This window comes from Schistocerca gregaria, chromosome 11, assembly GCF_023897955.1.
Source record: "Schistocerca gregaria isolate iqSchGreg1 chromosome 11, iqSchGreg1.2, whole genome shotgun sequence".
NCBI classification, from domain to species: Eukaryota; Metazoa; Arthropoda; class Insecta; order Orthoptera; family Acrididae; genus Schistocerca; species Schistocerca gregaria.
Window position 1 is genome coordinate 65806695 of NC_064930.1, and position 247048 is coordinate 66053742.

The 247048-nt window shown below is 41.0% G+C and overlaps 2 protein-coding genes across 7 annotated transcripts in view; both read left to right on the plus strand.

The window, feature by feature from the left end:
* LOC126295469 (pleckstrin homology domain-containing family G member 5) overlaps positions 1–40164 on the plus strand; it is a 1663439-nt gene extending 1623275 nt beyond the window's left edge. Inside the window, exons 21-28 of the mRNA XM_049988005.1 lie at positions 888–1067; positions 6974–7293; positions 10986–11168; positions 14586–14800; positions 24065–24254; positions 28919–29094; positions 34559–34758; positions 36731–40164. Of these exons, the coding sequence (XP_049843962.1) occupies positions 888–1067; positions 6974–7293; positions 10986–11168; positions 14586–14800; positions 24065–24254; positions 28919–29094; positions 34559–34758; positions 36731–36740 (1474 nt within the window). The 3' untranslated portion in view covers positions 36741–40164. The remainder of the gene's footprint in view (positions 1–887; positions 1068–6973; positions 7294–10985; positions 11169–14585; positions 14801–24064; positions 24255–28918; positions 29095–34558; positions 34759–36730) is intronic.
* A 47535-nt stretch (positions 40165–87699) lies between these two features.
* Positions 87700–204877, plus strand: LOC126295135 (zinc finger protein 493-like). Of its 6 annotated transcripts, none has more exons than XM_049987416.1 (10): positions 87700–87781; positions 99396–99488; positions 106015–106107; positions 120092–120154; positions 135066–135161; positions 139289–139372; positions 153989–154081; positions 166100–166189; positions 175422–175459; positions 194480–204877. In XM_049987416.1, the coding sequence occupies exons 2-10, from the start codon at positions 99468–99470 to the stop codon at positions 196314–196316; spliced, it is 2415 nt and encodes an 804-aa protein (XP_049843373.1). In that variant the 5' UTR covers positions 87700–87781; positions 99396–99467; the 3' UTR covers positions 196317–204877. The 6 variants fall into 6 exon arrangements, 5 of the variants coding, with proteins under 5 accessions (XP_049843373.1, XP_049843371.1, XP_049843375.1 ...); XM_049987414.1 differs by lacking the exon at positions 87700–87781 and adding an exon at positions 88187–88465; XM_049987415.1 differs by lacking the exon at positions 87700–87781 and adding an exon at positions 88497–89293.
* Positions 204878–247048: the final 42171 nt, after the last annotated feature.

Here is a 247048-nt window from a genome sequence, read left to right on the forward strand (position 1 = left end):
GCTCTACCAATTATGTCACCTATTTCATTATATGACCATTCCATTTCATATCCCTACAAATTTCTAGACTCAAGTTTTTGTGTGAGTTGATTGAAATGCTACGGTCGCAGGTTCGAATCCTGCCTCGGGCATGGATGTGTGTGATGTCCTTAGGTTAGTTAGGTTTAAGTAGTTCTAAGTTCTAGGGGACTGATGACCACAGATGTTAAGTCCCATAGTGCTCAGAGCCATTTGAACCATTTTAGTTGATTGAATCCAACTGAGACTTGTTGGTATTGCAGTCACAGAGTACATAAGCCACTGTGTGAAGTGCGCGATTTTACATTTTTCAACATTTAATGAAAGTTACCAACTTTACACCACTATGAAATCTGATCAAGATCTGACTGAATGTTTCTACAGACTTTTTCAGAAAGTACTTCATTATGCATAACTCCATCATCTGCAAAAAGTCTGAGGTTACTGACAGTATAGTCTGCAAGGTTGTTAATATTCAAAAGGAACACAGTAAGGGTCTCAACACACTTCCCTGTGGTATGCCTGAACTTACTTCTAGATATCCTTATGAGTCTCCTTGCAATGTATATGTCACATATCAGTGTCCATACATGCGATGGGAGAGCCTTTCTAATGAGTCTGAAGTAAGTGGCCAGAGGGATTGCACTGTGAAGTGTAATGGGAAGTCAGAATGGTGTGATTTGTTTACACCATGTAAATGCAAATCAACAGAAATAAATTTGTGTGAAGTTCAATACCAATGACCTATTTCACTTTTTGATCCACCCCTTCACCGTTCTCTTTAGGACTCAGTAGAGTTGTAATGTTAGCTGGTTCGTAGAAATGTTGACTAAGGATTTTTTGCTGACATCATGCATTGCATATTGCAGCAGCTCACTGGAGATGAACGAGGCGTCTTCGCTGAGCAGCGCATCGCAGTCGCAGTCTCGTGAGGCCAGCGTGGACATCAACCGCGGCTCCAGCGTCAGCTCTGACGAGGGCCTGCTGATGCCCCATTCCACGACAGCCACTGGAGACTCCAGGCAGGCCACCTCGCCCAGGACTGACAGGTCAGTCATGGTTCAACCAACACCATCACGTTAATGCTGAATCTGTCCCACTCCACTGTTTGGCATACTCTTGTGTCCGAATGTTAAGGGATATTTGAGGTAGAGAAAACATAAGGCTTGTCTACACTAAAAGGTGCTGTGGGAACAATGGGGCACAGTGGTAAAGTTACAAGGTATACTGGAAAACTGACTGTGGAACTGAGGGTCATTTGGGAGCAGGCAGCCCTACCCCACATGACATCTGATAGAGCAGGCTGTTCCAGCGTTGCCCCATAGGATGCAGACATGCCTGGGAGTCGCTAAGGGACAGTTACAACTACATTGTATAGACAGCTCTATTATACACATTCTGCACATACATGAACCACTTGTCCAACAGCACCCAAATTCAATCGCTGGCCGGTGTGGCCGAGAGGTTCTAGGCGCTACAGTCTGGAACCGCGCGACTGCTACGGTCGCAGGTTCGAATCCTGCCTCGGGCATGGCTGTGTGTGATCTCCTCAGGTTAGTTAGGTTTAAGTAGTTCTAAGTTCTAGGGGACTGATGACCTCAGAAGTTAAGTCCCATAGTGCACAGAGCCATTTGAACCACATGCAATCGAATGCCTCAGAAGAGTCACGTAGAGTATGGTCTGGTTGCAAGACTGCCCTCACATCAGCTGTTTGCCCACCCGTACGTAGCTGTGCCTGTGGGCTCCAGGCTGCCCACTGACACGTAGTGGAACCAGAACAACCTGCCATAAACAATGCCATTTTGTGGTGTGACAGCCTCATGTGGAAGTATGAGGTGTAAAACGGCTCATCGGCAGCTTATGGTAATACCTGGCATTGATGGGCAAATTCCTTTGAAGGTCAGCGGTGGACTGTCGATTTAGCACTGACACCTTCAGCCTTAATCGTTCCACAAATGTTCAGTCAAACTTAGCTGGTTACTGAGCTGGACACACTAGATGCATGGATCGACCAAATTTCAAGTACTCGTCTACCACACCAACCCTGATTGGCCAGCCACAATCGTGCCTCCTTAGAAACTGCATGTATCATTGAAGAAGGTTGCAGACTGCAGACATTACTGTCTCGAGTATACACATAAACTGACATACCTACCTACCATGCTTCACTGAGCAGTTTCCTCCATTTGTCCCTGGAACCCAAACAACTATAGCTCTCTCAGACCCCATCCTTCAAGTTTGAGCAGGACCAGCTTGGGCGGCCGCTGTGGCCGAGCGGTTCTAGGCACTACAGTCTGCAACCGCGCGACCGCCACGGTCGCAGGTTCGAATCCTGGATCAGGCATCGATGTGTGTGATGTCCTTAGGTTAGTTAGGTTTAAGTAGTTCTAAGTTCTAGGGGACTGATGACCTCAGAAGTTAAGTCCCATAGTGCTCAGAGCCATTTGAACCATTTTGAACCAGCTTGGCCAATATTAAACACAGCAAATTCTAAACCTCGATCCCCAAATTATTAGAGGAGTTTAGCACTCAGTCCCTGCCATTCAGCTCTATACCCTTGTTTAGGCTAAAACACCTGTTGCCCTTCATACCATTTGACAGCCATTTGAACATCCTTGTTGTTGGACATCCCATCTACTCTTTTTACTACTGAAACTAGCATTCCAACCTTGACACTCTACTTTCCACCTTATGTGAGATCTACTTGCGCTCAATATAATTTTCAGCCGTTCACCAGAAAGATAAATCTATTCCTTACTTGTTACTAAAAGCTTGGGAGACACTCTTACATTCAGCTCTGCTTTTTGTTACCTCATTGTCCCTGCTGCCCAAAACAGCACTCAGCAAGCAGTTAAAACTCATCTCACCGTTGTCTAGGGCGTTTTTCTGTACTTCTTGCTCCCTAAATCACTGTATCAACCCAGCCTTGCAGCTTGTGTAGGACCAGCTGCACGCAATACAAAATCATTCTCAGCAAGTGAAAAAGGAACCAAATACATTCCCTACTCATAATGAGAAGTTTTGTGCCCATGTGCGCCCACACACAAACAAACACACACACACACACACACACACACACACACACACACACACACACACACACACACAGCCTTTCAGCTTCGTCTTTGTGTGTGTTCTATGGAACCAAACACTTGGTAATCAGCTGAATCTCATTCGTATTTGGTCCAGAGTTTCCATCTGCCCTCATTGCCATGAAAACCATTCTGCATACCTCAGCACCCAATCTACCAATTTTAGTAGGACCACTTGCTTGTGAGCCTAACAATAAACAGCACTTGAATATCAATATTTCCAGCCGCCCGGTGTGCCTGTGCGGTTCTAGGCACTTTAGTCTGGAACCGTGTAACGGCTATGGTCGCAGGTTCGAATCCTGCCTCGGGCATGGATGTGTGTGATGTCCTTAGGTTAGTTAGGTTTAAGTAGTTCTAAGATCTAGGGGACTGATGACCATAGATGTTGTCCCATAGTGCTTAGAGCCATTTGAATCACTAATGTTTCTTTTGCCAGTAGACTAATTGTGCCATCTGTGTTGTCCAAACAACGCCACCTATAAGACCCCTCTACCTTCCAAATGGGTGGGACCACATTCTGCTCAACCTAACACTTAACACCCAGTTGGAACTTACCCTTCCTTCATGCAGGATGTTTGCCTTGCACTTTTGGTGCCACAATAGACGTAACAAACTCATCCTCCCATCGTCCAGTATGGGTAGTTCCATTCAGCATTGTAGCCTTGTTTAGTCTGAAACACTTGTTCCCCATCACACCACTTGGCACTCATTTGAACATCCTTGTTGTAGGACATCCCTTCTACCCTTTTTACTACTTAAACTAGCATACCAACCTTGACACTCTACTTTCCCCCTTATGTGGGATCTACTTGCGCTCAATATAATTTTCAGCAGTTCACCAGGAAGATAAAACTAGTCATTAGTTGTTACTAGAAGCTTGGGAGACCCTTTTACATTCAGCTCTGCTTTTTGTTACCTCATTGTCCCTGCTGCCCGAAACAGCACTCGGCAAGCACTTAAAACTCATCTCACCTTTGTCCAGAGCAATTTTTCTGTACTTCTTGCTACCTAAACCACTGTATCAACCCTGCCTTGCATATTGTGTAGGACCAGCTGCACCCAATATGAAATTATTTTTGTTTTTTGGGTCTGACTGGTTTGATGCAGGCCGCCACGAATTCCTTTCCTGTGCTAACCTCTTCATCTCAGAGTAGCACTTGCAACCTACGTCCTCAATTATTTGCTTGACGTATTCCAATCTCTGTCTTCCTCTACAGTTTTTGCCCTCTACAGCTCCCTCTAGTACCATGGAAATCATTCCCGCATGTCTTAGCAGATGTCCTATCATCCTGTCCCTTCTCCTTATCAGTGTTTTCCACATATTCCTTTCCTCTCCGATTCTGCGTAGAACCTCCTCATTCCTTATCTTATCAGTCCACCTAATTTTCAACATACGTCTATAGCACCACATCTCAAATGCTTCGATTCTCTTCTGTTCCGGTTTTCCCACAGTCCATGTTTCACTACCATACAATGCTGTACTCCAGACGTACATCCTCAGAAATTTCTTCCTCAAATTAAGGCCGGTATTTGATATTAGTAGACTTCTCTTGGCCAGAAATGCCTTTTTTGCCATAGCGAGTCTGTTTTTGATGTCTTCCTTGCTCGGTCCGTCATTGGTTATTTTACTGCCTAGGTAGCAGAATTCCTTAACTTCATTGACTTCGTGACTATCAATCCTGATGTTAAGTTTGTCCCTGTTCTCATTTCTACTACTTCTCATTACTTTCGTCTTTCTCCGATTTACTCTCAAACCATGGTCATCAACTAGTAAACAGGGAAGCAAATATGTTCCTTACTCATAATGAGAAGTTTTGAGTGCCCGCGCGCGCGCCCCCCCCCCCCCCCCCCCCCCCACACACACACACTGCCTTTCAGCTGTGTTTTTATGTATGTTCTCAGTAATCAGCTGTACCTCTTTTGTACTTGAATCTGGAGTTTCCAACTGCCCTCATTGCCATGCAAACCAGTCTACACACCTGAGCGCCCAATCTACCAATTTGAGTAGGACCACTTGCTTGTGAACCTAACAATAGACAGCATTTGAATATCAATATTTCTATCGCCAGTAGACTAATTGTGTCATCTCTGTTGTCCAAACAACTGCATCTACAAAACTCCTCTACCTTCCAAATGGGAAGGACCACATTCTGCTCAACCTAACACTGAACACCCAGTTGGAACTTACCCTTCCTTCATCCAGGATGTTTGCCTTGCACTTTTGGTGCCAAAATAGTAGTAACAACCTCATCCTCCCATCTTCCAGTATGGGTAGGTCCATTCGGCCTTGTAGCCTTGTTTAGTCTGAAACACCTATTGCCCATCACACCACTTGGCAGCCATTTGAACTAGAGATGGGCAAAACTGTTCTTTTCAGAGATCGGATCAGAACTCTTCAGTCCCTGAAATGAACTAGCTCTTTTCCATGACTCACCACTCATTCACAATAGAAAATAAATGGAAGACACATTGCCCTTTAAACTTGGTTTATTCCAGTACTATACCCGTGTTTTGATCTTATTTGATCCTATTTTGAAGTAACACAGATAATGAGTAAGAATTTTGTATTGTTTGTTGAAATTTCCACGATATGACAAAGTTTTTGATTATTGATTTATTTTGCACTATTGTGGTTTTGGCTTTGTAGCCAATATTATGGTCAAAGGTGAAATAGTCATAAAATATCTGACATGTCTGAATGATTGTAATATTGTGACAACAATCATTCACACATGTCAGATATGTAATAAATATTTCACCTTTGCACGTGATAATGGCTACAAAGCTAAAATAACGTGCTGATAATGACACTTTTGAGTGCCCCGCAAAGCAAGGAAAATATTGGTGTGTCACATTTTGCGATACATTTCTCGGTCCGCTCGTAATTAAAGCGTAAATTCGAGAGTCCATAATATAAAATCCTATAGTAAGAGGAGTCGTCAGGAACCTAATGTGATCAGTTTAAACAAATAAAAATAAAATAAAAACAAATGATGTATACATAACAGAATTATGTAATATACATAGCGGTATTACTACGAAGAACAGTATTCAGTAGAGACGAACTCCGATGCAGGGGCGCTGAGTCAAGCACGTGGAGCTGCGAGCTGTTTTACTGTGTGAGCTAAGACCGCAGAGACCAGAGTGACACCCGAGTTGCTTTGCTCGACGCTCTGGCTAGAGTGGAGAACGGTGGGGTGAGCGATGAGCGGACGAGTTCCGAGGGTGGGGGGAGCGGTGAACGGCCACCAGTCACCCGTTCTCTTGCGAACAGGTTGTTGCAAGTAGTTGCTACGTTCTCCGCTAGGAGGCTCTCTGCCCTGTTGCTTGCGTCAACAGCCCAGAGGGCAGGACTTGCGACTGAAACGATCGCCGACGGAGTGCGATGCTAAGTCAAGGTGCAGCAGACACTGCACGCGGCAGAGGAAGCACAGAGGCGGCACGGCATGCGTGAAACACAAAATCCAACCGGGCAGTGCGCAATGCAGGCAGCCAAGGCAGAAGCACGGCAGAGGCTGGCGCTGGCTGTGTTGTGTGGCGTGGAGTGTGCTCTGACCAGCTGAGGCCCCGCTGATCTGCTCCGACTCTCTCTCTCTCTCTCTCTCTGCTGTGGGAAACGTTCGGAGCTACCGCTCTTTTTTTCCGGATCACTGATTGTTGACTCCCTTGAAAGATTCAACTCTATGAATCAGTTCAGGAGCGGATCCCCCATCTGTAATTTGAACATCCTTGTTTTAGGACATCCCGTGTACCCTTTTTACTACTTAAACTATCATGCCAACCTAGACACTCTACTTTCCACCAGATAACATGGTCCACACATATTTGGCCGGCAGGCTGATACGTTTCCCTCTGCACCGCAGGAGGTCCCGCCTGCTGTCGCCGACCCCCAGCTCGCTGTGCCTGCTGCAGCCGCCCAGCTTCCAGTCGGGGCTGGGCCAGTCGCTGCCCAACCTCACGCTGAGCTCCAGCCGGGGCACGGACACGGTGCTGGCCTCGCGCAGCGTCACGCCCACGCCCAGGTCGTCGCCGGCCGCAGCCGGACCTGCCACCGCCGGCGGCTCCCCGGTTCTGGGCCAGAGCCCGCCGGCCTCGCTGCTCCTGGTTCCCGGACAGGGCCACGGGGCCATCCGGAAGCAGCGGCACGCCCAGCCGCAACACCTTCTCAGCCCCGGACACAGAGGTGAGGCACATCGAGGCATTCAAAGCGTAATGATAAACTTCAGAAATTAGTTCTCTGGTAACATAAAAGTTTTCGGGCTAGAGTGTAAAATATGTCAGCCATGGCTGCAGTGGTCATCTCCTAGGTTTAATGCCATACCTTTTGGTCCAGTGTACATTTAATTTCGCCATCAAACCTCTAAGAGAATGACATTACATCACAAACCTAATACCAGTGATATAATTGGTCTGTTCTAATGGAGCAGGTGCGAAACTTTATTACACTCCTGGAAATTGAAATAAGAACACCGTGAATTCATTGTCCCAGGAAGGGGAAACTTTATTGACACATTCCTGGGGTCAGATACATCACATGATCACACTGACAGAACCATAGACACAGGCAACAGAGCATGCACAATGTCGGCACTAGTACAGTGTATATCCACCTTTTGCAGCAATGCAGGCTGCTATTGTCCCGTGGAAACGATCGTAGAGATGCTGGATGTAGTCCTGTGGAAACGCTTGCCATGCCATTTCCACCTGCCGCCTCAGTTGGACCAGCGTTCGTGCTGGACGTGCAGACCGCGTGAGACGACGCTTCATCCAGTCCCAAACATGCACAATGGGGGACAGATCCAGAGGTCTTGCTGGCCAGGGTAGTTGACTTACACCTTCTAGAGCACGTCGGGTGGCACGGGATACATGCGGACGTGCATTGTCCTGTTGGAACAGCAAGTTCCCTTGCCGGTCTAGGAATGGTAGAACGATGGGTTCGATGACGGTTTGGATGTACCGTGTAATATTCAGTGTCCCCTCAACGATCACCAGAGGTGTACGGCCAGTGTAGGTGATCGCTCCCCACACCATGATGCCGGGTGTTGGCCCTGTGTGCCTCGGTCGTATGCAGTCCTGATTGTGGCGCTCACCTGCACGGCGCCAAACACGCATACGACCATCATTGGCACCAAGGCAGAAGCGACTCTCATCGCTAAAGACGTCACGTCTCCATTCGTCCCTCCATTCACGCCTGTCGCGACACCACTGGAGGCGGGCTGCACGATGTTGGGGCGTGAGCGGAAGACGGCCTAACGGTGTGCGGGACCGTAGCCCAGCTTCATGGAGACGGTTGCGAATGGTCCTCGCCGATACCCCAGGAGCAACAGTGTCCCTAATTTGCTGGGAAGTGGCGGTTCGGTCCCCTACGGCACTGCGTAGGATCCTACAGTCTTGGCGTGCATCCGTGCGTCGCTGCGGTCCGGTCCCAGGTCGACGGGCACGTGCACCTTCCGCCGACCACTGGCGACAACATCGATGTACTGTGGAGACCTCACGCCCCACGTGTTGAGCAATTCGGCGGTACGTCCACCCGGCCTCCCGCATGCCCACTATACGCCCTCGCTCAAAGTCCGTCAACTGCACATACGGTTCACGTCCACGCTGTCGCGGCATGCTACCAGTGTTAAAGACTGCGACGGAGCTCCGTATGCCACGGCAAACTGGCTGACACTGACGGCGGCGGTGCACAAATGCTGCGCAGCTAGCGCCATTCGACGGCCAACACCGCGGTTCCTGGTGTGTCCGCTGTGCCGTGCGTGTGATCATTGCTTGTACAGCCCTCTCGCAGTGTCCGGAGCAAGTATGGTGGGTCTGACACACCGGTGTCAATGTGTTCTTTTTTCCATTTCCAGGAGTGTAGATTGGTGTATTATATTGTCTATTGTCCTATACAATAACAACTGTTACCTGCAGTCATCAGCGAATGCGGTCTAGATTCCTGTTTTCCCCTTACGGGGCATCTGCTGCTCAGTGGGAGCTACTCCTTTACGGCATCTGTAAGACCTACGACATGTGCAGCTCCATAAAGGATGACACAGATGCATTGCAGACTGTGGGCATATACTCACAAAAGATGGGTTGCGAATATGGAGAACTGTACATTGACACAACAGGAAGGTCAGGAGCAGTGCGCATCTGGTAGTGGGAATGCAACATACCAGTTGGGTGGCGTGACAGATCGACAGCAGCTGAACGCCGGAAAGATTGCATAGCAAAATAAAATCCAATACAGCTTGGTAACTTTCCTAGCAGTGTAGAATTGTGAAGCACAAGAGCAGGGAGGCCATAGAAATATTAAAGCACGCTAATAACATAAACACTTGTTGCATCTCGACTGCCATCAGTGCCCAACAGCCCTTACAAACAACTGGAACTGTGAGTGTGACATGAACAAACGCCACTGCGCACCCCATGCCAATTATGACGAAGACAGGAATCCACATGCCACTGACTGACGACTGCTAATCTTGACACATATTGTAGTAGGCAACAGCAGAGACCCACTCTCTCCACCATAGGCAACAAACTACAGTAACATAAAAGTTTATCCATCCGAAATCCACAGCTAAAACGCTTCATGCTGAGTAAAAAAGCAGCGCAGCATGACCAATTCCATTACATTAGTTACATTCCCAGGAATAATAGAGGTTCTGACATACTGCAAAGATGAAGGAAGGATTCAGCCATTTTAGCAATGATTGGACATTCTTTTTGTCCAAGGTTGCCATTTCCTGGTATTATTTCACGGTTTCATTCTATTCAGGACTCCACCTGAATTTGACTACAACAGACCAATAATGTCCGTATATAACAATGAAAAGAAATGGACCCTGGACGAAACAGTACACTGGTCAAAAAGATTTCGGGTTTGCAGCCGGTCGTCGTAAAGGATTCAGTCCTTGATCGGCTCACCTGAAGATGGCTGGCAGTTGTCCAGCCGAAATATCGTGAAATGAATTTTACGACAACCGGCTGCAAACCCGAAATCTTATTGACCAGTTGATTAGCCAGGAAAATTTCAAATTTTACAACACAGTACACTGTTAGGCCCAAAAGAGGCCACTGCAAATGTGGCTGAAATGTAGGTTTTATTCAGTGACATTTACTTTAAAATGCTAGGTGTAACCCCGCCCCCCCCCCCCCAAAAAAAAACATCTATATTAATTGACTGAGATTGGGAAAGGCTGCACAGTTATAAAATTCTCAGGTCTGTATTGGGCAGAAGACTTCACCAAATAACCATATTGCTATCATCTGGTCTTGAACCGACTGCCATTGCATGGTTGGTTGGTTGATTTGGCGGTGGGGCCAAACAGCAAAGTCATCAGATTAGGGAAGGATAGGGAAGGACGTCGGCCATGTGCTTTCAAAGAAACCATTTGCCCAAATTGACTTAGCGAAATCACAGAAAACATAAATCAGAATGGCCGGAAGCATGATTGGACCATCACCCTCCCAAATGCGAGACTGGCGTGCTACCCACAACGCCACCTCACTTGGTGCAATTGCATGCAAATAGGCTTTTATCTGCATACCAAGATTTCCCACTTGCTGTGAGGGAAAACTTGATACAACTTGGAGTCGAGATGGTGGTATGTAATTGTATTCGCTAATCAGCAGCTTGTTCATTGGAAGCCTTCATTTGGTTGTGTGCAGAAATATTGTGTCCATAAGACAGCAAGGGCAATGGATTAATATCACTCCCTCAGTCCTTGTACAGGAAGAAGATGACAGCAACAACAATAGTGTAAATGACCCGCTACCGTTGATCGCCGAAAGTTATCTTTAAAAATCTCTTCGCTGCATCAGAATAAATCCAACACCAATTCTAGTTTCATTACAACATGGTAAGGGTGTTTGGGTGGTTTTCCACAGGTGTGTCTTACCCACCGCCCAGTCCATGCCGGGGGTCCCTGCAGCGCGCAACGCCCGTGCCACAGTCTCGGAACCCTCCACTGGTGAAGACTGGTCATGTGGCCAGCGTGGGCAGTATAGGGCTCCAGCACACGCCACCACCACCACAGCGATTCTCCGATCTCGAAGTGCCACTTATAGCAGGTAAGGACAGAGACCGTGCATCACCTTCAGGTCTGCCTGTGCTCATTTATTTTCTGCCATTTAATCGAGCCTCCATTGGCATGTACCCAAAACCAAAACCCCATGAATGTCAACTCATTGAAAACAGTACACTTTAAGACAAAAAGTCAAAGCAACATGAAGGAATTATCGGAATTGGACAGAAATCGCTAGATGCTATGTACATGTATAGACAAATAAATGATGACAATCTCAGAAAAACTAGAGGCTTGAGGCCTTGTTACACGGTATTGGTGTCATGTGCCCTGGGATGGGGGGGGGGGGGGGCTAAATTTTTGTCCAGTATGCTTACCTTCATTTACTTCCGTTTCGTCCATAGTAACAGGTGCATGACTGTGTTACCTTCTGAAATGGTAATGAAGTTCGAATAACAAACAAAAACGTTACAGAATATTTATTTATTCTTTAGCCTCGGAACTAAAACAAAAGCATACACAGATGCTCTCCTACATAATCATTCATTCAAACCGAAAATATAATTCTTATCTGATGTGACACACTTACTGTCAGTTCTAGTTCTTTTGTCTATCACTACTGACACCCTGAAACCATTCTGTTCTTTGTTATGAGTACATAGTTCACTGATGGGGAAAAAATCGCAATACCAAAAAAAAAATCATGTTGAGTAATGCAGTTTCGGGAATACATTTCTCTGGCAACGTATTTAAATGATTAAAACTGCAAGATCACAGGTTAGTGTAAATGCGAGATAATCCATTGCAAATGTGAAATACTGGTGCATTGATAATGGGTTTAAGCGCCAGAATGTTGAATGCAAGCGTGCAAACAAGCACACATTGCTTTGTACAGACGCCAGATGTCAGTGTTCCATGCCTGTTGCACTTGATCAGTCAGTTCAGGGACAGTCGATGGTGGTTGTGGATGATGCTACAGTTGTTGTCTAGTGATGATGTCCTATATGTGCTAAACTGGAGACAGAACTGGTGGCCGAGCAGGGAAAGGCACTTGTTGACATACCTTAGAGCATGTTATGTTACAACAGCTGCATGAGGGTGAGCGTTATCTTGTTGGAAAACACATTGAGGAATGTATTCTTGAATGGCAGCTTTGCCCCTCTGACCGTAACGCAAGGTGTAGCTCCAGTGTGTCTAACACCCACGCAGGTGGTTGCAGGCCATCAATTGGCGTCCTTCTGACCAACACACCACCATAAATGGTACTGAGGCAGAACTAGCTTACATTGTCCTCCGGTGATCCCTCACCAGACACCACTGAAATCACAAACAGATGTGGTTTGTGGTCAGTGGAATAGACACCGCAAGGTGTGTGGCTCGGAGCTGTCCCTGAAGTAACCGATTTGCAACAGTTTGTTGTATCACCAACTCCTGCTTACATTACTACTGTAGGTGTAGTAGAGGCACCAGAGCCCTACGCCAAACACGATGGTCTTCATTCTCGGTAGTGCCACATGGCTGTCCAGAACCCGTTCTTCTAGCAACCATACATTCTCGTGACCAACAGTGCCAGCAGTCATGTACAGTGGCTACATTCCTGCCAGATCTTTCTCCAATATAGTGGAAAAAACATCCAACTCCTCATAGCCCTATTACATGACCTTATTAAAACTTTCTGAGATATTGACAATGGCATCCTTTTCATCATCAAGGCATTCTTGATTAACATCAACTTACCACGTCCAATAACGCTCATGATTGTTTCGGCGTGTATTTAAAGCAAACGTGATTTTTGTAGTGGCGTCTTTTAGATGTGAAAACACGCCTACTAACTTTCTTGGTGTTGCATTTTTAAATTTTTTTTGGTAAATTTGGTTTATTAAAGCATGAGAAAAGAGCATGAACGTGCATGTGGGTTTGGACACGCCCAAATGGGACATTATTGTCCATTTGAATATACTGGAGAGCAACTGCTATCTTTGCTGTCTTTGTTAATCTCTCTTTGAAGTCTATAATAATACATGTTCATGGGATAAGGCATCACAAAACTGGTTCACTATGTACATACGTCCATAAACAACAAGGCAGTTAGCAACCATGCCATAGAGTGTCCTGAAAGCAATATCATAACGATAACAATAATAGTAGTGGTAGTAATCACCATAATCATTATCATCAAAAGAGTATGCTCTCATGATGGTGATCATGTACATTATTGTTATATTGTGATATGTGATCTTGATCATTGTTGTGATTGGAGTCACTGTTGTGACCATTTACACAACCATGATCATTTTAGCGATCATGCTGATAATCTTGATTATGACTGTGATTGTTATCTTTACAGTACTGTGTCTATTGACTTCAGTGTGGTCGTGATCGTTATCATGAATACGCTGTTGATGACTATTGTGATTATGATCACATTCATCACAGTGATCATGATCATTGTCATTATCATATTGTGATCATTGTTGTGATTTCGACTTGGTCATTACTGTGATCATGCTCATGATTATTATGGTGAATTTCCTTGTGTGATTATGATTATTATCATGACCATGTTCATGATCATTATTGTGATCATCATCATGATGACAATTACAGTGACGATCATGATCATGATCATCACCATTACAAAAAAAATTTCAAGGCGCTCACTGCCAGATGCACTGACTGGTGCGAGATCGAAGACCACTGAACCATCTTGTTGTTGTTGTTGTTGTTGTCTTCAGGGCTGAGACTGGTTTGATGCAGCTCTCCATGCTACTCAATTCTGTGCAAGCTTCATCATATCTCAGTACCTGCTGCAGCCTACATCCTTCTGAATCTGTTTAGTACATTCATCTCTTGGTCTCCCTCTACGATTTTTACCCTCCACGCTGCCCTACAATACTAAATTGGTGATCCCTTGATGCCTCAGAATATGTAATACCAACCGATCCCTCTTCAAGTCAAGTTGTGCCACAAACTACTCTTCTCCCCAATCCTATTCAATACCTCCTCATTAGTTATGTGATCTACCCATCTAATCTTCAGCATTCTTCTGTAACAGCACATTTCGAACGCTTCTATTCTCTTCTTGTCCAGACTAGTTATCGTCCATGTTTCACTTCCATACATGGCTACACTCCATACAAATACTTTCAGAAACGACTTCCTGCCACTTAAATCAGTACTCGATGTGAACAAATTTCTCTTCTTCAGAAACGCTTTCCTTTCCATTGCCAATCTACATTTTATACCGTCTCTACTTCAACCATCATCAGTTATTTTGCTCCCCAAATAGCAAAACTTGTTTACTACTTCAAGTGTCCCATTTCCTAATACAATTCCCTCAGCATCATCCGACTTAATTCGACTACATTCCATTATCCTCGTTTTGCTTTTGTTGATGTTTATGAAGTGAAACTATTGTAAGCAGCAGCAGTTGAGCTTGTGTTGAGTAATTTATGTTTTGAAGGTGTTTCACCGCCAAGTGACGAGAAGCCGTCACCGGGAGATTACCCTGCTGAAGATGGCAGAGGACCGCCGCAACAGCTACTCCAATCTCCAGGCGCTGGTCCCGTCGATGTCGGTGCCACTGGCGCCGCTGATGGCGGCAACGGCAATGGCAAGAGACCCGGCCGCACCGACAACCGGAGGTACAAGACTGCCGGGGCCATAGACGACATCAAGGTAGGTCTCTCCGCGCTACCCTATCTTGCCTCTAAATGACATAGGTTGGTATTCATAATTGTTTTTAGAAATGGCGAAAAACTGGCTACTGTTAGAGGCAGTTGGGCCAATAAATAAGTCATAAGCGCAAGAATACTGCATACCGTTTCATATTTCGCGCTTGTGCTTTTCTTGAAGATCTCGTTGCTGACATTTGATTCAGTTTTTCCGTGGCCTATGGTTAGTGTACTACAACAAGTGCAAGTGTGTATGTCTACATCTACCTCTACGTCTACATCTACGTTATTACTCTGCAATTCACATTTAAGTGCTTGGCAGAGGGATCATCGAACCACAATCATACTATCTCCCTGCCATTCCACTCCCGAAGAGCACGTGGGAAAAGCAAACACCTAAATCTTTCTGTTCGAGCTCTGATTTTTCTTATTTTATTTTGATGATCATTCCTACCTATGTAGATGGGGCTCAACAAAATATTTTCGCATCCGGAACAGAAAGTTGGTGACTGAAATGTCGTAAATAGATCTCGCCGCAACGAAAAAAATCTTTGCTTTAATGACTTCCATCCCAACTTGCGTATCATATCTGCCACACTCTCTCCCCTATTACGTGATAATAGAAAACGAGCTGGCCTTTTTTGCACCCTTTCGATGTCCTCCGTGAATCCCACCTGGTAAGGATCCCACAACGCGCAGCAATATTCTAACAGAGGACGAGTCTAGTGTAAGCTGTCTCTCTAGTGGACTTGTTACAACTTCTAAGTCTCCTGCCAATGAAACGCAACCTTTGGCTCGCCTTCCCCACAATATTATCTATGTGATTTTTCCAACTGAAGTTATTTGTTATTTTAACACCCAGGTACTTAGTTGAATTAACAGCCTTGAGAATTGTACTATTTATCGAGTAATCGAATTCCAATGTATTTCTTTAGGGACTCATTTGCGTCATCTCACACTTTTCGTTATTTAGCGTCGACGCCACCTGCCACACCATACAGCAGTCTTCTATAAATCACTTTGCAACTGATACTGGTCTTCGGGTGACCTTACTAGACGGTTAATTACAGCATCATCTGCGAACAACCTAAGAGAACTGCTCAGATTGTTACCCAGGTCATTTATATAGATCAGGAACAGCAGAGGTCCCAGGACGCTTCCCTGGGGAACACCTGATATCACTTCAATTTTACTCGATGATTTGCCATCGATTACTACACACTGAGATCTTCCTGACAGGAAGTCACGAATCCAGTCGCACAACTGAGACGATACCCCATAGGCCCACAGCTTGATTAGACATCACTTGTGAGGAACGGTGTCAGAAGCTTTCTGGAAATCTAGAAATACGGAATCAACTTGAGATCCCCTGCCGATTGCTGCAGAATTATATCAAACTACACTAGAATCGGGACAACTTAGCAAACAGAACTAAGCATCTCATTTCCTATAGAAGGCACTCGATTGATGTTAAGGCAATTTCAGGATTACCTCAAGGCACTGTTTTAGGGCTGGTATTGTTTACAATACAGGGTGATCCTAAATGCCACCGACAAAATTCTGGAGGTTGTTCTGGGATGTCTTTTGAGTGTTTAGCTATAATAGACCTGTAGTCACAGAGTAATGACATAATTATAACTTGTTTAATTAAGTTTGTATCCCAGTTACTTTCCGAGTGAATCCCTTAACAGCATAATACAGATATTGGGACAGGTCTGAGACAGATGTAAAAGTACCGTGACGTGGTTGCCATCCCTGTGCAAATGTATCAGTGTGGTGCCATTGTGACATTTTTCCATTGCCGTTAGTGTACTTAGACATGAAGTGTATACCGGTCAACTCTACATCTGCATCTACAGCCGTACTCCACAAGCCACGTTGCGGTGCATGGCAGAGGCTGACTTGTACCACTACCACGCATTTCTTTCATATTCCTCACGCAAATGGAGTGAGGGAAACGCGACTGTTTGTGTGCTTCTGTACTAAGAGTGTGAAAAGCAGGCCAGTTAAAACTGATATCAGTATTTTACTTCCTAATAACTGGGATTTTTTGGTACTTGTCTGCTCTGAGCTACAACAAGTTTTTATTTTTTGCCCCTAACAAGGTAAAAAGACCGAAATATCAGCTAGTCATTGCAGATGAGCTACAATTTTTGGATTTTAAATATGCCTTTTGCAATGAACGACTAATTTTTGTTTGTAAAATTTGCATTGCTTTCAGTATTGCGTTAATTCGGGAGGACGACGGTTCAATCCCGTCTCCAGCCATCCTGATTTAGGTTTTCCGTGACTTCCGTAAATCGTTTCAGGCAAATGCCGGGATGGTTCCTTTGAAAGGGCACGGCCGATTTCCTTCCCAATCCTTCCCTAACCCGAGCTTGCGCTCTGTCTCTAATGACCTCGTTGTCGACGGGACGTTAAACACTAACCACCACCATCAGCATTGCGTTATTACAGAAAATGGCAAAAGTGGTAAGTGCTATTTTAATAACAATGCCGACAGAAACGAGCAGAAAACGCATGGCATAAGAACTGGCATAAGATTTCTGAGACAATAATGCAGTGTGTTTGAAAAAGAACTCCGTAGTGTTAATGTCTCCTAGAATCTGTACAAGGTGACATACACTATTCTAGTTTGTGGTGTTTCATTCATCAACTCTCCAAGTTTGCCTCCCCTGCAGTAGGCAGGTCTGTTTGACCTTGAGACGGCATCAGTGCTGTTTTTTTTTCCTCTGTTCCGTCACCTTCAGTCCTGGCATACGTGCATTGCAGAGCAACTCAGCAACAATGTGTACTCCGCAACACAATGCCCAGTGTGTTATTTGGCTTGTGAAGAGTGAGTCAGTTATAACAGTGCAGCGTAATTTCAGACGTCAATATGATGGTGAACCAGCTACAGCAATAAGTCTCCCTCATTGGCTACAGTCTTTCAAGGAAACTGGTAGTATATTAATGTGGCATGTTGACAGAGTACGTCTTTCCCCAAATGGACGATATTGAGGCGGAAAAGGGACTTGTGTCTTTCCAAGATGACGCCCCACCTTATTACAGTAAACATGTCTGTGCGGCGCTTGACTCTCCCTTTCCAGGAGGTGGATAGGAAGGGCTTTGGCCCAATACCTTGGCTACCGCGAAGCCCAGGGTTAACCCCACTGGAGTTTTTCTTTTGGAGCCACATAAAAAATTACACCTGAAATGTTGGTGAATATGTGGCGAGAAGAGAAATATCGTCTCGACGTGTGCAGGGCAACAAATGGCTCCCACGTTGACGTCTACTAACATTAAACAAAACTTGAAAGAATTCTCTTTCATAATATGTACTCATAGATGTAATTTTTCATTAATTTCCCGATTAAATTTATAGTTGAAACTAGGGAGTTCTGGAGTTCTTTTTCAAACACTCTGTGTATCCGTTATGGCGTGGCATGGCCTATTTGATGGTACGCATGTATGTGCACTGTGCGAGACTTGCCCAGCTCATGTATATTGTACTTTCTCACTACGATCTTCGAACATCAGCTGTACTACAGAATGACACCATCTCGAATGTAGAAGGTTTTACGAAGTGCAGTATCAGTGAAGTATCATGCAATGCTCCATTTACTTTAAAAGATGAAAAAACTGGATGAGCCACAACGAATTTGTGATATAATTTGAGGAGAAAACTTAAAAATTAACAGTTCATTCATAGTTTGCAATAAAAACAGAAAGTAGCTGACCTGCTGCCATTGCCTACATGCCTTTATCTGCTAGTAGGCCTTGAAAACGTTCAATCAACACGAAAAATACAGTTATTCAGCCTCAGTTTTCAGCTTTTAGCAATAACTATTTGAAATGTCCAAATAGTGGTATGATCCCCGATTACAAAATGATTTTTGAGCAGAAAACTTAGAATCAATAGCAGAATACTGGTGATTGTGTTGTTAGTATTGAACCACCTATCACGTTTCCAGAAAAGCAGCGAATGGTGTGCGGACATATGTTTCCTTTTATTTGCCTGTTTAATTTAATGGTTTTTTCGTATGTATCTTAAAACTGAGGCAGTCAAATTTTTCGGAATCTTTGTTGAATTTCTACGTTTATTACTGGAAATAACAGGAATAAAAACCCGAAAGTTGGTTACTTCAGAAACCGGTTATTCTGCTTCAGTACAAAGTTTAAAAAATGGCTGCTTGGTTCAGTGACCTTTTATAAATTGAAGTTGAAACAAATGAGCTCTCTGTCACAATTTTTAGTCTTATTAACTAGGTTTCAGCACTTCTAAGAGTGCCTCCATCTGAATTTAAATGTTTAAAGTGGCCTATAACATAATTACAAATTTATGGGAAAATAAAATTTGTACTGACTAACAATACATAGTAGATCGGATTTCATGCAATCTTTTTAAAAAAAATTGTGACCAAATCTCTTCACACCTGTTATTTATTTTATACGTGACATGTAAGCACTGTCTTTGTCTTGTATTGCCGCGCGGGGTTAGCCGAGTGGTCAGGGGCGCTACAGTCATGGACTGTGCGGATGGTCCCGGCGGAGGTTCGAGTCCTCCCTCCGGCATGGCTGTGTGTGTTTGTCCTTAGGATAATTTAGGTGTCAGACCCACCATACTTACTCCGGACACTGCGAGAGGGCTGTACAAGCAATGATCACACGCACGGCACAGCGGACACACCAGGAACCGCGGTGTTGCCGTGGCATACGGAACTCCATCGCAGTCTTGAACACTGGTAGCATGCCGCGACAGCGTGGACGTGAACCGTATGTGCAGTTGACGGACTTTGAGCGAGGGCGTATAGTGGGCATGCGGGAGGCCAGGTGGACGTACCGCCGAATTGCTCAGCACGTGGGGCGTGAGGTCTCCACAGTACATCGATGTTGTCGCCAGTGGTCGGCGGAAGGTGCACGTGCCCGTCGACCTGGGACCGGACCGCAGCGACGCACAGATGCACGCCAAGACCGTAGGATCCTACGCAGTGTCGTAGGGGACCGCACCGCCACTTCCCAGCAAATTAGGGACACTGTTGCTCCTGGGGTATCGGCGAGGACCATTCGCAACCGTCTCCATGAAGCTGGGCTACGGTCCCGCACACCGTTAGGCCGTCTTCCGCTCACGCCCCAACATCGTGCAGCCCGCCTCCAGTGGTGTCGCGACAGACGTGAATGGAGGGACGTATGGAGAAGTGTCGTCTTCAGCGATGAGAGTCGCTTCTGCCTTGGTGCCAATGATGGTCGTATGCGTGTTTGGCGCCGTGCAGGTGAGCGCCACAATCAGGACTGCATACGACCGAGGCACACAGGGCCAACACCCGGCATCATGGTGTGGGGAGCGATCTCCTACACTGGCCGTACACCTCTGGTGATCGTCGAAGGGACACTGAATAGTGCACGGTACATCCAAACCGTCATCGAAGCCATCGTTCTACCATTCCTAGACCGGCAAGGGAACTTGCTGTTCCAACAGGACAATGCACGTCCGCATGTATCCCGTGCCACCCAACGTGCTCTAGAAGGTGTAAGTCAACTACCGTGGCCAGCAAGAACTCCGGATCTGTCCCCCATTGAGCATGTTTGGGACTGGATGAAGCGTCGTCTCACGCGGTCTGCACGTCCAGCACGAACGCTGGTCCAACTGAGGCGCCAGGTGGAAATGGCATGGCAAGCCGTTCCACAGGACTACATCCAGCATCTCTACGATCGTCTCCATGGGAGAATAGCAGCCAGCATTGCTGCGAATGGTGGATATACACTGTACTAGTGCCGACATTGTGCATGCTGTGTTGCCTGTGTCTATGTGCCTGTGGTTCTGTCAGTGTGATCATGTGATGTATCTGACTCCAGGAATGTGTCAATAAAGTTTCCCCTTCCTGGGACAACGAATTCACGGTGTTCTTATTTCAATTTCCAGGAGTGTAGTTAGTAAACTTAGGGACTGATGACCTTATCAGTTAAGCCCCATAAGATTTTACACGCATTTGAACATTTCTGTCTTGTATTGATAGTCAGTACTTACACTTTTATATACAAATTTTCTTTTCCCACAAATTTGTAATTATGTTATAGGACACTTTAAACATTTAAATTCTGATGAGGGCACTCTTAGAAGTGTTGAAATCTGGTTAGGAAGACTAAAAATTGTGACTGAGGGCTCATTTGTTTCAACTGTAACTCATACAAAGCCCCAGTCTTTAGGCCGTCCAATCTAATCACTTTCACGAATGAGGAATGATGAGGACAACACCAACACCCAGTACACAAGTAGAGAAAATCCCCAACCCATCCGGGAATCGAACCCTTGACCTCATGATCCAGAACAGAGTTACAACTGTTGATGTCCTCCTAATGAAACGATGGCGGGACATGGCTATTCGCAAGCACGTGGAGGCACTAAGGATGGCGATTATTGCTGAAATGATCGGTTTTCGGTTACATCGGTGTTTTCTAACGGCGGTTTACCCGAGTGTTAAAACGCTCTAAATAACCGATTTTTGGCTTCATAATCCTGTTATATCCTATAATAAATGTAGAAATCGAACAAAGGTTGAAAAATTTTGTTTCCGCCAGTTGCAAGATACAAAGAAGCAAAATATTAAATTAAATAGGCCAATAAAAGAAAACTTACTACTACGATCATTCGGTGCAATTTTTGAGAAGCGATAAATTGTTTAATACTACAAAAAAGTATCCAGTGTTCTCCTATTGATTCAAATTTTTTGAAACTCTACTCAAAATTCGTTTTGTAACCAGGGATCATACAACCATTTGGTCATTACGAATAGGCAGTGCTGAAGAGTGAAAACTGACGTTGAAGAACCGTATTTTTCGTGTTAATTTCTGCGTTCTCAAGTTTTTACAAGCAGATAAAGGCATATTATTTAGAGACGAGCAGCACATTAGCTGCTTTCTATTTTCATTGTGAACTATGAATGAATTGTGAAGTTTAAAGTTTTCTCCTCATGTGATGTCGCAAGACTGTTGAGCCTCCTCCCGTTTTTAATCGTTTAAAGCAAACGGAGCAGTGTACTTCATTGACACCGTAGTTTGTTAAATATTTCCAGATTAGCTATGGTCTCGTTCTCTAATACGTATAATGTCCGAAGTATACAACGAGAAACCATGCACATGGGGCGAGTCTTACACACTGCATGTACACACATGCCATCTAATAGGCCACACCACATGGGAAGAGGTACATTGTTGGCTCAACAATGCTGTACCAATTATTATGCCGTATGTTTGTTTCTCCTTGTGTTAGCATTGTTATTATAATAGCACTGATCACTTTTCCCGTTTTCTATAATAACGCAAATTTACAAAGGAATAGAAATTTTGAAAATTAAAATTACTCGTTTCTTTTTTAAAAAAAAGGTTTATTTAAAAACCAAAATTTTTTGCATTGCTGCTGTGGCTAATACATATTTCGATTTTTTACCTGGTTATTAGTAGAATATAAAAAAATACCACCTGCTACAGCTGAGGCTAAAAACATTTAAAAAACGGTTATTCGGAACTAAAATACCGGTACTGGCTTTTACAAGTCGGTTCTTCCCTTTCACAGGGGGGAGACACGAAACAAACAAAAATATCTAGGTTTTTGAATGAGTAGTTCATCTGCTACAAACTATTAAGTAGAGTAGACTGCACGCTAATGTAGTGTTGCATGTTCAGGATTTTGACCACGAAACGAACTCTTGATTATTTATTTATTTATTCATTTATTTTACCTGGCACGATTAGAGCCTTCAGGCTCTCTCCTACACCTAACCAGGCATACTTAGATTGATCGAATTATAGTTTCTACAAAACATTAAGGACATATAACGTGTTATACAGTATTGATGTTAAAGAAAAAAATAGAGATTATAACATTATAACATTATAACAATCAAAAAATAATTATTACAATCAAGAATAATAATAATAATAATAATAATAATAGTAATGACTATGTATATGAAAGTAAACACAATGTACGTCATTGGCACCGTAGTTTGTTAAATATTTCTATATTAGCTACGGTCTCGTTCTCTAATACGCTTAATGTCTACTGTATACAGTGAGAAACCATGCAGATGCGACAAGTCTTGCACACTGAATGTACGCACATGCCATCTAATAGGCCACACCATATGGTAACAGGTACATTGTTGTCTCGCAGTGCTGTACCAATTCTTATGCCACATGTTTTTTGCTCGTTCTGTTAACATTGTTATTATAATAGCACTGATCACTTTTCCCGTTTGATTATGTCCTATAAATGTTCGATAGGGTTCGTGTCGGGCGATCTGGGTGGCCAAAAGGTTCGTTCGAACTGCCCAAGTGTTATTCAAACCAGTCACTAACAGTTGTGATCTCGTGATATTGCACATTGTCATCCATAATAATTCCATCATTGTTTGCGGACATAAATTGCATGAATGGCTGCACATGTTCTTTAAGTAGCAGATCATAACCATTTTCAGTCAATGATTGGTTCTGTTGGCCCAGAGGACCCAGTCCATTCCTTGTAAACACAACCTACACCACCATGGAGCCAGTGCATCGTTGCCAATGTGGGTCCATTGCTTCATGTGGGCTGTGTCACACTCGAGCCCTACCATCAGCTGTTACCATCTGTAATTGGTTTTGACGTGACCAGGCCACGGCTTTCCAGTCATTTAGGCACCAACCGATACGGTGACGAGCCCAGGAGAGGCACTGCAGGCGATGTCGTGCTGATATCGAAGGCTCGAAGGCACTCGCGTCTATCGTCTGATGTCGTAGCCCATCAACACCACATTTCGCCGCATCGTCTTAGCGGGTTCAGTAGCCTTACACCCTACATTGATTTCTGAGGTTATATTGCAGAGGTGATGCTTGTCTGTTAGCATTGACAACTCTGCTGTCGGTCGTTAAATGAAGGCCATCAGTCACTGCATTGTCCACCAGATTTGGTATCCTCAGCACATTCTTGGCACTGTGGATCTTGGAATATTGCATTTCCTAACGACTTCCGAAATGGACTGTCCCATGCATCTACATCCAGCTACCAGTCCGTTCAAAGTCTGTCATTCCCTTCGTGCGGCCATCATCATGTCAGAAACCTTTTTCACATGAATCACCGGAGTACAAATGACAGCTCCACCAGCATTGCCCATTTATACCGTGTTTACGCGATACTGCCGCCGTCTGTGTACGTTCATATCGCTGTCGCGTGACTTATGTCACGTGTCTGTAGCACTGATGTGTGAAGAGGGTGTAAAGTGAGTCGTGCATTGCGTGTGTCACGTTTCAGAAACAGGAGTCGCGCGACTGCAGCATCCACAAGAGGCTGTCCTGGAACTGCGGCCGCCAGCAGCAGCAGCCGGGGGCTGCGGGGGCGGCGGCGGCCGTGGGGGCGGGCAGTGGGGGCGGCAGCCAGGAGAGCGTGCGCTCGTCCAGCGGCGTCAGCTCCGGGGGCAGCGCCGGCTGCCTACTGCCGCAAGGTACGCTCGCCTGAAGATGCCGTCGCACGCTGCTGCTGAAACGTCTCCCCCTCAACCTATCGAACAGTTTTATGCCAATCCCCGAATAGTTTTACGCCAGTCACCGAACAGTTTTATGCCAATCGCCGAATAGTTCTATGTCAGTCGCCGAACAGTTTTATGCTAGTCTCCGAACAGTTTTATGCCAGTCGCGAAACAGTTTTACCCTAGTCACTGAACAGTTTTATGCCAGTCGCCAAATAGTTCTATGCCAGTCGGCGAATAGTTCTATGCCAGTCGCCAAACAGTTTTATGCCAGTCGCCAAACAGTTTTATGCCAGTCGCCAAACAGTTTTAAGCCAGTCGCCAAACAGTTTTATGCCAGTCGCCGAACAGTTTTATGCCAGTCGCGAAATAGTTTTACGCCAGTCACCGAACAGTAACGCCAGTCACAGAACAGTTTTATGCCAATCACCGAATAGTTCTATGTCGGTCGCCGAATAGTTCTACGTCAGTCGCCGAACAGTTTTATGCCAATCGCTGAAATAGTTCTATGCCAGTCGCCAAATAGTTCTATGCCAGTTGCGAAACAGTTTTATACCAGTTGCCGAACAGTTTTATGCCAGTCGTGAAACAGTTTTATGCCAGTCGCCGAACAGTTCTATGGCAGTCGCCAAACAGTTCTTTGCCAGTCGAGAAACAGTTTTATGCCGGTCACCGAACAGTTTTATGCCAGTCGCCATCTCGCCATATCTACATCTACTTGGCTACTCTGCATATCGTACTTCAGTGCCTATCAGTTCATCGAACCACCTTCACAATAATTCTATATTATTCTACTTTCGAACAGTATGCGTAAAAAAACAAGCACCCCATGCGGGCTCTGTTTCCCTTATTTTAGTGCTATCATAACTTCTCCATATGTCGCCCAGCGTCATCAAAATTTTTTCACATTTCGAAGAGTAAGTTTGTGGTTTAAATTTCTTGAGGAGATCCCACCGCAACGAGAGATGTTTTTGTTTCAATGACGTCCACAGCAAATCATGTACTACGTCCCTGCCACTCTCTCCTTTATTTTCTCGGCGCACTCCGTGAATCCTATCGGGTAAGGATCCCACACCACACAACACTACTCCAAAAAAGGAGGGATAAGCGCATTGTAGGCAATCTCTTCAGTAAATCTGTTGTATTTTCTAATTGTTTTGCCCATAAAACGCAGTCTTTGGTACGCCTTCTCCACACTGTCTTCGTGTTTTTTATAATTAAGCTGTTCGTAATTGCAACTCCTATGTATTAATTTGAATGTATGGCCTTTAGACTTGATTGATTCATCGTGTAACCGGACTTTAAACAACTCCTTTCAGCACATGAGCTCACAATTTTCTTATTTTTCGATTGCCAATTGTCGCAACATACAGATGTCTCTCCTAAATGGTTCTGCAATTTGTTTTGGTTTTCTGGTGACTTTATTAGCTGATGAACGTTAGTATCATCTGCAAACTACCCAAGATGGCTGTTCAGATTGTCTCCTAAATCATTTATATAGGAAGGGACACCTCAGGGCCTATTACTTTACCTTGGGGAACGCCAGAAATCAGTTCTGTTTTGCTCAATGACTTTCAGTCAGTTACTACGAAATGTGACCTCTCTGACAGAAAATCACAGATCTAGTTGCATAACTGAGATGATTTCTACAAGAATGCAATTTAATTATATGGTCAATGTCAAAATACCCAGCTAGTGAACGGGTGTCAACAAGAGGTTTGCGAACATACACCACCTATTATTGCCCGAACCGCCCATTTCTGAGCCAAAAATATAGTTTTAGAATGGGATGAGTCACTCCAAAATATAATACCATGCGACATAAGCGAATGAAAATAAGCAAAGCAGACTAATTTTCATGTCGAACGATCACTTACTTCAGATACCGTTCGAATAATAAAAATGACAGCATTAAATCGTTGAGCAAGATCTAGAACGTGGACTTCCCACAACAGCTTACTATATATCTGAACACCTAGAAACCTCCACTGTTCAGTTTCAGTAAACTTATGCCAATTGTGTACAATTAAAACTATATCTTACTGTGATTTAGTGTTTGTTTATTTTCGACAAGCCAGGAACCTAGGTCATGAACTCCACTCTTTGAAATGAGCCAATGTTGCACACAACATCCTTTACTACTACGCTAGTGTCATAGCAAACTGGACTATTTTAGAGTTATCGGTACTACTAAAGGGCATATTATTTATATAAATAAGTAGTGGCCCCAACACTGCTCCCTGAGGCATCTCACATTTGACTGTACCCCAAACAGACCCCACATGACAGCCATTCTCAACACTGTGAATAATGACCTTTTGCTGTGTGTTGTTGAAGTAAAGGTGAACCAATTGTGAGCTGCTCCCCGTTTTCTGTAATGGTCCACCTTCTGGAGCAATATTTTGTGATCATCAAATTCAAACAGCTTAGTTAAATCAAAAGATATGCCTAGCGTCCGAAACGTGTTGCTTAACTCATCTAGTACCTCACAGAGGAAAGAAAATATAGCATTTTTATGTGTTAAATGACTTCTAAAGCCACTGTACATTTGATAGCAAATCATGTGATATAAAATGCTCAATGGTCCTTGCATACACAGCCCATCAATAACTTTAGCAAACACTGATGGCATAGAAATAGGTCTGAAATTGTCTACATTATCCCATTCTCCCTTTTCATAAAGCAGCTTTACTACTGAGTACTTTAATCGTTCAGGAAACTGGCCATTCCTAAAGGAAAAAATTACAAATGTGGTTAAGTACTGGGCTAACATGTGCTGCACAGTACTTTAATATTCTCTAGGCACTCCATCATCTTCAAGAGAGTCCTTAGTCTTCAGTGATTTAATTACTGACTCAATCCCCCTGTATCACAGAGGAGTATTTCAGACACCAATCTCAGAAAGGCATTTGCCAAGATAGTTATATGATTCCCTATAGAAACTAAATTTTTATTTAATTTACCAGCAATGATCAGAAAATGATTGTTAACTACTATCTTTCAGTAATTTTACAATGTCAGTGAACGTTGATATTAATACATAAATTAATAACTTTGGCATAACCGAAGATGTACCATTTTACATGAAGCATACTGATTGTACACTCAAGTTACAGACTGGCTGTTAGAGTCGGCAGTCATTGATAGGATGCGTTTCGGTCGAGTCATGATCAGTTCATCACATTTGCCAGTTCTCGAGTACACTGGATTAATGCGTTTAAACGATCTTCATCAAACTGTGAAGATCTTCTGGAATGTGGAGAGTCGGTAATGCCAAAACGGCCTTCCATAAAACGAGAAAACCATTTTCTTGGCACGCTCTGTCCAATGGCATTATCCCCATACATGGCGCAAAAGTAAGTTACTGCCCTCACTGCTGTCTCCCATTTCCTGAAGTCAAACGGAAGTCGGAAGTGTTCTGATTTCTCCACTTGCAACTCCATTTTCTAGCGGCCACTGCTCTTTTCACAAGATCCAAATGACAAAATATTAATATGTAAACTCAAATAGCAATAGTGAACTACAAATAAAAAGTGACAGTCTATAAATAAAACGATTGCTAATTGAATACCAACATGGAAAACAAAAAGCTGTGAACTTACACACCAAGTGTTCTGATTTCTCCACTTGGAGCTCCATTTTCTAGCGGCCACAGCTCTGTTCACAATATCCAAATGACAAAATGATAATATGTAAACTCAGATAGCAATAGTAAACTACAAATAAAAAGTGACAATCTATAAATAAACTGATAGCTAACGTAATACCAACTTGGAAAACAAAAATGCTGTGAACTTACACACCAACATTATTATTAATTATTCCAATTGTTATTATTGTGTTTGTTATGTATAAAGCCCTAATCTGGTCAGGTAAAATAAGCAAGAATAAGTAACTGAATACGCTATAGGAGCTGTGAGTATGTAAACATTAATGCAATCCATGTCTTCCCTAACAGCAGCAGCATTTTCCAGCATGGTAACTGCCCATGTCACACGGCCGAAATCCTGGTGCAGTGGTTGGAGGAGCATGATAGTGAACTCACGTTGACCTCTTCGGCACCAAATTCGCCTGATCTGATTCAAAAATGGTTCAAATGGTTCTGAGCACTATGGGACTTAACATCTGAGGTCATCAGTCCCCTAAAACTTAGAACTACTTAAACCTAACTAACCTAAGGACATCACACCCATCCATGCCCAAGGCAGGATTCGAACCTGCGACCGTAGCAGTCGCGCGGTTCCAGACTGTAGCGCCTAGAACCGCTCGGCCAGAAAGGGCCGATGCCTAATCTGAACTCGTTGGAACACATCCTGGACAGTATCGGAGACCACCCCTGTGCCCCAAATCGCTAGTGTAGTTTACGGGACCAGCGTGACGTGTGCATAGGCATCTGGTGCCACATACGTCTATAAACCTACAGAGGACTTACCGAAGCTGTGCCACGCAGAATCGTGTACAAAAGGTCGACCATACCCTATTAGGCATGTGATTATCACAGCGGGTCAATATATACCGCACAAAACCTAGGATCAAGGTCACTTACTGTGAACTAGAGAGAATTGGCTGTGATGGTGTGCTCGGTACCAGTTGGGGCAGTAGTGAGACAAGAACGTTTCTAACTTTTGTTTCATCTTCAGGTGCGGAGCCGGTGCAGGAGGTGGTGTATGAGTGGCGCCGTGCGCCCTCGTGCCCATCTCAGCCACAGCCCCAGGGGCAGCGCCAGCTGTACCTGGGTACAGGGGGCTACTACCCCCAAGGGGGGACACCTCCACTCTCTCCCCGGGCTGTGCCCCTAGAGGCTGTCAACGTCGAGGTGAGTAGTGCATACTGTAACCAGTGCCAGAATCCGGCCATTTTCCTCCTACTGTACAACCGTCTCTCTCTCTCCCTCTCTCTCTCTCTCTCTCTCTCTCTCTCTCTCTCTCTCTCTCTGTGCCCCCCCCCCCAAATCTCTCCACATTCTACTTCTGACGTCCCCTCTCTCCATCCTACTTCCCATTACAAATATTTGCAGTAATAAAAGTGCTTATGGAGATAGTGGAAGAATGTACTTTTCATGTAAGGAACACCCTGTTCTATCGTCTTAATCCCCTTTCAGGACAATGTAATTTGTTAAAAACTTTTCTACAGGGTGTTACAAAAAGGTACGGCCAAACTTTCAGGAAACATTCCCCACACACGAATAAAGAAAAGATGTTATGTGGACATGTGTCCGGAAACGCTTAATTTCCATGTTACAGCTCATTTTAGTTTCGTCAGTATGTACTGTACTTCCTCGATTCACCGCCAGTTGGCGCAATTGAAGGAAGGTAATGTTCACTTCGGTGCTTGTGTTGTCATGCGACTCATTGCTCTACAGTACTAGCATCGAGCACATCAGTACGTAGCATCAACAGGTTAGTGTTCATCACGAACGTGGTTTTGCAGTCAGTGCAATGTTTACACATGCGGAATTAGCAGATGCCCATTTGATGTATGGATTAGCACGGGGCAATAGCCGTGGCGCGGTACGTTTGTATCGAGACAGATTTCCAGAACGAAGGTGTCCCGACAGGAAGACGTTCGAAGCAATTGATGGGCGCCTTAGGGAGCACGGAACATTCCAGCCTATGACTCGCGACTGGGGAAGACCTAGAACGACGAGGACACCTGCAATGGACGAGGCAATTCTTCGTGCAGTTGACGATAACCCTAATGTCAGCGTCAGACAAGTTGCTGCTGTACAAGGTAACGTTGACCACGTCACTGTATGGAGAGTGCTACGGGAGAACCAGTTGTTTCCGTACCGTGTACAGCGTGTGCAGGCACTATCAGCAGCTGATTGCCCTCCACGGCTACACTTCTGCGAATGGTTCACCCAACAATGTGTCAATCATCATTTCAGTGCAAAAGCTCTCTTTACAGATTAGGCTTCATTCCGACATGATCAAATTGTAAATTTTCACAATCAACATGTGTGGGCTGACGAGAATCCGCACGCAATTGTGCAATCACGTCATCAACACAGATTTTCTGTGAACGTTTGGGCAGGCACTGTTGGTGATGTCTCGATTGGGCCCCATGTTCTTCCACCTACGCTCAGTGGAGCACGTTATCATGATTTCATACGGGATACTCTACCTGTGCTGCTAGAACATGTGCCTTTACAAGTACAACACAACATGTGGTTGATGCACGATGGAGCTCCTGCACATTTCAGTCGAAGTGTTCGTACGCTTCTCAACAACAGGTGGACCAATTCCGTGGCCTCCACGCTCTCCTGACCTCAACCCCCTTGACTTTCATTTATGGGGGCATTTGAAAGTTCTTGTCTACGCAACCCCGGTACCAGATGTAGAGATTCTTCGTGCTTGTATTGTGGACGTCTGTGATACAATTCGCCATTCTCCAGGGTTGGATCAGCGCATCAGGGATTCCGTGCGACGGAGGGTGGATGCACGTATCCTCGCTAACGGAGGACATTTTGAACATTTCCTGTACAAAGTGTTTGAAGTCACGCTGGTACGTTCTGTTGCTGTGTGTTTCCATTCCATGATTAATGTGATTTGAAGAGAAGTAATAAAATGAGCTCTAACATGGAAAGTAAGAGTTTCCGGACACATGCCCACATAACATATTTTCTTTCTTTGTGTGTGAGGAATGTTTCCTGAAAGTTTGGCCGTACCTTTTTGTAACATCCTGTAGTGAGTACATTCCACAAATCTTGGAAATCTTAGAAAACATCTATCTACTGTTTCCATAACCTCTACATTAGACTCTAACCAACTCAAAAATATTTTAGACATCAGACTAGATGATGCTCCATGGGCTCCAATCTGGTGAATACAGTAAATGTTGCAACATTCTGTGTTTCAAATAACTCAATATTACCCACTGACTAAACAGGTGCATTGTCTTGATGAAATCTGGTTCTTTTCGTTCATTGCCCATGCTTCTCAAATAGTTTCTCAACTAGTTGTCAAAGATGTGCAAAGCATTCAAGAATTATTTTATCCTTTACAATGTAATCGATAAACCAGTAAGGGGAATCACTTCCACTTGCCAAGGACGCTGCCAATTAACTTTCTGGCAGGTGAAATCACCTTCCCCTTTTTTTCAGGGAAGATCAACCGACTTCATTAAAAAAAAAGCCAAATATAGGACAGAGAAACGCATTCATATTTCCTCCTGTTTATTTTCAATGAGTGTTTCAATCAGAGTGTGTTGTGGAATTAACAGATGTTCAAAGACGTTTAGCTAGTTTGTCCACTAACTGTTATCTATGAACTAAACACATGTCACTAAGAAATGTGACAAAACCCGTTTACTAGGAAAAGGTGAGATCTGTCGACCTGTCAATCAAAGACTTTTTAAAAAAAGATCTTACTGACACATCAAAACTGTTTCCAAAACGAGTTCCAGTGTGGGAGCTTGCCCTTACCGAGTGAACTATCCAGACACATATGATGCCACACCCCACAGCTTCACTTCTGCTATCACTCATCTCTCATATTCCAAATACCACAGAGGTTCTCCTGCACACTTTGATGGACTAGTGATGTGCCAGAAAGGATACTGCTGAAAACTATCTTAACAACAACATAGAAGATTGTTTCCACACCTTTCACTCTGCAGGGGAGTGTGCCATGTTTTGAAACTTCCTCGCAAGTTAAAAGGAGGTTGTTCTCAGATCTAGATCTATGTCGGAATATAAACCTCTTTAAAGTCACTGCATCAGATCAGATGATTTTCACAGTGAGAAAATTCAATCTCTTATGTGTGGTTCTTGAAAATCTGAAAAACACTCACTAATGGCTCTCTGTAAACTTTTTTCAAGCCACAAGTTTCTTCTGATAATGGAGTATCTACATCTACATCAATACTCTGCACACTACAGTGAGGTGCATGGCAGAGGGCAGTAGGTGGAAGTCAGGGAGTGACAAATCTCTTGAATGGTGAGGGGGAAGAACATTCCAATAATTCATACTTCAGACACAGTTTTTCCATCACCAAAGCACCTTTGTAGAGCATAACGTTGGTGGATTGACAGTAGAGGCAGAAAATTTTACAGGCCTGCACTGTGACCATCTGTTGGCAATACGTCGTCGTTTAAAAACAGTGCAGGAGGAGTCGGCGTAATTTGTTGTGCATGGTCACTGTATGTTATGCAGCTTTAACGATTAACCCGAAACCAAATTTGTGTTCTTGTAGACATAATGTTTCTTATCACATAACCCCCACATTAGCTAACAAAAATGAAGTAAAGTGGTCTCTATTTCATATTATAAGTAGATGCAATACTATTCAGCAGTTGTAACAATGCCTTTGATTACATTTGTCAGAATGAACACGAAACATGATGACTGAATATTTTTACTCCAGTCATGATATTCATTAGCATAAATGAAAGACTGTAGAAAATGTAAATGAAGATAATAATCTCAACACAAATCTTCCTGCTACATTCCAGGCAAACTATCTGATCACATTTGGTGCACTTATACACTTTTACATTCTGTCTTATGGTATGCCTCTAATAAGTTGTCATCAAATAAGTTCTCCCATATTTGAGATTTACTAGCCATTTGAGCCAAAATTCCATTTTTCCTTTTAGTCCAGACATTCTTCCTTTCAAAATGTTGCTCTAACAGGTTCTGAACATTACCATTTGAAATTACCATTTTGCCGTGAAGAATTACCTGTTGCCCGGATCACAACAGGCTCTTCCAGTAGCACCTTTTATGCACTAATATTACTCTCTGTATCATGGTGACTATCAGGTACCACAGAATCAGCATCAGAATCATCCAAAATCTTGTCTTTGTTCCAATTTCTCTCTTTACCTACATCATGTTGTTTATGTTGGATCCAAGCTTCAAAATTTGAATCAACTGCAGGCATCTTATTCCAGTTAGAAAGTCGCCCCAAGCTATAGTTAATAAATAATGTAAGTTCATGCGTATAATTCAATGTTATAAAATAAGAAAACCCAACAAAGCAAGTGAAAGCTTTGTAGTAATGAGAAATATCATTACATAATGAGAAACAAGTGCAAGCAGTGGTTGGGAAGGGAGTGAGACAGGGATGTAGACCTATCCCTGATGTTATTCAATCCGTATGTTGAGCAAGCAGTAACGGAAACAAAAGAAAAATTTGGAGTAGTTATTAAAATCCATGGAGAAGAAATAAAAACCTTGAAGTTTGCCGAAGACATTGTAATTCTGTCAGAGACAGCAAAGGACTTGGAAGAGCAGTTGAATGGAATGGACAGTGTCTTGAAAGGAGGGTATGAGATGAACATCAACAAAAGCAAAACGAGGATAATGGAATGTAGTCGAATTAAGTTGGCTGATGCTGAGGGAATTAGATTAGGAAATTAGACACTTAAAGTAGTAAAGGAGTTTTGCTATTTGGAGATCAAAATAACTGATGATGGTCGAAGTAGAGAGGATATAAAATGTAGACGCAATGGCAAGGAAAGCGTTTTTGAAGAAGAGGAATTTGTTGACATCGGGTATAGATTTAAGTGTCAGGAAGTCATTTCTGAAAGTATTAGTATGGAGCGTAGCCATGTATGGAAGTGAAACATGTACGATAACTAGTTTGGACAAGAAGAGAATAGAAGCTTTCGAAATGTGGTGCTACAGAAGAATGCTGAAAATTAGATGGGTAGATCACATAACTAATGAGGAAGTATTGAATAGGATTGGGGAGAAGAGAAGTTCGTGGCACAACTTGACCAGAAGAAGGGATCGGTTGGTAGGACATGTTCTCAGGCGTCAAGGGATCACCAATTTAGTATTGGAGGGCAGCGTGGAGGGTAAAAATCGTAGAGAGAGACCAAGAGATGAATACACTAAGCAGATTCAGAAGGATGTAGGTTGCAGTAGGTACTGGGAGATGAAGAAGCTTGCACAGGATAGAGTAGCATGGAGAGCTGCATCAAATCAGTCTCAGGACTGAAGACCACAACAACAACAATCTAAAACAAGCGGTCAGATAGGCACCTAATTTTGTGCTCACTTCAAAATGATATAATTTATCGCCAGACTGGCAAAATCCAGCTGATTGTTGAATATTCTTTTACATGCGGCAAGTCTTAAAACGAAGATACTGAAAACTGGAGACCATGATTTTTTGCAGCACTGTTGTATTCAGTGTTTAAAATGGATGACAGGTCTGAGAGTCTGCTCATCTCAGAAGTTTTTTTTTTTACATCCACATCATGAGCCCCCATGTTGCTGGCTCCCATCACAGATGCAGTAGCCCCACAAGAGTACTTCCCCTCTATGCTACAGATGGTGCACCCTGCGAGAACTCCCGAGTCCAGCCAAGGTGCGAGTGGGACTCCGACACCAAGGGCAGCGACACCATCGCCGACGCCGCTGGAGCACCAGCACCACCACCACCACCGCCACCAGCACCACCAGAGGAGGCCACCCGGTGGACTGCAGAGGATGAAGGACGCCATTGTCATGGATTCCCCCATTGATGGCTCGTGAGTGGACCGCTCTGTCTGTCTGTCTGTCTGTCTGCCTGTTACTGTCCTGCACCTTATGTTTTAATATTGCACTAATCTCATCACCGCTACGTAAACTACCACAGCTATTGTCCCCTACAGTCCATTGAGTGAGCAGTGACACCTGAATAAACCTCATGTCAAATTGCACCTGTCAGGTATGTTGACCAAAGATTACTGGATTGAAGGGTTCCTAGATTGGGTTGAGGAGTTCCTAGATAACAGAACGCAGCATGTCATTCTCAATGGAGAGAAGTCTTACGAAGTAAGAGTGATTTCAGGTGTGCCGCAGGGGAGTGTCGTAGGACCGTTGCTATTCACAATATATATAAATGACGTTGTGGATGAGATCAGAAGTTCACTGAGCCTTTTTGCGGATGATGCTGTGGTATATTGAGAGGTTGTAAGAATGGAAAATTGTACTGAAATTCAAGAGGATCTTCAGCGAATTGTTGCATGGTGCAGGGAATGGCAATTGAATCTCAATGTAGACAAGTGTAATGTGCTGCTAATACATAGAAAGATAGGTCCCTTATCATTTATCTACAATATAGCAGGTCAGTAACTGGAAGCAGTTAATTCCCTAAATTATCTGGGAGTAGGCATTAGGAGTGATTTACAATGGAATGACCATATAAAGTTGATCGTCGGTAAAGCAGGTGCCAGACTGAGATTCATTGGAAGAATCCTAAGGAAATGCAATCCGAAAACAAAGGAAGTAGGTTACGGTACACTTGTTCACCCAGTGCTCGATTACTGCTCAGCAGTGTGGGATCCGCACCGGGTAGGGTTGATAGAAGAGATAGAGAAGATCCAACGGAGAGCAGCGCGCTTCGTTACAGCATCGTTTAGTAATCGCGAAAGCGTTAGGGAGATGATAGATAAACTCTAGTGGAAGACTCTGCAGGAGAGACGCTCAGTAGCTCGGTACGGGCTTTTGTTGAAGTTTTGAGAACATACCGTCACCGAAGAGTCAAGCAGTATATTGCTCCCTCCTACGTATATCCCGCGAAGAGACCATGAGGATAAAATCAGAGAGATTAGAGCCCACACAGAGGCATACCGACAATCCTTTTTTCCACGAACAATACGAGACTGGAATAGAATGAAGAACCGATAGAGGTACACAAGCTACCCTCCGCCACACACCGTCAGGTGGCTTGCGAAGTATGGATGTAGATGCAGATGTAGATGTGGATCCCCCTCCCCCCTCCTTTCTTTCTCACCTAATAACAATGTGGCTGCCATGACTGCAAATACCAAATAAAATACTTTCTATTGGTTCCAGTCTGGTTGTTTTCAAACAGAATTGGCTCTCCAGCCATGCACATTTGTTTTTGTTTTATTTACTTTGTGTGATAAAGTTGTCTGGTTCCCTGTGTATCCGTTGCCTGTGAGGTAAATGCCTACATGTGTGTTGTCTGTACTTATCTGTTTGTATTTTTTGTATGTCTTTCTGCGTGTTTTTGGTGCATGTATGTTTCTGTTTTTTTTTCTGTACGTGTTTGTTTGTGGATTTTCTGTACATTTATGTTTTCATGTTTTGTGTATGTGTGTGTTTCTGTGTTTTCTATCTGTGCTTGCTTGTTTCTGTGCTTTTACGTGTGTCTGTTTTATGTACACGTCTGTTAATGCATTTTCTGTGTATGTGTTACTCTGTTTTCTATCCATGTCTGTTGGCATACTTTTTGTATATATGTATGTGTGCTTTCTGTATGTATCTGTTTGAATGTTTTTCTGTACATGTGCATTTCTGTGCATACATGATAGTTTGTTTTCTGTCCATGTGTGTTTTCATGTGATTCTATATGTCGGGATTTGTGTTTCTGTACATTGCTTTTGTGTGTTTTCTAAGTGTGTGTGTGTGTGTGTGTGTGTGTGTGTGCATACGAGCATTATAAAAGAAATATGTGCAGAGAAGAATTTTAACAAGCGCTTTCTTCTTCTGCAGGAATGTCTGATGACCAATCTGGAAATACCTCTACAGTATTTTATTCGACTGCAAGATCAGCAGAGTGAGGAAAGTTTGGAAACATTGTGTGACATTGCACCAAGGGTGGACACTGTTGCAGCAAGACATGGTGACATGGTGTCTGTCTTTTTACAAAGTGTACTCATTTTTATTCTTTAGAAATGTAATGTAAGACAGGTGCTTTCTAGCTGTAAAAGGAAATGTTTCTGCTCAGGATTCACTTTCTGATGTCCTCTGATTAGTGTAGAACCTTGCACCTAATACTGTATAAACATTTCTGATAGTGCATCGGTAACCTACTGTGTGCATATATTCTGTGAATTAGTGACTGATACGAGGTAAACAGGATTGGTTCTAAGAACACACAGTATATTAAGTTCTTCCTGATGCTGTGATTTTGAGTTCCACTTGGCTTTAACACTATCAGCCTTAAATGAGAACTTGAAACATGTACAATAATGTCACCGCAAATGGAAAAATTATGATGAGTAGTAGGCCAGATGGCCTGTTGCTGTATTTCTGTATTAGGTGGTTCATAGTATTTTTATCTTTTATATTGCTCTTTACATATGCTGTTGTGCACTGTCAGACTTTTTTTTATTAGTTTTTGGCTATGAAATGGGTGCCATATATGGCATACTTTCTCCTATACCAAAAGACAAGAATGTTTTAGCTGCAGCTTGCAGTATGTAGAAAATGTTTGTGATGAGTAGGATGATATATTAATTCTGAAATGAACTGTAGTGTACAAAGAGAAACCTAACCTGATATTCAATGCAGTATGAAAACCCTGTCCATCTATTTTGGAAATGAACTACCACAAGCTATTTAACTATACATGTTCATTTCGTGTGTCACTGTACTTAATTATGGGGACCATAACATTGAAAAACTTTTTGGGATACAAAAGAGGTTGTGTGGTGCCCTCAAATAGTCTTTTTTTCTAATACAACGAGAAACATATGGAGCAAATTAATATAATGTCTGTACACTATGTGTCTGTATAAACGCCTAAGCGCATATGTTGTCGCAAGACGATGACTTCTTCTGAACGTTTGGCCTTATAATCTTGGACCAAGATACCAGATCATTATTGCAAATATTTACAAACAGTATTTTAAATTGTATGTGTACTCTAGCAGTATTATGTGCACAAATTAGTTATTTACAACTCAATGTTTACTCTTGTAGGGAAACATAGATAGCTGTTAAAAATTGTTAACGTTCTTCTCTTGTTGTTACATTTGTGTATATAGACTTTTCAGTCACTCTACCCTTACTTGTGAATTTGCAAGACTTGGTAGTTTTATGGTGAACAACAGTTTACATTCTTAAACATCATTGAACTGTAAATTTGTACTAATTTTGCACTGGGAAAATTCTATTATTCCATTTCCTTCTTAATACTGGTATTCTTTTGATGGGGGACACTGAATTTATTTCTCTCCATGAGGAGCAACAGCCAGCAAAATGCAGTCAGAAAGTTGTATGTTTTAAATATTTACATGTCTAGAAGTAGTATGTTTTAGTCAAAAATTTGATATGTGAGCCATTTTGGCAAATAAGCTGAGATTGCATTAGTTCACTTATATAATATTGTAAAAATTTTTTAGTCATTGTAGTTTTTTATTTTAGTTTAAGGTTCTAAATGTGTGTTCAGACCTATTTTGTTAGTAAATCAAAATATCGGGACCCACAAAGTTCATTTAGGTAAAAATGTCAGGTACTGCAATCAATCAGCTTTTACCGAATGGAACATCTAGTGCAATGAAATGTCTAGTCCAATTAAATCATGAACACATAATAAATGTCAGTAAGTCTTCTTAACCACATAATGTAAAAACCCTGAATGTTCTGTATATTTAGTTACTGTAGGTTTTACCTTAAATTTAATGAGCAGATCTAGTGTATCTTACAAGGAATTATATGAGAAACATTGTTTTGTAAGTCAAACTTTGTGGACTCAAATGTTTGGATTAAGTAGATTTTGATGACCGATAAGATTTAGTGACAAAAACGAAAAATATTATGTCAAATATTAAATTTTATTTTAGCAATATTTTATATACAATGAAAAATATAATCTCATTTTTAATTATACTATATTTTGACATTGCTTCTGTGACGGCAACCACTTAATAATTAAAGAAGCATATGGCATCTGTTATAGACTTCATGCAAACGTTTATTTGTAGAAATTCACCATGATACTGTCAAATGGACTTCACATTTCCAATTTCAATTGTAAAATACTAACTGCATGTGTCCTCTTTTTCTGTGCACTTTATTGATTCGATATTTCATATTACTCTAGTGTAGTTGCTTTAACTAACCACTTGATATATCATGTAATGTTTCTCAGTTGTGCTGCAAGATAAGTCATTATGATAATAATAACGGAGAAACTGATTGAGTTTGAGGAGCTATTACGAAGAACTAAATGCAAGATTTTTACCTGAAGATATAAAACCAAGCCCCTGAAATGTTTTGTGACAAATGTATGCTAAATATGGAAATAAGTTGTGGTATGTTTCTGTCAGTTGTTAGTAAAATCAAAGATATAGACTGTACAAATATGATGAAACAGGTATTCGTACATTTTTATGTTGTTGATTTCAGTAAGACCAAAGTTTTTTGCTCTTCAGATATGACCCTCTTGTCCATGCAGAAATTTTGTTTCATATACAACATGTGCACAATACAAGCATGTAGCCAATTCCCATTGTTCTCAGTAGAGTGTCCATGTAAATCCACTAGAACATAAAGAACTGCAGAATTCTTGTTGTTGCTAATGAAGACATATCCCTATTCCAAAATAGGAACATTAATAGCTCTTATGTCTCATGTGATTAAATTAGGAGTTGAGATGAATAAGACAGGTGCACATATCCCCTATCCGCTTAAGTCAAGGTCTCCACAACCATTACCTTTCTCATGCTTTCATCTTTGGTGTTTCAGTATGAAGTGAATATAGAGTTTTGAATGACATCTGTTACAGTTCTGATTTCCTATTAGGGGGCTGATGATGGTGTACTTCTGACAGTTATTTGGTTGGAAGAGAGACTTGATGTACCGCTGACATTGCATGATTTTTTTGTGATGCTGCTGCACATCTCATACGTGTTTTTGCATCCCTGAGACACTGACATCATTAACACTATTTTGTTGTGACTACGAAGGCTTTCCCGGCGTAATAATTGATAATATTCTTCTCGGGTATGCAGCCGGATCATAACGTCTTCAAGACACAATATTTCCGCGGTCCACCACCCAAGATTAGAGCGCTCCTTGGCTCTGTTAAGGATGACTTGGGTTTGAGGAAGCCCGGTGTGTACAAGATCCCTTGCCACTGTGGCAAGGCTTATATTGGTCACACAATCCGGACCATTCAGGAGCGATGTGTTGAGCATCAGCGGCACACAAGGCTGCTTCAACCTGAGAAGTCTGCAGTGGCGGAACACTGTCTCACCGAGGGACACAGAATACTATATGACGAGACACAAATGGTTGCCCCTGCATCTCGCTATTGGGACTGTGTTTTAAAAGAATCCATAGAGATTCGGTTATCTGACAATCTTATTAATAGAGACAAGGGTTTTCTTTTAAGTAAGACTTGGGACCCAGTGTTATCTGACATTAAAAAACAATGGTCTGTGGTTCTATCGTCGGAATAAAAAAAAAATTTTATTTATTTTTATTTTTAATTTTTGACAGCGATATCTCGATTTCGCCTCTTTCCATCACTGGCGGCGGGGTATGTCTACTGCGCTAGAGGGCGGTTGCGGCACCTTCTCGCGCATGCGTTGTGGGTCTTCTGCGGCCTATATAGGGGCCGCCACTTGCGCTGGGAAGTCAGTTCCGGCGAGATCGTGCACCAGCACTCTCACCTGAAGATGGCGGCCAGTTGGACCGCGGAAATATTGTGTCTTGAAGACGTTATGATCCGGCTGCATACCCGAGAAGAATATTACCACTATTTTGTTGTTCACAGTGTTCACCAAGCATCTTTCCCCATTGCATACTTCCATTTTTTGTTTAAAAATCAAACATCAAGATAAAAAGGTTACTGAATGCCATGTAAGGAAACAAAAATGCACCAACTGCATGAACCTCTGAAATTTTTCTAATTATTTCTGGTGTCCAAGTTAGCCCCATAATAATAAATAGTTTTACATGATATAAATAAAACTCTCTTTTATCTCTCTTAGGAGACATACCTCCAGTTGTCTGCAGTGTGTACACCCCCCTCCCTTTTTCATTCCTCATTTTTAATAATAATGTTCATCCAAGTTCCCAGGAGCCAGATACACGGCTGCCTATCAAAAATTGAACTGAATACTTAAATCAGCCTGCACACTGTGACCTATACATATAGGGAACTGCGTTTAACGCTTGTTCTGAAATCATGAGACATCACTCAAATGAAACACAGCTTTATTTGTTCACATCCAGCTTATGGGTCCTTATCGACCTCCTAATATTCAACATCACTGACCCTACTTAACCACACAAGTCAGTTTCTTTCATCTGTCTCACATGAAGAATATCTCCATTTTTCGATTACCTTAGCCATCGGTTTTAAGACTTCTAGCAGTATTCAGCTATTATACATGGTTACCTTTTGACGGATTTGATACAGCCTGCCATGAATTCGTCTTCTGAGCCAACTCTTCATCTCAGAGTAGCATTTGCTGGTTACAACCTCAAGTGTTAGTTGTATCCCAATCACTCTCATTCCCTACAGGCTTTACCCTCTATGACTCCCTGTAGTACCATCAAAGTTATTCCCTGATGTCTTACATGTCCTAAGACTCTGTCCTTTCTTCTTAATGGTTTCAATATGTGACCCATTTTCCTTTCTTTGCTGAACCTCCAGATAACCTTCTCATTCCTTGTCTTATCAGTCCACCTAATGTTCAACATTGTTCTATAGCACCACGTTTCAAAAGCTTCAATTTACATAGGCCATCATCCAGTACCATACAATGCTGAGCTCTAAATATACATTCTCAGAAATTTCTTCATCAGTTTAAGGCAAATATTTGACATCAGAACCATTTTGTTTGACCAGGAATACCCTTTTTGCCTGCGCTGTTCTGCATTTCATGTCCACATTGCTACGTCCATCATGTATTATTTTACTTTTAATGTGGCAGAACTGCTTAACTTTGTCTGCTGTGTAATCCCTAATTTTTATGTTAAATTTATTGTTATCTAATTTCTGTGACTCCAGTATTTTGATCATTTTTCAGTCTACTCTAAGTCTACATTCTGTACTCATTAGACTGTTCATTCCATTCATCTGGTCTTGTAATCCTTCTTCACTTCGACTGAAGGTTCATGCACATGCAAGCACTCTGAAAACAAATCCATATTTTGAATCTGGCTGAGTATCATAAGTGTACAAAAGAATAGCAGTGCCACTAATTAACAGTTCACATCACATATTCAGTTTATGTTCTAAACATGTTTGGTGACAGCTGCAGGTAAATATTTGTGAAGTACTGACAGTGATTGATCATCTTTACAATAATTGTGTAATAAAACATTTCCTGATACATCAGAGCTTCCCCTGTTGTTGCGTTTTCCTTTCTGTGAATAATCAATGTAGATAATTTTACCTCTGTCAGAGATTGCAATTTCTTTCCCCTTGCATGTGAGGTTACAATAACTGCAGTTTTAATCTATTTGACATATGAATCTAATCTATAGAAATAAACTGATTATCCAACAACAAAATGAAGGGGGAATACGTCTTAATAAGTGTGGTGGCTTTCCAGTGAGCAAAAGCCACACATTTTATTCTGGTTTTAGGTTATGTGTTATATGTGTGCATGCTTTAACTTTAGAAGCCAAAGTGTCATTTGTAGATTTGATACAATTTGTTAGTGTAGGAAACTAAATGTATGTATTAGTTTTGGAGTGTATTAGAATGTGTTTAGAACCCTGTTCAGTGGAATAATGTTGGCCTACAATAGATGACGCTTATACCACTACTGTTTTTAAAATCAGAGCACCAAAGTTCCAACAGAAAAACATTTAAAAGCTAAGAGATGTAGAATTATCTGTGTTAAGTTGTAATGTGTCAATTCTAGTATGCAACTAGCTGAGAAATATTAATGGAGATGTGTTATATTATTATGAAGGACTGTCAGAATTTCCTTACTAACAATATTGTATTGAGTGATGTATAGCACCAAATTTTCTGAATCCTTCATTCTGTTTTATATATAAATATATTTTGTAGCAAAGTTTGTACACTCATGTCAATGTGTACTGTTGGAGCATTATTTATCAGCAAAGCTGTACAGAGATGGATTTATACAGTTCAACTATCCAATGTAAGAAAGTAATTCCACATTTTTAAAAAATGTTATGCATTAGGTAGTGTAGCACTTATGAGAAAAATACATATATTATGGCCTGTAGATAATGTCTAAGTTATCTATTAAATTATTATTCTGTTTAATTTTGTTGTTACCAAGGACATGACACAGCACAGCTGTAGTAAGTTTTTGCATTGGTAGTACATTCCTTGAAGAACAGAAGGAACCTGGAGCCCAAGGAGTAAATTTCTCCATAAAGAGTGTAATCTACCATTTATGTACACCATAGTTATGCAGTGAACTGTGTACATAATAATTCTGTAATTATTATTGTTTAATGTATAGCTATAAATGTATAAACTTTGGTCCAATTGATTTTTGTACAGTATGTCTTGTAATTTGCTGAACAATGAAGTATATTTAAAACATCTGCATTGCATACTTTATATGATATATAGTGGCAATAATTCACTATGTTTCATTGTGCACAACATATCTGCCTACTGTCAGAGAAATGAGGATATTGCACACTTATTTTCTAAATTTCTTTCCAGAAAACATCCCACTTTCCTCAGTTACATCAATACCTTACGGTATTGCAAATTTGATGCATAGTTATATTATCTTTATAATCTGGAGATTGGGGTGGGGGGGGGGGGGCTGTCAATCATTCACACCAAAAAATTCTGTCATCTGTACATACAGCCACCTATCCATCCATCATCAAGTAATCCATCAATCCATAATTGATGCCATGTCATAGAAACCATGATCTCTTTTCTTATAATAAATAAACAATCACCATCTGGTCCACTTCTTTTATTACCGACTACGAATTTCGATCTGTACTGCACGTCATCTTCAGGTATAGTTGTAACATGAAAAAGATGCAACAACAATAAAAATGATGAAATTGTGAAATACAAACACTACCATCAGAGGCTGCTCAATTAACAGCAGAATATTACGAGAAACTACACGTACCTCGAACAAAAAATTGCAGTTTGTCAACTAACATAAAATACGAGTATTTTTGATGGGTAATAATTTTTGTGTCATCGTGTGATATGTATGCATGTCATAGGTTAGTATATTAAAACAGCCTCCCTAATAAAATAAAATAAATAACGAGCTCAAGAATAAAAAGATATGATAAGGTAACGCATGAAGAAAATGCACTTTGTGGCCCCAGGTGCGAGTTGGTTCTTATAATATGTTGTTGCTAATTTTGCAACCTCTGTTGGTATGTCTGTAATAACATACTTTTGTAATTTTTATTGTTGTTCCCTTTTTACTGTTCCAATTAGATTAGAAGATGATCTACAGTTCAGGTTGAAACCTGTATTCAATAATAAAAGAAGTGAACCAGATGGTGTTTCTTCATTTATTTAACGAATCATGGGTTGGTTTATGGGGAGAGAGAGGTTAGAAGGTTGTTGTTGTTGTTGTTGTTGTTGTTGTTGTTGCTGCTGCTGTGGTTTTCAGTCCAGAGACTGGTTTGATGCAGCTCTCCATGCTACTCTATCCTGTGCAAGCTCCTTCAGCTCCCAGTACCTACTGCAACCTACATCCTTCTGAATCTGCTTAGTGTATTCATCTCTTGGTCTCCTTCTACGATTTTTACCTGCCACACTGCCCTCCAATGCTAAATTTGTGATCCCTTGATGCCTCAGGACATGTCCTACCAACCGATCCCTTCTTCTAGTCAAGTTGTGCCACAAACTTCTCTTCTCCCCAATCCTATTCAATACCTCCTCATTAGTTATGTGTTCTACCCATCTGATCTTGAGCATTCTTTGTAGCACCACATTTCAAAAGCTTCTATACTCTTCTTGTCCAAACTAGTTATCGTCCATGTTTCACTTCCATGCATGGCTACACTCCATACAAATACTTCCAGAAATGACTTCCTGACACTTAAATCTATACTCGATGTTAACAAATTTCTCTTCTTCAGAAACGCTTTCCTTGCCATTGCCAGTCTCCATTTTATATCCTCTCTCTTCGACCATCATCAGTTATTATGCTTCCAAAATAGCAAAACTCCTTTACTACTTTAAGTGTCTCATTTCTTAATCTAATTCCCTCAGCATCACCCGACTTAATTCGACTACTTTCCATTATCCTCATTTTGCTTTTGTTGATGTTCATCTTATATCCTCCTTTCAAGACACTGTCCATTCCGTTCAACTGCTCTTCCAAGTCCTTTACCGTCTCTGACAGAATTACAATGTCATCGGCGAACTTCAAGGTTTTTATTTCTTCTCCATGGATTTTAATACCTACTCCAAATTTTTCTTTTGTTTCCTTTACTGCATGCTCAGTATACAGATTGAATAACATCGGGGAGAGGCAACAACCCTGTCTCACTCCTATCCCAGCCACTGCTTCCCTTTCATGCCCCTCGACTCTTATGACTGCCATCTGGTTTCTGTACAAATTGTAAATAGCCTTTCGCTCCCTGTATTTTACCCCTGCCACCTTCAGAATTTGAAAGAGAGTATCCCAGTCAACATTGTCAAAAGCTTTCTCTAACTCTACAAATGCTACAAACGTAGGTTAGCCTTTTCTTAATCTTTCTTCTAAAATAAGTCGTAAGGTCAGTATTGCCTCATGTTCCAACATTTCTATGGAATCCAAACTGATCCTCCCCGAGGTCTGCATCTACCAGTTTTTCCATTCGTCTGTAAAGAATTCGCGTTAATATTTTGCAGCTGTGACTTATTAAACTGATAGTTCAGTAATTTTCACATCTGTCAACACCTGCTTTCTTTGGGATTGGAATTATTATATTCTTCTTGAAGTCTGAGGGTATTTCGCCTGTCTCATACATCTTTCTCACCAGATGGTAGAGTTTTCTCATGACTGGCTCTCCCAAGGCCGTCAGTAGTTCTAATGGAATGTTGTATACTCTGGGGGCCTTGTTTCGACTCAGGTCTTTCAGTGCTCTGTCAAACTCTTCACGCAGTATCACATCTCCCATTTCGTCTTCATCTACATCCTCTTCCATTTCCATAATATTGTCCTCAAGTACATCGCCCTTGTATAAACCTTCTATATACTCCTTCCACCTTTCTGCCTTCCGTTCTTTGCTTAGAAATGGGTTGCCATCTGAGCTCTTGATTTTCATACATGTAGTTCTCTTCTCTCCAAAGGTCTCTTTAATTTTCCTGTAGGCAGTATCTATCTTACCCCTAGTGAGATAAGCATATACTTCCTTACATTTGTCCTCTAGCCATCCCTGCTTAGCCATTTTGCACTTCCTGTCGATCTCATTTTTGAGACGTTTCTATTCCTTTTTGTCTGCTTCATTTACTGCATTTTTATATTTTCTCCTTTCATCAATTAAATTCAATATTTCTTCTGTTACCCAAGGATTCCTACTAGCCCTCGTCTTTTTACCTACTTGATCCTCTGCTGCCTTCACTACTTCATCCCTCAGAGCTACCCATTCTTCTTCTACTGTGTTTCTTTCCCCCATTCCTGTCAATTGTTCTCTTATGCTCTCCTTGAAACTCTGTACAACCTCTGGTTCTTTCAGTTTACCCAGATCCCATCTCCTTAAATTCCCACCTCTTTGCAGTTTCTTCAGTTTTAATCTACAGTTCATAACCAATAGATTGTGGTCAGAGTCCACATCTGCCCCTGGAAATGTCTTACAATTTAAAACTTGGTTCCTAAATCTCTGTCTTACCATTATATAATCTATCTGATACCTTTTAGTATCTCCAGGGTTCTTCCATGTATACAACCTTCTTTTATGATTCTTGACCCAAGTGTTAGCTATGATTAAGTTATGCTCTGTGCAAAATTCTACCAGACGGCTTCCTCTTTCATTTCTTTGCCCCAGTCCATAATCACCTACTATGTTTCCTTCTCCCCCTTTTCCTACTGACGAATTCCAGTCACCCACGACTATTAAATTTTCGTCTCCCCTCACTACCTGAATAATTTCTTTTATCTCATCATACATTTCTTCAATTTCTTCATCATCTGCAGAGCTAGTTGGCATATAAACTTGTATTACTGTAGTAGGCATGGGCTTTGTGTCTATCTTGGCCACAATAATGCGTTCACTATGCTGTTTGTAGTAGCTTACCCGCACTCCTACTTTTTTTACTCATTATTAAACCTACTCCTGCATTACCCCTATTTGATTTTGTGTTTATAACCCTGCATTCAGCTGACGAGAAGTCTTGTTCCTCCTGCCACCGAACTTCACTAATTCCCACTATATCTAACTTTAACCTGTCCATTTCCCTTTTTAAATTTTCTAACCTACCTGCCCGATTAGGGGATCTGACATTCCACGCTCCGAACCATAGAACGCCAGTTTTCTTTCTCCTGATAACGATGTCCCCCTGAGTAGTCCCCGCTCGGAGATCCGAATGGGGGACTATTTTACCTCCGGAATATTTTATCCAAGAGAGCGCCATCATCACTTAATCATACAGTAAAGCTGCATGTCCTCGGCAAAAATTACGGCTGTAGTTTCCCCTTGCTTTCAGCCGTTTGCAGTATCAGCACAGCAAGGCCGTTTTGGTTAATGTTGCAAGGCCAGATCAGTCAATCATCTACACTGTTGCCCCTGCAACTACTGAAAAGGCTGCTGCCCCTCTTCAGGAACCACATGTTTCTCTGGTCTCTCAATAGATACCCCTCCGTTGTGGTTGCACCTACAGTACGGCCATCTGTATCGCTGAGGCACGCAGGCCTCCTCACCAATGGCAAGGTCCATGGTTTATGGGGGGAGAATGGGCTATAAATCTGGAAATCCGTTGACATAAGCATCTTTGACAAAGGGCTGGCCATTGTGGCCGAGAGTTTCTAGACGCTTCAGTCCAGAACCGCACTGCTGCTACAGTTGCAGGTTCGAATCCTGCCTCACGGTTGGGGTTTTGGTTGTTTGGGGAAGAAGACCAGACAGCAAGGTCATCGGTCTCAACGGATTTGGGAAGGACAGGGAATGAAGTTGGCCATGCCTTTTGAAAGGAACCATCCCGGCATTTGCCTGGAGCGATTTAGGGATACCACAGAAAACCTAAATCAGGATTGCCGGACACAGGATTGAACCATCTGCCTCCTGAATTTGAGTCCAGTGTCTAACCACTGTGCCACCTTGCTCGGTCCTGCCTCAGGCATGGATGTGTATGATTTCGTTAGGTTTAAGTAGTTCTAAGTCTAGGGGACTGATGACCTCAGATGTCAAGTCCCATAGTGCTTTGAGACATTTGAACCATTTTTGACAAAGGGCAAATTATTATGCAGAGCCTGTGAACAGGTATCTCGATAACAGTGAAGCAGATCGATTGTTCACGTGCTACTGTCGTGAGTATCTACAGAAAGAGGAAGGACAGTGAAACTACCTCTGGGTGTTGAATGGTTGGACGTCCATGACTCTTCACAGTACGTGGTGTTCGGAGACTTGTCTACTCAGTAAAGTTGGATAGATGGTGATGTGTGACATCTCTGCCGAAAGAACACAATGCTGGTGCACTTACGAGTGTTTCGGAGCACACCGTCCATCGTACGTTGTTGATCATGGAGCCCCACAGCAAACCATCCCTACGTGTTCAGATGTTGACCCAACATCGTCAGTTACGAGTGCGGTGGTCACGGGACCATCTGGATTGGACTGCCGATCAGTGGAAACGTGTCGGCTCTTTGTGTCAATCACGTTTTTCCTACACTAGGTCGATGGTCGTCTCCAAAAACGCCGTCATCGAGGTGAAATGCGACTCGAAACGTGCAGCGCGCCATGGTCGCGGGCTGGTTGGAACAGTATTATGCTATGGGAGACATTCTCCTGCACTTGCATGGGACCTGTGGCAGTAATCAAAGACACGCTGACAGCTGCGAACCATCTGCATACCATCACGCTTGGTATCTTCCCCAACAGCGGTGTAATCTCTTAGCAATATAATTTTCTGTGTCTCGGAACCAGAACCGTGGTTTGAGAAGAATTATAGTGAACTCACGTTGGTATCTCGGCAACCAAATTCGCCTGATGTAAATCCTATGGATCCCATCTGGGTCGCTATCAGGAGCCATCGACGCCTATTCAAATCAGTGGTCCGTTATTTACGTGTATTACATGTCTTATGCGTAGACATCTAGTGCCACATACTTTCATAAACCTACCAACAAACTGTCAGATCCCTGATAAGCAGAATCTGCTATGTATTTCGCTCCAAACACGTGTAAACAAACTATTAAGCAGGTAGTGATAATGTTTTGGCTCATCAGTGTGCACTTCGTGTTTCGGAACAAATATGAGGGTAAGAGAAATTTTTCCATGAATTTTGCACAGCATACATTCTTACAGGTGTATGTAAAATTTTCCAAATCTATAAAAAACTGCACTAAAAGCTGACATAATTAACTATACAATTTGAGTTTTTTTCTAAACTTGCTGTTTGAATTTGATTTCATTTATTATTGGTCCTGTAGGAAATACAATTTGTACAGCAGAGCACATCATTATATAGGACAAGTCAATTTGAAAAATTATGTTAAGACGATATACGACGAGAGATGACAGTAACGGCACATAACTCACATAGCAGAATACATATAGGATATATAGACAAAATATAAAAAAGGTGGTGTGTGATGAGAGATGTTGGTGGTGAATACTGCACACAGCAGAATTCATATTAGAGATACAGACAGAATATGAGTAACAAACAATAATTAAATTATCTTACTAAGTAGAAATATCTGCAAGTGAATATACAGTTTATTATAAGTAATTAAAATATTGTGTGGTACATAGTTCACATAGTAGAATACATATATGAGATACAGACAGAATAAAGATAAGATACAATAATTAAATTATCTTACTAAGTAGAAACATGTAAAACTGAATAAACAGCCTATTGCAAGTAATTAAAATTTTGTTTCAAGAAATTCATGTACGGAATAGAAACAGTGATTTAGTAGCAATTCCATTAATTTAACTCTCATTATTTTTGGGTTTTTGCTTGTTTTTAGGTCTGTTGGGAGGTAGTTGTATATTTTAATGCTCATACATTTAACCCCATTCGCATACACTTTTGAGTTGTGGGCTATAATTTGTAACTGTGTTTTGTTTCTGATGTCATGTGTGTGGCGGTCTGAATTTGTATCGAGGGTGTGCAAGTGCTGTACTGTAAAACATGCTAGTTCCAATATATAGAAGCATGCCAGTGCCAGGATTTTTAGCTGTTCAAGTAGCGGTTCGCAGTGTTCAGTTCTTTTTTTAAATTTCATTATTCTTACTACTTGTTTTTGTAACTTGAAAATTGTGAGAGAATCAGAGTTTAAAATGTAACAGCTCCTACAGTTTTTCGCAAATTAAATAAAATTTATAATTTCGTACCCCTGTAAGTATGGTTTGTATGCTGTGCAAAATTCATCGAAGAATCCCTCTTACTCATGAAGAAAAGTGTACCTACAGCAACAAATGCAGCCGATAGTAAGTAAAAAACAAAAGATGAAATTTCACATGTAAAAAAAATTATTTTGCTATGTTTTTGAACTTCCACTGCTATGAGTGTGAATCCTGAACCCTTCCTGCTCATGCTGATAAAATTTTATGAATTTATTTGTAAAAGTATAGACAGTGGAAATTAAAATGTCCTGTGGTGCCTCACGCGCTCCAAGTTGCCCCGTTTGACGACCTACCCCACTTAAGGTGACAAAGACGCCAATAACAACACCTCACTCAATTTGAATGAGGTCATGTAATAGGGCGAAGAGAAGCTGGATGTTCCTTCTGCGATACTGCAAAAAGCTTTGGCAGGAACGTAGCCACTGTACATCATTGCTGGCAATGGTGTTCATGAAAATGTATGTTGCAAGAAGACTCTGGACTCTGGACCACCGTGTTTGGCGTGTGGCTCTGGCGCATCGTGCTGCATCTGCAGCAGCAATCTGAGCAGCAGCGGGCACCACAGTGACACAACGGACTGTTACAAATCGCTTACTTCGAGGACAGCTCCGAGCCAGATGCCTATAGTGTGCATTCCGCTGACCCCAAACCACCGTCGTTTGGGACGTCAGTGGTGTCAACTGAGAGCCCATTGAAGGCCTGGGAGGATGTCTGTCATGTTTTCTGATGAAAGCTGGTACTGCCTCGGTGTCAGTGATCGCCGTGTGTTGGTTAGAATGCTGCCAGTTGAGGTCCAGCACGCTACACACACTGGACGTACACCTAGAGTTAGGGCCTGGGGTATGATTTTGCATAACAGCAGCAGCATTCTCGCGGTTATCCCACGCACCTTGACTACAAAAGTATATGTCAGTCTGGCGATTCGACCTGTTGTGCTGTGATTCATTAAAAGCATTCCAGGGAGTGTTTTCCAACAGGATAATGCTCGCCCACACATCGATGTTTAATCCAGCCAGCCGTACAGTGTGTCGACATGTTGCCTTGGCGTGCTCAGTCACTGGATCTGTCTCCAATCGAGTACTTACAGTTCAACACTGGACAACTCCAGCGTCATCCACAACAAACATTGAAGTCCAACAGGCATGGAAATCCATCCCAAAATTCGACATCCATCACCTGTATGACAAAATGAATGTCTGTCTGCATGCTCGCACTCAACATTCTGGAGGTTACACTGGTTATGAATATAACAGCATTTCAAGTTTGCAATAGCTTAGCCGGCCGCAGTAGCTGAGTGGTTCTATGCATTTCAGTCCAGAACCGTGGGACTGCTACGGTCGCAGGTTCGAATCCCGCCTCGGGCATGGATGTGCGTCATGTCATTAGGTTAGATAAGGTTGAAGTAGATCTAAGTTCTAGGGGACTGATGACCTCAGATGTTAAGTCCAATAGTGCTCAGAGCCATTTGAATCAGTTGAGCAATAGCTTACCTCTCACTTACGTTAACCTGCAATCTTGGCAATGTTAATGACTTAAATATGTTACCTAGACAAATGTATATCCCAAAATTTCTTAAGTCCACATTAATTTTTTTTTTTTTGTGTTGCGAGTGTTTTCTCTGTCTGTGTATGACTGAGCAAGTGCGAATATTTAGAACCAGGATCAGCCAACATATAATTGAAGTTAGTTGGTTGCTGTATTAGCTCGATCTTGTTTTCATTTGATGGGAATTAGTATGAGGATGGATTGAAAAGTTCTCGGAACGAAATAGAAAAAAAGTACTTACATCACTGAAACATTTTTTATTTTTCAATGTAGTCTCCTTGTAGACTGGGTCCAACGATGTTCCTTGATCCCATTTCACAAATGAGTTTCCTCCAAGTCTGTAAAATGGTTGTCAACTATGGCTATCAATTCTTCGACTGAAGTGAATCTTTGCCCACCAAGAAAAAATTTCAGTTTTGGGAAGAGATGGAAGTCTGATGGAGCCATATCAGGTTAATAAGCGGGTGTGGCAACAATTCATACCTTAGTTCGTGTAATTTTGACATGGCGATGGCACATGTGTGCGGGTGCGTGTCAAGTGTCGCAGCACCCATCTTTCAAATAATTTTTTCATTTCTAATTCTACAGTTAAAATACCCTTTCTGATGACATATGGCAAGCGTGAGCAATTTCACGCAGTTTCAATCGGCAATCCTCCGTGCACTTTTGCAATTACTTCTGGAGTAGTGACACATTTTGGGTGGCCGCTGTGCGGATCATCATGTAAGCTCTCCCGACCAAATTTAAATTCATTTGTTCACTTGGAACAATTGAATATGAAGGAGCAGTCCCCCAGTATATTCTGGAAATCGGCATGAATGTCTTTCGCATTCATGCCTTTCTCTATAAAGTACTTAATAACTGCTCGAATCTCAATTTTTCCATTTTCGCAGATCAATACGCGAGAACAACAACAAAGAGACGTCACCGCTGCAGTTCTCTTCCAAGAGCACTGACGTGGCACGTGTTTACAGGCAACAGTCTAATGAATGTCACGTGAACAACTCGTTGCGCTAGCGCTGACCTCTCGTGGCGATTCCGAGAACTTTTCAAACCACCCTCGCATGTTTGTTTTTCTGCTGGAGCGTCGGGCGGTCTCTTATGACGTGCTCGTGCCGTATACAGTGCTTCCTCGGAGTCTGGAACGGCGTGAACCCTCCTGAAGAAGTTCTTTGTCCAGGAGCTTCCCAACAGTCAAAGAACATATCGCTTTTGTTAATGGAATAAGCTGATGTTCAAACACAGATAAATGCATAATAAAGAAACTCGTTCTTCAGTATACGTTCTATCTGTAGCTCTGAAACATCGAGAGGAAGAGGTTTTTTTTTTTCCTGGTGCATAGAAGTATGGTACGGGTGCAATCGATGTTGATGTATCATTCTCACCGACGTTTTTGAGATTCCCGATTCAAGAGCAATTTGTTTCCTACTGATGTGCGGATTAGCCGCGACAGCAGCTAAAACACCTACTTGGGCATCATCATTTGTTGCAGGTCGTGGTTGACGTTTCACATGTGGCTGAACACTTCCTGTTTCCTTAAATAACGTAACTATCTGGCGAACGGTCCGGACACTTGGATGATGTCGTCCAGGATACCGAGCAGCATACATAGCACACGCCCGTTGGGCATTTTGATCACAATCAACACGATATCGACCTTTTCCGCAATTGGTAAACGGTCCATTTTAACACGGGTAATGTATCACGAAGTAAATACCGTCCGCACTGGCGGAATGTTACGTGATGCCACGTACTTATACGTTTGTGACTATTACAGCGCCATCCATCACAAATCGAAAAAAGTGGTCCAACTAAAACATTTATATTTCTTTACGTACTACACGAATATGTAGTAAAAACGGGTGTTCCGATTTAAAAAAAAAAAAACGCACTTGATATCCGTTTGACCTATGGCAGCGCCACCTAGCGGGCCAACCATAGCGCCATCTGGTTCCCCTACTCAAGCTAGACGAGTTTCGTTGTTTGTAGTTTTTTCGTTTGATGCTTATTTCGTGAGATATTTGGCCAGGTCACTATCAATGGACCACGCTGTATACACCGTGTAGTGTCCCTTTTGCAATATTCACCATTATCGAGGTGAAACATAAATAAAGATGATTGTATGTGACTCAAAATGAACTGCAAACATAGATTTATCTGCGAAAGGTAATAACACTTACTGTAAAAATATACAATATATATCGATAGATGCAGAAAAGAAAAGAAGTATTATTATCTTTGTAAGAGTATAAAACACAATGCAATGGTCATTCTTCTGTCTAGTATGTTTTGTTCTGTTCGTTCTAGTGTTAACTGGAATAAGGTACGCAAGCTATTGTGCTGCGCTAGCATTGGTTTCTGTCGTAACGTAATTGCAAATATTTAATGGTGTAAACTGTGTCCTAGTAAGAATATATTAGTATAAAGTGATCTCCGTGCGTTATTTCAAGAACCTAAGCCACATTTATCTTATGAAAAGAATATTTAATGAAATTTTTTTAGCGTGTTTCCAGCTGCTGCGGAGCGCATAACAGTGATCTCTGACCGTGAACAATTAGCCGCCATTATGCGGCACATTTAAAAAAAATTTTTTCACAGCACAATGTCTGATAACTGGAGCGGAAGAAATTATGTAAAAATATTCAGTGAGATTAGTTGAAGGAATCCAACGAAATAATTTTATTAGAACTTGTCTATTTTCTGTGATAGTAATAATTTCAGATCAGTGAACTGGAGCTGAGTAATACTACGCTATTGCATTTACAGTATTTCGTAGGGAGCCTGGCGCTCGATAAAACCAGATAAAATACGTAACTGGCGACCTACGAAATTCATTATTTTGCCTATTATATCTCTTCTGTACTTTTCTTTTTTTTTGAAAGCTAATCGTAAAAACTAACTTCACTAAAAATACGTTCAAAATGGTTCTGAGCACTATCGGCCTCAACTGCTGTGGTCATCAGTCCCCTAGAACTTAGAACTACTTAAACCTAACTAACCTAAGGACATCACACACATCCATGCCCGAGGCAGGATTCGAACCTTCGACCGTATAGAAGTCGCACGGTTCCGGACTGCGCGCCTAGAACCGCGGCCGGCTTAAAAATACGTAACAGATCACGATAAATCAAAGGACAAACAAATTTACTAGGAGAGTGTTTCCTCTAAAAATAAATAGTTATACATTTTTTTAAAGAGATATAATAACCGGTTGGCTGGCCCGAGAGGGAAAGGCACCAAGTCCGGCGATTGGCGGCAGCGTTGGGGCAAGAGTTGGCCTTGAGTCCGAGCGGCTGACGTCACGACCTGCGCAGCGGAAAGATACCGGAGCATTTGACCGGGCTCAGCGTCGGCTACGAGCAGCAGGCCATCCCGTCGGCTGGTTGGCAAACAGTCGTGTCTGACGACCGCTCGTGGCATGGCTGCCCTCTTCTATCTGGCTGCCATCGGCACCACTCAGTAACCGCTGCGACACACCGTGGATCCATGGAGCTGTTTGCTGGTAAAGGGGAGTAACATTCTGTAATCCTCGTGTTGATTGCTGTCATTGTCTACCCGACATCCTAATTACTTTCCGGTTTGTACCCGATCCCCAGAGTTTTACTCCGTCGGCTCTTTGTTCATAATTATAGGCCGTACTATTGTACTAAGACACTGGCTGTCGTTCGAAAATTTGTTCTGATATTATATCGCCCTTCCTTTCCAGTTCATACCGTATCATTAATGTTTCAATGAATCAGCTCCTGGTCGGAAATACAGTCGGAACAATTGAACCAAGGCACAAGTTTCCGAGCCGGCCGGTTCTAGGCGCGCAGTCCGGAACCGTGGGACTGCTACGGTCGCAGGTTCGAATCCTGCCTCGGGCATGGATGTGTGTGATGCCCTTAGGTTAGTTAGGTTTAAGTAGTTCTAAGTTCTAGGGGACTGATAACCACAGCAGTTGAGTCCTATAGTGCTCAGAACCATTTTTGAACAAGTTTCCGTTAAACAAACAGGGCCTTGTGGTTAGATTTAGACGTTAACCGGTTCAATTCCTTAGTTGTAATTGTATTTCAGTTAATCTAAACTACCTGTTTCACTAAGCTGTGCGTTTCTGTCTTCGAAAGACAGGGTCATTATCGGTGTATTTTAACTGGATTTCGTGGTTCCGCCGAGTGAGTTCTCTTGTAATAAGTGCTCATATGTAATGTTTTAAAACGTTCCTTCAGAGCAGCCTTCGTAACTTACAAGAGAACCTCCCCATCGCACCCTCGTCAGATTTAGTTATAAGTTGGCACGGTGGATAGGCCTTGAAACACAGATCGATCGAGAAAACAGGTAGGCGTCGTGTGGAACTATGAAAAAATAAGCAAAATAGACAAACTGAGTAGTTGATGTGCAAGATAATTAACATCTCGGACACGCTGAGCTTGGGAGCTTGGTGGTCCCGTGGTTATCGTGAGCAACTGCAGAGGGAGAGGTCCCTGGCTCAAATCTTCCCTCGAGTGAAAAGTTTAATTTTTATTTTCAGTTTATGTGACAAACTCTCATGTTTTCATCACTTTTTTTCAGTGATTATCACATCCACAAGAAAACCTAAATCTGGCAAGGTAGAAGAATCTTTTTACCCATTCGCCAAGTGTACAAGTTAGGTGGGGCGACAACATATTCCTGTCATGTGACGCACATGCCGTCACCAGTGTCCTATAGAATATATCAGACGTGTTTTCCTGTGGAGGAATCGGTTGACCTATGACCTTGCGATAAAATGTTTTCGATTCCCATTGGGGAGGCACGTCCTTTCGTCTACTAATCGTACGGTTTTGCGGTGCGGTCGCAAAACAGACACACTAAACTTATTACAGTGAAGAGAGACGTCAATGAACGAACGGACAGATCATAACTTTGCGGAAATAAAGAAATTAAACTCTTCACTCTAGGGAAGACTTGAACCAAGGACCTCTCGTTCCACAGCTGCTCACGCTAACCACGGGACCACGGCGCTCCTGAGCTCCCATTATCCTTGATGTTGCCTATCTTGTACATGGACTACTCAATTAGTATATTTTGCTATTTTTTTCATAGTTCCACACAACTTCTTCCTGTTTTCTCGATTGATCTGTGTTCAGTTTTCAAGGTCTATCCACTGTGCCATCTTATAACTAAATCTGAGGGGGGTGCGATAGGGAGGTTCCCTTGCCAGTAACTGCTGCACCGTGGATCCATGGAACTGTTTGCTGGTAAAGGGGAGTAACATTCTGTAATCCTCGTGTTGATTGGTGTCATTTTCTACCCGACATCCTAATTATTTTCTGGTTTGTACCCGATCCCCAGAGTTTTACTCGGTCGGCTCTTTGTTCATAAATATAGGCCGTACTATTGTACTAAGACACTGGCTGTCGTTCGAAAATTTGTTCTGATATTATATTGACCCTCCTTTCCAGTTCATACCCGATCATTAATGCTTTAATGAATCAGCTCCTGGTCGGAAATCCAGTCGGAACATTTGTACTAAGGCACAGGTTAAACAAACAGGGTCTTGTGGTTAGATATAGACGTTAACCGGTTCAATTCCTTAGTTGTAATTGTATTTCAGATAATCTAAACTACCTGTTATACTAAGCTGTGAGTTCCTGTCTTTGAAAGACCGGGTCATTATTGGTGTATTTTAACTGGATGTTGTGGTTCCGCCGAGTGAGTGCTCTTGTAATAAGTGCTCATACGTGATGTTCCTTCAGAGCAGCCTTCATAACTTAGAAGCAGTTTAACCTTTGGACCATTAACAGCCACCTGTCTCCAGGGCTTTAGTCAGAATAAGATTGTCAAAAGGGACGAGTTCGCATCCAGTCGCACCTTGTTGCTGACTGAAATGAAAAGGTTGGTCGCTTTGAGGCAAGCGTTATCATTGTCATCATTGATTTCAAAAATGGTTCAAATGGCTCTGAGCACTGTGGGACTTAACTGGTGAGGTCATCAGTCCCCTAGAACTTAGAACTACTTAAGCCTAACTAACCTAAGGACATCATACACGTCCATGACCGAGGAAGGATTCGAACCTGCGACCGTAACGGTCGCGCGGTACCAGACTGTAGCGCCTAGAACCGCTCCGCCACCCGGCCGGCCATAATTGTTTTCCAGTTTGTTTAACCTTTAAGCAGAGGTGCGCATCTTAGCCCCGAACCTTTCGACATACAGTTCCCAGATAATAAAAAAAAGTTACAACATTTGTTTGAGTAATTGAATCACTCTTGTCATCAACGGTGTTTATATACAGGGTGTTTCAAAAATGACCGGTATATTTGAAACGGCAATAAAAACTACACGAGTAGCGATAGAAATACACCGTTTGTTGCAATATGCTTCGGACAACAGTACATTTTCAGGCGGACAGACTTTCGAAATTACAGTAGTTACAATGTTCAACAACAGATGGCGCTGCAAGTGATGTGAAAGATATAGAAGACAACGCAGTCTGTGGGTGCGCCATTCTGTACGTCGTCTTCCTGCTGTAAGTGTGTGCTGTTCACAATGAGCAAGTGTGCTGTGGACAACATGGTTTATTCCTTAGAACAGAGGATTTCTGTGGTGTTGGAATTCTACTGCCTAGAACACAGTGTTGTTGCAACAAGACGAAGTTATCAGCGGAGGTTTAATGTAATCAAAGGACCGAAAAGCGATACAATAAAGGATCTGGAAAGGTAGGGCGACCGCGTACGGCAACCACAGAGGGCAATGCACAGCTAGTGCAGCAGGTGATCCAACAGCGGCCTCGGGTTTCCGTTCGCCGTGTTGCAGCTGCGGTCCAAATGACGCCAACGTCCACGTATCGTCTCATGCGCCAGAGTTTACACCTCTATCCGTACAAAATTCAAATGCAGCAACCCCTCAGCGCCGCTACCATTCCTGCACGAGAGACATTCGCTAACGGTATAGTGCACAGGATTGATGACGGCGATATGCATGTGGGCAGCATTTGGTTTACTGACGAAGCTTATTTTTACCTGGACGGCTTCGTCAATAAACAGAACTGGCGCATATGGGGAACCGAAAAGCCCCATGTTGCAGTCCCATCGTCCCTGCATCCTCAAAAAGTACTGGTCTGGGTCGCCATTTCTTCCAAAGGAATCATTGGCCCATTTTTCAGATCCGAAACGATTACTGCTATCTGGACATTCTTCATGAATTTGTGGCGGTACAAACTGCCTTAGACGACACTGCCAACACCTCGTGGTATATGCAAGATGGTGCCCGGCCACATCGCACGCCCGACGTCTTTAATTTCCTGAATGAATATTTCAATGATCGTGTGATTGCTTTGGGCTATCCGAAACATACAGGAGGCGGCGTGGATTGGCCTCCCTATTCGCCAGACATGAACCCTTGTGACTTCTTTCTGTGGGGACACTTGAAAGACCAGGTGTACCGCCAGAATCCAGAAACAATTGAACAGCTGAAGCAGTACATCTCATCTGCATGTGAAGCCATTCCACCAGACACGTTGTCAAAGGTTTCGGGTAATTTCTTTCAGAGACTACGCCATATTATTGCTACGCACGGTGGATATGTGGAAAATATCGTACTATAGAGTTTCCCAGACCGCAGCGCCATCTGTTGTTGACAGTTGTAACTACTGTAATTTCGAAAGTTGGTCTGCCTGAAAATATACTGTTGTCCCAAGCATATTGCAACAAATGGTGTATTTCTATCGCTGCTCGTTTAGTTTGTATTGCCGTTTCAAATATACCCGTCATTTTTGAAATACCCTGTAGTTTCCATGTGTTAATCAGACAGACAGTCTCCAGCGCGGTAGTAAACACCGATGTTTCACCCCATAACGGGCGGGATTGCAGGTCCGGCCGTCTTATAATTGTTGTCATCTTGTCATTTCTCTTGTGAAAGCTTATTTATTTCACAAATTTGTTAATTTGTAAAGAAAACAAATTTATGATTATATATTGTTAAATAAACAGGTTGTGTGAACCAGAATGAGATTTTCACTCTGCAGCGGAGTGTGTGCTGATATGAAACTTCCTGGCAGATTAAAACTGTGTGCCGGACCGAGACTGGAACTCGGGACCTCTGCCTTTCGCGGGGAAGTGCTCTACCGTGCTACCGAGCTACCGTGGCGGCGTTTTTGTTCGTTATATCTGCTCGTAAGACATCCGTTTTATGTTCGTTGTTGATCGCTTAACTCAGTTTTTTATTACAGAGGGCAGTTAACCCTCTGACCGAACACGCTGAGCTACCGTGCCTGCGATCCAACTGAGCTACCCAAGCACGACTCACGCCCCGTCCTCACAGCTTTACTTCTGCCAGTACCTCGTCTCCTACCTTCCAAACTTCACAGAAGCTCTCCAGCGAACCTGCAGAACTAGCACTCCTGGAAGAAAGGATATTGCGGAAACATGTCTTAGCCACAGCCTGGAGACGAGGTACTGCCAGAAGTAAAGCTGTGAGGACGGGGCGTGAGTCGTGCTTGGGTAGCTCAGATGGTAGAGCACTTGCCCGTGAAAGGCAAAGGTCCCGAGTTTGAGTCTCGGTCCGGCACACAGTTTTAATCTGCCAGGAAGTTTCATAACAGCGCACACTCCGCTGCAGAATGAAAATCTCACTATGGAAACATCCCCCAGGCTGTGGCTAAGCCATGTCTCAGCAATATCCTTTCTTCCAGGAGTGCTAGTTCTGCAAGGTTCGCTGGAAAGCTTCTGTAAAGTTTGGAAGGTAGGAGAAGAGGTACTGGCAGAAGTAAAGCTGTGAAGACGGGGCGTGAGTCGTGCTTGGGTAGCTCAGTTGGTAGAGCACTTGCTTGAGTAAGGCAAAGGTCCCCAGTTCGAGTCTCGGTCTGGCACACAGTTTTAATCTGCCATGAAGTTTCAGGTTGTGTGAAAGTTACATTAGTGAGTCGTCCCTTCCACGTTTTCCTTAATACCAGTAATTACCGCGTCTCACCAGTCTGGTATGGATGATAGATAAACTCCAGTGGAGACTCTGAAGGGGAGACGCTCAGTAGATCAACACGGGCTTTTGTTAAAGTTTCGAGAACATACCTTCACCAAAGTAAGAGCATATGGACCATCAGAGAAATTGTGCGATTGGATTGAAGAGTTCCTAGATAAGAGAACGCAGCACGTCATTCTCAATGGAGACAAGTCTTCCGAAGTAAGAGTGATTTCAGTTGAGCCGCAGGGGAGTGTCATAGGACCGTTGCTATTCACAATATACATAAATGAGCGGGTGGATGACATCGAAAGTTCACTGAGGCTTTTTGCAGATGATGCTGTGGTGTATCGACAGGTTGTAACAATGGAAAACTGTACTAAAATGCAGGAAGATCTGCAGCAAATTGACGCATGGTGCAGGGAATGGCAATTGAATCTCAATATAGACAAGTGTAATGTGCTACGAATACATATAAAGATAGATCCCTTATCATTTAGCAACAAAATAGCAGGTCAGCAACTGGAAGCAGTTAATTCCATAATTTATCTGGGAGTACGCATTAGGAGTGATTTAAAATGGAGTGACCATATAAAGTTGATCGTCGGTAAAGCAGATGCCAGACTGAGATTCATTGGAAGAATCCTAAAGAAATGCAACCCAAAAACAAAGGAAGTAGGTTACAGTACGCTTGTTCGCCCACTGCTTGACTACTGCTCAGCAGTGTGGGATCCGTACCAGATAGGGTTGATATAAGAGATAGAGAAGATCCGACGGAGAGCAGCGCGCTTCGTTACAGAATCATTTAGTAATCGCAAAAGCGTTACGGAGATGATAGATAAACTCCAGTGGAAGACTCAGGAAGAGAGACGCTCAGTAGCTCGATACGGGCTTTTGTTGAAGGTTCGAGAACATACCTTCACGGAGGAGTCGAGCAGTATATTGCTCCCTCCTACGTATATCTCGCGAAGAGACCATGAGGATAAAATCAGAGAGATTAGAGCCCACACAGAAGCATACCGACAATCCTTCTTTCCACGAACAATACGAGACTGGAATAGAGGGGAGAACCGATAGAGGTACTCAGGGTACCCTCCACCACACACCGTCAGGTGGCTTGCGGAGTATGGATGTAGATATAGATGTAGACTGCTGCAGACATGCTACCATTTCAGCGGAGATGTCGTTGAGTGTGATCGGGTGTGGTACGTCCTTGTACACAGCGTCTGTCAGCCCTAGCCACTGAAAAATGTCTAAAGGCGTCAATGCGGCGAAAGGCCAGCCCAAGGTACAGTTCTCTCCGTCCAATCCAACGATTTGGAAACAGTTCGTGAAGACATACTGCAGTACTTCGTGCATTATGCTCTGGACAGCCATAGTGTTGGTACTACAGGTTCTTCTCAGTCTGCAGAGGAACGTCTTCTAGGATCTCTGGATGATGGTCTGTTCGGAGGCTGCGATACTTGACCGCGTTCAGTCTTCCGTCTATGAAAAACGGACCTATGAGCTAACGGATCATTACCCCACACCACACGTTTACACTCTACGGACGCTGACGTTTGAACGTGACGAAGACAACAGTGTTGCCAGCGTACCAATAGTGCATATTTCTGCGGTTTAACTGGCTATGATAGGTAAATGTGGCTTTATCACTAAACAAGATACATGCTACATCTGGAGTATCTTGTTTTAACGCCCATGTACTGAAGTTAACACGATTCTCATAATCTTCTCCATGCAGCTCTTGATCGAGAGAGATGTGATAGGGGCGGAACTTATGCGTAGGACACTTGCCTGACTCATGCCACTTCCTCGTGCGATTGCGCAGGAACTAACGTGTGGATCAACTGCAACACCAGCAACAACATAAATTTCTCTCTCTGCTTACTTCCTCCTGATACGTTTCTAGATGTTACACTACCACTTTCACATTACTGACTGAACTAAACTAAACTCATTCCGAACAGGCCTTGGAAGGCCCAACGGCACCGACCGGCCGCCGTGTCATCCTCAGACAACAGACGTCACTGGATACGGATATGGAGGGTCATGTGGTCAGGACACCGCTCTCCCGGTCGTGTGTCAGTTTACAATACCAAAGCCGCCACTTCTCAGTAAAGTAACTCCTCATTTTGCCTCACAAGGGCTGAGGGCACCCCGCTTGCCAACAACGCTCAGCAGACGGGATGGTCACCCATCCAAGTGCTAGCCCAGCCCGACAGCGCTTAACTTCGGTGATCTGACGGGAGCCGGTGTTACCTCTGTGGCAATTCAGTTGGCATAATTGACTGAAGGGGTTGCTAACTGTCGAGATGGTTGATGTCTATTGGGATATCTTGCCGCATACGCCGTACAAGAACGAACTGCATTCTTCCTACACTCTCTGTACACCATCACTGTGTCGGCTTTTTCTGCATTGGTAAAACCCATCTTCCATTCACTACCTAATGCTTGGACTGACACACTCTAACCGACTAGCAAGTGGCAGTGCACTCAAGGAGCACACAAGCACACTGTAAGCAAACATAACAACACCATAGCTAGCAACTACGCCGGTGAATGGTACGAAGGGCGTTTGGAAAGTCCGAGCAAAAATAAAAACTACTTACGTGTTTGGGGTAAACCTTTTTTATTTTTCGACATAGTCTCCTTTTAGACTTGTACAGTTCGTGCAACACTGTTCTAATTTGTTGATCCCTTCCGAATAACAGGAATTGTCCAAGTCCGCAAAATAGCTATTAGTTGCTGCAATCACCTCCTCGACAGTGAGATTTTCACTCTGCAGCGGAGTGTGCGCTGATATGAAACTTCCTGGCAGATTAAAACTGTGTGTGGGACGGAGACTCGAACTCGGGACCTTTGTCTTTCGTGTGCAAGGGCTCTACCAACTGAGCTACCCAAGCACGATTCACACCCCGTATGTGACTCGTTCACGCAAAATCTGTGTTCCTCCAATAATACACATTGTTGATAAAGTTATCCACTTCCTTTGTTGTGCAACTAACAGTCAATGTTCATTGAGCGGCAGTTAGTTGTATTACTATGGTTTCAGAAACGAAGAATAGTAGCGCACACTATGATAGAAATAAGGTGAAGACAGCTCATATTACAGGACTGCCTTGTCGAAATTACAGAGGAATTTGTGTTCCAGGGAAAGCAGTTAGAGAACCTTGCAGGTAAATATGACTTATATGAGTCTTTCTTGGGACAACCGTAGGAAACTGTATAGATGTAAATAATATCAATGTTTCCAGCAATACCAATCTAATGTATTAATTTCCTTTCAGCTGCAGAATGAAATGTTATGACTCGATTGACGTAATTCAGGGTAATAATATTTTGGCAAAATTTGTTGATCTTCCTACCAAAGATGCGCAGCAGCGCCTTATTGAAGCAAAGGAAGTAAAGCAGAGGCGTCCTCGGAAATCGGAAAACAGTAGGCATGCAACGTTACTTTACCATATAATGCTTGGAAGTGAACGGAAACTGGTTTGCAAAAAAGCTTTCCTGAATATGGATGCAGTGACGAATTCACGCGTGTTTCTTATGTGTAAATTGCTACTTAAGGGAATCACACCTGTTGATAAACGCGGGAAAAACCCGAACACAAAGGAGACCCCCCCAGACAATACCCTTGGACTCATTCGCGAGCATATAAAGACTTTCCCCCACAAAAACCTCACATTATTCACAAAAAGAAGTAACATATTTAATCTCTGAACCAAATATGAGGATAATGCACAGTATGTTCAATGACAAATATGCATATTGTAAAGTAAATTATGTTCACCGAAATTATTATCGGGACAATTTTAATTATTTCTTTAGCAAACCCCAAACGAATGTTTGTTGTAGATGTGAAGAGCTTGCAGTGAAAAGCCCACATTTAAATGAAAGAGCCAAACATGCCGCCATAGAGGAATTGGCTCAAATGGCTCTGAGCACATGGGACTTAACTTCTGAGGTCATCAGTCCCTTAGAACTGAGAACTACTTAAACCTAACTAACCTAAGGACATCACACACACCCATGCCCGAGGCAGGATTCGAACCTGCGGCCGTAGCGGTCGCGCGGTTCCAGACTGTAGCGTCTAGAACCGCTCGGTCACACCGGCCGGCCATCCTTTTAAGACTCACTAGAAACTGAGTTTCTATGCAGCCACTGTTTCGGTGATGCAGCTATTATATCTGGACGGAACAAAGGTGTGAAGGAAATTCTTTTTCAAGACCAGCCAGACAGTCGCTACATCCACTGCAGCAATCATTGTTTGGATCTAGCACTACAGAAGTTTCAGGAAGCTGTGATCCATTGGGCGATGTACTGGTAACTGTCAAAGACGTCTCAAATACACTGAAGAGCCAAAGAAACTGGTACACCTGCCTAATTTCGTGTAGCCGCATTCCAAAAAAAAAAAAAACTCCCAACCTAACCTCAAGTGGGCTACGCTACAGATCAATTGGTCTTGTAGATCAATTTATTTATGAAAATACAAAGTACAGTCACCAACAAATGTAACATACTCACATACACCTTTACCCTTAATCCAAATAAACACAGATTCATTTACAGACACTTTCCTCTTATTACGAGTATACAACACAAGTGCAGAGGGCGACATATATGCGGATTTACCAAAGTCTTTATTAGCAAGTTCAGCCATATGATAAGTACGATAGGCAATTATGTCTCTGTCCACAAAACTTTGTAGTCCTGGTACGGATGGAGTACCAGACCAACCTCGTACAATAGCTACTGTAAGCCACCCATTACCATGATCGAAAGTGTCGTTAATATCAACGCTAAAATTAAGCCTACATCCAACAAATACACAAGGTCCATCCACAAGAGCACTAGCGGCAACAGATTTAACTGGTATGCGGTTCTTCTTATCACCAGCGGTCTACAGTGCATAAAACGATCGAGAACATTGAGTTCGCTACTACATCTGGTGATAAGAAGAACCGCATACCAGTTAAATCTGTTGCCGCTAGTGCTCTTGTGGATGGACCTTGTGTATTTGTTGGATGTAGGCTTAATTTTAGCGTTGATATTAACGACACTTTCGATCATGGTAATGGGTGGCTTACAGTAGCTATTGTACGAGGTGGGTCTGGTACTCCATCCGTACCAGGACTACAAAGTTTTGTGGACAGAGACATAATTGCCTATCGTACTTATCATATGGCTGAACTTGCTAATAAAGACTTTGGTAAATCCGCATATATGTCGCCCTCTGCACTTGTGTTGTATACTCGTAATAAGAGGAAAGTGTCTGTAAATGAATCTGAAGGAGATACATTCGTCGTAAGCGGTCTACAGTGTATAAAACGATCGAGAACATTGAGTTCGCTACTACATCTGGTGATAAGAAGAACCGCACGCAGAAGTGCCGCAACGCGACGTGGCGTGTACTCGACTGATGTCTGAAGTAGTGCTGGAGGGAAACGACACCATGAATCCTGCAGCGCTGGCCATAACTCCGTAAGAGTACGAGAGAGTGGAGACCTCTTCTGAGCAGCACGTTGCACGGGATCCCAGATATGCTCAATAATGTTCGTGTCTGGGGGGGGTCTGGTGGACAGCAGAAGTGTTTAAACTCAGAAGAGTCTTCCTGGAGCCACTCTGTAGCAATCCTGGACTTGCGGGGTGTCACATTGTCCTGCTGGAATTGCCCAAGTCGCTTACGTACGTGTCACCTGTCAGAATCGTATCTAGACGTATCAGGGGTCCCATATCAGTCCAACTGCACTCGCCCCACACCATTACAGAGCCTCCACCAGCTTGAACAGTTCTCTAATGACATGTACGGTCCACGGATTCATGTGGCTGTCTCCGTAGCTGTATACGTCCTCCATCTGCTCGATACAATTTGAAACGAGACTCGTCCGACCAGGCGACATGTTTCCAGTCATGAACAGTCTGTGTTGACGGTCCCACGCAAGGTGTAAAACTTTGTGTCGTGCAGTCATCAAGGGTACACGAGTGGGCCTTCGGCTTCGAAAGCCCACATCGATGATGTTTCGTAGACTAGTTCTCACACTGACACTTGTCGATGGCCCCCCATTCAAATCTGCAGCAATTTCCGGAAGGCTTGCACTTCTGTCGTGTTGAACGTTTCTCTTCAGTCGTCGTTGGTCCCGTTATGGCAGCATCTTTTTCCGGCCGCAGCGATGTCGGAGATTTGATGTTTTACCGGCTTCCTGTCATTAACAGTACACTCGTGAAATGATCGTACCTCGCTACCTCGGAGATGCTGTGTACCATCGCTCGTGCGCCGGCTGTAACACCAAACTCACTGCAGCAGCAGTAACCGATCTAACAACTGCCCCAGACACTTGCTGATATAGGCGTTGCCGACTGCAGCGCTATATTCTGCCTGTTTATGTATCTCTGTATTTGATTACATATGGCTATACCAGTCTCTTTGGCGCTTCTGTTGATATTTCCAGAATCTGCAACAAGGAAGCCCGTGTGTGTGCAGATGTTGTGCTACCATCTGGTGCCGATGAGACGAATCCAAACCCAAAATCTCAACGACTGATTTCGGTGCGTCCCACCCAATGGACTGTAGATGTAAAATCTTTGAGACGTTTCAAGGAAAACTATGATCGGATCCAGAAAACGGTAGCCAAAATATTGACTGTACTGTGCTCAGTTAGAGACGAAAGAAGGGCAGTCCTGAGGGGTTATGCGAAGCGGCTCAAAAAGTTTGAAACTCTTTTTTATATAACAGTAACAACTGAGGTGTTTGGACTGTGTGAAGAACTAGCCAGATCCCTATAGAATACAAATATTAATTCATGCAGACTGAAACTTTCTGCAGACGTTCTAAAAGCAGCTCTAGCAAGTCCTTGGGCTGAAACTTCCTGGCAGATTAAAAGTGTGTACCAGACCGAGACTCGAACTCGGGACCTTTGCCTTTCGTTGGAAAGTGCTCTAGCATCTGAGCTACCCAAACACGACTCACGACCCGTCCTCACAGCTTTACTTCTCCCAGTACCTCGTCTCCTACCTTCCAAACTTTACAGAAGCTCTCCTGAATACCTTGCAGAACTAGCATTCCTGCAAGAAAGGATATTGCGGAGACATGGCTTAGCCACAGCCTGGGGGATGTTTCCAGAATGAGATTTTCACTCTGCAGCGTAGTGTGCGCTGATATGAAACTTCCTGGCAGATTAAAACTGTGTGCCGGAACGAGACTCGAACTCGGGAATTTTGCCGTTCATGGGCAAGTGCTCTACCATTTTTTTTTTAATCTCATTTTGTTCCCTTTTGTTCGTTGCATCTGCTCGGGGTGGACGTCATAAGACATCTGCCAGGAAGTTTCATATCAGTGCACACTCCGCCACAGAGTGAAAATTTTGTTCTGGATTCGATATGCTGTTAGAGAAATCCACTGATTATTCTGAAAGCCTAAATATGAAAGAGTCAAATATCTCCCGGCCAAGAAAAATACCAGTGAAATTGCAACAGACAGGAACACCGTCTGTTCCCAAAGAATTGCTTCAAGAACGTGTATTTTAGGAACGATTTGTTTGAAATTTTAGATCTCCTCCTGAATGTGACTGATAGAAGGTTCAACCAAGAGGATCTAAAGCGGCCATCCCATCTTGAAGACATATTTATTACGTCCTCCCAAATACATCCTCCATCTACAGGGCTTTCGGAAGAATTTTTTGGAGTATATACAAGAGACTTTAATCCATTCATGCACAGCTCGATATGTTGCGAATCATTACGACTCCATTGGAATAAAACTTATTGCTCAACCTGGTAGAGTTAAAGGGCGCTTTCAGGAAGTCATCCGCCTCATCATTCTGATTCTGACAGTTCCAGTATTGCCAGCATCACCGTGCGACCGCTACGGTCGCAGGTTCGAATCCTGCCTCGGGCATGGATGTGTCTGATGTCCTTAGGTTAGTTAGGTTTAAGTAGTTCTAAGTTCTAGGGGACTGATGACCACAGCAGTTAAGTCCCATAGTGCTCAGAGCCGTTTGAACCATTGCCAGCATCCTCTGAGAAGTCATTCAATTCCTTGAGACGACTTAAAACTTGCCTCCGATCAACAATGACTCAGTCGAGACTCACCCAACTCCTTCTCCTGCATCTCCATCAAGACAAGGCTGGAAAAATTAATCTTATGGATGTCATGAAAGGAAAACTACGTTTGGAAATTGTACTAATTTTTTTTAGTCAGAATCAAACCAAAATAAATGTCTTCTTATTTTTCAAAGAAGGTCATCAGTCCCCTATAACTTAGAACCACTTAAACCTAACCAACCTAAGGACATCTCACACATCCATGCCCGAGGCTGACCGTACAGCTTCAACAGCCTTCTATGTATTGCACCATTGAACTTGTACGTTGCTGTGCCTACGTTTGTTTTCTTCTTTTAATGCATGTTGTTGTTGTGGTCTTCAGTCCAGAGACTGGTTAGATGCAGCCCTCCATGCTACTCTATTCTATGGAAGCTTCTTCTTCTCCCAGTGCCTACTGCAACCTACATCCTTCTGAATCTGCTTATTGTATTCATCTCTTGCTCTCCCTCTACGTTTTTTACCCTCCGCGCTGCCCTCCAATACTAAATTTGTGATCCCTTGATGACTCAGAACATGTCCTACCAACAGGTCCCTTCTTCTTGTCAATTTGTGCCACAAATTTCTCTGCTCTCCAATTCTATTCAATAACTCCTCATTAGTTATGTGATTTACCCTTTTAATCTTCAGCATTCGTCTGTAGCGACACATTTCGAAAGCTTCTATTCTCTTCTTGTCTAAACTATTTATCGTCCACGTTTCACTTCCATACATGGCTACGCTCAATACAAATACTTTCAGAAACGACTTCCTCACAAATCTATACTGGATGTTAACAATTTCCTCTTCTTCAGAAAAGCTTTCCTTGCCATTGCTAGTCTACATTTTATATCCTCTCTGCTTCCACCATCATCTGTTATTTTGCTCCCCAAATAGCAAAACTGCTTTACTACTTTAAGTGTCTCATATCCTAATCTAATCCTTCAGCATCACCTGATTTAATTCGACTACATTCCACTATCCTCGTTTTGCTTTTGTTGATGTTCATCTTATATCCTTTCAAGACACTGTCCATTCCGTTCAACTGCTCTTCCAGGTCCTTTTCTTTTACTGACAGAATTACAATGTCGGACCTCAAAGTTTTTATTTCTTCTCCATGGATTGTAAGTCCTGCTCCGAATTTTTATTTTGTTTCCTTTACTTCTTGGTCAATATACAGATTGAATAACATAACTGTCTCACTCCCTTCCCAACCACTGCTTCCATTTCATGCCCCTCGACTGTTATAACTGTCTCATATGTTCCAACATTTCAACGGAATTCAAACTGATCTTCCCAGATGTCGGCTTCTACCAGTTTTTCTATTCGTCTGTAAAGAATTCGTGTTCGTATTTTGCAGCCGTGACTTATTAAACTGATAGTTCGGTAATCTTCACTTCTGGCAACGCCTGGTTTCTATGGGATTGGAATCTGAAGTCTGGCGGTATTTCGCCTGTCTAATACATCTTGCTCACCAGATGGTAGAGTTTTGTCAGCGTTGTCTCTCCCAAGGCTATCAGTAGTTTTAATGGAATGTTGTCTACTCCTGGGGCCTTTTAGTGCATATGCCATTTATATTATTCGGACCCAGATTATTCTAGGAATTTTGCGCTCTTCGTTTGAAATTTCTTAAGTTTTTCTACGGTTGCTGGCCGAGCGGTTCTAGGCCCTTCAATCTGGAACCGCCCCACCCGCTACGGTCACAGGTTCGAATCCTGCCTCGTGCATGGCTGTGTGTGATGTCCTTAGATTAGTTCGGTTTAAGTAGTTCTAAGTTCTAGCGGACTGATGACCTCAAAAGTTAAGACCCATGTTGCTCAGATCCATTTGAACCATTTTGTATGGCTCCCTAAAGATGTTTTTAACACATGTAGTAGTCTTCTCCATACAAGACAACTGTATTGTAATGCAGAAGTTTCACATACGGGATATCACCCATTTGTTCTAGTGATTACGTGTTATTCTGTACGCTTTCTGAATCTTGGCGGCTCTTTCTAAATTGTCTTTAGGGTCTAGTCCAGATGGTACTATATGATTTCTGCTTGTAATGGTTGTATGATTGTATTGGAGATCAAACATTTTTATGTAACATTTCCAAAAAGAAATGTTGGTATTTTCTGTGATCTGTGTGACTCACAGTATTCTCCTAGACAAATTTAAGTTCTATAGGAATGCTGGTATAATCAATGAATAATGTTATATCCTACAAAATTTGTACTTAGCAATTCAACCAATGTGGTCTGGGGACATAAATCAGACTGGGGAGAAATCACCTATGGGGTTCCATAGGGCTCAATCTTAGGTTCGCTATTGTATATAAACGAGATGCTGTCTAATATACAATAAGCAGAATTCCTTTTGAAGATGTCAACAGTATTGTAGTCAGTCCAATCATGCATAGAGGAACAAAAAAATGTTAAACAAATTTCTTAAAAGTATCGTTGACTGGCTTTCTGCCAGTGGCCTCGACCTCAATTTTAAAAAGGTACAACATATTCATTTCTGTACAACTAGGCATACTACACCGATGATAAGTGTGACACAAGGCGAGGAAATAATAAATAGGGTGGAGACTTCAAAATTGATGTGTCCACATTCATGAGAATTTAAATTGGAAAAGGCACATTTTGGAATTCCTAAAACAGCTTAGTTCAGCCACATTCGGACTTAGAATCATAGCAAATCTTGGAAAGAGACAAATCAGTAGGTTCAGATATTCTGCATATTTTCATTCAATAATGACATATGGAGTAATGTTCTGGGGTAACTCATATTTAAAAAAGAAAGGCTTTATCACACAAGAACATGCTGTAAGAATAATAAGTGTTGCTCACTCACAATAATTTTGTAGACATCTGTTTAAAGAGTTGGGAATTGTGACTACTGTTTCACAGTATATTTAGTTCCTCATAAAGTTTATTGTAAAGAATCCACTACAGTTCAAAAGGAACAATGATGTACTTGTTTACTATACCAGAAAGGAAAATGACATTCATTGCTCCACAATAGGATTGTCTTCAGCACAAAAAAATGCACAATGCTGCAGCAAAAAAATTGTGATCACTTACCCAGCGATATAAGATGTCTGACAGACAACAAAGTAAAATTTGGAAAACAAACTGAGAAAGTTTCTCCTTGACAGCTCCTTGTATTCTGTAGAAGAATCTATATTACTGTTAACGCGTAAAATGTGGTGGGTAGAACAATGTACCTCACGAAGTCCGTCTATATTTAAAAAAAATAATAGTAATGTTCAGAATGTAACCATATGCACAAATTAATTTGCGATGTCAGTGTAAAATGACTCGTTCTTTATCATTACGATCTGTCGTGCAGAATGATCCATGGAACATGAAACTAAATAACTAAATAAACTGATATTTGGAGGCCTGTCTTTAATGCTGTCTCACGTAACTTCTCTATGGAGTACTTGGTTTTCTCACGAGTCTTATTGTTAGTGAAAGCTGGAACGTCAGCGAAAGCTAGGCTCTTCACTGTCATTCTCTGTCTCGAGACCCAAATGTTTACATCCTCGACTTCTTTCCCCCTTACTCTCATGACTTTGTCTAATACAGTGTTGAACAGAAACGAATAGATGCAATCTCCTTGTCGAACTCGTGTACGAACTTCAAAAATATCGGAAACATAACGAAGAAACTTCACTTGAGATGTTGTGTTTGTGAGAATCTGTTAGATTAGTGCTCTAGTCTCTCAGTCCATACTGAGCGCTTCTGAAATGTCCGAAACGGTCTGCCAGTCAACATAGTAATTTTAAAGCAGTAAGTCAGGTATTAAAATCAGAAGCTATCTTGAGGCAGCTTAGCTCACGGCGCGTCAATTATTCAGACTACATTCCTCCAAAATTTTGGAATGAGACCACTTATCGACTTGCAACAGACTTTACACCTTTAAGAAACTTTTTCTCACTGACAACCTCCACAAAACGATGGAAGAAAAAGAATTTATTGTTTAGTACATTTTCGCTGTTCTACATCAACATCTACATTTACATCTGCATCTGTACTCCGGCAAACCACCCATAGTACCAGTTATTAGGGTTTCTTCTTGTTCTATTCACGTATGGAGCGCGGAAAGAGTGATTGTTTGAATGCCACTATGCATTCAGCAATTATTATAATCTTATCCTCAGGACCCCTATGTGATTCAGGGATTAGTGAACACAGGTTTGTCGTGGCGAGATTAAATACTGTAGTCCCCAAATCCTCGAAAAATAAGCGAAAAATATACCTATTCAAAAAATCTGATAAAAATTCACTTGACGCCTTCCTGAGAGACAATCTCCACTCATTCCAAATTTATAATATAAGTGTAGACCAGATGTGGCTTGAATTCAAATAGTATCAGCAGCAATTGAGAGATTGATACCAAATAAATTAACAAACGACGGAGCTGATCCTCCTTGGTACACAAAACGGGTCAGAACACTCTTGCATGAACAACGAAACAAACATGTCAAATTTAAACAGACGCAAATTCCCCAAGATTGGCGATCTTTTACAGAAGCTCGAAATTTAGCGCGGCCTTCAATGCGAGATGCCTATAACAGATCCCACAACGAAACTTTGTCTCCAAACCCGTCAGAAAATCCAAAGAGATTCTGGTCGTATGTCAAGCGTGCTAGCGGCAAGAAACAATCAATGCCTTCTCTGCACAATAGCAATGGAGTTACCATCGAAGCAGAGTTACTAAAGACAGTCTTCCGAAATGCCTTCACAAAAGAAGACGAAGTAAATATTGCAGAATTCGAATCGAGAACAACAGCCAACATGAAGAGCGTAGAAGTAAATATCATCGGAGTAGTGAAGCAACTTAAATCACTTAATAAAAGCAAGTCTTCTGTTCCAGACTGTATACCAGTTAGGTTCCTTTCGGAGTATGCTGATGCATTAGCTCCATACTTAACAATCATATACAACCGTTCATTCGACGACAGATCCGTACCCAAAGACTGGAAAGTTGCACAGGTCACACCAATATTCAAGAAAGGTAGTAGGAGTAATCCACTAAATTACAAGCCCACATCGTTAACGTCGATATGCAGCACAATTTTAGAAAAAAATATGGTTCAAATGGCTCTGAGCACTATGGGACTTAACATCTATGGTCATCAGAACTTAGAACTACTTAAACCTAACTAACCTAAGGACATCACACAACACCCAGTAATCACGAGGCAGAGAAAATCCCTGACCCCGCCGGGAACCGAACCCGGGAACCCGGCGGTCGGAAGCGAGAACGCTACCACACGACCACGAGCTGCGGACACAATTTTAGAACATATCTTGTGTTGGAACGTTATGAATTACCTCGAAGACAACGGTCTATTGACACACAGTCAACATGGGTTTAGAAAACATCGTTCCTGTGAAACACAACTGTCTCTTTATTCACATGAAGTGGTTCAAATGGCTCTGAGCACTATGGGACTCAACTGCTGTAGTCATCAGTCCCCTAGAACTTAGAACTACTTAAACCTAACTAACCTAAGGACATCACACACATCCATGCCCGAGGCAGGATTCGAACCTGCGACTGTAGCAGTCGCACGGTTCCGGACTGCGCGCCTAGAACCGCGAGACCACCGCGGCCGGCTTTTCACATGAAGTGTTGAGTGCTATTGACAAGGGAATTCAGATCGATTCCGTACTGCTGGATTTCTGAAAGGCTTTTGACACTGTACCACACAAGCGGCTCGTAGTGAAATTGAATGCTTATGGAATACCGTCTCAGTTATGTGATTGGATTTGTGATTTCCTGTCAGAGAGGTCACAGTTCGCACTAATTGACGGAAACTCGTCGAGTAAAACAAAAGTGATTTCTGGCGTTCTCCAAGGTAGTGTTATAGGCCCTTTGCTGTTGCTTATCTGTATAAACGATTTGGGAGACAATCTGAGCAGCCGTCTTCGGTTGTTTGCAGATGACGCTGTCGTTTATCCACTAATAAAGTCATTAGAAGATGAAAACAAATTGCAAAAAGGTTTAGGACAGATATCTGAATGGTGCGAAAATTGGCAGTTGACCCTAAATAACGAAAAGTGTGAGGTCATCCACATGGGTGCTAAAAGGAACTCGTTTACCTCGGTTACACGATAAATCAGTCAAATCTAAAGGCCGTAAATTCCACTAAATACCTAGGAATTACAATAACAAGCAACTTAAATTGGAAGGAATACATAGAAATGTTGTGGAGAAGGCGAACCAAAGACTGTATTTTATTGGCAGGACACTATGTTACAGACCTACTAAGGAGATTGCCTAATCTACGCTTGTCCGTCCTCTTTTAGAATACTGCTTCGCGGTGTGGGATCTTTACTAGATAGGACTGACGGAGTATATCGAAAAAGTTCAAAGAAGGGCAGCACGTTTTGTACTATCGCGGAATATGGGAGGGAGTGTCACAGAAATGATACAGTATTTGGGATGGACATCATTAAAAGACTGGCGTTTTTCGTTGCGACGGAATCTTCTCACGAAATTCAAATCAACTTTCTCCTCCGAATGCGAAAACATTTTGTTGAGACCGACCTACATCGGGAAGAACGATCACCGAGAAAAAATAAGGGAAATCAGAGCCCGTACGGAAAGATACAGGTGTTCATTCTTCCCGCGCGCTATGCGAGATTGGAATGATGGAGAATTGTGAAGTTGGTTCGATGAACCCTCTGCCAGGCACTTAAATGTGGTTTGCAGAGTATCCATGTAGATATAGATGCAGATGAGTGATGTGCACGGGATTGTGGTATATTCCTAGAGTAATCATTTAAAGCCAGTTCTTGAAACTCTGTTGACATTCTCAGGATAGTTTACATCTATTTTCAAGAATCTAGCAGTTCAGTTTCTTCAGTGTCTCTGTGACACTCTCCCACGGATTAAACAAAGATGTGATCATTCGAGCTGCTCTTCTTTGTTTACGTTCCATATCCCCTGTCATTATACCGGGTATGGGTCCCACACACTTGAGCAAGGAACATATTCTACAATGAAGAGCCGTCCATGAGGTTTGTTCTAACTCAGCACGTGCTCAATAAGTCCACCATTTCGTTTCCTAACTTCCTTCAAACGAACACTGAAGTTAGTGATTACCCTACGGCACATGTCTTCCATAATTTCACTGCAAGCTTGAAGAATAAGTCTTCTGAGCTCCATTAAATCACATGGACGTTTCGGGAATTTTTTTTTCCTTTTGGTGCCCCCAAAGAAAAAACACAGAGATAGAGAGCTGGACTATTGGCGGGCGAATTTTGTCCGTCATTGAAGACACCTGGAAAACTGAGTGAAATGATCCGTATGTCGAAATGTTCGTGTAAAATCTCCAACACAGTCTTTCCAGTATGTGGCGTTGCTCCATCTTGCCTGAACCACTGCGTGTTGAAGGGCAAGGCAGTAGCAAGAAGCTGTGGAATGAAGCTATTGCGAAGCATGCTCAAATAACGCTCGCTGTAAATAACTCTCGCTGTTCACAGTTTCTTCAAAGAAAAAGGGTCCAATAAGTCCGTGACTGGAAATTGCTGCCCACACAGTAATCCTCGGAGCATAATGTTGTCATTCGTGAAGCACTTGTGTGTTTTCCGTGATCCAAAAGCCTACATTTTCTTTGTTAACGACACCGTCTAAACGAAACTGCGCCACGTCTGAAAACTAAACGTTGTTGAGACTTTCTTCCCTATCCTCCGCCCACTGAGCAAACAGTATTCTCTGCTGCTTGTGATCTTCAGTGAGCTTCTGTGCACAGGTCATTTTGTATGGGTACATATGGAGGTCACTTTTAAGAATGCGTTGAACGGAACGTCTGGATATTCCCAGTTGCACTGCTGCCTTTCTACACGATTTCCCGGGACTTCTCTGTACAGCAATATTCTCCGGCGAACAAACAGGCTTTGGCCGAGGTCGCTTCGCTTCCGATACTGTTCCTTCGTGTACAAATTTATCGTACAATCTGTGAATGGTCTACTTGCAAGGGACCCATCGTGTGGAAAACTGTTGTGGAAAACGCCTCTGAGTCACAACAAGGCTTTTCGTTTCATGAAATAGTAACACAATTGCCGATCTTTGCTGTGTCGTCGGTCTTGCACTGTCAGCCATTGCTGCTTACTAGTCTCCTAGCGGCAGTGTCGTGAATTACACGTCATTTCGTAACTCATTTGTTTTTCGAAGCTTTGCTGGTACTGCTGTAGAGATCGCAGCGGGATATCTAATGTGCGCCGTAACTTGTGAAAGAAAAAAATGGTAACACATTTCGTGCCCCATCCTGTAGTTCTTATTGAGATAAGTGAACAATTGATACGTGGCACAACACAATGGATTTGAATATGCGTGCGACAGGAAGTCAGAAGGTAGCCAAGTGTGTTTTGTGAGAGGAAGAGTTCACGTCGTTCGAAAAACATTGTCATGAAAGATCTGTCTTTGACAGCAACACATTTCAAAAAATTAAATACATCAGATAAGTACACTCTTTCAGGATACTCATGCTTTCGGAATAATACCGACCACTACTTCATTTGTGTAGCCTGTTGTATAATTAGTTTGTTAATGCTGAAAGTGTATAAGCAACCACTCCTGGAAATGGAAAAAAGAACACATTGACACCGGTGTGTCAGACCCACCATACTTGCTCCGGACACTGCGAGAGGGCTGTACAAGCAATGATCACACGCACGGCTCAGCGGACACACCAGGAACCGCGGTGTTGGCCGTCGAATGGCGCTAGCTGCGCGGCATTTGTGCACCGCCGCCGTCAGTGTCAGCCAGTTTGCCGTGGCATACGGAGCTCCATCGCAGTCTTTAACACTGGTAGCATGCCGCGACAGCGTGGACGTGAACCGTATGTGCAGTTGACGGACTTTGAGCGAGGGCGTATAGTGGGCATGCGGGAGGCCGGGTGGACGTACCGCCGAATTGCTCAACACGTGGGGCGTGAGGTCTCCACAGTACATCGATGTTGTCGCCAGTGGTCGGCGGAAGGTGCACGTGCACGTGCAGCCAACCTCCAGTGGTGTCGCGACAGGCGTGAATGGAGGGACGAATGGAGACGTGTCGTCTTCAGCGATGAGAGTCGCTTCTGCCTCGGTGCCAATGATGGTCGTATGCGTGTTTGGCGCCGTGCAGGTGAGCGCCACAATCAGGACTGCATACGACCGAGGCACACAGGGCTAACACCCGGCATCATGGTGTGGGGAGCGATCTCCTACACTGGCCGTACACCTCTGGTAATCGTCGAGGGGACACTGAATAGTGCACGGTACATCCAAACTGCAAAAATGTGGGAAATTAAGGAGATGGGACCTGGATAAACTGAAAGAACCAGAGGTTCTACAGAGTTTCAGGGAGAGCATAAGGGAACAATTGACAGGAATGGAGCAAAGAAATACAGTAGAAGAAGAATGGGTAGCTCTGAGGGATGTAGTAGTGAAGGCAGCAGAGGATAAAGTAGGTACAAAGACGACGGCTGCTAGAAATCCTTGGGTAACAGAAGAAATATTGAATTTAATTGATGAAAGGAGAAAATATAAAAATGCAGTAAATGAAGCAGGCAAAAAGGAATACAAACGTCTCAAAAATGAGATCGACAGGAAGTGCAAAATGGCTAAACAGAGATGGCTAGAGGACAAATGTAAGGATGTAGAAGCTTATCTCACTAGGGGTAAGATAGATACTGCCTACAGGAAAATTAAAGAGACCTTTGGAGAGAAGAGAACCACGTGTATGAATATCAAGAGCTCAGATGGCAGCCCAGTTCTAAGCAAAGAAGGGAAGGCAGAAAGGTGGAAGGAGTATATAGAAGGTTTATACAAGGGCGATGTACTTGAGGACAATATTATGGAAATGGAAGAGGATGTAGATGAAGACGAAATGGGAGATACGATACTGCGTGAAGAGTTTGACAGAGCACTGAAAGACCTGAGTCGAAACAAGGCCCCCGGAGTAGACAACATTCCATTAGAACTACTGACGGCCTTGGGACAACCAGTCCTGACAAAACTCTACCAGCTGGTGAGCAAGATGTATGAGACAGGCGAAATACCCTCAGACTTCAAGAAGAATATAATAATTCCAATCCCAAAGAAAGCAGGTGCTGACAGATGTGAAAATTACCGAACTATCAGTTTAATAAGCCACGGCTGCAAAATACTAACGCGAATTCTTTACAGACGAATGGAAAAACTGGTAGATGCAGACCTCGGGGAGGATCAGTTTGGATTCCGTCGAAATGTTGGAACACGTGAGGCAATACTGACCTTACGACTTATCTTAGAAGAAAGATTAAGAAAAGGCAAACCTACGTTTCTAGCATTTGTAGACTTAGAGAAAGCTTTTGACAATGTTGACTGGAATACTCTTTTTCAAATTCTAAAGGTGGCAGGGGTAAAATACAGGGAGCGAAAGGCTATTTATAATTTGTACAGAAACCAGATGGCAGTCATAAGAGTCGAGGGGCAAGAAAGGGAAGCAGTGGTTGGGAAAGGAGTGAGACAGGGTTGTAGCCTCTCCCCGATGTTATTCAATCTGTATATTGAGCAAGCAGTAAAGGAAACAAAAGAAAAATTTGTAGTAGTTATTAAAATTCATGGAGACGAAGTAAAAACTTTGAGGTTCGCCGATGACATTGTAATTCTGTCAGAGACGGCAAAGGACTTGGTAGAGCAGTTGAACGGAATGGACAGTGTCTTGAAAGGAGGATATAAGATGAACATTAACAAAAGCAAAACGAGGATAATGGAATGTAGTCAAATTAAATCGGGTGATGCTGAGGGAATTAGATTAGGAAATGAGACACTTAAAGTAGTAAAGGAGTTTTGCTATTTAGGAAGTAAAATAACTGATGATGGTCGAAGTAGAGAGGATATAAAATGTAGACTGGCAATGGCAAGGAAAGCGTTTCTGAAGAAGAGAAATTTGTTAACATCGAATATAGATTTAAGTGTCAGGAAGTCGTTTCTGAAAGTATTTGTTTGGAGTGTAGCCATGTATGGAAGTGAAACATGGACGATAACTAGTTTGGACAAGAAGAGAATAGAAGCTTTCGAAATGTGGTGCTACAGAAGAATACTGAAGATAAGGTGGATAGATCACGTAACTAATGAGGAGGTATTGAATAGGATTGGGGAGAAGAGAAGTTTGTGGCACAACTTGACTAGAAGAAGGGATCGGTTGGTAGGACATGTTTTGAGGCATCAAGGGATCACAAATTTAGCATTGGAGGGCAGCGTGGAGGGTAAAAATCGTAGAGGGAGACCGAGAGATGAGTACACTAAGCAGATTCAGAAGGATGTAGGTTGCAGTAGGTACTGGGAGATGAAGCAGCTTGCACAGGAGAGAGTAGCATGGAGAGCTGCATCAAACCAGTCTCAGGACTGAAGACAACAACAACAACATCCAAACCGTCATCGAACCCATCGTTCTACCATTCCTAGACCGGCAAGGGAACTTGCTGTTCCAACAGGACAATGCACGTCCGCATGCATCCCGTGCCACCCAACGTGCTCTAGAAGGTGTAAGTCAACTACCCTGGCCAGCAAGATCTCCGGATCTGTCCCCAATTAAGCATGTTTGGGACTGGATGAAGCGTCGTCTCACGCGGTCTGCACGTCCAGCACGAACGCTGGTCCAACTGAGGCGCCAGGTGGAAATGGCATGGCAAGCCGTTCCACAGGACTACATCCAGCATCTCTACGATCGTCTCCATGGGAGAATAGCAGCCTGCATTGCTGCGAAACGTGGATATACACTGTACTAGTGCCGACATTGTGCATGTCCTGTTGCCTGTGTCTATGTGCCTGTGGTTCTGTCAGTGTGATCATGTGATGTATCTGACCCCAGGAATGTGTCAATAAAGTTTCCCCTTCCTGGGACAATGAATTCACGGTGTTCTTATTTCAATTTCCAGGAGTGTATTTTCTCGTCACGACGAGTTGATTAAAACATCGTTATTCATGATGGTTTATCGACTGTTTCTAGCTTGCAGTGGAAATGTGATGTCCACATGTACATATACACTACTGGCCATTAAAATTGCTACACCACGAAGATGACGTACTACAGACGCGAAATTTAACCGACAGGAAGAAGATTCTGTTATATGCAAATGATTAGCTTTTCAGAGCATTCACACAAGGTTGGCGCCGGTGGCGAGACCTACAACGTGCTGACATGAGGAAAGTTTTCAACTGATTTCTCATACACAAACAGCAGTTGACTGGCGTTGCCTGGTGAAACGTTATTGTGGTGCCTCGTGTAACGAGAAGAAATGCAAACCATCACGTTTCCGACTTTGGTAAAGGTCGGATTGTAGCCTATCGCGATTGCGGTTTATCGTATCGCGACATTGCTGCTTGCATTGGTCGAGATCCAATGACTGTTAGCAGAATATGGAATCGGTGGGTTCAGGAGGGTAATACGGAACGCCGTGCTGGATCCCAACCGCCTCGTATCACTAGCAGTCGAGATGACAGGCATCTTATCCGCACGGCTGTAACGGATCGTGCAGCCACGTCTCGATCCCTGAGTCAACAGATGGGGACGTTTGCAAGACAACAACCGTCTGCACGAAAAGTTCGACGATGTATGCAACAGCATGGACTGTCAACTCGGAGACCACGGCTGTGGTTACCCTTGACGCTGCACCACAGACAGGAGTGCCTGCGATGGTGTACTCGGCGAGAACCTGGGTGTACGAATGGAAAAACGTCATTTTTTCGGATGACTCCAGGTTCTGTTTACAACACCTCGATGGTTGATCCGTGTTTGGCGATATCGCAGTGAACGCACATTGGAAGCATGTATTTGTCATTGCCGTTCTGGCATATCACCTGCCGTGATGGTATGGGGTGGCATCGGTTACACGTCTCGATCACCTCTTGTTCGTATTGACGGCACTTTGAACAGTGGGCGTTACATTTCAGATGTGTTATGACCCGTGGCTCTACCCTTCATTTGATCCCTGTGAAACCCTACATTTCAGCAGGATAATGCACGACCGCATGTTGCAGTTCCTGTACGGGCCTTTCCGGATGCAGAAAATGTTCGACTGCTGCCCTGGCCGGCACATTCTCCAGATCTCTCACCAATTGAAAACATCTGGTCAATGGTGGCTGAGCAACTGGCTCATCACAATACGACAGTCACTACTCTCGATGAACTGTGGTATCTTGTTGAAGCTGCATGGTCAGTTGTACCTGTACACGCCATCCGAGCTCTGTTTGACTCAATGCCCAGGCGTATCAAAGCCGTTATTACTGCCAGAGGTGGTTGTTTTGGGTCTTGATTTCTCAGGATCTATGCACCCAAATTGCGTGAAATTGCCAGTTCTAGTATAATATATTTGTCCAATGAATACCAGTTTACCATCTGCATTTCTTCTTGGTGTAGCAATTTTAATGGCCGGTAGTGTATAATGCCTCTTATTCAATACATATCCAAATTATGATAGGTACTTCATGTCTCGGACACTTTTTACCAGGAGCACAAAGGGGCCATACCTGTGGAAATTAAGGCTTTTTTCCCTTTCTTGTAACACATAGTAGAGGCACGTAAGCATAACAGGCAGAAAGTACATAACCTTGTTATACTTTCCTGCCTTTCTTCTGGATCACATGATTTTATAATATTCTTTACTTCCTCATTCACTGCACTCACGATGAATCGTCTGTCCCTTCTTACGATCTGGAGACATTTTGGAGGCAGAAGATATAATTCCAGTGGCTAATGGCTCACTAATTATCGAACTGTCCATTGCTCTTGACAAAAGAATAAACAAAACAAGAAAGTATACTGATACATGTAAGAGAGAGAGAGAGCGCTTAAACGGCGAAAAACGAAACACTGCTCAGTGATAATAAAATTCCGTATACAGTAAGGATGTATTTTTCGGATGGGCAATACGTCCGCTGCCCATATGCGCCATGCCGAAGTGAGCATACGGCAGAAGTGCCTTCCCCCTCCCGTCTTCTCCCCACACACAGCGCTCGCGCGGCGCGAGAAACTGTGCCGCAACCACAACGCCGCGCGACCTGGCGCAGGCGCGAGTCGCGTCCCAGTCGCGTCGCGTCGCGGTTTGCACCGCGGTCCCATTTGACCTGTGGAGTTACAAAAACGCGCAAATTGAGACGCGTATAGCACGTGTGACGTGACACTACACTACACCACACCGCGACACGCACTTGCCGCACGAGTCGCGGGGGGTCCAGCGCATATTGCAGACGTATACACCATTTTATTTTTCTCAATAGCAACTATTTTATTCGCGATCACACATTGTCAGTTTGGCAAGCCGTAGGTGAGTAATCAGTAACCAGTGTCTGGCATGTGCCTATCATTCCGCCTGAAGGAACGCTCATTATTTTAATACTGCCCAGATCAAGAGAAGGAACAAAATCCTTTGGTAAGTTTCCATCACAGTCGCTCAGTGTTAAAAACACGATGGGTTACGGGGATTCCACCAAAATTCCAACAGAATTGGGGATCTATTTTTGTGTCAATTGTTACCCTTTTGTCATTCGAAGAAGCATCACCGTTTGTGAGTAACGGCCACATTTCTCTTGGTGACTGGTTTAATTGCACTTCCCTTGTCACAGTGTAATTTGACAAACTCATCTCACACCAGCTATTGCGACAAAATTCCGAAAAGGAGTGCCTCATTAAACAAGTAATTGGCAGTCACAGAGTTAAACAGCTTACGGAAAACCTCATAGTGTCGGTTTGCAGTAACATAAAAGAAGAAATTTCATATGTATTTTCGTACTAGGAAGCTCTTGTTTCGCTAGCTGTCAGTAACTCTTAAAAAATTAGTCGCTGGAGTGAAATACAAGTACTGATATATCGCCATAGATAGGAAAGTTGCGCGTGTTTAAAAATTGGGAAAACACTCTCCTCCTTGTGTACTATCATTCGCCAAATTTTGGTTGCGGTATCTCGAACTGTTTAGGAGATATGAGAGATGTTGCGAATATTTCATTCTCGCGGGCGTGAGATCGAAAGTGAGCGCGCTACATAGGATCCATTTTCTCGAGATTGGAGGCAGATAGAGACCTCCTCCCAAGTCTAAACAAAAATTCTACATGTTAGCAACATGGCGTAAACGCAAAATCATAGCGACCTCCAATTTTCGTTGCAAACTTTTTGAGTTTTGCTTAGTGTCTTACTAAAATGTGAACATCACAATAAGAATGGTCATTAGCGAGGTGATGGGCACGAAGCTGACATATAACGCTACAAGTAAGGCAAAAATCAAACATTTTCAGTGAATAGTTTCTGTAAAATCGTTTCAGAAAGAAAACAGGGTGCGTTCGCTTCGGTTCTGTCAGCGCAGAGCGTCGCCAGTCAGCGCGGCCGAATTATGGTGTACGCGTCGCAATGTGCGCTGGACCCGTCTTACAGCATGAATGATCACAGGTTTATTTAATCCACGGGAGAGTGTCACAGAGATACTGAAGGAACCGAAATGGTAGACTTTTGAACACAGACGTAAACTATCCCGAGAAAGTCTATTAACAAAGTTTCAAGAACCGAATTTAAATACACTCCTGGAAATTGAAATAAGAACACTGTGAATTCATTGTCCCAGGAAGGGGAAACTTTATTGACACATTCCTGGGGTCAGATACATCACATGCTCACACTGACAGAACCACAGGCACATAGACACAGGCAACAGAGCATGCACAATGTCGACTCTAGTACAGTGTATATCCACCTTTCGCAGCAATGCAGGCTGCTATTCTCCCATGGAGACGATCGTAGAGATGCTGGATGTAGTCCTGTGGAACGGCTTGCCATGCCATTTCCACCTGGCGCCTCAGTTGGACCAGCGTTCGTGCTGGACGTGCAGACCGCGTGAGACGACGCTTCATCCAGTCCCAAACATGCTCAATGGGGGACAGATTCGGAGATCTTGCTGGCCAGGGTAGTTGACTTACGCCTTCTAGAGCACGTTGGGTGGCACGGGATACATGCGGACGTGCATTGTCCTGTTGGAACAGCAAGTTCCCTTGCCGGTCTAGGAATGGTAGAACGATGGGTTCGATGACGGTTTGGATGTACCGTGCACTATTCAGTGTCCCCTCGACGATCACCAGAGGTGTACGGCCAGTGTAGGAGATCGCTCCCCACATCATGATGCCGGGTGTTGGCCCTGTGTGCCTCGGTCGTATGCAGTCCTCATTGTGGCGCTCACCTGCACGGCGCCAAACACGCATACGACCATCATTGGCACCAAGGCAGAAGCGACTCTCATCGCTGAAGACGACACGTCTCCATTCGTCCCTCCATTCACGCCTGTCGCGACACCACTGGAGGCGGGCTGCACGATGTTGGGGCGTGAGCGGAAGACGGCCTAACGGTGTGCGGGACCGTAGCCCAGCTTCATGGAGACGGTTGCGAATGGTCCTCGCCGATACCCCAGGAGCAACAGTGTCCCTAATTTGCTGGGAAGTGGCGGTGCGGTCCCCTACGGCACTGCGTAGGATCCTACGGTATTGGCGTGCATCCGTGCTTCGCTGCGGTCCGGTCCCAGGTCGACGGGCACGTGCACCTTCCGCCGACCACTGGCGACAACATCGATGTACTGTGGAGACCTCACGCCCCACGTGTTGAGCAATTCGGCGGTACGTCCACCCGGCCTCCCGCATGCCCACTATACGCCCTCGCTCAAAGTCCGTCAACTGCACATACGGTTCACGTCCACGCTGTCGCGGCAAGCTACCAGTGTTAAAGACTGCGATGGAGCTCCGTATGCCACGGCAAACTGGGTGACACTGACGGCGGCGGTGCACAAATGCTGCGCAGCTAGCGCCATTCGACGGCCAACACCGCGGTTCCTGGTGTGTCCGCTGTGCCGTGCGTGTGATCATTGCTTGTACAGCCCTCTCGCAGTGTCCGGAGCAAGTATGGTGGGTCTGACACACCGGTGTCAATGTGTTCTTTTTTCCATTTCCAGGAGTGTAATTACTGTAGGGATATACTATAACCTCATATGTATCGTTTACACGGAGATGGTGAGGATAAGATTAGAGTAATTACCGCATACACGGAGGCATCCAAATAATCATGTTCGCCGACATCCAAATAATCATGTTCGCCGAGCGGTTCTAGGCGCTTCAGTCTGGAACCGCGCGACCGCTATGGTCGCAGGTTCGAATCCTGCCTCGGCATGGATGTGTGTGATGTCCTTAGGTTAGCTAGGTTTAAGTAGTTCTAAGTTCTGCCGGATTGAATGGCCGTGCAGTTCTAGGCGCTGCAGTCTGGAACCGAGCGACCGCTACGGTCGCAGGTTCGAATCCTGCCTCGGGTATGGATGTGTGTGATGTCCTTAAGTTAGTTAGGTTTAATTAGTTCTAAGTTGTAGGGGACTGATGACCTCAGACGTTAAGTCCCATAGTGCTCAGAGCCATTTTTTTTTTTTTTAAATCATGATCCCCGCGCTACATACGTGAATGGAACAGGAAGAAACCCTAATAAATTGTACAATGCGACTCACCCTCTGCCTTGCATCTCTCGGTGGTTTTGAATCGTTATTTCTTTACTATTAACTCTGTTAGAAACTCATTTTGGAGACAGTATCCACTACCTGCAAAATTATATCATTGTATGAGGCACAGCTCAGGAGATATGACGTCGTAAACATTTAAATGCGTGAAGAACTAGCATTTGCTTAAAACTGAGCGCAAATTACCCAGACTATTTTCTTCCAGTATTTCATAATCAACGCACTTCATTATTTCCAACAAACCTTAAACATATCTTCATATCTTTCTTGAACTTTTCTCACTCTCGCATTTGACGTCAAATATTTAGCACAATAACTCGTTTGTAAAGCAATCAGAACTTCCAAGCTCTTTTCTTTTCATATTTTTTTCCAGGGGAATTCGATACTGCTAATAGCAGAGTTTTCTCTTTCTGCTTGAAAACTGCTCAGCAGTGTGGGATCCGTACCAGATAGGGTTCATAGGAGATATAGAGAAGATCCAACGGAGAGCAGCGCGCTTCGTTACAGGATCATTTAGTAATTGCGAAAGCGTTACGGAGATAATAGATAAACTCCAGTGGAAGACTCTGCAGGAGAGACGCTCAGTAGCTCGGTACGGGCTTTTGTTGAAGTTTCGAGAACATACCTTCACCGAGGAGTATGTTGCTCCCTCCTACGTATATCTCGCGAAGAGACCATTAGGATAAAATCAGAGAGATTAGAGCCCACACAAAGGCATACCGAGAATCCTTCTTTCCAAGAACAATACGAGACTGGAATAGAAGGGACAACCGATGGAGGTACTCAAGGTACCCTCCGCCACACACCGTAGTATGGATGTAGATGTTACATCATCTATGCTCACACTAGATGGGTAAACCTAGACCTTTGCTAAGACGTCGCTCTGAATGGTTAAATCTTGAACTCAATCATAAAAGTCCAGGTATACCCATCCAGTGTGGGATCATTCCGTATGCAACTCTTGCATCCTATATATAGCTTATTCAGTCATTAGCGCCTACGGCTATGAAAATAATTATGGTCTGACATTACTACAAAATACATTTTATTGTAAAATATTGTTAATAGATGAGAGTTCTTAATAACATTTCACCTAAGATCGACAGTTATTTCACATGTTTCCTATATGGTAGCAAATACTGAAAAAAATAATAAATTGCGTTACTGCTGCCATCATATGGTGCTCCTCGTAACTTGTGCGTAACCTAGTCTGTACTTTAAATCATAAATCATACATCTTCACATACTATAGCGGTGGAACATCATCCTCTGCGTTGCTTCAATATTTAACGGTAAAGGAACTGGGCAATTACTGTTTAAAATGTCTTTATTAAAAGTGAGAGAGACATGCGAAAACATTTTCGCGCAATAACTGCAGCGGCGCCGCCAAGTGAATACCACTTAACCCGTTGCGCAGGCGTCTGCACTCTGCGCCAAGTGAGAGAATATGTGAAACACAGACTGTGTTATGAACAATAATTTCGCAATAAATCTCAGTGGGTCACGTGTCCTGTGCTGTTTTTGATTGACAGGTGCGAAACAAGCAGCGGCCATTTTAATGTAAATGCTTCGGAAGTCAACACGATCTAATTTTAAGTAATTATAATTGCGTATTAGGAAATTCTGTAGTTTCAGTGATTCCCCGCATTAAAGCCGTCTTCAGAAAAAGCCATTTTAGTATACGGTATTGCCTGAAATTTCGGAATCTGTGAGATCGGCAGCCAAACGTGTTACATATTATTTAACCTGTATTTCGACTATATACGCATGATGTACAGAAGACTTCTGGAAATCACTAATGGTGTTTACTTAAGCATAGTGTGTCTCTTCCCCAAAGATGAATACGATGAGGATGATGCAGTCTACGTTGAAAAGGGTGATAGTATAACAGGGGTGGAAAAGATAAACGTGAGTGCAGCACAGATGTAAATGTAAAAGCGCACCAGTTAGCTAATCACCTACATATGTCACAGAATGTAAGTGTAACTACTATCAGATCAAGTTATACGAATTGTGGTTCATGACAGCTATAGCGGGTACAGCTTTCTCAGCTTAATGTTCAGAGTCTGGGAAATCATTTCTAAAAGTATGCAGTAAATAAGGGAAGCAGCAACTAGACACTGAATTAAATATTATTCTCTAATGTGCTACATATTCTTCGTGTTTACCCTAGCTATATGTACTGGCTATAATGTTCGTGTATTCTAGGCATTAAATAGCTGTCTTCATATAGTTTTTTCGAGGTAAATTTGACGTAATACAGTGTGCAAGGAAATATCTTCTTTGAAGAGCAATCTTGCTTTACTCAACAACAAAAATAGCAGTTCTTTCTCCCATTGCTAGCTTCTATCTACATGACCATGTTGAAATATATTTTTAATGTCGAAAACAATCTGTCGTTGACAACAACTGCACCATATTCAACGCACTACATTGGAGGGTAAATAAAGAAACGTTTTGTAACATAACAGAAAAATGTCTAACCACTGTGTTGGTGTTCTTTAATGTATACTTATCGTGCAACTACGAGAAATATAATGGTAAAAACGCAAAATTGGTACCGTATGGTCTCCGAACTACTGAGTACTGACTGTTTTAGGATAAGAGAAATAGTTTGTTTCCTGAAAATAAACATTGTTGTTTGGAATAGCTGTTTTCAATGAAACAAAAGCGTATCGCACAACATTTGTGCATCTCAGGTGATTGGCGGAAGTGTCGCTGGAGTGGACGATTATGTTTTCTGTCAAGAGTTCGAATGCTTGCGGGCGTTGGTTACTGGAATTAGTAGTTATGGTTCATAAGCGGTAAGTGTGATTCGTATTCAGAAGTATGTATAAGTAGTCCTCTTGAATTGATATCGAAGGAATATGGTATAGTTCTGAGTAATAAAAACTTCTTTTCCAAATTTCCATTCATGTAGAAGTGAATAGTGTTCGTGTCAGGGATTTAAGCAGTTTTGCTTCTAACCACACCAAAGTTTTTAGTTGTAGTAATAATAACGTAGTACAGATATATTAGTATTCTTCCGGGGTAACAAACCATTCATTCTCTGCAATCACATGCAAAGGTTTCTTTTTTTCGGTTCTGTCTCACTTGGCGGCCGTGCGTAGCTAGTTTAGTCACGATATTAACGTAACATAGTTGTCGTTCGTCGCAAAATTTTATATACATATTACTTAGAAACGCGAGCAAATGAGCACTTAACCCTAAACGCTCGTTAATGTCATTATACTGTTTGATGTCGTTCTGTCACATTAGCAGCTTGGACGTATGACTTCCAAATTTCATTTCCAGTAATAATATCTGTAGAAGAGTATTATAATGGTACACGGTTTCTGTTATCTGATGTCGTTAGAACCAGTTTGCGATGACATGTGGCACCCTTCACCTCTGAGGTCTATACCTCGTCATGCAGACAACATTTTTATGGAATCAGTATTTGTGTAGCGGTGTGAAAGGAAGGTTCTTTGGCAGTGCCCCTTAAATACAGGAGCTCAGTGAAGTAAAAGCGGTAGTTTCGAGAAAGACTTAGTCTGCACGGAAGATGTTACTGTAGAATGTAAATAACCTCTTGAAATTCGTATAACTAATCAGAACATTGTTCCATTGTATTGAATTGTACTTTATTAGGCCTCATATATAAACACACACACACACACACACACACACACACAAGCGCGCGCGTCAGATATGTGTCAAGTGGGTATTTGTGTTACTTCTCTGATAACATTGGTATCCACCCTTTCAGTATTTAAATGTGTTTTTATTTCTATATCTTTGTCTGCTGCTGTTCGGATACCAAATGTTATATCACTGTAAAATGAACCTTGGACACACAAACTGACAATTATGCATTTTATGCTTAACATGAAACAATTCAGAATCAGTCTGTTTATAGTAGGCCCTACTGAAAGTAAGCATATTTTTTTGAAGCACCAAAAAGCTTTGTACTTTCTATACCAATTAAGAACTTCAAATTTTATGTAGCATATCCCGGAACTCCATAACCTTTACACAGGTCAACTGAACCTAATGGTAACGGATTTCTGCTTTCTCCCATGATGTAATGAGAAGACAACAGGGTCATTACTATATTTTTTGTGTTTATATTATTTTTTGGGATTAAAATTGTGGTGACAGACTGAGCTTTAATGTAGCTCAATGTATAGATGTAGTTGGAAAGGTGACAATTTGCCTGAGTGGCGGCAAAATAGTATCAAAGACATCATTCAGTCCCAGGACACAGCATATATTTTCTCATTATGTAGTGTCCCTCTCAAGCTGAGGATAGCTTTTGCTTTTTTCTTCCACCTATATGTTATAATTGTGGCTTTTGTATTTTTATGTAATAAGTTTGGCTTTTTAGGTACATGTTTTTTTAATGTTAATGTAGGTGTAATACAACAGTCTCGTGGATATCCATATGAAGACAAGAGAGAAGAGGTATGAATATGGTTATCCTGACCAGTAATATGATATTACATTTTTTTTCTACTCCTTCCATTATGCTTAAAACTAATTTTTGCATCTGAAAAGTCTCATACCTCACGCTTTGCAGCCTAAAAGTATTATACCATATTTTACCATGAAGTGAACAGAAGCAAAGTACTGATCTTTCAGTTAGTCTTTGTGGCAGCAGTTTGAGGACTTTCATTGGGTAATGTGTTGTAACCAGGGGATAACAGAAGGGTCTGATTCCACCCCTCTCCTTTGACCAATGATGTCACCAATATAGTGGAAACAACTATTTACAACAATTTCCATACTACTCCTATGACGTCATCACGTAAACATAACAACGCACACGAAAATAGATCGAAAAACCACCAAACAGATATTCCTCCAAATATGTAATGAAACAAACAGGACAAGTGGGGGAAATTGGGGGGGGGGTTTTGGGTGGAGACGAACTAAATATAAACACACGCCACTCTACCAAAAACAGTGAAATAACAAAACCCCAGAACCTTCCCAAATTCCACTACACACACACACACACACACACACACACACTGCTATGTATCACTTCTCTTGACAGAAACAACCGATACTCACTATAAATCTCAAAACTTTCACCACACTTAATCCTACCACAAAAAAAGGGGGGGGGGCTGGAAAATCAAAAGTGGAATCGAACACTTCCCTTGAGCTATATATACCAAACCAGGCATAGCCACAACTACATCTTGCAATCAAACACTTCTCTAAAGTCATATAAGTCAACAGCAAAGCAAAATACCATATCACCAATACAAACAACCATAAGTGATCCTTAAGACATCTCCATGTAGTAGCCATCTCTGGTATGAGACACCGGAACTTTAGTAAGTCTCATTTCTTCACGACTTCAGCCAACAGGCTGAATGGCTGAGGAAATTGTATTAGAGACAATGCACCGTCCCCTATCATCGCCAACAACCGAAACCGGTTGACCTTGTCAGTCCTATCCATATCTACCAAAGACATAAACTAAGCAATTCACCAAAATTCACACAAGGTGAACAGGAAAAAAAAAAAATCAAGCTACAGTAATGTCGGCATAACAAAACCAAAATCGTTAACTCACTGAAAAATATTCTGCTGAAAGCACAGTCACCACCAATACCACACATGTGCAATACTACCTCGTAAATGTGAACCCCATACGCCACATAACATGCTACCCATAAACACACCAGCAGAGAGAAACACCGACTGCAACAATATGCCACCTATAAACACACCACATACGCAAACTAAACCAAAAACATCACCAAACATACAACACACAAACACATCACCAGAGAGCACCACTGATCACATTAAAACATCACCTACAAAAACGCCTCCCTCACAAACTAAACTCCGCGCTGTCATGACGTCACACACATCATCAGCCTTACGTTACGGGTTAAAGCCGACTGGTGGAATCGGATGCTTCTGTTGACCTGCAACCAGCTTCAAGGTGTTTACCTTGTGTGTGTAACAGTTGGCATATTTGTGTTAATTTATGTTGAGATGAAGTCATCAAAAAATATTACTGAAATTGAAATTAAGCCAGTTTCTGGTATGTGTCAAAGTTTGTTATATCGGGCATATGTTGTCATTCCTTTCTTTCTGCATCTTCAATCATCAGGTCACATAAGTTCGTTCAGTGTTTGGAACATAGTATTAATTTGTGACAGATACGAAAATATGTAGTGCAGATTCCAGAGCGAGCTTCTGATCAGTGCATTTTTCAAAGGTTGTAAAGCTGCTAATAGTAGATAAACAGGAGATCTCTAGTAAAACTGAAGAGGCAGCATTTTTTTAAGAGTTGCAGGTTGCTTTCTAATTTACTCAATTATATTTAGAGGGCATAATTGTATATAAAAATAGGCAGTATAGTGACAGTTATTGTTAATACAGTATACATTATTTTTAACAGAGCATACAAGACCAGTTTCTCTGATTTGTGTGTCTTTAGTTGGTTCATTACACATCTCTGAAGACTGCCCTGTATGACTTCTGTGGAACAGAATAAATGAGTGAATGTATTGTATGTGTTAGAATTTACAAAAATTTGTTATGAATGTGTAGCCTTGAAAAAATAATTCAGAAAAAGTGATTTTGATAGGTTTCTTATGTAAAAAATACAGATTTAAAAGATCTTCAAAAAACAATCCATTGTTTTTGTGTGTATGTGTCTTTTCATGATCACTGAATGAAAACAGTACCAGTTGCATTAGATTTTTATACAGCACTGAGAGTTGGTTGCAGAAACTCTATGCAGCGTCTGCTGATGATGCATTGTGAACTGTTTTCTTTTGTGTGAAATGTGCATAGTGTGTTTCTTAAGATGCATTAATTACAAGTATTTTCTTGCATAAAATGAATGCTGCCATGGTCATACTTTGATTTTAATTACATCATCTTTTGGGATATTCTTTCTGCCAGGAAAACTTCCTTAAAGCGGTGTTTTTTTAGATACTGCTGGTTTTTGATACACATCCATGTCGGAGCTTAAGAGCTAACAGTAAACTGGAATGATTCACAACATGTTCAATATTTAAGTATAGGGTAAAAGCTAGACAGGTTGGTGCTGCTGGAAGGAACAGCCATTTAATCAGTTTAGTACATTGCTGTGAGTCTTGTATATCATTATTCTTTACAATACTAATGGTAGCTTAAAAACCAAAACTTCTAATCTATTCAACAATTATTTGGAAATTGGGGTCATCAATCTTCTCAAAAGGTCAAAGTCATCTGTTAGCATTAAAAATGCCAGTAGTCCAAACACAAAACAAAGTACAGAAGTGTTTCCCTACTTACTGTTTCCAGTTCTGTATGAGAATATTCCTGGTTTAACAACTGTTAGCTGTTGAATCATATTCTACTTTAAAAAATAAGTCTAAAAGACCAAATTGCATTGCATTTGCAAGACTTGGGCCATATTTCCTGGCAGACTTAAGCATTCTGTAGCAACAGTCACCTACAAAACCGCAGATAAGCAATTCACCTATAAAGACAGGCCTAGACTGAAGTGACAAGTCATAGGATACCTCCTAATATTGTCGGACCTCGTTTTCACTAATGCAGTGCAGAACCAGGCGTGGCATGGATGCAACAAGTCATTGGCAGTCCACTGCAGAAATACTGAGCCACACTGCCTCTGTTGCCATCCATAACTGCAAAAGTATTGCCGGTGTAAGATTTTGTGCGTGAGCCAACCTCTGAATTATCTCCCATAAATGTTTGATGGGATTCATCTCGAGTGATCTGGATGGCCAAATCATTCAATCGAATAGTTCAGAATGTTCTTCAAACCAGTAGCAAACAACTGGGGCCCAGTGACGTGGTGCCTTGTCATCCATAAAAATTAATTCTTTTGAATTGCTTGAAATGGTCTCTAAATAGCTGAACATAACCATTCCCAGTCAGTGATCAGTTCAGGTGGACCAGAGGCTCCAGCCCATTCCATGTAAACACACCCCACACTGTTATCGAACCACCACCTGCTTGCACTTAGACTTGTTGACAACCTTTGTCCATGGCTTCATGGGCCTGTGTCACGTTCAAACCTGACCACCTGTTCTTACCATCTGAAACTGGGACTTACCTGACCAGGCCACGATTTTCCAGCTGTCTAGGATCCAACCGATGTGATCACACTAGCCCAGGAGAGACACTGCGGCTGGGGTCGACTGAAGCGTCCGATCCCACCCGTCGGCTATGACCCGTGACATAAGGCTATTGTAGTGTGTGACGTCACGACAACATGGAATTTAGTTTGTGAGAGTGGTGTGTTTGTAGGTGTTGTTTTGATGGTGCTCTCTGGTGGTGTGTTTATGTATTGTGTGTTAGGTGATTATTTGGGTTTAGTTTGCGTGTGTGGCACGTTTATAGGTGGTCTATTGTTGTGGTAGGTGGTTCTCTGTGGTGGTGTGTTTATGGGTGGCGTATTACGTGGCATCGGGGATTCATTTGCTTGGTAGCATTGCACGTGTGTGGTATCGGTAGTGACTGTGCTTTTAGCGAAATATTTTTCAGTAAGTTAACGATTTTGGTTTTGTTATGTCAATGTTATTGTAGTTTTTTGTTCGTCGCGTGTGAATTTTGGTAAATTGCTTTTTTATGTCTTTGGTAGGTATGGATATGACTGACAAGGTCAACAGTTTTCGGTTGATGGGGGTGGGGTGGGGGGGGGGGGCGGGCAGTGCGTTGTCTCTAATAAAATTTCTTCAACTATTCGGATTCTTGGATGAAGTTGTGAAGTGTTCAGTGTGTCGTGAAGAAATGAAGCTTACTAAACTTCCGGTATCTCAGACCATGGACAACTATATGTAGAGTTGTTGTAAGGCTAACAGGTCAAGTTTGTTGGTTTGTTGTGTTTTTTGAGGTAGTGATGATTGTGGACGTGGTTGGAGTTTTGGGTTTTGTGATTTGGTATTGATTGTTTCTATTGAGCTATATAGGTCAAGGAAAGTGTTCGATTACAATTTGTGGGATCGGAAGCTGCTGTTGAGCTATATAGGTCAAGGGAAGTGTCCAATTCCAGACGATACTGTGTTTAGTGGCATTTGGGGAGTTTTGTGTTGTTGGTTTTCTCATTGTTTTGTGTGGTTTGGTATGGTGGTGTGTGTCTAAATTTGTTTATATTTACTTTGTCCCCACCCGAAAACCCCCAAGTTCCCACGCTTGTCCTGTTAGTTTCATTTGGTTTTTTGTGGAATGTGTGTGTGTGTTGGATTTTCAATGTATTTTCATGTTTGTGGTCATGTTTACGTAATGACGTCATAGGCGCCATATTGGAGTCGTAGGATATGGTTGTTTCCGCCATATTTGTGACATCAAAGGTAAAAGCAGATTGGTGGAATTGGTCGTTTCTCTATTTCCCTGCAGGTGTCATCATTCTGTTCGCATAGGCACTTACATCAGTCATCTGTTGCCATAGCCCACTACTGGCAAATTTCGATGCACTATCCTAACGGATATGTTGGTTGTACATCCCACATTGATTTATGTGTTTATTTCACACAGTGTTTTCTTGTCTGTTAGCAGTGACAGCTCTATGCAAACACCGCTGCCGTCGGTTGTTAAATAAAGGCCGTTGGCCACTGTGTTATCTGCGGTGAGAGGTAATGCATGAAATTTGGTGCTGTGATGACATTCTGGCTGTAGAAAAAACATTTAAATTGATTTGCCAGTTGTTCCCAGTAGTGGACTGATCCTCACAACTACTGATACAAAACTGAAAGAACAGATGTTTACAAAGCTGAAAGAACAGATGTTCAACAATCCATTGGTGTAAAAATGGTCCATTCCAGTCAAATGTACCACTAATGTAACATTGTGCACTAATGGATTAGATCCTCACAGACTGTGTGTTTTCTCAGTTCGTCAGGAATGTATGTAACAAGAACTTACATCTATTTTCTAAACTGTGAATAAATGTATACAGTATTATTTTTTATTATTCTGTTTTTATGGTTTTTTTTGGAGGTATTGTTTTTTCGATACTAGTTATTTTATCGAACCTGCTGTTGATAATGCCTGTTGGGATTACAGAAGCATCCGATTCCACCCTTCTGCTTTGATCCATGATGTCACCAATATGGTGGAAACAACCATTCTCAATTACTCCAATATGGTGCCTTTGATGTCATTACATAAACGACAACAAACACAAAAATACATACAAAACCAACAAACTCATCTCTCTCTAAAAATATAATGAAACTAACGGGAGCAGCGTGGGAAATAGGAGATTTTTGGGTGGGGACAAACTAAATATAAACAAATACAGACAGACACCACGATCCCAAACCACACAAAATGATGACATAAAAACACCACAAAATTCCCAAATTCCGCTACACTTACCACAATACTAACAGGAATCACATCACTCCCTTTCACCTACATAGCTCAACCGCAATTTTCTATACCACAAATTAAGAAACCAACCACTCCAAAAATTATAATCACACCGCAACTATCGATACCACAAAACCAACACCTAAACTAACAAAAACTGGAATCGGACACTTCCCTGGACGTATATAGGTCAACGGCAACTCTTGATACCAAAATACACATAGCTACAATGACAAATTGGAATCAGGCACTTCCCGTGACATATACACCTCAAATACAACTGACGAAACCAAAAATAATTGAAATCGAGATACATAAATCAACCACAAGTGCCAATACCAAAACATCAGCCACCAACACATGCAGTTAATAACACCAACCCAAGAACACACACAAACAATAAACCCAAAAAAAGACTTCTTATCATAAATAAGTTATGGCAGTATACACTAACCCCCAGCCCACATATTCTGCCTGCATATGCCGCATTTCACTATCTCTGTCACAAGCCCAAAAATTTGCGGAAACTGAATGACGGACAACATGTCATCCCCCATTTCAGCCTGCAGACACGCACTATTATACTTAGAAGTCATATCCATACCTAACAAAAGAAGCCACAAATTATATTTAACGACTTACCACGCGACAAGCATCAAACCAATAATGTCAGACGGCACCGCAATAACATAAACACAACGTAAACTTAATTCGTAACTCACTGACACACACACACACACACACACACACACACACACACACACACACACCACCAACCACACCAAGACGACATCTACAAACACAACTCACTCATAAACTAAACTCTGCACCATCGTGATGTCACACAACACAACATCTTTACAGGGTCAAAGCTGAAGGGGGGGGGGGGGGGGGGGGGATCGGACGCATCCATTGACCCGCCTGTTGCTACATTCTTCTCTGTATAAGAATTCCAGTATACTTTGTTATTTGATATGAACATTCTCCTCCATTACTAATGTTTAAAATGAAAACATATTCAATGGCGTTGTCTAAAATGTTGTTAAAAGCGTAATGTGGTTTGGCTTTATATTTTCCATTGTTAATCCAACTGAAAAATAAATGAGGAGAAATTACGTTTCATGTATCTGCTACACGAAGATTTTTAAACTAAATTAATATTGCTTAACTTTGCTGCCATCATGCACTGTAGGCTTGTCATCAGTTAGGCTTTGTTGTCAATAAATAACTCTGGTTTCACTTGCTTTCGAAAGGATTCTTTAGGTTCTACTTCTGTAATTTGTCAACAAGGTGAAAAAGTCACAGTTGTTTGCATCAAATTTATTTAATCTTGCTGTAAACCTACATCTAATCTCACAGCTTCACATTTACATAGCATTTAATTAAGAAACATGTCTCCCTTCTCTCCAAGAACTGTCTGGCTTACATGCGAAGTGACCAACATTAACACTCACCAAACATTAACTCGCATACAAAATGACTAGTGATGATAGTGTCCCATTGTAACTCATAGGTGTTATGTTTTTATAGTTTATATTGAAAGATGTGCTTTATAGTTTGGTTATATGTTATAACATTTACATTGCAGAAGTCCTTCAAATTACAATCCAATGTTTATTTAAAAACTAATAGCAAAAGATATAATTATTTTCAAACACAAAAGATTTAATTCTTTTCAAATATTTCTCTCAAAGTTAAAGTGCACACATCTTTTCACATTTTGAAGTATTTTCTTATATCATAGTTTAATATATTTATTCCTAAGTGAAATAATTTTCTATAATTTATTCAGTTGATTTGTGAAGTACTTTTGTGTATCGGGTAATCTGCTCATCAGAGCTTATCAGGTTCTCCAAGTGTCTGTAAGTATCAAATACTCAGATCGTTTGTGTGTATTACATGTTTGGGTTTGTGTTGAAAATAGGATCATTGACCAGTTTAGTTACAGTTACTGCTTTCATAACAGTTGGATAATGGCTAAAACTGGCCACGGCTTTTAAAATTAAGTTAGAAGTTTAATTGGGGCTGTTATTTTATTCCAAAGAGAAATTACAGCTCATACAAAGCTGCTCCTCACACACCATTCAGTTACAGAAAAGGAGAAACTTGTAGCTATACCAAAAGTACACCTGAAGTAAGGTGGCCTGTGGAGCCTGGGTGTGGATGTGGAACACTGGTGACAGCAAACATGGACAGTATTCAGTATTTCCAACTGATGTATGACAGGATAATGAAAAATGGTGTGTGATAGAACATGTGTCTTCCACCCATGCTTCAGCTACTCATTCCTGTTAACATTTTTTTCATCAGTATCATTAAACTGAATATTGTACCATACAAATTTTAGGCCACTCTTTAAATTAGGTACGTAAATTTAATTTTGAACCACAATATCCAAAATGGCATTTCTCATTGACATTTTTTGGAGGGCCACCTCCAGAAATATCAAAAGGAAAAATTGTCATAAATATCACACAGGAAGTATTGTAGAGTCTTAATAAACTATGGCCAGTATGTGCAAAGATGTATATGCAGTAACTGGTGACAGTGATGTTTTTACCTTGTTTTCAGATTCCAAAAGACCCATTAGTAGCTGCAAGATTTACAGAGAGAATCAAGGAACAACCGGGAGTACAAATTGGGATGGCTCTCACTGTGAACTATGTAAGTATTCAATTTACACACATTGTGGGAAAATGTTCAGTTATTGTGCTTGCATTAAAGTTAACTGCATAGTATGATGGCAACACACACATTTCCAAGTGCACTCAATAGTGTATGTAAAATATTTATCTCCCAGGCCAACAAAGTCAGGAGAAAAGTCTGTCTAACAAATAAATGACAATCTATAATTTGCTGATCAGCATATAGCAGAGATGCTGAGTCACATACAGGCACAACAGAAAGGCTGTCGAAAAGTAAGCTTTCGGCCAACAAGGCCTTAATTGGAAGTAGACATCAGACACATACAAACATGGCCACAGTCTGGTTGCTGAGGCCAGACTCAATCTGTAACTTACCATTCACTGTGCACCTATTAGTTGCTGTTGTAATATTCCTCTGTTCATGTGATACTCAGAAAACCAAATGACCGGTAAGTGGAAAGAACTAGATGCATGTTGCAGGATGGTATGCAAACATATGTATCTGCTTCTTTCTGCAACCATCTGAAGTCATCTGGTGAATAGTCTGAGACTACAGTTTTTCTCAGTTTACTTCGCCATGACCAGCTGTATAAAGTGAAGTCCTACCCAAGGAAAGTTATCTGATATACCTGATTGAGAAGACAATTTGGAGCTTTATGGGCCATGAAACAAAATAAACTTGTTAAGACAAATGATGCTTATGTCACTGATGATGACAAATCATTGTCCGCTAAATTAGGTTTCTGGGAACAAAAGGAGAAAAGAAATGGGGTCACCAAAAACACATTTGTTAGTTTTACTTAGACATATATTACATACATCACCAGCAGACATCAGATTTTGACAATTCTGTTACTAGAGATATCACTGAAACCAGTTTTACTTCCTTAAGTGCTCCTTTACAGATAGCAAATATGTGACCTTACAATCTCAGTTCTGATAAAATTAAATAAGGATGATTTCTGTTTAGGATTTTCTGTGAGCTAGCCACAGGGAATAAGACTAAATTTGTACTGGGGAAACATTAAATATGGTGTCCAGCAAGTTTAGGTTCTTAGCCCTCTAGTCTTTTTGCCGTACATGAATGATTTATCCAGGTATTGCAGACCTTTTTGGAAACTGTTTGTCCTGATGTCACAATTAGATTGATAAATGAGCCACACAACAATACCATACCATGGCAGGAGAACAATGCACCTGGTTTACATCTGGTAAACAGCAAATATCCTAAAAGGCTCATGTTTTACAGTTCGATATAAACAAAAATTAATGACAGGTGTGAGAAGTAGTGATGGGAGGCTCAAACTAAATGAAACTCCATATGTGGGATTCTTAGTCACCTATCCCCCAGGGGAGGCAACGGCCTTGCCGCAGTGGATACACCGGTTCCCATGAGATCACCGAAGATAAGCGCTGTCGGGTGTGGCCGGCACTGGGATGGGTGACCATCCAGCCGCCATGCGCTGTTGCCAATTTTCGGGATGCACTCAGCCTCGTGATGCCAATTGAGGAGCTACTCGACTGAATAGTAGCGGCTCCGGTGAAAGAAAACCATCATAACGACTGGGAGAGTGGTGTGTTGACGACACGCCCCTCCTATACACATCCTCAGCTAAGGATGATACGGTGGTTGGATGGTCCCGATGGGCCACTTGTGGCCAGAAGACGGAGTACTATCCCCCAGGGGCCTCACAGTTCTGTTGTGAGCTCCTACGAGACACGCACGAGTTGCCGAGCTTTTGCAGCCCATTCTTTCTTCGCAGGCTGTATTTCCTTCCCTATGCCCCTCCCTATACATCTTCACTCCTTCCTTGCTGCCCCTCCTTCCTCTTTATTGTTGTTCATACTTAAGTTGACCTGACTATCTGTCTGGTTTCCTGTATTCCTAGCAGTTTTATTCCTTTTCATCCTTCCTTTGTGGTGTTTCTTGTACCCCTTTGGACTTTGCCCTCCACTTCTAAATTTTCTTTCTGTAGTGTGAACTATATCGGGAAGAATCTCTACCTAGTGTCCATGGCATGGATTCCCCTCCCCCCCTTCCTTCCCCCTGTCCTCTCGCTCTGCTCCACTAGACTACCAGCATGTGTGGCCAGTCCATGTGATGGGGCCGTTATGTAGGCCTACGCATCTGGCTCAGCACCCTGACAGCACAGGGATGGCACGTCTGAGCTGTTGCCTCCTGTGGATTCCTAGGGGTGGTTGCTTGTCATTCTGCAGTTTTGGAACTTCTGGTGCTGTGGCTGGGTGGTGCCCACGGGAAGAGGCACTGATTGGAGTGGGTGGTACGGGACAGATGCTAAGTGTATGAAATGTATCAAGCTCCAAAAAACTGGCCATTCTTCTACAGTTGGGTCTTCTGTTGGCAATCAATCATTTAATGCTTCTTCTTGAGACTCAACAGCCTTTCCTTCCCTTGCTACACCCTGGGAGGAGAGCCTGGCTCACTGGTTAGGAGTGAAACACTTTTCCCGCTACCTAGTCTGCACTAGCACGGATGGGGACACCTTCACCATCACAGAGCCGTAGTTGTTGTGGAAAATATCAAAGAGAAGTGTGGTGAAGTGGAGTCCCTCAGTAAGGTGCAGTCAATTTACTGTTGATCCTTTTGTGCTTGTGATCATCTTGACAATCACCTGGTGTCCATTCCTCCTGACCATTCTTTGAATGTGGTTCAGAGTGCCATTCTTCATAGGGACCACATCCTTCAAATTGATGAACTCCAGGGTGTTCATTTAATTCCACATGTACAGAAAGGTTGTAAAACAACTGTACTGATACCAGCTCACATGAAGCTGTATGTCCTGCCACCTGTGTAGTGCTTTTGGTGCTCGCATTGTGGGAACATGTCTTCCCGATGTACTGCGAACCCTCCGTGCGGCGAATGTGGACACCCACTCAATGAGGGAAGCCCCCAGTGCATCACCACCTGTGTGTGTTAATTGTCTCGACCATCACTCTCGATGCTCACCAGATTTCCCATCTTCTAAGAACAGAAAGAAAATGGAGGAGTGAACTCTCTATCATTTATCTTACACTGAAGCTCGTCAAAAATGACAGACTTCGCCCTGTGTTGATGACTTCTACCTTTGCTTATGTTACATTCCCCCCTCGTCCCTCTTCCTTATCCCAGTCTAGCCCCCCTCTCATCTCCCCCTCCCTGCAGTTCATGCACCCCCCCCCTCCCCCATGCCTTATGTGCCCTGCCTCTCCTCTCCTCTCCTCTCTGGTTCTGGAGAAGTGCACCCCTTCTTTGGCCCTTGCGACACCACTCCCCCTTGTGTCTCTCAGGCTGTAGGTCTGCTACTACAGCTCAGGAACTGGACACACAGTCTGTGCACCCCAAGGTCACCCACTCTCTTTCGGTTTTCTTTCAGTAACCTACTCTCCCTCCCTGTTCTGCCCTCCTTGATCTATAACAGAGAGGAAGAAGGAACTACAGTCGCCTCCCAAAGTTACTCTCTTACTGCCTTTTACTGGGTAGCTTGTGTCGTTCTCCAGGAATCTCATTTTACTAATGCTCACTCACCAACGCTTCGTTGGTTCTGCGCTTTGTCGGAACCAGGTCAGCCCTTTGAGGGCTTCCACTGGTGTCTGCACATTGGCTTGTGCAGATATTGTCGGTTCATGGATCCCTCATTGTACCTCATTGAAAGCTGTTGCTGTCGAGGCCCACTTGGACCACGTTACGATTTACAATCTCCATCTCCCCCTTACACGGCACCTACATCCACTGCCCTATCTGCCCTCCAGCAATTCCCCCCTCTCCTCCTCCTCCTCGCTGTTCTTAATACCCGTCGCCTGTTGTAGGGCAGTGCTTTTTCACCTATTCGTGCCTTCCCATTGTCCAATTCTTTGCAGAAAATAATGGTTCCCATACTCATTTCAGGGCACTTTTGTTGCTGTTGATCTTTCGCTCACTTACCCTTCATTCTTTTTTCCTTAGACTGGTCGCCACTCTATAGCGTCTGTGATAGTGATTGCATTTTATTTTCTCACCAGCGGATTTTCCGGCGGATCTGCAGTCTATTTTATGCAATGCTCAAATGAATGTGGTTCGGGTTTTAAAGTTATGTGAATTTTCCCACATTTTCAACTAGATTTTGGGGAGATATTATTAATATGTCAACGGGGTGGCTGGCTCATCCTAATTTTTTCGTAAGTGGTCAGCCAGTCTCATTTCCCTGTGCTGTTCTTTTAGATCTTTTGTGGTTTGTTTTCCCTCTTTTACTTTCTTGATTAGCTATCTTGCCGCCTCATTGGTTTTAATGCATGCGAGAGTGCCTGTGCGATAGTCATTGTGTGGTCGTTTCGTGTGCATGCATGTAAGACAGCTTCCGTCGATGTCGGGGTGCTGATAACCTTGACGTTGGGCGCCCATATGTTCTCAAAAAACACCCACACCCACACCCACACCCACACCCACACCCACACCCACACCCACACCCACACCCACACCCACACCCACACCCACACCCACACCCACACCCACACCCACACCCACACCCACACCCACACCCACACCCACACCCACACCCACACCCACACCCACACACACACACACACCCACACCCACACCCACACACACACCCACACACACACACACACACACACACACACACACACACACACACACATATACAAATTCCCACTGATTCTCTCATTCCCTTCCTGCCTCATGATGACCAGGTAACCCCACTGGGCTTTCCACCATCCTGATTGGCCTTAATATACCTTGTAGGTCATGTTGCCACCTTTTCCGTCAGGTTGTAATGATGGAGTCACCCATGATCTGTCCAGTAAGAAATCAACATTGCCGTTTCCCACGTGTTAGGCCCCGTTTTCTGTTGGCCTGTTCCGAGGTGGAGCTCGGCCATTGCCACCCCTATCCGCAATCGTCATCGTGCCTTGCAACATCTCGTGCGGCACCTGTCCTCTGCCGGTCTTATTATGTTTAAATGTCTTAGCACTAAATCTCGTTCCTTAATCAAACAGAGCAAGTGGGGATGTTGGGAACACTTTGTCTCCTCTCTGGGTGGATCTGTCCCTTCGTCACTCGTGTGTGCTACACACCACACCCTCCAAGGTTGTCTGTGGCAGTCATAAAGTCCAGGCCTTGCTATTCCAGGTGGCCTGTGTTCAGATGCATTGGTTTTCGTGGAACACCCTTGACCCATTTTTCAATGGCACCAATGTCGGCCTGGTATCCCGCTGCCTTCCTTCTCCAGATACAGTGGACTGAAGCTTTCTGTCCTTGTTCTACCCCTTGTCAATCTGGTTTCCTCTTCTTTCCACGATTCAACTCCTGGCCCTGATTCCATCCATATCCAGCTGCTTCAAAACGTCAGCCTTTCGCAGCACCAAAACCACCTCCAGGTGTCGAACCGTATTTGGCTCCAAGGCAGCTTCCCCTCTCAGTGGAGAGACACTGTTCTGGTTCCAGTCCAAAAGCCCGGCAGGGATCTGCTGTCCCTCGGTAGTGACCGACCAGTCAGCCCCTGAACAATGCTCCCTGCAATTTTCTAGAACAGATGGCGGCTCATCGTCTCAGTTGTGACTTCAAACTCTCGGGACCTTTTGTCTCGTTACCGGTGTGGCTTTCAGTAGGGACGATGTCCAATCAATCATGTGCTTCAATTGGAAACCACAGTTCGGCAGGCCTATTCCCAGCCCCCATCATCTTGTCACAGTTTTCTTTGATCCTAATAAGACTATGACAAAGCTTGCCGCCATCATATCCACGAGTGGGGCCACCTACAGATTTTTATTCAGAAGTTCCTGTCTCGCACGTCATTCAGAGTTTGGGTTGGCAACTTTTTCTTGACAAAGGGAATAGAAAATACTACTTGTCCTATCACACTTCCCTGGGGCAGTCCTGATGATACTCTTGTCTCTGATAACACTCGCCCTTGAGGACAACATACTGGATTCTATTACTTAAGAAGTCTTCGAGCCTTTCAAATATCTGGTAATATATTCCTGTACCGATACCTGTGTTAACGGTCTGCGTTGGGGCGCTGTGCCAAGTGCTACCCAGAAATTAGGAATATCGAATCTACCTGTTGGCCTCTTATCTGCAATTTATAGGGTATCATGTAGGGTAAAGGAAAACTGAGGTTTACACGAGCAGTGCTTTCTAAATCTGCACTGATTTGGGGCAGAAGCTTTTCTGTAACCAGGAAATTTATTATATTTGAAGTTAGACTATTTTCAAGAATTGTGCAGCATAGTAATGTTAAGGCTGGGTCTGTAATTTTCTGAATCTGTTTTTTTTACTTTTCTTCTATACAGGAGCCAAATGCATTTTTTTCTGGCCATTGTGACTTTGCACAGGGCGAGACATTTGTGATAAATGCGAGTTGAGTAAGAGATAGGCACATACAAGACTGGGAGCATGTTACTGTTCGTATGCACACTGATATAACTTTAATGATATTATTTCTTTTCATCTTTTTTTACTCCCTGCTCCCTGTTTACTCCACCTAGTGATCACCAGACTTCAAGCCAAGAGATGCTGTAAATATACCTCTATTTTACCCTTTTTCCAGGTTCTCGGAGACCCATCAGCTGTTTTAGAATGTGCTAACAAGATTAAGGAAGAGCCGAAAGAAAGGGGTGAACAGGATAGAGCAGAGGCTGCTGTAAGTACTTTTGCTGTACCATGCACTATACTGCAAGGTAGACCACTAGGTTTTAGAAAAGTTGTGCTAAAATGATTCTTCGTTCCTCCAGAGCAATAAAGAAGAAAGGAAGGAAAAAAAAAAAAAGAATGGCAAAGAGTAAATGTCTGTTCTGTGCCACAGCTTCTAGATAAAAAATATGGCATTTCAGTCTTTGATTGCTATTTTTTTATTTTCAGTGACTGGTTTCAGGTTAGCTGCTGTTATGACAGCGAACCGATAGTTCTGTAGTGACAAGTTACTCTCTAACTGCAATATATGATCTGAAGATGGGCAGAAAGCTGGAAACTGGTCATTGAAAATAAAAAATAGTGATCAAAGATTGAAATGCCATATTTTTATTTAAAGAACGATCGTGGGAATCCCATTAAAACAATCATGTCTAGCTTTGACAGCTTCTAAAGTTGGTAAATTTATTTTTGGAAGATTCTCGTTAGTAAAATGCATTTGTTGCAATTCAGTATCCCTGCAGAGCCAAAAGAAAATGAAACATATTGTGTGGTAACCGCATCACCCACAGATTTACTGAAAATCGGTTTGGAAGTTTGAAAAGCTTCACAAGTAGCAGAGGTAACAGCAGTGCTTGTTGTACATTGGGTTAATTTTTTTTTTTCTCATGACAGTTGCCACTTGAGCGTACTCTTGTAAATATACTGAGGTGACAAGTCATGGGACCTCCTTTTGGCCAGTGTAGTGCAACAGTTCGATGTGGCATGGACTTGATAAGCCATTGGAAGTCCCCTACAGAAATAGTGAACCACGATGTTTCTTTAGCTATCCACAATTGCGGAGGTGTTGCCAATTCAGGATATTGTGTGTGAACTGACATCTCGATAATGTCCCATAAATATTGGATGGTATTCATGTCGGGCAATGTGGGTGGCCAGTCGTGAACAATTGTTGCCCGGTGACGCGACATTGTTGTTTGGGAACATAAAGCCCGTGAATGACTGCAACTGGTCTCCAAGTAGGCAACCATAACCATTTCCAGTCAATGTTCAGTTCAGTTGGACCAGATGGTCCCCTCCATTCCATGTAAACTTAGCCCATACCATTATGGAGCCTCCACAGTGTCTGTTGACAGTGTGAGTCCGTATCTTCGTGGGCTCTGTGCCACACTCGAATCCTACCATCATCTCTTCCCAACTGAAATCTAAACTCATCTGACTGAGCCACAACTTTACAATCATCTTGAGGTCCAACCGATACAGTCATGAGCCCATGACAAGCACTGCAGGTGATGCTGAGCTGTAAGCAAATGCACTCACATTGGTAATCAGCTGTCATAGCTTCTTGTTGTTGTTGTCTTCAGTCCTGAGACTGGTTTGATGCAGCTCTCCATGCTACTCTATCCTGTACAAGCTTCTTCATCTCCCAGTACCTACTGCAACCTACATCCTTCTGAATCTGCTTAGTGTATTCATCTCTTGGTCTCCCTCTACGATTTTTACCCTCCAAACTGCCCTCCAATACTAAATTGGTGATCCCTTGATGCCTCAGAACATGTCCTACCAACCGATCCCTTCTTCTGGTCAAGTTGTGCCACAAACTTCTCCCCAATCCTATTCAATACTTCCTCATTAGTTATGTGATCTACACATCTAATCTTCAGCATTCTTCTGTAGTACCACATTTCAAAAGCATCTATTCTCTTCTTGTCTAAACTATTTATCATCCACATTTCACTTCCATACAGGGCTACACTCCACACAAATACTTTCAGAAACGACTTCCTGGCGCTTAAATCTACACTCGATGTTAACAAATTTCTTTTCTTCAGAAAAGCTTTCCTTGCCATTGCCAGTCTACATTTTATATCCTCTCTACTTTGACCATCATCAGTTATTTTGCTCCCCAAATAGCAAAACTCCTTCACTACTTTAAGTGTCTCATTTCCTAATCTAATTCTCTCAGCATCACCCGATTTAATTCGACTTCATTCAATTATCCTCCTTGTGCTTTTGTTGACGTTCATCATATACCCTCCTTTAAAGACACTATCCATTCCATTCAACTGCTATTCCAAGTCCTTTGCTGTCTCTGACAGAATTACAATGTCATTGGAGAACCTCAAAGTTTTTATTTCTTCTCCATGAATTTTAATACCTACTCCGAATTTTTCTTTTGTTTCCTTTACTGCTTGCTCAATATACAGATTGAAAACATCGGGGAGAGGTTACAACCCTGTCTAACTCCCTTCCCAATCGCTGCTTCCCTTTCATGTCCCTTGACTCTTATAACTGCCATCGGGTTTCTGTACAAATTGTAAATAGCCTTCCACTCCCTGTATCTTACCCTTGCCACCTTCAGAATTTGAAAGAGAGTATTGCAGTCAACATTGTCAAAAGCTTTCTCTAAGTCTACAAATGCTAGAAACATAGGTTTGCCTTTCCTTAATCTGTCTTCTGAGATAAGTCGTAGTGTCACTATTGTATTAAGTGTGCCAACATTTCTATGGAATTCAAATTGATCTTCCCCGAGGTTGGCTTCTACCAGTTTTTCCATTCATCTCTAAAGAACTCGTGTTAGTATTTTGCAGTGCCTAATTTTGGCACACTGTCTAACATTCGTGACACATCCCACTTTGATTTCTAACATTACGTCAATCAGTGTTACTTGTCTATTAGCACTGACAACTCTGTGCAAACACCGCTGCTCTTGGTCATTAGATTAAGACCGTCAACCATTGCATTGTCCACGGTGAGAGGCAATGCCTGAAATTTGGTATTCTTGGCACACTGATGCTGTGGAATCAGAATATTGAATTCCGTAACAATTTCTGAAATGGAATGGCCTATGTGTCTAACCCCAACTATCATTGTGCATTTAAAGTCTGTTAATTCCCATTGTACGGCCATAACCACATGGGGAAATATTTTCACATGAATTGTCTGAATACAAAAGACAGCTTCGCGAATGCACTGCCATTTTATATCTGGTGTTCGCGATACTACCACCATCTGTATGTGTGCTTATCACTATCCCATTGCTTTCGACATCTCAGCGTATAAGGGCTTTCCCAGAACTAGGAAACAAACAAAACAGAAACATTTTGGGGGAAAAACATTTTATTTCTCTACATAGCCCATTTTCAGTGCAGCACCCTTTTTCCAAATGTCTTCAATATCTCAGGACCCCATTATAGTGAGAATTGTCGAGCACTGCAAAACAACCCTCAGCTGCAGGCTCCACCTCTTCAATTTTGGCAAATCTTTCACCACCAAGTCATTCCTTCAAGTTTGTAAACACAAAATAAACAGTAGAGGCTAAATGTTGACTATGGTGCATGAGGTAGTAATTAAAACTTTCTCGTTGTTTTTACCCATCAAGATAATATATGTGTCAACTGGTGAAGTGTCATGACGAAAAGAAACTTTATTTTTTGCAACATATGGCCATTTTTGCTTCATTTCATCACTAAAATGCTGCAATAAGTTCACAAATTACTCACAAGTGATTGCTTTTCCTTTTTTAAGATAATCAATTCAAATTATCCTATAGGAATCTCAAAAAATTGACTACCATGACCTTGCCTGCTGACGGAACTGCATGTCTTCTTTGGAACTGATTCTCCATTTTCAGTCCACTGTTTTGACTCTTCCTCTGTACCAGATGCGAAGTGATGAACCCACATTCATAATCAATTATGAATAGACATAAAAAATTGGCTTTATTGCAGCAAAACATTGCCAAACACTCGACTGAGTTCATGGTGATGCAGTTTTGTTCCATTGTGAGTAGACGTGGCACACAATTTGTGCACAGCTTTCTAATGTCCAAATTTTCAGTCAGTATGTGATGTACATACAGCACTTTTTGAAATGCATATGATGTTTGGTAGTTTGTGCAATTTCAGTCGTGGCTGATCTACCCAATTTCTGGTGTGGTCACCTCATTTGGTCGACACCTACATCTACATCCATACTCGGCAAGCCACCTGACGGTGTGTGGCGGAGGGTACTCTGAGTACCTCTATCGGTTCTCCCTTCTATTTCAGTCTCGTATTGTTTGTGGAAAGAAATATTGTCGGTATGTCTCTGTGTGGGCTCTAATCTCTCTGATTTTATCCTCATGACCAATTTACTGCTTGACTCCTCGGTGAAGGTATGGTCTCGAAACTTCAACAAAAGCCCCTACCGAGCTACTGAGCATCTCTGCTGCAAAGTCTTCCACTGGAGTTTATCTATCATCTCCGTAACACTTTCGCGATTACCACTGCACTGTTCGTCTAGGCAACTCGTGTAGCCTTGTATAAACTCTGCCACCGAATATTTTACTGTAGTAAACGGAGGAGCAGATGTCCTCAGTAGAAAATAGCTCAGCTTTAATATTAGTTAGACTAAGACCTTTCAAATGAAGGTATGGTTATCACATAACAATGATAAGTTCATCCACTTTCACAAATTTTCTGAGAGTATTCACTATTGAAGGCTGCCGCACAAATATTGAACAACATAGCATTGTCAAACTTCAAACTTGAGCTGTATAGTGTCGGTACTTTCCACTGTAGTCATTTGTTTAAAACAATGACCACTATCTATATGTCTGGTTGGGTACTTCTTGGACAGCCCTCATATTAATCAAGCAGTAATAGCAGATAAACAATGGATAGCTAATACAGTTGGTAAACTGGCTGCCTTTTGTCACTGCAGCGACTTTGCTGCTAATTACTTGATGTTTATTTGTACGTATTCTAATTTTGTGGAAACTCTAGATTAATGGCAGTTAATAAAAAATATGTTCCTCCACTTTCTTTCCTAAACTGGAGAATCATGTACCACACATCACCTTTCTGAAATGGCTGTAGAACACATTGTGTGAATGTGTGTCTGGGGCAATATGGCCTTTCGTGTTTGCTTTGATAGGTGTCATCAAATATGGTAGATCCTGTTTGGGGATCTACACTTAACTTTACAGTACTTATTGAAAATTAATTTAAAGAAAGTGACAGGTATTCTGGCATGAACTTAGTGAACGTACCTCAAAGCCTGCTCGGTTGCTACTTCGATTCTGTTTATTTTACAGAAGTGATTACAAATTACTCATATTTTGCAATTGAAATCTTTGTTCCCTCCCCCCCAAAAAATGAATTTTTGTGCACTGCAGAGAAAGTAAATTAAACTATTATTTGCTTCACTATAAATATAATGTGTAGACTTCATTAGTAGCACTTTTAGGCGACTTTAATATCCATCTTATTTAAAAGTAAATGCTGCAGACTGTGCAGTTTTATGTCACAGAACAGTAATATATTCCCACTACGGCACAACTTGTAGAGTTCTGTGAATACTTGTATGACTGTGCCTAAACATGTAGGTTAAACATATTTGATTAAAATAGTATTATGAAAAGGATAGTTGCCGCTCATCATATGGCGGTGATGCTGAGTCGCTGCTAGGCACAATAAAAAGGACTGCCTCATAGCTGCCAGAGACTGTGGTTTTGTGTGTGGGGGGGAGGGAGGAGGGAGAAGACTCAACTGATACCCTGGAAGGGCATGTCCCTCCTTACAATATGGGCCTGACCTCTTATTTATGGCTGTCACCATGTCCTCATTTGTGATGGATGGTGACCCAGCACCATGATTGTCTCAAGCCCATTCACCTCCCATTTGGATATCCGCTCCGCGTTTCTGCAGTGGAATTGAAATGGGTACTACCGTTGGGTCCCAATGTTTTAGTCCCTCACTGTGTTTTACTTGGTAGCTTGTGTCGTTCTGCAGGAAACTCATTTTACTGATGCTTGGTTACCAATACTTCATTGGCTCCGTGCTTTGTTGGAACCAGGTCAGCCCTGTGAAAGCTTCCAGTGGTGTCTGTACAGATATTGTCAGTACATGTATCCACCTTCGTACCTTATTGGAAGCAGTTGCCGTCCGGGTCCACTTGGACTCTTCAGTCAAGGTTTGCAATCTCTATCTCCCTCTGGCTGGCCACCTACACCTGCTGACCTAACTGCCCTGCTTCAGCAATTCTCTCTCCCATCTTTCTTCTTGGGGATTTTAATGCTCATCGCCCTTTGTTGAACAGTGCTTCAGTGTTCCCCCCCCCCCCCCCCCCCCCCCCCCCACCTCCCAGTCGGGGTCCTCGTGACCAATCTCTAAAAAAAAAAAAGTGATCAATGCCTTCTTAATGACGGTTCTTTACTCATTTTAGTGCTGCATACGGCACTTTCTTTGCCACTGATCTTTCGCTCACGTTCCTTCCCTACTTCTTTCCTCACACTGGTTACCACATGATGACCTCTGTGGTAGTAGCCCGTTGATTCTCTTGTTCCCTTTCTGCCTCTTGATGACCGAGTAACCCCACTGTGCTTTCAATCATGCTGAATTGGCCTCTGTATACCTTCAGAGTCATGTCATCATCATCTTTGTCAGGTGTTATTGATGACATCGTCCATAATCTATCTGATAAGACAATCCGGGCTGCTGGCTTTGCTGTTCCCCACTTGATCGGGCCAATTCACCATTGCCAGTTCTGTGGTGGAACACCGCCATTGCCACCACTATCTGCAATTGTCGCCCTTATGATCAAAGGGCTACGACACAGCTCGGCGCCATCACATCCTTCTTAGGCTCCACGAGTAGGAGTATTTAAGGCCCCGATTTTTTTTTTTTTATTCCCAAGTTCGTGTCTCACCGGTCATTCAGAATTCGGGTTCACGACTTATCTGACAAAGGGACACTATGTCCTTGTTACATGAAGTGCAAAAGTTTATATTTTTGGACATCTAAACTAGGTTGCGAGTCATTGCACTACTTTGAAATCTTATGAAGATCTGACAGAATATTTTTGGAACCTTTTTGACACAGTACTTCATTGTAGATAACTGTGTCATGTACAGGAAGTCTAAGGTTCCTGTTAATCTTATCTGCAACATCATTAATATAGAACATGAACACCTAGAGACAAGACAAAACAAGCATATTGTGACAAAATAGTCAAGTGGTGATTGTCATATAAAGCAGCCAACACCAAAAGAATTGTGTGGCTCATAAATTTAGCAATTTTTGAGTTGACACTTAAATGAGGTCAGTAGACAGCAGAAACACATATAGTTATTTATGTGGAAATGAGGCATAAACAATTAAGAACATCTAACTACAAATAATTTCATGCATACAGTGTGACTAGCAAGTTTGTAAACGAAGCTGCTGAGATCTTTGAAGAAATGTTTTATTTCCATGCTTATGAGTGGTTAGTAATATATGGAACATTTTTAAATGTAGCGTAAAGCAGTTGTTCAGGAAAACATTCACACATGTTCCAAAGATTTTCGTACGCAAATACTAAGGCATGCCCATCACAGTTGGTTGTTTTCACACTGTTCTCTGTTACCAGTACAAGATCAAGAACAAATTGAATGGCTAGAATTTTGTTTAATGAACCTGCTTTTGAATAGGCATCCACTGTGAAATGATTATCAATAACAGGCTACACCAATTTAATGTAAATGGACAGATTATAAAATCTACTCACGAAGTGGCTGCAGGGGAAAACAACACACACACACACACACACACACACACACACACACACACACACACACACACAGATTTAACTTTCACAAGCTTTCGAAGTCAGTGCCTCCTTCTAGTGGAAGAGTTGAAGGGGAAGGAAGAGTGTTGAAGGAAAAGGGCTAGAGAGGTTTAGGGAAAGGGGCACAGTTTAGAAAATTAATCCAGAACCCTAGGTCAGGGGAAAGTAAGTATCCCCTGACCTGATGTTCTGGGTGACTTTTCTAAATTGTACCTCTTTCCCTAAACCTCTGCTTGAAAGTGGAGATGTAGTAAGTTCCGATAAAGAGACTGCATCACTCTGTCCAGAGAAACTTGCAATAGAAGGTGGCCATAGCAGCAAAATCATCGTAAATATAGATGGGTCATTTGCGAACTAAAGGGTCCAAAGGAATAGTTCATCAAAACAAATGGAATTAGTAAGGAACGAATTGTAAGGAATGGTCTTTCATAGTTCACTTCGGTCTACTTTCTACTTATAGTTCCAGGGAATGGGAAATGGTTGGTCTTGTTCCAGCAATGGCACGTCAGCCAATCTCGTTTCAGCCTCGATCCCATTCCCATCTGTCTCGGTCTCATTTGGGTGGACTCGTCCTTCGCGTGGCCACTCATTGCAGTTCCACTGTCGACTGCTCATAGTTCAGTATTGAGTTGTTCATTTTGTTTGCTGCGCATGCCAATTCTAGATCTGTTTCAAACCTTTTTTGAGCTCTGAACTTCTGGTTACGTAAATTACATAAAAATTATAGAATGGTATGGAATACATACATCTTTTCAGGTAACAAAACAGCATATCAGCTTACTTCACTATTTCGATAAACAGCAGAGGAAATACTTGTAAAAAGCCAAGACTTTTTAATTATTATACATGCAGAGGAAGTCGGCACGGCACACACAATTGGGCATTTTCCGCATTTTTTTAAATCCTAGGTAAAAGAGCATGTTCATTGTTATGGGAGACAGACCGACTTACAACTGAATGAAGCCCACGCTCCACAATCGAGTGTCTAGTGTCACATTGTGTAAAGAGAATATGATGACTTGTACAACATTATTTCAGTGGTACAGGGTGGCACACAAAATATCGGCCCCGAGTACTAGACTGTTCATTGTCAGCCACCAATTGTCATCTATTGTTTCAAAGATGTTGTTTGCATTAGCTTATTTGTCATTTCTTCACTGCCTAATTATTACATGTTTATCTATTCTGCTCATAGCGGTCAACAAATCGTGTGTAATTTGTGAGCAGTCTGTACTCGGGGCCGGTTTTTGTGTGCCACCTTATATTATTTCATAGCGTTCAGCCACATAATACTACCGTTGGCTAAATGAGAGGTTTTGCAGAATCACGAAAATTACAAGTTTGAGAGAATTCTGTTATGAATAAAAACTCTGTACTCCAGGGGAGAGGCAAGTGCCCCTCTTGACACCTCCCATCTTCAGTCCCTATGCTACTAATTTTCCATTTTTCATAGGAACCATATACCGAGCACAAATGAATGGTTAACAAGTAAAGATGAACGGTTCCCAAATAAGAGTGATCATGTGAAATAGTTCCCAAGGATGAACAACTATGCCCATCTCTAATAGTAAATACAGATGAAACTGGTCTCTGCTGGAAGAAGGTGCCTAAAAGAGTTTTAATGGCCATGAAGCGAGAATCTTTTCTGGTTGTAAAGCCACCGAAGGTAAATTGACAGTGATGGTTGGTTTGAATGTAGCTGGTGATTGTAAATTAAAACCCCTCGCAGTTCATTGTTCAGGAAATCAAAGAACTTTAAACAAATCTGTCTAAAGCTGTGTTGCCTGTGATTTGGAAGGTAAATGAAGAAGCTTGGGGGCAACTTCCCTCTTTTTTTTTTCTTTTTTTAGGACTTGTTTGGTCATTACTTCATACCTCAAGACAAAAAATATTGGCAATTACAACATATCCTATTTAAAGTGATTCTGTTAATCGACAACATACCAGGTCCTTCTCATGTTTCTATGATTAATTTTCATCGTTATGTCAAAGTAGTATTTTTGCCACTGAATAGAGCCAGTTTGCTTCAACAGGTGGACCAAGCAGTTATTAAAACATTAAAACTTACTACATCAGACAATTATTTGCGCATCTGCGCAAAGCTATGGGACAAAGCAAGCTCTCTATTAGCGACTTTCGGAAGCAAATCAATGTTTTAGGTGTTGTGAGAATTATTGATCAATTTCAAAATGAAGTTTCACAAAACACTTTAAATAGCATCTGGAAAAACTGTGTTGATTTATTTTCACTTCTTAAATACAGGGGTAATCAGCACCAGGTCCTGATCAGATTGATAATGTGACTGAAGTCAATTTTACTGGATGATTGAATTTAGATGTGGATGGTTATTATGTTCAAGAATTGTGTGATTCGCACAATTGGGAGCTGACAGTTGATGTTCTTATAGAAACGCATGAGTAAGAGCTGAACATTGAACAACCTGATTTTTCAGGCCCAGTTCAACCTGATGATCAATTCACAGCTCCAAACTTGACAGACAGCCTCAGTTCAATAAAAAAAGTTGAAAATTTTAGAAAAAGTGGATTCAAACAAAATGCCCTTTCCTGCTTCAAAACAGAGAATAAAAAATTTATTAGTGTGCTACAACGAAATATTGTGCAGGAAGAATAAAAATTTGACACATCGCTTGAAATTGTTAGTGTTTATGAAGCCTATATCACAACAACTTAGATTTACATCATTGCATGCAGTAATACTTTATAGTAACATAATGTAGTGTGTTGTTAAACATTTTGCTTCTAATTTACATTGTCTTATTCAATGTCTGGCCCCAATGGAATGTAATTTGTACATATTTGTATGCAGAATAGATTACCATCTTACGCAGATTCGACTTACACAGTTATTGCTCGGTCCCACCTATCGCACGATTCCGGGATATTTCAATATTTAGAAAACAAGTTTTCGTCACATTTTTTAGCCAAGGGGGTTGAAGATGTTTCTCTGAGTCCATCTGTATGCAGAGCAACTGAAAAGAAATGGAACGGGCAGGTGATCTACATTGGCAACTGATTGCTGACTGCCTGCTAATACAGTTCACACACTGCTCAACTCTAAAGTGAGAAGCTGCAAAAACAACAAACAAAACTCTGTACTTCCAGAGAAACATAAACTACAAGCTGTTGCCAACAGCCGAGGAACTGCAGCAGACAGATTCAAAATTTATAGCTCTTTGTAGAAAGGCTGTCCACCCCATTAGGTGGATGGTCAGCACGTCTATTATGCAGTGGGCCCAGGTTCACTTCCTGGCCTGTTTGGAGATTTTTTTCCCATCGGGGAGTGGATGTTCTGTTGTCCTCATCATTTCATCATGATTGGCATGCAAGTTGCCCAATGTGGTGTCAGCTGAAAAGAATTGCAGCTCACCAGCCACACTCCCCCAGGTGGGACTCCAGGCCGTCAATGCCACGTGATCGTCACATCACGTAGACTGTCTAGGCAACGCTACAGTGATTCGATGCGTTGATTGCTCCAGGCATTACTTTTATTTTCAAAAGCTAGATGTCATGAGAGTTGTATATACAGAAATATAATGTGGTGATTTGTGCTCCTTAAATTGTTTGTATGTGAACCCCATTGTGTGTACTCGTATTGGAGGTACATTGTTCTTCTGTCATTTTCCCACTATTTTCACTGTTTGTTTGCCCATGAGAATGTAATTTTATGGAATGATACGGTTGCTGCTAGTCACACAAAAGAATACTCCCAGTACGATTTACATTTTTTTTTGTAAATTTGCTCCCATTGATATACCGGTAAATTTATTTTTATGTATGTGCACTACATATTTTTCATATAAACTACTTTCTCACTTCATACCACTCTTTCTTTGTCAAATCATTGTTGCAGTAGCCTGGGAGCTTATAGTTGAATAAAATTGTTTGCTTTTCGACTTCCTATACAGAGGTAAGGCTCCCAGCCTGTTTGTTCATCTTCAGATTAAATCAGTACATAACTGTATTTGAGACCACGGTGCAACTCAGTGCTCGGCCATGTAGACATGAACCTTTGAAAATTCATTGCTAGCGTGTTTCAAACAATTTACTGGCTAGTCACTTAGCAGTCACACCAACTGTAGTGCCCGATTTAACTAAACAGGAAGTGGTTCGATAGTGACCAGTTACCAGTCCACATTTTAAACAGGTTTCACTTCAATTGCTGCGTTTGGTCAGGGCTGTTGAGTGGTACTTAAGTAAATAAATTAGTGAAATCAAAGTGAAGTATAAATGAGAATATAAATGGAAAAAACTTGGTTTAGTTTAGAGAGTTACATACTGGCCAACAGCGGGCAGAACAGAGACAATAACCGTGAAGTCAGCAAGTTCCACATAAGCGGACGCTGTCGATTCAGCCGTCAGGGCATTGCCCGACCAGCTCACGTGTTTCTCAGTTGTCACATGTGATCAAAGGCCCTCGCCTACATTCCAAGAGCCAATGACCGACGTTAAGAAGATTCTTCGAGAAGCTTTTCAACATGACAGAAGAGGCAATGACCGTGAAGGCGTTCACCTCCAGTAAACTGAAGTGAATAAATATGCGAGACGCAGTGGGCCCGACAGACGAAGACGACAAAGGAAGAAGAGAAGAGTAGCAGTAGTTTTCAGTCAGTTTCGGTGCTGAAGACCATCGTGCAAGAAGAGACTACATCATACACAGACGCACCAAGTCTGCCGCTGTAATGGAATAGCAAGCAGCAACCTCGGCGCCAGAAGACAGAAGTTAAAAGGTATTTGAAGTGTGATTTTTATGAACCCGGGTGACTCGTGAGGACGGGAAGGAGACGGCCTCACATCAGCAGTCACCTGTGAGCTGGTGATGAAGATCTGACAGCCGAAGACTGGCAAGCGGAAGTCCATTGTTCGAGTCCGGGACAATGGCCTTCCCCCGCCACGCCGCTCCGCTGGCCGACGCACAACACACGCGGCCGCTTAGAGAAGAGAAACACTGGGACACCACATCCAAGGTATCACCATCCAATGCAAGACTTCGCTCGCAATAATTAAATGGGCCACCTCGCGCTGCGCGTCTCCAGTCAGCTGGGCAAGACGGCGACACGAGATACACACCGCCAGGCATAATCAGACTGCGCCGCTGCCACAGCAGAAGGCTTCGCAAATGACACAGCTGCCGTTCTCCGAGCCAGAACATCGAGTAAGAAAACAGTTGTACGAAACTTGCAATAAAAGTTATCTTATGTAAAAATGCTGTTTCATTCTACCTCATACCCGAGCCAAGGAAGAACCCACCGTGCCCACATGCTGTTAAGAGAGAAAAATTAACTTATCTAGTAGTTTCACCCTGACATAATGCTTTAGAATGCTCATCCTGACAATTGACTAGCATCAAAAGATAAAACCCAGTTACAATTAGTAGCAGAACTGTTACAGGGCCTAAGGATAAGCACGCATTCCATGTGTATCAACGACAGTTGTGAACTTCCGTTTGTTATGCCAAGCTATTGCGATACTTAAACATAGATAATTTTCTGTCAGTATTTACTACTTTGGTACATGGTCCCTTTATTCATATCTACAGGGTGGTCAGAAATAGTCTAAAACGCGTGTAAAGATGTTCCAGGAGAGGTTGTGCTGCTGAGAAGTAATTGTTAAGAAGGAAATTCAATATGTTGTACCAGTTCCGAATTGTTTAGTGTTGAAGTTAGCCAATTAGGTCACTGTGTGCACAGACTCAAGTGGCCTGCCAGATACAGTGTCAGTTGTTCTCATAGCGTATAGATGATAGCATACAAGACTTCTCAGCCTTTGGCTCAGGTTCAGTTCTTGCTACCGACCTATGTCCAATTTAGGTATTGCTCTCTTGTTTGGTTGTAGGAAACCAAACAAAGATCTCGTTTGGCAACTTCATTTCTGGTGGGCTGCTTGAATTTGTGTGCCCAATGGCCTGATTGACTCAATGAGCTAGTTAAATTCAAAGTGGTGCAATGTATCAAATTTTTTCCTTAAGAATTAGTTCTCGGTAAGTTATATGCTGCAGCACTCTTACAAGCTTTTCAGATTGTTATAACACTGTATAATGATATAGTGGTGGACTATGACACTAAAATGTCCTTTATTAGTGGATATTAATCGAGGAATACTTTCATTAACATATACATCAAGAAGTATTTCCGTAGACATTCACTGTATTTAGCACTGAAATTTGAATATTTTGAGAGACCTCAAACTTAATAGGGTGTTATTGCTATTACAAATGCTGCTGAATTCACTGAACACACACAGTTCCTCAAATGTAGCTCCAGCTTACTCTCTTGTGAGAGAACTTCATTTTCTGTCATTATTGAGTGCGTTTGTTGTGATATGCATAAACGTGATAAAGCTTCTTTCTTCCAGTATGATCTGATGATTTATGTTGTTTTTTTCTTCTAGGTTGCTCCATTTGCTGAGGATTTTGTTCTTGAGCAGGATACTCTCAACATTAAGAAAGAGGAGGTATGTGTGTGTCATGTTGAGAGCCACAGATTATTTGATTTTATCAGTAATTTTCTCACCTGTCATGGAGTTCATTTTGTGTATCTGTCGAGCTCTGGGGAACCGGACTGCACAAATTGGATGGTTATATTTAATTACTTTAATTATTTGTCAAGCATATAACTGAACTGTACTTGGTGCTAAGTTAAATTTACGTAGCCCACAACATGGACAACTGAAAATTTTCACTAATTTATAATAGATCAGGAATTATGTGTTGGAGCGAGTACTTACCTCTTCTTAGAAACAAAAGTGCAAAACTGTGCCAGTAGGAAAGTGGAATTAAAAAAAAAATCCAATACTAACCTTATTACAAATTAACAGCTAATATGAGCTGTTTCAATCTGAAAAACTGGTGGATACTTCCAACTGATAATGTATTGTGAAACTAGAAATGTAATGATTACTGTAACACAATTTCAGACAGCTGACAATGCTTTGGGGGGGGGGGGGGGGGGGAGGGAGGGATGGATGGTGACACCAGTACATCAATTTGCAGTCACACAAGCAACAATAACAAAATTCAAAAGATTACAGAGACTTATCCCCAGCAATATCAAAACATTTTTCCATAACGCCCCTTACCAACAGATGGAGGGGCCAGGGGCACTTTATGCCGCCGTCCTTCAAAAAATTTAAAAAACAAAATTCATTAATTGTTGTTGATTTAACAGTATCAACATTTTTAAAAGAGGTGCTCATGTGTTAGTAGTATCCAGAACCTTTAACTTTCTTTTAGTATACTCATAGCAATGCATACCATGGCACTTTCAGCAATATGTACTACCAAGAAAGGGGGCGGCTGGTTACTTTATGAACACCACAAAAAATATTATAAAAATATATTTTTTGTTCATTTTTGTTGACTTTTACTCACAACATACTTTTTTTTTTTTTTTAACCAATGTTGATGTGTAAGTAGAGTCCTGAACCTGAAAATATTGAATACTAGCAAACCCATCAAAGCTTTGCAATTGCTAAATATGTTTGTGAATTGGATATACATCCTAAGCTGTTTCCCCAACTCTTTCTGCACATCTCCGCCTCCCCTCCCCGTGTTCATCTGCTCCTCCCACCTTCATATACATTTCCTCCACCTCTCTGTCATCTTGCGCATCATTTATTGTTATTGCAAATGAAACTGTGATTGGAAATTGACATCCCTTAAAATTAATGGTAAAGTAGTTGCAATCATCCACTATGTGATCAAAAAGTATCCATACACCTGGCTGAAAATGATTTAAAAGTTCGTGGCACCCTCCATCAGTAATGCTGGACTTCAGTATGGTGTTGGTCCACCCTCAGCCTTGATGACAGCTTCCACTCTCGCAGACATACGTACAGTCAGGTGCTGGAAGCTTTCTTGGGGAATGGCAGCCCATTCTTCGTGAAGTGCTGCACTGAGGAGAGGTATCGATATCAGTCAGTGAGGCCTCGCATGAAGTCGGCATTCCAAAATATTCCAGAGGTGTTCTATAGGTTTCGGGTCAGGACTTTGTGCAGACCAGTCCATTACAGGGATGTTATTGTTTTGTAACCTTTCCGCCACAGGTCATGCATTATGAACAGGTGCTCGATCATTTTGAAAGATGCAGTCACCATCTCCAAATTACTCTTCAACAGTGGGAAGCAAAAAGGTGGTTAAAACATCAGTGTAGGCCTGTGCTGTGATAGTGCCATGCAAGACAACAAGGGGTGCAAGCCCCCTCCATGAAAAACACAACCACACTATAAAACCACTGCCTCCGAATTTTACTGTTGGGCACTAGAAATTCTGGCAGATGACGTTCACTCGGCATTTGTCATACCCACACCCTGCCACCAGATCACCACATTGTGTACCGTGATTCGTCACTCCATACAACATTTTTCCACTGCTCAGTTGTCCATCGTTAACGCTCCATACACCAAGCAAGGCGTTGTTTGGCATTTACCGGCATGATGTGCGGTTTATGAGCAACCGCTCGACCTACTTGGCGGTAGGTGGCATCACAATGTGCCTAACATGAAAAACCTGTGTTTTTATGGGTGTCTGGATACTTTCGATCTCATGAGATGGAATCCAAAATGTTCGGAACTGGTGCTGCCATCTGGAAAGTAGGAAAGTAGATCTTTGCAGCGCTAGGTGGCGAGAGCTGCATATCTGATGAGTCAGTGTGAGGAGTGGCATTCAGCAGAGAGGATGTGTTGTGTGTCCACAGTGATTTCCATAATACTCTGTATTTGTTGTGTGGCGATTTTACAATGGGTCTGTGAACAGAACAGTGGACCTTCATCTCAAAGAAAAAGAAAAAGAAAAAGAAACCGAGACAGGTGAAGAGCAAAGCGAAGAGCATTATCATTGTTTTCTTTGATACCAAGGGAGTTACACACAAAGAATTCGTCCCACCTAACCAAACTGAATTCTGTGTACTTCTATGACGTTTTGTGATGGCTCCGTGAAAACGTGTGGCGATGATGGCCCGAACTTTGACGTCAGGGGAATTGGTTGCTGCATCACAAGAACGTGACCTGTCACATGCCTTTGCTCACCAGGAACTTTTTGGCAAAAAACAACTCGGCAGTTGTACCCCACCCACCGTACTCGCCAGATTTGGCACCTTGTGACTTCGCGCTATTCCCAAAATTGAACTCAAGTTGAAAGGCTGTCGGTTCGACGCTGTAGAGAGGATTCGAGTAGCATCGCTGGTGGTGATGAACACCCTCGAAGGACAGGATTTCCAGAAAACGTTTGACCAGTGGCAGAAATGCTGGGACCGTTGTGTGTGTGTGTGTGTGTGCAGATGGGAACTACTTCGAGGTTGGTGATGACCATTAGTCCATAGGTAAGGTTTTCAGCAGTTGGCAGCACCGGTCCTGAAAATTTTGGATAGCACCTCGTAGTATATGTACAAGTGGAATGAGAAAACTTTTCAGCTACTGCATCTGTGAAGACAATAGCTTCGATGACAGTATTTCACGTAGTTTTAATCTGCAAATGGGTGTGATTACAAGGCTTCAGACGATTCAGATTCCATAGTAGTATTTTAAGCGTAGGTCAGTAAGCCAAAATACGCCTTTTCTGTAAAATTGATGGCATAGGTGGGAACAACTGTTGTGTATATGATTTAGTTTGAAATTTATTTAAGGGGAAAGAATATACATGAAGCAGTTTCTCATTGTTTACATGACTTGCAATCATAGTTGAAACTGACTGCAAGAAAGAAAACGAACTGCAAGTTTTCACAGTACAGCATTGTTTTTCTTGCAGTTGACTTTAAATGAAAAGCTGTACATTATCATTAAAAAAAAGTATTCAGTGTATGTCACTTCAATGTTTTTTAGTGTATTGTCTACAAATTTAAATTAAATTGGTTAAGTACTCTTTGAAATATCTGCTAACAGTATTTCCTCTCTGTGTATTACATATATATTTATATATTACAGTGTCAAAATCTGAAGTAAATCGAAGACAGAATTTTTTGGAGCATTGTCCAAGATAAAAACAGTATTCGATTAAACTATAATAAAATTATTTCAATAAAATCTTTCTTGATTGCATACAAATTATTTATTTCATTTGGTGAGGCTGCTTCAGTCTTTGGTGACAGCTAGTGGCATGGAGCAGGCTGCTCTGGAGAGGAGTTAAGAACATTGTTTCAGGCTACTATCTCCTGCTGTCACCAAGGAGTGAAGTGATCCTCTAAGACTGGGCGCTGAATGGAACAAATAATTTGTATGAGATCAAAACTAGTTTTACTGGAATAATTTTCAGTCGAAGAACTTTTGAGATTTTTGGAAGAACACTTGCCTTTTGTTTATTACATATGTATTCCTACATTATATGTATTAAAAAACATATAGCCTGTGTCTGCCTAAGTGTTTATTAGCGTACTGAGTAAAAAAGTTTGAAATAAACCTGTCAAGAACTTTTCGAGACTTTGGTAACACCATTTCTTCTCCACATATTATGTATACAGGGTCTTACAAAAAGGTACGGCCAAACTTTCAGGAAGCATTCCTCACATACTAATAAAGAAAAGATGTTATGTGGACATGTGTCCATAAATGCTTAATTTCCATGTTCGATCTCATTTTAGTTTCGTCAGTATGTACTGTACTTCCTCAATTCACCACCAGTTGGCCCAATTGAAGGAAGGTAGTGTTGACTTCGGTGCTTGTGTTGACATGCGACTCATTGCTTTACAGTACTAGCATCAGTCGAAGTGTTCGTACGCTTCTCAACAAAAGATTCGGTGACCGACGGATTGATGGAGGCGGACCAATTCCATGGCCTCCCCGCTCTCCTGACCTCAACGCTCTTGACTTACTGTTATGCGGAATTTGAAAGCTCTCGTTTACACAACACCGGTACCAAATGTAGAGACTCTTCGTGCTCGTATTGTGGACGGCTGTGATACAATACGCCATTCTCCAGGGCTGCATCAGCGCATCAGGGATTCCGTGCCACAGTGGGTGGATGCGTGTACCGTATTTACTCGAATCTAAGCCGCACTCAAATCTAAGCCGCACCTGAAAAATGAGACTCGAAATCAAGGAAAAAAAAAATTTCCCGAATCTAAGCTGCACCTGAAATTTGAGACTCGAAATTCAAGGGGAGAGAAGTTCTAGGCTGCACCTCCAAATCGAAACAAAGTTGGTCCATTATAATATGAGACACAATTTAGGTCGAATGAATGACTATACCGCTACAGTAGTTTGGTTTGAGACGTAAGCTCAGCAGTTAAGCTCTATCAGGTAGCCCTTGCTATGCGTCAGGCGCTCCATTCATATTTATACGGGTACCATTCCTTTTTCAGGTGCTTCGTCTGGTTTGAATCGATTGCTTATTTTTCTTTGATCTCATAAGTGCCGTTCTCTTTGTTATAGGTGTTTACGCTACTCTAAGCTGAAAATGCCTTACTGTACTGTGTCGTGCATTGTTTGTCGCATTCTGATAGTGCATGTTTATGGCCTGTCGCCGCTCACTGCATGGCTTGCTTTTGTGCCCGGTACCACCGCTTACAAATTAAAAAAAGAGAGGAATCGTCTCATTAGCGAAACAATGGCAAAAGACTGCTATTTGTTGTTACTTACATTGCTGCTTTCTTTGACAATGATCAACAAGAACCAAATAATAGACTGTATATGATAGAAGATGTTCTGAATGAGAGTGTAGCGAAAAAGTTTCTCCATTTGACAATCTTTGCAGACGCCTTTTTAGCACATTACATTCTGCACAGAAATTAGAGTCGTCTTAGATTTAAAAATCTAGTCAATTGCCGTGCTTCGTTTCTGACTGTATCACTACTAGGCATAAGAATAATACGAATATAAACATGACACGATGTGTATATTCTTCTGCATTTGCTGTTGTCTCACTCTAATTTCATAGTTTATTAGGCAGACAGGATTTAAATGAGATAGCAGCAAACACAAAAGAATACATGGCAAAATGTTTATATTCATATTATTCTTATGGTGAAGAGAATACTGCATGTGATTCACAATTCATAAAAGTTCCTATTAGCAACCATCTCTTCTCACAGGTATGAAAAAATTCATAGCATAGAGTTTCCCATATTGACAAATATGCCAAACAGTCTTGCCAGTCGGATTTTCGTAGTACATTGAAATGTTGCTACATTCGGAGATGAACAATACGAAATTTGTATTTATTTTGTTGGTTAATGTACAAAAATGCAGTGGTAAACTCGGGCCAGAGAAAATAGCTCGTCTTCCACCACTTTTTCAAAAAAAAAATTATTTACTGATGCAGAGGTTTTGGTGCCAGTATATATCTTTGTGCCTGCAAAGCATGCCTGTGTAGCGCCACATATATTTGATGGCAGAATTTAGTTGTGGCGGCACCTACCCACATTTTTCACAACTTCCGCTTACTTTGCTCTCGATTCTAAGCCGCAGGTGGTTTTCTGGATTAGAAAAACCTGATAAAAAGTGGAGCTTTGATTCGAGTAAATACGGTATCCTCGCTAACGGAGGACATTTTGAACATTTCCTGTAACAAAGTGTTTGAAGTCACGCTGGTACGTTCTGTTGCTGTGTGTTTCCATTCCATGATTAATGTGATGTGAAGAGAAGTGATAAATTGAGCTCTAACGCGGAAAGTAAGCATTTCCGGATACATGTCCACATAACATATTTTCTTTCTTTGTGTGTGAGGAATGTTTCCTGAAAGTTTGGCCGTACCTTTTTGTAACACCCTGTATATATTTCTATATTGTATATACTACAAAGATGTATGGTCTGTGTCTGAATGTTCGTTAGAATATCATGTGAAAATTTCAAATGTAGTGCTATGTAATTTTAGAGTATTTTGGTCACAACATTAGATGCCATGTTTTATATTACTGTGACCACCACCTATTGTCAGTTTCAGCATGCAATAGCCATTCACAGGCAGCACTAGATGTGAAGGGCATATAAAGTGTGTCGGGGGATGCAGAAAACAGTGCAATCGTTGTAATGTGGAAACATAGCAATTTATCTGACGTCGAAAAGGGGTGACGATTGTCTTTTAGGCCAAGGGTGCAGGCATTTCCCAAACAGCTAAATGTGTAAATTGTTTGCGTCCTGCCGTGATGAAAGTACTCTGTGCATGACAAAATGGCGCTATTGAAAACTGGCGCCGAGTAAACCCTGTTGTACCTTGAGCCATAGATGAGGGGTGAAGACAGCTGCGGAGATGCGTGTGGGTGAATAAATGTGCAGTTGTTGGGGAGCTGACAACTCAGATGAACTGAGGTTCCACCAACAATGTCTTCTCAGTGACTGTTCATTGAACATGCGCCCTTGCAACAGGCACCTGTTTCCTGCACCCATGCTGACTGCTGTTCATTGGCAATGAAGGCTGGAATTTGCATGTCAGTTGAAACTGTATATTCACTGAGCGATGGCAGGTGGTCTTTCCAGATGAATAGCATTTTATGCTCCATCGGTCAGATGGCAGTTCGTGCCTATGGTGTGAAGCATCTTAAAGGAAACTTACTTACTGGTCATATCGGACTCGAGAGTCCATTACCGCAGCAACGTATTTTCGCCATCTGTCCCTCTCTTGGGCTATTTCCTTCCATTCACTCTTCAATACCTAGGCTCCTCAAATCAGCCTTCACATTGTCCTCTCGTCTAAGCCTCGGTCTCCCCACAGGACGTTTTCCTTCTAGGTGCCCTACCAGTACTCTGCGCGCTGCCCTGCCCTCATCCATTCGAGTTACGTGACCTGCCCATTGCAGCCTACGTGATTTAATAATACAGGGCTTGAATAGAGTTCGCGAACCTCTTCGTTATGCAGTTTTCACCACTCTTCGCTAATGTTATCCCTTTTTGCCCCAAAAATTTTCCTCAAAATTTTGTTTTCAAATACTTGAAACGGCTTTTCATTTTGCACAGTGAGAGACCAAGTCTCACACCCAAACAGCATAACTGGTAGGATAATAGTTTCGTATATTCTAATCTTTAAATTCCTAGACAGTATCCGTGATGAAAGTAATCTATTTAGGGAGAAGTAGCACGCATTTCCCGCCCGTAATATCTTCTTCAGTTCGGATTCAATCTCATTTCTCGAAGTGATGTCTGTGCCTAGATACTTAAATGTGTTCACTTTTTTAAACTGCATGTCTCCAACTCTTAACATTTCCTGATCTACTGGTGTTGGAATTCTAGTAGTAACCAGGTATTTAGTTTTGTCTTCACTGATCCTTGGACCTACATCTTCACTAGCCTCGATTAACGCATTCGCATTTGCTGTTACAGATTCTCTTCTATTGCTAATGATGTTTAGATCATCTGCATACCCTACTATCTTAATATTTCCATTTAGCTCCACACCCTCTGAATTATCTGATGCCATTCGTGCAATATATTCTAGGAGTAAATTAAAAAGACAGGGCATCTCCCTGCTTAAGTCTGTTCTTTATTACAAATTCTTTTGACTCCAATTTCCCCACGCGTACTCTACCTTTTGTATTTTTCAAACTCGCTTCTGTAAGTCTAACATACTTCTTTGGTATTCCAAGTTCCAAAAGAATTCTGTACAATTTTGACTGCAATACTGAATCATATGCTTTCTTAAAATCTATGAAAAGATTATGAACTGGTTTATTGTATTCCCATTTCTTTTCCAAAATTTGACGCGGGTTGTATATTTGGTCTATAGTTGATCTGTTCCTCTGAAAGCCGGCTTGGTAATCCCCCACAATTTCATCTCCATATGGTGTAAGCCTGCTTAGCGGAATATTTGAGAAAATTTTGGAACATACTGGTAATAGCGATATCCCTCTAAAATTACTACAATCCATTTTGTCACCTCTCTTAAAAATTGGGATCAGAATCGACTCGTGCCACTCTTCAGGTATCATCTCTGTCTTCCATACTTTAGTTGTCACTTTGTGAACTACTTCCACGAATTTCTGTCTTCCATTTTTTAACTAATTCTGCAGTTATGCAATCTGATCCTGGTGCTTTATAGTTTTTCAATTTGTTGATTGCATCTCTTACATCCTTTAACGTTGGCTCAGGTATCTGGGGTTCTGCTGTATGTTTTTCGTGAGCCTGCTCATTTCCTGCTTCCTGGTGTACATTTAATTAATGCTGCATTTTTCAGATAATGATGTAAGGGTTGAAGATAAATAGAAAGGAGTACAATGACTGATATGGTGATATAGCTAACACAGGGTATGGTATTCTCTTCGCTTATCAGCATGTAGCACAATAATTGTTTAGAGACAGGACTGTTATGGTTGAAACAGCATACATAACAAATGTATTACACACAAGCATTCATCGCTAATTAAAGCCGACGTGAGCTCTCGTAGGAAAGTCCTTGAAGAATAGGTTGATGGGGATTATAAGTGACTCTACAAGTTTGTTTTTAAGCTCGACTGCTGTAGTGAATGAAATGATGCTGATACCTTCTTACAGACTGTAGTTGTGTGTTCAGTTCAGTCCAGTCTAGGTGTTGGTCCAGAATCATCCCCTAATTATTTACAGAAGGAGGAAAGGAGATTTCTGTGCTTTAACAATTTGTCTTCAGACACATAGCATAATAAACTTTCAAAGGTTTGGGTCTAATCACTTACAAACAAACAAAATTTACTGTGAACTTTGCCAAAAATAGGCACTGAATTTTCGGGTTCCTAGTAATGTAAATATTGTGAGGCTATCTAAATTCTGATGGAGGTGAACTTCTCTTGCTGACCGGTTTCTGTGATGTGAAAATTACGTTATAAACAGCAACATTTCCATTACACAACAACGGCCATGAGAGACATATTTCAGTTTTCTGGGAATCATAGAATGTCATGTTTAAAAAAAAAAAAAAAAAAAAAAAAAAAAAAAAAAAAAAAAAAAAAAAAAAAACCTACTTCTAGGTCTCCAGAAGAAGACCACTGTAAGTGTGGCCAAAACATTCGTTTCTCCAGAACAAATTTTTACATAATGACTTGGTACGATACTCAGAAAACTTTTATGTCAACTAACTCTGACTGCAGAAGCTTATGCAATTATATTCCTCATCTACAGTACAAACACATTATGGGAATGGTGTTTTTGTCAGTTTGAACAGACGTATAGAATCTTTACACTGTGGTATCTTTAAATCAACCTGAAAGATAGTGCGAGAAGCTTACTCCGTTTGAGCACTGCAGTGTATGAAAATGACAGTTGTAAAATTAGTATTACAAGGATAAAAATAAATGTCGTGTAACTAGGGCTTCCTGTCGGTTAGACCGTTCGCCAGGTGCAAGTCTTTCGATTTGACGCCACTTCAGTTTCTTCTGTTCTGTTTGTAATACTATAATGGTCTACATCCTATCTCTAATTTCCTCACTTCTTCCATGGTTAAATCGGGAAAGTCTATGTGCTCCTCTCAAGTGTTCCATTTCTAAATGTCCAAGTGTCTCTCTGTTATTTTTGTGAATCTCCAACACTGTCTGCCATAAATTGTTACTGGTTCCATGATGGATGGATGGATGGATGGATGGATGGATGGATGGATGGATGGATGATGATAATGATGATGATGATGATATGATAACAACACAAACACCCAGACCCCAGGCAGAGAAGATCTCCAACCCAGCCGGGAATCGAACCCAGGATCCCATTATCCAGAGGCAGCAACACTAGCCACTAGACCAGGAGCTGCAGACTTCCATGATGGATTTATGTAATCACATTTTAACATCGAAACTTACTTTTGAGGATCAAAACACAGGATTTAAGTTTTGGATAGCTGTTTCCCCTCCCCCTTTTGCCCGATCTGTTGTTGGATACATCTGTTACGACTTCAGTCATGTCATAGATTATTACATCTGAATCATAATTTTTTTAATAAGTAAATTTTTATTACTGGCCATATGACAGTAAATTAAAATTTGATACAGAGGTGCAAAATATCTTTCTGTGAAGTGAAAATATATATTACTGACTAATACTGTTCATCCTCTAGAAATATAAAAAGCAGTTCATTTTTTATTTGATGAGTCTCATTTTTGTTCCAAATTTTCATTTATTGTGAATCAGTGCATTTTCATGCATGATCAAAAATAAAAAGATGTAGTACAAGCAGACAGTCGTGCGAAATACTTTTGAACACGTGTTTTGAAAATAGGCTTGAGCAGCTAGTTCGGCAGCCCACACGCAACAGAAATATCTTATATCTTGTAGCAAAAAATAGGCCAAATCTTATCGACAATGTCGGTGTAGAAATGGGATTAGTGATATGGTATAGCAACTATGATTATGAAAGTTAATCAGTCATGAAGGATAGGAGAGTGTTGCAGGTAGATAGAACAGATAAACAGTTAGACAGTGAATTGGCGTAACTTAGTACCAGCAAGGAATTATGGGCAAAGTATAAGCAGATCGTAAATAGTGGTCAGGAGAGTTACGTGTTTAGTAAATGGAAAAAGGATGGAAGAGACCGACCATGGTTTAATTACGAAACTCTTAAGATGCTGAGGAAGCAGAAGCTGTTGCATTATAGGTTCAAAAGGGGATGCACAAACGACGACAACCAAAGGTTAGTAGATATTTGTGTGACTGTGAAAAGATCTATGTGCAAAGCATACAACTACCACGGTCACACCTTAGCAAAATATCTAGCAGAGAACCCTAGAAAATTCTAGTCGTATGTAAAATTGCTAACCAGGTCCAAGGCTTCCATTCAGGATGTTGTTGACAAGTCTGGTGTGGCATTTCAAGATAGCAAAATGAAAGCTGAAGTTTTAAATTTCACGGTCAAGAAATCATTCTTGCAGAAGAACCGTACAAACATACTGTCATTTGACCATCAGACAGAATCCTGTATGGATGACAGAAATAAGCATATACTATGTGATCAAAATTATCGGGTCACCTGGCTGAAAATGATTTACAAGTTCGTGGCACCCTCCACCGATAACGCTGTAATTCAATATGGTGTTGGCCCACCCTTAGCCTTTATGACAGCTTCCACTCTTGCAGGCATACGTTCAGTCAGGTGCTGGACGGTTTCTCAGGCAATGGCAGCTCTTTCTTCACGGAGTGCTGCACTGAGGAGAGGTATCTATGTCGGTCGGTTAAGGCTGGCACGAAGTCGGCGTTCCAAAACATCCCAAAGGTGTTCTGTAGGATTCAGGTCAGGACTCTGTGCAGGCCAGTCCATTGCAGTGATATAACTCTCGTGTAACCACTCTGCAACAGGCCGTGCATTATGAACAGGTGCTCATTGTGTTGAAAGAAAGAATTGCCTTTCTTGAATTGCTCTTCAACAGTGGGGAGCAAGAAGGTGCATGAAACATCAATGTAGGCCTGTGCTGTGGTAGTGCCCCCTCCATGAAAAACACGACCACATCATAACACCACTGCCTTCGAGTTTTACTGTTGGCACTGCACACGCTGGCAGATGACATTCACCGGGCATTCGCCCTACCCACACCCTGTTGTCAGATCGCTACATTGTATACCATGATGTGTCACTCCCCACAATGTTTTTCCACTGTTCATTCATCCAATATTTACACTCCTTTCACCAAGTGAGGTGTCGTTAGGCATTTACCAGTGTTATGTGTGGCTTACGAGCAGCCGCTCGACCATGAAATCGAAGTTTTCTCACCTCCCGCCTAACTGTCATAGTACTTGCAGTGGATCTTGATGCAGTTTGGAATTCCTGTGTGATGGTTTGAATAGATGTCTGCCTATTACACATTACGGCCCTCTTCAGCTATCTGCGGTCTCTGTCAATCAACAGAGTAGGTCGGCCTGTACGCTTTTTTCTGTATGTGTCCTTTCACGTTTCCACTTCACTATCCAATCGAAAACAGTGGACGTAGGGATGTTTGAGTGTGGAAATCTCACGTACAGACGTATGACACAAGTGACATCCAATCACCTGACCATGTTCTAAGTCTGTGAGTTCTGCGGAACACCCCATTCTGCTCCCTCATGATTCTAATGAGTATAGAGGCCTCTGGTATGGAGTACCTGGCAGTAGGTGGCAGCACAATGCACCTAATATGAAAGACATATTTTTGGGTATGTCTGGATACTTTTAATCACATAGTGTACCTGGTGTAAAGAAACAACTTTGAGATTTGAAAAAAAGTTCTGGATGAAATCCCAGTTCACTTTTACAAAGAATATTCTACAGCACTGTCCCCTTACCTAGCTTTCATTTATCACGATTCTTTCCCCCAGCACAAAATCTGAAACAACTGGAAAAAAGTGCAGGTGGCTACAGTATATAAGGAAGGTAAAATGATGCACCAACAAAACTACAGAACTAATATTCCTAACTTGAGTTTGCTGCAGAATCCTCAAACACATTCTCAGTTTGAATATAATAAGTTTTGTTGAGGCTTAGCAGCTTGTGTCCGTGCATCAGCATGGTTTTACAAAGCACTGCTCATGCAAAACACAGCTTGCCCTTTTCTCACGATATACTGAGAACAATGGATGAAGGGCAACAGGCAGATTCCATATATTTAGATTTCTGGAAAGCATTTGACATGGCGCCCCATTACAGGCTGTTAACAAAGGTACGAGCATATGGAATAAGTTCACAGATATGTGAGTGACTCGAAGACCTTTTAAGTGATAAAACCCAGTATGTTGTCCTTGACGGTGAGTGTTCATCAGAGACAAGGGTATTGGTGGGGGTGCCCCAGGGAGTTGATAGGATTACTGTTGTTCTCTATGTACATAAATGATTTGGCAGACATGGTGGGCAGCAGTCTGCAGTTGTTTGTTAATGATGCTGTGGTGTACGGTAAGGTGTTGAAGTTGAGTGACTAGTAAGACACAAGATGACTTACACAAAATTTCCAGTTGGTGTGATGAATGACAGCTAGCGCTAAATGTGGAAAAATGTAATTTAATGCAGATGAGTAAGAACAATAAACTTGTAATATTCATCTACAGTATTGCAAGTGCCCAGCTTGCCATAGTAAAGTCCTGTAAATGTTTAGGTGTAACATTGCAATTAGATATGAGATGGAGTGAGAATGTGAAAATTATGGTAGGGAAGGCAAGTGGTCAACTCCTGTTTGTTGGGAAAGGAAACTGCATATAGTATGCTGGTGCGACATATTCTTGAGTACTGCTCGAATGTTTGGGATCTGTACCAGGTTGGATTGAAGGAAGACATGGAAGCAGTTCAGAAGAGGGTTGCTAGGTTTGTTACCGGCAGGTTTGAACAAAACTTAAGTGTTACAGAGAGTCTTCAGGAACGCAAATAGCAATACCTGGAAGGAAGGCGGTGTTCTTTTCGGGGAACCGGCGTTTGAAGCTGACTGCCGAACAATTCTGCTCCTGCCAACATACATTGCATGTAAGGACAACGAAGATACGGTATGACACATTAGGGACAGTTGTTTTTCCCTCACGTTATTTGCGAGTGGAAGAGGAAGGGAAATGACAAGGAATCATACAGGGTAGCCACTGCCACACACCATAAGGTGGCTTCCCAAGTATCTGTGTAGATGGAGATAATGCTTTGGTGAAGGTAAACTGAGGACTGTTTTATTGACAGAACACTGAGAAGGTGCAACAGGTTCACCAGTGAGACTACCTACTCTACTCTTGTCCATCCTCTTCTGGAACATTCCTGCATTGTATGGGATCAGCATCAGGTTGGATTGAAAGAGGCCGTTTGTAAAAGTTCAAAGAAGGGCAACTCGTTTCATACCAACCAACCATCTTACACTTGTGTAGTATAATAGTACAATCCCTGTGCCATCAGTTTGCTGAGAACAGTAGTAGTGAGTGACAGCTACAATGCACTACATTCGTAGAAGTACCTCAGTGTATCACTAGATGCCTGTGTGTTGCAGTTTGATATAGAGCACATTTGGTCCGTCAATTTGGGGAACTATCTCAAATTGACTTGCAAAAATCACCTTAGCTACAGCGCATGAGAATTGCTCAAAATATTCAGTTTTATCTAGCTCTCTTTGTGCAAACTATTAGTCCTGGAGAAAAAAATGAAATGGACGTTTTCGCAGGAAATTTAATGTAGTTTAGTTCTGTACTGGGTTTGTTGGAGAGAAACATTCAAAAGTAACCTCGAAACACACACACACACACACACACACACTAGCCTACCGACCAGTATTTTTAGGTTATTTTTAGGTTATTTGTGACTACCACAATTGTTCCCCATATCAGACGTTTTTGGTCATCATTGACTAGGTTATTGCGCTACCATCTTAGCGGGCTATTTGTATTTTACCATTTTTATTTACAATTATGAACTTAAACTGTCCTCTGAGTGCTGTCCTTATTTCCTTCCACATTCTCGCACTCTTGTACACTAGTCCCTACTCCCCCTCCCGCTCAAGAAAACATAGTGCTCTGTTGCAAGCATTGTTTAGTCTGACGCTGTAATTTTTTTCAGGATTTGGAGGAAGCATCATTATCAAATTCGGAGTTTACAAACAACACTAAACGAGAAGCGGAAGTAACGTTTGATGAGGATGTAGCTGAGAATTGTGTAAGTACTTGTTCTGTAGCATGATACGCACAGTAGAAAAACTAAGACTTGTTTCCTTCCATCTTGTTGTACACTTGTGTACAAGCCTTCCCTTCCCACTCAAGAATATGCACCGAGGTGAGAAAAATAATGGGATAGCGATATGCACATATATGGACAGCAGTAGTACCACATACACAATGTATGAAAGTGCAGTGCATGGGTGTAGCTGTCATTTTTACTCGCAAGAGGCGGCCACGACGTTTGGAACGCGGATTTACTGTAAACTTCGTGCACTCGCAGTAATCCATGCGGACAACGATGTGTGTAAGCAGTAGTGCGTACTTCTCAAGCGTTACTGAGAAAATTCCAAGATAATTTCGCTCGTCAAATATACACCTGTGTGTGGCCATTTTAACCATGAAGCGGCCGCAGCCGAGTGGTGCTCGCACGGTAGCTCAGCGTGTTCGGTCAGAGCATTAGCTTTCCTTTCCAATAAAAAAAACTGAGTGAACAGATGAAGGAAAAAACTGAATGGGGGTCATCAGGTGTTCGCCCTGAACAAATTCAGCGAACAATATAGAACTTTTTTTTTTAAGTGGTTGGCGTCGAAGCCCCTGGAACGCTGGATCGCGTTCCGTTTGTCAGTTTTTTCTTTTTAATTTTCAGCACAGTAATTTTCTTTACTATATACATTGCAATTGATATAATGGCGAAAATACATGTAATCGGATGAACTTTTATTAAATTTACAATGTTATTTGGCAGTCTACTAATTTTTATTATCGCAAATAATATAATATTCATAACTATCGACTAGTAAACGACCAAACGCATAAAGAGATACTGAAAATGTATGCTTGTCCGCGTCTTCAAAACTGTCTGTATTTAATCGAAAGAGAATGAGAAATTGCTTCTCGGAAGATGCTATTAAAATACACTTGATACTGCATAACCAATTATCAGCATGGATTGTCAAGGAAATACTGCATTATGCATGGTTTGCTTTCAAACTATCGTCTGAAAGAGATGTTTTTGAAAATGTTAACAAGGTTTGTTTTTCCATGGAAAACGTCAAAAGAAGTTGCATATGAGGAAACATAGAATTTACTCAATGCAGCTGGTGCCGTTTAACTTCACGTTTTCCATGTTTTTACGAAAAATACCAGCCCTTGTACCCGTAAAGCCGAAAGTGACGATTAATAGTACATCTTTCAAAAGCTATCTGTGCCGATCAAAACTTGGAGGTAACGAGTAGTTTCGGACTCCATCCAGGTACAAGGGATTTCTCAAATCATGGACAAGCATACATTTTCAGTATCACTTGATGCGTTTGGCCATTTAGAATTTGTTCAGGGCGGACGTCCGATGGTACCTGTTCAGTTTGTTCGTTGGTCCGTTCACTCAGTTCTTTTATTAGAAAGGAAAGCTAATGCTCTAACCGGACACGCTGAGATACAGTGCTGCCACCACTCAGCTGCTGCTGCTTCATGGTAAAAATGGCCACGTACAGATATATATTTGACGACCAAAATTATCTTGCGATTTTCTCAGTAACGCTTGGGAAGTATGCGCTACTGGTTACACATTTTGTTGTCCTCATGGAGTACTATGAGTATACGAACTATGCAGTAAATCCGTGTTTCAAACGTCGTGGCCTCCCCCGACAGATAATTCGTGTGAAAAAGTTTCCAACATGGTTATGGCCTCATGACGAGAATTAAGACTTTAAAGGCAGAATGCTAGTTGGAGCTAGATGCATGGGGCATTCCATTTCAGGAATCACTGGAGAATTCAATCTTTTTAGATGCACAGTGTCAAAAGTGTGCCAAGAAGACCAAATTTCAAGCATTACCTGTCACTACTGACAACACAGTGGCCGACGGCCTGTGCTTAACAATCGAGGGCAGCAGGGTTTGCATAGAATTGTCAGTGCTAACAGACAAGCAACACGGTGTGAAATAACCACAGCAATCAATGTGGGACGTACGATGAACACACCTATTAGGATGGTGCGGTGAAATTTGGCTTTAATGTGCTGTGACAACAGACGAAGGATGTGAATGCCTATGCTAACAGCATGATGTTGCCAGCAGTGCCTCTCCTATACTTGTGGCCATATCAGTTGGACTCTAGAAATTCCATGTGGCTTTTTGCGGATGATGCTATAGCATGCAGAGAAATTCCAGCATTAGAAAATTGTAGCAAAATGCAGGAAGATGTGCAGCGGATAAGCACTTGGTGTAGGGAGTGGCAACTGACCCTTAACATAGACAAATGTAATGTATTGCGAATACATAAAAAGAAGAATCCTTTATTGTATGATTATATGATAGCGGAACAAATACTGGTAGCAGTTACATCTGTAAAATATCTGGGAGTATGTGTACGGAACGATTTGAAGTGGAATGATCATATAAAATTAATTGTTGGTAAGGCGGGTGCCAGGTTGAGATTCATTGGGAAAGTCCTTAGAAAATGTAGTCCATCAACAAAGGAGGTGGCTTACAAAACACTCGTTCGACCTATACTTGAGTATTGCTCGTCAGTGTGGGATCCGTACCAGGTCGGGTTGACAGAGCAGATAGAACAGATCCAAAGAAGAGCGGCGCGTTTCATCACAGGGTTATTTGGGAAGCGTGATAGCGTTACGGAGATGTTTAGCAAACTCGAGTGGCAGACTCTGCAAGAGAGGCGCTCTGCATCGCAGTGTAGCTTGCTGTCCAGGTTTCGAGAGGGTGTGTTTCTGTATGAGGTATCGAATACATTGCTTCCCCCTACTTATGCCTCCAGCGGAGATCACGAATGTAAAATTAGAGAGATTAGAGCGCGCACGGAGGCTTTCCGGCAGTCGTTCTTCCCGCGAAACACACGCGGCTGGAACAGGAAAGGGAGGTAATGACAGTGGTACGTACAGTGCCCTCCGCCACACACCGTTGGGTGGCTTGCGGAGTATAAATGCAGATGTAGATGACTGGAAAACTGTGGCGTGCTCACAATTTCAGTCGGTAAGAGCTGATGGTAGGATTCGAGTGTGGCTCAGACCCTGTGAAGCCACATAACCAAGTTGTCAACAAGGTACTGTGCAAGCTGGTGGTGTCTCCGTGATGATGTTGGCTGTGTCTATAATGAAATGGACTGCATCCTCTGGAACTTCACTGGTCATTTACTGGAAATGGTTATGCTTGTCTATTTGGACACCAGTTGCAGCCATTCATTGACTTCATGTTCTCTAACAGCGATGGAATTTTTATGGATGACAGTGCACCCTATCAGTGAGCCACAGTTGTATGTGATTGGTCTGAAAATAATTCTGGACAATTCGATCAAATGATTTGGCCACCCAGTTCACCTGACATGAATCCCATCGAACATTTATGGGATATAATCAAGATTAATTTTAATTTTAAAAACCAACAGCCTCAGTCACAAAGTTTACCTAGATGTACCTAGGTTTCAGTCGGGAAAGCCCAACCTCCTTCAGAATAAAAGTAACTAGCAAATGTCCATAGTAGACGTCGTCAAGCTAAAAGTACAAATCCATAAATTGTTGTCAGACTGTAAAAAAAAATCTGAAACTGCCTTGGCCCCACTTCGCGACAGCACTCGTAGCTGCCGCATCGCGGTCGTGAAGTGGGGCTGAGGCAGTTTCAGATAAGCTTTTACAGTCTGACGATAATTTATGGATTTGTAGTTCTAGCTTGACAGCGTCCACTATGGACAAATGCTAGTTACTTTTATTCTGAAGAAGGTTGGGCTTTCCCGACTGAAATATAGGTACGTCTAGGTAAACTTTGTGACTGAACCTGTTGGTTTTTAAAATTAAAATTAATATTCATACAGTTGCTGACAGGGCTGTGAAATGTTGACAATATTTAACATAATCGAGAGGTCTTTTCGTGCACAAAATCCTGCACTTGCAACACATTTGTAATTATGAGTGGCTATAGAGCCAGCATAGCTCATTGTTTCTGCTGGGGACTTCCAATGAGTTGTTTGGTACATACCATGTCGAATCGCTGCACAATGGGCAAAAGGTGGTCCAACATATTTGGATGTATCCCAAGATTTGGCACCTCAGTGTATAAATGGTGCTCTGCTGCAACTCTTGTTTAGTCTGATGCTTTAATTTTTTTCGGAATTTGCAGGATACAGCTTCAATTTTGGAGTTCACGAACAACGTTAAACAGGAAGTAGAAATAACAATTGACGATAATGGAGTTGAGGATTATGTAAGTACTCATTCTGTAGCATTATATTTGCAGTAGGAAAACTAAGACTGTATACCACTTACGGTATTCTGACCACTTGCTATTGCTCTGTGGGGCAGAAGAAATTTAGTAACACGAAAGTGTAAGGGAATGTATCACTACGTGAATACTCTGCAGTTCACACTTAACTGCTTGGTAGATGGTTCATCAAACCACCTTCAGATTATTTCTCTACCTTTCCACTCTTGGACAGCATGTGGGGAAAAATAAACACTTCAATCTTTCCATGAGAGCTCTGATCTATATTGTTTTATTAGGATGATGACCTCTCCCTATGTAGTTGGGTGTCCACAAAATATTTTCACAGTTGGAAGAGGAAGTTGGTGATGGAAATGTTGTGAAAAGACCTCATTACAAAGAAAAACCCCTTTGCTTTCATGATTGCCACCCCAATTCATGTATCATATCGATGATACTCTCTCCCCTATTTCATGCCAGTACAAAACAAACTGCCCTTATTTGAACTTTTTTGGTGTCCTCCGTCAGGCCTATCTGCTGAGGATCCCGTACCACACAGGACTAATATAGGAGAGGACAGACAAGTGTAGTGAAGGCAATCTCTTTATTAGATCTGTTCCATCTTCCAAGTGTTCTGCCTTTAAAATGAACCTTCTGTACAACATCTGTGTGGATCGTTCCAATTTTACTTCTTCGTAATTGTAATTCTTAAATGTTTAGTTGAGTTGACAGCTTTTACATTTGTGTGACTGAAATTTAATGGATTCCTTTTAGTACTCATGTGTATGACCTCAAATGTCTCCATGTTGAGAGTCGGTTGCTCTTTTTGTACCATACAGATATCTTGTCTAAATCATTTTGCAGTTGGTTTTGACTTTCTGATGATTTTACTAGATAGTAAAAAACGACAGCATCATCTGCAAACAATCTAAGGGGATTACTCAGATTGCCTCCTAAATCATTTATATAGATTAGCAAGAGCAGAGGGCATAACACGCCAGATACTACTTCCTCCCCCCATGAACCATGGACCTTGCCGTTGGTGGGGAGGCTTGCGTGCCTCAGCGATACAGATGGCCGTACCGTAGGTGCAACCACAACGGAGGGGTATCTGTTGAGAGGCCAGACAAACGTGTGGTTCCTGAACAGGGGCAGCAGCCTTTTCAGTAGTTGCAGGGGCAACAGTCTGGATGATTGACTGATCTGGCCTAGCAACATTAACCAAAACGGCCTTGCTGTGCTGGTACTGCGAACGGCTGAAAGCAAGGGGAAACTACAGCCGTAATTTTTCCCGAGGACATGCAGCTTTACTGTATGATTAAATGATGATGGCATCCTCTTGGGTAAAATATTCCGGATGTAAAATAGTCCCCCATTCGGATCTCCGGGCGGGGACTACTCAGGAGGATGTCGTTATCAGGAGAAAGAAAACTGGCGTTCTATGGATCGGAGCGTGGAATGTCAGATCCCTTAATCAGGCAGGTACGTTAGAAAATTTAAAAATTGAAATGGATAGGTTAAAGTTAGATATAGTGGGAATTAGTGAAGTTCGGTGGCAGGAGGAACAAGACTTCTGGTCAGGTGACTACAGGGTTATAAACACAAAATCAAATAGAGGTAATGCAGGAGTAGGTTTAATAATGAATAGGAAAATAGGAATGCGGGTAAGCTACTACAAACAGCATAGTGAACGCATTATTGTGGCCAAGATAGATACGAAGCCCACACCTACTACAGTAGTACAAGTTTATATGCCAACTAGCTCTACAGATGATGAAGAAATTGAAGAAATGTACGATGAAATAAAATAAATTATTCAGATAGTGAAGGGAGACGAAAATTTAATAGTAATGGGTGACTGGAATTCGAGTGTAGGAAAAGGGAGAGAAGGAAACATAGTAGGTGAATATGGATTGGGGCTAAGAAATGAAAGAGGAAGCCGCCTAGTAAAATTTTGCACTGAGCACAACTTAATCATAGCTAACACTTGGTTTAAGAATCATGAAAGAAGGTTGTATACGTGGAAGAACCCTGGAGATACTAAAAGGTATCAAATAGATTATATAATGGTAAGACAGAGATTTAGGAACCAGGTTTTAAGTTGTAAGACATTTCCAGGGGCAGATGTGGACTCGGACCACAATCTATTGGTTATGACCTGTAGATTAAAACTGAAGAAACTGCAAAAATGTGGGAAATTAAGGAGATGGGACCTGGATAAACTGAAAGAACCAGAGGTTGTACAGAGTTTCAGGGAGAGCATAAGGGAACAATTGACAGGAATAGGGGAAAGAAATGCAGTAGAAGAAGAATGGGTAGCTCTGAGGGATGTAGTAGTGAAGGCAGCAGAGGATAAAGCAGGTACAAAGACGAGGGCTGCTAGAAATCCTTGGGTAACAGAAGAAATATTGAATTTAATTGATGAAAGGAGAAAATATAAAAATGCAGTAAATGAAGCAGGCAAAAAGGAATACAAACGCCTCAAAAATGAGATCGACAGGAAGTGCAAAATGGCTAAACAGGGATGGCTAGAGGACAAATGTAAGGATGTAGAAGCTTATCTCACTAAGGGTAAGATAGATACTGCGTACAGGAAAATTAAAGAGACCTTTGGAGAGAAGAGAACCACGTGTATGAATATCAAGAGCTCAGATGGCAACCCAGTTCTAAGCAAAGAAGGGAAGGCAGAAAGGTGGAAGGAGTATATAGAAGGTTTATACAAGGGCGATGTACTTGAGGACAATATTATGGAAATGGAAGAGGATGTAGATGAAGACAAAATGGGAGATACGATACTGTGTGAAGAGTTTGACAGAGCACTGAAAGACCTGAGTCGAAACAAGGCCCCCGGAATAGACAACATTCCATTAGAACTACTGACGGCCTTGGGACAACCAGTCCTGACAAAACTCTACCAGCTGGTGAGCAAGATGTATGAGACAGGCGAAATACCCTCAGACTTCAAGAAGAATATAATAATTCCAATCCCAAAGAAAGCAGGTGCTGACAGATGTGAAAATTACCGAACTATCAGTTTAATAAGCCACGGCTGCAAAATACTAACGCGAATTCTTTACAGACGAATGGAAAAACTGGTAGATGCAGACCTCGGGGAGGATCAGTTTGGATTCCGTCAAAATGTTGGAACACGTGAGGCAATACTGACCTTACGACTTATCTTAGAAGAAAGATTAAGAAAAGGCAAACCTACGTTTCTAGCATTTGTAGACTTAGAGAAAGCTTTTGACAATGTTGACTGGAATACTCTTTTTCAAATTCTAAAGGTGGCAGGGGTAAAATACAGGGAGCGAAAGGCTATTTATAATTTGTACAGAAACCAGATGGCAGTCATAAGAGTCGAGGGGCATGAAAGGGAAGCAGTGGTTGGGAAAGGAGTGAGACAGGGTTGTAGCCTCTCCCCGATGTTATTCAATCTGTATATTGAGCAAGCGGTAAAGGAAACAAAAGAAAAATTCTGAGTAGGTATTAAAATTCATGGAGAAGAAATAAAAACTTTGAGGTTCGCCGATGACATTGTAATTCTGTCAGAGACGGCAAAGGACTTGGAAGAGCAGTTGAACGGAATGGACAGTGTCTTGAAAGGAGGATATAAGATGAACATTAACAAAAGCAAAACGAGGATAATGGAATGTAGTCAAATTAAATCGGGTGATGCTGAGGGAATTAGATTAGGAAATGAGACATTTAAAATAGTAAAGGAGTTTTGCTATTTAGGAAGTAAAATAACTGATGATGGTCGAAGTAGAGAGGATATAAAATGTAGACTGGCAATGGCAAGGAAAGCGTTTCTGAAGAAGAGAAATTTGTTAACATCGAATATAGATTTATGTATCAGGAAGTCGTTTCTGAAAGTATTTGTTTGGAGTGTAGCCATGTATGGAAGTGAAACATGGACGATAACTAGTTTGGACAAGAAGAGAATAGAAGCTTTCGAAATATGGTGCTACAGAAGAATACTGAAGATAAGGTGGATAGATCACGTAACTAATGAGGAGGTATTGAATAGGATTGGGGAGAAGAGAAGTTTGTGGCACAACTTGACTAGAAGAAGGGATCGGTTGGTAGGACACGTTTTGAGGCATCAAGGGATCACAAATTTAGCATTGGAGGGCAGCGTGGAGGGTAAAAATCGTAGAGGGAGACCGAGAGATGAGTACACTAAGCTGATTCAGAAGGATGTAGGTTGCAGTAGGTATTGGGAGATGAAGCAGCTTGCACAGGATAGAGTAGCATGGAGAGCTGCATCAAACCAGTCTCAGGACTGAAGACAACAACAACAACTACTTCCGTTTCAAACGACGACTTTGTCAGTTAGTACAGACTGTGTGACAATCGCAATTTGATTTGAAGCCACTTGTGTGGAATGATATCAAAATCCTTGTGGAAATGTGGAAATATGGTATCAGTATGAGATCATCTATCAATACCACTCACTTTGTGAAAGTAAAAAGCTAGTCATGTTTCACATGGATTGTTTTAGCTGAATCCGTGCTGATTGTGTGTCACCAGATTGTTTTCATCAGGGAAATTCTGTTCATTATATGACTTTGCATTTGTAATCCTGCCACTTATCCCCCAGGACATTAAAGCAATAAACATTGTTATTTTCTATTGTAGCATGCTTTGTCTAATGGACAGAACCAGAAACATCAGGTAGTATAACACATTCTTGAACACTGCTAGAGTGTTCGGGATTCGCACTCATCGGATTAAAGGAAGAAATGGAAGCATTTCTGAGGCGGACGGTTAGATTTATTACCATTAGTTTCAATTATGCAAGTATTACAGAAATGCTTCATGATCACAAATGGTCCCTAGAAGGAAGACGATGCTCTTTTTACAAGGCACTATTACGGAATTTTAGAAAAATGGCATTTGAGGCCAACTACAGATCGATTCTACAGCCGCTAATGTACATTACACATAAGAACGTGAAGATAAGGTGAGAAAAATTGGTACATGTGGAAACTAATAGATACTCATTTTTCCTGTGCTGTATTTACAAGTGGAACATGAAGGTAAGTGACTAGTAGTGATATGTGATACCCTACCCTACATTATGCACCATACAGTGGCTTGTGGAGTATGTATGTGGATGTAGATGTAGAACTGATCTGTTGTTGCAGTCATTGGTCTGAAGGCTGGTTTTTCGCAATTCTCCATGTCTGTCCATCCCATCCTGATCTGCTGCACCCTACATCCATTTGAACCTTCCAGCTGTTTAACTTTCTAGAATTTGTACATCTCACACTACCCCTGTTACCAAATTCATGACTCCTTGATACCTTAGAATTTCTTATAGCAACCTATTTATCATTATTTGGTCAAGTTGTGCTGTAAAGCTTTGTTTTCTGCAAATAGTGTCAATACTACTTCGTTACTAGCTAAATTTACTTACATAATCTCTAGTATTCTTCTGTAATCTGACTTTTCCAAAACTACTACTTTATTCTAGTCTGTAGTGATTATTGTCCTTGTTTCACTTGCGTACAAAGTTATTCTCCAAACAAGTACTTTCATAAAAGATTTTCCAGCAATTAAATATATATTTTATGTTGACATATTCCTCTTTTTCAGGAAATCTTATCCTGTAATTGCCTGTCTATTTACACCCGCTTCACTTTTACTATCATCAGTTATTTTTCTGCCAAAAACCAAAACTTGCCAAGTGCTCTTGACATTTCATTTCTAATCCATTTCTCCCAACATCACCTTACTTACTCAACAACCCTACACTCAGGTTTTTGTGTGCTTTTTCTAAAACATTTTCAAGATACTAACTGTCCTGTACGCCTGATCCTCCAACTGATTTGATAGCTATGATAGAATTTCAATGCCACTGGCAAATGTCTTCAATTTTAATAATTTTTTGGAACATTATCCATGGGAAAAAACAACAGTTGATAAAATTATATTAGAATTAGTTCAATAACACTGTTACATCAGATATAATTTGTATATTTCACTTAGTGACTGGTTTCGGTCTCTTTCAAGACTATTATCAGGTCATTTTTAGTCTGTAAAGAAGAGCTTTATATTTTGTAAATGGCTGAGGAATAAATACACTGATTGATCAAAAATAGCCAGACTCCCCCAAAAACATACATTTTTTATATTAGGTGCATTATGCTGTCACCTACTGCCAGGTTGTCCATATCAGCGACCTCAATATACATTAGACATTGTGAGAGAGCAGAATGGGGCATTTAGTTACATAAGGTATTATACCTTATTTTTGGATTGCAATAAATATTTTTATATGTTTGGTAAAGGCTGATCATCATGACCTCTACTCACTGCTTGTGCAACTAATTATTCAAAGTGTCCACACATTTTAAAAATGGCATTACAATGTGGCAGTACTTGTAAAAAGTATATATTTTTTAAAATAATTTTCTGTTGTAGATTTTAATGGTATATTGTCCCAAATACATTTTACACAATGAAAATATAATACTTCATGATGACAAGCAGCCTGTGAATTAATACTGTGACACTGCTGTTATCAACTTGGTTGCTCCTTTTACATTAATAATTATTTTAATTCTTCCATTGCAATCTTTACATACATGCTGTTTGTCATCTGCACAAAATGTGTTCTACATTTTTAAACAATTTTGAAGATGTAATATCATCACTATGTTTGCAAAAAATAGTGTGCTCATGTAATGATGATATTACAGTTATTTTTCTGTAATTGAACAACAGGTAACAGCTCTTTTCTACATATGTAAAACACAGCCACAGATGACTCCACAACATCTATAAATGAAAGATTTCCATATTGCCCCCGACTGGGTTCTGCAATATCTTAGGCTGATGATGGAGAATATTGACTCTTATTCATCTCCTCAGCAACTAGTTGGCGTCTATCAACCATCTTTGCCACACTCGTGTTGTTACAAGGACATGCAGAGGGCAGCTTGCTTTGAAATGCGCCAGTGTCATTGGGGTAGGCAGTCTTTGCTATTTAAGAACACTGTATGATGCACATTATTTATGTACCATATTCATAATAACCCTAACTGTTTTCTCTATTATTTTAACTTGTAATGATGTATCTTTACAAACAGTCTTCACAGATTATAGTAACAGTTTCCTGCTATTGGCGACGCTACACCTGAGACAGTGAGTGAAGTTTTCGCTATAAAACCATGAACAACTCGGCTTCAATGAGCAGTGTTCCACATGCCTCTTCAGAGCTGCCTCGCCACCATCTCCTACTGTCTCCAGCAAATATACCAGCCATTGATTTTGTTATTTCACTTCTGTGATTCTATTTATTCCTCAACCAATTACAAAATATAATACTCTAGTGTACAGAGTAGATATGGTCTGATGATGGTCTTGTAAGAGACCAAAATTAGTCACCAAGTGAAATATACATCTTACATGTGATCTAGACTGTTTTATTGAAATAATTCCTTAAACTTAGTATGAGGGGTATTCAATAAGTAATGCATAGATATTTTTTTCCCTTCAGCCTATGAAAAAATGCACCCCCCCCCCCCCCCCCCCAAAATCAACCATGGACCTTGCCGTTGGTGGGGAGGCTTGCGTGCCTGAACGATACAGATAGCCGTACCGAAGGTGCAACCACAACGGAGGGGTGTCTGTTGAGAGGCCAGACAAACGTGTGGTTCCTGAAGAGGGGCAGCAGCCTTTTCAGTAGTTGCAGGGGCAACAGTCTGGATGATTGACTGATCTGGCCTTGTAACAATAACCAAAACGGCCTTGCTGTGCTGGTACTGCGAACGGCTGAAAGCAAGGGGAAATTACAACCGTAATTTTTCCCCGAGGGCATGCAGCTTTACTGTGTGTGTAGCCATGTATGGAAGTGAAACATGGACGATAAATAGTTTGGACAAGAAGAGAATGGAAGCTTTCGAAATGTGGTGCTACAGAAGAATGCTGAGGATTAGATGGGTTGATTACATAACTAATGAGGAAGTATTGAATAGGATTGGGGAGAATAGAAGTTTGTGGCACAACTTGACGAGAAGAAGGGATCGGTTGGTAGGACATGTTCTGCGGCATCAAGGGATCTCCAATTAAGTACTGGAGGGCAGCGTGGAGGGTAAAAATCGTAGAGGAACACCAAGAGATGAATACACTAAGCAGATTCAGAAGGATGTGGGTTGCAGTAGGTACTGGGAGATGAAGAAGCTTGCACAGGATAGAGTAGCATGGAGAGCTGCATCAAACCAGTCTCAGGACTGAAGACCACAACAACAACATGAAAAAATGCAGAATTTGTTGTGGGACATAGAGGTTATTCCCATTTCAGCCCATATAGTTTCATGAAGTTTAGGTAGATGGCAGCATTATACATAAACTTCAAAGCTGCATCTGTAATGGAGGTGCGTTCCAGGCAGAGAGCTGTCATCGAGTTTCTTTTGGCAGATAATTGGAGCATTGCAGAAATTCATAGGTTCTTGCAGAATGTCTACGGTGACCTAGTTGTGAGCAAAAGCACAATGAGTTGTCAGGTGAAGAAACATCTGTCATCGTCACATCAAAGTTGCGGAAACCTGTCCCTATCTCCCACATGGTACCTGTGCTCACACAGATGTGACTCCGGCTACGTTGGAAGATGCGGGCACTCTATTTTAGGTGATCAGTTGATCACAGACAGACGCCTTTCTGCAGATCTGGATATTTCTGTTGTTAGTGCTCACACAGCTGTCCATCATTTGTGGTAGTGAATGGTGTCCCCCCCCCCCCCCTCCTGTGTAACATAACCCCCCACCCCCAGCAGTACCCGGAATTTGTAGCAGAGTATTGGTACTTTCCGTTACACAAAGAATAAAAATCATGCCACTACGACACCTTTTCCTGTTACGTAATTGTACTATATAATACTATGAATGATATTTAAACAAAATTTACCAATAATTAAATAGTATGTAACATAATAATCACTGTGAACGATCAACATTTACTCAGAACTATAATAATCAGTATGAAATTAATTTGACTAGAAGTAGTTATAAATGTTTGCATCGTTATTACTTTCATTAATTAACTGCAATTAGATCTCTAAAGTTCAGTTTGGAAAAAGTTATTGTAAATCAATCAAAAAGCAAGACCCAAATTTAAATTCATATAATTTCAAGTGATAAGTAATTTCAAACCCAAATTTGTAAAATAGCATTAATACCATTACTAAAATAATTATTTGATCATTGTTAGCACATGTAATTAACTCTATTACTTACGTTTGGAGGCATTTGTGAGCCATTAGAGAGGTTAAACAACTTGGATATATATTATGTAAATGTTAACAATATTTTCCAATTGATAATTGATTTGTATTTATTAAATTAATGAAACGCATAATCGTAAAAAAGTCATATCTAATTTTCAATCTTAAATTGTACAATTTCTAACCTAAAACTCATCTGTAATTAACTAATATTTTATGCTGTAAGTATTCTGATTGTCAACCTTTTGTATATTTGTAACTTTTAATTGTAACTATTAATTTCACGATGGTGTAATAATTCTGTTAGCTGTTGGATTGTCAAAGAGACTATATGTGAAGTTTTATATATTTTGCAATGACTTTGGAAAAATGTTATCAACAAAAAATAAATCTCTGCAAATCGTATGACTTGGAGTTTTAATTAGAAGGAATCACCAGCTACCCGACTTGGGCAAATTACAAGATAAGTACAACAAATCGTCCACTCCAGGTGCAAATATATAAGTAATTATATTAGTGCACCGGTAAATTAATCATATGCATGTATAGAGTAAGGGAGATGTCATAACTGGGTTCCACGCTTCCTAACAGAAACCATGCAGAGCAACAAAGCACGATCTGTATGGAATAGGCTGTTTTCCTATGTTAAAAATATAGTTCATAAAGTTGTTATTCTCAGTTATTCACCTCACATTTACAGTGGATATTCTCACAAAATATCTGTTACTTTTATCTAATTATAGCTTAAAATCATTAAATATCAAGATTTGGCTCTGTTATTGATTGAGGCTATGGTGCCATCACAGACTAGGAGTAAGACGAAGCTGTATGTGTGTCACAGAAGTGTCAACAAAAGTTATTTGGTTTTTACGTGCTTTTTCTGCAAATAGTTTAGCTACTTAGTAATGGAAAACACATTTACAACTTTTAAGCAACAAAAGAAAGGAATTTTATGAACACTGACAGTGGGGACCTTATGAAAGTTGACATATTTGTACTCCACTCATTTAGAGCAGTGATATGTGCAAGGATGGACATCCTTTTCCCTGCTCCCCACAACATTATTAAATTTGCTCAAAACTAAGGAATTGTGGAACTTTTGTGCGAATGGGTTCGTATCTTATATCTATATTTTCGACTATCAATGATGAACTGTGACCCAAAGCACAATAAAATTATTCTTCCAGAATGAAATTTTCACCCTGCAGCAGAGTGTGTGCCGATACGAAACTTCCTGGCAGATTAAAACTGTGTGTCGGACCGAGATTCAAACTCGGGACCTTCGCCTCTCGCGGGCAAGTGCTCTACTGACTGAGCTACCCTACTGTCGGAATTAAAGCTGTAAGAGCAGGTCAGGAGTTGTGCTTGGGTAGCTCAGTTGGTAGAGCACTGGCCTGCGAAAGGCAAAGGTCCCGAGTTCGAATCTCGGTCCTGCACACAGTTTTAATCTGCCAAGATGTTTCAAAATTATTCTTGTCAAATCTTAGCGTTGATTTCCACTTTACAAGATACTCAACAGATGTGCCGCATGTAACATGCGCTAGGTGGCACAACGTGTAGTGCATGTGACTGGATAACAACACAGGTTTGAGTTGTGGAAGATTAATATATTTTTAAAAGTTTTACATTAGCAAGAACTTATAGCAGTTGTTTCGATGATGGGATGTGTTATACAGGGTGTATCAAAAAGAATGATCTGATATGGTACATCTATATTTCTGAAACTAATAAATATATACAATGAATTTTGTTTTTTGATGAACGGGAAACTCAAAAAGGTTACCCCACCCCACCTCCCCCACCCATACCTTTCAATGAGTGTTCAATATGCTTCCCTTGAGATGCACGGCATATGTCAATGCGGTATTCAAATTGTTCCCACACTGCAGCGAGGATGTCTTGAGTTACAGCTTCCACAGCTGCTGTTATGATGTCTCAGGTCATGCATTGTTGTTCGTAATGGAAGCACATAGTCTTTTACAAACACCCACAAGAAATAATCACATACAATCAGGTCCGGTGATCTTGGAGGCCAGTAACATAAGGTTGAATCATTTGGTCCACTGTGACTGATCCATTGTTCAGTAATCATTTGATTTAAAAATTCCCACTCTCGCCATTGTGGTGGTACCCCATCCTGTTGTTAAATGAAGTCATTTGAATCAGTCTCCAACTGTGGGAAAAGAAACTTCCCAAGCATATCAAGATATGTGTTTCCTTTAACAGTGATCACAAAGAGAAATGGACTGTACACCTTTTTCTGTGAAACTGCACAAAACACATTAAATTTTGCAGTGTCCATTTCATGTTGTAAAACTTTATGTGGTTGTTCAGTACCCCATATTCTCACATGATGATGGTTTACTATTCCATTTAAATGGAATGTTGACTTCTCACAAAACACTTAAGCATGGAAGAGAACTTTCATCCTCCATCTTGCCAAGAACGAAATTACAGAACTCCATACATTGTTGTTTCTTACCTTCACAAAGAGCTTATAGTAGCTGAATTTTGTACAGTTTCATGTGTAAACTTTAACGCAACACATGCTAGATGGACATGGGTGCCATGTTGACTTGTCGAGCTGCATGGTAAACGGATTGTTGCAGACTCCTTGTGAAACTATGGCGGATGCGTTTGATGTCTGTGTCAGCCACTCAGAGTTGGCCCGGCGATTTGCCTTTACACAAACAACCTGTTTCTCGGACTTGTTCATGCTATTGTCTAATGCTCTGTGCTGTAGGAGGATCCACACCATAGCTAGTACGAAAATCATGCTGAACAGTTAGTACTGACCCACACTGCGCAAAACATAAAACGCTTTGTTGTCCTGATGCCATTTTTTCTTGAACTGAAGTAGGCACACATTGCTACTACGTAGCGGGAACCATGTAAAAATCAAGAGATTGTGCTTTCCTACAGTACGTTGTTCATGCAAATATTGCAAATAACATAATAATTATGTTTGTTTTTTAAATCGGATGATTCTTTTTGGTACACCCTGTAGATAGCTTCACATTTAATCTTAGTGTGAAAATGGACAACTGAGGACAAATGCATTTACTTTGCTCACAAACAGTTAACTTTCTTGAAAAGTATTGCTAGTAGTGAACATATCGCCATACTCGCACAGTACAACGAGGTGTAAGACGATGAGGTTTTGTATGCAGTGAGATATAAAGCTTTACAACATGCAGGTAATAAAAATATAAGCGCTGTGCTGTTTATGAGTGTAAACTAATGTTGGTGTCTGAAGCAGAGCTAACTGCATCATATGTAAGATGATTAAGTTTCAAAAACTTAAACCGTGAGGATCCTACCTGGACAGTACAAAGATAAAAAAATTGTTTCTAATAAAAGTAAAAATTTGTGGCCACATTAACTAGGAAATATGTTTTCCAACGTTATGTGTGTGGACAGCTATTGCAAATGTAAGTGCATGCAAACTCCCCCCTCCCTCCCCCCCCCCCCACCCCCCCCCAAAAAAATTGCAATAATACTGTTTCTAATCGTTGTGCTGAAATTTTGTATTTGTGGTTTGGTTTTCCTATAAAAGAAGTGTCAATTGGTTTTACCAATAAGTTAAAATAATTTTGTGAGCTGGATTCAGACCAGCAACCTACGGATATCATCTATTATTGCTTTACCAACCGAGCTACCAAATGATGTGCAAGGAAATGGATATAACAATAATTTTTGCTAAAATTTAGTGTCATTGAATGACACTATCCTTCATTATAACAGTGGGAAAGTGTATCTCAGAGGTAAATTAATGCCAGATTCAGAGTGCAAGGCAGTTTTAATTAAGTAAGGAAATGTGGGCATCGATGTGGTGGCATTTTGCCAGTATAGTGCAACAACATTTTTTTGCATCGTCTTATTCTTTGGAGCAGTCAAAAACACTTTTTGGAGCAGTCAAAAACACTTTTTGGAGCAGTCAAAAACACTTATTTGGAGCAGTCAAAAACACTTATTTGGAGCAGTCAAAAACACTTATTTGGAGCAGTCAAAAACACTTATTTGGAGCAGTCAAAAACACTTATTTGGAGCAGTCAAAAACACTTATTTGGAGCAGTCAAAAACACTTATTTGGAGCAGTCAAAAACACTTATTTGGAGCAGTCAAAAACACTTTTTTGGAGCAGTCAAAAACACTTATTTGGAGCAGTCAAAAACACTTATTTGGAGCAGTCAAAAACACTTATTTGGAGCAGTCAAAAACACTTATTTGGAGCAGTCAAAAACACTTATTTGGAGCAGTCAAAAACACTTATTTGGAGCAGTCAAAAACACTTATTTGGAGCAGCCAAAAACACTTATTTGGAGCAGTCAAAAACACTTTTTTGGAGCAGTCAAAAACACTTTTTGAAGAGATTTTATGGATGTATGGACGTATTTGTACAGTGTGGTACTACATACCGTTTGTAATCTAATTTTTCGAAATGTAAATTACAGACCAAGGCATCACAGAGAGTTAGCTTTATGACGGTATGGGCAGTGAGCTAGCCAGTGGCATCACAGGCATCACACGACTCAAATGGAGCGTTTTAGTTGCTTTGACATTATTTGAATTTCATTTCCATTTTTGTAAAAGAATACTGAAATTCAAGAGGGAAAAAAGCATGGTGTGAACATGAAGTGATGCAATAAACCATTTAAGACAATTTTGAGAAATAAGGCAAATACCCAGTTTCTTGCATGTCAAGAGGCTGATCTTGACAATTTTTTGTTGAACACAGACATAGGCGTTGAAATATAGGTTCATCACTTCAGATCGGAAACAAATCAGCAACCCGTGGACTGGTACCACAGCATGTCTTCTACGAAGAAAATGTTGCTGCAGCCTCAACCGGTGAAGTCCTGGTGACGGTTCTCTGCATTGCCGCAAAAAAGCAACCAAACGTCTCCATTTCCATGAGAACACAAGACCTAACACAATCTGCGCACCCAAGAGGAACTCACAAAACTTTCTTGGACTGATTTTCTTCGTCCACCCTACAGGCTGGATCTTGCACCTTCAGACTTCCACCTGTTTGACGCAATGGGGGCTGCACTCTGCAGGAAGCAGTTCGTGGATGATGGGGAGGTTTCGGAGCTCATTGATGTGATAAGTCATTGGCTTCAACGTGGACCAGTAGACTGGTAACGTGCAGGCATACAGGCCCTCCCAGTTGGGTTATGTAAGGCCATCGCATTGAATGGACATCATGTTGAAAAATAGGATTTTGTAGCCAAAAGAGTGGGAAATAGTATGGTGTAATGGAATCCTGAATAAAACCAACCCATTTTCAGAAAAAAAAGCGTTGTATTACTTACTGAACACTCCTCATATATGTTCCCCCTGAACTTTAGTTACTGTTCCATTATGTAGTTTCATCTTTCAATTTCTTTCAGGACCTCGAAGACCTGCTACCAGTTTCGGAATGGACTAACAACATTAAAAAAGAGCCAGAATTAACAATCGACGAGGATGAAACGGAGAATAATGTAAGTACTCATTCTGTAGCATCTCTTGCACAGTAAGGATCTGAGACTTTGTACTACGTATTATATTCTGAATGTGAACTTTCTCCATGTAAGACTGTTAATGTTAATGACACAAAAATTCCAAGGGAATTAAGTTCACTACGTCGGCTAGTAGTCCTGATCCTGTCAGTTATCTTCAGAGACATTAAAGAAAGAAATATTGTTATTCTCCATTGTAGAATAATGACTCTAAGGAGAAACATATAGTTAGCAAACTGAGCTGTCGTTAGAGTCATCAGTTTGAAGACTAACTTTATGCAGCTCTCCATATCTGCCTATCCCATCCTGGTCTTTTCATACTTGTGTAAACCCTGCATCCTATTTCCATGTGAACCTGTTTGCTGTAATCATGATTTGTTGTTCGTTTACAATTTTTACCCCCACACTTTTCTCCATTACCAAATTAATGATATCTTGATGCATCACGATGTTTTGTATCAACCTATCCCTCTTCTTAGTCAAATTGTGTCGGACAGATGTTTCTGCCAGAGTGGGATTAAGTGCATCTTCACTAATTACTGTGTGCACCCATACCCCCTAGCCACGGCATTATGACAATATAATGAAAAAGTTAGTTACTACTCACCATATGGCAGAGATGTTGAGTCGCAGATAGGCACAACAAAAAGACTACTGAAAAGGCCATCATCAGAATTACTTACACACACACACACACACACACACACACACACACACACACACACACACACAAAACAACACGTCCACTTCAACGGTTGCCACCCATTCCATTCTGAGAAATTCCTTCCATAAAGCCTAGCTACCTCTGGCCTTCACATCTGTACTGGTGATAAGTCTCTCCCAAATTACACTGAAGCTCTCATTGAGATGTTCACGGATCATAATTACATCTACATCTACATCTACATGACTACTCTGCAATTCACATTTAAGTGCTTGGCAGAGGGTTCATCGAACAACAATCATAATATCTCCCTAGCATTCCACTCCCGAACAGCGCGCGGGAAAAACGAACACCTAAACCTTTCTGTTCGAGCTCTGATTTCTGTTATTTTATTTTGATGATCATTCCTAACTATGTAGATTGCGTTCAACAAAATATTTTCACATTCGGAAGAGAAAGTTGGTGACTGAAATTTCGTAAATAGATCTCGCCGCGACAAAAAACGTCTTTGCTTTAATGACTTCCATTCCAACTCGCGCATCATATCTGCCACACTCTCACCCCTATTACGTGATAATACAAAACAAGCTGCCCTTTTTTGCACCCTTTCGATGTCCTCCGTCAATCCCACCTGGTAAGGATCCCACACCACGCAGCAATATTCTAACAGAGGACGAACGAGTGTAGTGTAAGCTGTCTCTTTAGTGGACTTGTTGCATCTTCTAAGTGTCCTGCCAATGAAACGCAACCTTTGGCTCGCCTTCCCCACAATATTATCTATGTGGTCTTTCCAACTGAAGTTGTTCATAATTTTAACACCCAGGTACTTAGTTGTATTGACAGCCTCGAGAATTGTACTATTTATCGAGTAATCTAATTCCAACGGATTCCTTTTGGAACTCGTGTGGATCATCTCACACTTTTCCTTATTTAGCGTCAACTGCCACCTGACACACCATACAGCAATCTTTTCTAAATCGCTTTGCAACTGATACTGGTCTTCGGATGACCTCACTAGACGGTAAATTACAGCATCATCTGCGAACAACCTAAGAGAACTGCTCAGATTGTCACCAAGGTCATTTATATAGATGAGGAACAGCAGAGGTCCCAGGACGCTTCCCTGGGGAACACCTGATATCACTTCAGTTTTACTCGATGATTTGCCGTCTATTACTACGAACTGCGACCTTCCTGACAGGAAATCACGAACCCAGTCGCACAACTGAGACGATACCCCATAGGCCCACAGCTTGATTAGAAGTCGCTTGTGAGGAACGGTGTCAAAAGCTTTCCGGAAATCTAGAAATACGGAATCAACTTGAGATCCCCTGTCGATAGCGGCCATTACTTCATGCGAATAAAGAGTTAGCTGTGTTGCACAAGAACAATGTTTTCTGAAACCGTGCTGATTACGTATCAATAGATGGTTCCCTTCGAGGTGATTCATAATGTTTGAATACAGTATATTTTCCAAAACCTTACTGCAAATCGACGTCAATGATACAGGTCTGTAGTTAGATGGATTACTCCTACTACCCGTCTTAAACACTGGTGCGACCTGCACAATTTTCCAGTCTGTAGGTACAGATCTATCGATGAGTTAGCGGTTGTATATGATTGCTAAGTGGGGAGCTATTGTATCAGCGTAATTTGAAAGAAACCTAATTAGTATACAATCTGGTCGTGAAGACTTGCCCGTATCAAGCGATTTGAGTTGCTTCGCAACCCCTAAGCTATCTACTTCTAAGAAATTCATGCTAGCAGCTGTTCGTGTTTCAAATTCTGGAACATTACATGTGTCTTCCCTGGTGAAGGAATTTCAGGAAACTGCATTCAATAACTCCGCTTTAGCGGCACAGTCGTCGGTAACAGTACCATCGGCACTGCGCAGCGAAGGTATTGACTGCGTCTTGCCACTTGTGTACTTTACATACGACCAGAATTTCTTCAGATTTTCTACCAAATTTCGAGACAATGTTTTGTTGTGGAACCTATTAAAGGCATCTTGCATTGAAGTCCGTGCCAAATTTCACGCGCCTGTAAATTTTAGCCAATCTTCGGGATTTTGCATTCTTCTGAACTTTGCATGCTTTTTCCGTTGCCTCTGCAACAGCGTTCGGACCTGTTTTGTGTACCATGGGGGATCAGTTCCATCTCTTACCAATTTATGAGGTATGAATCTCTCAATTGCTGTTGCTACTATATCTTTGAATTTGAGCCACATCTCGTCTACATTTGCATAGTCAGTTCGGAAGGTATGGAGATTGTCTCTTAGGAAGGCTTCTAGTGACACTTTATCCGCCTTTTTAAATAAAATTATTTTGCGTTTTTTTCTGATGGATTTGGAAGAAACGGTATTGAGCCTAGCTACAACGACCTTGTGATCACTAATCCCTGTATCAGTCATGATGCTCTCCATCAGCTCTGGATTGTTTGTGGCTAAAAGGTCAAGTGTGTTTTCGCAACCATTTACAATTTGCGTGGGTTCGTGGACTAACTGCTCGAAATAATTGTCGGAGAAAGCATTTAGGACAATCTTGGAACCTTGTACAGAAACAGATCTTCAGTGCCTTATGTCTCCAGTCACCCACCACCTTCTTAAGTCCGACCATCTGGGGGCATTCTGTTTGGCGCTCGATGCCACCAAGGACTGGAGCAACCGAATCACATACTCTGCCAGTTTCGACTACCTCTCTTCGTGTCCTGAAATGAGAAATGTCCTACCCACTATCCATCCCACCCCTGCCACAGTGGTATTCCACTTCCCACCAAACCTGCACAATATCTTCATCTGTTCCTACGTGACCCATACTCCAAACCCATTACCTCATAGCTCATATGCCTGTAATAGACCGAGCGAGGTGGCGCAGTGGTAGCACACTGGACTCGCATTCGGGAGGACGACGGTTCAATCCCACATCCGGCCATCCTGATTTAGGTTTTCCGTGATTTCCCTAAACTGCTACAGGCAAATGCTGGGATGGTTCCTTTGAAAGGGCACGGCTGCCTTCCTTCCCTATGCTTCCCTAATCCGATGAGACCGATGACCTTGTAGCTTGGTCTCTTCCCCCAAACAACCGAGCCCAACCCAACCCTGTAATAGATGTAGATGCAAGATCTTTCTCATACATCCTACTGCTACAGCCACCACCACCACCACCACCACCACCACCACCTACTCCAGTCCAGTCACAAGCATCACTTACCTCATCAAAGGCAGAAACCGGATCTGAACTACAAGCTAAGCTGCATCCACTGTGCCGTGTTGTCTTGCACATGATAGCCGACAAGCTGTCTGTCTGCAAGAATGGTCGCCGGCAGCCAGTGGCCGAGAAAGAGATGGAACGTCCAGTTGTTGAGCAAGCTACCCAACACAGCACTCTTCATTTCAATGACTGCTTCACAGCCTGTGCCATCCAGATCCTTTCTACCAACACCAGCTTTTCTGAATTCCACATGTGAGAACTCTCCCTGCAATATATCCTACATTCCCGCAACTGTCCTGGCCTCAAGCTTCATTAGTCACTGGCCTCCACCCACCCATCCCCTTCCCAGTTTCCACTCCAGCACTACACAGCAATTCCAACAGTGCACCCCAGTTGCTCTCAGTGTGGTCTCAGCACCAAAATACAGTGGTTTTTAGTGTGTGTGTGTGTGTGTGTGTGTGTGTGTGTGTGTGTGTGTTTTTATAATGCTGAAGGTGGCCTTACCTGTTTGACAGTCATTTTGTTGTGCCTGTCTGGGACTCAGCATCTCCACTATATGGTGAGTTGTGATTTATCCCTTTCATAAAATTATCATTATCCCATACCGAACTTCCAGTTATTTAACATTTGGCATTCTTACATAACACAACAGTTCAGAAGCTTTTATTCTCATGTTATCTGTACTGATTATCATCCTTGTTTTATTTCCATATGTGGCTAAGCAGGTATAGATAGAGGACAAATGTAAGGATGTAGAGGCTTATCTCACTAGGGGTAAGATAGATACTGCCTACACGAAAATTAAAGAGACCGTTGGAGAAAAACGAACCACTTGTATGAATATCAAGAGCTCAGATGGAAACCCAGTTCTAAGCAAAGAAGGGAAAGCAGAAAGGTGGAAGGAGTATACAGAAGGTCTATACAAGGGCGATGTACTTGAGGCCAATGTTATGGAAATGGAAGAGGATGTAGATGAAGACGAAATGGGAGATACGATACTGCGTGTAGAGTTTGACAGAGCACTGAAAGACCTGAGTCGAAACAAGGCCCCCGGAGTAGACAACATTCCATTGGAACTACTGACGGCCTTGGGAGAGCCAGTCCTGACAAAACTCTACCATCTGGTGAGCAAGATGTACGAGACAGGCGAAATACCCTCAGACTACAAGAAGAATATAATAATTCCAATCTCAAAGAAAGGAAGTGTTGACAGATGTGAAAATTACCGAACTATCAGTTTATTAAGTCAAGGCTGCAGAATACTAATGCAAATTCTTTACAGACGAATGGAGAAACTAGTAGAAACCGACCTCTGGGAAGATCAGTTTGGATTCCGTAGAAATGTTGGAACACGTGAGGCAATACTGACCCTACAACTTATCTTAGAAGCTAGATTAAGGAAAGGCAAACCTATGTTTCTAGTATTTGTAGACTTAGAGAAAGCTTTTGACAATGTTGACTGGAATACTCTCTTTCAAATTCTGAAGTTGGCAGGGGTAAAACACAGGGAGCGAAAGGCTATTTACAATTTGTACAGAAACCAGATGGCAGTTATAACAGTCGAGGGACATGAAAGGGAAGCAGTGGTTGGGAAGGGAATGAGACAGAGTTGTAGCCTCTCCCCGATGTTATTCAATCTGTATATTGAGCAAGCAGCAAAGGAAACAAAAGAAAAATTCGGAGTAGGTATTAAAATCCATGGAGAAGAAATAAAAACTTTGAGGTTCACCGATGACATTGTAATTCTGTCAGAGACATCAAAGGACTTGGAAGAGCAGTTGGATGGAATGGACAGTGTCTTGAAAGGAGGATATAAGATGAACACCAACAAAAGCAAAACGAGGATAATGGAATGTAGTCAAATTAAATCGGGTGATGCTGAGGGAATTAGATTAAGAAATGAGACACTTAAAGTAGTAAAGGAGTTCTGCTATTTGGGGCGCAAAATAACTGATGATGGTCGAAGTAGAGAGGATATAAAATGTAGACTTGCAATGGCACGGAAAGTGTTTCTAAAGAAGAGAAATTTGTTAACATCGAGTATAGATTTAAGTGTCAGGAAGTCATTTCTGAAAGTATTTGTGTTGAGTGTAGCCATGTATGGAAGTGACACATGTACGATAAATAGTTTAGACAAGAAGAGAATAGAAGCTTTCGAAATGTGGTGCCACAGAAGAATGCTGAAGATTATATGGCTAGATCACATAACTAATGACGAAGTACTGAATAGGATTGGGGAGAAGAGAAGTTTGTGGCACAACTTGACTAGAAGAATGGATCGGTTGGTAAGACATGTTCTGAGGCATCAGGGGATCACCAGTTTAGTATTGGAGGGCAACGTAGAGGGTAAAAATCGTAGAGGGAGACCAAGAGATGAATACACTAAGCAGATTCAGAAGGATGTAGGTTGCAGTAGTTACTGGGAGATGAAGAAGCTTGCAGAGGATAGAGTAGCATGGAGAGCTGCATCAAACCAGTCTCAGGACTGAAGACAACAACAACTACTACAACATGAGGTTATGCTGAAAAAAAAAAAAAGATAAAAATACTTTCAGAAAGGCTACCCAACATTTAATTTTCTCATATAAGCGTAACTTAAAATTTCCAGTCTGCATTTCATATCCAATACATTCCTTCTGTCATCAGTTAGTGTACGGGACAAATATCAAATCTCAGCCTCTTCCCTCTTCACACATGCTAATTTAATTTTTCTGACATCGTCACACTTAATGTGGCTGCACTCACAAGGGACCCCTTGAATACAAGGTTGCAAGTTCCATCTTTAGTAAAGCTCATTTGGGTTTTGTTAACTGTTATGACAGGAAAAATATTAGCTGCTAATGACTCAAAATGTGCATCAGGAGGGCAACAGAAAATGAGTGTCCACAAGCTGCAGTGACCAACCTTCTGTGGGATGTAAAAGGTCTGTTCAAAAAATTCCGGATCTTTGTCCACAGACATTTTCTATGCTTACCTCTTACTTATTGTGCTTCGTCTCCTTCAAAATTCTCTCCTCCACAATGATACACTGCTTCCCAAAACCGTTTCTACTTCCGGAAACAGTCTTGTTACGCCTCTTGCTGGTTGCGCAAAGTGCCGTCTGTGAATTTTCTTGTATCTCGTCTATCGTTGCAAATCTTTGTCCTTTCAACAGGATTTCCAACTTTGGAAATAAAAAAGTCTGCACGGGCCAGGTCTGGAGATCGGGGAGTATGAAGCAGCACAGTGATTTTATTTTTTGTGCAATAGTCATGCACCAATAGGGATGGATGTGCAGTTATGTTGTTATGATGCAAGAGCCATGAATAGTGTCACCACATCACAGGTCATTTCCTTCTCACATTTTCTCACAGGTGTTGTAACACATCCCAATAGTACCATTGATTAACAGTTTGCCGTTCTGACCCAAATTCATGATGAACTAATCCTTAAATGTCAAAGAAAACTTATCAGCATGGTTTTGACATTTGACTTGACTTAATGAGCTGTTTTTTAGTCTTGGAGAATCTGTGACAACCCATGATGAAGATTGAACATTTCTCAACATCCTAACCATAGATCCATGGCTCATCACCAGTTATGATTCTCTTAAAGAACATCTCATTCTCATTTGTGAATTCCAAAAACTCTCCATAGATTGCGAGGCAAAGGTCTTTCTGGTCTCGACTCACGAGCTTTGGGATGAGCCTGGGGGCAACACGATGCATTCAAAGATGGTATCAGGTTTTCATGACATAATCCAACTAAAATGTTACATTCTTCTGCAATCTCTTTGCCAGTCAGTCTTCAAATGGCATTCACAACTTCTTTGATATTCCTGACATGATCTTCATCGGTAGACGTTGAAGGCCACTCTTAAAGAAAGTCATATTTAATTTCTGTCTGGCCATTTTTAAACCATGTGAACCATTCATAAAGGTTTTCTTGACTTTCACACAAAATTTAATGCAAAATTACGAATGTTCTGGAATTTTTTAAACAGATTTTGTATGTATTGCACTTCACAAAATGGACGTCATCGACATTCGAGAAATGCCTAAAACAAACCATCATGATCACTGAACAAACAACAGGATCCCATGGTGATCACAAAGGTTCACTCCATCAAAATCGAAGGCAAACTGCCTGGGAGCTATGAACTATGCAGGACTTTCAGTTAGGTATCTTAAAGAGTGCATGTAGACTCTTATTGGTGTCATGGGGTAATGAGAACTGATGGGATGCAACCGAATGGCAAACTGCCTTTCATGGAACTTGCTGTGAAACTGGCTTATCCTTTAAGGAGCAGCTGCAGACAGTGTAATAATGTTTCATAGGCATGTAAAAAATAAATAAATTAATTAATTAAGTAATTTAACTAATTAATGGAAAATCTCATATAAAGATGTGAAACAATTACTAACAAAGAGATAGAGGGGCTGGCCAGTACTTACGTCAGCTCAGTACAGCCGATAGAAACAAAAAACAACCGAAAATTAAAGTTCCTAGCTTTCGGAATAAATGTTCCTTCATCTGGGAGGAGAGAGGGGAAAGAAAGGGAAGAAGGGAAAGTGGATTTAGTTACTCACAACCCGGGTTATGAAGCAACAGGGAAAGGAAAACAGGGAGGGTAGCAAGGATGGAGGCATGGTTGTCAGAGGGAAGCCAAAGATATTCTACTGTAGGTACTGTGCGAGCTTCAAACCAAAGAGGATGCATACAGAAGTAAAGAGGTGTATAGTATAAAGATGTAGGATGAAAAGATGCATTAGTGCAGGAAAGGAAAAGAGGAGAAGACTGAAAAGTAAATGGGAGTGAGGTTGTTTAACGTAGGTTCAATCCAGGGGGATGGCGGGATGAAAGGATGTGTTGGAGTGCAAGTTCCCATCTCCGCAGTTCAGAGGGACTGGTGTTGGGTGGGAGAAGCAAAATGGCACATACGGTGTAGCAGGTTCCTAGGTCCCTAGAATTATGCTGGAGGGCATGCTCCGCTACTGGGTATTGGACATCTCCTAGCCGGACAGTTCGTCTGTGTCCGTTCGTGCGCTCAGCCAGTTTAGTTGTTGTCATACCGATGTAAAAGGCTGTGCAGTGCAGGCATGTCAGCTGATAAATGACATGTGTAGTCTCACACGTGGCCCTGCCTTGAATTGTGTATGTTTTCCTAGTAGCGGGGCTGGAGTAGGTGGTTGTGGGGGGATGCATGGGGCAGGTTTTGCAGCGGGGTCGGTTACAGGGGTAGGAACCGCTGGGTAGAGAAGGTAGTCTGGGAATATTGTAGGGTTTAACAAGGATGTTACGGAGGTTAGGGGGACGACGAAAGGCAACTCTGGGTGGTGTGGGGAGAATTTTGTCAAGGGATGATCTCATTTCAGGGGTTGACTTGAGACAGTCATATCCCTGGCGGAGTAATTTATTGATGTATTCGAGGCCAGGATAATATTGGGTGACAAGGGGGATGCTTCTGTGTGGTCTGAGGGTAGGAATATTGTTGTTGGACGGGGAGGAATGTATTGCTCGGGAGATCTGTTTGTGGACAAGGTCTGCAGGATAGTTGCGGGAGAGGAAAGCACTGGTCAGGTTATTGGTGTAATTGTTGAGGGATTCGTCACTGGAGCAGATACGTTTGCCACGAATACCTAGGCTGTAGGGAAGGGAGCGTTTGATGTGGAATGGATGGCAGCTATCAAAATGAAGGTACTGTTGTTTGTTGGTGGGTTTGATATGGGCAGAGGTGTGGATGTGAGCTTCAACAAGATGAAGGTCAAGATCCAGGTAGGTGGCTTGGGTTTTGGAGAAGGACCAGGTGAAATTCAGATTCGAAAAGGAGTTGAGGTTATGGAGGAAATTAAGGAGTGTTTCTTCACCATGAGTCCAGACCACAAAGATGTCATCTATAAACCTATACCAGGCCAGGGGAAGCAGCTGTTGGGTCTTCAGGAAAGCCTCCTCCGTGCTGCCCATGAAGAGGTTGGCATAGGACGGAGCCATCCTGGTTCCCATGGCAGTTCCCCTGTTTTGTTTGTAGGTCTGGCCTTCAAAAGTGAAGTAATTATGGGTGAGGATGAAGTTGGTAAGTGTGATAAGGAACAAGGTTTTTGGAAGATCTGCCCATTTTCCAACTTGTGCTTTCTGTGATATAAATATTCCCTATTGCCCTTGCAAGATCACACACATGTGAAAAAATTGTAGGGGGTAGAGCACCTCCAGCTTCTTGCAGTCCAACAAATAACTTTCCAGCCAATTTACCATCCAAATTAATGGTCAACATAATTGTATGTGAATGCATGGAAGCATTGATGTTAATTATCTTGATACAACTCTCTTGGTACAACTAATTTCCAGGGTTCCATTCGTATGTGTTCCATTCTTCAAATCCCAATTTGTCAGAGCTGAAAACAAATTCCATCCTGAATGCCGAGATAAGTTTCTTTATCCCATATTTATTTTCAGTCCAATTGTTGGGTCTGCTGTGCATCCTCAAGTTGACGCTTTGTTTGAAATTTCATTACCTTATGTCTTCCAATTCTGTAGCACTGTTTGAATTTATGAAACCATCCACTGCTTCCCTCAAAGTCAATGTTATCTATGTTGTGCACAATTTGATGTGCATAACATAGGTCAATATTGTGCTCATTCTGTAAATTACATTGAGTGTTCTTGAAACAGGCAAACACCAGTTTTTGTAACAAGTGCATCCTGTCCTCCCTTGAATATCTGTAGTTTTTCTTACGCACTACACGATCATATTGCTGCAGACTTATTCTGTGGCGTAGTAAAAAGTACATATTGAACAAATTGTGTGTGTATATATATATATATATATATATATATATATATATATATATATATATATATATATATATATATATATATATATATATATAACGCTGCGAATGGTCTTCCATGTACTTACTTATATTTAGTACCTGCTCCTTAGATAGTGATTGTCCTTTATTACATTTCACTGGAGACGAGATTTGTGGCTTCGTGTCTGAGAAGGATAATGAATTATATGCCTCAACACCTGCTCCAGTATCACTTACACTTGTTAAGCATGTATCGTCGTCATTGTACTCCTTGTGTACATTGTGCGCACAGTCGAGTGTATACAACACCATACACTCCACTGACTCATTTTGCAAAAATGCTAATATTTTGTCTGCTATTTCTTTCACACTCTGCAAAATTCCTTGGGTCTGTTTCTGACATTTTCAACTTCAGCAACTGTTGTTGTAGAGTTAATGCAATGTTTGCTTTGTTTATTGTTGCCAGTGCTCTGCTTTGTGTTAACACTGTTGCGAGTTACTCACTGACTTAGCAGTCAACTATGCTCCATAACCTCATGCTGTGCAGGGGGGGGGGGGGGGGGGGCTGTCCCCCCCCCCCCTCCCTTCCCACGCCCCCATCCCTCCTCCTCTGCATCAGACGATTCCCTCCTCCAGTTTTAGTTTATGCATCCCAACCTGGGATGTTTGTTTATCACACACTTAGTTAAACTTGAAATACAATTTAAATTTATGGGGCCGAACACTGAAAGCTTTTAATAAGTCTTACTACTAACGCTATTAATATGTTTCAGTTTTCTATCATCAGAGTAAGTACAGCTTTTCACAAATGTGCGTCTACTTTTTGAATTCCCCTCGTATACCTGCATGTAGATGATTTTGTAAATAAGCTTTACCTATAATGTACGTTTAAAGATATAACAAGGGATGGCTTTTCTGATAATGCATACGCGTGAATGGTGAGTTTCGGCATTAACATCTATTTATAAATAGTTGTTTAACCATGCGAAACGCCACGGTCCAAGCTAGTAACATGTATAATTCTACTACCCCCCTAAGACATCACCCCCACTGGTAAAAGCACAAATCACATTCTGTGCTGTGCTCACCATTGGATACATATAGTACCGCCCCCTGTTGCCATTAGCAACCAATATTATGGTTGCATGACTGGCAATATGCAGGCCTTTAAATGCTGTGAACATCATTGACCTATTGTGATCTTGCACTGAAGTGGTTCTTTGTTTTACTTTAGTTGATTTTCATCTGGTAATCTTTTTTTCAACACACTATCCATCACTTCTCTCTGAACTTCAGATCCTCTTCTGTTGCTTAATTTGATCCTTTAATTTTTTTGAAGGATTTTGGTCAACCGTCATCTTCGGAATGGACTTATAACGTTAAAAACGAGACAGAAGCAGCACCTGAAGTGGATTGTGATGAGAACAATGTAAGTGTTCATTTCTTAGTGTCACACATGCAGCGAATGCAGGTTTATAGATTATTTTGATATTTTAAACTTATGTCAGCATATACATTGGTGATTCAAAAGTCGTGGCCCATAGGACAGTCATAATTAGTGAAGACAACAACAATACAAATAGAGGAATGCATGCTACAGATCTACTTTAATTGTAGAAACAAAATGTAACATCATCAGTCACTGATGACCTTAGAATTAACAGTACAATGCTACTGCCATCCCAGTGAGTTGTGTACCCATACCTCTAATGCTGAAGACGTTGAAAGGGACCACCATCCTTAACACGATGCATCTGAACATGACAACATACCCTGTTGGACACTTGACTGTATCGTTGCTGTTTGCATTTCTGTACTGGCTCCTGTGATATTTTCCTGCAGGTCAATTAATGTACACAATGTATACTTGAGGTGCTCCCAAAGAGAAAGTCCAGACGTGTCAGATCTGGCGACCAAAGTGGCTGTTCCACTCGACTCCCATCTACCAATCCAATGCCCAGGAAGAACCTCATGCAGGAATCAGCGGATGCTTTTGACTAGTGTTGAGGTGCGCCAGCCTGCTGGAAAAAACCTACCCCTCTATTAGAGAGGCGGAGCATCCAAATTGCATAGTAATGTTCTGTCAAGATAGCGCCTGTAACGTGCAGCGTTGAATGTGCTGTTAAAAAATGTGGGACCAATGAGGACTTTGCCCTCACACCATGCATTTAACTCTCACACAGGTCTGGAGAAACTTATTATGTGTGTGGTGTCTTTTTTTTTTTATCTCAGAGGGATTCTAGCAACTATATGGTGATAAAATGTAAAATATTTTTGCAAAATAGTAATGACTTATAGTGAGCTCATGCACATTGTTGAAATTACAACTCCATTGTTGTGTGCTATAATTTAACTTCTGTGGAAGTTATACTTATGTGCTAGCTATGTTTGCAATATTAAAGTGTAGATATTTTATTTTTGTTTGTATGTACACGATTACTCTGCAATTCACAATTAAGTGCCTGGCAGAGGGTTCATTGACTCAGCTTTAGGCTATTTCTGCACTGTTCCACACTCTTAACACCACATGGGAAAAATGAATGCTTAAATCTTTTTGTGCGAGCTCTGATTTCTCTTATTTTATTATAATGATCGTTTCTCCTTACGTAGGTGGATGTCAGCAAAATATTTCCGCACTCTGAGGATAAGATAGGTGATTGAAAATTCATAAGATCCTGCTACAATGGAAAACACCTTTCTTTTGAGGATTGCCACCCCAATTCATGTATCAAATCAGTGGCGCTCTCTCTCCTATTTCACAGTAGTATAAGGGGCATTCAAGTGAAAGCGGTCACTAGCGTAAAGTAACGGTAACGATTTTATTAACTCAAAAATGTAGGTATACACACTACACTCACTCAAAAAGAGTCATCAAAACTGTTGGCACATGTATCCCATTGCGACACTAGTCATTAGATTCCATCCTTGAAGAAGCTAGTAGACTGCTGTTGGATCCAGGCCTGGACCCAGTTACACACTTAGTCATCCGTTGCGAATCAATGTCCGCAAATAGCTTGTTTTAGTCACATGAAAGTCACAATGTGAATAGTCGGGACTGTACGGTGGATGTTCCAGCGTTTCCCACCAAAACTGCTGCAATGTCGTCTTCACTGCATTGGCTGTGTGTGGGCAGGCATTATCATGCAGTAGGATAATGCCATTGGATAACATGCCTCGGCATTTAGACTTCATGGCTCATCTAAGGTTCTGTACAGTGGCTTGATAACGTTGGATATTGATGGTGGCTCCCCGTTCCAGGAACTCAACAAGCAGTAGGCCTGTGTGGTCAAAAAAGCACATCATGACCTTACCGGAACTGGTGTGCATAGCCTTTGATTTCTTTGGAGGTGGTGAAGTCACATCTTTCCACTGCTTGCTCTGACACCTGCTTTCCGTTTCAAAATGATGTTTGTGGAGTAGACAACAAAATAACTGACTTGTTTTATGTGGACATTTAAGACGCTAAAACAGTATTCTGTGTACCTAAAAGTGGCCAATAAGGGAGATCTTTGTTTTGATGGCAACATTTATTTTGGTATCTCTTGCCTTTTGGCCCGAAGAGTTCCCGTAAGTGTCAGTTTCCAAATCAAAGAATAGATTATTAGTGGCAATGTTCCTACCACTTCCCATCAGGTGATCAGCATGCACTACTCACTTCCCTTAATTTATTTTCCTTCCTTCAGCAGATTTCACCATATACATTTGTGCATTTGAGGCAACTGGCCTCTCAGTTGAGAAATTTTTGAGAAAGTAATGTATTCAAGAGTAGCCTCCCATATTTGTAAAAATAAAGTACTAACAAAATGTCAGTTTGGTTTTCAGAAAGGCTTTTCAACAGAAAATGCTATATATGCTTTCACTGATCAAATATTAAATGCTCTGAATAACCGGACATCACCCATTGGTATTTTTTGTGATCTCTCAAAGGCCTTTGATTGTGTAAATCATGGAATTCTTTTAGATAAGCTAAATCATTATGGTTTGAGTGGGGCAGTGCACAAATGGTTTAATTCATACTTAACTGGAAGAATGCAGAAAGTTGAAATAAGTGGTTCGTGTAATGTTAAAACAGCTGATTCCTCAAACTGGGGTGCTATCAAGCACGGGGTCCCACAGGGTTCGGTCTTAGGTCCTTTACTGTTCTTGATATACATTAATGACTTACCATTCCACATTGATGAAGATGCAAAGTTAGTTCTTTTTGCTGATGATACAAGTATAGTAATAACATCCAAAAACCAAGAACTAAGTGATGTAATTGTAAATGATGTTTTTCACAAAATTATTAAGTGGTTCTCAGCAAACGGACTCTCTTTAAATTTTGATAAAACACAGTATATACAGTTCCGTACAGTAAATGGCAAAACTCCAGTAATAAATATAGAATTTGAACAGAAGTCTGTAGCTAAGGTAGAATTTTCAAAATTTTTAGGTGTGTCCATTGATGAGAGGTTAAACTGGAAGCAACACATTGATGGTCTGCTGAAACGTCTGAGTTCAGCTACGTATGCTATTAGGGTTATTGCAAATTTTGGTGATAAGAATCTCAGTAAATTAGCTTACTATGCCTACTTTCATTCACTGCTTTCGTATGGCATCATATTCTGGGGTAATTCATCGTTGAGTAGAAAAGTATTCATTGCACAAAAACGTGTAATCAGAATAATTGCTGGAGCCCACCCACGGTCATCCTGCAGACATCTATTTAAGGATCTAGGGATCCTCACAGTAACCTCACAGTATATATATTCCCTTATGAAATTTGTTGATAATAATCCAACCCAATTCAAAAGTAATAGCAGTGTGCATACCTATAACACCAGGAGAAAGGATGATCTTCACTATGCAGGGTTAAATCTGACTTTGGCACAGAAAGGGGTAAATTATGCTGCCACAAAAGTCTTTGGGCACCTACCAAACAGCATCAAAAGCCTGACAGATAGCCAACTAACATTTAAAAATAAATTAAAAGAATTTCTAGATGACAACTCCTTCTACTCATTGGCTGAATTTTTAGATATAAAGTAAGTAAAAAAAAAAAAAAAAAAAAAAAAAAAAAACTTAATCATTAGTGTCATGCAATATTTTGTGTAATGTAATTTCTTGTACAGACATCTTTTATTAACCTGACACGTTCCACATCATTACGAAGTGTCGTATTCATGATCTATGGAACAAGTATTAATCTAATCTAATCTAATCTAATCTAATCAGTCTACAGTACCCCACACTTTTAACGCGTACTTTCCACTTTTTGAGGAAATGTACACATAGATTGGACACTGTCCCCTGAAAATACACAGGTGTCCATCAGCTGTAACATAAGGCTGAGGGGTATAAGAGCCTAGGGATATAAGACAAAATGCATGTTTCAATGAACATTTCAGATACGGCCCATATGGGTTCAGCTTTTGATCCAGAAACATCATTTCTTTCTTCTCTTGTAAGTTAATCATCGAACCAGAGGCACAGGTAATCTTGAAAATTATTGTGGCTCACAAAATAGATAATCTGTACTCATCTGACCAAAATTCATTCAAAGATTTTCCCATGTGCCTTATGTAGACCAGCTATTGTTAGAAGACCAAAGAATGCCTGTAGTTCTATAGAGTCAAGCTCAATCCAGTGTTGATGATATGGGAGCAGAATTTTACTATCTCCTGGTCGATTATTGGTATTTGCTATTACACTCAGCATCTGATTGGTGATAAAAAGTCTGCCCATAATTGCTGTCTGAGGTGACATGGAATATGTGCAGTTTCACATATTACATTCCTGGAAACTTTCTTGCACACATCAGGTGATACTGTGTTGGCCATTTCTGGATACATGAGTAGGACCACATTCATTCATGTCCACTTCATCTGCAATCTCTGTATCTTCCTCTGTCACATCTGCTTCAGCATTGGTCTCATCCCCATTTCCAGAAATTGATTCATTATCACTGTCAGTCTTGTGTATATCTGCTAAAATTTGCTTGAACCTGTAGCCCCTTTCAGAGCATATATATAATCATCTATTATGAATACAATGTAATACCACCTCTTAATTCAACAAAATGCAGTTCCTAACTGTGAAATTGTTCCAACAGATCCAAACTAAAATGAAGCCATACTGCAACTCTTCCAGAGGATATTAATGCCAAGTTAATCCCTGTACGATTAATAGTTCACGAGTTTGAGTGAGATGAATGAAATGTAAGATTACACCTGTGTTCAGTGTGGGACGTGTCAACTTTCATCTGTTCCTGAGTGTGTGCCTACTGAAGTGTTGATACTAAAGTTATTCTCAACATTTGTGAGTGTCTGGGAATGTTCTTGACACAGAGCAGTAGTCTGTCCAAGACTCTGAAATACATCATTATACTCTGTCGAGAGGTATCTGTTTTTGTCCCATTGAATAATAGAAATATAAACTTGTTCCAAGTTTTCATTTTCATAATGAAGTTGAAATATAAGATTAAAAATCACACATAGGTATTTCCTGACTGCCCCATTGCAAAATTTTCAAATTATTCTGCTGCAAACCACGATATAACCATAAATGTTATTCGCAGTCATAATAAAACATCCATAAAAACCATAGCTGGAGGAGAAGAAGCCTACACCAGTAAGTAGTAGGGCACTGCAGTTTGTGGCCAGGAATTAAGTGGCGCCAGCATCAGCACTTTATCTGGGGTGTCATTTAACAATTGAGACAGTTGTGCATGTCATATTTCACTGACAGCAGCATCAGCACTCCAAGGCCATACTGTGAACCACATGCCAAGGCCAAGGAGGCGAGGGGTAGGGAAGGGACACCCCCCCCCCCCCTTTCCCTCACTCTGCGCTCCAGCAATTTGCACAAAGTGCCCTGCGAGCGCATGCTGTAGTTCGCAGATACTTTAATATCTCCTAGGCCATACTTGGTATACAGACACTGTGCACGTATTACATTCTATGGTCAGCAGTATTAGTGCTTTGGTATCTTCTGGGAATCTAGGCACCGAGCATCTGCTCCCAGCACCCTATCACCCGTCGATATTCTGACAGTGTCACACAAGTACTGTTGCCCCAAACACCATGACGACGTAGAAGAAATACAGTGCTCAAAAATACCTCTTATACAGTATAGCCCCACTTTTACATTCCAGAAATTAACATTTTCCCACCGTTTATGACATTTTTTATTTGCCCCGTCAAATTTCCTATGCCCACAATGTTAATTTGCACCTGATTTCGTGTCAACATATTTACAATTTTCCCGTTATTTACGCATTACGAAAAAATGTTTATGGGGAAAAAATTATGTTGGTGTGATGTTGGCAATTTAGTAGTGTTTACAAATATTACATGGTTAAGTTTCTTGACAACAGGGCATTCAACTCAGCAGATTTGAACCAGTAAATGTATAAAAGTTGGAACAATTTAAGCCGTATCTCCTGCCGCTGCCAAGCTAAGTTGGTGTGGTGGCTGGTGGGAGGAACTAGGTTCATTCGAATGAAGATGTCATGACCAATCACAACATTTTCCAAACTGTCTCTACTGCACAAACGCAGTTTCATGATCATTGTGACCCCTTTGTCAAACCATATTTAGCGTGTTTCGGCATATGGCCACTTGGAGCGCTAGTTGATATCATAATTCACTTTTCGTTGCTGAAATGTTTTTAGTTTAGACACTGCGCTGGTTATGAATTTTGTTCATGTGGAGCAAAACGTGTTTCAAGAATATATTCTCGTTGTCAAGTGCAGTATTTACCTATGTATTTTTTGTGATGTTACACACAATCAATGTGAGTGATTTTGTGTGTGTGTGTGTGTGTGTGTGTGTGTGTGTGTGTGTGTGTGTGTGAGAGAGAGAGAGAGAGAGAGAGAGAGAGAGAGAGAGAGAGAGAGAGAGAGAGAGAGACAGAGACAGAGAGAGAGAGAGAGAGAGAGTGATTTTATACATAACTGATGAGGCACAGTACCCAATAACCTCAAAAAGACAACTACAGTGCAAGAGAAACAGAATAACATGTATTCAAACACCATACAAAATACTAATTGACTTATTTGCACATGACAATTAGTTAAAATTCTCGAAACATGTCGTGCTAAGCATGAAAAAATACGTAACTAGTGCAGTATTTTATTATTTAAATATTGAATGATGGCTGCAGGCTTTCAAAAACATCAATTACGGCATATGAAATTGAGTGAAATGTTCCTCCTTCCCAGACAGTTACCAGTTCCAGCAACATCAGCAGTTTTTATTAGATAATAATGAACATCTATCATACATAAAGTGTAAGGCATTATCCTATACATAACTTTTAAACATAAAACATTATTTCCCACATTTTACATTTTCTCGCATTTACTCAAATTTTTTGAAGTCCTTTGAAAAGTGTAAAAGCGGGGTTTCACTGTATTTATCAACTGTTTGAGGCCTCTGCCCTGTAGGGAGTAGTAGAATATGAGACTTCGTCAGTACAGAAAAATGCTAGTGAAACGTAATCTGCGAAAAAGAAAAAAAAAATGGTCACAACATGGGCCAAAGTGTGTGTTTAGTGATTGTGATGGAAGATTATTGTATAGGATTATAACGAAGAATAGGAGGCTGACAGATGGAAATGTCACTGCAAAACTGAAAGCCACACTTGCGAAACCTGTCAGGACAAAATAAATAAATAAATAAAAGGAGCTCCAGAAGCAGCAACAATGTATTGGCTGGCTCTTGTAGGAATTTACTCTCTTGCAAGTTTAACAAGAAATGACACAGTGAGATCAGAGAGATTATAGTACAGCATCTGCTACTGGCACAGGTTGGCAAGGCACGTTGTAGACAACTACAGGGGAACAATCATTCAAAGCAAACAAACTAAATCTAGTGAACATGGGCTCTAAAACGCATGCCTGAAGAGCGACTCAAAAACTCACAAAATTAGGTCAACATCTCTCTCAAGTTAACAACACAAATGATGTGGTCAGTGTCTTAAAATCAAACATGCAGATGGGTTTACTGTCTGCATTCTGCAAGCTGAATTTCACAAAATATGAGTCTCGTGAACATATCTATTGTTGCGGTGTTTTGTCGGAGACAACATTATGCTTTGTTCTTTCTACACCACTTGGATCCCTCGTGAGCTGAAACCAAGAGACGTTGAACAGCGTTTGTGTGTTTGTGAACAGTTACCTCAGAGGCAAAAACAGAAGGGATTTCTGCATCGCATTGTGACCGGGCACGAAACATGGGTTCTTTACGATAATCCTAAATGCAAAAAATCGTGGGGAGATCCCGGCCATGCTTCCTCGTCGACAGCCAAACCGAATTTTGAAGGCTCTGAGATCATACTCTGCATTTGGTGGGACCAGCTTGGCGTTGTGTACTATGAGGTGTTAAAACCAAGTGAAACAATCACAGGTGCTCATTATTGAATGCAATTAATGTGTCTGAGCAGAGTATAAAAAGACAAATGGCCACAATACAGGAGATTCAGTCGTGGCAACACAGTCAATAGGTGCGGGTACCTTGGACGCAGCTGAAGTGGTTGTAGCTAGAAGATACAGGAGAACAGAAACAGACTTCCACTTTACCTGAACCTTGTATAGTTCCTAGAATGACCACAGCCCAAGTTTTCAGCTAAAATTGCAACAGAAGTGCTGAGCCAATTCATGCAATCTCGTTCGCTGACAGCACAATTTGATCAAAGTGTATGACAAGTTTTTGAAGAACATTAAGGATGATGCTACGATTTTGATGTTGGCGATCGTGTAATGCAAGGTGGACAGGTCATAAGGCCCCACTGTGCTGGCATATTTGGTTGTTCACAGCAAGGGACAGCACTCAGTGGTGTGCCTATCCACTTGATTGTGTACCACTGGATAACTATTTTTCTAGTGGAGCATGAATACCCGTGGGACATTTCATTGAACTTTAAAATTACTCCCCCCCTCCCCCTCCCCCTCCCACCGCCACCCCAGAGGATGGAGTACCACTATATAGGTCTGACTGTACAATGCTCTGGAGAATGTATGTGGTGTTAACGGCTGTCAGGGCTGAATGTGGCAACATTCTTCTTCTTGGTTTTTGCACTCTTAAATTGGCATTCTGTTTCCATAACATGAACATGTGCCTTACATTTGAGTACTTCTCATGATCTGGGTTGGAGATGGTATTCTTTGTTTTATGTGCCTTTAATTGTTCAGTCATGGGCTGCCTGCTATAACTAATCTGAATGAGCAAGATTACATTATTTTTTATACACAATGCATCTGTTCTCAAATCCTGAATTGTAGATGTATCATGGGCAAGTGCTGTTCAGCTACATTATGGGAGAGAATCACTTTTTATTAGTTTTCCAAATAGTCTGTCCTGTGAGAAGAAATATAAATTATTCTGTGCAACATAATTTTGATTTCTTAACCAAACATGTTCATGACTGTAAAGTTTTTAGCACAATTCATGTGCTTGGGGGACATGGTGACATGTAAGAGACTGATGCTGTAGGTGCTTATACTGTTGAGAGTAATAACCTGGATCTCCCAAGTAATTTCTGCTGACAGAGACTAAATTTTTATTACTTTTTCTGTATTGTCGATAACCAGTCTTGTTGAATAATCAAATTGCTGTGATAGTTTATTATTGTGTGTATCATAACTTCTTGAATTTATATAGTACAACCATTACTTGTTACAGGACATGGTCTCAACAGAATATGCATCAAATACTACATGGTAAGTTTCACTGTTTATCTATTTATTTATGCTTTTATTGTTTTGTACGAGGTTAAGGATTTCAGGCCATCTCTTAAAAGTACCAAGGCACCCTCTTTGGAGGATTTGTTTACAGTAACATTCCATTATACAATGTGAAGATACTCTGCAACCTGCTGCTCACAGAAGATGATGGTTGATGGATTGAACATGAGATAGACGGCACTCGCACGAGTGCCCTTCGTGAGTGTTCTTCCACCATGGAAAACCTTCTCATACACCTCCACGCGATATGTGTCACAGGCTCTCCTAATTCTTGTGATTCGTTTCACAATCAGCAAGTCATTCTATGCGAGAGAGTAAGCTAATATGTTCTTTGGACTATTATCAAGAACAGTTACATTTACTGATTTATAACGAAAAGTTAATGATTTACAACAAACTGTTAGTAGAATTTTAAAAACAATAAATGATGATTCATTCTGATTACATTTCTAAATATTCTCTCTCTCTCTCTTTCTTTTCCTCTTCTTCTTCTTCTTCTTCTTCTTCTTCGTCTTCTTCTTCTAAGTTTTTCTTTTTTCTAAAGTTACAATAAAAGTACCTATCATCAAATCATTAATTACATCTTGATTTTGCATTGGATTTATTCCTGACAAGCACAGTACAAAGTCCCAAAACGGAATTTCAGGGTAAAGTTCTGTTTGATAATTTCGTAGTATTAAATTGACTGACAGTCAATTGTATTTACATCAGAATGTTCAAGAATCATTTATGAAAAATTTGATTACAAGTGATCTGATTGGTTTTTCATTATTGACATCATACATAAAGTGCACAAGTCACATTAAATATGACAGATGACTGATAAATGTTTCGAAAGTCTCTTTTAAGAAGTTGAAATTTATGAATTTTGCTAATTAATTATTTGTTTAAGAAAAACATTGATATTTTTCTGAACACTTCTATTGTTATGTAATAATGCAATCACGAGAATGAAATAATAAATTTTGCTGAAATGTATGATAGGATGTTAATTCTCATCATCAGGTTTTCTAACTAATTGTAACTTTCTTTTAGTTACAGTTAAATGACCTGCTATAATGTTAATGGTGTTGATTCCGTATATAATTGCACCGTACAGTTCAATTTGCTGATAGAAATTAAGAAAAACCATGCTTTCTAATTTTTGTCCGTTACATATTGTAGACTGGATAGTATACAATCTGCTAAACTTTTAGTGGTATCAAAGCATTTATTAACCACCCTATAACTAGTCCTATTACAAGCTCAACCCCAAAAATGACCACATCAATACCTCCATCCATATCTAACCTGCCAACCACCAGCAATACCTCTACTTCGATAGCTGCTACCTGTTCCGTACAAAGAAGTGGCTTCTGTACAGCCTAGCCACATCCTGTGGCCATCGCACCTATAGCGATGAATGGACCCTCTTGAAATATACCGGTGGTCTTACTGTGAGGCCTTCACAGACTGTCATTATCCTCCCATCATTGCACGGTAACAGATCTAATGTTCCGTATCTCTCCAGTCACTCACCTGCCACCTCCTGAAGTACCACTGTCTGGGTACGGAGGAGCATTCCACTGTGACACAGTACTGCCCAGGACTGGAGAAACTGAATTGCATTCTCCGCCGGGTTTTCAACTACCTCTCGCCGTGCCCTGAAATCGGGAATGCCCTATACACTATCCGTCCCACCCCTTCCACAGTGGTGTTCCACTATCCGCTGAACATACGCTATTTCCTTGTCCGTGCCTACGCAATGCCTACTCCTGACCCCTTGTACTCCAGTCCGATCACAAGCATAACCTAGCCCATCAGAGACAGGGCTACGTGTGAAACCGGTAGGGTGATCTACAAGCTAAGCTGAAACCACAACATTACATTTTACATGGGCATGACAGCTGACGAGCTGTCTGTTCGCGCGAATGGCCACCGTTAAACTGTGGTTGAGGAACAGCTGGAGCACTCGGTTTCTGAGCATGCCACCCAGCACGAAGTTATACATTTTAAAGACTGCTTTCAGCCTGTGCTGTCCAGATCCTTCCTATCAACAACAGCTTTTCTGAATTGTGCAAGTGGGAGCTCCCCCTGCAAAATATCTACATTCCCATAACCCTCGTGGCTTCACCCTTCATTAGCCATTGTCCTTCGACCTCCTGCCCCCTTCCTGTTCCCATTATAGCACTGCACAGCCCTCTATTCCACCAATGCACCCACAACCTTCTTACTTCTCTCCTTTTCTGTCCCTCTGCCCACCCTCCAGCTAACTTCCCGGCTGCAGCTGGATGCTCCACCTCTTCCCACTTTGTCTCTGTATGCATCCTCAAGCAGCAATTTGCCATCCCCCTGTGTGTGTGTGTGTGTGTGTGTGTGTGTGTGTGTGTGTGTGTGTGTGTGTGTGCACGTGCGCGCGCGCGTGCGTGCACGCGCACACAATTTGGATGAAGGCCTTTGCAGCCAGAAGCTTACTTGTCTAGCAGTCATCTTGTCATGCTTATCTGCGGATGATCATCTTGGCTATATGGTGAGTGACACATCTGTCCTTCTCATAATATTGTCATTATTCCATTCTGGATTTTCTATTGTCTGAGAAGACAAAGAGATAGAGACGGGTGTGGTGCCTATGCCATGGCGTGCAAACTATAGGAACTGGCAGCAATCCAGAGTCCAAAACAGTGAACATTATTACTCAAGTGATTTTTGAAGCAGATGTTAGAAATATAGTGCCTTCAGTGATACGGGTGTGGCAGAGGCATAAATGAAATGTATGAGGGGGAGTGGAAGGGGGGGAGGGATGTGGCAGAGAAGCGCGCTCTCTTTTTCCATGACCCTTGCATATGGTTTCCTCTTTGTTGTCTTTACTGAACAGTTTTTGTTCGTTTCTCTTTGTAGGTAATGATTTAGTGCAAGTCATTAAACAATTCAAACAACGCTATGAGGCATTCTATTACTATGTTGAGATTTTTTGTTTTTACTAACACATTGTTCGAGTTTACCTTACCTATATTATTTACAGCTGCACTTTCAGGTTTATGTTGTTGATGAATCTTTCATGTACTGTGGAGATAAACTGACTCAAAATGAGACAGAATTGGAGAAAAACACTGATCCAGTAATATCGTCTGCTAAATGACTTGAGCTCAGACAACTCACTTGTAATTGAGGAGGTTACTGAAATCTGTGGAAAATGTGGGTAGCAGAAAGTTGTGTAAGTTGGTGGCAGAAAACTATGAACTGGGTGACTTACAATCCGGTTTGTATAAACTATTATCATATGTTAAGCAAAATTCAGATGTGTGTCACCATTATTAAACATTAGTCTAACAAGTGATGCTTGAAATTTGCTGAACAAAATAATTTGCAAAAGAATAGAGCAAGGTCAGTTTGGCTCCAGGAAAGGAAAATATATCAGAGAAGCAATTCTGTCATTGCATTTAGTAATGGAAGGCAGACTGGAGAAGCATCAGGATAGCTATGCAGCATTTGTGGACTCAGAATCCACAATTGTGTCTCCAATGTGAAATAAGATGCTCACATTATATAGAAGTTTTACAGATAAATAATCTACTAATCTAGCCAATATTAAAGGCTGAAGTTTAAGAAAGGCAAGCTGGTGTCAAGAATCTAATGCAGGGTTGCAAGTTATCAGAATTGTTGTTTATCTTCTGCGTGAAAAAAGCAGCACTTACATTCCACCTGAGAGAGAAAGGCATCATATGTTTCCTCCCCAGTATCCACAATGTTTATGATCCGTGTTGTAGCACTTAAGTCTTCATTTTTAAATACAATAGAGCGTCGATTATCTGAACATCGGTCAACCGAATGACCACTTAACCGAACTCTGTACTCGCTCGCACCTGTTACTCTCCATCATCCCCCTCACTCCCAAATCAAGTTTTCCACAGTAGTCGCTGCACTCGGCCACCGCTGGTGGAACATTGCTTCTAATGGGGCCTCCACAAGGCACTGCTGACCGGCCACCGGCAATGGTTTGAAGCCCAAGATGAAAGTGACCAGTTTCAGATATCTGTAATGAAAAAAGTACGTGACTTAGCTGCTCGTAACCATGTAGGCTTGCTTAGACAGACCAAAATAAAGGATTTTTTTAAACTTTAAATTTGTATACTGTGTGTATTGTTCATGCGTATGTAATATGTATATATTTTTGTTTAATAAACTGTGCCATATACTATATATTCCTACTGAAGTTGCCTTTGTATGTTACTTTGTAATACTAAAGGTGATGCCTGTTTTATGAATAAATTTACTGTACAGTACTTCTTTTTGGCAAATAAACATGTACAGTTCAATTATCCGAACAAACCAGTTTTCCGAAAACCCATGTCCTTAATTACTTCGGATAATTGATGCTCTGCTGTATTGTATATGCATTTTGTGCCATTTGAGGGAATGGAGTAAATAATAGAAATATTAATCCTTAACTCTGCATTGTAATATATACAGTGTGATCCATTGATAGTGACTGGGCCAAATATCTCACAAAATAAGCATCAAACGAAAAAAACTACAAAGAGTGAAACTCGTCTAGCTTGAAGGGGGAAACCAGATGGCGCTATGGTTGGGCCGCTAGATGGCGCTGCCATAGGTCACACGGATATCAACTGCGTCTTTTTTTCTTTTTTTTTTTTTTTTTAAAAAAAATAGGAACCCTAATTTTTTATTACGTATTCGTGTAGTACGTAAAGAAATATGAATGTTTTAGTTCGACCACTTTTTTCGCTTTGTGATAGATGGCGCTGTAATAGTCACAAATGTATAAGTACATGGTATCACGTAACATTCTGCTAGTGCAGATGGTATTTGCTTCGTCATACATTACCCATCTTAAAATGGACCGTTTACCAATTGCGGAAGAGGTATCGTGTTGGTGTACGGCTATTGTGATCAAAATTCCCAACGGGCGTGTGCTATGTATGCTGCTCGGTATCCTTGACGACATCACCCAAGTGTCTGGACCATTCGCCGGATAGTTACATTATTTAAGGTAACAGGAAGTGTTCAGCCACTTGTGAAATGTCAACCACAACCTGCAACAAATGATAATGCCCAAGTAGGTGTTTTAGCTGTTGTGGCGGCTAATCCACACATCGTTAGCAGACAAATTGCGCGAGAATTGGGAATCTCAAAAACGTCGGTGTTGAGAATGTTACATCAACATTGATTGCACCCGTACCATATTTCTGTGCACCAGGAATTGCATGGTGACGACTTTGAACATTGTGTACAGTTCTGCCACTGGGCACAAGAGAAATTACAGGACAATGACAGATTTTTTTGCAAGCGTTCTATTTAGCGACGAAGTGTCATTCACCAACAGCAGTTACGTCTTTCTGTGGGGAAAGTTGAAGAATATTTGCTATCATGATCCACCGACAACACCTGACAACACGTGCCAGGGCATTGTCAGTGCATGTGTGAGCATTACAGAAGACAAACTACTTGCTGTTGAGAGGAATATCGTTACACATATTGCCAAGGAATATCGTTACACATATTGCCAAATGCATTGAGGTTGACGGACACCATTTTGAGCATTTATTGCATTAATGTGGTATTTACAGGTAATCACGCTGTAACAGCATGCCTTCTCAGAAATGATAAGTTCACAAGGGTACATGTATCACATTGGAACACCCGAAATGAAATGCTCAAACGTATCTACATTCTGTATTTTAATTTAAAAAACCCACCTGTTACCAACTGTTGTTCTAAAACTGTTTGTGACTATTACAGTGCCATCTATCACAAAGCGAAAAAAGTGGTCCAACTAAAACATTCATATTTCTTTTTGTACTACACGAATATATAATAAAAAATGGGGGTTTCTATTTTTAAAAATGCAGATGATATCTGTTTGACCTATGGCAGTGCCATCTAGCTGGCCGACCATAGCACCATCTGGTTCCCCCCTTCAAGCTAGACAAGTTTTGTTCTTTGTTCTAGACAAGTTTTGTTCTTCCACAATCAGTGGACCACTGTGTGTGTGTGTGTGTGTGTGTGTGTGTGTGTGTGTGTGTGTGTGTTAAAAATATCTTGTTTCCTATGTGCATTTCTTGTGCACTTGACACGGTCCACATCATGACGGCTACCGTACCGTGCGATTGGTGAACGGAACACACAACGAACCAACTAACTAACTCACTAGTTGCTGATTAGGTATCTAGATTGCTCCACAGCTGCATACAACTTCCCCCCTCATACACCCACGAAACCAAATTTGTTCTCTAGCTCGAAACTCACATTCTTAATCTACACTGAGGTGACAAAAGTCATGGTATACCTCCTAATATCGTATCAGACTTTTTGCCCAGTACAGTGCATCAACTCGATGTATTGTGGACTCAACAAGTCATTGTAAGTCCCCTGCACAAATATTGGGCCATTGTAAGCTGCGAAAACATTGCCGTTGTAACATTTTGCACACAAACTGACATTTGTGTTATGTTCCATAAATGTTTGTTGGGTTTCATGTCAGGTGATCTGCATGGCCAAATCATTTGGCCAAATTGTTCGGAATGGTCTTCAGATCAGCTGCAAACAGTTGTGACACAATGATATGCCACATTGCCAGCTGTAAAAATTCTGTCATTGTTTGGGAACATGAGTTCCATGAATGGCTGAAAATGATCTGCAAGTAGCTGAACATAGACATTTCCAGTTAATGATCAGTTCAGTTGGACCAAAGGACCCAGTCCAGTGTATGAAAACACAGCCCACACCATTATGGAGTCACCACAAACTTGCACAGTGCTTTGTTGAGCACTTAGGTTCATGGCTGTAAGGGGTCTGCACCACACTTGAACCCTCCCATCATCTAACCAGGCCACGGTTCTCCAGTCATCTAGGGTTCTACGATACGGTCACGAGATCAGGAGAGGCACTAAAGATGACGCTGTGATGTTAGAAAAGGCTCTCGTGTCAGTCATCTGCTGCCATAGCCTGTCAAATTATTGTTGTAATGATATATGAAGATAATATCTGTTCCCGAAAGAACAATTACCGTTGATTTCATTCATTTATTTATTCATACACAAATCTTGTTGTGTTGTTACACATAGATGTAGGATAAGTTACATTTAACATGCTTTGATATATAAATGTACTTATTTTCTATGTATTCAGTTACATGCATAAGTATAGACATTCTTAAGATATCCATTTGTATAAATTATGTGCTGTACATAGCGAATCATAACTTTTTTGGTATGTTACATACATTCATCAGATAATGATTACAGAGTAACACTATTTACATTATGTTATCATAAGTGCAGATGAGCCATAACAAGGAACAGTTATTTCTGTGAATAGAGTCAAATAAGTCAATTGAAAGTAATATTTTAACACATGCAGTAAAATACATTACAAAAATTGTTTTAGTTTACTATTCATAAATTCTTCCACTGAATAGAAGCAATGCTTCTGTAGGATTGACTTTATTTTGAATCTGAATCCTTTCTGGCAAGACCTGACATCTCCAGCTAGCTTCTTGTACAGAAGTGCTCCCCTGTGCCTTACGCTACTGTGCCCTTTATGTATCCATTGATCAGCTATAAATATGTCATTGGAATGATGAGTATTATGATAGTGAACATCTCTATTTTTTGTAAATATATGGAGATTTTCATGAATAAAACACATTGTTTCATGAATATAGATACAGGGCACTGGCAAAACACTGAGCTTGTTAAAGAGATCTTTAGTGGTTGAAGACAGGGGTACTTGTTTCATTTTCTTAATTATTCACTTCTGCATAATAAATGCATTCTTATGGTAGAAGCCCCAAAAAGGAATGCAGTATGTAATTATTGAGTGTACTACTGCAAAGTAGGCACATTTTAGTGTTTCAATATCACAGATTTTACTTAATAATTTATCTTTATGTATGTCCCACTGTAGTGTGTCATCTATCCACACTCTAAGGAATTTTGTGACTCTTTCTCGCTGTATGGGCACATTCTCCATCCTGATATCATCTATCACAGTCGATACCTTTTGTGTCGAGTGGAAATTTATATACACTATTTTATCTTTATTTAGAAGTTTGTTTTTGTTCAACCAGTTTACCAGACTACAATTTATATCAGCAGTTGTGGAGTTGAGTTGATGAGGACAGTGATTTGAAAACAGTATATTGGTGTCATCAGCAAACATTACTGGTAGACCTTCCTGAATGCTTTGGGGCAGATCATTGATGAATATTAGAAATAAAAGGGGACCAAGTGTAGAGCCTTGGGGAATACCTTGTCTTACAACTTGCTCCTCTGATTGAGCATTTTCACCAATTTTTTATGTAATTATTACTTTCTGTACTCTGTCTGAGAGATATGACCTAAAGCAGTCATTGCAATTTCCCCTAATCCCATCTAGTAGTTTGTCCAAAAGTAATTCATGGTTGACAAGATCAAAAGCTTTAGTGAGATCAATAAACTCACCTGTTGTGTGTTTTCATCATTGAGTGCCCTATAGATTTCATTTAAAAATGAGTATAATGCTCCATTTATTGATCTCCCTTTCCTAAACCCAAACTGGTGAGGACTTAGTGTGCAGTTACTTTCCAAGAAATTTATAACATGGTCAAATACTGATTTTTCGAGGACTTTTGATGAGCTTGATAAGACTGAGATGGGTCTGTAGTTGTTTACATCACTCCTTTCCCCTTCTTTAAACAGAGGAATAGCTTTTGCTGCTTTAGAAATTCTAGGAAATTAACCTGATGATAAAGAGCACTGTAATGAGTGTGAATCCTGAATCCTTCCTGGTGACGCTGAAGTTTTATGAACTTGTTTGTTGAAGTATAGACACTGGAAATTAAAATGTCGTGTGATGCCTCTCCTGCTTAAAGTCGGACCATTTGACGTCCTACCCCCCCCCCCCCCCCCCCCCTTAAGGCAAATGGTTTCTCTGAAAAGCGCACGGTCAATTTCCTTGCCCATCTTTTTGCCCTCATAAGTTTCTGCTTCATCTCTAATGAACTTATTGTAAACAGGACCTTATAAACTCTTCAATCTTCCTTCCCTTCCACCCCAACCCCCAGATCTGTGTTAATCCCAGTAATAATTGATGAAAGAACAACAAACTGCACATGCAAAAGTAGCTGCACACCTGTATCATGAACTAAACCGTGTAAACGTACAACAGAAACAATAGTTATGCATGAAGTGGTGTTGAGAACTACTGTGTGTTCTCGTGGCAGTTCGAAAAGAAGAAACACAAAAATAGGCCAGGTGAAACAGTCTTAAGATGTCTGCCAACGGATCAGCAGTGGCACAGTAGAGCAGCTACAAGGCAGTCAACAGGGTGTCTGGAAAGTAACGATGTGTTGAAAGAGATGAACAAATTCTACATTTACAAGGCTAATTTATTGAAATTGAAATCATGCATACATCTCTATATATAAAAGGCAATGTCCTGATTGACTCACTCACTCACTGACTTATCATTGCCCAGCCCAAACTATTAAGGATAGAATCTTAAAATTTGCAGAGGGTGTTTATCTTATACTTTAATCATTGTTTAATAATGGATTTTTCAAAATTCCACTGCCAAGGGAGTGAAATGGGGTGAAGAAAAGCTTTTTGAAAATATGCTGCTATTAAGGCAATTTTGTGGCTGCACCTATGAACATTGGTATTTAATTTCTTTTCAGAAATAAAGATGTGTTTAAGCATTTTTGAAAATTTAACCCCTGTGGTGGTGAAATAGTGGGTGAAAATTGTTTTTGGAAGTAAATCGTTATTAAAGAACTACTGAAGTATTTTTAAAGCTAAGTGTATGAAAATTGGTGTTTGACTACTGAGTTTGCAAATGACAACAGAGTTATTGCAAATTCAACCCCTAATGGGGTGAAATAGAGGATGAAATGTTTTACAAAAAATTTCACCATGAAAGTATTTTTAAAGTTGTATATATTAAAATTCTAATTTGGCTTCTCAGTGAGGAATATGAAAAATCAGAAATTCAGCCCCTTAGGTGGTGAAATAGGGGATGAAAGGTTTTATGGAAATATTTCATTATGCAAGCACTTTTGAAGCCAAATAATTTGAAAATTTGTATATGGCTTCTCCATTAGAAAGAAGAAAATATGCATTTCACTGTTTTTGTGAATTCAGCCCCTAAGGGGTGCAAGAAGGCCATCACCCAGCCCAAACTGCTAAGGGTAGGACATGAAATTTGGAGACAAGTTGATCTTATACTGTAAGCATTGTTTAAAAAGTGGTTGTAGAAAATTCCACTCATAAGGGGGAGAAATAGGGGATGAAAAATTTTATGAAATTATTTTGTTATGAAACTGTTTTCAAAGCTAAATTTATAAAAATTAGTATTTCACTTATCGGTTAAATATAAAGGAATACGTGCTATATGATGAAAATTTTTATGGAAATATCACCACAAGAATGCAAAAGGTGTGATTAACAGAAACATTGGACTCCAGCCACCAGAATGGCTTTTTTGTCAGAAGTAAATTCAGAAAATACCGTGCTTTTATGACCATAATTAACTCGAAAAGTTTAAAAGGTATAGCAGTTTGTGAACAACATAAAAAACTGAATTGAAGAAGAAAAAGAAGAAGAAATCTATAAGCTTGTTCTTATATAAGAAAGTGGATGCGCACCTTAAAATTCAGTGTAGGTGCCTGTGACATTGTCTAATCATCTCTGACACCTACGTATGTAATCCAAAGTCTTCTGGAGCAAGTAACGTATGATATTGCTGATAGCATCCGGAATCCATGTTTCAGATTTTTCCGGTGAGTGAGGTATCATCAGGTACACCTCACATTTTACTCAGCCACGTAAAAAGGAGTCACATGATGTAATTCTGGGTTTCTTCTCTGCCACTTGTGAGGTCCACATCTTCCCAGCCAATTTCCTGGAAACTTATCAGCTTAGTACACATTTGTAAAGTGAGGTGGTGCATCATCTTGCATAAAAGTAGTGTCTTCAATGTTATCCTGTGCAGATAATGTGGACCAAACGCAGTTTTTGACTATATGCGGGTAGGGTTCCTGTTCATTGTGTTTCTGAGGATAAGTGGTCCAATAACGTTTTTGGCAGTCATTCCACACCACACGTTCACTTTTGGGCGAGACTGCAACTCCTCCACTGTACAACTGGGAGCCTGTTCCACCCAGTAATGACAGTTGCATCATTTGATAAAACCTCCTTCATTGAGTATGGCTTTGTTGCTGCAGAGGTTGTTAATAATCAATTAAAGGCCAATCTTTGCATCGACCTGCCATACTCCATCTGCGATAAGACTTAAAGTGTCACCTGTCAGACGTGATAATGCTTCCATGTTTGATAATTCAGTTCCTTAATCGAGATCTGATGTACCATGTACCTCCTGAGTCCTCCTTCACATGCTGCCCAGCTTGTCGATTTGAAATACCTGCGTGGAAATATTTCCCACAGAGTCGCCACTTTATCGCCAGATCAAGACGTGGATGAATGCCCAGTTTTTCTCGTATCTTCGTCCGAGCCAGTAGTCATTACTTTTCTGTAACAGTTCTTTATTGTGTCTGGACAAATTGTGGAATTCCCTCCATTCACAACACACCACCATCTCTGCGGGAGGACGATGGATTTCCACACTTTTTAAAGTACAGCTGTCTGTGTTCACTATTGGACAGTGAAGTGGTCGGCCATCTTGTCAGCTGCTGTGTGCAGATCATCTCAGGGCAAATGTCTGTACTGTAGAAAAGAGGGAGGGGGGGGGGGGGGGGGAGGACACTAATCAGAGGGGGATTGAAGGAAGGGGAGGGAGCGAGGGAGATGGAACAAATGCCAAGCATGAAGCACAAGTGTGACCCGGCATCCAAGTGTGTGCAGCTGTATTGGTGCCAGTATGGCAATATGACCTTGGAGCCAGCTGAGGTGTACCCAGGAATTCAAACCTTACTTAATTACCTATATGTGCCCACTGTTTCCATTGTGATTCCATCTATGCCAAATTTCAACAGCTACAGTAGAACCCAGTTTTTATGTTCCCGCATTTTACGTTTTCCTGCTTTTTACATTCATTTTTGTGGGTCCCAACAGAAGTCGTACTTCCTCGATACAACGCTTTCCAGTCATTAACAATTCTTCATTATAACATTCCGCACATTTTAAATTTTCTTTGATGTTATTATGACCTTTAACATTGATTTTTCATACTGACTTATACTAGAAGTGCATCGTGTTCCTATTCAAAGTCAGCCTCGGAACAAAGTAGGAAACACGGCAAATGCAAAGTTATTAATCATTTAGCATAATGTTAGTGTGGTAAGCAAGATTTTCATTGTAAGCGTGTTGGGGTCACAGATGCCTGTATTATAGGTTGCAGAGTATGCTGAGACACTGCCTATCATGATCTGATAATAGTGAATGTCGTAGCAACCTTCCTTCTGCTCACTGAATTGTATTACAGCAGCTTTAATTTAATTTCACAGCTATTTATACAAATAAACACCGTTTTTTATGAAGGCTGTCTCTGCGATAGGCCTTCATGAATCATTATTTCCATGTGAATTACCTAATCCGTACTAGATACGCAGTCTTATGTTGTTACAACCTGATGTCTTCAAGATGCCCCTTAACATAAAGACAATTTCCGCCCTCTTTCTCACCCAGGACGTCATCTGAGCCAAGTGATGTCTTTGTCAGCAATAAGCTGTGGATTTTGTGCCTATTGTTCTCTATTCACGAAGACAGCCAAATTTAGTGTTTTAATCAATATTGTGTTAATATCTTTTTAATTTGCTTTCATGAAAGAGTATTGCTTTCTGTGTTGTATTTACGATTGGACGTGATCGGAACATTTTGAGGCAGTACACTGGTAGAACGTCAGGTGGTGGTGATGTGTTTGCTACTAGCACAGGCCTACTGTGGAGAGACAAGTAGAGCTAATTTGTATTAAAAAGAAACAAAAACAATTAGTTATTTCAGATTTTTTAAACAGGCAAACTTTAAATTTCTTCAGTTTCATATTTTGAATGGTATAAAGATAATGACAGTAAGAGTAATTCTCACTTATTGTGCTTCCTATGCTCTCCTGTATTTTATACTTTCCTACAATTTACACTGAAATGTTTAAAATGTGCTTTTACTATATTTTATAATACCTAGTTACTCTAGAAACAAAAAAAAATATAGACCAAATAATTTAACTGTATAGATACAAAATTTACTTACCCAGTGGCAGCAGAGCACACGCATAAAAGACAGTGTAATTGGCAAGCTTTCAGAGCCAGTGGCGCCTTTAGGCAGAAGGGTTGAAGGGGAAGGAAGAGGGGTGAAAGAAAAGGACTTGAGAGATCTAGGGAAAGGGGTAGATTTTGGGAAAGTCACCCAGAACACCTGGCCAGGGGAGACTTACTGCACGGGATGAGAAGGAAAGACTGATTTTTGGGGATTGCATCGAACGAGATTTGAAAACCTGAGAGCTTAACGATGGGATACAAGGTAATATGCAGACAGAGATTGCTGCTTGAACATCAGGCATGAGTTAATAAGAGTGAAAAGCTAAGTGCATTGTACGTAACATAGGTGGGGGTGGGGTGGTGAAAAATATACAGGTAAGACAATGAAAGATGTTGAAAACTGAAATGGAGTGAAGCAAAGAAATTCTGAGATGCAAGAAATTAACGCAACTTAAGGCCAGGTGGATGGTGAGAACCAAAGACATGTTGTAGTGCTAGTTCTCACCTGCAGAGTTCTGAGAAGCTGGTGTCTGGAGGAAGAATCCAGATGGCGCATCTGATGAAACAGGCACTGAGATCATGATCTTCATGGAGAGCATGCTCTGCAACAGTATAGTGTGTGTTGCCAGTGTATACCCTCTGATAATTTGGTGGTATTTGGGCTGAACAGTATTTACATAATATGTATTGCCAATTGCAGGGTCGGTATCGGTGGTGGCAGGAGAGCGGATAGGGTGGTCATTGCAGCAGGGACACCCACAGGGGTAGGAGCCATAGGATAGGGAGGTGGGTGTAGAAGGAGCGTAGGGTCTGACAAGAATATTGTGGAGATTGGGAGGGCGACAGAAAGCTATTCTAGTAGGTGTGGTGGGCAGAATTTCCGATGGAATGGATCTCATTTCAGGGCACGATTTGAGGAAGTCACGGCCTTGTCGAAGTACAGTAGAACCCCTCTAATCAGACCTTGGATGGTCCGTCACTCCGGTTAGTCTGACCCCCATGCTGAGGCTCGCGAGCTTGTGCCAACTTTTCACTGACTGGACGCCTGTCGGGCCATTGTTGCGGTGTCTATCGCTGTGCATATTGTTATACTGTACGTTATTGTGCAGTTTTATCTTTTGTTGGGATTAAAAAACTTTGTTGCTTCCTTTATTCCGTGTTCTCTACCGTGCTGTAGATTCACTGTGTGGACAGTTATCTGTTTTTCAACATGTCTGGATTCGAACGTAAACACGTAACTCTTTCACTAAATGAAAAATTAGCGAAGATACGAAGACTGGACGAAGGAGATTCGCTCCACAAAATTGCAAAGAAACTGAATGTAGGTGTTACAACAATTAAGGATTGGAGGAGGAATCGGAAAGACATTGACTCCTATACAGTTACGATTGATGGTGAAAACACTCTGAAGAATCGCAAAACATTAAAAAAGCCTAACCTTGAACTGCTTGATAACACATTGTGGATGTGGTTTTGTCAAGAAAGAAGGAAAGGAACTCCAATATCCAGGCCAATTCTCAAAGAAAAAGCGATAGTTTTGCACAAAAAACTGGAAGCCGAAAGTAAATTTGCTGCCAGTGAAGGCTGGATTGATCTTTGGAAAACTCATCAAAAATGTATCCCTGACTTTTTTTCCAAGTAATTTGTTTTCGTTTTTACTGTAGAAACAATGCATACAGCATATTCATTTCTTAGTTTATACATACAGTAGTTTATTTCATTGTAAAAAATTTCTCTTTATATACAGTGCTATAAACATTTTTTAGTTTATAGTATATATTGTTTATACGTTATTATGTACAGTACAGCATTGTAATTTGTTTGTCGTTTTTCCTTTTAAAACCAATACATATTATAGTGTGTAGACTTTTTTAGTTAATATACTGTTAAACACTGTGTAAAAACATCTTTTTATATTACTGTAGACATCTTTTAGTTCTTAAATCGTTTAATTTTTTGTACTAAATGTCTGTTTATATTTTTTGCAATAAATATTAGATTTTTTTGGATAATCCGACCTTTTTTCTCGTTCCGGCCATGGTCCCGGTCCCGAAGGTGACAGATTACAAGGGTTCTACTGTAGCTGATTAATACATTCCAGACCAGGATAGTTCTGAGTGACCAGTGGTGTGTTTCGAAGTTGTTTTTTGGAGGGATCAACAGTACCAGGATTGGATGTGATGGCCCAGAAAATCTGGTTCGTAACTAGCTGGCGGGGTAATCATGTGCAGTGCAGTTAAGGCTGAGGTGAGAATGGCGGTGTGTTGTTGTAAAGAGTCTGCAAGGCAAAGGTCCCGAGTTCGAGTCTCGGTCCAGCACACAGTTTTAATCTGACAGGAAGTTTCATATCAGTGCACACTCTGCTGCAGAGTGAAAATCTCATTCTGGAAACATCCCCCAGGCTGTGGCTAAGCCATGTCGGTATTATCCTTTCTCTGAGGAGTGCTAGTCCTCCAAGGTTTGCAGGAGAGCTTCTGTAAAGTTTGGAAGGTAGGAGACGAGATACTGGCGGAAGTAAAGCTGCGAGGACGGGGCGTGAAGTGTGCTTGGGTAGCTCAGTTGGTGGAGCACTTGCCCGCGAAAGGCAAACGTCCCGAGTTCCAGTCTCGGTCCGGCACAGAGCTTTAATCTGCCAGCAAGTTTCGTAAGTAATGTTGTTTGTTGGTAGGTTAAATGTGTATGGAAGTGTGTAGCTGACCTTCGGTGAGGACGGGATCGACATAAGGGACAGTGTCAGGGGATTCGGAATAGTACCTTGTGAAATTTAATTGGTAGAAGGTATTCAGACATTTCAGGAATCTTGATGTTCGTCTTTTCCCTTTTTGTGTTTCTCTAGCCTTGTCTTTTTCAGCTAGAGATTTTGGTGTGTTCCAGAGTGGCTAGCTCATCCCTTTTTATTTTTGGGATTAGTCAGCCGAGGCCATCTGCTATATTATTATAATACCTTTCACCATTTTTTTCCTTTAAGTGCACACTTTCCCCTTTTGGTTTTCCTCTTTCATTTTCTCTTTCACTGTGGTTTCCAGTTATTTTATGCCTTTTTACTTTCCGTGACTCCTTTTGAGAAAGGCTTTAACCCAGTACCTGTTTGCATGAGGAAAAAGGGCAAGATGACCCTGTGTTTGGTCCCTTTACTCTCCAAAACAACCAACTAAACAAAAGTAAGGGTTCGTACAGCTATTGTTTTGTAGAACTACAACTGGGTATCTTTCCTAGCTTTACTCTACAAACTTGTAACTAAAGTGCCACATATGGAAATAAATTTATTTAATTTTTGGTTGATGTTACAGTTATATTTATAAGTGATGTTGCATCTAGATATTTAAAATGTTTTAATTGCTCCAAGATTTTATTATTGAAGAATATTTTAAATGTTATTGGTTATCTGCCCTAAAATGCCATCACTTTCGTTATATCTACCGACAATGTTAGGTTGTAATCTGAGGGTATATGCAGCACCTTACAGACTCTGATCAGAAGGTCATCTCCAGTCTCTGTAGTCATAGTTAGGTCATCTGCATGTAAAATTACATTTAGTCTAGTGTCACGATCTAAAAGTACTGTTTTTACACTGCAAAAAGTTACAGTAAAGAGACAAGAGTTCAGTAGGGAAACCTACATCTGCATCTACCTGGATACAATGCAAATCACACTTAAGTGACTGGCAGAGGCTTCCTTGAACCACCTTCACAATAATTCTCTATTTTTCCAATCCTGTACAGTGTGCAAGCTCTGATTTTCCTTATTTTATTATGATGATCATTTCTCCCTATGTAGGTTGCCATCAACAAAATATTTTCACATTCGGAGGAGAAAGTTGGTGATATGAAACTTCCTGATAAGATTCCGCTACAGCAAAAAATGCCTTTGTTTCAATGGCATGCACCCCAAATCCTGTATCATTTCACTTGTACTCTGTCAGTCCCATCTGGTAAGGATCCCACAGCATATACTAGTATTCTAAAAGAGGATGACAATTGTAGTGTGGGCAGTCTCTTTCGTATATCTGTTACATTTTGTAAGTGTCCTGCCAGTAAAATGCAGTCTTGGTTAGCCTTCCCCACAACATTTTCTGTGTGTTCCTTCCAATTTAAGTGGTTCATAATTGTAATTCTTGGGTGTCTCACTTTTTTTGGATTTTGAAAAGCTTTCGATATGTGAATAGAAAAATGCTATGGAGTATCGTGGCTGAACAAGATTATCCACCTCGCCTCGTATATGCTATTAATTCCAGTCATTATCTACTTAAAATTAATATTTTGGCTTATTTTATAAATAAAATAAGCACTGTCATGTAATACAATTTCATAATGTTAAACCACTTCATTGGATTACACATCAACAGAATGTACCTTTTTGACTCTTTCCACATACCAGTGAACGCTCTCAGTGGGTTAAAACAAATGTAAATAAATCATTTCAAACAATGGAAAATCCAGGATGGAATGTAACAATATTATTATGGTGGTTTCAGTTGGCTGAGACAGCAGTCTCGTGTGTGTGTGTGTGTGTGTGTGTGTGTGTGTGTGTGTGTGTGTGTGTGTGTGTGTGTGTGTGTGTATTTTGACGAAGCCCAATGGCCGAAAGCTTTAATTGTGAAAGTCTTTTTCTTGTGTCTATCTACAACTCAGCTTCTCCGTAATATAAATAAATAATTTGGATTATCTATAAGCTTTGCCATTTTAAAATAATTTATTATTGCTACAGTTTATTTTTGCACATCTAGATATAAAAATACCTTTCAACAGTGTTATTAACAGAATCCATTCCAAACAAACCTCTACTCTCACAGGATAAAGATAACTGGTATGCCGTGAAAGGTATAAATGTAATCTGGAAATACTGAGCAAGCAGCAGTAAATAAAGAGCACTCAATTATTATAACTAAAAAATACAGCAGCCTTTTTTCTCAAATTAGTGGAATTGATTGTTTTCATTTTATTATCCTACATAAGCATCAATAAATAGTTAATACAGAGCACAGTGTGCATTTGCATTGCCCCTTCCCTTTGTTAACGTGTATCCTTAGAGACTCCTTTCTCTCATAGTATATAGGAATATTATGAATGAGTGAATTAATTAATTCTGGGATGTTTCCTACAAATGTAAGTCTCAAAAAGACACTAGATAAAGGAGAAGAATCTCATCATCCATTGCTCCATATAGTTTTATACTTGGTGTTCTGCGTGTGCCAGGCTCGGACTGGAAAGATTCTAAGCGCAGGCCCCAGTCATTTGTAAGATTGTCTGTCACTGAACTATTCCGTCATTCTGGGCAGTCACTTGCTAACGTGGAAAATTCCAAGCCTCAACATGGTGTGGAGTTCACACTGAAATTTCGGTCTTCCCACAGCTGGCTGGAGTTCATTTCAGAGCTAGGGAGAAAACGAATGCATACCACATGTGATGTGATCCTTTCTCAGGAACCACTTCAGCATTCACACCAACCTTTAGGTTGAGGAGAGCTGTAATTTTTATTTAGTCCTTGAGTAATGGCTTTTGTCTGTGGTTTCAAATATAAATATAGAATATGAAGAATTGTATGTTGGCACTCAATTTAACAACCTTATGTTTGAATTTTTCTACAGTTAACATCTCCAGTATAAAAATGCATGCCTGTTTTCTTGCTACGACTATTATAGCTTTTTGTGGGATATTTACAGTTCAGTGAAGTTAATAAATCATTCTTTTCTTATTGAAACTTGCATATTGTTTCAAAATATTTTGTGAGTGATGTTAGCAACGTATAGCTCATTTTTTGTATGTGCTACATGTTTAATTTTGATTGTGTTTCTTTTGATGGTTCAGGCCCAGCCAGATTATGGCAAAATTCCCCAGCACTTCACGAGGAAATGTTCTTCAAAAACTGGTACACAGGAAGCCGGAGACGGACCCAGAGACCTCGGCACCCACTCTCAGTTGCGGCATTCGACGCCGACAGATTATCTCAAAAGAGGACAGTGCCATAAATACAGATAAGAACAGATCACCACAAGGTGAACGGTGTGTGTTCACCTGCAATTCATGTCAGCAGAAGTTTTCATCGAAGTACCAGCTCATAAAGCATGTATTCATCCACATTGATGGTGCAGAGTCACCTTCACATGTTTGTAGATGTTGTGGTCACGTGTATAGAACTCGTGTCAGCCTGAGAAGACATTTGAGGGTGAAGGAGAATGGATTAAGGCATTCTGCGGGGAAACCTTACAAATGTTATGACTGTGGCAAATCGTTTGTTAAACCTAGTTATTTCAAGGCCCACAAACAATTACATTGTAGAGTCGAGTCACGCAAATGTCACATATGTGGCAAATCATTTTCAACTGCTAATTATCTGAGATATCATATTACTGAGCATTCTGGAGTGAAGCCACACAAATGTGAGATCTGTAGCAAATCCTTCTGCACAGCTGGACGCCTAAAGTGCCACAAATTTATTCATTCTGGGATGAAGCCACATAAATGTAATGTTTGTGGCAGATTGTTTACTAGGGCTCAGCACCTGAAGGGCCATACCCTAATCCATTCTGGAGTGAAGTCACACAAGTGTAATGTTTGTGGCAAGTTCTTTCGTACAGCTACACAGCTGAAGACCCATGGAGCAGTACACTGTGTTGTGAAGCCACACAAATGTGAGCTGTGTGGCAAGTCATTTAGTACTGCTACCAATCTAAAGTACCACTCAGTGAATCATTCTGAAGTAACACCGCACAAATGTGATATATGTAGTAAATTCTTTGCTAGAGCTCAATATTTGAGGCGACACAAGTATTTGCATTGTGAGCTGAAACCGTACCAATGTGACGTGTGTTCTAAATGCTATGCTAGTGCCGAATGTCTCAAGAAGCATAAAGAGGTGCATGGCGCGAAGCGACACAGATGCGTTGTGTGTAGTAAATCCTTTCGTACAGCTACCCAATTGATGATCCACAGAACAGTACATTCTGATGTACGAGTAAAGCCTCACAAATGTGATGTTTGTGGCAAATCGTTTCTTACTGCCACCTATCTGAAGCATCATACACAAATCCATTCTGGGGTTAAGCCATACAGATGTGGTGTATGTAGTAAATCCTTCCGTACGACTTCCAATCTGAGGCACCACGCAGCTGTACATTTTGATATTAAGCCGTACAAATGTGAGGTTTGTGGCAAATCGTTTGCTAGAGTTGAGGGCGTGAAGACCCACGCACTAATCCATTCGGATGTGAAAGCGCATAAGTGTGACATATGTAGTAAAACCTTTCGTACGATTTCCTGCCTGAAGCAACACACAGTAGTACATTCACCTGTTAAGCCACACAAATGTGAGGTTTGTGGCAGATTGTTTGCTAGGGCCTCCGATATGAGGGGCCACGCACTAATCCATGCCGAAGTGAAGCTACACAAGTGTGACGTGTGTAGCAAATCCTTTGCTAGGCGCATTCATCTCAAGCAACATTTATTGGTGCATTGTGAGGTGAGGCCACACAAATGTGATTTGTGTCACAAAGCTTTCCGTACACCTGCCTGTCTGAAGAGACATTCATTGACACACACTGATATTAAGGAACACAAATGTGGTGTGTGTCATAAGTCCTTTGTTAAAGCTGCTTACCTCAAGAAGCATAAACTCGCACATCCTGAGCTGAAACTATTCAAATGATGTATTTGTGCAAATTATAGACTTGGAGGCTGACTGTGTAAAGGGCCACGCACACTGGAATTGACCATGCAAACGAGATGTTGACGGAAAGCCCTTTTATTGAAACTGGTACCCTCGGGACACATCTTTGAAGCATAGATGGAAGCAATGATACAGGTGAGATGTTTGACGTCATATCCCACTGCCCTCTTCTATCAAGAGACTCGACTAAAATGTCAGCTTTCTAATTGAGCTGTATTTGCGATGTTCTGAAGAAGCTCAAAATTTAGCGTGGACTTTGGTGCCAGACATTTTTAACAGTTTCTTCAATCAAACTGCCTCAAAATTTGGAAAGAAATCCAGAGAGATGCTTCTCACGTGTAAAGTACACCAGTGACAAGACACGATCAATACCTTCGTAGTGTGGTAGGTACATTAATGTTACCGACGATAGTGTCACTAAAGCAGAGTTACAGGGGTTGGACAGAAGGTATGGAAACAGCACAATACAAAAGCATGTACTAGCCAAGCCTGCAGGTTGCACTATTGTATTCGACTGCAAACAATGTTCTCAATATGTCGCAAGTGTCAGTCGTGGGCAAAATAGTGTCTGTAGTTGTGATTGCATTACGTTGCAGCTAAGTGAATTTGCACATGGGAAAATTGTTGGTTCCCGCATGGTGGTTGTTTTCCTAACCAAAGTAGCCAAAGTGTTCGGTATTTCAAGAGGCGCTATATGAAAGAGTTATGCTGCATATGAGGAAAGCAGAAAACTGTCAATGTACTAAATCAGGAGGAGGGTGAAAGTGTACGAGGGGCGTTTGAAAAGTCTGTGCAAAAATAAAAACTACTTACATGTTTGGGGTAAGCCTTCTTTATTTTTCGACATAGTCTCCTTTTAGACTTATACACTTTGTCAAACACTGTTCTAATTTGCTGATCCCTTCCTAATAATAGGAATTGTCCAAGTCTGCAAAATAGCTATTAGTTGCTGCAATCACCTCCTCGTTTGAATAAAATCTTTGTCCCACCAGCCATTTTTTCAAATTGGGGAACAAATAGTAGTTCGAGGGAGCCAAGTCTGGAGAATAGGTGGGATGTGAAACGTGTTGGAATCCTATTTCCATTAATTTTGCGACCACAACTGCTGAGGTGTGTGCCGGTGCATTGTCGTGATGGAAAAGGACTTTCTTGTGGTCCAATTGCCGGCGTTTTTCTTGCAGCTTGATTTTCAAAGGGACCGGTAACTATGAATAATATGGACCCTGTAATAGTTTTACCCTTTTCCAGGTAGTGGATGAGAATTATCCCTTGCAAATCCCAAAAGACAGTCGCCATAACCTTTCTGGCCAGAGGAATGGTCTTCACCTTTTGTGGTGCAGATTCTCCCTTGTGGTAACCCATTGTTTAGACTGTTGTTGGTCTCAGGAGTATAGTAACATATCCATGTTCCATCCACAGTGACAAAAAGATGCTTAAAGTCCTGCAGATTCTTCCTGAACAGCTGCAAACCATCCTTGCAACACTTCACACAATTCCGTTTTTGGTCAAGTGTAAGCAATCGCGGAACCCATCTTGCGGATAGCTTTCTCATGTCCAAGTGTTTATGCCAAATTTTGTGTACCCGTTCATTCGAGATGCCCACAGCACTAGCAATCTCACGCACCTTAACTCTCCCGTCATCCATCACGATATCATGGATTTTATGAATGATTTCTGGAGTCGTAACCTCCACAGGGCGTCCACAACGTTCAGCATCACTTATACCCATATGGCCCCCCGAAAAGTTTGAAACCACTTATAAACTGTTCTAATCGAAGGTGGAGAGTCACCGTAATGTTTATCAAGCTTCTCTTTAGTTTCCTGAGGCGTTTTGCCTTTCATAAAGTAATATTTAATCCCACACAAAATTCTTTTGCATCTATTTTTTGACAATCGCTTGACTTCCTTGGTTCACACCAGTGCCAAAACTATAGACCAATATGGCTGAAACTTGGTGTGCATTTTTTCCAAAGATACTACTAACTAAACATTACCTAGATACGCTCCGGTGGTGCCACCTCTTGGACTCTTTTTTAGAGAAGTCTCCATGGTCATGGATCAAGTCAATACATGAAATTATAACACGATATTAGAAACAGATAAAATGAAATGTAAGAAAAACATATTCAGGTGATAAGTCGTAAGTTTAAATAAAGAAAATCAACAATGTAACATTGGAATTTGCTTAATTTTTCAGCTCTTCCAGGAGCTCCTCCACAGACTAGGAGTCAGCCTTGAGGACACTCTTCAGTTTAGACTTAAGAGAGTTTGGGCTACTGCTAAGATTTTTGAGTTCTTGTGGTAGCTTATTGAAAGTGGATGCACCAGAATACTGCACTCCTTTCTGCACAAGAGTCAAGGAAGTGCATTCCACATGCAGCTTGGATTTGTGCTTAGTATTAACTAAGTGAAAGCTGCTAACTCTTGGGAATAGGCTAATACTGCAAACAACAAACGACATTAAAGAAAATATATACTGTGAGGGCAATGTCAGAATTCCCAGGCTGTTGAATAGGGGTCGACAAGAGGTTCTCGAACTTACACCACATATAGCTCGAACAGCCCGTTTTTGGGCCAAAAATACCCTTTTTGAATCAGAAGAATTACCCCAAAAAATAATACCATACGACATAAGCGTATGAAAATATGTGAAGTAGACTGCTTTTTGTGTCGAACTGTCACTTATTTCAGATACTGTTCTAATGGTAAATAAAGCAGCATTTAGTTTCTGAACAAGATCCTGGACATGGACTTTCCACAACAGCTTACTATCTATCCGAACGCCTAGGAACTTGAACTGTTCCGTCTCGCTTATAATATGCCCATCCTGTCTGATCAAAATATCGGTTCTTGTTGAATTGTGAGTTAGAAACTGTAAAAACTGAGTCTTAGTGTGATTTAACATCAAATTATTTTCCACAAGCCACGAACTTATTTCATGAACTACATTATTTGATACTGTTTCAATATTACACACAAGATCCTACACTACCAAACTGGTGCCATCGGCAAACAGAAATATTTTTGAATCACCTGTAATACTAGAAGGCATATCACTTATATAAATAAGAAACAGCAGTGGCCCCAGCACCGACCCTTGGGGAACACCCCACTTAACAGTGCCCCATTGGGACTGAACATCACTACAACTCTCAATATTGCGGAGAATTACCTTCTGCTTTCCGTTCTTAAAGTAAGAGGTGAACCAATTATAAGCTACTCCCCTTACTCTATAATGGTCCAACTTCTGTAGTAATATTTTGTGGTCAACACAGTCGAAAGCCTTCGTTAAATCAAAGAAAACACCTAGCGTTCGAAACCTTTTATTTAATCCGTCCAAAACCTCACAGAGAAAAGAGAATGTAGCATTTTCAGTTGTTAAACCATTCCTAAAACCAAACTGAACATTTGCCAGAAAATTAAGTGAATTTGCTCCAGTAACCTTGTATACACAACCTTCTTGATAACTTTAACAAACACCGATGGCATAGAAATAGGTCTAAAATTGTCAACATTGTCCCTGTCTCCCTTCTTATAAAGTGGCTTCACTACCGAGTACTTTAATCGGTCGGGAAGGCGACCACTCCTAAAGGAAAAGTTACAAATATGGGGCTAAGTGCTGGGCTAACATACATAGAACAATACTTCAGTATTCTGCTAGATACCCCGCCATATCCATGAGAGTTCTTGGTCTTTAGTGATTTAATTATTAACTCAATCTCCCTCTTGTCAGTATCATGGAGAAGCATTTCAGGTAACAGTCTCGGAACACTTTTTGCTAAGAGCGCTATATGATTCCATCTTGGGACTAGGTTTCCATTTAGTTCACCTGCTATATTCAGAAAGTGGTTATTATATACTGTACATATATGCGACTTATCTGTAACACGGACATTCCCACTATGCACTGTTTCTATATCCTCAACCTGTCTCTGCAGAGCAGCCACTTCCTTTACGACTGACCATATGGTTATAATTTTATCCTGAGACTTAGCTATTCTATCTGCATACCACATACTTTTTGCCTTCCTAATAACTTTTTAAGCATCTTACAATACTGTTTGTAATGGGCTGCTGCATTTAGACTCTGACTGTTTCTAACGTTTTGATATAATTGCCACTTTGTTCTACAAGATATTCTTATCCCTCTAGTCAGCCACCCAGGCTGCCTGTTTTGAACGTTCTACCGGAAAGCAACTTTCAAAAAGCACGAGAAAAGTCTTGAGAAAAGCATTACATTTATTGTCTACTGTATCAGCACTATAAACGTCTTGCCACTCTTGTTCCATGATAAGGTTTACAAAGGTCTCTACAGCAGCTGGATCAGCTTTCCTAAACAGCTGATGACTATATTTAACATGTGTTGCAGCACAAAAATCTTTTAGAGTTAAAATTTGGGCATCATGATCTGAAAGGCCATTCATCTTTTTGCTAACAGAATGCCCTTCTAGTAATGAGGAATGAACAAAAATGTTGTCTTTGCACGAACTTTTCAAACACCCCTCGTATGTCAAGTGTACATAACAGACATTCACCAAAGAGGACTTTGATGAAAATTAGGAGACGACAGCTGCAAAAGCTGCCACAGAACTGAATGTTGCACTTGTGAAGACTGTCAGTGACAAAACAGTGTAAAGGGAGCTCCCAAAACAGGGAATCCAGCGCAAGCTGGAATTCGAAAACCTCTCACCAGTGATGCAAATGTCCGTAACAGGACGACTTGGTGCCGGAGCTATAAAACTTGGGATATGCAGCAAAGGAAGGAAGTAATTTGCTTTGGTGAGTCTTTCACACTGTTTCCAATTGCTGTTCAAGTTTAAATCCCCAAGAGCAAAATGTGTCGGGGGTTTGCTAATGATATGAGCAGCTAAACTGTATTCGTTGGGCCTCACAAGTGATTTGCAAGGTCGCGTGAATGCCAAGTATTATTTTACCATTTTCGCTAATCAGGTGCATCTCGTGGTACAGTGTTTGTTTCCTAATTGCAGTGCTGTGTTGAGAGATGACAGGCCCCTCTTCGCACAGCTTGCATTGTCCAGGACTAGTTTTGTGAGCACGAGGATGAATTGTTCCATCTCTACTCGCCACCACAGTGACCGGATCCCGATATCATGTATCCTTTATGGTCTGCTTTGGAAAGAAGGGTGCGTGATCACTGTCCACCTCTACCGTCGGTACCTAAACTTACTTCTGTTTTGCAGGGCGATTGGTATAAGATTATCTGGAAAATCATACAGGACCTGCATTTATTTGTTCAGATATGACTGGAAGCTGTTTTCAATGCCCACAGTTTTCCTACAGCCTATTAGGCATGGAAATGTGTTGTGTTTGTGGTGTTTCCATATTTCTATCCACCTCCTGTATGTAAAAGACAAGTGAAAACTCAACTACACTATGTGATCAGAAGTCTACGGACACCTGGCTGAAAATGACTTAAAAGTTTGTGGCACTCTCCATCGGTAGTTCTGGAATTCAGTATGGTGTTGGCCCACCCTTAGCCTTGATGACAGCTTCCACTCGCAGGAAGGTTTCTTGGGGAATGGCAGCCCATTCTTCACAAAGCGCTGCACTGAGGAAAGGTATCGATGTCCGTAAGTGAGGCCTGGCATGAAGTCGGCATTCCAAAGCGTTCCTAAGGTGTTTTGTAGGATTCTGGTCATGACAATATACAGGCCAGTCCATTACAGGGATGTTATTGTCATGTAACCACTCAGCCACAGGCCTTGCATTATGAACAGGTGCTCGATCGTTTTGTAAGATGTAGTCGCCTATCCTGAATTGCTCCTCAACAGTGGGAAGTGAGAAGGTGCTTAAAACATCAATGTTGTCCTGTGCTGTGATAGTGCCACGCAAAACAACAAGGGGTGCAATCTCCCACCATGAAAAACACTACCACACTGTAACACCACCGCCTCCGAATTTTACTGTTGGCACTACACGCCCTGGCAGATGACATTCACTGGGTGTTCGCCATACCCACCATCGGATCACCACATTGTGTATCATGATTCGTTACTCCACTCAATGTATTTTCCACTGTTCAATTGTCGAATGTTTACATTCCTTACACCGAGCGTGGCATCATGTAGCTTTTACCCGGCGTAATGCGTGGCTTATGAGCAGCCACTTGACCAAGAAATCCAAGTTTTCTCACCTCCCTTCTAACTGCCATAGTACTTGCAATGGATCCTGATGCAGTTTGGAATCTCTTTGTGATGGTCTGGATAGATGTCTGTCTATTACACATTATGACCCTCTTTAACGGTCAATGGTCTCTGTCATTAAACAGACGAGGTCAGCCTGTACGCTTTTGTGCTGTACGTGTCCCTTCACGTTTCCACTTCACTGTCACATAGGAAATGGTGAACCTATGGAGGTTAAGGAGTGCAAAAATCTTGGGTACAGATGTATGACACAAGTGACACCCAATCACCTGACCAGGTTCAAAGTCTGTGGGTTCTGTGGAGTGTCCCATTCTGCTCTCTCACAATATCTAATGACTACTGAGGTCGCTGATATGGAGTACCTAGCAGTAGGTGGCAGCACAATTCACCTAATATGAAAAACGTATGTTTTTAGGGGTGTGCGAATACTTTTGATAACATAGTGTATAAATGACAGACATACGGTGCTGTGTTACAACATGATCAGGAGCCAGACTACAATCAAGTGTGCCACTGCAACTTTTCTTAGAATGATGATAATCACAGATTTTTAAAATTCCTTCGCCAAAAAAGATAAAGTAAATTTTTCCAGAATTTGAATCAAGAACAGTTGCCAACCTGAGTAACTTAGCAGTAGACATCTTCGGTGAGGCAAAGCAGTTGAAATTGCTTAACAAAAGCAAGTCTTCTGGTCCAGATAGTACATCAGTTAGCTACCTTTAAGACTATGCTGAAATATTAGCTGCAATCTTGACAAAAATTCTTACACCCGCTTGGTCAATGAAAGATCTGTACCTCAAGACTTGAAAATTGCACAAGTCATACCAGTACTCAAGAAAGGAAATTGAAGTAATCTGCTAAGCTGCAGGCCCACATCGCTGACACTAATTTACAGTATTATTTTAGAAATGTTGTCAAAAGTTATTAATTACTTTGAAGAAAATGATCTGTTCACACACAGCTAGCAGGGATCTAGGAAGTATCGTTTCTGTGGAACACAACTAGCTCTTTATTTGTGTGAAATAATGAGTGTCATTGACGGGGGATCTCAAATTAATTGTATATCTGTAGATTTTCAATTAGCATTTGACACCATTACTCACAATCAACTTCAAACCAAATTGTATTTCTATGGAGTATTGTCTCAGTGTGCAACTGCATTTGTGATTTTGTGTCAAAAAAGTCGCAGTTAATAGTAAATGATGAAAAATAATAGAGTGAAGCCTGACATTCCTCACGGAAGTGTTACAGGTGCTCTGCTGCTCCCAATCTACACAAATGATTTAGTAGACAATCTGAGCAGTGCTCCTAGATTGTTTGAAGATAATGCTATTGTTTACCATCTAGTAAAGTCGGAAGGTTACAACGGATTGCAAAGTGATTCAGACAAGAAACCTGCATGGAGCGAAAAGTGGCAATTGACTCTAAATAGTGAAAAATGTGAGGTTATCCACATGCGGACAAAAAGGAGTATGCTAAATTTCGGTTACACAATAAATCACGCAAATCTAAACACTGTCTGTTCAACTAAATACATAGGTATTACTGCTATGAACAACATAAACTGGAAGATCATTTACATAGATAATATTGTGGGAAGGTGAACCAAAGAGTGTGTTTTATTGGCAGAACACTTAGAGTCTGCAACAGGTGTGCTAAAGAGAGTGCCTGCACTACGCTTATCTTTCCTCTTCTGGAGTACTGCTGATTGATACGGGGCGCTTACCAGATAGCACTGACAGAGGACATCGTTAATTCCAAAGGAGAGCTGCTCATTTTGTTTTATCGTGAAATAAGGGAGGAGGGAAGCGTCACGGGTACAATAGTCAAGTTGGGGTGGCAGTCATTGAATGGAAGGCAATTCTTATTGTGGAGAGATCTTTTCAAAGAATTTCAATCACCAATTTTCTCTTCCAAATGCAAAATATTTTCTTGATGCCCACCTGCACAGGGAGAAATGGTCATAGTGATAAAATAAGAGGAATCAGAGCTCACACGGTAATATTTATTTATTCATTTTACCTACATTTTTCCTGAGTGTGGAACAGTAGAGAAATAGTCTGAAGGTGGTGTGATGAACCCTCCACCAAGCATTTAAATTTAAATCACAGATTAGTCATGTAGACGTACTTCTGATGTGTATTTATATTATCTGAGGAACAAAATAGTCCATTATCACACATGTAATGCTCTCTCGCTCACTACATGCAAGTTTATGTCTTCGTGGAATGCTGAAAGAGCTGATATTTTTGTGGCATCATATAAAACTACATTTTATTTTTATGGTTATAAAATATGAAACAAAAAACTAACCAATTTTTTTTAAAAAACTGACTGATGTACGAAGATGTTCTTTGAAATAAACAAATTCTTCCAGCTGTTCATGGAGTTACTCATGACATTCCGTAATGTTTCCCTTGGACATGTTCCATTTCCTCTTGGACTACTTCTTTCCTTGTTTGTCTTGTTCATAATGCATTAATCTGATATATTTTACACTTGTAACAGCCACATGAAAAAAACTTGTACGTTGTTAGATCTGCTGAATGTGTGTGCCATGGTATGTCTCAATTTTAACAGCTCACTTAAACTGTTTGTGCCTGGTGTATTGGCAGTTGCTTTCTGCTGTTGAAAAGGTTTTGTTTCTTACGTACTGCGGAAGTCGTGTAGTAAAAGTTTTAGCCTGCGTACCTCAGTCACCATATTGCTGCCTCTTACATGCAAAATGATTTTGGGTTTACACACTATTTTCGGTCTTCCAGGCTTCTATGGTGTTTTTTGATGAAGTCTGTCAAAGTTTTCAACTCACATTAACCACATATGCAGACGGCATTGACTGATAGTGACAAATGTTAAAATGATACTGGAAAACAATGGATGTTCTGTTAAAAAAATCATACTTGTTAAAACACATCAACTGCATCTGCATGGCAATGTGCAGTCTGCTGTTCCATTGTCCCCACACTGTAGTTGTTGAACGTGGTATCAGTGTCACCGCCCACTATTACTGCAGTTTCAAATTCTGGCCTACCTTGTTGTAAAATGAAATTTCGTGTGGTAAGGGCCCCCCCCCCCCCCCCCCCTCCCCCCAGGTAGACCTGATCGCCTGGTGCAAGTCTTTTGAGGTGATGCCACTTCGGCATCTTGCGCGTCGATGAGGATGGAATCATGATGATGAAGATGACACAAACACCCAGTTCCTGATTGGAGAAGGTCTCCAACCCAGCTGAGAATGGAACCCAGGTCCAGTGCTGTATTTTTTTCGTGTAATGCAAGGACTTTGATAAATAAACATACAAAATATCAGTGTTCTTAGTTTAGTTTAGCTCAATTTAGTTTAGTTTAGTAATGTCATGTCCCGTGGATAATTTTCACAATTATTTATTGACATGATGCAGAACAAGTCAGGTTACAAGATATATACAGGGTGGCCCATTGAGTGGGACTGGGCCAAATATCTCACAAAATAAGCGTCAAACGAAGAAACTTCAAAGAACAAAACTTGTCTAGCTTGGAGGGGGAAACCAGATGGTGCTATGGTTGGCTCACTAGATGGCGCTGCTATAGGTCAAACGGTTATCAACTGTGTTTTTTTTAAATAGGAAACTCCTTTTTTATTACATATTCGTGTAGTACGTAAAGAAATATGAATGTTTTAGTTGGACCACTTTTTTCGCTTTGTGATACATGGCACTATAATAGTCACAAACATACGGCTCACAATTTTAGACAAACAGTTAGTAACAGGTAGGTTTTTCTAAATTAAAATACAGAATGTAGGTATGTTTGAACATTTTTATTTGTTACAGTGTGAGTACCTGTAAATACCACATTAATACAATAAATGCTCAAAATGATGTCCGTCAACCTCAATGCATTTGTCAATACGTGTAACGACATTCCTCTCAACAGCGAGTAGTTCACCTTCCGTAATGTTCGCACATGCATTGACAATGCGCTGACGCATCTTGTCAGCTGTTGTCGGTGGATCAGAATAGAAAATATGCTTCAACTTTCCCCACAGAAAGAAATCCGGGGACATCAGATCCGATGAATGTGCGGTCCCTGGTATGGTGCTTCGACAACCAATCCACCTGTCATGAAATATGCTATTCAATACTACTTCAACTGCACGCGAGCTATGTGCCGGACATCCATCGTGTTGGAAGTACAATGTCATTCTGTCATACAGTGAAACATCTTGTAGGAACATCGGTAGAACATTAGTAGGAAATCAGCATACATTGCATTATTTAGATTGCCATCGATAAAGTGGGGGCCAATTATCCTTCCTGCCATACTGCCACACCATACATTAACCCGTCGAGGTCGCTGATGTTCCACTTGTCGCAGCCATTGTGGATTTTCCGTTGCCCAATAGTGCGTATTATGCCAGTTTACGTTACCACTGTTGGTGAATGACGCTTCGCTGCTAAATAGAACATGTGCAAAAAATCTGTCATCGTCCTGTAATATCTCTTGTGCCCAGTGGCAGAACTGTACACATAGTTCAGAGTCATCACCATGCAATTCCTGGTGCATAGAAATATGGTACGGTGCAGTCAATGTTGATGTAGCATTCTCAACACCGAGGTTTTTGAGATTCCCGATTCTCGCGCAATTTGTCAGCAACTGATGTGCGCATTAGGTGTGACAGCAGCTAAAACACCTACTTTGGCATCAGCAATTGTTGCAAGTCGTGGTTGATGTTTCACATGTGGCTGAACCCTTCCTGTAACTATCTGGTGATCGGCCCGGACACTTGGATGATGTCATCCAGGATACCGAGCAGCATACATAGCGCACACCCATTGGACATTTTGATCATAATAGACATACATCAACATGATATTGACTTTTTTTCGCAATTGATAAATGGTCCATTTTAACTCGGGTAATGTATCACGAAGCAAATACCGTCTGCACTGGCGTTTGTTACTTGATACCACGTACTTACACGTTTGTGACTATTACAGTGCCACCTGTCACAAAGCGAAAAAAGTGGTCCAACTAAAACATTCATATTTCTTTATGTACTACATGAATATATAATAAAAAATGGGGGCTCCTATTTAAAAAAAAACACAGTTCATATCCATTTGACCCATGGCAGCACCATCTAGCGGGCCAGCCATAGCGTTATCTGGTTTCCCCCTTCAAGCTAGACGAGTTTCATTCTTTGTAGTTTTTTTGTTTGATGCTTATTTTGTGAGATATTTGTCCTGGTCACTATCAATGGACCACCCTGTATACACAGATTAATAGTGCTAATGTTACTATTACTGAAACTTTTAGTTCTAGACATGCAACTAAATTTAGGTACAATTTATTTATTTTTTTTAAACATTTATTTAGCGAAAGGTATTGACTGTATCCAAATAATGACTATGAATATTCAGTATAGAGTAAGATAATTGTATTAAGGCCGCAGTGTATCATGATGTCAAAACAGTTAAAGCATCAAGAAGCTGTTTAGAGTGCTGCGGTTCCTGTACTTCACCAATACCATCGTAACAACATTGCCACTAAGGTATGACTTACCAGACTGGTCGTGCGTAAACAAAGAAATTAGACTTACTAATTTAAAGATGAAAAAATTCTGCGCCAAGTTTGTAAATGTTAAGGTGATAGACCTTAGTAACTATGAAAGAAACTGTTTCACTTACCATGGAATGCATCTCAACAAATACGGTAAAAGGATGCTAGCTTTTAACATAAACAATGCTCTTGAAGAGGTCTCTCTCGTCAACGAAAGTAGAAGTAAGCCTGTTATTGTGCTGGACGATCCTTCACAGGGAAACTAACAGAGTGGACCAGTTCCCATGGAATTTGGCCCACGAGTAACACAATAAAGGAATGCAATTTAGAATTAAAGACCCACGCAGCTGCAACATTCGATGACCAATTAAATGATTCTCTGATTGATTTAAAACGTAATAATTTCATAATGCATCTTAATATAGGCGGTCTATCAGTAGGAATGATGAACAAATTGTATGAACTAGAAGTATTTTTGGAGAACACAGGTACTGTAAAAGTTATATGCTTAAACGAGCACTGGCTTCAAAGTGAAAATATAAACTTGATAAATTCACTTTCAGGTTACAATTTAGCATCGAGTTTTTGTAGAAAAAGCGGTTTTGGAGGATCGTGCATTCTAGTAAAAGAATCACTAAGCTTTGAAGTCAGGCAGACTTTTAATTGCTTGAACGAGGAACTATTATTTGAAAGCTGCTGCATTGAACTTTTGGAATACGGCATATTAATTATTAGTATATATCATATCCCTGACTATTCCGCTACACGTGCATTTTTAGACATACTTGAAACCTTGTTGTATAGATTGAAGGTAGAAAAGTTATGTAAAAAGGTCATAATTTGTGCTGACTTCAACATAAATGTAAGGGCTGATAACAGGTTTGCCATGTCTCTGAAGAACATGTTATCTACAAATGGCTTAACATTAAACTTTAGTGAGTACACTAGAATAACAGCATCTTCTGCAACATGTATAGATAATATAGTGAGCAGCATCAACTATGGTACTACAGAAAAGTTCATCACAGAATTAGGTATATCTGACCATTCAGCCCTTTTTCTCTCATTGCCAAATTTAGATAAAACTGTAACAGTAAAACGAGTCAGGAACTTCAGGCAGCACAATGTGAATACATTTGTCTCAAGACTAAATGGAACATCCTGGTCTTTCAGCAAATGGTACTCAGTAAACACAAACTACAATGCTTTTGTATCAGAATTCATGAGTGTTTTCAATAAATGCTTCCCCTTCATAACAGCACGTGACAAAAACTGTAAAAAGAACTCGTGGATAACTGAAGGCATCAGGATATCTAGTATTAGAAAGAGGAAACTGCACATGCAAGCAAAGAACAGCCATGATGCAGAGTTTGTCAGCTATGTAAACAAATACAAAAGAATATTTGGTAGAGTAGTTAAACAGGCAAAACAAATGGCAAACAGTAAGTACATATCAGATGCCACAAATCAATCAAAAGCTGTATGGCAAATTGTAAGGTGTGAAATAGGTGCAGAAGAAAACAAGAAGTTTTAGTCATAAATTAGAAATAGATGGGGAAATGATCACAAACTCCAGACATATTTGTGAAGAACTCAACAGGTATTTCATAAATTCTAACAAAATTGACAAATTCCCTCCTCCACATGTAAGTCCCAATATAATGCAGCTCAGATCAGTAGAATTTAAATTCACTAAGGTATCCTGCTACGAGGTGGCTAACATTATAAAATCCCTAAAAAATCTCAAATCTGTGGGCTGGGATGAAGTCCCAACAAAAATAATAAAGGCGGGATGTGATAATATTGCACCACAACTCTGTCACATAATAAATCAATCGTTTGATGAGGGCTGCTTTCCGGATAGGCTGAAGTATGCGGAAGTTCGACCTATTCACAAAAAGGGCAGACAAGAGGAGATAGGAAATTTTTGCCCAGTATCAATATTACCAATTATTTCTAAAATATTTGAGCGAGTAGTTTGTAACCAACTAGAGAAATATAACAAAAAACATAACATTATTCTTAATAATCAGTATGGATTCAGGAAGGGCTGAAGCACTGTGCATGCTATTAATGAACTAATCACTAAAATAAGCAAATGCCTCGATAACAAGGAGAGTGTATCCGATATCTTCTGTGACCTGAGTAAGGCATTTGATATGGTAAACCATAAGCAGCTGCTCCTCAAATTAGCTTCTTATGGCTTCCATGAAAAATCTTTAAATTGGTTCAAGTCGTATCTCAAAAATAGGAAACAGAGAGTAGTTATACAAGATAAGGGTAAGAAAGCTTGCTCTAGTTGGAAGGAAATACAAGCAGGAGTCCCCCAGGGGTCCATACTAGGCCCGTTACTATTTCTATATTATATAAATAAAATAGAAAGAAACTTCCACATGGGAAAAATATATTAAAAATTTATATTTTTTAAATATATTTATATTTTTTAATATATTTAATATATTAAATATATTTCTATATTATATAAATGACATGCCAGGTAAGGTAACTTCAGATACGATTCTGTATGCAGATGACTCAACAGCAGTAGTCTGCTGCAAAAACACTGAAGAATTAGCACAGAAAACAAAACAGACTCTTCAAGAACTAGAAAGTTGGATAAATAATAATGCTATGAAACTAAACTTACCAAAAACACAAATTGTACAATTCAGGACCAAAAAAACTGTTTAATATGTAACAAAGTTAAGTTATGAAGGCAGAGAACTGATAACTGCAGATTCTGTCAAATTTCTGGGAGTGACCATAAATAAAAACTTGACATGGACTAATCATGTGGATTGCTTACTGAAACGGTTAAATAGTTTTGTTTACGCAATGAGGGTTCTGAACAAAGTAACTGACTTAAGTGTTAGGAAAATTGTGTATCATGCATATTTTATATCAGTTGTAAGATATGGGATAATTTTTTGGGGAGTTGAAAAAGGAAGCCTCCTCAGAGTGTTCAAGCTACAGAAAAAAATCGTCAGAGCTATGACTGGAACAAACAATAGACAATCATGCAAACCCTTATTTGCAAGCCTTGACTTACTGACAGTTCATTCCATGTTTATATACAAAACACTTCTCTTTGGTTTAAAAAACCCACATCTTTTTGAGGGAAACTCATTTTCACATTCTTATGAAACAAGGCACAAACAAGATTACATGTTACCTTGCCACAGGTTAACATTATTTGAAAATACGCCATATTATGTGGCTTTGAAGCTTGGCAATAAGATCCGTTCAAAGTTGAAGGACTGTAAGCTAGAATCCACTTGTGCAAACATTGAAAAATATTTAAAAAGCAAATGCTACTACAGTGTGGATGATTTTATAAACGAAGAAGGCAAGTAGGAGATATTCATGTGCTTGGTTTTCCTGTTTGTTCTACATTATGTTCGATGTGTATGCTTATGTTCCCTTTTAATGGAGGTATATGTTCTTTTTATATGTGTCCATACTTATAAACTATGTATCTAAATATCTAGATGTAAACATATATACTACTATTAAGAAAGTATGTGGTCTTTGGAGTATGTCTATATTTATAAACTCCAGAAACAAACATGATAAATACTTTAAAAGAATGATTTCAAACCACTGTGGAAATGTTAAGAAAAAGGAAGAACTCTAACATGTAATTATCTTTTTATGTTGTTATGTGCTTGTGGGAGCATCCACAATGCATTATTTTAATGTATCTTGTAGTTGTTGTAGGTATACTTAGGTAGGCATAGAATTATTCATTGACGAGTCACCAATGTTTCAATCGAATGATTGTATATAACATGTCATGTGACAATAAAGATTCTATTCTATCATGAAACTTTTGTAATTTTCTAACAAGGCAGCATTGAACTGTGACCCTACTGTTGTTATAGGACCTTTGCATGTGAAGGAATCTATTGTATTGTTTGAGCTGTTGGCTGTAAAATGTAATGGATAATGTGCAATTGATGACTTATGTGTGAAGCTGTGTACAAAATACTGCAAATAGTATTAGTGCGTTGTTCATCCTCAAGTCAAAATGTGTAACGTTATGTTGTGGAGTGATTTATAATATGTAACAATTCAAAGCTTTCTGTGGTAATTTCTATGCTTTTCAGGATGACAAACGTCATCCATTTTTGCACAAAACTTGCTAAATTAGTCATTAACATTATTGGTAAAGATGGGAATTAAACTTACAATGTACATTTTTGAAGTGTCTCACAGGCATTGAACTCGTGTTTTGTACAGAGGCATAACCATTGCACTCGATGCCAGTAATGTACATTTCAACTGTCCAATGTAACTGATTTGTAACAGCACGTCAATTTGCAGGTAACCTGTGCACACGGCAGCATAGTGTCCTATCAATACAAGAGAAATATATTCTGACCCTATAGCATTTATGAGAGAGTGATACAGTGAACTGTAAGTGGACATTTTGTATTTGTGTTTGTATTGTACACAATTAGAATTGATACAAGTAAGGTGTTAGAAGTTTTACAGCAAATTGAATTACTGTCTTCATTAAAGGAAATACACATGAAAAAGAAAGAGGCATTGCAAAACTATCTTAGATTTGATCAAGAAACTTGAAGATGCCACTATCATTGCATTCCTGGAGAATGAAGAACTGGTGCAAATGCCTTCCAATGACATTACTGAAGTCAAACCAGTTTGTGAGCCAGTTACTGATGAGGTAGCTAATGACTATGTTCCTTTCGATTATGTCAAGAAGGTAATTGAAATGTCAGTCTCATTATCAGAGGCAGAGAACAAAATGTGATAAACTTTAGCTCTTGTTGGAGTTCGTTTGGTCTACATTTCAAGATGCAAGGGTTAATTCCATGGCTGCACATGATGTTTATATAAGGCTGTGGTCATGCACAAACGCTAGAGGGCTTGGACTGGTGGATTTTAAAGCTGAATCTATCTGGGTGTGGAATTGTATGGCAGTTCACAAGATTCTCTGTCACAAAGTTATGCAGTTTCTAACTTACAAGCATGCTCATGCACAAGAAGAGGAAGAGAATTCTGCAGTTGAATATGGTATTGAATTCATGGACACTGTAGTTCCTGATTATTCAGCAGCTGTAGTTCTAAATTCCGACCAGTCTCAATTTAATTATGTTATTCACGGAGACCACATAGTGTTTTGGACGCGTGAATGAGACACTATGGTCAGGTTGCAGTCGGCATCTGGAATATTACATTCGTATAAAATTCAGCCAATTATTTCCATTGGAGGTAGACCTCTTTCTCCACGTCTCACTGTCTTCCATGCTCTAATTGGTATAATTGGTACATTTGGTCCCCTAGTGTAAAAGAAAATGAACCAACCCCGAACATATACATAACGGGTTCAAAATTGGGCAATGCAAACAAGCGTATTATTGATCAGTGGTGGGGTAACTGTTTCTCTCCCAGAGCTGGAACAAAATGTTGTCTATTTCTGGATCCATTTCCACTCTGACAGGATGTACTCATAAATCTGAATAAACACACATAGGTAACAAACCGTTCCACTTTGTGCGGTGTCCCTTGTTCAACCCTTGGATTTATGCATTTTTAGTCATTGGAAAAAGTTTTTAATTATTGTTATGAACAAGTTTTACTCGACAACATTGATATTGGGCTCTGCAGCTGTAAAGCCATCATCAGCCTTCATTTCTTATCCATAATCAGGTCAGTGTGCCCATATTCAATGACATGATCAAACCTGCCTGGAAGAAAGTTGAATGTGATGCTTTTTATGTTCCTGACAATGTAAACTGGAATATGGAAAGTTCAAGTTGCTCAACACCCAATTGCACAACTACATTCTTCATCCTATGCACGTGTTGTCATTTACATTTGTGTTTAATAGATTTCTACACCAAAACCCACAGACATTTAATAATAGATTCATACAGCTAAATGGAATAAATAAATAATAATTATTAAGTTATTGCCTGTGTTTCCTGTCCTAATAACTATTACATTCCCATCTATAAGGCTCAATATAATTACCACTGTTGTTTTTGTTTTTGTTGTGGTCTTCAATCCGAAGACTGGTTTGATGTTTGCCGTCCATGCTACCCTATCCTGTGGAAGCCTCTTCATTTCTGAATAATATTGCAACCTACATTCTTCTGAATCTGCTGTTGTATTCATCTCTTGGTCGCCTCCTAAAATTTTCGTACCCCACACTTCTCTTCGGTACTAAATCAGTGATCCTTCGATGTCTCAGAATGTGTCCTATCAACTGATCCCTTCTTTTAGTCAAGTTGTGCCACATACTTAAGAATTCTGTTCAGTACCTCCTCATTAATTACTTGATCTACCTATCTAATTTTCTGCATTCTTCTGTAGCTTTTTGTCTAAGCTGTTTATTGTCCATATTTCATTTCTATACATGACAAAATCCAGACAAATACCTGCAAAAAAGACTTTCTAATACTTAGTCTATATTCGATGTTAACATATTTCTCTTCTTTAGAAATGCTTTTCTTTCTGTTGCCAGTCTACGTTTTACATCCTCTCCACTTTGGGCATCATTTGTTGTTTTGCTGCCAAAACAGCAATCATCATCTACTACTTCAAGTGTCTTGTTTCCTAATCTAATTCCCTCAGTATCACATGTTTTAATTTGACCACATTTCATTATCTTTTGATTATGATAGTCTTGCCTCCTCCTTTCAAGACACTGTCCATTTTGTTGAACTGCCCTTTTGATGTCTCTGACAAAAGCACGATGTTGTCAGCAAACCTCTAAGTCTTTATTTCTCCTTCATGAACTTTAATTTGTACTCTAATTTTTTCTTTGGTTTCCTTTAATGCTTGCTCAATCTACAGATTGAATAACATTGTGGTTATACTACAGCGTTACGTCACTCTCGACTCTTATAACTGCTATCTGGTGTTCAAATTGTAGATAGCCATTCACTGCTTGCATTTTACCCCTGCTACCTTCAGACTTTCAAAGAGATAAGTCGTAGGTCAGTATTACCTCAGGTATTTGTACATTTTACCAAAATCTAAACTTATCTTCCCCAAGGTTGGCTTCTACCTGTTTTTTAATTCTTGTGTAAAGATTTTGTGTTACTATTTTGCAACGATGACTTACTAAACTGATAGCTCGGTTGTTTTCACACCTGTCAGTGGCTGCTTTATTTTAAACTGATATTATTACATTGTTTTTGAAGTCTTGAGAATATTTTGCCTGTGTCTTACATCTGGCATACTAGATGGAAGAGTTTTTCCACAGCTGGCTCTCACAAGACTATCAGTAGTTCAGACATAATGTCTTCTTCTCCAGGTGCCATAATTACCACGACAGGAAGGTAAAATTGATGCAGTAAGTATTGCTTGCACCTGATGTTTCCTTCTAATTAATTTTATTTCAATATTGGTGCAACATTTTGAGGAATAAAAGTAAATTGCATGCTTTGTCAGTCTTATTAGTGAACAACTCTGGTTTTCTTGAACTGTTGCATCACAAGTCAGATGTAAGTAATTGTGCAGCCAAACTCATGTTCGTGAATTTGAAATAACATAACCTCAGCTGACAAAAATTAGTTGAAAGAGCACACTGGTCACTTTGGAGCACTGCATAGAGTGACCATCGACTGCTGATGTAGTAAGTCCTGGCACTTGAGTGATTTGTATGTGATGGTGTTGAGTTCTCTTTTAATTATTTTATTTTGATTTAGTGCAACTTTTTGTAATTGCATAATCAGACCAGATGCCACTCTGGTGGTGTGACTTGATAATATCATCTTCCATTGGTCAAAGGCATTGTATATGTTATTCATTATAATTGTTTTGTGTTAAGTGAAATCCAGTTATGATTACAATGTATACAAGCCAAGTGAGAGAACATAGTAATTTTGAGATTATCTTTAGAAACATCTTCGAAAAACATTTAATGAAATATCTTTTTATAATTTTAAAAACTATACTTTTAAAAACCCGAATGTTTTTGGTTTAGGTTTGTGAAGTTCGCCTGCTATATTTCTTCATTGATAGTCCTCAGTGTTGACTAATCATTATATTATGAAAAAAAGTTACAATCACATAACTTAACTATACTCAAATCAAAATTAAGGATATGGAAGTTGTACCAAATCATTGCCCTACTTCTCCACTCAGCTCTAAACACTACTCTCATTCAACATGAAAATTAAATTCTCACAAAATGTTACCAAATAGTTGACCTGTCAGGTTATTCATATTACTCTAGCATCACTGTTAAATATAAATTAGAAAAAATTCTGTTCTTTGTTCCAGTATTACCACTTTAATCGTATAATTCTGCAGAACAGAGATATTTTCAGATAACCTATAGATCCAATGTTGCAGCATTATATGACTTCAGTAAAATATTTCTCTTTCTCTTAAGTTCTTATTCCCAGCTGCAGTGTCATGAATCGCACAATATACACACCACCGAAATGTTGCCTATTTCAAAAATTGATCCTCTATATAGTTACACCACATTTGTTTGTATGCAATTATCTTTTTCACTACTCAATCATGTCAGTCAGCTCCATTATTTTACTTACCATTCATACCTCATTAGCTAGTGGAGTGCATTCTCAAAAAATATCCCTACTGCAGACACAGGCTCCCTAAGCGTTAAGACCCAAACTTTATTGATTATTTTATTATTTCATTAGTGCTTCATTATGTAATAAATAAACACCTGCTCTGCTTGTCCAATGCAAAATTGGTTTTACTGAAAAACACTACACAGTAACAGATCCTTATGCTAAGGCAAACTTAACTCTCATTACTGCTCAGACAAAATTATCACTTACAGAAACTGTTATTTCACTGTATTCCATCAAATTGCTTGAGATTCTATCCTGAAGTCCAATATCCATACAAATCTTGCGTATTCTTTCCACACACATTATTCCAGGCAACTATGTTTAAGGTTGTATTTCCTTAATGTTAGAAGAGGCTGTGCCATGATACGCTTCTATAGGTAGATAGTTATCTCCATATACTGATTGCTCTGAACACAAACACTTCTATTATACCACACTTAATATTAAGACCTGGTATTCAAGTTGTTTTTTTACTGCATACTGTCTCTGCTGCTGCACCATATTATACTAATTTCACACATGAGCTGATTACTTCAGATGTTAATAGTTTTCAGATAATCTGCACCTTCTCCTCCACATATGCTGACACCTTTCATTTTCTGTTTACCTCTTTGTTTGACAGAAATTCTTTAACCATGACACCAATTTACTTTCACTGTCTTTCATAAAACCAAAATAAACACAGTATCTCGTAGATTACTAAATAACACTGCTGTTTCTTTTGCCTTTTCTTCCATCCTCTTAAGATTCAATTACTTATAACTTAACACAACATGATATTCAGGGTGAGTCACTAACTGTTGCCACCAAGAATAACTCCAAAATTATGATTGGAGCTGAAAAGTTTGTAGGACAAAAGTTGCATTGCACAATGGGGCCATAAAATAACGTTGGTTTTTTTGTTGCTAGGCGGGGTCGCATCAGAGATATGAAGGTCAACTTTGTTTTTTTAAATGGGGTGCTATAGTTTGATACTTATTTTCTGATAGTGTAACAGTAACGTCAACGAAGGTCGAAAAGGTGCCATGAACATAAAATTACAGGTGTTCGAAGTGATGCTTCTTGGTATCAATACAGTGCTGCAATCTTCTTATCATGGATTGAGTGGTACCTTATCACCTCGGCACTTATCAAAGCACATGCTCTGACAATTCTCTCTCGTATATCGTGCAAATAGTACATATTCGCGGATTACAGCATATCCATCTAATGTGACGTTGACATGTAAACACCGTTCGACAGTTTCACAATACAACACAACATTCGCTTGATTCAACGATACTAGTCTTACTGTTCCTATTAGTGTTGTATTGCGAAACCATCTAATGGTGTTTACATGTCAATGGCAATTTTGAATCTACATCTTTATTTACTTTTACCAGTTTTTCCTCTACCACTACTGCACACTTGGTTTCTACTTCCATTTCTAAATCATTTTAATCTTATCAATTTGGTTTTCAAGTTTAACCCTATTTTCAGCACAAACTTTCCTGTCTGCTGTGGCGTCATCTTTACACTGTTCCTCGGAAGCCTCCACCCTCCTGCTATAGTCATCACAAATCTTCTTTCACTCTTTTACACATTTAGTACTCATTAATGTTAATTTCTCATTAGTGTTATGTACTACTGTCTTTATCTTTTTATCACAATCTTTAACTACCACCTCAATCTTCTTATTTCATTCTGAAAGATTAGAGCTGACTACCTTAGTTTCCTTTTTTAATTTATTTCTTCAGTTCATCCTTTAAGCTACTAATGCCTTCTTTTGTACCCATACTACTCATAATTTGCCTTAACATTGCTTCCAATTTTCCATCTGCCATAAACTGTTGCCCTTGCTGACTTTCACTACTAGATTCCTCCCCCTGAGCTTTAACGATTTCATCCACTTTAGTACTGTATATGACACTTTTATAATTTCATCTACAATAGGACTTTTGTCCCCATAATTCAAGTTACATTCATGTCTGATTTATAACCATCATCATCTACCGAATTGGTCCCCATGAAATCTTTCTATTCATTTAAAAACTTAACCTCTACAGCTCTGTTATTAATCACACACCTCCCCTGTTGTCCATTCTCACCATCATACTGCCTTGTTCGTTAAGGCCACTCATTATGTATCACTTCATATAAAACAGATTTTGCTATTAACTTATTTTTAATCACTCGTCGGCAGCTGCAAGTTGTCATTTTTTCAGTGATGTGTGTTGTTTATCCCAGTTGGCTGCATCTACCTGCATACTGATTGGCTGCTGTTATACTATGGCCATCAAACCCATGCCCTGATTGGCTGTTGCACCTCCTTCATTAAAATCACTGTACTGTAAACCGTACTTGAGTTCACTGTTCAAAATTCGCGAGCTGTAGTTTATTGTGCCCAAATACAATAGTGCTCAGCCGAAAGGGCACCAGATGTGACATTCACCTGCTTTATTTCTTCGTTGATAGTCCTCAGTGTTGACGTACTGTATTGTTATATTGGCTGAAAAATGGAAGTTCAACACTGACTACTGCAAATGGTGTAGCTGACAGTCGCACAGTTGTGTTTCACTGTTCTTTACTTTCAGTTCACAACCCCGAATATTACACAGTTATATGGCCAGTTAACTATTGGTTAACTTTTGATAAGCCTCATTAAAGGTTTTCAGGCAAGCGTCAGCATACTGCTACAATAGTTTCCCATTGAACATCTATGAGCAGTAAAAAACTAACCACACAGTTCTTGCAGAATAATGCAGTACGTGTGACGCTATTGAACAAGCACTGTCATTGTTTTAACACATGGCCTATTAATGTTACACTAATTCCACTGTTCAGTTGATGCATTACTCTAATTAATAGACTTCCTGTCTGAAAATCGGAAATGGACTTACTGTGTAGGGACCAAAAATGAGGCCTTTATATATCCTCACAATAATAGGCACTGAAACTATACAGAAATTACAATTAAAACATAACTCATTCAATTAACTGAATACACCGAAAAATTGATTCCTTTTAACAGTTTCTTCTATCACAAAGGTTAGGCCAAATTATTTATTTAAATAACAAAATGAACAGATATAGGTATGCAAACAATGCTTTTGACAAACCAAGTAATTATTTTGGCATTAATTAAGGGCTGGCTGTGAATAGAGTCAAATAAATACTTTAAGAATCCGAGCAGTTCTTCTTTCAAATGTTTATAATTATTACAGAGTTTATATTTGTTTATAAGTCAACAATAGAATTTAAGTCAAAAAGCAATTACTGATTTCACCCTATAACTAAAGATATTAGCTAGGAATAGTCGAAATAAATTAGGAAATTGATTACATACACAAAACTAAGCACAAAATTAGATCTGGTGCTATATTCTTCAAGCCTGAGGCCAACCTTTCTCTTTTATGAAAATGCAGATTATACTCATGTATGTTAATGGTAATTATTCAAAAATGAATTTAAGGAGGCAGATGGCAAAACAAGATAGGAAGTAAAAAGATCTCAGCTTGCTTTGTCACAGGTTCTCTATGTACACCTAATAATAGTACCAGACGTGAAGTTAGACTTTATTATATCCAAGACTACATCCATATCTAAGGGTACAGTTATCTGTGTCATGATTAAAATTAACACACAATACATCTAATTTATTGACTACAGCCAAGAGGAGGCAACTTACACTTATTGTTGTGTTTTTTGTGATTTTATCATAAAAAATAGAATTATATTTTGGCAAGTTTTTAATTACAACATGTCACCTCATATCTAGGTGATTTTGAGTACAAACCATGCATTGATTAGAAAGGACAATCATCTTAATTTACATTGTATACACAATTTTTTTCAATAATAAAATTACACAAGACACTACAGTAAGCGTAAACTGTCTCCATTTGGTTGTCAGTAAATAAATTAGATGTTGTTATGTGTTAATCTTAATCATGACATAGGTAATTGTACCCTTAGATATCAGTGTTGCACTGAGCAAGGCGGTGCCTTGATTAGATAACTGGACTTGCATTCGGGAGGATGACGCTTTGAACCTGGATTCCTGCCATAATGATTTAGATTTTCCGTGATTTTCCTAAATCCCTTCAGGCAAATGCCAGGATGGTTGGTCTGAAGGGGCACAGGCTACTTCCTTCCCCATCCCTCCCTAACTGATGGAACCGTTGACCTCACTGTCTGGTCCTCTCCTCCAAGCCAACCAATGTTATCTTGAATGTAATAAAGTTTAGCTTCATGTCTGGTGCTATTGGGTATACATAAAGAACTTAAACCAAATGTCTTCTGGTCTTTAACTGTGTAAATTTCTTAAATTGTGAAAAATTATACATTTTAAAAATATATTATTTAAAAAAAAAAGTTTCATAAAGATAATCTCAAAATCATTATGTTCTCTGACTTGGCATATATATAAATGTTGTAAATAAAAATTGGATTTTATTTAACATATTTATTTATTTTTATTAAGACATGGCCAACTTGCTGTCCTGTCCTCACCTAATCCTATCCTACTTTAATGTTTTACAAATCTATTTATTATTTCTGTAATGTGCTGTATGAAGCATGTCCTGTTCTGTTGTGCTTAATGGTCTGTGATTGAATAAATAAATGAAAAATAGACCATAAATTAAATAAACAACAACATTACAAACATGTTATTTCCCACATCACAAAAATACTTCGAAGGACCTGGGAAACTTAAGTACTTCATTCCTATGGAAGCCTACAGCCTTTGCCAATAGAAAATAATAAAACATAAATAACTTTTACTGAAAGGCGCCACCCGAATCTACTAAACAAAATGTACTCTGACACTTCAGGCACAATCTATCTATCGCAATCTGCACCCAGCATACAATTAGACATGTTACTCAGCTCAGAAGCTAGAGGAAAGGTTGTGTTTTTAATATACTTTACTGCAGACTGCTGTGTAAGAGAGACTCTCACTATCTACACATCTTCTTTAGACATAAGACGCTATATTGTGACCGTAGATCTAGGCTGACTCTCACATACTCAGTATATGAAAATGAACAATACTTCGACCTCATTACAGCAATCTATTTCACTGATACATAATTAAAACTCGGTGCAATTGGCCAGGTATCTTCAGCATATACATGCATCATCTCGGTCCAGCTGTTTCTCTGACATGGGTCCTAGATGGTCAGTAATATTGCACAGTATTATTGGGTAATGTTATTGACATTCTCTCTAGACTGCTTGATAAGGTTGGTTCAGAATGTTGGACAATAAAGACACTGCTGCTGTAATAATTTTTCTAGTTTGTCACAAGCAGAAAAAAATAGGTGAATGAAAAATTGGACCGAGCATCGAAGAACATTCATAAAAACTTGAGATAATTTAAGCTGAATGAAAAAAAGGTTATCATATTTTTTATGGTTTGGTACCCAATATTTTTGTGGTTTGGTACCCAATATTTGACACATTACTGGAAATGGTTTTCTCCAAACATGGGCATCCACATACATAGGAACTTTCCTGCGCACGCTCTTCCCTTCCCTCCCCCTTTTCCCATCCCATTTCCAACCAACGCATTGCTCTCCCCTGGGAAAATTTCTGCTGATGCCCACAACCCCATCACCGTTGAGAGATGCAGTTGCACCAAGTCAGCGCCTATCTATTTTGCTACATTACATTGCTACTAGTAATTCTTTCGAAGAATTGAAATTTGCAAGTGCAGTTTCACGTTATTTGAGGCATAGCTACAGAAACGTGCAATAATGCATGCAGTAAAGGATTATATTTGGGTAAGTGTACACACAGATAAATATCTGTATATAGTTTTATTGATAGCTTTGCATTGATTGAATTTTTTAAGAAAACCTCCCTTCATGGCCACTCCCTGTATTTTCTTAGAAAGAAATCATACCATTCATTCTTTTCATCATTACTTCTGTATTTGTACTCATCTGCCCTAACATTCCACAATGCCGGCAATGACTTATACATTTCCAAGCACTCTAATAATAATGTTCCTCTGTCATCTTTTGAAATCATTTTCTACTCAACAACAAAAAACCTAACCTCTTTCGTCTGTATAGCATGTGAGACACTCCCAAGCATATTGTCAATACTGTCTACAGATGGCAGTGCGGTATATATCCAATGTTTTTGATATTTTCAGTGTTATTGCACATCCAAAAAAATATTGTCAGTTTATTGACTGTCTACAGGCCACTTTGGGAGTGACAGTGTCTGGATTTTATACTGTCCCGCAGTCCTTGCAACCTCTGCAGCCAAACAGGCTGTGGTTCTCATCGTAGCTGCGAAAGGTATCTCCAGATGCAAATGAGACATTTATAATACACTGACAGGAAAAAGTTCCAACACCAAGAAATAATTAACGTAGAGTAATGAAAGTTTCATTGCATATGTGAAATGCTGGTACATTCATAACCAATGTAATCATTAGAATGTTGATTCCAAGCATGCAGACATACATGCATTGTGTTGTATAGGTGCCGGATGTCAATTTGTGGTATGAGTTCTATTCACGTTGCACATAGTCATTAAATACAGGGACAGTTAATACTGGTTGTGGGTGACTCTGTAGTTGTCCTTTGATGATCCATATGTGCTCGATTGGAGACAGACCTGCTGATCGAGCAGGCCAAGGCAACATACTGACAAACTGTGGAGTATGTTGGGTTACGCCAGTGGTATGTGGACGAGTGTTATCCTGTTGAAAAACACCCCTTGGAATGCTGTTCATAAATGGCAGTGCAGTAGATCGAATCGCCAGACTAATGCACAAATTTACAGTGTGTGTGTGTGTGTGTGTGTGTGTGTGTGTGTGTGTGTGTGTGTGGGCGCGCACGCGCGCGCAACAACCATCCCCTGGACCGTAACTCCAGTTGTACGGCGCAGTAGATCGAATCACCAGACTAATGCACAAATTTACAGTCAGTCAGTGTGTGTGTGTGTGTGGACCGTAACTCCAGTTGTAGGTCCTAGTATATCTAGCTTACAGATAGATTGGTTGCAGGCCCTCACAACTGGCCTCCTCCCAGCCAACATATGGCCATCACTGACACCAAGGCAGAACCATGTGCTCTCACTTGACACCACTGAAATTGCAAACGGCAGTGGTTTGGGATCAGTGGAACGCGTGCTGCAGTGTGTCTGTCTCAAAAGCTGTTGTGTCACTGTAGTGCCAAGCGCTGTTCGAATTGCTACTGCAGGTGCCTTACAGTGCACCTTGGCCATACATTGAACATGACATCCTTCCCTCTCAGTAGTTTCCATGTGGCCATCTAGAGTGTGGTCATCTTGTGACCGCACCATCCCGTGACCACCACTCTGAGCACTCACTTGTGTTGATACATTCTTGCAAAATCTTTCTGCAATATTGTGGAAGGAACACCCAACACAGTCATGTGTGGTGGCTACTTACCTGCCAAATCTTTTTGCGATATTGTAGAAGGAACTTCCAGCTTCTTGTAGCCCTATTGCTCACTGTCGTTCAGACTCGGTGAGCTGTTGATAATGATGTTTTTGTTGTCTTAAAGGCATTCTTGACTACCGTATTTTACGGACTTTAGGATGGACCTAATTTTTAAGCAATATTTTTAAAAAATACCATTTTTACCATTTTTATTATTAGTTTGCGAAGCCAGACTAATAAAACATTCTTAGTTTATAAAACTTAACTGACCTTTAAAATCTCTGAAAATCATCATCTTCTAGTTTTGGCCATTTTTTACTCAGTCCTCTGTTCGCACATTCAGTGTACCCCTCCCCTCCCCTCCCGACCTGCCAATCACGATGGTGTATTCTGTTGGTGGATGGTCGAAATCCTGCTCAGTTGCTCCATGTTCTTCTACATACGCTATTATTTTCAATTTATAGCCCACAGCATATTAATACTTTTTACTTTTTTTTCATTATGAAAGTAGATACTAACAAAAATACTGTACTGTTACCAATAACACACACGGCTTTCAATTCAAGTCCAGCATAGACTGCAATGACGTACCATAGGCTAGATAGTGTTCTGGGTTTGTGATGGCAAGGTGAGAGGCAGACAGTGTTAGCAAACTTCTGGAACTCATGTCTGTTGCATCGGTGCGTTGCTGTTGCTGCTGCCAGTTGAATCCAATGTTGCCAGATACAGATAGGTTTCCCATGGCAGCATCAAATATATGGCCATTTTTAAGAATGGTGGGAATTTTAAATCCAACACTGGATACTTTTACATTAATTTCGAGTAAAAGAAGCACCTGAAGTTTGTACGCAATTTTTCAGTGGAAAAAGTGCATCTTACAGTCCATGAAGTACAATAATATCAACTCACTACATACAGTCTCAAAGTTACCTTATGCTCGTGACTGTTACGACGTGTGCTTAAAGCAAACCTGATTTGTGTTCTCACAGTGGCCCTCCTAGTGTCATTCTTATACAACTGATGTGAATCTGGAATAGACATCATCTTTCAGGTTTAAAAACAACCCTACCAACTTGAATTTATATTGCACAACTCTTTGTGGTGTTGGGATTTTTTTCCGTCAGTGTGATTGTGTTACACATTTATCATTTGCGTATCAGTATCCACCCTGTTCGTAATAAATTGCTCAGTGTTTACGAGTCCTGTCGCAACCAGCTTAGAATATAAGCTTTACTGCCAATAAAACTCTCTGGTCAGAAGTGAGGCATTACACCAGTAAATTATATGCAAACATTGTGATAATATAGGTCACTTTGGATATTTTACAGAGTGACATGAACTAATGTGTTTGGATGTAAGTCGTGACTATGACTCTACATCTACGTCATACTCCGCAAGCCACCTAATGGTGTGTGGCGGAGGGTACTTTTGGTAACATTGTCTGATCCCTCCAACCATGTTCCACTTGCAAATAGTGCATGGGAGGAATGATTGTCGGTAAGCCTCTGTATTGGCTCTATGCTGTTTCGAAATTTCAATAGTAAATCTCTCCGTGATGCACAACATCTCTCTTGTAACGTCTGCAGTGGAGTTTGTTTAGCATCTCCATAATGCTCTCTAGCCAGCTAAACAATCTCATGACTAAACGCGCCACTCTTTTCTTTTTTTTTTGGATCTTCTCTATCTCCTCTATCAGTCCTACCTGATAGGGATCCCAGAGAGATGAACAATACTCAAGAATCGGACGAACAAGTCCTATGTAAGCCACTTCTTTTGTGGATGAGGTACATTTGCTTAAGATTCTTCTGATGAATCTACATATGGTGTCTGCTTTTCCCACTATCAGTTTTATATGATCATTCCACTTAAGATCGCTCTGGATAGTTATGCCTAGATATTGTACGGCAGATGCTGTCTCCAGCTGTTTGTCTTCAATAATGTGGCTGTACAGTAGTGGATTTCTTTTGCTATATATGTGCAATATGTTACATTTATTTACATTCAGGGTTAGCTGCCAGTGCCTGCAACATTCATCAATTCTCTGCAGGTCGTTCTGCAAATTCTTACTATCTTCTGGCGTTGCTACTTTGATGTAAACAGCTGCATCATTTGTGAATAGCCTTAAAGAGCATCAGACGCTTTCTACTAGATCATATATATATTGTAAACAGCAACGGACCTATCACACTTTCCTGTGGTACTCCGGTTATGAATACGTTGGTGGATCTGTGTGGACTGTCCAGCATGTCTACAATAAAAGGGGTACTACACAGATGTGGTAAAACATTATGACCACATGCCCTGCAACGTTGGATTTATTGGTGGGCATGTGACGTGATAAAGAAAGTGTGTGAGTGAGCAGAGTCAGACAGGGGATCACTGTAGTGAAGATATGGGCTGCAAATGGGGAAAATCAGTTGAGATGAGAAGATTAGACAAAAGGCAGTATATTATCACAGAGAGATCATGAAGAAGTACCTGGAAAACAGTGAAGCTGTTTGAATGTTCAGATACTAGTGTTGTGAGCATCTATGGAAAAAAGGTAGGAGGACAGCAAAACTAGCAGTAGGCGCTAAATGGTTGGACATCCACAACTCTTCACAATATGTAGGTTTTGGAGGCTTGTTACAGAGCGAGGTGGCGCAGTAGCTAGCACACTGGACCCGCATTCGACAGGGTGACGGTTCAATCCCATGTCCGGCCATACTGATTTAAGTTTTCTGTGATTCCCTAAATCGCTCCAGGCAAATGCCTGATGGTTCCTTTGAAACAGCAGGGTGACTTCCTTCCCTGTCCTTCCCTAATCCGATGAAACCAATAACCTCACTGTCTGGTCTCCTTCCCCAAACAACCTCCTTTTGGAGGCTTGTCTGTTCTGTAAAGTAGAATAGCTGGTGATCTGGGGTGTTTCTGCTGAAAGAGCACACTGCTGGTGTATGTATAAGCAATTCGGACCACACCATTCATCGTACATTATCGAACATGGAGCTCCGCGGCAGACCAACTCTACGTGTTCACTTGTTAGCCCAACGACATCGTCAATTATGACTGCAGTAGGCATGGGACCATTGGGATTCAACCCTCAATCGATGGAAATATGTCAGCTCTTTGGGTGACTCACATTCTTTCTTCACTAGGTTGACAGTCATCTTCACAAACGCTGTCATTCAAGTGAACGGCGGCTCAAACATGCAGTGTACCACGGACGCAAACAGGTAGGAGCCGCATTTTACTATGGAAGACATTCTGCTGTGCTTGCATGGGACCTGTGGTAGTAATGGAAGACATGCTGACAGCTGTGAACAACCTCCATTCCTTCATGCTTTACGTCTTCACCAGTGGCGATGTCATCTTTCACCAGTATAATTGTTCATGTTTCAGAGCCAGAATTGTGGTTTGAGGAGCTTTATAGTAAACTCATGTTGATGTATTAGCGACCAAATTTGCCTGGCGAGAATCCTATGGAACCTAAGTGAATCACTATCAGGCACCTTCACCGTGTACGCAAATCAGCGGCATGTCATTTACCTGAATTACATGGCCTGTGTATAGATATCTTATCCCAAATACCTCTACAACCCAGCAACAAACTGTCAGATCTGTGATATGCAGAGTCAGTGATGTATTTCATTCCAAAGACGTACAAACAAGCTTATTGAGCAAGTGGTCCTAATCTTTTGGAACATCAGTGTATGTGTAGCCTGAAACATGACATGAGAACAGTGGTTGTAAAAAGATCCAGATTGACAGCAGCAAGAGATGACTGCCAGTGAGTCAGTTCCAAATGAAACAGGCATTACTGCTGTGACTGTAGGTCCATTTTAACCAGTTTCCAAGTCTACATTCTGAAGGAAACTGCAGGCACTGGACATTTGAAACCAGATACTTTGCAAAAAGCCACTGCCTGCAGTGAGCTATAAACCTGAATATGTTTGGTCTCTTCCCCCAAAAAACCCAACCCAACCCAAACGTGAATATCTTTGTTGGGCCAAATACTACAGAATACTGGAGAATAGAGGACTGTAGGTGTGTAATACTGTTCAATGAGTAGGGGTTTTGCTCTTTTTAAATGATGCAAGGCACTGAATGCACGGATAGGTGAATGGTGTGGACAGCCCGCTGTGTGTGGAGGGTGTCGTTAATGCCAGACGTGTTTTTGTGACGTTTGAGGAGTGTGTTTTGTACTGTGGATTGGGTCCACTCATTAAGGTACTCATAATACAAACCAGGATGTTTATCTCACCATTCTTGATGACTAAGTGTCACCACTTCTTTTACATCTATGTGGTGAATATGTAGTGGACATTGCTGTCTTCTGAAACGGTGACAGTCATGTGCGCAGATCTGAGTGCATATGTTTCCGATTTGACAAGCACTTGGGCACCTTGTCTGACCCACTAAATCACTGAATCATAATCTGATAGGTAATATTGGTGACTGTCTGGAATAATTGGTAAAAATAGCTGTCAACATCCCTGTAATTTGTTAGCTCATTGAGAGTGGCCCCAGTTGGGTCTGACATACGTAGGGATCCCCTTCCTTGCTGAACTGAAGCCATTATCAAGAACAGAGGTTATTTTACTCAGTCCTCTGTGTGTGACAAATTTTTTGTCTGTCTACAGTGTAAAGAAAAAGTTTGCCACTCACAAAAAAAGGGCTGCTGGGTTGCAGACAGGCACAGCAGAAAGATGTTTACACATTTAGCTTCTGGCCAAAGCCATTTTCAGAAAAGGAAGTGCAGAAGTGCATGCGTACGCGCCCCCTCACGCACACACACACACACACACACACACACACACACACACAAATGACATCTCTGGCAAGTCAGGCCAGAATGCAACTGTCATGTAAATGTGGGTAGGGTGGTCGGAGGAGAGGTGGAGCAGACAAGGAAAGAAGCAGGGAAGGGGGAAGACAGATTGAGGTGCACTGGCAGGTGGTGGCACACAAAGAGGGTGAGGAGACGTGAATAGGGATACGGTAATAAAGAGAGAGGGGCGGAAACTGTTGGGTGTCGGGAGGGTTGGTTACCTTAGTTGATGCCGAAATAATGTCGTAAGTGGAGGATGTGTTGCTAGGATAACTACCATCTACACAGTTCAGAGAAAAGCTTATGGTGCAAGGGAGAATCGAGATGTCCCAGTTTGTGAAGCAGCCATTAAAATGAAGCACGTTATTTTCAGCTGCCACAGGGTGATCTACTTTGGTCTCTGCCACTGTTTGATGGTAGCTGTTCATTCTGGGGGACAACTAGTCTGTAGTCATATTCATATAAAAAGCTGTGCAATGATTGCAGGAGCTGGTACATGACATTGCTGCTTTTGTAGGTGGTCTGGCCTCCAGTGAGGTAGTATAAGGCCTGGAATGGAAAGTGCTAGGTGGATGGATGGGACAGGTCTTACACCTGGGTCTTCCACAGGGACATGATCCCTGTGGCGAGGGGTTGGGATTGTAAGGGGCATAGAGATGGACTAGGATGTTGTGGAGGTTGGGTGGGTGACAGAATGCCATTTTAGAAGGGGTGGGGAGGATCATGGACAGGGTGTCATTCATTTGAGAGCACGATTCAGAGCCCTGCCGAAGGATGTGGTTGTTGCAGTCCAGGGTGGTACTGGGTGACAAAAGGTGCATACCTGTGTTGCTAGTTCTTGGGGTGTTGGGAGGATTGGTGTGTGGGGAAATGGCATGGGAGATCTGTATTCAGACTAGGTCTTGGGGATAGGGCATATCTGTGAAGGATTCACTGTCTCAGCAGCTACTCTGCCCCAAGTGGCCAGGCTGTATGGGAGGGATTTATTGGTGTGGAAGGAATGACAACTGTCTAAATGGGGGTACTGTTGGTGGTTGGTGGGTCGTGAACAGTGTAGCAATCTATCCTTTTGTTGTATTGCCGATATTCCAACCTCGAGTTTGTTTAATGCGTCCTACACTCTCATATACTGGAAGAAGCAGTTGGTACTTTAGTAAGCACGTAGACGAGAAGGAAAGCAACTGATGGTAACCACAGTTTAAATTTGTAATAGTGTTGCATATTTATTTCTTCCTCTAGGACAGAAAGCTTGCCTGGATGGAGCAGCTTGGTAGGTTAACTTAAAGCAAGGCTATTAGAAGCAAGCACAGTTCTTTCATGAAGAAATGGCTAAGAGGAAGGTTCATTTCAAGCAGCAGACGTACAACTATTTTCATTTGTAAGTGGGCCAACATCACCATGGCAGTTATATAGATACAAACAAACTCAGTCTTTTTATTTATTTATTTGTCATTAACCAATGTATGTTGAAATAGACAATTATATAATTCAAGTTGTATATCAGATATAATAGATTACCATATTATTGGTATAAATTTGGTTTACATCCGTCAGATGGGTTGGTGTACTTCGAACTGGTAAGAAAGACTGTACACACTCTCTATGTGATACAAATCTGATATTTTTGCATACACGTTAACAGTTTGGGGAACACACAATACTGAATTTGTATTCCCTCTGTAGTTTAATTTTTACAGTAGGTGATGGCTTGGGAGAATATGTGAGAATGAGGAGATTTACTGTGTACATTCAAATTTCAGAAAACTATAAACATGTCTATCAGCTACCAGTTTATGAAGCTGCTCCTCGAAAACGTCACTAGGTAAGTCTCTCACTGATGGTGGTAGCTTGTTATGTAGCTTCATTCCTTTGTGTTTGAAACTACTTTGTATCCTACACAGTCTTCTAAATTCTACATCGATGTTATTTCTAGTTTCGTGGGAGTGGATAGATATTGTGCAAGGTAATGTATTTCTTTATCTATATGAATGGTGTCTGTTCTTTTGGACATGTTTGAAAGAACAGACACCATTTCAGTATTGGATGCCGCAGCTGGACATAGAACATGTTCAGAAAGGAGAATTCTGCTCTCTGCCACATTCGGCCATGAAAGAATTCACTGGTAACAAATGAAAATTTGTACCAAGGCTGGGAGTCAAACCTAGGTCTCCTGTGTACTTGGCTGATGTATTAACCATCTATGATACCTTGGCACAATGGTTAGACTCAAGTACAGTTCCCCCTTAGTCCAAATTCGCATCTGCCATACACCACCATAGTAGCATCCCTTAGACCTTTTTCCTCTTTTCTCTCATTGCATCATGTGAAGTCCCGCACAAGATTTAGTGGAGAGTGCTAGCACTAAATGGTCACATTAGCCTTCATGGCACATCGTACCACTAAAGTGTAATCCAGTCTGGTGTCAGACTGCACAGAATACCATAAAAAATAAAAATGTTCCCCTACACAATATTTAATATCAAAGTACAAATATTCCTAATGAAACACTGTTTCTGTTGTGTTTGATTTTTTAAATACTGGTATGGAAAAAAAGTTATTTGTCTTTAAATGTAAATAAATCAACAAGACTTAGTTGTAATAATGTATATGTATTTTATTTTTGGCAGTACCGTCTTGTGTTATCTTAGACCTGTCCAGTCTGTTCTGTGTGACAAAGCAGGTACAATCTACATCTATATACAAACAAGCCACTGTACACTGCATGACAGAGGGTACCATATGTCACTGCTAGTCATTTACTTTTCTGTTCCACTAGCAAACAGAGTGAGGGAAGAAAGACTAATTTCTCCCATCTTATTTTTGTGAACTGGATGCAAAATATACAGTGGCAGCAATAGAACTGATATGCAGTTGGCCTCAAACACCGATTCTCTACATTTCTGCAATGGTGCTTCCTGAAGAGAATATGGTTTTCCATCCAGGTATTTGCACTGGAGTTCTTGAAGCATCTTCGTAATATTGCATGCTGAGTGAACCTACTGATAACAAATCTAGCAGCATGCCTCTGAATTACTTCAATGTCTTCCTTCAATCTGACCTCCTGTGCATAGCAAATACTTCAGCAGTACTCAAGAATGAGTTGCGCTAGCATTCTGTACGTCATTTTCTTTACAAACGAGTTACACTTTCCCAAAATTCTCGCAGGAAAATGAAGTTAAGCATTCGCCTTGCCTATTACCATCCTGACATGCTCATTCTATTTCATACTGCCTTGCAACATTTTGCGTAATTTAATAGATGTGATTATGACAAGCAGCACACTGCTAATGCTGTATCTGAACACAACAGCATTATTCTTTCCTTTTTTTTTTTTTTTTTTTTTTTTTTTTTTTTTTTTTTTTTTTTTTTGTCATCAGCCTACTGACTGGTTTGATGCGGCCCGCCACAAATTCCTTTCATCTCAGAGTAGCACTTGCAACCTACGTCCTCAATTATTTGCTTGACGTATTCCAATCTCAGTCTTCCTCTACAGTTTTTGCCCTCTACAGCTTCCTCTAGTACCATGGAAGTCGTTCCCTCATGTCTTAGCAGATGTCCTATCATCCTGTCCCTTCTCCTTATCAGTGTTTTCCACATATTCCTTTCCTCTCCGATTCTGCGTAGAACCTCCTCATTCCTTAGCTTATCAGTCTACCTAAGTTTCAACATTCGTCTATAGCACCACATCTCAAAGGCTTCGATTCTCTTCTGTTCCAGTTTTCCCACAGTCCATGTTTCACTACCACAATGCTGTACTCCAGACGTACATCCTCAGAAATTTCTTCCTCAAATTAAGGCCGGTATTTGATATTAGTAGACTTCTCTTGGCCAGAAATGCCTTTTTTTGCCACAGAGAGTCTGCTTTTGATGTCCTCCTTGCTCCGTCCGTCATTGGTTATTTTAGTGCCTAAGTAGCAGAATTCATTAACTTCATTGACTTCGTGACCATCAATCCTGATGTTAAGTTTCTCGCTGTTCTCATTTCTACTACTTCTCATTACCTTCGTCTTTCTCCGATTTACTCTCAAACCTTACTGTGTACTCATTAGACTGTTCATTCCGTTCAGCAGATCATTTAATTCTTCTTCTCTTTCACTCAGGATAGCAATGTCATCAGCGAATCGTATCATTGATATCCTGTCACCTTGTATTTTAACTCCACCCCTGAACCTTTCTTTAATTTCCACCATTGCTTCCTCGATGTACAGATTGAAGAGTAGGGGCGAAAGGCTACAGCCTTGTCTTACACCCTTCTTAATATGAGCACTTCATTCTTGATCGTCCACTCTTATTATTCCCTCTTGGTTGTTGTACATATTGTACATGACCCGTCTCTCCCTATAGCTTACCCCTACTTTTTTCAGAATCTCAAACAGCTTGCACCATTTTATATTGTCGAACACTTTTTCCAGGTCAACAAATCCTATGAACGTGTCTTGATTTTTCTTTAGCCTTGCTTCCATTATTAGCCGTAACGTCAGAATTGCCTATCTCGTGCCTTTACTTTTCCTAAAGCCAAACTGATCGTCACCTAGGGCATTATCAATTTTCTTTTCCATTCTTCTGTATATTATTCTTGTAAGCAGCTTCGATGCATGAGCTGTTAAGCTGATTGTGCGATAATTCTCGCACTTGTCAGCTCTTGCCGTCTTCAGAATTGTGTGGATGATGCTTTTCCGAAAGTCAGATGGTATGTCGCCAGACTCATATATTCTACACACCAACGTGAATAGTCGTTTTGTTGCCTCTTCCCCTAATGATTTTAGAAATTCTGATGGAATGTTATCTATCCTTTCTGCCTTATTTGACCGCAAGTTCTCCAAAGCTCTTTTAAATTCCGATTCTAATATTGGATCCCCTATCTCTTCTAAATCAACTCCTGTTTCTTCTTCTATCACATTAGACAAATCTTCACCCTCATAGAGGCTTTCAATGTATTCTTTCCACCTATCTGCTCTCTCCTCTGCATTTAACAGTGGAATTCCCGTTGCACTCTTAATGTTACCACCGTTGCTTTTAATGTCAGCAAAGATTGTTTTGACTTTCCTGTATGCTGAGTCTGTCCTTCCGACAATCATATCTTTTTCGATGTCTTCACATTTTTCCTGCAGCCATTTCGTCTTAGCTTCCCTGCACTTCCTATTTATTTCATTCTTCAGCGACTTGTATTTCTTTATTCCTGATTTTCCCGGAACATGTTTGTACTTCCTCCTTTCATCAATCAACTGAAGTATTTCCTCTGTTACCCATGGTTTCTTCGCAGCTACCTTCTTTGTACCTATGTTTTCCTTCCTAACTTCTGTGATGGCCCTTTTTAGAGGCGTCCATTCCTCTTCAACTGTGTTGCCTACTGCGCTATTCCTTATTGCTGTATCTATAGCGCTAGAGAACTTCAAACGTATCTCGTCATTCCTTAGAACTTCCGTATCCCACTTCTTTGCGTATTGATTCTTCCTGACTAATGTCTTGAACTTCAGCCTACTCTTCATCACTACTATATTGTGATCTGAGTCTATATCTGCTCCTGGGTACGCCTTACAATCCAGTATCTGATTTTGGAATCTCTGTCTGACCATGATGTAATCTAATTGAAATCTTCCCGTATCTCCCGGCCTTTTCCAAGTATACCTCCTCCTCTTGTGATTCTTGAACAGGGTATTCGCTATTACTAGCTGAAACTTGTTACAGAACTCAATTAGTCTTTCTCCTCTTTCATTCCTTGTCCCAAGCCCATATTCTCCTGTAACCTTTTCTTCTACTCCTTCCCCTACAACTGCATTCCAGTCGCCCATGACTATTAGATTTTCGTCTCCCTTTACATACTGCATTACCCTTTCTATATCCTCATACACTTTCTCTATCTGTTCATCTTCAGGTTGCGACGTTGGCATGTATACCTGAACTATCGTTGTCGGTGATGGTCTGCTGTCGATTCTGATTTGAACAACCCGGTCACTGAACTGTTCACAGTAACACACCCTCTGCCCTACCTTCCTATTCAGAACGAATGCTACACCTGTTATACCATTTTCTGCTGCTGTTGATATTACCCCATACTCATCTGACCAGAAATCCTTGTCTTCCTTCCACTTCACATCACTGACCCCTACTATATCTAGATTGAGCCTTTGCATTTCCCTTTCAGATTTTCTAGTTTCCCTACCAAGTTCAAGCTTCTGACATTCCACGCCCCGACTTGTAGAACATTATCCTTTCGTTGATTATTCAATCTTTTTCTCATGGTAACCTCCCCCTTGGCAGTCCCCTCCCGGAGATCCGAATGGGGGACTATTTCGGAATCTTTTTCCAGTGGAGAGATCATCATGACACTTCTTCAACTACAGGACACATGTTCTGTGGATACACGTTACATGTCTTTAATGCAGTGGTTTCCATTGCCTTCTGCATCCTCATGTCGTTGATCATTTCTGATTCTTCCGCCTTTAGGGGCAATTTTCCACCCCTAGGACAAGAGAGTGCCCTGAACCTCTATCCGCTCCTCCGCCCACTTTGACAAGGACGTTGGCAGAATGTGCTGACTTCTTATGCCGGAAGTCTTCGGCCGCCAATGCTGATTATTTATCAAAATTTAGGCAGTGGCGGGGATCGAACCCGGGACCGAAGACGTTTTGATTATGAATCAAAGACGCAACCCCCCCTTTTTTTTAATATTTTTTTTGTTCACTTTTGTTCATTCCATGTGCTCGGGGCGGATGTCGTAAGACATCCGTTTAAGTTCGTTGTTGATCCATTTACTCAGTTTTTTTTTTTTTTTTTTTTTATTAGAGAGGGCTGCTAACCCTCTGACCGAACACGCTGAGCTACCGTGCCGGCGCCCCTAGACCAGGGGTAATCTCTTCTACTCATCTGCATTAAATTACATTTCTGTACATTTAGAGCAAGCTGGCATTCATTACACCAACTAGAAATACTGTGCAAGTCATCCTGCGTCCTCCTACAGTCATTCAACTATGACACCTTCAAGTATACCACAGCATCATTAGCAAACAGCCACTGACTGCCACTCACTTTCTCCTTCATATCATTTACGTATGTAGAGAATAACAGTGGCCCTATCAGACTTCCTGGGGCACTGTTGATGATACCCTTTGTAGTGCCTCGAAAACTTCGGGATAAATGCTAGAGACACACGTATTTCAGCGTCTGGAACACACGCTATTTTCAGAGGACGAGTATGTGAGAGTGGAAATGTGTCTACTGCACCAGAGTTGTGTGTGTGCAGGACGGGCGTGTATTACAAGAACTCTAAAATTGTGACGGTCTGTCGGCACTGACAAGTGGTGGCTGCGCACTCCATTACTTATTCACTTTAGCTAAAAAGTGTGTGGGTTCTTGATGTAACGGGGTAGTCATTACTTAAGAAAATACACCCCATATTTCACAACATTTTACTACCCACTATCTAGACCTCAAGTTATGAAAATCCTCATAATATATATTGTAGACAGGGTGTTCCAGCTATCATGTCCACCCAAAATATCTCTGGAACAATAACAGCTATTGGAAAACATCTTTCACTGGTATCAATGTAGGGCTGGGGCCCATGAATGTACGTATTTGGAAACATTCTAAAACGAAAGCATATGTGTTTTTTAACACAAACTTGTGTTTGTTTTTTTTTTTTAAATGGACCTCCTATATTTTTTCTTCAGCAATCCATAGCATGTCACAGCACATACACAGTGGCATTTATTGCATCGCAATATTGCCATTACATCCCGAGATATTGAGACGCGAAGATGACGCTTGAAACACCCGACATGCGCTGCTAGCGCACGTCCTGAGGCTCAGGCGTGAACCCCACGCTGCCCGTAATCGCGATGTGATTGACATGCGTAATCACACCGCCATACTTACCAAGAGGTCCGAAACGAATAATACGGTCTGCTGCCATCCTGCATTAACGTCGTACATTCCAGCAGGTATTCATTCCATAGGCTAGGGGTGGTGCGGTTCTGTAACATATCTGTGTACCACAACGTTAGTCACAAAGTTAACTTCGCTTATCGTTAATCCATTACTAAAAAGGTAATGCTGTTCAACGTTAAAACTTTACTTTACTGTAGATCTAGCGCAAGTGACAGTCAATCGTTCACTCATAACAGTAAAATTCATGTTGATGGTTGTAGTGAAACAAACAAGTGGACTAAAAGTTTTACCATTGTTTTGGACTTCTTGATAAGTATGGAGGTGTGATTACACATGTCAATCACATCGCGAATACGGGCAACATGGGGTTCACGCCTGAGCCTCAGGACGTGCGCTAGCAGCGCATGTCGGGTGTTTCAAGCGTCATCTTTGCGTCTCAATATCTCGGGATGTAATGGGAATATTGTGATGCAACCAACGCCATTGTGTATGTGCTTTGTCATGCTATGGATTGCTGAAGAAAAAATATAGGAGGTCCATTTAAAAAAACATAAGTTTGTATTAAAAAACACATATGCTTTCGTTTTAGAATGTTTCCAAATATGTACATTCATGGGCCCCAGCCCTACATTGATACCGGTGAAAGTCGTTTTCCAATAGCTGTTATCGATCCAGAGATATTTTGGGTGGACAAGATAGCTGGGACACCCTGTATAATAAAATTGTGATCATTCACAAAAAACACGTTTTGTTATGTAATGTGTACCATTTATGGGCAACTCTTAGAAATATTGTGGAACATCAGTGTACACATTTATTGTTTGATTTTCAGAACCCTCCAGTACAGAAAATCTGCAGTTCACTTGTCTAAGAGAGAAAAATCCTGATCTTCATAAACAAAATTACAATCACTATCACGTGACACCAGGAAATGAACATTCAGGTAGATATACAGGGAGTTACAAAAAGGTACAGCCAAACTTTCAGGAAACATTCCTCACACACAAATAAAGAAAATATGTTATGTGGACATGTGTCCGGAAATGCTTAATTCTTAATTTCCATGTTAGAGCTCATTTTAGTTTCGTCATTCCAATGTGATCAAATTTTAAATTTTCACAATCAACATGTGTGGGCTGACAAGAATCCGCATGCAATTGTGCAATCACATCATCAACACAGATTTTCTGTGAACGTTTGGGCAGGCACTGTTGGTGATGTCTCGATTGAGCCCACGTTCTTCCACCTACCTCAATGGAGCACATTATCACGATTTAATACGGGATACTCTACCTGTGCTGCTAAAACATGTGCCTTTACAAGTATGACACAATGTGTGGTTCATGCACGATGGAGCTCCTGCACATTTCAGTCGAAGTGTTCGTATGCTTCTCAACAACAGATTCGTTGACCGATGGATTGGTAGAGGCGGACCAATTCCGTGGCCTCCACGCTCTCCTGACCTCAACCCTCTTGACTTTCATTTATGGGGGCATTCGAAAGCTCTCGTCTATGCAACCCCGGTACCAAATGTGGAGACTCTTTGTGCTCGTATTGTGGATGGCTGCGATACAATACGCCATTCTCCAGCACTGCATTAGCGCATCAGAGATTCTGTGCGACGGAGGGTGGATGCACATATTCTCGCTAACGGAGGACACTTTGAACATTTCCTGTAACAAAGTGTTTGAAGTCACGCTGGTACATTTTGTTGCTGTGTGCTTCCATCCCATGATTAATGTGATTTGAAGAGAAGTAATAAAATGAGCTCTAACATGGAAAGTAAGCGTTTCCGGACACATGTCCACATAACATCTTTTCTTTCTTTGTGTGTGAGGAATGTTTCCTGAAAGTTTGGCCGTACCTATTTGTAACACCCTGTATAGCTGTCGTTCAGTATGGTCCTGGGCAACTACCTTGTTGAAGTTTCCTGGAACGTGGGCTTCTCAGGAAGTGACAGTGGTAATCACAAAGTTTTTTAATCATCACAGAGGGAGGGGGTTATGTAAATCAAAATCTTAAACATAGCTGCAAAATGGCAACTGTGTAGTTCAGAGAAATTGAAAAATCAGCCAACCAGTTGAAAAAAAGGTTTATTATCCCTTTATTTGCAACAGGTTGGTGGATCTATTCCAAAATAATATTTTTTTTTGTTGGTAAATAGATGCCTAGAACCTCAGTACAGATCGGAATCCTCATGCCACACTACCGTAACGTGTTTGTAGGAGTGCCGAAATAGAAGTATGCCTCAGATGTTGAATGTTTCATTTAGTGGACTTAATGAACAACGCTGATTTTTTTCATCCTTCAGGTGAAAGTAAAAAGGCTTATTGTCTTCTTCGTTCTGCTCGTATGCTCAAATTAGTCTGGAATCTAGTAACTGAAATGCATTTTCAAGACGGCAGTGTTAGCTCCGGGTGTGACACCACAGAATGGAATCTCCTGATACGTTTAGTAGAATAGCAGGAGGAGATGGGTTCATGCATGGTATAAATATTACAAAATCAGCATATACTGTATAACCAAAATGGAAGTTGCTTTAGTAGCAGAAGCACTGAGCAATGAAGTTGACACTGTAAAGAAAGTGGCGTTTAATGTTGGCAGTTGTGAGTGTTCTGGCGTAAGTTTTGATTTATGTAACCCACGTCACCAACTAGGAAACAGTAATGTGTCTCCCACTGTGGGAAATAAGGGACCAGAAATAGTGAAATATATCAGCAGGTTCACTGCTATCCTAAGTTAACACTATGTACAGTATTGGGTGGTTATAAGTAAATTAACCGTGTTCTGAGCACTGCTGTGCCAGCCGCTTACATGACATGTATGTTCATTACTCAGTGCCATCACAAGAGTACGCTGAAAAAATTAATAGTTCCACTTCCAACCACCAGGTGAAAATATAGCACTGAAAACAGTGAAATTTTTATTCTCATGTCAGAAACATACAGGTACATGTACATACATTTTACACAGTTGTGATTAAATTACTTTTGACCAAAACTAGGCCACTTCCAGTGCGTTTTCTGTTGCTTGTTGAAGGTCATCTTCTGTACTGGCGACTGGATACAACTGACACCGAAGCATGTGCCGGACTGTCTGTCTCTTCTCCACTGTCACACCGAATATCATTTGGATCAGTGTACGCCCATCTTGCCAAGTTAACAAGTTGTCCATACTTGTCATGGTCTGGAGGTAAAGCTTCAACAACATTTTTCCAACCAGGGGTGGTAAGGTAGGTCGTAGCTCTCCATAGCTTTAACCTAGCTTTCTCAGTGGTGGTTCTAAGTTCCTTTGACGTCCTAAGGAAACTCTTCCTCGACTTCAGTCGTTGCGGATGTGGTTCGTGCCCACACAGAGGATGTGTAACTTCCTGTTCCACTGCCTTTCTTTCCTTGCCCGCAAGTATCTTTCTTCGTACAGGTAGTGGTGCTGTTCCTGTGAGGTGGTGAAGCCATTCGACTGGAGTGGGTTTCGAGCAACCTGTTATAATTCTGCAGGTTTCATTGAGAGCTACATCCACCTGTTTGGCACGAGTTGAATTATACCAAACAGGACAGGCATTCTCTGCTGCAGAATAGCACAGTGCCATTGCAGATGTTCTGATTCTTTCAGGTTGACCACCCCTCTGTGATTCGGCCAGTTTCCGTATGAGATTGTTCCTGGTGGAGACTTTCGACTTGCATTTTGTGCAGTGCTTTTTGCAAGTGAGAGATCTATCAAGTGTCACTCCTAGGTATTTTGGAGTCTTGTAGTGTTCCAGTTCAACCCCCCGACCACACTAACAATGGACTCGCATTCGGGAGGACGATGGTTCAATCCCGCGTCCGGCCATCCTGATTTAGGTTTTCTGTGATTTCCCTAAATCACTCCAGGCAAATGCCGGGATGGTTCCTCTAAAAGGGCACGGCCAACTTCCTTCCCCATCCTTCCCTAATCCGATGAGACTGATGACCACGCTGTCTGGTCTCCTTCCCCAAGCAACCAACCAACCGACCACACTATTTTCAACTTGCGAGTGGCTTCATTGTTTCTCAAATGAAAAGCACACGCTTGGGTCTTTGAAAGGTTTGGTTTAAGCTGGCTTGTGTTGTATCTGGATAGATCTGGAAGGGCATTTGTGAGGTTGTTCCCCACTGTGCTCTGGGTGGCTAGAGTGAGGTTGTCAGCATATAAGAAGCCCGTGGTGTTTGGGGCTAGAGGTTGATTGTTCACGTATACAGGGTGGTCCATTAATAGTGACCAGGTCAAATATTTCATAAAATAATCATCAAACGAAAAAACTACAAAGAAAGAAACTCATCTAGCTTGAAGGGGGGAACCAGATGGCGTTATGGTTGGCCCACTAGATAGCACTGCTGTACGTCAAACGGATATCAACTGTGTTTTTCTAAAATAGGAACCCCATTTTTTATTACATATTCATGTAGTATGTAAAGAAATATGAATGCTTTAGTTGGATCACTTTTTTCGCTTTGTGATAGATGGCGCTGTAATAGTCGCAAATGTATAAGTATGTGGTATCACGTAACATTCCGCCGGTGCGGACGATATTTGCTTCGTGATACATTACCCGTGTTAAAATGGACCCATTACCAATTGCGGAAAAGGTTGATATTATGTTGATGTATGGCTATTGTGCTCAAAATGCCCAATGGGTGTGTGCTATATATGCTGCTCGGTATCCTGAATGACGACATCCAAGTGCCCAGACCGTTCGCCGAATAGTTACGTTATTTAAAGAAACAGGAAGTGTTCAACCACATGTGAAACATTAACCATGACCTGCAACAAATGATGTATGCCCAAGTAGTTGTTTTAGCTGCTATCATGGCTAATCCACCGATCAGTAGCGGACAAATTGCGCAAGAATTGGGAATTTCAAAAATGTCGGTGTTGAGAATGCTACATCAACATCGATTGCACCCTTACCATATTTCTGTGCACCAGGAATTAAATGGCGACAACTTTGAACGTCGTGTACCGTTCTGCCACTGGGCACAATAGAAATTACGGGACGATGATAGATTTTTTGAACGCATTCTATTTAGCGACGAAGCGTCATTCACCAACAGCAGGAAACGTAAACTGGCATAATATGCACTATTGGGCAACGGAAAATCCACGATGGCTGCGACAAGTGGAACATCAGTGACCTTGCCGGGTTAATGTATGGTGCGGCATTATGGGAGGAAGCATAATTTGCCCACATTTTGTCGATGGCAATCTAAATGGTGCAATGTATGAATATTTCCAACGTAAAGTTATACCAATGTTACTACAAGATGTTTCACTGCATGACAGAATGTCGATGTACTTCCAACAAGATGGATGTCCGGCACATAGCTCCCGTGTGGTTGAATAGCATATTTCATGACATGTGGACTGGTTGTCGAAGCACATTCACCGGATCAGATGTACCCGGATTTTTTTCTGTGGGGGAAGTTGAAGGATATTTGCTGTCGTGATCCAATGACAATGCCTGACAACATGCGTCAGCGCATTGTCAATGCATGTCCGAACATTACGGAAGGCGAATTATTCGCTGTTGAAAGGAATGTCATTACACGTATTGCCAAATGCATTGAGGTTGATAGACATCATTTCGAGCATTTATTGCATTAATGTGGTATTTACAGGTAATCACGCTGTAACTGCATGCTTTCTCAGAAATGATAAGTTCACAAAGGTACATGTATCACAGAGGAGCAACCGAAATAAAATGTTCAAATGTACCTATGTTCTGTATTTTAATTTGAAAAACCTACCTATTACCAACAGTTCGTCTAAAATTGTAAGCCATATGTTTGTGACTATTACAGCGCCAGCTATCACAAAACGAAAATAGTTGTCCAACTATAACATTCATATTTCGTTATTTACTACACGAATGTGTAATAAAAAATGGGGGTTCCTATTTTAAAAAACGCAGTTGATATCCGTTTGACCTATGGCAAAGCCATCTAGCAGGGCAACCATAGCGCCATCTGGTTTCCCCTGTCAAGCTAGACAAGTTTCGTTCTTTGTAGTTTTTTCGTTTGACTCTTATTTCGTGACATGTTTGGCCCGGTCACGATCAATGGACCACCCTGTATGTTAAATATAAGTTATGATAGGTTATTTGTCTTGAGCTGTCTGCAATGTAATTAAAAAGAATTACACCAGGTGTGTTTCACTTTTATTTACTAAGCATCTTCTGTGGTATTCTGCAAACTGGATACACATGTTTGTACATTTATGTTTTGATTCCTTTAGGGTAAAAGCAACATTTCCTTTATGAAGTTGGTCTGTAAGCTACTTACGGTATTTGTTTACAAAGTCTGCACCTTCCCCTCTTGCTAGATGTGGTTGATGGTCGACAGGCTTCATTTCACATCTGCAGTTTTTGGCATTTTGCATTATTTCATGCACTGGACTGTCTGTAATTGACATTATTAAATGTTTTTCATTCATCACTGCTACAGTGTTATGCCTATTTGTTTGTTTTCATTCACATAGTGAGTGTTGCCAACCTATGAAATGACTTTGTGTGTGTGTGTGTGTGTGTGTGTGTGTGTGTGTGTGTGTGTGTGTGTGTCAAATGTTTCCTATTTTGATGTCAGTATGCTGTTTGTAGCTTGGCAACGCATATTGATTTCTTTTGTGAGGCGACTATGTAAAGGGTTAATAAGGTCGAAGTTTTCCATATGAAATGCAACGGCTGCTGAGAAGAAACACCTTCCGCTGCTGGTAAAATTGTTTCATCAGAATGACAGCACTAACAGCACTGCATGTGGGAATATCCTTGACAAAACAAATGTGAAGAGGCCCCGTGTCAATAAATAGGCTAAATAATACAATCAAGAAATTTGAAGAAACAGGTGAATTGGGTGGTGCAGCACGGAGAGGGAGGCAGCCCATACCCGCAGCAGTTGTTGTCGAAGGTGCTGCAGCTATAGCCGACTACACAGCACATGCCTCAAATTTTGCAGTCAGTGCTAAGATGGTGTCACAGGAATTGCCTCCCCCCTGGTCAACAGTTCAAAGTTTTTTGCAGCATATTTTACACTGGTATCCCTGCAACATTCAGAATATGCACCAAATGAAGCTAAAAAATGTGCTACAATACTGTGACTTTATCCCCCCCCCCCCTTTTTTTCATGCACTGAAACGGATAAGATGGCCAGGAAATATTCTTTGGATGAACAAGGCACATTTTACTGTGCACGGTGCCGTGAATGCACAGAACTGCCACATACATGGTTCTACTCCGCCACGTGTTGTGCGGTAACATCCACTGCGCTCAGCTTATCTGACTCTGTGGTGTGATTTCACAAGCTCTGACACTCTAGGTCCATTTTTCACTGAGGAGATGACACATTGTGGGCCTGTTATGTGTTCTTTGATATCCACACATTGTAAGGACCTCCTTGTGCAACAAGAATGCAAGTGTGTCCACACCACTATTTTATATGCTTAAATGAGCACTGGCTTAAAAGTGAAAATATAAACTTGATAAACTCACTTTCAGCTTACAATTTAGCAGCGAGTTTTTGTAGAAAAGAAGCGGTTTTGGAGGATTGTGCATTCTAGTAGAAGAATCGCTAGACTTTTAAGTCAGGCAAACGTTTAATTGTTTGAATGAGGAACTATTATTTGAAAGCTGCTGCATTGAACTTTTGGAATGTGGTATATTAATTATTAGTGTGTATCACATCCCTGACTATTCCACCACACGTGCATTTTTAGACACACTTGAAACCTTGTTATATAGATTGGAGGTAGAAAAGTTATATAAAAAGGTCATATTTGTGCTGGCTTCAACATAAATGTAAGATCTGATCACAGGTTTGCTGTTTCTCTGAAGGACATGTTACCTACAAATGGCTTAACAGTAAACTTTAGTGAGTACACTAGAATAACAGAATCTTCTGCAACATGTATAGATAATATAGTGAGCAGCATCCACTATGGTGCTACAGAAAAGTTCATCTTCGATTTAGGTATATCTCACGATTTGGACCTTTTTATCTCATTGCCAAATTTAGATAAAACTGTAACAGTAAAACGAGTCAGGAACTTCAGGCAGCACAATGTGAATACATTTCTCTCAAGACTAAATGGAACATCCTGGTCTTTCAGCAAATGGTACTCAGTAAACACAAACTACAATGCTTTTGTATCAGAATTCATGAGTGTTTTCAATAAATGCTTCCCCTTCATAACAGCACGTGACAAAAACTGTAAAAAGAACTCGTGGATAACTAAAGAAATTAGGATCCCTAGTATTAGAAAGAGGAAACATCACATGCAAGCAAAGAACAACCATGATGCAGTGTTTGTCAGCTATGTAAACAAATACAAAAGAATATTTGGTAGAGTAGTTAAACAGGCAAAACAAATGACAAACAGAAATATGTATCAGATGCCACAAATAAATCAAAAGCTGTAAGGCAACTTGTCAGGAGTGAAATAGGTGCACAAAAAACAAAAAGTTTTACCCATAAATTAGAAATAGATGGGAAAATGACTACAAAGTCCAGACATATTTGCGAAGAAGTATTTCATAAATTCAACAAAATTGACAAACTCCCTCCTCCACATGTAAGTCCCAACATAACATAGCACAAATCAGTAGAATTCAAATTCACTCATGTATCCTGCTATGAGATGGCTAACATTATCAAATCCCTAAAACAATCTCAAATCTGTGTTCTGGGATGAAGTAAGTCCCAACAAAATAATAAAGGCAGGATCTGATAATATTGCACCCCAACTCTGTCACATAATGAATCAATCGTTTGATGAGGGCTGCTTTCCGGATTGGATGAAGTATTCGGAAGTTCGACCTATCCTCAAAAAGGGCAAATGAGAGTAGAGAGGACATTTTTGCCCAGTATCAATACGAACAATTGTTTCTAAAATATTTGAGCAAGTAGTACGTAACCAACTAGAAAAATATAACAAAAATCATAACATTAGTTTTAATAATCAGTATGGATTTAGGAAGGGCAGAAGTACTGTGCATGGTATTAATCAACTAATCATCAAAATAAGCAAATGCCTCGATAACAAGGAGAGTGTATCCGATATCTTCTGTGACCTGAGTAAGGCATTTGATATGGTAAACCATAAGCAGTAGCCCTTCAAATTAGCTTCTTGTGGCTTCTATGAAAAAATCTTTAAATTGGTTCAAGTCGTATCTCAAAAATAGGAAACAGAGGGTAGTCATACAACATAAGGGTGAGAAAGTTTGCTCTAGTTGGAAGGCAATACTAGCAGCTGTACCCCAGGGGTCCATTACTATTTCTATGCTATATAAATGACATGCCAGGTACGGTAACTTCAGATACGGTTCTGTATGCAGATGACTCAGCAGCAGTAGTCTACTGTAAAAATACTGAAGAATTAGCACAGAAAACAAAACAGACTCTTCATGAACTAGAAAATTGGATAAATAATAATGCTGCTGTTGTTGTTGTGGTTTTCAGTCCAGAGACTCTATCCCGTGCAAGCTTCTTCACCTCCCAGTACTTGCTTCTATTCTTTTCTTGTCTAAACTATTTATCATCGATGTTTCACTTCCATATGGCTACACTCCATACAAATACTTTCAGAAACAACTTCCTGACATTTAAATCTATACTCGATGTTAACAAATTTTTCTTCTTCAGAAACACTTTCCTTGCCATTGCCAGTCTACATTTTATAACCTCTCTACTTCGACCATCATCAGTTATTTTGCTCCCCAAATAGCAAAACTGCTTTACTACTATAAGTGTTTCATTTCCTAATCTAATTCCCTCAGCATCACCCAATTTAATTTGACTACATTTCATTATCCTTGTTTTGCTTTTGTTGATGTTCACCTTATATCCTCCTTTCGAGACACTGTCCATTCCATTCAACTGCTCTTCCAAGTCCTTTGCTGTCTCTGACAGAATTACAATGTCATCAGCAAACCTCAAAGTTTTTATTTCTTCTCCGTGGATTTTAATTCCTACTCCCATTTTTTTTCTTTTGTTTCCTTTACTGTTTGCTCAATATACAGATTGAATAACATTGGGGAGAGGCTACAACCCTGTCTCACTCACTTCCCAACCACTGCTTCCCTTTCATGCCCCTCAACTCTTATAACTGCCATCTGGTTTCTGTACAAATTGTGAATAGCCTTTTGCTCCCTGTATTTTACCCCTGACACCTTCAGAATTTGAAAGAGAGTATTCCAGTCAGCATTGTCAAAAGTTTTCTCTAAATCTACAAATGTTAGAAACGTAGGTTTGCCTTTCCTTAATCTAGCTTCTAAGAAGTCACAGGGTCAGTATTGCCTCACGTTGCCGACATTTATATGG

Coding starts and splice junctions, on each gene's coding strand:
- LOC126295135 (XM_049987414.1), top strand. Junction 99,489..106,014: donor TGGCTCTCACTGTGAACTAT/GTAAGTATTCAA, acceptor CCCTTTTTCCAG/GTTCTCGGAGACCCATCAGC. Junction 139,373..153,988: donor ATAATGGAGTTGAGGATTAT/GTAAGTACTCAT, acceptor AATTTCTTTCAG/GACCTCGAAGACCTGCTACC.